General features: G+C 44.3%; 1 protein-coding gene, 1 non-coding gene and 1 pseudogene across 12 annotated transcripts; 2 read left to right on the top strand and 1 right to left on the bottom strand.

Moving 5' to 3' along the window:
• The first annotated feature begins 101,266 nt into the window (after positions 1-101,266).
• On the top strand, positions 101,267-239,057 carry PPP2R5C (protein phosphatase 2 regulatory subunit B'gamma). 11 transcript variants are annotated; one of them, XM_057733969.1, is made up of 18 exons: positions 101,337-101,427; positions 102,179-102,244; positions 103,877-104,170; positions 104,989-105,113; positions 119,272-119,434; positions 184,553-184,752; positions 204,589-204,699; positions 205,704-205,796; positions 205,883-206,013; positions 210,428-210,487; positions 212,591-212,699; positions 214,162-214,215; positions 219,403-219,573; positions 221,160-221,287; positions 223,792-223,893; positions 225,571-225,643; positions 230,674-230,790; positions 236,343-239,057. In XM_057733969.1, the coding sequence occupies exons 4-18, from the start codon at positions 105,096-105,098 to the stop codon at positions 236,472-236,474; spliced, it is 1,662 nt and encodes a 553-aa protein (XP_057589952.1). In that variant the 5' UTR covers positions 101,337-101,427; positions 102,179-102,244; positions 103,877-104,170; positions 104,989-105,095; the 3' UTR covers positions 236,475-239,057. The 11 variants fall into 11 exon arrangements, with proteins under 11 accessions (XP_057589954.1, XP_057589950.1, XP_057589955.1 ...); XM_057733970.1 differs by lacking the exon at positions 104,989-105,113; XM_057733968.1 differs by having other exon boundaries at positions 101,338-101,427; positions 103,877-105,113.
• Positions 110,221-110,531, bottom strand: LOC130852700 (ATP synthase subunit g, mitochondrial-like; annotated as a pseudogene).
• On the top strand, positions 224,100-224,172 carry TRNAE-UUC (transfer RNA glutamic acid (anticodon UUC)). The gene has a single exon. It is a non-coding gene; the product is annotated as a tRNA-Glu (tRNA).
• Positions 239,058-243,793: the final 4,736 nt, after the last annotated feature.

Here is a 243,793-nt window from a genome sequence, read left to right on the forward strand (position 1 = left end):
TTCATAATGAATTATTACTTGATTTTAGATGTTGAGACAATGCTTACATGTTTAGAAGATAATAATTTAACATACTTAAGCAAATCAATTCATTTAAGAGGACCGAGGTCATTTACAACACCAGGAAACCTAGCTTTTCAAAATGTATTTTATTATACATGCGTGTAGGTAATAGTCACATTTTGTGAATTTTTCAGAAATTTAATCCCTGAATTAAATACAGATCAACATTTTAATACATCCTATTTTGTTTCTCCAAAGCTTGTTTATTTTAATTTTTATTATTTTTTTTAATGTTTAATGATGCAGACAACCCTGTTTTTTAAAACCCCTGAAAAATTGATCTTTAGAAGCTGCAAAGGCCTCGGGTCTCCTTAAGCATCTCGTGTCTAAATGGTTGTACTTTTGCAGGTATTTATATTCCCTCCATAATTGACAACTTTTTAATTAAAGCTGGGAAGTTATCACAGTCACAAGACAAGCGATGTTGCCCCCAAAAGTCTAAGTTGTTAATTAGGCAACATAATGAGAATTGTTGCACACTGGGACTCGTGTGCCCTGACAATTATGCCCCCCTCAGCCTAAATGTCTTATTTGGCTGGAAGGATTATCCAGCGAGGAAGCGAGCCAAGCAGCCCTAGCCAGCACCTCACCACGCACCAGGCGTGTTGGGCAGGGAAAGAAAGCGGTGACCTTTTATCAGCGTCCACAAGCACGAATGAAGGAACAAAGTTCTCTACCGAGATCGATTGCCCCTGTATCCGATGGAGCCCAAGGAGCTGGTTACAAGGTCGGGCAATTAAGAGCTAAAGCCGAAATGACTCCCATAATTGCAGAATCGCTCATTTTAACAGCCTGATTGGAAATTGTCAACACTGTGTCTGAGACTAATGAAGCAAAGGAAATGGAAAAGGTGACATTTTCGAATCATGTTATTAGTAAACGAATTGACGACATGTCAGATGACAAAGACAACTCTGATCCAGGGGTTTATTAAGTCCAAAAAGTTCTCACTGCTGATGGATGACTCTGTGTATTAACGCATCGCTAATTGGACTCAGTTAATGGCGTTAATTGGAATCCCTGAAGGAAAGAGACTGGGGAGACACAAATGTCTCTTTAAAATAGTCCCCAAACAAATTACCGGGAATGAAGCATTCAAAGTGGTAAATTCATACTTTGAAACGGAAAGCTCGTTCTGCAGGCCCTGCTGTGTCATGTACAGATGTGCTGGAAGGATGAAGAGGTGTCACAGCTCCACATCAAGAGTTCGTTCTGGAAAACCCTGAGATTCATGTCATGCACGGCCTTTTCCACAGCCTCTCGTATCAAAAGTTTGCACGCAGATCTGACTTCCACACTAAATGACATGATCAAATGGGTGATTCTAATAAAATCCCAGCTGTGACAGTCCTGTCTGTTTCAATGTTATGTGGGGGGTGGGAAATGGATTCAGAATACCAGGCTTGACTGTTTCATACAGAGGGGCTGTCCAAAGAATGAGATTTGCCAAGAGTTTGAAGAGCTAAGAGAGGAAATGGGGGTGGAAAAGTGTAAATGACTCACTTAGTGGATCGCACTTGGCTTCAAAAAAATGATGTACTTAACCTGACATCGTGGACACCTGAAGGAACTTAATGGGAAATTGCAGGGATTATCAGCCAAGCTGTCCTTCAACCACGCGGGCTATGAAAAGCAGATTCAAATGCGCAAGAACACAGGGAATATCACACTCTTGAGCCCTTCTCAGGGAATCTGCTAGAAGCCTGGTGCCGAGCCTTAGTTGTGTTTAATTACAGATCTGAGACTAACATAAAGACAGAGACCAGAGGGGAAGGATAACACACAAACATTACACTTTCTGACAAAACAGAAGGAAAAAAAATGCAACTAAAATTGGGAACAGAAGGGAGAGAGAAAGGAGGACACAGAATAAACTGATTGTCACATAAATAATAGATGGGAGACACAGGATGTCACTTAATGCTGACAAGCCAAATAATATTAGTTGGCACTCTCTGAAATGGCCAATATCTGACCATTTCTGACCTACAGAAATGACAGTTTGGTATGACTCAAGCTAATTAAACTTTGTAAAAGATACTAGAATAAAGATAGCCAATCAAACGAAAACATAGATTTCCCTAGCTTGCAAATGAAATGCAAAAGCAAAAACGTGCTACGATGAGGCTAAACCTTGAAAGACATTATGCAGAGTGAAATGAGGCAGTCATAAAAGGACACATGCTGTATGCTTCCATGCATAAGGGGTACTGAGATTAGTCAAAGTCACAGAGACAGAAAGTCAACTAGAGGTTACCAGGGGCTGGAGGAGGGAGGATGGGGACAGAATTTCCATTTGGGGTAATGAAAAAGTTTTGGAAATACATAGAGGTGATGGTTGCACAATACTGTAAGTGTACTTCATGCCACTGAATTGTACACTTTAAGATGGTTAGAATGACAAATTGTATATTATATATATATTTACCACAAATTTTAAAAATGAATAATGTAATATACCAAAAGCCATTGAACTGCACACTTTAAATGGATGAATTATACAGTATGTGAAATAGATCTCAATAAAGCTGGTTACAAAAGGAAAAAAAAACATAAGAATAAAGGAAGGTGTGCCTTAAAAAACAAGAACAAAGAAAACAGAACACATAGAGAGAGACATAGACTAAATGTAATACCACATATACAGTAAAGATTACATACAATAATAGGGCAAAGCGGGGACCAGCCTATTAGTCACAGCAGTGAGCGTGATTACGCTTAAGTCACCTATTAAAAGAAAAAGATTTTCAAAGCAGCTCACAGAGCTGCAAGCCATGACCCTAGAGAGAGTGATTTAGAAAGACTGGAAATCACAGGACCAGCAAATGCAAACAATAAACAAGCAGGGGTTCAATTCTGATGTTAGACAAGGTAGAATTCAGGCCACAAAGCATTAACTGTGACAAAAGTGGTGTGTTATTAGGCCTAAGGGGATTTAACAGGGACACCTATGCAACAAATAACACAGCCGCCACCTTTATACAGAGAAAGCTACAGGAGAGGTCAGAAAAAATGGACGGAATCACAAGACTCACAGGAAACTAAACACACTGCTCTTGGTCAAGGGAACAACAACTACAACAAAAATGAAACAAACAAAAAAACCAGGAAGTTTATAAAATAACTAAGCAGTATAATCAGTAAGATAAGCGAGATCTTATGGTTTTATATAAAATTTACATCACAATAAAAAAGAATAGGGACTTCCTAGGTGGCGCAGTGGTTAAGAATCTGCCTGCCAATGCAGGGGACATGGGTTCGAGCCTTGCTCTGGGAAGATCCCACATGCCACAGAGCAACAAAGCCCATGCACCACAACTATTGAGCCTGTGCTCTAGAGCCTGTGAGCCACAACTATTGAGCCTGTGTGCCACAACGAGAGAGGCCACCGCAATAAGAAAGGCCACCACAATGAGAAGCCCGTGCACCACAATGAAGAGTCACCTCTGCTCACCACAGTTAGAGAAAGCCCATGTGCAGCAACAAAGACCCAATGCAGCCAATAAACAAATTAAATAAATAAATAAATAGATTTATAAAAAAAAAAGAATATAACTTTTTCTCAAACATACATGGAACATTCACCAAAACACACACACACACACACACACACACACAGATTACATCACAATACTTTTCATAAAGTAGAAATCACACAGTTGAACTCTGTTGAATATAATGCATTAAAGGTGGAAACTAAAAACAAGTTAAAAATTCTTTTTCTGCCTGGAAATTTAAAATCTCTCTCAAACAACTCTCCGGAGAAAGGCAAAACACAAATTGAAATTGCAGGATTTCTTTAAAAATAATGACAACCCCTCATATCAGCATCTTTGGGATGCTCTTAAAACAGTTATCAGAGGGAATTCCCTGGTGGTCCAGTGGTTAGGACTCAGTGCTTCAGCTGCTGGGGGCCCAGGTCCAATCCCTGATTGGGGAACTAAGATCCCACAAGCTGCATGGCACAGCCAAAAAAAAAAAAAGTTATCAGCAGAAAATTCATGACTTCAAATACTTATATCAAGCAATCTACAGATTTAATGCAATCCCTATCAAATTACCCATGACATTTTTCAGAACTAGAACAAATAACCCAAAAATTTATATGGGACCATAAAAGGCCCAGAATTGCCAAAGCAATCGGGGGGCAGGGGGAGGGGGGCAGGAGGCATAACTCTCCCAGACTTCAGACAATACTACAAAGCTACAGCAATCAAAATAGTGTGGTATTGACACAGAAACAGACACACAGATCAGTGAGACAGAACGAAGATCCCAGAAATAAACCTACACACCTATGGTCAATTAATCTTCAACAAAGGAGGCAATAATATACAATGGAAAAGAGACAGTCTCTTTAACAAGTGGTGTTCGGAAAGTTGGACAGCTGCATGTAAATCAATGAAGTTAGACACACCTTCACACCACACACAAAAATGAACTCATAATCATTTAAAGACTTAAGTATAAAACATGACACCATAAAACTCCTAGAAGAAAGCATAGGCAAAACATTCTCTGGCATAAATTGTACCAATGTTTTCTTAGGTCAGTCTCCCAAGGCAACAGAAATAAAAACAAAAATAAACAAATGGGACCTTAATCAAACTTACAGGCTTTTGCACAGCAAAGGAAACCATTGAAAAAAAAGACAAGCTATGGGATGGGAGAAAATATTTGCAAATAATGTGACTGACAAGGGCTTAACCTCCAAAATATACAAGCAGCTCATACAACTCAACAACAACAAAAACAAACAACCCAATCGAAAAACGGGGAGACGATCTTAATAGACATTTCTCCAAAGAAGACGTACAGATGGCCAGTAGGCACGTGAAAAGATGCTCAACATCACTAATTATTAGAGAAATGCAACTCAAAACTACAGTGAGGTACCACCTCACACTGGTCAGAATGGCCATCATTAAAATGTGTACAAATAATAAATGCTGGAGAGGGCATGGAGAAAAGGGAACCCTCCCACTGTTGGTGGGAATATAAGTTGGTACAACCACTATGGAAAACAGTATGAAGTTTCCTTAGAAAACTAAAAATAGAATTACCATATGATCCTGCGATTCCACTTCTGGGCATATATGCAGACAAAATTATAATTCAAAAAGACACATGCACCCCTGTGTTCATAACAGCACTATTCATAATAGCCCAAGACATGGAAACAATTTAAACCTCCATTGACAGATGGATGAAGATGTGGTACATATATACAATGAAATACTACTTAGCCATACAAGAGAACAAAATAACGCAATTTGCAGCAACATGGATGCAACTAGAGATTATCATATAAAGTAAAGTAAGTCAGAAAAAGAAAGACAAATACCATATGATATCACTTAATGTGGAATCTAAAACATGGCACAGATGAACCTATCTACAAAACAGAAACAGACTCGCAGACATAGAGAACAGACTTGTGGTTGCCGAGGGGGAGAGGGGAGGGAGAGGGATGGACTGGGAGTTTGGGGTTGGTAGATGCAAACTACTACATTTAGAATGGATAAACAACAAGGTCCCACTGTGTAGGAACCATATCCAATCCAACGGAAAAGAATATTAAAAAAGAATGTATATATGTGTATACTGAGTCACTGCTGTACAGCAGAAATTAACACAACATTGTAAATCAATTATACTTCTGCTTTAAAAAGCGAATACTTATACCAATAAAAATAGAATAATAAAAATAAGTGAACTAAACTCCCTACTCAAAAGAACTAGAAGATGAATAACAAAGAAAACCAAAAGAATGCACAATAAGGAAAAATGGAGATAAAAGCAGAGATTAATAAGATGATGGGGATGGAAATGGTGCAGCCAGTTTGGGAAAACACTGTGGCAGTTTCTCAAAAAAGTTAAACTCAGAGTTATCATTTAGCTGAGCAATTCCACTCCTAAGAATTTACCCAAGAGAGATGAAAACTTACGTCCACACAGAAACTTGGACGTGAATGTTCACAGCAGCATTATTATAATAGCCAAAAGGTGGAAACAACCCAATGCCCATCAACTGGTGAACGGATAAACAAAACGTGGTCTAGCCATACAATGGAATATTATTTAGCCATAAAAAGGAACAAAGTATGCCACCACTTTGATGAACCTCAAGAAACATTATGCTAAGCGAAAGAAGGCAGACACAAAAGGTCACATATTAGACTCCTTTTATATGATATATCTGAAATAAACAAATGCATAGGGACAGAAAGCAAATTATGAGAGGAAGAGGGGAAGGGAGAACAGGAAACAATTACTTAATGGGTACAGGGTGATTTTAGGGGGTGATGAAAAATTTTTGAAACTAGAGAGAGGTGATTACACATTATGAACACCAAATACTACTGAACTGTACATTTCTAAATGGTTAATTGTACAGTATGTGACTTGTACGTCAGTTTTTAAAGAGAAAAATAAAAAAACAAATTAATGAGGCCAAAAATAGAAAAGCCATAGAGTTAATTAATAAATCAAAAATCTGATCTTTTTTTGAAAAAATTAACAAAAGAGAGAAGCCTTTTGTTATCAAGAAAAAAATGGATATAGTACATGTATACAAAATAAGAAATGGTAAGAAGGTAATACGCATTTCAAAAGAGGAGTTTCAAAAAAATCATAATAGACTACTTTGCACAAGTCTATGAAGATAAATGTGAAAACTTAGATGAAATGGATAGTTTTCTAGGAAAGTACAATTTACCAAAATTGATCTCAGCAAAGACAGGAAGTTTAAACAGCCTAATTTCACAAAAGAAATAGAGAAAATTATGGAGATCCACAAAAGAAATAGGAAGAATAAAATAGAAACCAATGAAATTGGTTAGCTATAATAGTAGAAACCTTAAATATATATCTTTTAGTGCTTAAATTCGCTCATATTAAGGGAAAGTGAGGGAGAATAAGACTTCTGTGAATATACCTTTTTAAACTACTTTGACTTCTGAACCATGTTAATATAGTATACAGTTAAAAAAATAATTAAATCAATAAGGTTTGGGGAATGCCCTCAAATGGAATACAAACAAATGGATATAACCGTATATCAGTTTGATGAAATAACCACCTGGAAGGAAAAAGGAGTGCTTTCTGGACACATTGCTCTGTCCTTGTAAGGATAAGAAGAACTAAAAGGGATCCTGAACTTTACTGAAAAGTTTGTTGTTGGTAGTGGATTTGGAGCTGCAATTCTTAAACTATTTTCTGTGTATTATAGGATTGAGCAAAAAGTAAACATAGGGATGTTACTGAAAACTAGGGTTCCTTGTAGGAGAAAGAGGATGCAAAAATGGAACAGGGGAGGATGTTGGGATGAAATTAGAAGTATCAGTATGAACTAATTTTTAAATATTTACTTTTTAGCTCTCTCCACTGAACTGGCCTAGAAGTTGGTAACAGGTCTAGGACAAGAAAAGTCAAAATTATTTGTGCCAGAAAACAAGGAAGCATTCAAAACCGATGGCGACACATCAAAACTTCACAAAAACCAGCTTGAAGAGGCTCCCATCAGACAAACTTGGGGAAATTTTATCATCGGTGAGTATAACACATTGAATTTTCAGAAGAAATTTTAAAAGAGAAGGGGATTCCAACTTCCACCATAATAGAATGCCTTGTGCAGCTAATCTTCTCTCTGATAACAACTGAAAAGGTGGATAACACATATGAAACAAAAGAGAAGGCACTGGAGAACAACCAAGGCAGACAGACTGTGAAATCTTGTACCCAGTGAGAGGCGAGAAATACGTGACGTGAATTCCACAAACATCCACTTTTTTCCACAAGGGCATTTCTACTTCCCAATGCTGGGAAACCAAGTCCAAGCAGAAAGCAGAAGACCTCGTGAGTTGAGGTTGGAGCTGCCAAACCCCATGAGACTTGAGGGATAAAATTCTGAGGTGCTTGCCACAATTAGAGAAAGCCCATGCGCAGCAACGAAGACCCAACACAGCCAATTAATTAATTAATTAAAACATGTCTGCAAATTAAAAAAAAAAAAAAACACCCCAACCTCTGAGGTGGAGTAGACCTCGAAGAAGTAAACATAAAATCCTCTGTCCAAATTCCCCTCAAGTCACTGTCCCACATTGTGATTGCTCAGGGTGAGGCTCTAAGAAACCATGCCAAACCCACCCAGGAGGCTCTGTAGCTAAGCCAAGATACAGCGGCCATGGAAAATGGTGGAGACAGAAGCAAGTTCACACCCAGCAAGACTGAGGGGCTTTGGAAGAACCCCTGGGCTTTCAGATGAGACAGTTAAAAGGACCACATCTTAGAGGGAAGGAGTAAGGACCACAGGCAAGGAGTCCAGATTCTATACTGGGAATAAGAGGAAAATTAACATAGGTCAGCCCTACTAGAGCTTGATTTACCCAAAAGATTGGACAAAGCAACTTCTTGAAACAGAAAGGGAATAAAAGGAGGAAGCTTAGAACATCAAGAAGGAAAAGGAAACAACATAAAGAGCAAAAAGTGAGCAAATACAATAGAATCTCCTCTCTTGAGTTTTCTAAATTGTCTGATAGTAGAATCAAAAAGTGTAACATCACCTGATATAGATTTCTATGTATGTAGAAGAAATATTTAAAACAATTCTATTAAAAATGAGGGAGGTAAAGGGACTCAAAGGGAGGAAGTTTTCTACATTCACTCAAGCTGGAAAGATGTTGATACCAATAGGTCTTTATGATGATGGAATAGTTCTTTATGTTGCTTGCAGGAGTGGTTACATGAATCTACAAGTGTAAGAAAATGGCACAGAACTATACATACACTTTGTACCAATGTCATTCTCCTGGTCTTGCACTATAGTTATGTAAGATGTAACTGTTGGAGAAACCAGATGAAGAGTACATGGGATCTCTGCATGCTATCTTTGCAATCTACAGTAAATCTATAATTATTTCTATTTTTAAATTTTTAAAGAAAAAGATGGTAAAGACATTTTCAATTTTCAGAGAAACACAGCTAAGAGATTTTGTCATCAGCTAACCAGCAATACAAGAACTAGTAAGCAAGATTTTTTTAAGACAGAGAGAAATAGCCTCAGATGGAAGCACAGAATTATGGGAAAGAATGAAGAATATAACCTAAATAAGTGGTTAAAATATATTTACATTATTTTTATGAATGCATGTTGACTGTTTAAAACAAAAATAATAATGTGCTCTGGGGTTATGAAAGAGAAGTAAAAAATATATGGAAACATTAAAATAAAGGGCAAAAGGGGATAAATGGAGCTAAACTTTTATAAGGTTCTTGCACTGTTTGGGAAGTGATAAAAGTATTAACTTAAGGTAGACTGTAGTAAGTCAAGAATTCATACTGAAATCTCTAGTCCACGGAAATCACTAAAATTATATAAAAACATCTAATTGAAGATCTAAATAGATCAAATATACAAATACTTGATTATTCCTAAGACCAGAAAGGTCAATTTAAGGAACAAGAAACATATGGAACATATAGAAAACATAGTAGGATGGTAGACTTAAACCCAATGACATCAGTTCATTTTATTAAGTAACGGAATAAACACTCCATTTAAAAGATAAAAATGGCAGACTGGAGGAATATCAAGACACATCTGTATGCTGTTTATCAGATACACACTTTACATATAAGGATAACTGATGGATACAGAAAGGTTGACGGTGAAAGGATGGAAAAAGGATGGCCATCACTAACCAGAAGAAAGCTGGAATGACTATAGTACCACAAGGTAAGGTACATTTTAAGGCCAGAAGTATTCCTAGAAACAAAGAGGGATAATCCACAATGACTAAAGTGTCAATTCAACAGGAAAACCTAAAAAATCCTAAATGTGTATGCACCTAACAATACAGCTTCAAAATATAGAAAGCAGAAGTTGACAGGAATAAAAGAGAAATAAGCATCTGTGATCTTAATTGATGATTTTTCCACTCCGCTCACAGAAATTGACAGAACCAGTAGAAAAAAAAATAAGTATACAGGAGGAAAACACGATTAATAACCTAATTGAAATATATACACCACCACTTCCAAAACCTTCCAAATAGATGTTCTTTTCAGAGGCACATGGAATATTAACCAAAATAGTCCATCTATTGGGCCACAAATCAAATCTCAATAAGTTTCAAGTGAGTAAAATAACATGAAGTATGCCATCTGAAAAATTTATACCAATACCTGAAAGGGACATTCAAGATGAAAATTACAAGTCAATACCTCCCATGAATATACATTTAAAAATCCTAAAAGAAATATTAGCAACTCAAAAACAAAAACCTAGAATATATTTTTAAAAGGATAATACATCAAGACCAAATGAGATTTATCCCAAGATTGCAAAGTTGAACACTCAAAAATTAAGCAATGCAATGTAATTCATTGCATTAACAGAAAAAAGTAGAAAACCATCATCTCAATAGAAACACAAAAGGATTTAATAAAACCAAATATCTCTTTATGATTTTTTTAAAACTCTCAGTAAACTAGAAATAGAAGTGAACTTCCTCAACCTGATAAAGTGTGTCTACAAAAAAGAAAAAAAAAACCCTATAGCTAACATCTCACTTACCAACAAAATACTAAATATTTTCCCCCTATAGTTGGAAACAAGACCTGAATACTCACTGTTGCCACTTCCACTTGGTGTCATTCTGGAAAGCCCAGACAATTGGCCCCAGATCAGAGCTGTAGGCTTGTAATGGGTTGAAGAAGGACACCCAAATGTTATACATGTAGCTCCAATTCCAAAGCAGTCTGCCAAGCCCTTCTAGACAGAGGACCAACAAGTAGATGGCAGATTTGAACAACATAGCAAAACAACCACACTGAATGGACACAGACAACACTCCACCAAAAAAGGAGCAGAATATACATTTTTCTCAAGTGCACATGGAACATTCTCCAGAATAGAACTATGTTAAGCCATAAAACAAAGCTCAATAAATCTAAAAAAATTGAAATGATACAAAATATGTTCTTTGACTGTATTGGGATGAAATCAGAAGTCAATAAAAAAGAAGTTTGAGGGGCTTCCTAGGTGGCCCAGTGGTTAAGAATCTACCTGCCAATTCAGGGCACATGGGTTCAATCCCTGCTCCAGGAAGATCCCACATGCCACGGAGGAACTAAGCCCATGAGCCACAACTATTGAGCCCTTGTGCTGCAACTACCGAAGCCCACGTGCCTAGAGCCCATGCTCCGCAACAAGAGAAGCCACGGCAATGAGGAGCCCGCACACCACAATGAAGAGTAGCTCCTGCTCGCCGCAACTAGAGAAAGCTCGTGTGCAGCAACAAAGACCCAACACAGCCAATTAATTAAATAATTAATTTTTAAAAAAAAGAAATTTGGGAGACTCATAAATGTGGAAATTAAACAACATACTCCTAAATAACCAACAGGTCAAAGAAGAAATATTAGCACAGGAGAAATTCAAAAATTATTTGAGATGAAAATGAAGACACAACATATCCAAATGCATGAGATGCCACTAAAGCCATGCTTAGAGGGAAATTTATAGCTACAAATCTGTTTTAAAGAGAAGAAAGATGTCAAATAACCTTCTGCCTTAAGACACTGGAAAAAGAAAAGCAAACTCAACCTAGAGCAAGCAGAAAAAAAGGAAAGGATAAAGATTAGAGAAGAAATTAGTGAAATAACAGAAAAACAGAGAAAATCAACAAAACCAAAAGTTGTTTATTTGAAAAGATCAACAAAATTGACAAACCTTTAGCGAGAGAGACCAAAAAAGAGAGAAGACTCAAATTACTAAAATCAGAAATAAAAGAGAGGACATTACTACTGGCACCATAGAGATAAAAAGGCTTATAAAGGAATACTATGAACAATTGTATGCCATTAAATCATACAAATTAGATTAAGTGGAAATTTTTCTAAAAAGATACAGACTAACAAAATAGACTACAGAAGACATTTTAAAATCTGACTATACCTATAATAAGTTAAGAGCTTGCATTAGTAACCAAAAAACTACCAATAAAGATAAGCCCAGGCCCAGATGGCTTTACTGGTGAATTCTACCAAATATTTTAAAAAGAAATAATACCGATTCTTTACAAACTCTTCCAAAAAAGAGGAGAGACCACTTCTGACTCATTCCATCAGGCTAATATTACATAATAGTATACTGAAATCAAAGACATCACAAGAAAACTACAGATCAGTATCTCTTATGAATATAGATGCAAGATACTAATCCATTAATATACACAAAAAATTATCTACCATAACAAAATTGAGTTTATCTCAGGAATATAAGGTTGGTTTAACATACAGAAATCAAGTAATATAATACACCATATCAATAGAATTTTTAAAACCAGATGATCATCTCAATAGGCAGAATAAAAGTGTTTGACAAAATTCAACACTCTTTCATGATAAAAACATGATATAAACCAGGAACAGAAAAGAACATCCTTAATCTGGTAAATGGTAACTATGAAAAACTCACCTTAATAATAGCATCACACTTCATGGTGAAAGAGTAGATGATTTCATTAAGATCAGGAATTAGACATGGATATCCACTCTCATCACTTCCACTCAGCCTTGTATTGGGCATTCTAGCCAGGACAACTAGGCAAGAAAAACAAAGGGATCCAGATTGGAAGGGAAGAAGTAAAACTACCTCTATTTACAGATGACATGATCTTATATATCGAAAATCCTAAGGAACCACCAAATAACTATTAGAACTAATAAACAAGTTCAGCAAGTTTGTAGGAATCAATTGTATTTCTTGCAATGAACAACCCAAAAATGAAACTAACCACTTACAATAGCATCAAAAATAATGAAATACTTAGAATAAGTATTGACCCAAAAGTACAAAATTTATACTCTGAAAACTATTAAACATAGCTGGAAGACATTAAAGACAATCTAAATAAATGTTCACAGATCAGAAGACAATACTGTCAAGATGGCAATATTCCCAAAACCAATCTACAGTTCTATGAAATCTCTATGAGAAACTCAAGTGGCTTCTCTGTAAAAGTTAAGTTGATCCTAAATTTCATAGGAAACTCAAGGGCCCCAGAATAAACAAAACAATTGTTATTTATAGACAATTATGGGTTAGCATGTATTTCTTTTCAGCAACTTAAAGACATCTTTCTATTGTCTCTGGTTTCCATCATTTCTGTAGAGAATTCATATTTCAGTTTTACTGTTGCTCTTTGGAGGTAGTCGGTCTTTTGTTCTCTGGCATCTTTTAATGTTTTTAACTTTATACTTGGTTTTTAGAAGTTTTGCTATGATTAGTCTAGGTGTAATTTTTTTCCTTTTTAAGATTTTCAGAGCTTCTTAAATCTGTGAATTCTTAAATCTGTGAATTCCTCAATTTTGGAAAAAGTTTTAAGTGGTATCACTTCAAATATTACTTCTTTCCTATTCTCTCTTCTGGGACTTCAATTAAATTTACACCTTTCATTCTCTCTCACATACCTCTAATCCTCTTTGTGTATTTTCCTTTCTTTTTTTTCCCTCTGTGTGTTTAAATTTCAATACGTTCTATTGATCTGTTTTCTAATTCATTAATCTCATCTTTTCCTTCATCTAACCCTTTGTTAAATCCTTCTAGTGAGTTCATTTATTTCAGACACTATTTTTCAGTTCTAGAATTCATGTTTGATTCTTTTTATAGATTCCAGTTCTATCTTGAAACTCTCCACCTTTTCATGGGTTTTCTCAATCTTTTTTTCCTTGAGTATATTGATGATGATTACTTTGAAGTCTATATCAGCTAACTCCAGTACCTAGATCAACTTTGATTCTGTTTTTGTCCAGTTTTTGTCTTGGTTCCAAGTTTAGAGCTATCATAAATGTTTTCATCAATGTATGTATACATGTATTTAGTATGCTCTTATCTTTCTGATTTAAGGCAGAAGCTAAGATTATTGATTTGAGAACTTTCTTCCTTTCTAATTTATATGTTTACCGCTATCACCTTCCCCCTAAGTAATGCTTTATAGCATCCCACAAATCTGTTTTCCTATGCATTCAGTTCCCAATACTTTCCAATTTCTGTTTTGATGTCTTCTTTGATCTACAGATTATTTATAAGCTTTTTATTTTTCAATTATATGGGGATTTTTCAGAGATTTTTCTGTCACTGATTTCCAATTAAGTTCCATTCTTATCAAAGAGTGTATTTGATTACTTGAATCCTTTTAAATGTATTAAGACTTGTTATAGGGCTCACGATGTGGTCAATCTAGGTAAACGTTCTGTGTGCACGTGTGAAAACTACATGTATTCTACTGTTACCGGGTAGAGTGTTCTACAAAAAGTCAATTAGGTCAAATTAATTGATAGTACTGTTCAAGTTTTCCACATCCACACTGATTTTCTGTCTAATTGTTTTCATAAATTATTGAGGAAGAGGTGTTGAAATTTGAGTTTCATTGTATCTATTTCTTTTGGCAGTTCTATCAGATTTTGCATCATGTATTTCAGATCTCTGTTATTAGCTGCATAAATGTTTAGGATTATGTCCTCTTGATGAATTGAAACCTTCCTCATTACAAAATGAGCTTCCTTATCTTTGGCAACATCCTTCACTCAAATCCAATTTGTCTTATACTAATTTAGTGACTCCAGCTTTTTTTGATTAGTGTTAGCATAGATATTGCTTTCCATTCTTTTACTTTTAATCTATTTGTGTCTTTATATGTAAAGTGAACTTCTTACTGACAGAAAGTAGTTGGCTTCTACTTTTTTACCCAATCTGACACCTCTGACTTTTGAGTGTTTAGATCACTAACGTTTACTATGATTAGAGTTTTGATTAGGTTTAAGCTTATCTTGTTATATGTTTTCTATTTGTTCCATCTGGTCTCTGTTCTTTTTATCCTCTTCTGCCTTCTTTTGAATTTCTTGAGTATTTTTTGCAATTCCATTTTATTTCCATTTTTGGCTTATTAGGTCTCTTTAGTCTTTTATGGTTGCTTTAAATGTTATAGATACATCTTTAACTTACCACGATCTACCTTTAATGATATACCATTTCATGTATAAAATAAGAAATTCAACAATAGTATATTTCCATTTCTCTGCTCATGACCTTTGTGTATATTTCCATTTCTCTGCTCATGACCTTTGGTCATACATTTTTATTTTATGAATGTCTAAAACCAACAATATAGTGTTATTATTTTTTAAGATTAAGTAATTTTTAAAATATTATATATTTACCAATGTAGTTATCATTTCAGATACTATTCATTCCTTTCATAGTTCTGCATTTCTATATGGTACCATTTTACCTCTGACATTTCCTTTAACATTTTCTGTAATACAAATGTGCGGCTCATAAATTTTTTCAGCTTTTGTATTTCTGAAAAGGTCTTTATTTCACCCTCATTTCTGAAAGATAGTTTCCCTAGATATAGAATTCTAGGGTTTGTTTTTTTTTCCCATAAAGGTGTTGCTCCACTGTCCCTTTGCTTTGATTGCTTCTGACGAGAAAGAAGCTTTGTTCCTCTGTACATAAAATGTCTTCTTTTCTCTGGCTGATTTTCTCTTTACCACTGGTTTTGAGCACTTTAATTATGATGTGCTCTAAGGTAGTTTTACTCAAGTCTCTTGTGCATGCAGTTTGTTGAGTTTCTTAGGGGGCATGAGTTTACAGTTTTCATCAAATTTGGAAACAATTTTAGCTATTATTTTTTCAAATATTTTTTATATCCCCCTCCCCCTCCTTCCAGAATCCCAATTAACCCAATTATTAGGACATTTGAAATTGTCCTACACCTCACAAATGCTCTTTTCATTTTTTAACTCTCTTTTCTCTCTATGTCTTCAAGTCCCCTAATCTTTTCTTCTGCAATGTCCAAACATCTGTGAATACTATTCCGTATATTTTTCATCTCATAAATTGTTGTTTCATCTGTTGAAATTTGACTCGAGCCATTTATATCTTTTATACCTGTATTTAACTTCTGAACAAATAGAAAACAGTTATAATAACTGCTTTAATATGTTTGTCTGCTAATTCTAACATCTGTCTCAGTTCTGGGTTGGTTTCAACTGATTGATTTCTGTCTTCATTATGGGCTATATTTTTCTGCTTTTTTGCATGCCTGGTAATTTTTGCTTGAATGACAGACATTGTGAATTTTACCTGATTGGGTGCTGTTATTTTCAGATTCCTACAAATATTTGTTCTGGGATGCTGTTAAGGTCCTCAGAAATATTTTGATTCTTTTAGGTCTTCCTTTTAAAGATCTATTAGGTAGACTAGAACAGTGCTTGGTCTAGAATTAAACATTTCCCACTACTGAGGCAAAACCCTCCTGTGGACTCTACCCAATGCCCTGTGAATCTCAGGTTTTCCAGATGTCTAGTTAGAACAGACTCTATTCCCAGCCCTGTGTGATCACTGAGGACTCTTACCTCTAATCTTTGGGTGGTTCTTTCCCTAGACTCAGGTAGCTTCGTATGCATGCCCTGATCACTACTGAGCTGAATACTCGAGCAAAACCCTAAGCAGATCTCGGGGGTTCTGTCTCCGTGCAGTTCACTCCTCCCAGGTCTTCCGTCCTGCAAACACTAGGTGCCCTGTCCTCCTCTGACCCTTAGCTCCATCTCCTCAATTCAGGAGTCCATCCAGTTCGCCTCCAAAATTATCAAGGCAGCAAACTGGGACAACAAGGGAACCTAGCTCATTTATTCCTTGTCTCTCAGGAATCGCTACTACTTGCTGCCTGATTCCTTTAGTCTTGAAGGATATTTTCTTTGCATAGAAAGCCCTAGTTCAGCAGCTGTTTTTCTTATAGCATTTTAAGCCTCTGGTTTTCCTTTATTTCTGTTGAAAATTAGCTGTAAGCTTAAGGGTAAGGGGATGGGAGTCCAGGACCCCCAGAGGTGGCTCTGGGACCCACCCCCTTGCTTTGGGTGGGGACCAGTGGCTTGGTGTAAGGGTAACCCAGAAGCATTCCGCCTTTTGGGGGCGAGGTAGTAAAATTCACTTTCCCTCTTCCCCCCAGAACTGCATTCAGGCGACCATAGAGTTCTGGCGCCCCCTGGTGCCCGGCAGAGGCAAAGCTCAAACACACGGAGGAAGACTTCCTCCCAAGTCCTAAAGTATTTCTATAATGTGGCAAATACAAGGCCCGTCCCACAATAAGCCGACAAGGAGACAAGACAAACAAGAAAACAAGCCCACAGGCACCCAAGTATTGAAATTATCATAAATTGTCACACACAGATCTCAAAATAAATATGTATTCTTTGTTTAAGGAGGTAAAAGACAAGATTGAGAATTTTGGCAGAGATCTGAAAACTGCAAAAAGAAAAAACAAAATTTTATCGTATGCCTCTTAAGACCTGTGCAGCCTCTGCTGGCCTCACCCGTTCCAAAGTCCTTGGCCATTTGATTGGCCTCAGCTGTCATGGCTGAAGGTGGTTCTAGGTGGGCCTGCCTAACTCCATGCTGGTGCAGCCTGGCAGCACTGCACCTCGGGCCCAGCTGGGGCCACTTGGTCTTCCCTGTTACCACCGAGGCATGGAAACCCCCAGGACTTGCTCAGCACTCACATATGTGCAGCACAGAAGCGTGGGGACTCAATTTTCCGTGGGGTAAACCATTGATGAACAGGACTTGGGAGCCGACTGGTAAATGAACTCTTCCCCAGGCCTCCTCCTGAACAGCGTGTGCTGCTGGCAGTCATTCGACAGCCTCTTGGAAGACACTGTTATGAGACAGTAACCATCATGCTCGCGTCCAGCCCTGTCCCTGTTGTGCCCCGTGTCACTCCAGTTCTTCTCGTTTCTGATTGACTGAGTTCACTCTCAACAAAAAAGTAGCACTAAACCTCTGCTTTCTAGGTGTGTTTGTTTCCTGGGGCTGCCACGACAAAGCACTAGGGGGCTTAAAAGAACAGAAGTCTATTGTCTCACAGTTCTGGAGGCTGGAAGTCTGAAATCAAGGTGTCAGCCGGGCTCTGCTCTCCCCAGAGCCTCTTGGGGAGAATCTTTCCTGGCTTCCCCAGCGTCAGGTGGCCCCAGGCTTCCCCAGGCTGGTTGCAGCACCACCCCATCTCTGCCTCCCTCTCCCACGGCATCCTCCCCTGTGTGTCTTCCCATCCTCTTCCCTCAGTGTCTGCCAGTCTCCATGTCCAAGTTTCCCCTTTTTAAGACACCAATCCTATTGGATTAGGGCCCACACTAGTGACCTCATTTTCAATTCATTAATTCTGTTAAGACCCTATTTCCAATTAAGGTCGTATTCTGAGGTGCTGAAGGTTAGGACTACAATATAATATTTTGGGGGTTACCATTCAACCCATTTCACTAGGGAACCCTGGCTATGATAAAAATAAATATAATAAAATCTTCAGTAACTAAATATAATAGACTGCAAAACCATCTGATGGGCTCAATAGCAAATTAGACTGAGCTAAAGATGGGTTGGAAGAGAATATACAGAATAAAGCAAAGGGAGAGAAAAGAATGGAGGGAAAAAACAGAAGAGATGCTAAGATCTCACTGCTCCTATTCAATGTAGTACTGGAAGTCCTAGCCAGAGCAATCAGGCAAGAAAAAGAAAAAATGGCACCCAAATTGGAAAAGAAGAAGTAAGTTGTCTGTTTGAAGTCAATATAATCTTATGTATAGAAAATTCTAAAGACTCTACCAAAAAATGTTAGAACTAATAAACAAATTAAGTAGGTTTTCAGGATACAAAATCAACATACAGAAATCAGTTGTGTTTCCATATACATTGAAATATCTGAAAAAGAAAGAAAACAATCCCTTTTACAATTTATAATGCATCAAAGACTTAGAAATAAACTTAACCAAGGAGGTGAAAGATCTGCCCAATTAAAATCATAAAATTTTGATGAAAAAAATTGAAGAAGACACAAATAAATGGAAAAATATCCTGTGTTCATGGATGGAGAGAATTAATAGTGTTAAAATGTTCATTCTACCCAAAATAATACAAACATTCAATGCAATACTTACCAAAATTCTAATGGCATTTTTCACAGAAACAGAGAAAAAAATCCTAATATTTGTGTGGAACCACAGAAGACCCTGAATTGCCAAATTTTCAATCCTGAGAAAAGGAGAACAGACTGGAGGCATCTCATTCCCTGATGTCAAACTATATTATGAAGCTACAGTAACCAAAACTGTGGACTATGCACACACACACACACACACACACAAAAGCACACAGACCAGAGGAACAGAACAGAGAGACTAGAAATAAACTCACATACATGTGGTCAGTTAATCCATGACAAAGGAGCCAAGGACATACAATGGGGAAATGAAATAATTAATATTGTTAAAATGTCCATACTACCCAAAGCCATCTATAGATTCAATTCAATCCCTATCAAAATTCCAATGTCATTTTTCACAGAAATAGGAAAAAGAATCCTAAAACTTGTATGAAATCACAAGAAACTCCAAGTAGAACAGCCACAGCAATCCTAAGAAAGAAGAACAAAGTTAGAGGCATCACACTTACTGATTTTCAAACAATACTACAAAACTATGGTAATCAAAGCAGTACAGTACTGGCATAAAAATAGACACATAGACCAATGGAAGAGAATTAAGAGCCCAGAAATAGACCCTCACATACACAGTCAATTAGTATTTAACAAGGAAGCCAAGACTACTCAGTGGGGATAGGATAGTCTCTTCAATAAATGGTGCTGGGAAAACTGAATTATCACATGCAGAAGAATGAAATTGGACCCTTGTCTTTCACAGCTCACAAAAGTTATTTCAGAATGGATTAAAGATTTAAACATAAGACTTGAAATCATAAAACTTCTAGAAGAAAACACAGGTTAAAAACTCCTTGACACTGACCTTAGCAACGATTTTTTGGATATATCATGAAAGGCACAAGCAACAAAAACAAAAATAAGGGGACTTCCCTGGTGGTCCAGTGGTTAAGACTCCACACTCCCAATGCAGGGAGCCCAGTTTTTCGATCCCTGGTCAGGGAACTAGATCCCGCATGCTACAACTAAAGATCCCACACGCTGCAACTAAGACCTGGTGCAGTCAAACAAACAAATAAATAAATGATTTTTTTAAATGTCTAAATGATGGTATTAAAGAGTTCTCAGCCCAGATGGCTTTACAAATTAGTGTTAGCTAACACTCAAATAAGGATCAGTTCTACATTAGTCAAAGTATGCCAAGTCTTAGAAGAAGAAATTTCCTCAATTCAGTTCATGAAGTTAACATATCCTTAATGTAAAAGCTTTCTTAAGTTATTCTACAAGGAGAAGTGAACAATTTTCATTTCTTAAGATAGATGGAAAAAATAAGTAAAGCATTGCAACATTAAATCAAATACGTATTAAACTAATACCCTATGATCAAGCAGTTTTTATTCCAAGAAAACAAGAATGTGTCAATATTAAGAAAACAATGGATAGAACTAATTAAAACAACAAATTAGAGGATTGAAAACTAAATTTGACTGGAAGGAAACTTCCTAAGCTTGATTTACCCAAAGCCAACAGCAAATATCTTATTATACAGTGAAATTTTAAAGTGGTTCCTATAAATACCAAGAAGAACAGAAGAATAACTCAGTATCACCACTGTTACTCATTATTGTTTTGGAGGTAGTAGCCAAGTTACAAAACATGAAAACTAAAAAGCAAATTTCTGTTTCTGGCATCACTTTGCAGAACAAACTCATCTAGAAAAAATCATGGGTTTAGGAAGTCACAACCTTGAAACCACCAATAACTGATTAATAACTGATTCATTCATTGAATTTGTAGTAGTAATAACTGATTCAGGTTATTTGTTATCCACTGATTCAGTCATCAGTGGATAACAAAACCACTAGGTAAAAGGTTGATGAGTGAAGCAAACCTTGTCCTTGCCCTCAGACGTTACCTTTCGCCATGCTCCAGGGGACCTCCAAGTGCCATTTCTGCATCTCCACCCCAGTGCTTTCTGCCCACAGGTGGGACAGGCCAGAAGTGCTAGTACATTGAATTAGGCAGAATTCCCCAAAGAAAGAGAACCAATCAATGACAGAGATAAAGATACAGAAATAGATACAGATACAAACATAAAAGGAAATTCATTACAGGAACTGGATCACATAATTATGAAGGCTGAGAGGTACCACAACCTGCTGTCTGCAAGCTATAGACCAGGAGAGCCAGTGGTGTGATTCACTCCAAGTCCAAAGGCCAAAGACCCAGAAGAGCCTACATTGTAAATGCCAGTTCAAGGACAGGAAAAGATGAGACGTGATGTCCAAGCTCAAGCAGTGAGTGAGGACAAAAGGGGCAAATGCCTCCTTCCTCCAGGTTTTCTTCTTTTCAGGCCTCAGCAGATTGGATGTTGACCACCTGCATTGGGGAGTGTGAACTGCTTTACTGAGTCCCCAATTCAAATGCTAATCTAATCCAGAGACACCTTCACAGACATACCCAGACACGTTTAATCTGGGCATCCCATTGACACTAAAATCAACCAGCCAATGTATTAACAATTTCTGAAGAGTCCACAACCAATGACTGATGAAAGGTGATGCACAAATATGTCAGCCCCTAGGCCTCCTCTTGGGTGATATTCTAAGGTGTGTTTCCGCCACTTCCTAGGGCTCCCCAACATTGTGGGGCCGTAGCTGCCTTTGTGGTGGCTGACTTAACGCGGCAGCTGTTATTGGCTGTATCCCTTCCAGGTGTCACTTCTCCACTCCCTTCCCAAATACATGTCTTACTCTCAAGTCCTCATCTCAGGGTCAACTTTGGGAGCAATGCAACCTGAAATAGTTGCTATCAGCAGTCATCCTAGGGTACACATCTTCAGGTGGGGCTCTGAAACTGGACCAGCCGCCACAAGGAGGCTGCTGTAAGTGGGGCTGTCACCACCACAGCATGTGACACTAAAGCTCTCACCTATGATAAACTAGGGGATGAGACCGATAAAAGAGGATGTGCTAATGTGTGGCGTATATCTAGCACCTGAGAGATATGGTGGAAATGGTGATTTTCAAGAGCAGTGGAGTTGTTTGGTTGCTGTTAAGTGCCTTTGATGTGAATTGGGGGGGGGCGGGTGGATGACAGGTTTAAGTCAGCTCACCCCTCACTCAGGGCATGATGGGGAAGGCAGAAGGCCTCGTGACAGCATCTAAAGAGATTGTCAAAAAAAATAAAGAGATTGTCATCCCCTGCAGCTGGAGGGTGGGCCCCGATGGTGAGGGTGGTAGAATTACAGAGAAGCCTGATCTCACAACCTGGACAAATCTCCTTATGCTATGCTCAGGGCTCCAGGAAACCTGGGGTATGGACATCCGAGTGGATGCTGGAAGTGGCAAGGAATGGCTCCTTCCCCAGAGCCTCCAGAGGGGGCGTGGCCCTGCAGACATCTTGATTTTAGCTCAGTGATGCTGATCTCATGTCTCTGTTCTTCAGAACTGGGACAGAATAGTTTTAAGCCACCGCGTTTGTGGTAGTTTGTTACAGCAGCCACAGGAAACCAACACAGCCACCAAAAGTGGCCTTATGATGAATCATAAAAACCTGCAACACACTTCTAAGAACTGACAACGTTCATAGTATCTGCTCTAGTCAGAGAACAGCTAAGCAAACTTTTCTGGGGGAGGGACAGGTTGTTATTTGTTACTGTATTTAATAAAAAGTTAACTTTAAAAAAATCTTCAACCAGAAAATTGAAGGGAATGCAGAAATCTATTTCTTAATAACCCATGAGTAAAAGAAAAAAAATCACTATTTGAGAAAGGAGATATAAATATGGAAAGAGAGAAAACCAGAGTAGTAGATTTAAATTGGATGTATTGATGTGAACTAATAGTTTTCATATTTATAGAAATAAACATAGATGTAAATATATTCTTATATTATGTTTATATACACACTCATACACGTGTGTGTTTGTGTGTGTGTGTGTGTGTCCACTGAGTGAGCCTAGAAGCAATGACATCCCCAAAGCAAAGAGTGCACTAAAGGCCAGATCTTGGCTTCTAAATATCATTTTCCAATGAAGGTGGTAAGAATCACTGAAGAAATGGCTAATTCCAAGACTGAGGCAAGGTAAGCACCAGATGAGCCTCGAACATCCTCTTAGGGACTTGGGCAGAAAGACAGAAACTGCTCTAAGAAGAATAGGGACACGTCAAGAGATCACAGAAGTCAGCTGGAAATGGGCTCCCACTGGCCAAATCAGGAAAAATTTGAGCATCAAAGTAAAAACAATAAACAGTGTCCATATTGATACAAATAAACACATTGAAAGTTTGATAAGGAATGGAATATTTACATAGTTTCAGAGTACCTCCCCACAAAATACTGTTTAATGAGAATGGGAAGAAAATAACTTTACACTGGAATAGCCTGGCAGACACCACCTTAGCGAAGGGGTCAAAACGAACATCGTCAGCAATGGGACAAATTGCAGTCGTGGGCTAGTTGATAATATGCAACAAGAAGATCTCAGCACCGCTTCTGGGATCTTCCTACCAAAGATGCATAACCTGAATGTAATCACGAGGAAACAGACAAACCCACACTGGGGGACGTTCTACAAAATGACTGGTTTTAGCTTGTGAAAGTGTAAAGGTCATGAAATAAGGAGACACTAAAGAATCACTGAAGACTGAAGGAGACTAAAAAGAGGTGAGAATTAAATGCAACAGGTGATTCTGAACTGGCTCTTTCTGTTCTATTAGGAAAAGTGTCCAAACTTGAGTGGGGTGTAAGGATTAGATGGCAATGATGTATCCAGGAGGATTTTCTGATTTTAATTGTTGCATTTCAGTTATGCCCGAGAATGTCCTGAGCTTGTAGGAAATACGCACTGCAGTGCTAGGAGTGGTGGAGCTTATGTCAGCAACTGACTCTCAAGTGGTGCAGAAAACATCTAGAATATTCATATTGCACTATCAACCAGGCACTGAACAAATGTCTGTCTGCTGAAGGGTGAATAAATCATGTTCTAGTCACACACGGTAATACTGTGCAGCAAGGAGAAAGAACGAAATGCAACCACACACACGGTATGGATGAATCTCAAACCAACGAAACTGAGAGAAGAAGCCAGACTTAGAGGAGTACCTAGAAAATGGTTTTATTTAAGTAAAGTTCAAACAGACAAAACTAATCTGTAGGGTTCAACGTCTATAGAGAGGTCGCCCTTGGGGCGGGGTGAGGTATGAATAGCAGAAGATGGCATAAGGAATGCACTGGAGGGTTCGGGAATGTTATCTTTTTTGATTCACATGTTGTTCATTTGGTGAAAATTCATCGAGCTGTACACTTGTGACTTGTGCAGCGTTACTTACGCAAGACTTCAACAAAAACTTTTTTTAAGGGAGGTGACCTATATAATCTCTGAGTACTTCTGGTTAATGTGTAATGACTTCAAGAGAGGTGGCCTAATGTGACAGTTAAGGGCACACACTGTAGAGCTGGCCTCGTGGTTTGGAACCTCAATCCTGCCCGTGTCTAGCCCTATGACCGTGGAAGAGCTTCTTAAACTCTGTGTGTCTCAATTTTTTCACCTTGTGGGTTTTTCAAACTACTTCAAATATCGTTTCAAAGATTAGGTTAGGTGTCCTGAATGATACCTGACACATTTATTTATTTGCTAAAATTTCATTATTTCTACGAGCAGTTTTGAATATTCTCAACAGGAAAAATCTGCCACTCGTCCCAACTGCTCAGCAGCTGATGCAGAAAAGCACTGTTAACGAGTCATCAGGCCATTTATTCATCCACAAATATTCTTTCATCATCTACTGTTTATCAGTCACTGGACTGGGTTCAGGAGGTGCACAACCCAACAAGTCAAGCACAGTAGAAATGTAAACATTTCCGTTCATTTTTAAAACAATTTTAATATACTTCTGAAGAGCTTGTGGTTCCAAGAAATGATAGCGGAAATCTTAAAAATTAATATTGAACTATAACAAAATGCTACATATCAACACTTGTGCAAGACAAAAAAAGCAGTACTTAGAAATTTAAAAGCTTACAAGCATATATTAGTAACAAAGAAAGACTGTCTATTAACGAGCTAAGCGTCCAATTTTAAGAAGATGAAAAGAAACTACAGAATAAATCTAAATAAAATAAGGGAAAATAATAAACATAAGAGGTAAACAAAAAAGAGGGGGAAAGCCAAATTGGTTCTTTGAACAGGTTAATAAATAAGACAAATCTATGACGGAAACAATGTGAAATAGAAAATGCACAAATAAAAAAGTTTAAAATGTAAAAAGGGCTAGGCAAACTAAGTAAGAATGAAAAGCAACATACCAAAATGAGTGGGATATAGTTAATGTGGTCCTTAAAAGGAAATTTATAGCATTACATTTTTTTATTTAAAAAAAGAAAGGTTTCAAATCAATCATCTAAATCTCTGCCTTAAGAAATAAGAAAAAAAAGCAAAAATAAAGTCAAAGCAAACAGAAGGAAGGAAATAATAAATATAAGAGCAGAAACCAATTAAGTTGAAAACAGGAAAAAAAAAGGAAAAAAATCAGTGAAACCAAAACCTGATTCTTTGAAAAGATCAATACAGTTGATACTAACAAAGAGTACAAAATATAAAAGATACAAATTACCAATATCAGAAACGAAAGAGAGGAAATGGCTACACTCCTCACAGACATGATAAGAATAATAAAGGAATATAAAACCAATGCTCTGCAAATGAATTCAACAATTTAGGTAAAATAGACCAATTCCTTGAAATGATGCAGTCTACCAAAACTCACTCAATAAGAAATGGATAGGCAGAACAGTCTTGCATGTATTAAAGTTGAATTTGCAGTTTAAAATGTTCCAGCAAGGAAAACGTCAGGTCCCATGGTTTCACTGCAAGTTCTACTAAGCATTTATGGAAGATATAGCAACAGTTCTACGCAATCTCTTCCAGAAATTAGAGAAGAAAGGAACACTTCCACACTCATGTTATGAGGTGAGCCGATATTAAAAAAAAAAAAAGTGAAATAGACCAAGATGGTACAAGAAAGGAAAATTGTAAACCAACAGCCCTCATGAATACACATAAAAAAATCCATAATGAAATATTGACAAATAGACTCCAGCAATGTACATTTTAAAATATCACAACCAAGTCAGTTTTATCCAGAAGTATACAGCTGGTTCACTATTTGAAAGTCAATCAATGTAATCCACCCTGTTAACAGACTAAAGAAGAAAATAACTTGACACATTTCTACGGACTGAAATCATTCAAAGTGTGTCCTCCAACCACAATGGATTTAAATTAAAAATAAATTATGTAAAGAGAATTAGAAAATCTCTAACTGTAAGTTAAACAATACATTTTAAAATAATCCTTGAGTCAAAGAAGATATCAAAATAGAAATTAGAAAATGTATTTGAACTGCATTATAATAAAGATATATAATATAGTACATCTCCAAATTTGGGAATGCAGTTAAAGCAATACTTAGAAATAAATGTATAGCTTCACTGCATAAATTACAGTTTTTAATTGGCTCAAAAGCAGTTATTTAAGTTTTAATCTCAAGAAGCTGGAGAGAGAGAAACAAACTAAAGGAAAGTAGAAATGAGCAGAAACGAATGGAACAGAAAATTCACATATAATCAATAAAACCAAAGTTGATTCTCCAGGAAAAAAAAGGAATAAAATTTTAAATCCTATCAAGAGTGATTAAAAAAGAGGGGAAAAGTCAAATTGTCAATATCAATAATTAAAAAGGAACAGCTACAAGTGTCAAAAACAAAAGAAATATCATGAACAATGTACCAATAAATTTGACAATTTAGATTAAATACACAAATTCTTCAAACAATTCACCTTGTCAAACTAACAGAAAAAGAAAATTAAGAATCTCAACAGTCCAAAAAAGAAATTGATTTCATCTAAACTTCCAACAAAGAAAAACCAGAACCATGTGGTTTCACTTGTGAATTCATCCAAATGCTTAAGGAAAAACTGACACTAATATTACCCAATTTATTCCTGGGAATAGAAAAGGCAGAAAAACTGTGCAGCTCTTCATGACACCAGCATAATCTTTATAAAGATATTACAAGAACTTTTTTAATATATAGATGAATTATTTTCATGAACAGAGATGTAAAAATTTTAAGTAAGATTTTAACAAATCAAATAAATTTTAAAGGAGTAATAAATAGCAGTCAACCGTAAGGGACACACTGTAACAACCAATCAGTGTTTATTCCAAGAATACAAAAATGTTTCAACATTGGGGGAAAAAAAAGTAATTCACCACTTATGATGGTTAATTTCATGTATCAATCTGACTGGACTACAAGGTGCCTGGATATTTGGTGAAGCGTTGTGGGTTCATCTGTGAGGGTGTTTCTAGGTGAAATTAACATTTACTCCGTCTAGACTGAGGAAAGCAGATTGTCCTCCCTAATGTGGGTGGCCCTCATCCAGTCAATTGAAGACCCAAATAGCACAAAAAGGCTGAGTAAGAGAGAACTGCTCCCACTTGTTTGAGCTGTGCGGTTGGTTTCCAGCCTCCAGACTCAGAGTGAAACATGAGCCCTTCTTGGGTCTTAAGGCTACAGACTCTCAGACTGGAACTCATCACTGGCTTTCCTGGTCCTCAAGCCTTCAGACTCAGACTAGAGCTAGGCGTCATCTCTCCTGGTTCCCAGATTGCCTGTGGCAGATCTTGGGACTTCTCAGCCTCCATAATCACGAGAGTCAATTCCTTATAATAAATCTCTTTCCATATATACATCTTATTACTTCGCTTTCTCTGGAGAACTCTAATACACCACGTTAACAGGAAGAAAAAAGAGAGAGAGAGACACAGAGACAAAGTTGTATGGTCACCTCAATAGATGCAAAAAAAGCACCTAACAAATCTAATGATAAAAGCTCTTAGGAAACTAAGAATGGAGTGAAACTTTCATAATCTGATAAAGAAATCTATAAAAACCATCACACAAATTGGTAAAATATTGAAAGCTCCCCCCTAAATCAAGGACACAATAAGGATATCCGCTACCACCACTTCTATTCAAATTGTACTGAAGGTGCTACTCATGCAGTAAGTCAGGGAAAAGATGAAAGGCATCTGGACTGAAAAGGAAAATATAAAACTGTCATTATTTGTGGATAACATAATTGTGTACTAGAAAACCCAAGTGAAACTACAGACAACTGATTTTAAGTATTAAGTGAATTTAGTAATGTTGCTGGGTACAACGTCAATATCAAAAAAATCAATTGTATTTCTGTTTATGCCAGCAACAAACAGAACATGAAATGTTAGAAATGATACCATTTAAAAAAAATTTTAAACATAAAACACCTAAGACAGACCTCCCTGGTGGCACAGTGGTAAGAATCCACCTGCCAACACAGGGGATACGGCTTCAATCCCTGCTCCAGGAAGATCCCACATGCCAAGGAACAGCTAAGCCCGTGTGCCACAACTACAGAGCCTGCGCTCTAGAGCGCATGAGCCACAACTGTTGAGCCCATGTGCCACAACTACTGAAGCCCATGAGCCTAGAGCCCATGGTCTGCAGCAAGAGAAGCCACCACAATGAGAAGCCCGTGCACCACAACGAAGAGTAGCCCCCACTCACCACACTAGAGAAAGCCCATGCAGCAACAAAGACCCAATGCAGCCAATAAATAAATAAATAAATTTATTTTAAAAAATACCTAAAACTAAATATAGCGAAAGGTATACAAGACTTCTATGCTGAAAGTGATAAAACATTATCAAGAGAAATTGAAGACCTAAATAAATAGAAGAATATAATCGTAAATCAGTAAAGATCAACATGTTAGTCTTTTGGAAGTCTCAATTTTTTAATGTCAATTCTCACCAAAATAATCTAAAGGTTTAATGCAATCACATCAAAATCCCAGGAGTAACCATTATTGGTGGGATATGATAAGCTGGTTCTGAAATGTATATGAAAATACAAAGAGCCAAGAACAACAAAAGTGATATTGAAGAAGGAAGTGGAGGGCAAGAAGGAGAAAGTGGAGGTAATTAGGACACTATGATGGGATTTCCCTGGCCGTCCAGTGGTTGAGACTTTGCCTTCCAACGCAGGGGGGTGTGGTTCGATCCCTGGTCATGGAGCTAAGATCCCACAAGCCTCATGGCCAAAAAACCAAAACATAAAACAGAAGCAATATTGTAACAAATTCAGTAAAAGATTAAAAAAAAAAAAAAAAAGGACACTGTGATGTTGGTACAAGGATAGAAAAATAAACCAACAAAAATGAGTTTAGAAGCAGATTCACAACAAGGTGACCCAGAAGGGCAGTGGTGAGGTGACATTGGATGCTTCTTATCAATAGATGGTGCTGGGTTACTGGATATTTATTGGGGGAAAAATTATCTTTACCCCTAACTCCATCCCTGTCCAGATGGATCGCAGATCTAAATGTTAAAAGTAAAATAATAAAACTTTAAAAAAAAATAGATTTTCTTGCTGTTTTGTTTTGTTTTGTTTTGTTTTCAATTTAACTGTTTCCTGCATCGGTGTTTGTGATTTCCTTATTTCTGTTTGCTTTGGCTTTATTTTGCTTTCATGTATCTTGTTTCTTAATGTAGACCTTAGATTGTTTATTTGAGACCTGACTTTGTTTTTGATACAGGACTTTAAGGCTATACATGCTTAGAGGGAAATGTACGGGGGTAAAGTGTCACAATGTCTACAAATTATTTTCAAATGGCTGGTGGAAAACGTGTGTGTATGTACAAAGAGCCAATAGAGCAGAAACGCAATACAGTGTGCAAGTTAACAATCATGAAGATTATGAAGAATATCTGGGCATTCCATTTTCCTGTGGATTTGGAATTTTTTGTCCAGTCCCCAAACAACCATGCGGCAAGCACACCTGTCCCCGAGCCGTGTGGTCTGTGCTCGTTCATTCACTCAGCAACCATCCGGGGAGCTTCCGGAGCGTCCAGACCGGGGCCGAGCAGAGCAGAGAGGGCGGTGCGCCAAGACGGACCCGCTCGGAGCCGGGAGCGCAGAGGGGCCTCAGACTCCGACCCCAGCGGAGAGGTGGCTCGTGGCATCTCACCTGCAGCGTCAGATGGTCCGTCTGCGAGATCTACCCCGTGGGCAGAACGTTCACTCCCAGGGACTCCAGGAGCACCTGCGGCCCCAGAAACCCAGGGAGGAGCCTGGTGCTCAGCCCACAGCTACCATCTTTCTCACGCGTCCTTCGGAGGCCCTGGCCCTGCCCCTGACCTCGGTCTCCCTCCTGTCACCAGTCCCCCGGGCACCACCGAGGGGGCCTGTCAGGAACAGCACGGGCGCTGTCTCCCATCCGGTCTGGGATCCTCGTGTGCACGAGAGACATAAACGGGGCGTCGGGAGAGGACCCAGTTCCTCACACTGAGTCCGCGCAGGAGGGTGAGGCGGGCTTCCTACTCCTGCTGCCCCCACCCCAGGTGGGCAGGAGGGGGGCCCATCCCTGAGCAAGGTCAGACGGTGCTGACGCCAGGATTTCTGCTCCTAACACCTTACAGGAGGAAATGAATGATGCCCGGGGCTGAGACAGGAGGTTCCCAGCAAATAGGGAGGGGTAGGAGGGGACAGTGGGACGAAATGGTCAGGACAAAGGCCAGAGGGTGCAGGACAAGAGGGAGCGCCCCCAGCTTCCCCTCCATCCCTGGTACCATAGCCCCCAGGGTCCCTGTACTTGCTGATGCCCCCACTTTACCCTCCCCCAGCCAGCCCTCCCCCTCCCCAGGACTCAGGCCAGCATCTCCAGGCCCCCTCCCCTCCTCCCGCCGCCCACCTGGGCCCTTCTCACCATCATCACCACAATCACAGCTGTAGTCAGAAACTGAAAAAGGTTCTGAGACTTAACGGGTTCCTATGTTTGACACCAAAACTCATTTTTCAATAAAGCCTGACCTGGTGTGAATCTGTTCATAGGTGTCAGTGGTCCCATTTAGTGCAAATAGTCGCACATCTGTGCTGACACTGGTACTGCCAGGACCTTGCTGGGGGCGTCATTACACTAGGGGCGTCCAGGCAGGCACTCAGGGCCCTCAGAATAAACTTGACTGATTGAAAGGAGGCCTTCTTTACACGAGCAACAATCTCATTTCATCCTCACGGCCCTCTGAGTAGGTGCTATATTATCCCCATTTCACAGAGGAGGAGACTGAGTCACTTGCCCAAGCCTGTGCAGCCAGGCTGTGACCAGTCTTCCCCATAAGCTCCTGGTCCTTTCACTCTGTTTTGTTCTCTGGTATCTGTGCCACAGGAGGCATCATGGTCACAGTTATCCTACACCTACTATGGGTCACCCACTGTTTACACGTGTTCCACGTGAGGACCAATTCACACTTGAGGAACAAAAACCCACCCGCACTGCTGTACTTGGTCCCTGTGTCCTCCTAGGCCCTCCAGCCCCTTTCCCAGGTCACTTATCATGGGCACCACCAGAGCACCTCTTTAAAGGTAGTGGTGGGTGCTGTAGGTGGTGTGGTCTATTTCCCTTCTGCCTGGTCTGGTTCTAGTCAGACACACACCCACCATATAATCCAACCATCCCACGTCTAGGCTCTTACCTACAGAAACAACAGTACACGTCCAAAGACGTGCACATGGATGTGCAAAGCAGCCTTATTCTAATAGCCTAAAGCTGGAAACACCCCAAACATCCCCCAGTGGGTGGATGAATAAGCAAACTGTGATGTGCCCTTGATGTGTATTAGGCAGGGTTCTCCAGAGAAGCAGAACCAATAGGAGATGACAGATAGACGACAGATCACAGGGATTTGCTCACGCAGTTGTGGAGATGAAGTCCCACAACCTGCCGTATGTAAGCTGGAGACCAGCAAAGCTAGAATAATTCAGTCCGAGTTGGAAGGCCTGAGCACCAGGGGAGCCGATGGTGTAAATCCCAGTTCAAGCGCAGGAGATGAGATGAGAAGTCCCAGCTCATCAGTGAGGCAGAAAAAAGGGGGTGATTTCCTCCTTCCTCCCACTTTTGTTGTATTCAGGTCCTCTGTGGCTTGGATGATGCCTCACCTGTATTGGGGAGACTGACTGACTTTACTGAATCTATCAAGTCAAATGCTAATCTCATCCAGAAACACCCTCACAGACACATGCAGAAATAATACGTACTCTGGGCACCCCGTGCCCAGTTTTTTTGTTTGTTTGTTTAAATTTCTTTCTTTCTTTCTTTGGCTGCGTTGGGTCTTCATTGCTGTGCATGGGCTTTCTCTAGTTGTGGCGAGAGGGGGCTACTCTTCATTGCAAGTGCACGGGCTTCTCATTGCAGTGGCTTCTCTTGTTGTGGAGCATGGGCTCTAGGTGCATAGGCTTCAGTAGTTGCAGCACACAGGCTCAGTAGTTGTGGCACATGGGCTTAGTTGCTCCATGGCATGTGGGATCTTCCCGACCCAGGAATCAAACCCATGTCCCCTGCATTGGCAGGTGGATTCTTAACCACTGCGCCACCAGGGAAGTTCCCCCTACCGCCCTGTGGCCAGTTAAATGAACCCCTAAAATAAACCATCACATCACATAATGGAATACCACTCAGCAATAAAAAAGGAACAAAGGGAAACATAACCCAGATAAATCTCAAACTCAGTGCGCAGAGTAGAAGAGGGCAGACAAAAATGAGTACACAGTCTAAGAACCCTCAATATAGGATGAAACACATCTATGTGACAGAAAGCAGATCAGTGGTTGCTGGGAAATTCAAGAATATATTGAAACAAACGAAAACACAACCTACGAAAACTTATGAGGTACAGCAAAAGCAGTCCTAAGAGGGAAGTTTATGGTGATAAATGTCTACATTAAAAAGGAAGACAAGGGCTCCCTAGGTGGCACAGTGGTTAAGAATCCACCTGCCAATGCAGGGGACACAGGTTCGATCCCTGCTCCAGGAAGATCCCACATGCCGCGGAGCAACTAAGCCTGTGCACTGCAACTATTGAGCCTGCGCTTTAGAGCCTGTGGGCCACAACTATGAGCCCATGTGCTGCAACTACTGAAGCCCACACCCCTAGAGCCCGTGCTCCGCAACAAAGAGAAACCACGGCAATGAGGAACCCACACACCACAACAAAGAGTAGTCCCCACTCACCGCAACTAAAGAAAGCCCGCACACAGCAAAAAGGACCCAACACAGCCAATAAAATAAATAAATTAAAAAAAAAAAAGGAAGAAATATCTCAAACAACTTAACTTTATGACTTAAGGCACCAGAAAAAGAACAAAGCCCAAAGTTAGCAGAAGGAAGGCAATAATAGTGATTAGAGCAGACACATACAAAATAGAGAACAGGAAAACAATAGAAAAAAAATCAGTGACACTAAGAGGTTTTTTTAAAAGATAAGTAAAACTGACCCTTAGGCTAAGAAAAAAAGAGAGAAGATTCGAATAAATAAAATCGTAAATGAAAGAGGAGACTTTACAACTGATTCTACAGAAATGAAAAGGATCATAAGAAACTATGGTGAACACTTATACACCAACAAATTGGATAACCTAGAAGAAACATATAAACTCCTAGAAACATATAACCTACGGAGACTGAATCATGAAGAAATAGAAACTCTCACAAACAATAACCAATAAGGAGATTAAACAGGTGATCAGAAACCTACCAATAAAGAAAAGCCCAGGACCACAATGGCTCCACTTATGGATTTTATCAAGTATTTAAAGAACTAACATCAATCTTTCTTAAACTCTACCAAAAAACTGGAGCAGGAGTAACACTACCAAACTCACTTTATGAGGCCAGCATTACCCCAAATCCAAAGCCAAACAAAGACACCACAAGAAAAGAAAGCTACAGACCAATATCCCTGATGAATATAGACCCAAATCCTCAACAAGATACAAGCAAACTGAATTCAACAACACATTAAAATGATCATACACCATGACCAAATGGGATTTATCACTGGGGCTCAGAGATGTTTCAACATATGAAAACCAATTCATGTGATTTACCACAAAATGAATAAAATGAGGGATAAAAAAATCACACGATTATCTCGTGAGATGCAAGATAAGCATTTGACAAAATTCAACTCTTCAAGATAAAAACTCTCAGCAAAGTAGGTGTAGAAGGAATTGACCTTAACATAATAAAAGCCATATATAAGAAGCCCACAGCTAACATCATACTCAACAGGGAAAAATTGGAGGTTTTTATTCTAAGATCAGGAACAAGGCAAAGATATCCACTCTCACAACTTCTATTCAGTATAGTACTGGACATTCCACCCAGAGCAATTAGGCAAGCGAAAGAAATTAAAGGCATCCAAGTTGGAAAGGAAGAAATACCTGTTTGCAGTTGACATGATCTTATATGTAGAAAATCCTAAAGACTCCACAAAAAGAAAAAATACTGTTCAAACTAATCTATGAATTCAGCAAAGTTGCAGGATACAAAATCAATAAGTAAAAATGTATTGTGTCTCGATACACTAATAATGAACTATCCAAAAAGGAAATTAAGAAGACAATCCCACTTACAATAGCATCAAAAAGAATAAAATATTTAGGAATAAACTTAACCAAGGAGATGAAAGACTTGTACACTGAAAACTACAAGACATTGATGAAAAACATTAAAGAGGACACAAAAAATGGGAATGACATCTCATGATCATGGATTAGAAGATTTAGTATTGTTAAAATGTTCATACTACCCGAAGCAATCTACAGATTCAATATAATCCCTATCAAAATCCTAATGACATTTTTTACAGAAATAGAAAAAAAATCCTAAAATGTATATGGAACCAAAGAGTCCATGAATAGCCAAAGCAATCTTCAGGAAGAAAGAAAGCTGAAATCATCACACTTCCTGATTTCAAAATATATTACAAAGCTACAGTAATTAAAACAAGATGGTACTGACATAAAAACAGACATAGAGACCAATGGATCAGAATAGAGAGCCCAGAAATAAGCCCACACATATACAGTCAACTGATCTTCAACAAGGGTGCCAAGGATACACAATAGGGAAAGAATAGTCTCTTCAACAAATGGTGTTGGGAAAATTGGATATCCACATGCAAAAGAATGAAACTTGCACCCTTATCTTACACCATACACAAAAATCAACTCAAAATGGATTAGATTTTTTTTAATGTGGACCATTTTGAAAGTCTTTATTGAATTTGTTACAATATTGCTTCTTTTTTTTTTTTTTTTGTTCTGTTTTTTTAATGTTTTGGGTTTTTTTCGCCATGGGACATGTGGCATCCTAGCTCCTGACCAGGGATCGAATCCACACCCTCTGCATTGAAAGGTGAAGTCTTAACCACTGGACGGCCAGAGAAGTCCCTCAAAATGGATTAAAGATTTAAATGTAAGACCTGAAACTGTAAAACTCCTAGAAGAAAACATAGGGGAAATCTTCATGACATTGGTCTGGCAGTGATCTCCTAGATATGATACCAAAACCACAAGCAACAAAAGCAAAATTAGGACGATATCAAGCTAAAAAGTAAAATTCTTCTGAACAGAAAAGGAAACTATCAACAGGGTTAAAAGGCAAATTACAAAAAGCAAAATAGATAGCTAGTGGGAAGATGCTGCATAAAACAGGGAGATCAACTCAGTGATTGGTGATGACCTAGAGGGGGTGGGATAGGGAGGCTGAGAGGGAGGCTCAAGAGGGAGGGAATATGGGGATATGTGTATAAATACAGCTGATTCACTTTGTCGTGCAGCAGAAACTGGCACAACAGTGTAAAGCAATTATACTCCAATAAAGATCTGAAAAAAAAAAGGCAAACTACAGAATAGGAGAAAATATTTGCAAACCATGTATCTGATAAGCGGTTAATATTCAAAATATATAAGGAACTGCTACAACTCAACAGCAAAGAAACAAATAACCCAATTAAAGAATGGGTAAAAGACATATCTCAAAAGAAGACATACAAATGGCCAACAGGTATATGAAAATATGCTCAACATCACTAGTCATCAGAGAAATGCAAATCAAAATGCAATGAGATATCACTTCAGACCCATTCAAATGGCTATTATCAAATTAAAAAAAAAAGATAACAAGTGTTGACAAGGATGTGGAGAAATTCCAACCCTGGTACACTGTTGGGAATGTAAAATGGCGCAGCTGCTATGGAAAACAGTATAAAGTTTCCCCCCAAAATTAAAAACAGAACCATATACCATATTATCCAGCAATCCCATTTCTGGGCGTATATCTGAAAGAACTGGAATCAGAATCTCAAAGATGTCTGCATCACCAAGTTCATTGGCAGCGCTGTTCACAAAAGCCAAGATATGGAAACAGTCTAAATGCCCACTGGCAGATGAATGGATGAAGAAAATGTGTGACTGGGGTAGATTTCATGTTACCTGTTCTTACTGAATTTTTTTTTAAGAGCTCCCACCCCTCACCCCTCTACCCCAGCTGCTGGTGGACTACGGACTGAGAAGGGCAAGATGGAGTCAGCACATGTGCTTATTAATAATATTTTTAAAAATATTAATAATAATAATAATGGCCAAATCACTCCCAGCCTGCAAGGTCTGGCCAGGTGCCTGAAACCAAGCAAGACTCTGGGGCTCCTGAAAGCCTGTCCATCCCCCTCCAGTCTGCATGACCCTCCCTGGGTTCCAAAGGACAGAACCAAACAGTTGCTAATCAGGGAAGGGAGGGAATCAAAGACCAGGGAGGAGCAGCCAAGAAACAGGAGTGCAGCCTTGGGGCAGGGTCCTGGTTCCCCCTCAAAGGATACACATAACAATGTCTTTGAGTCCTTTTATAGAATTAAAACCCAGCAAATGGAAGGTGTCAGCATTTTTCATATTGGAGAAGACCACCTGAGGCCAGACTAAAGGAACCAGAGAAGCTCATCAAGAAGGTTACCTGAGATTAAAGGAATGCAGGTCCTGCACACACCCTAATCTTATCAGCAACCCCACCCTTGAACTGTTGCCATAAAACTCCTCACCAAACTCCCTTGGCTGGGACACATAGTTTTTGAGGGCAGGAGCCTGCCGTGTCCCCATTTGCCTGTCAAAACAGTAAAGCTGTTCTTTCTACTTCACCCACAACTGTCTCTCAGATTTGATTCAGCACCCGTGTACAGAGGCTGAGCTTTCCGGCATCATGCCACCTCCTCCAGGATGACCTCCCTGATCTCCCTACAGGGCAATCCTCCTCTGGGCCTTCTGACCTTAGGGAAAGTCTGTGTTCTGGTCTGTCCCTCCCTTTGATGACACCTCCACCCCAGTGTCCCCAGCACCCAGCCCCAGGGCCTGGCACCCAGGAGTTGTCAGTGAACATTAGCTGAGTGGGAGGGGGCGTGTCCTTATTGCTTCCAGACTCACAATTTCCCCAGGTACCCAGATATCTCTAAGAGCATGGGCTCTAGGAGCGCAGGCTTCAGTAGCTGCAGGGTCAGCAGTTGTGGCGCACGGGCTTCGTTGCTCCACTGCATGTGGGATCTTCCCAGAGCAAGGATCGAACCCATGTCCCCTGCATTGGCAGGTGGATTCTTAACCACTGCGCCACCAGGGAAGTCCTGGGGTTTGTTTTTAAATTTTATTTTTCCACGAGAAAGGTACCCTAGATTCCTGCTACTCAAAATGGGAAGTACAGGCTCTCAGGCCCCTGCCAGACTGCCTGAATCAGAACCTGCATTTTATCACAACCCCCCAGGGCCAGCAGACCCCCACACACCTCAGGGTTTGAGGATCCCAGCCACACTGTACAATTTTGGTTCTCCTGGACCTGGGGGGGGGGGGGGGTGGATACCACCTGATCCTGCCCAGGGGCTCTTCATCCCCATACGGCTGGGGGGCAGGTCTCAGGCTGCATCCCTGACCTCCCGCCCACCTAGCCCCTGGCCTCTGGGCTGTGGGGATCCCAACAAGGGTCCCACAGGTCAGGCTGAGACATCAAGAAGCCCATCCCTGACCTGCCTCCCAGGATGGGGACCCAGGGCTGTGACCAGCCTTGCCCTGCTGGGTCCCTCCCCCCTCTGCTGGCCTTGCCCAGTTCAGTGCCCCAGAGCCCTGCCTCCGAGCGGGTCCCTGGCCTCTGCCCCATCCCTTCCAGGCTGACCTGCTCCAGGCTGTCCAAGGGGATGTCCCTGTGAGCCCCTCCGTCCCTTGCTCTGAATCCATCAGTGGCTCCCACTGCCCCAGGAGGAGGCCCAGCTGCTCAGGCCGGCAGTCTGCAGCAGGCCGGCCTCGCCCCTGCCCTTGGCCACAGCGCACCCCACCTTCTCTTGGCTGCTCTCTGGGAAGCAAGCACTCCTTGGGGCAGTGACCTCCCTCTGCTTCCCGGCAGCGTGGAGACCACAGGGCCCACCTGCCACCTACACACAACACAGCACAGGCAGGTGCCTGCCCCAGGTTCGGGGGCACCATCGGTGGGGTAACCTGTGTGGCAGCCCCATTAGGAAACCACACACACACACACACACACACACACACACACACACAAACAAAACCATCGCAGCCTGCAATTCCTCCCCTTAGACTGTCCTTCCTTCGTGTTAAATTCTCAGCCTGCCATTGCAAAGTTGGGGGCAGGAGACAAAGCAGAACACCCCCCCCCCTCCAAGGGGACTTCGGAAGGTCAGGGCCTCACTTGGGGAGGGTTTCCAGGTGGTCACTGGTCCCTGGGGAGGAGAAGGCAGTGGGATTAGGGGCTTGGTCAAATTCCCAGGCACTGGGATTTGGGCCTGAAGAGTGGCTTGGGGTTGGGGGGTGGTCGACCCCAGGAAGACCATTCCAGACCCCCCACCCCAAGGGAAAGCCAAAAGTATGTGCTGCCTCTGCCCTTACCACAGGGACCCAGGAGAAGAGCATTTGGGGTCTTGCCCTGGGACTCAGAACACACTCCGGACAAGGGGGCAGATTCCTGGAGGGCCCCAGCCACCTGGGGGCTGCCCACCACCCCAGAGAGCCGTCTCTCTCAGCATCGCAGCCACAGCCACCTGGGCAGGAGGGCGGCATGTCAGCCACTGAGGAATGGGCATCAATGAGGGGAGACCGCCAGCCCACTGATGGGGTCACAGCCCCAACCCAGAACTGTCGACCTCTCCCGCTCTCTCTCCCCATCAGTCCTCCAGCTACAGCCCAGACTCTCCATGTTCTTCTCTGCCCCACCCCCACCCCAGGATTTGCTCTCCTTCCAGCCCCTTGAAATGGCCCTTGCCTGACCTCCCTGGGACCCTACAATTCAGCCTAGACCTTCCCCGCCCCAGGGTAGGACCCCTGTCCCACAGGCAGGATCTGGAGGTCAGGAATGGAACCCTGGCCCCTGTAAGCCTGGGGTGTCCTCCTAGGACCAGAGGGACCCTGTGGGCCTGGGCTCCATGTGGAAGATGTGACTGCAGCAGATGGAGGGGTCAGGGGAAGGTGAGGTGGGAGGAGAGGCAGGACAGACCAAAGGGAGAGATATCTGGGTACCCGGGGAAATTGTGAGTCTGGAAGCAATAAGGACACGCCCCCTCCCACTCAGCTAATGTTCACTGACAACTCCTGGGTGCCAGGCCCTGGGGCTGGATGCTGGGGACACTGGGGTGGAGGTGTCATCAAAAGGAGGGACAGACCAGAACACAGACTTTCCCTAAGGTCAGAAGGCCCAGAGGAGGATTGCCCTGTAGGGAGATCAGGGAGGTCATCCTGGAGGAGGTGGCATGATGCCAGAAAGCTCAGCCTCTGTACACGGGTGCTGAATCAAATCTGAGAGACAGTTGTGGGTGAAGTAGAAAGAACAGCTTTACTGTTTTGACAGGCAAATGGGGACACGGCAGGCTCCTGCCCTCAAAAACTATGTGTCCCAGCCAAGGGAGTTTGGTGAGGAGTTTTATGGCAACAGTTCAAGGGTGGGGTTGCTGATAAGATTAGGGTGTGTGCAGGACCTGCATTCCTTTAATCTCAGGTAACCTTCTTGATGAGCTTCTCTGGTTCCTTTAGTCTGGCCTCAGGTGGTCTTCTCCAATATGAAAAATGCTGACACCTTCCATTTGCTGGGTTTTAATTCTATAAAAGGACTCAAAGACATTGTTATGTGTATCCTTTGAGGGGGAACCAGGACCCTGCCCCAAGGCTGCACTCCTGTTTCTTGGCTGCTCCTCCCTGGTCTTTGATTCCCTCCCTTCCCTGATTAGCAACTGTTTGGTTCTGTCCTTTGGAACCCAGGGAAGGTCACGCAGACTGGAGGGGGACAGACAGGCTTTCAGGGGCCCCAGAGTCTTGCTTGGTTTCAGGCACCTGGCCAGACCTTGCAGGCTGGGAGTGACTTGGCCATTATTATTATTGTTGTTGCTGTTGTTTGCCAAGCATCAGGCAAAGGGCTTCCTCTGCATTGCTGTAACCAGTTCTTCTGATGACACTTTGGGGGCAGGGTCACTGCCCCATTTTGCCAAGGAGGACAGTTTGGCCTGTGCAGGACCCCATAGCATGGAGGTGAGCGATGGACCAGGTTGTCCACCACTCCGGGGCCCAAGGTGGGTGGGGCTTCACGGATGATCTGCCAGCCTGGCCCCCCGGGAGCCGTAAGGGGGGGTTGTGGTCTGTAGGGTTTAAAAAAGGTAACAAAACCAACTAAAAGTCCTTCCAGATCTGAACCTCAGAGATAAATACCCCTCCAGCCCCACCCAGCCCCCAGGCCATGCCAGACACAAAAGGTCAGAGCAGAAACATTGTCTCCATCATCAGTGACATTTCTGGTGGCACATTCCGCCTCCACACAAACTTCACTTTCAAAACTCAGGGGTGGAGTCTTCCAAGATCCCGAATCATTTTAAGTGCAGCCCTCAGGGGGTCACAGCACAAAAGACAGCCAGGGCCCAGTGGAGGCACACAGCCCCGATGGGCCTGACCTCTCTGCTCCAATTCCCCCTCCGTAGAATCAAGGAGACGGGGCCATCTGCAGGTCCTGAGGCCCCGGGGTCTTTGTGAGACTTGAGGAAGCCCCTGTGATGGACGGCCATCAGACAAGAGCTGGGAAACATTGGTTGTAGCCATGTGCGTGGCTGCAGGGAAGGTGGCACGAAGCGTTCAGGCCTCATTACCAACCTGATGGACACTGAAAGGCTGGTGGGAGGGAGTGGGACCCACGCAGCCACCGCCTGTGGCACAACTGAGGGCTCCCTCGCCTGTGCCCGGCGCTCCAACCCCCATGGAAGGCCCAGAGCAGGGCAGAGACCCAGGACATCACTGTGCAGAGGGACATATGGATCAGGGCTCTGGCAGTCCCACCCCCACCCCCCAAAGCACCATCCGTCTCCCCTGCAGAACCTAAGCCCTGTGTCCCCTACTGTCTCCTCAGCACCCGGTGCAGGGCCTGGCACACAGTAAGACTGTTGCCCAGGACAGGGACAGGGGTATGGAAACCACAGGGATACAGCAGAGCCACAGGAATAGCAGCAGCTGCATTTAGAAAAGTCTGGAAGGAGGGCCATCCCTGTTCCCAAGTCCAAGCTCTCTCCGCTTGCAGCACAACAGGCCAATAAATCGGAGACGAGGTGTTCAGGCAAGGAATTCAACTTTATCTGGAAAGCCGGCAGACTGAGAGGATGGCAGACTCGTGTCTCCAAGAAACCATCTTCTCGGGGTTTGTATGCCAATTTCTTTTATAGAACAGAGAGGGGGAGGAGGTGAGGAAATAAAGTAAAAAAGCCTCAGGGAGGGGATGTGTTAATTTCTTCTTTTTTGCAGCCATCCACAGGTGGATAAGGTCCCGATGCTTCCCTGAACAAAGGCACATTGGTTTAACATTCAGGCAGAAGGGCAGGTTCCCCGGGGGCAGGCCATTGTGTATAGACAGTATCCTTTTAGTGACCAAAAGCCAACAGGAAGCAAAGATAAAAGTAAAAGAAGCAGATCCTACATGTAGTCAGATGACACTCTTCCCTGCTACATCCCAGAGACTTAAGGGTTGGATCACACACACACACACACACACACACACACGGGGTGGGGGGCGGGGGGGGTGTCTTTAAGGCTCCTTAACCACCTGCAGTCCCAGCCCAGCTGCTGCAGGGACCTGCTTTGTTAATCAGCCCTGTCAGGACCTCACCAGGGCATCAGAGACGGGAGTTTGTTCTGCCGAGTCCATGACAGGGTGGGAGAAAAGAGGCCTGTCCAATCAAATCCTCTTTCCTGAGAAGGCTGCCTCTTGCAGGGGTCAAAGGGTCGAAATGGGTGAAGGAAGGCCAATGACCAACAGCTGCCCGGTGAGTCCATAGACCACGAGCGAAAAATTACCCATCTGTGCACAATCTATGGTGTAATGATAGACTTTGACCACCAGATGGCAGGCAAGGATCAGCTTTGCTTTTAGTGTCACAGAAAAATTACCTCCTATACAGCAGCAGAAGAGAAAACAAGAAAAGCTTACACTTGGTGATCATTTAGCACGTGCAAGACACTATGCAAGGGAGTTTCTTTATTAACCCAGTCTTCACAACCACCCTGTGAACGATTGCTGCCATTTTACAGATGATGCATCCAAGACTCAGAGAGGTTGAGTAACTTGCCTGAGGTCACAGCAACGACTCACAGGCCTGGTTTCCAGGATGTGCACGCTCCACCCACTATGCTGTTTCCCATTTGCCCTGTATGATTTCTCATGTATTCATGTTCATGGTCTAGCAAATTCTCTCCCTAAGATGCCAAACTTTAACTTGAAATGTTAGGGGCAACACAAAGGAAGGTCCATTGTGCCACGGGGCACACCGAACCCTCCAGGCTCCCTCTTCCCAACCAGCCTTGTGGGTTCCTGATGGCAGAAAGGAGAGATATGGAGAGCAAGAAACAGAGGCAGGGAGAGTCAGACAGAGGACAGCAGGAACAAACACAGCAAGGTCCATTTGCGGACCTGCATGTTGTTCCAAGGAGCTGGCCTGGAGCATGCTAAGTGCTGAGGAAGGTGAGTCTGTGGCCGGCAGGGGCCCGCGGGGGAAGCTATGGAGAGCAGTTTGGAATTTTCCCTGCAGCAGTGGGGTTCCTGTCCCTGCTCTTTACAAGAGCTGCCTATTATACTTTCAGGAATTTCTAAGATCAGTTGTTACACACACATTGTTAAAAAGTAAATTATGTAGGGACTTCCCTGGTGACGCAGTGGTTGAGCATCTGCTTGCCAATGCAGGAGACACGGGAGCAACAAAGCCCGTGAGCCACAACTACTGAGCCCTCGTGCTGCAGCTACTGAAGCCGGTGCACCTAGAGGGGGTGCTCTACAAAAAGAGAAGCCACCACAATGAGAAGCCCACGCATCTCAAGGAAGAATAGCCCCCTGCTCGCCACAAATAGAGAAAGCACCGGCACAGCAATGAAGGCCCAACATAGCCAAAGCAAAATTAAAAAATAAAATGAATAGCTTTGTTTTTTTAAAGTAAATTATATAAACACGATTAAATTATATTTAAAACAAAGGTAATAAATATTCAAAGCATCACCTTGTTATTTTAGTAAACTTCGCTGCGGTCTCTGCTCTGGGGGTCACTTCCGTCCGTTTATCTGTAGAGTGGAGACACCCTATAACAATTTACTACTGTGAATCTCTTCCCCATCCCAGTTGAGTAACTTCAGGTGGGTGGTTTGAAATTGGCCATGGGAGAGTATTTACACCGGTGAAATTGGCAAACGCTACCAATCAGGGTTTTTTACCCAGAGAGTCAGTTGTTACACATTAGCACACAGCACACCTCTGCCTGTAGGGAAGGGCACTAAACGCTGAGAGCTGCCCTTTGCACAGATCTTGAGGTCAGGAAAACAAGAGGCAACGTGCAAACGGGGAGCGCCATCAAAGGATGCTGAGCTTAGCCAGCGGGACCCGGACGCACTGAGGTCCCGAGCAGTTTATGAGAGCCACTGGCTGACGTCCAGACACCCCAAATCGGGTCCTCTGGCTGGGCGCCTAGGAGATACTTCGGACAGCTGGTTCCACTTTTAAAAGCCTCGCGGCACCGGCACCGCCCCACCGCGCCAGATCCCGTAGGCTCCGTGGTCCATCTGCTGCTTCAAATGCATCCTGGGGAGGGCGCGGCGCGGCGCGGCGGTCTGGGGAGAGGGCACCGAGGGCCGTGACCTCTTCCTTCCCCTGCCCAGATGCGGGCGGCTGCGCTGGTCAGCAGTTCCAAGCGGAAGCCAAGGTCTCCGTTGCACAGGAACACCTGCCCCATGCCCACACTCGGACTGAGTGAGACCTGGACGGAGCCCACGCCTACCTGGGCCGGGGCAGCCCGGAGGGGAGCGGGAGCGCGGGTGGGGTCACCCCACCCTTCCCCCACCCCACCCCGCATCCGTGGGGAGGATGGGCACTCGGCTCCACCTCTGCCTCTTGGCTGTGGCATGACTTCTCTCTCAGTCTCAGTTTCCTACGCTGTAAAATGGGAAGAGTGTGGTTTTTAAGGGGTTTTTTTCTTGCCGGATGACATTACAGGATATTTGAGATGCGTCCGGTGCCATTCGGTGGTGTCTGGCTGGGGGACCTCGTGTAATGCCTGGGTCCTGCTCCTTCAGTCACCTTTGGCCTTCCTGGGAAGATGGCCTTGGGAACAGTGGGCAAATAGGACACAGAAAGCCCTTGGTCACAGGGTGGTCGGTATCCAGCAGGGCCTCTGTGACGACTGAGCTGGGGAGCACCGCTGGCCTGAAATCTGCAGATGGCCGTGGTGTGGAGCTGAGGGGATGACCAGGACACTGCGGGGCACTTCTGGGATGCAGGCAGGCCGTCGCGGGCAGTCACTGAGTCCCCAGGTCCACTGCCCCATGGAGACTGGCGGCCAGAGAGGGCAGCCACCAGGGCTGGACATGACCCCCTTAAGGGGAGAACAGAGATGTGGACGGGGCAGCACTGCCCCGACATTTGCCTCTTTTTTAAAAATAGACTATTTTTTACAGCCGTTTTAGGTTGACAGCAAAATTGAGCAGAAGGTACAGAGATTTCCCACATGCCGCCTGCCCCAAGCCCACCCCAGTACCCCCCAACACACACACGTACAGCCTCCCCCATTATCAGCGTCTCCCACCAGAGTGGCACGTTTGTTATAGTTAATGAATCTACACCAGCACATCATAATCACCCCAAATCTCTACTTTACATCAGGGGGTGTATTCTTGGTGTTGTCCGTTCTATGGGTTTGGAAAATTTATACTGATATGCACGCACCAGTATGATATCATCCGGAGTATTTCCACTGCCCTGAAGTCCCTCTGTGCTTCCACTGTGTGTCCCTCTCTCCCCACCCCAACCTCTGGCAACCACTGATATTTTTACTTTCTCTACAGTTTTGCCTTTTCCAGGGTGGACTCCTACAGGATGCAGCCTTTTCGGACTGATGGCTTTCACTTAATAAGATAAATTCAAGCTTCCTCCTTGTCTTTTAGTGGCTTCATAGCTCATTTCTTTTTAGCACTGAACAATATTTCATTGTCTGGATATACCCAGTTTGTTTATCCACTCACTTCCTCAAGGATACCTTGGCTGCTTCCAAGTTTGAGCAGTTATGAACAAAGCTGTTGTAAATATCTGTGTGCAGGTTTTTTCGTGGACACAAGTTTTCAGCTCCTTTGGGTAAACACCAAGGAGCACAATTGCTGGGTCATATGGTGAGAATATGTTTCATTTCGTAAGAAACCACCAAACTCTCCCAAAGCGGCTGTACCATTTTGCATCCTCACCAGCAATGAGCAAGAGTTGCTGTCGCCCCACACCCTCACGAGCATTGGGTGTGCTCAGTGTTCTGGATTTTGGCCATTCTAATAGGTGTGTAGTGGTATGTCTCTGTTGTTTGAATTTGCATTTCCCTAATGACATAGGATATAAAGCAACTTTTCGTAAGCTTATCTGCCATCTGTATATCTTCTTTGACAAGGCGTCTGTTAAGATCCTTGGCCCATTTTTAATTGAGTTGTTTGTCTTCTTATTTAGAGTTTTAAGAGTTCTTTGTATATTTTGGATAATAGTCCTTTTTCATATTTATCTTTTGTGAATGTTTTCTCCAGGTCTGTCTTTTCATTCTCTTGAAAATGTCCTCTTTTTTCTTTTTTCGAAGTATAGTTGATTTGCAATAGTATATTAGTTCCAGGTTACAGCATTGTGATTCAGCATTTTTACAGATTATATTCCATTAAAAGGTATTACAAAATAGTGGCTATAATTCCCTGTGCTATACAATATATCCTTGTCGCTCACCTATTTTATACATAGTAGTTTGCATCTCTGAATCCCATACCCTTAATTTGCCCTTTCCCCCTTGCCTCTCCCCACTGGTAACCACTCGTTTGTTTTCTATATCTGTGGGTTGTTTCTGTTTTGCATATAGTGCATTTGTATTATTTTTTTTTTGACCCCACATAGAAGTGATACCATACAGTATTTGCCTTTCTCTGTTTAGCTTATTTTACTAAGCATAATACTTTCTAGGTCCATCTACATTGCTGCAAATGGCAGAATTTCATTCTTTTTTATGGATAAGTAATATTCCATTGTGTGTGTGCGTGTGTGTGTACAATATATCATATCATGTGTACATAACATCATTGTGTGTGTATATATACGTATACTATATATATGACATCTTCTTTCTCCATTCGTCTCTTGATAAGCACTTGGGTAGCTTCCAGATCTAGCTATTGTAGACAATGCTGCTGTGAACACGGGTGCATGTATATTTCTTGATGATTTTTTTTTAATTTTAATGAACTCCAACTTCTCAATTATTTCTTTCATTGATCAAATCTTGGTGTTATATCTAAAAAGTCATCACCAAACTCAAGGTCATCTAGATTTTCTCCTGTGTTACCTCCTAGGAGTTTTATAGTTTTGCATTCTACATGTAGATCCATGATCCATTCTGAGTTAATTGTTGTGAGGAATGTAAGGTGTGTCTGGATTCATTTTTTTGCATGTGAATGTCCAGTAGTTCCAGCATCATTTGTCAAAAAGGCTATCTTTGACCCATTGTATTGCCTCTGCTCCTGTGTCAAAGATCAGCTGACTATATTTATATGGGTCTGTTTCTGGGCTCTCTATTCTGGTTTTTGATCTATTTATCTGTTCTTTCATTAATACCACACTGTCTTGATTACTGTGACTTTATAGAATGTCTTGAAATTGGGTAGTGTCAGTCCTCTAACTTCTTCCTCAGTATTGTGTTGAGTATTCTAGGTTTTTGGTTGGTTTTTGGTTTTTGGTTTTTTTGCCTCTCCGTATAAACTTTAAAATTCATTTTTTAATATCCACAAGATAATTGCTGGGATTTTGATTGGGCTTGCACTGAATCCATAAATCAAGTTGGGAAGAATTGACATCTTACAATATCCACTCTTCTTGTCCATGAACATGGAATATCTCTCCATTTATTAAGTTCTCTGATTTATCAGAGTTTTGTAGTTTTCCTCATATAGTTCTTGTACATATTTATTAGTTATAAACCTAAGTATTTCATTTTGGTGAGGTACTAATGTAAATAGTATTGTGTTTTTAATTTCAAGCTCCACTTGTTCATTGCTGGTGTATAGGAAAGTGAGTGGCTTTCGTATATCAACCTTGTATCCTGAAACCTTGCTATAATCATTTATTCCATTTTTGGTCAATTCTTTCATAGATTCTATGTAGATAATCAGTCATCTGCAAACAAAGACATTTTTATTGCTTCCTTCCCGATCTGTATATCTTTCATTTCCTTTTCTTGTCTTATTGCAGCATTAACTAGGACTTCCAGTACAGTGTTGATAAGGAGTGGTGAGAAGGGACATCCTTGCCTTATTCCTGATATTAGTGAGAGAGCTTCAAGTTTCTCACCATGAAGTATGATCTTGGCTCTAGGTTTTCATAGGTATTATTTATCAGACTAAGAAAGTTACCCTTATATTCCTAGTTTACTGAGTTTTTCTCATGAATGGGTGTGAGATTTGTCCAATGATTTTTTTTTTAAAACACTGAAATGGTCATGTGATTTTTTTCTTTAGCCTGTCAGTGTGATGGTTTACATTAATTGATTTCCTCCTCCTCCTCCTTTTTTCTTCAGTCCTGCACAGCATGTGGGATCTTGGTTCCCCAACCAGAGATCAAACCAACACTCCCTGCATTGGAAGAGCAGAATCTTAACCACTGGGCTGCCAGAAAAGTCCCCATTAATTGATTTTCAAATGTTGAACCAGGGTTCCATACCTGTGATAAATCTCACTTTGTTGTAGTCTATAATTGTTTTTGTACATTGTTGGATTTGATTTATTAATATTTTGTTGAGGATTTTTGCATCTATGTTCATGAGAAATATTGGTCTGTAGTTTTCCTTTCTTCTAATGTCTTTGTCTGGTTTTGGTATTAGGGTAATGCTGGCCTTATAGGATGGGACAGGAAGTATTCCCTCTGCTTCTATTTTCTGAAAGAGACTGTAGAGAATTGGTGTATTCTTTCCTTAAATATTTGGTAGGATTCACCAGTGACTCCATCTGGGCCTGGTGCTTTCTGTTTTAGAAGTTATCAATTACTGATCCAATTACTTTAATAGATGTAGTCTTATTCAGAAGGTCTATTTTTCTTGTGTGAGTTTTGGTAGATTGTATCTTTCAAGAAACGGGTCCATTTTTTCATCTAGATTATCAAATTCATGGGCATAGAGTTGTTCATAGTATTCCTTTGTTATCCTTGTAATGTCCATGGGATCTGTAGTGATGTCTCCTCATTTGTTTCTGATATTAGTAACTCATATCCTCGCTCTTTTTTTCTAAGTTAGCCTGAGTAGAAGCTGATCAATTGTATTGGTCTTTTCAGTGAACCAGCTTTTGGTTTCATTGATTTTTTCTATTTATCTCCCATTTCCAATTTCATTGATTTCTGCTCTAATTTTTAGTATTTGTTTTCTTCTGCTTACTTTGGATTTAATTTACTTCTCTTTTTCTAGTTTCCTAAGGTGGAAACCTAAAGGATTGATTTTCAATCTTATTTTCTAATATATGCATTCAATGCTATACATTTCCCTCCAAGCACTGTTTTCACTGCATCCTACACATTTTGATAAGTAGTGTTTTCATTTTCATTTAGTTCAAAATGAGATTTTTGAGATTTCTTCTTTGAACTATGCGTTATTAGAAGTGTGTTGTTTAATCTCCAAATAGTTGGGGATTTTACGGCTATCTTTCTGTTATTTATTTCTAGTTTAATTCCATTGCGGTCCAAGATTGGACCTTGTATGACTTCTATTATTTTACATTTGTTAAGATGTGTTTTATGGCCCTGAATGTGGTCTCTCTTGGTAAATGTTCCATGTGAGCTTGAAAGGAATGTGTATTTTTCTGTTGTTGAATGAAGCAGTCTGTAGGTGTCCCTTATATATAGTCAATTGATTGTGGTTGAATTCAACTATAGTCTTTACTGATTTTCTGCCTGCTGAATCTGTCCATTTCTTATGGAAGGGTGCTGAAGTCTCCAACTATAATAGTGTACTCATCTATTTCTCCTTGCAGCTCTATCAGTTTTGCCTCACATGTTTTGACACTCTGTTGTTAGGCACATACATGTTAAGGATTATAATGTCTTCTTGGAGAATTGATTCCTTTATTGTTATGTAATGCTCCTCTTTATCCCTGATAAGTCTCCTTGCTCTGAAGTCTACTCTATCCGAAATGAGTATAGCTACTTCTGCTTTCTCTTGATTATTGTTACCATGGTATATCTTTCTCCATCCATTTACTTTTAATCCCCATGGGGTTTTTTTTAAGCTCTTTATGGGAATATAATTGCTTTACAATCTTGTACCAGCTTTTGAGGTACACCAAAGTGAATCAGCTATCTTTATACATGTATCCCCATATTCCCTCCCTCCCACGACTCCCTCCCACCCTCCCTGTCCTGGCCCTCTAAGGCATCACCCATCATCGAGTTGATCTCCCTTTGTTATACAGCAACTTCCCACTAGCTATCTATTTTACAGTTGGTAGTGTATATATGTCTATGCTACTCTCTCACTTCGTCCCAGCTTCCCTTTTGCCCCCCGCCCCCCCAACCCCATGTCCTCCCATGTGTTTTTATATTTAAAGTAGATTTATTGTAGATAACACATAGTTGGGTTTTGTTTTTTTGATCCACTCTGATAATCTCTGTCTTTTAATTGGTTCATTTAGACCAATGACATTCAAAGTGATTACTGATATGGTGGGACTAATATCTACTCTGTCTGTTACTATTTTCTATTTGTTGCTCTTATTCTTTGTTCTTATTTTTGTCTTGTACTCTTTTCTGCCTTTTTTTTTTTTTTTTGGTTTATTTGAGCATTTTATATGATTCTATTTTCTCTCCTTGCTTAGTGTATCAGTTGTACTCTTTTAAAACTATTGTTAGTGGTTGTCTTAACATATACATTTACAACTAATCCAAGTCCACTTTCAAATAACACTATACCACTTCACATGTAGTGCAAGTACCTATAATAACAAAATAATCCTAATTCATCCCTCCCATCCCTTGTACCATTACTGTCATTAATTTTGTTTATATATTGATATAAGTATACACTATGTATCAGTTAAGATCAATTAATAATTAGATTGATTATGAAAATAAAAGGTTTATGAGTATTGCCTCACACCAGTCAGAATGGCCATCATTAAAAAATCTACAGGGACTTCCCTGGTGGTGCAGTGGTTAAGAATCCGCCTGCCAATTCAGGGGACATCGGTTCAATCGCTGGTCTGGGAAGATCCCACATGCCGCAGAGCAGCTAAGCCTGTGTGCCATAACTACTGAGCCTACACTCTAGAGGCCATGAGCCACAACTAATGAGCCCATGCTCCACAGCTACTGAAGCCCGCACACCTAGAGTCTGTGCTCCGCAACAAGAGAAGCCACTGCACTGAGAAGCCCATGCACCGCAATGAAGAGTAGCCTCTGCTCGCTGCAACTAGAGAAAGCCCATGTAGCAACAAAGACCCAATGCAGCAAATAAATAAATAAATGAATTTATAAAAAATTTCTGTGTTATTAAAAAAAATCTACAAACAATAAAGGCTGGAGAGGGTGTGGAGAAAAGGGAACCCTCCTTCACTGTTGGTGGGAATATAAATTGATATAGCCACTATGGAGAACAGTATGGCGGTTCCTCAAAAAACTGAAAATAGAACTACCATGCAACCCAGCAATCCCACTGCTGGACATACACCCTGAGAAAACCATAATTCAAAAAGATACATGTACCACAATGTTCATTGCCTCACTATTTACAATAGCCAGGACACGGGAGCAGCATTAATGTCCATCGACAGATGAGTGGATAAAGAAGATGTAGTTCATATATACAATGGAATATTACTCAGCCATAAAAATGAATGAAATTGAGTCATTTGTAGTGAGGTGGGTGGACCTAGAGTCTGTCCTACAGAGCGAAGTAAGTCAGAAAGAAAAACAAATACCGTATGCTAATGCATATATATGGAATCTAGGAAAATGGTACTGATGAACCTAGTAGCAGGGCAGGAATAGAGATGCAGATGTAGAGAACGGACTTGTGGACACAGAGGGGGAAGGGGAGTCTGGGATGAAGTGAGAGAGTAGCATTGACATATACACACTACCGAATGTAAAATAGATCGCTAGTGGGAAGCTGCTGCACAGCACAGGGAGATCAGCTCGGTGCTTTGTAATGACCTAGAGGGGTGGGATGGGGAGGGGGAGGGAGACTCTAGAGGCAGGGGATATATGTATACATATAGCTGATTCACTTTGTTGTACAGCAGAAACTAACAACATTGTAAAGCAATTATATTCCAATAAAGATGTAAAAAAGCAGGGGGGTGCATATTTTGCCTTCACTATTCCTTCTTCTGTGCTCTCCCTTTCTTTATGTGTTGGGTTGGCCAAAAAGTTCATTCAGGTTTTTCTGTAAGATGTTGCAGAAAACCAAATGAACTTTTTGGCCAACCCAATAGATCCAAGTTTCTGACCTGTATTATTTTTCTTCTCTCTAAAGAATTTCTTTTTACATTTCTTGCAAGGCATGTCTACTGGCAACAAATTCCCTCAGTTTGTCTGAGAAAGCCTTTACTTCTCCTTCACTTTAGAAGGATAATTTTGCAGGGTATATAATTAGGTTGGTTTTTTTTTTCTCCGAACACTTGTATTTCACTCCACTCTATTCTTGCTTGCATAGTTTCGGAATAGAAGTTGGGCATGATTCTTATCTTTGCTCCTCTGTAGATAAACTATTTTTCCCTCTGGCTTCTTTTAGGATTTTTTTTCTTTTTCTTTCTTTTTCTGTAATTTGCAGATGATATGCCTAGGTGTAATTTGTTTGTTTGTTAGCATTTATTCTACTTGATGTTCTCAGAGCTTTCTGGATCTGTGATTTGGTGTCTGACATTAACTTGGGAAAATTCTCAGTCATTATTATTTCAAATTTTGTTGTTGTTCTGTTCTCTCTTTCTTCTCCTTCTGATATTGCCATTATGCATCTGTTGCACTTTTGTAGTTATCCCTCAGTCCTCAGATGTTCTGTTCCTTTTTTTTTTTTTTTTTTTTTTCATTCTTTCTTCTCTTGACTTTTCAGTTTAGGAGGTTTCTATTGAGATATTCTCAAGCTCAGAGATTCGTTCCTCAACCGTGGCCAGTCTACTAACAAGCCCCCCCCCCCCCCTCCAAGGCATTCTGCATTTCTGTTCCAGTGTGTTTGATCTGTAGCATTTCTTTTGGGTTTTTTCTGAGGATTTCCACCTCTCTGCCTATACCGCACATCTGTTCTGTATACTGTCAACTTTATCCATTAGAGTCTGAGCATATTAATCATGGTTGTCTTAAATTCCTAGTCTGATATTTCTAATCTCTTTGCCATATCTGAATCTGGTTCTGATGCTTGTTCTGTCTCTTCACACTGTTTTCTGCCTTTAGTGTGTCTGGTGATTTTTTTCTTGATAGCCGGACATAATGTATTATGTAAAAGGAACATCTAGAAATAGGCCTCTAGTAATGCGGTGGTGAGGTATAGGGGAGGGGAAGAGGTCTACAGTCTAGTAGGTCTCAGAGAGCCTGTGCCTCTGGACTGTGAGCCTCATGAGTGTGTCAGCTTCCCCACACACACACACAAAGGGGGAACAGGATGCCAGAGTGGGTTGGAATTGCGTATCTTCCTTCCCCCAGGGCAAACCACTGACAGGTAAATACAGAGAATCCCCCAGGTCAGTTAGCCTCTGATGAAACCCCAGCAGGTTAGGCTCTGGTTAACCATCTCTCCTGAGGGCCAACCCCCTTAAGAACACAGTGTCTGGTATAGGATGGCTCACCTTCCCCTTCTCCTGCCAGAATCACGAGGGGATTTTTCCCCAGTATTCACTGGGGGAACCTGGTCAAGCTCCTGGAGGTAAAAGTCACGAAAGTGTGGGGTCCTCCTATGCCTGAGTCTTAGCTCTCAGGCTTGTCCACACTGAGCCTCCAACAACTCATCAATTCCTGTTCAGGTTTCCTACCCAGCACTGGCTCCCTCAGAGGGTCTGCTCATGGGTTTCTGCTCTTTGAAGTCATGATTCTCTGTATTTACCTGTTAGTGGTTTGCCCTGTGACCTCACTTCTCTTACAGGTCAAACAGCCATTGCTTTTGCAGATTTTTCAGCTTTTTACTTGTTATTAGGACAGAGCAGCAACTTCAAGCTTCTTACATGCCAGACCAGAAGCCAGAATCATTTTCTCATCTTTAATGCATTCTGACTGCCCTCTGTGTTTACTTGAAGAGCATGGAGTCAACCAAGGATATGGCTGACCCTCTCCTAAGAGGACTCATTCCCACCTTCTTATCTGTACCTGCCGTGCCTCCCCCCCCAAATTCCTTGGTATTCTTCTGGAACCAATGAGATGACTGATTCTGTTGTCCTCCCAAAGCCTCTGAAATCGATCAAAATAAGGCAATCATTACCTTACCTCTAAGCCACGCCTAAAACCAGTCCCCAATTTTACCTCCCCACCCCCCGCCCACATTTGAATGATACTCAGCCCTGGAGCCAGGCAAGCTCCTAGGAGAATCCAGGAGACAGCCCAGCCCAAAGTGTTCCAGTGCCAAAACGATGCAAGATGAACCCCTGTGAAGCCCCTCCCGTCAGTCAGTTACCATAAAGAAGTTAAAAAGCAAAAATCTCCCGTAGAAATTAAAGTTTCAAAACCCCCTTGCCCTCAATCTGGCAGACTCACCTGTCAGGCTCCAAGTGTGGTGAGGCCAGCGCAGGGCTGGGGTGGGTTATCCTTCACTACCCAGGTGGACCCCAGCATCACTTCCACGGGAGGAATTAATCCAGGCCCAAGAGTCATACACTCCTCACAGGTCCCCGACATGGCCAGGATGATAGGGACAGGCCCCCATACCCCAGATCAGTCCAAGGAAAGGCAGAGTCTCCCCCCTGCTCACCTTCCCCCCCACCCCCAAAGCAGGGGAGGGCTGTGAGCACCTGGGTGGAAGCAGGGAGCCAGGGGGAGGGAACTCCTGGGCTCCTCGACACCCAGATGCCGGTTGTTCTTAGTTCACACCTTAAGCTTAAACTCTGAAAAAATCTCCCAGCAGGATGCAAGCTGTGGGCCTCTCTCTGCTTCACACATTCTCAGGGGAGCCTCCTTCATATGGCTGCTTCTCCCAGGAAACAGGATGCGATACATTCCTCCTCCTCACCATGGTGGGGTGGTACCTCATGCCCAGATTTACCTCAAGTCCTCTGGGTGGGGTGTCTGCTGCTTTTGTGCCCCGGTGTCCATCCTCCCAGCAACCGGACCCCACTGTCCCTAGAGGCATGCCCCTCTCAGCCACTCCTGTGGTGAGGCCACCCCCAGACTACTAGATGGTGATGACCCAGAGATGACAATCCAGAACTTTCTGTCGGCTTGGGAAGAGAAGGGGCACAGGACCCTGGGCTTCAGTTTGTAAGAGGCTGAAGCTACAGGACCACACTCAAGTGACCTGAAGAAGCCCAGCTGAGAATCCCACTGACATCCCTGGAGCCCCAGTCATGTTGCACCCGAAGCCAGATCTAGACTTTTCCAGTATGTGTGAACCAATAGATAGATTCCCTTTTCACTTCAGCAAGGCTGAGTCAGATTTTCTGCATATCATACAACAAATGAAGCCTTCTTCCTTTTAGAGTCCTGGGCTTTAAAATTCCTTTGTTTTTATTTCCCCTTTGACACCCCCTGTCCCACGCGCAGGGTGCCACATACGTGTATGCACACAACAGGAAAGCCTCCAAGGAAAGGTCTAGACCTCACGGTCCCTGAGCCAGTAGCCTGCTATGGCTATGACCCTGCTCTGCCCTGGGCCTGCCGCTGTTGCCATCTCCTCTTCTAGAATACTCCTTCATGGATGAGGCTGCTCCCAGGCAGGGTTCTCCCAGCTCCCCAAGCTCATCGCAGTCGGGGAGTGACCCCCTGCGAACTGGCTACGCCCCACGACCTAGCTGGTCCTCAGCTCCTGAACGTCCCTTGATCTCCCAGGGACAGCCGAAGCCTCCTCCCACTCCTTCTTCTTCCTGCAGCCCTGGGCTTCCCTGCTGTTCCTCACCCTCTCTCCCCAGGCCCCTGGGGTCCATGCTCACCAGTCTCCTTCTGCCCCTGTGCCTGCAGGGTGGACAAACGAAGTTGGAGGGAACAGAGTCTTGCCCCTCCGCTCCCCAACCCTGCTTTGCTGCAGGGCCAACTCCTATTTTTAAACTTCCACCAGGTCCCTCAAGGCTGAATGTTCTGCTCCCAGGGGCCAGACAACCGCCTTCTGAGGCCCCTCCCCTCTTGCTTGGCCTCCCTCCCCCTGGCCCCGCCTCTCGGCGCACCTCATCCAGAGCCCACGGGTTCCAGCTCTAGGCATTTTTAACTCCTTCTCTCCTGAGATGCTCCTCAGTGCCAGTTCAGCAGGAAGGTGAAGGGTCAAAGCTGTCTTTTCCCTTCACCTGGCCATGAAACACCCACCACCACTGCTGAGAGTGAGTGTAGGGGCCAAAGGCAGAGTCTGGGACCCCAGGGAGGGGGCTGCTACTGGGATGCAGGTAGGGACAGCGGCAGCAGGACCCTGCGGTGGCTGCAAGGCAGAGTCCTGGTCAGATTCTGGACCTCTTTTGAAAGTGGGCCCAGGGGGGTTGGTTTCCTGGTGGCTTCCACTCCAGACGTGTAAACAGAGAGAGGAGGCGGGGGTGACTCGGGGTTTGGGCCTGAGCACGTGGGAGGGTGGGGTGGCCATCCATCGCCCTTCACCGTCGGAGAGGAGGGGGCTGCAGAAGACATGGGGAGGCGGGGGCAGAAGACAAGGGCGGAGTCTGGGGCTGAGAAGTTTGCCACATCCTTAGCCACTGAGCAACAGCTGGGGGTGGGCGGGAGGTGTAAATCCCAGCGTTGCCGGCATATGCGTGAGACCTCCACTGGGTGAGTGTAGATAAAGTGGGAACCAAGATGGGGAGGAGAAGCTGAGAGCGTGTGCTGGGGACGCTGGTGGTGGCAGAGGACCCCCCCTCCCCTCAGAAAACAGCTCAGTCCCTGGCTGGAGACGTGCACCAAACAGGAGGGACTTAACTGGGGGAGGCCAATCTCGCAGCATCTACACTTAGATTCCAAAAGCCCCCAAATCTCGAGATAAAAGCAGAAGCGGTCCCACGCTCCAAACAGCTCACACGTGAGTTCTGCCTTTATTGAAATGGGGCCTCCCTGACCCCGTGATCTGACGTGGGTCCCCCACGAACGGTCTCCGCTACCCTTGCTCAACCACCCGAGGCTGCAGCAGAGGCCCAAGTTGTTGAGAAAGGATGCTGGGCCCCAGTTCCCACAGCCGACCTGGCCCGGCCACCTAGGACCTGCCTGTAGCCCTTGGGAGAGACAGCAGCCCAGGCGGAGCTGACAGGTGGGAAAGGCCCGGCCAGCCCTCAGGGACCTGTGTCTCTTCCCCCTGTCAGCTGGGATCCAGAGGATGAGGAAGCCTTGGGGCCTTTTAGGCAGTGACTGGACCCCACCCCCACCACGCCCGCTGACCACGCCCACCGCAAGCGGCGGTGCAGCCGCCCACTCACTTCCACCAATGCAATCCGCATTCGTTCCCCCAAGGGAGGTCCTGGGTAGGAGGTAGGCTCAGAGCTGAGCTGGGATCAAGAAGACCCCCACCCTCACCCCGCCACCCACACACAAAACAGAAGCGGAGCTGCTCGGACTGAAAGGGTCGGGGGCCCAGAGCCCACCCGCTTAGCCTCCCGCCACTAGAACCAATAGGGGTGCACGCCGGCGAGAACACTGGGAGCCCACTCAATCCTTCAGACTACCCTGTGAGGCCAGTGTAGTCACTGTGCAGAAGAGGAGACCGTGGTTCAGAGAGGGCACAGGGCCCTGGGGTAGCAGCCGTGTCAGTCTCCCAGGTGGGGCTTGTTCTTCGTGTGGTTTTCCTGCCTGCTCCTCCCCAGGCACAGGCTGTCTGTCTGTCTGGGAGGCTCATGCCTGGTTTCCTCTAATTACTTGTCATTTTATTTTATATTTCATTTAACTTTACATTACATTTTATTTGATGTCTTGTTGTGTTGCACTGTATTATTTGAGCGCCAAGAACTTGGAGCCACATCCTGTGCCGACCTGCAGTCACTGCCCGGCTTGGGGCGCCAGGAATGGGGCTGGAACACCACCAGCACCACCACCACCAGCACCACCACCAGCACCACCACCACCACCAGTCAGCCTCTCCCGCCTCATAATGCCTCATCCAGTCATTGGACGGAAATAGCATCAACGCCCGTCCCGGGCCCCCAGGATGGGTGTAAAATAAACCAAAAATTTTAAATGTGTATGCAACCAACCAAAAAGATGCCAGGGACACAGGAAGCAGGACTCTCAAATCCCCCAGGAAGCTGGGCTGGAGGCCAGTTGGCCTGGTGCTCTGGGCGTCCACTGACAAAGGGAGGAGAAGCAGACTCCTGGCCCTCAGGAAATGCCCCCACTGGCTCTTGCCGGCGTCTTCATGAACTGCCTCAAAGGGGTACCCAGAGGCCCTGACCGCCCCAGTCTCCCTTCTCCAGATTGATAGGCCTGGAGTCAGGTAGATCATGTTCCCCGGAGGCTACCCGTCCATCCTCTCACTCCACTAGGAAGAAGAAGCGGTCTGGCCCCTGCCTGCTCTGCGAGTCTGAACATCTGGTGGGCGGGCAGCCACCCACACTGGTCATCTGTGATGCAGGGGGAAGGGGAAAGGTCTTTGATTGAAATTCTCCTCCCCAAGAGGCTGACCTGGCCAGGCAGTGGAGAATTTTAATTCCCCTCCTCGCTCCCAGCCTTCATCCCCACCCCCCCTGCCCTGAATGAGACAACATCCCTCATTTCTCTTGTCGCCTGCATCCCCCTCCTGGACCTTTTGCGCATCTCCTGCACTGTTGCATCCCCCTGCCTTTGGGCCCTCACTTGATATTTCCCGAAGGAAGAAAGGAAGGGAGGAAGAGGGGGAGGGAAGAATGGCTGAAGGAACCAAGTAGAATGAAAGCCACCCTGAGCATGGTGTCCAGGCTCAGATGGGAGGCACGTCTCTATTTGGGGAGGGGTGGCAGCCAGGGGGTTTCACAGGGGAGCAGAAGCTGGGGCTTAGAAGAGACTCAGTAGGTGTTTGCCAGAAGCTTCTGTGGAGTCTGGGGTGGCCCCTCCTGCCGCCTAGACGTGCAAGCGAGCGGGGAGAGGTGCAGGGTTGGGGAGCGGGAGCAGCTGGCCTCAGCACAGCCCAGCAGCAGTCTCACGCCCCGTTTCCTTCCGGCCTCTTTGAACAAGTCCGTGAGAAGATGTTGGGGATCCCCGGGCGCCACTTGCAGGGCTGAGAAGCTTCTGGTTTTGGGTTGACTGCCTGCTGCCTCAGGGATGATCATAGCAAGCCTCTTCCTCTCCCTGATGGTCCAGAACTGCAGTGTCCTCGTGTGGCTCCTGAGCTGGTCTGAGCTGAGCTGAGCTGTAAATGCGGAACACACCCTGAAGAGTAAAGACACTAGGAAAAAAAGAATGCAGAATATCCCGTTAGTGAGTTTTATACTGATCGCATGCCAAAATGATGCTTCGGGTGTGATGGTTAAATCAAATATATATTAAAATTAGGGTTACCTGTTTCTTTTTTCTTTTTCAGTGTGGCTACTAGAACATTTTAAATTACACATGCGGCGCTCATTCTGTTTCTACTGGAGGCGCTGTTCCAGAGAGTTCTAAGGCCTTTCGGTGTGAGTGCTCTAGCAGTGCTATCATCCCCACCCTCTATACACACACACAGTAAGGAGGATCTTGACCTTGTTTGCTGGTTGATTGATGCGTTAAGGAAGCGTGACATTAAGGTGGGGAGGTCCAGGCAGCCTGGGGAAGCAGGGGCTTAGGGAGGATGTTGCTTAGACAGGATGGAAGGGGGCTACTTGCCTTTCTCTCTCCCCGCTCTTCCAGAGCTTGCCTGGGAACACCAGTGAGGGCTGGAACAGAGAGGTGTCCAGTTCTGGGGATTTTGCTGCCCACAAACTGCCCCCATTCTTCTCCCCGGGGGTCAGATGACTTAACCTTCCAGAGGAGGTTTCTGAAAAGGTCACTTCCTTCCTCAAGTTCTAGAGCTGGGACCGCGCTAGCAACTCCAGGAGTTGTACTGTCTGACCCACGGCCTGGCCAGGGCCAGCCTCGCAGGGGCTGGAGGTCACCGCCTGTCAGCCCTGGATTCATCCACCCCAGAGGAGGCCGGTGGCTCAGTTTGATAGATGCATGTCCCCAGGTCACAGTGACCCAAGGGTGGTTGCAGGAAGTGGAGCTGCCCCTGGGAAAAAGCCCAGTGCAGGGTGCGTGGGGGACCCTCTGTGAAATGGGGCTGGCTAGGGAGAGGCCCCAGGCTTCTCCTTGGGTCCAAACAGTCCCCTCTGACCAACTCACCTGGGCTCCTCCAAGGAGGTGCTGGCTACAGTCTGTCCTTCCCATGCAAATTTACTGCAAGAGTGTGGTCCTCTCTGCCTTAGAGCCATGGAATATCGAATTTACAATAGGCTGGGTAGAACAGCGAATGGAGGGGGGTGCAGCAGGGGGGACCTCCTCCCCCACTCCCCCCTACCTCAGGTCCCTGCTGCTGCACCTCCCCTCCATTCCTCCCCAACCCGAGCTGTCCTCTCTGTTCCCATGGTGCTGTTTCAGCTCAGCTCACACCTGTCCTGTGTGTCCCTCCACCTTCCAGAGCCGCCACCCACCTGGTGCCTCCCAGCTCTCCCACCATCCCTCCTCCCCAAATCCCCTGTGAGTGCTCCACCAGGCAAGCTCCCCAAAATGAGAATCTACCAAAGACCCAGCACAGTGGTCCCTCCTGGGGAGCCTCCCTGAGCTTCTAGAATGCCCACCTCCCCCACCCCGACCCCCCTTGGCTGGCCTACAGGGAGTCTCTGCCCCAATTAGGAGAAGGCACCCCAGAGAGTTGCAGGGGAGGGATGAGGAGGAAGTGGGGGCTGGGTGTCAGCCCACGTGGGGCCTCTGGCAGCAGTTACCACACTATCTGTAATTTGTTCTTCACTGGTCCGACTTCCCTTTCTGACCGTGAGCTCTGCCAGGACAGAGACGGGTCTGCTGTGCTCACGGGTGGGTCCCCAGGTGATCGATCAGTGCTGCTTCCATGATGGAAGCACCCAGGGATGAGGCCACAGAGCGGGAATGTGCAGGCATCTGTGCGTGGACCAGCCTGGGAGAGACTGATGTGTGGCCAGGGTAAAAAGAGAAGCAGGGAAGGAAGGGGGCCCGTGGCAATCGGGGGATGGGTGGACAGTCGCCTTGAGGTCCTGAATGAGATCCAGAGAGCACTGTTTGAACTGCGCAGAGCTGTGGCCAGTGTCCAGCCATTTAGATACAGATACGTTAGAGACCGTGTTAGTTTCCTAGGACTGCCGTGACAAGTAGCACAAACTGAGGGCTACTGTGGACTGAACTGTGTCCCCTGAAATTCATGTGGCGGAGCTCTTACCCCAAGAGCTCAGAGGACGACTGTACGTGCAGACTGGGCCCTTAAAGAGGTGATTAAGGTTAACTGAGGCTACGTGGGTGGGCCCTCATCTCTGTGCCTGGTGTCCTTATAACAAGAGGAGATTTGACCCACGAAGAGACACCAGGGATGTTTGAGTACAGGGGGGAGACGATGGCCGTCCACAAGCCAAGGAGAGAGGCCTCGGGAGAGCCCAGCCCCGCCAGCACCTTAATCTGGGACCTCCAGTCTCCAGAACTGTGAGACGTGAACACGTGTTGTGTTACACCCCCCCAGGCAATGGCATTTTGTTGTGGGAGCCTGAGCAAACCAACACAGGGGCTTAGAATAGAATGTACTGCCCCACGATTCTGGATGTCGGAACTCCGAAATTGAGGTGTGAGCAGGGCCGTGGTCCAGGCGTCTCTCCCAGCTTCTGGTGCTTCCTTGGCTTGCGGCAGCCAACTCCCATCTTCCCACGGTGTGTGTCTGTGTTCAGATCTCCTCTTCTTATAGAGACCTCAGTCATATTGCATAACTTAGTTACATCTGCAAAGACCTTGTTTCCAAATAAGGTTGCACTCTGAGGTGCCGGGTGTTAAGACTTTAGCACACGAATTTGTGGGGGGACACAGGTCAACCTGTTGTGGACTGAACGGTGCCTCCCACCACCTAATTCACATGGTGAATCCCTAACCCCCAATGTGACTATATTTGGAGTTGGGCCTTTAGGGAGGTAACTAAAGATACATGAGGCCATAAGAGTGGGCCTCATATGAAAAGGAAGAGACACCCAAGACATCTCTCTCTCCCTCTTTCTCTCTCTCTCTCTCCATGCACACACACAGAAAGGCTACGTGGGAGCACAGCAAGAAGACTATGTCTGCAAGCCAGGAAGAGAGGTCTCACAGAACCCAGCCCTGGCAGCACCTTGACTTCGGACTTCTGGCCTCCAAGACTGTGAGAAAAGAAAATTTGGTTGTTTAAGCTGCCCAGCCTGTGGGTTTTGTTTTTGTTTTTTTCTTTTCAATGGCAGCCCAAGCAGACTAAAACACAGCCCATAACAAAGCCTTATCTATTAAATCATTTTGTTACAAGTAACAGAAACTCAAATGAAACCACTTTAAACAAAAAGAAAGTGTCTTAGGTGGATAACTGAACAGACGGAGACCTAGGTACCACAGGACCCGGGAGTTCTCCCGCTCTTTCTTTCCCTCTTTCTGCATCTGCCTCTCCTGGCTGCTCCCTCCTTGAGGTGGCTCTGTCCGGGGGTGACTCCTCACCAGCACGGGGGCCGAGGCCACACCAGGCCGCTCGATATCCCCCTCAGCAACTTCCGTGGAAGGGGAGCACCTCTGCAGCAGGAAGTCAAGGTGCAGAGGAGCTCAGAGGCCAAGGCCACACCGGAGGTACAGGGTGGACAGCTCAAAAAAAAAAAAGAACCCAGAATGATAACCAAAGGATCCAGGAGCCAACTGAAAGACCCCCCATTGGCCAAAGCTGGAACAAATAGAGCAAGAAAATAAATAACCTAGCGTTGGATTATAACCCAAAGCAGAACACAAAGATCCATGAGTCCATATAGATACAAATAAATGATTGAATAAATAAATAAATGTGGGGAAAGAGACAAGTCTCCCACGCAGAAGAATCCCAAATAGTTTACATAGCTGCTCCGCCCTCAAGGAGGCAGGGCCGAGCTCCCCACTCCTCAAGTGTCAAGTGTTGGCTGCACAGTGACTTCCTTCCAAAGACCACAGTGTGAGAAGGGGAGAGGTAACTTATTTTTTTTGTCGGGGGAAACCTGACACACATTATCTCAGCCGGGTTACCAAGGTCCACGTCAACTGGGAAGTTAAAAGCATGTACCCTCGATACGACGTGATGGAAATGAAACTTCACCTCTGTGGTCATCCTTCCCCAGTCCCATAACCCCAGTGTAATCACGAGAAAAACATCTTACAGGTGATGGACATCTTACAAAATACTCAACCAGTCACCCTCAAATGTCAAGGTCATACAAATAAGGAAAGTCTAAGAAACTGTCACAGTCAAGACGAGCCAAAGTAGCCGTGACAACTGAATGTAATGTGGTGTCCTGGGAGGGAGCTTGGAATGGGAAAAGGATGTTAGGGGAAAACTAAGGGAATCTGAAAAGTATGAAACTTGGTTAATAATAATATGTCAAAATAGGCTCAATAATTCTGACAAACGTACCGTGCTGATAGAAGAGGTTAAGAATAAGAGACCATGTGGCGTTTACAAGAGCTCTCTGGACAATCTTCATAATAATCCTGTAGCTGTAAAACTGTCCTCAAATACAAGGTTTATTTAAAAGTTTAAATAAAATGGGGACCGGTTGGGTTCTGTGATGGTTAGTTTTCTGTGTCACCTTGATTGGACACAAGGTGCCCTGATTAAACATTCTCTCTGGCGTGTCTGGGAGGGTGTTTCTGGAGGAGACTACCACTTGAATCAGTGGACTTGGTCAAGCAGACTTCCCACCCTAATGCAGGGCGGGTATCATCCAATCCGCAGAAATGACCTAAGAGCGTCCACTCGTGCCCTGAAGGAGACGGTCATCTTCTGGAGCCGCAGGGCTGGAACTGCTGAAAATCAAACAGCCGTTCAACCTGTGATTGGCTGAATTACAACGCAAATTGAACCTGCAGCCTCGCAGGGCATCTCCTGCTCAAGTGAGGGCTTATCTCTTTGCTGTACACCTGAAACTAATGCAACATTGTTAATCAACTATACTCCAATATAAAATAAAAAGTTTGTTGGACCTCCCTGGTGGTCCGGTGGTTAAGTCTTTGCGTTCCCAATGCAGGGGGCCTGGGTTCGATCGCTGGTCAGGGAACTAGATCCTGCATGCCGCAACTGAAGATCCCGCACCCAGCAACTGAGACCCGCACAGCCAAATAAATTAATAAATAAATATTTAAAATAAAATTTAAAAAAGCAATGTTAATATTAAATGTAGAGCTTGATTTACATAATTGTTTTAGATGACAATTGCAAATCATTCCATAATAATATTAACATATTTGTATCTTGCACACTATTTCATTTAAAGATACATTCTTAAATGCTTTCAAAAAAATAATAAAGTGAGGGTGTTGACTGGGGGAGCATGAGGACATGTGGGAGAGACTCTGATGAACTGGGAACACTGAGTCCCCAGATTCTGATGTGTCATCTCTACCAGTGGCAGAGTCTCCCCACCCCCAGTGGTATTGGCCTCTCCAGGTGGAGGTACGGAACTTTCCACCTCCACCTGAGGGGATGAAGCCTGCGTACCTAGGAAACTACTGGCTCCCTGAGGCAGGTGAAGTGCAGGACAAGGCTGACTCCCCTCAGGACCCGCCCCATCACCCCTCTTTGCTTCTAGACCTATCACTAGACTCTAGTCCCAGGAGGGCCCTAAAGCTGGGATGCAAAGCATGACTCCTGGGGGGTGCACTGTGTTCCAAGAGAACTACCTGAGTCTGCTAATTTATAGACAGAAACCAGGAGCACGTGTGGGAATCAGTACTAAGGGTGTGGGATACTGGGGAAGGAACGCAAATTTGTTCAGGCTGAACTTTTTGACGTGGGCTCACTGCGCAGAAATTCTGCATTTATGTAGCAGCTTGGAAAGTTTGAAAGGACTCTAATGGCTCAAACATGGACCAAAAGGTAGCCCAACCTGAGTGAATTAAACTAGGCTTTGCTCAAATGTACAGAAAGGGGCTCAAAGGCCTAGGGAGACCAGGAGGTTACAGAGGCTCTTTCATTTCAGACCTACTCACGCACAGGGGGAGGGTCCAGAAGACATCTTTCACTGAGACTATGAGGAATCAGTGCATGACGGGAGCCCCAGCATCCTTGAAGGGCTCTGAGGTCGTCCTTCTCTGTAGACCAGCCCTCTGTGGGAACTGGGGTCCGTAAGCTGGGAAATCTAAATGCAAGGGAGTATTAGACCCCAGGTTGCCAGGGGCCAAGTGGCGGGGGGGGCGTGGTTATCACAGGGGACACAGAGTCAGAGCCGGGGCAAGAGTGGTCCAGCTCGCGCAGACCTGCGGGCTGGCACAGAAATCATGATGCCCCTAGAAGGGAAAGAGTCGGGCAGTCATCTCAGTTCTTACCTGGTCTCTATAAGCAGAACATTGCTGGGTCAAGTGAACACACATCTGACCACAATCATACAAGCAGAGTCACGGCCCCTCAGTGATCCCCAGACTTGAGCCAATTTACGGACCTAGGACCCCCTGGCTGAAGGGGACGCTGGGTCCCTGTGAGGAAGGACCCTGTGCACTACTGAAATGTACCATGTTAGGCTTTCTCCCAGCCTTCCCCAGGTAACTGCACACTGGGAAAAGGGAATAATTAGACCTTTTGAGGACTACTGGACACGCTCTGAAATGATTCCAGGAGACCTCAAATGTCACCCTCCAGCCAGACTAGGGGCTTGTGGAGGTCAGGTGGTCAATGGACCTTTAGCTCAAGTCTGTCTCACAGTGGGTCCCCAAGCCCATCCTGTGGTTCTCTTCCCAGTCCTGTGTGTAACTGGAAAAGACGCATTGAGCAGTAGGCAGAATCCCCACGTAGGTTCCCTGACCTGTGGCGTAAGGGCTGTGAGGGTGGGAAAGGCCAAGGGGAAGCCACTGGGACCTCCTCTACCCAGGAAAATAGTGAACCCAAACCAACAGCACCTCCTCGGAGGGATGCCGAGATTGGTGCCGTCATCAAGGACGTGAAAGATGCTGGGTGGGGACTTCCCTGGTGGTCCAGTGGTTAAGAATCTGCCTTTCAATGCAGGGGATGCGGGTTGGATCCCTGATTGGGGAACTAAGATCCCACATGCCGTGGGGCAGCTAAGCCTGAGAGCCACAACTACTGAGCCCACGCACCACAACTAGAGAGAAGCCCACACACCAAAACAAAAAGATCCTGCGTGCCCCAGCGAAAGATCTCATATGCTGCAACTAAGACCTGACACAGCCAAAAATAAAATAAATAAATAAATAAATATTTAAAAAGAGGGGGGGCTTCCTAGGTGGCGCAGTGGTTAAGAATCTGCCTGCCAATGCAGGGGACACGGGTTCGATCCCTGCTCTGGGAGGATCCCACATGCCGCGGAGCAACTAGGCTCAGTGTGCCACAACTACTGAGCCTGTGCTTTAGAGCCCATGCGCCACAACTACTGAAGCCCATGCACCTGGAGCCCATGCTCCGCAACAAGAAAAGCCGCGGCAATGAGGAGCCCGCGCACCACAACAAAGAGTAGCCCCTGCTCACCACAACTAGAGAAAGGCCGTGTGCAGCAACGAAGACCCAACACAGCCAATAAATAATAAATAAATAAATAAATAAATAAATAAATAAATAAATAAATAAATGAAAATGCTCCACATTAAAAAAAAAGGGACTTATAAAAAAAATTAAAATAAATTTAAAAAAAGAGAGACGAAGGAACAAAGATTCCCACCACATCCCACCCAACTCATCTATTTGGCCTGTGTGAAGACAGACGGGTCTTGAGAACAACAGTAAATGGTCTCTGGCTTACCCAGGTAGTGGCTCAGTCGCAGCTGCTGCACCAGATGTGGTTTCATTGCTTGAGCAAATCAGCACATCCCCCGGCCCCCGTGTGCTGCTGTTGATCTGGCAAATGCCTCTTCCCCCATCCCTGTCCATGAGGTTCACAGAAGCCAGACGCTTCCAGCGGGCCAGGCCATACACACCTGCACCATCCTGCCTCAGGGGTGGGTCAGGTCTCCCACGTGCATCATAATTTAGTTCACAGGGACCTTGACCGCTTTTCCTTACCCATTATATATCACACTTATCCATTTTATGGATGACATTAGGCTGATTGAACCTGGGGAGTGAGACGTAGCAAATTCTCTAGACTCGTTGGTAAGATATTTGCATATCAGAGGGCGGGAAGTAATGCCAACTAAATCTCAGAGGACTTCTACTTGAGCGGAACGTCTAGGGTGGCGCCGTATCCCATGGGGCGGGACATGCTGAGATACCCCTTCTAAGGTGAAACAAATTGTTGCATCCAACCCCTCCTGCAACCAAGAAAGCAGCACAGCACCTAATGGGCCTCTTCGGACTTTGAAGTCAACATAGTTCCCAGCTGGCTGTGCTGCTCCGGCCATTCACCCAGTGCCCCGGAAGCTAGTTTCAAGTGGGCCCTGGAACAAAGGAAGGCTCTGCAGCAGGTCCAAGATGCCATCCGGGATGCTCTGCCACTTGGGCCACACGATCCAGCAGATCCAACGGTGCCTCAGGGGACAGAAGGGGATGCTGTTTGGGGCCCTTGGTAGGTCCTATACATGAATGGAAGGGCAGACCTCTAGGATTTGGGAGCAAGGTCCTGCCAGCCTCCACAGATAACTACTCTCCTTTTGAGAAACAGCTCTTGGCCTGCTCTTGGGTCCTAGTAGAGACTGAATGCTTGGCCACGGGCCACCAAGTTACCATGTCTTTTCAGCTGCCCGTCATGAACTGGGTGACCCAGCAAGCCGTAAAGCTGGGCATGCATGGCAACACGCCATCTTCAAATGGAGATGATGTATAGGTGATCGGGTCTGAGCTGGCCCCTAGGACACAAGTAAGTCACATGAAGAAGTAGCCCAAATACCCACTGTCCCCACTCCTACTACACTGCCTTCTCTTCCCAGCCCCCACCTGTGGCCTCACGGGGAGTTCTCTTTCATCAGTTCACAGAGGGAGAGGAGACTCCGGCCTGGTTTACAGGTGGGTCTGCATGAGATGCTGGCACCACCAGAAAGTGGGAAGCTGCAGCCCTGCAGCCCCTCTCTGGGACACCCCTGAAGGACCGGGTGAAGGGAACTCCTCTCAGTGGGCAGAACTTCCGGCAGTGCCCCTGGTCGTGCACTTTGCTTGGAAGGAGAGATGTCCAGGTGTGTAATTATATAGCAGTTCATGGGCTGTGGCCAGTGGCTTGGCTGATGGGCAGAGACTGGGAAGGAATATGATTGGAAAACTGGTGACAAGTTTGGGGAAGAGGTATAAGCATAGTCCTCTTCGAATGGGCAAAAATCATGAAGATATTTGTGCCTCCTGTGAATCTCGCCAAAGGATGACCTCAGCAGAGGAGAATTTTAATAATCAAGTGATTAGATTTTAATAATCGAATGGTGGTCTCTTTCCCTAGCCACCCCTGTCATCATCCAATGGGCCCATGAACAGAGCGGCCGTGGTGGCGGGGATGGAGGTTCTGTGTGGGCACAGCAACATGGACATCACTCACCAAGGCCAATCGGGTACAATCTGGCAGAGTGCCGACCCTGAGCCCCTGACATGGCACCGTGTTCCCTGGGGCGATCAGCCAGCTGCCACCTGTGGCAAGTTGACTACATGGAATCGCTTTCAGCGTGGAAGGGGCGCGCTTTTGTTCTCACAGGAATACACTTACTCTAGATACGGATTTGTCTTCTTTTCATGCAATGCTTCTGCCAAAACTACCATCGATGGGACTTTCCTGGTGGTCCAGTGGTTAAGAATCTGCCTTCCAATGCAGGGGACGTGGGTTTGATCCCTGATCGGGGAACTAAGGTCCCACATACCGGGGGACAACTCAGCCTGTGTGCTCTAGAGCCCATGCACCCCAACTAGAGAGAAGCCTGAATGCTGCAAATAAGATCCTGCGTGCCACAACTAAGACCCAACACAGCTAAATAAATAAATAAATAACTACCATCAATGGACTCACAGAATGCCTTATCCACTGCCGTGGAGTTCCATACAACATTGCTTCCAATCAAGGAACTCACTTCACAGCAAAGAAGTGCAGCAGTGGGACCACGCTTAGAGAATTCACTGGTTTCATGTTCCCTGCCATCCTAAAGCAGCCGGCTTGATAGTGGGGTGGAATGGCCCTCTAAAGACTCAATCCCAGTGCAGCTAGGTAGCAGTATTTTACAGGGCTGTAGCGAGGTCCTCCAGATGTCTGTACACACTCTGAATCAGCATCCAATACACAGAGCCGATTCTCCGATCACCAGGATTCACAGGTCCAGGTATGAGGTGTGGAAACGGGAACGGGACCACCCACTACATCCCTAGTGACCCACTAGCAAAAGTTTGTTTCCTGGTCCCACACCTTCAGATCTGCTGGCCTAGAGGTCTTACTTCCAGAGCGAGGAACGCTTCCACCAGGAGACTAATGATGCCACTGAACCGGAAGTTAAGACTGTCGCCCAGCCTCTTTGGGCTCCTCCTGCCTCTGAACCAACAGACAAAGAAGGGAGTTGTGGTGCTGCCTGGGGTGATGAATCCTGACCTCGGGGGGAAATTGGACTCCTACTCCACAATGGATGAGGGCAAGAGAATGTCTGGAACAGAGGAGATCCCTTAGGGAGTCTCTGTGATTAGTGTTCATGGAAAACTGCAACAACCCCATCCAGGCAGGACTACCAATGGCCCAGAACCTTCAGGAATAAAGGTTTGGGTCACCCCACCATATAAAGAACCATGACCAGCTAAGGGGCTTGCCAAAGGCAACGAGAATACAGAACAGGTAATGGAAGTGGGTCATTATAAATACCAGCTATGATCACGTGACCAGTTGCAGAAACAAGGACTGTTGTTGTCAAGTGTATTTCCTCCTTATTTTGCTATGAATGTGTGTGTGTTTTCTTTCCTCTCTTATTCCCTCATCATATAATATCAGATGTACTGACTTTGTACGGTAGCAGTTAGGTATTGTTCATTTTACATTATAGTATGTAAGTTACAGGATATGAAGGAGAAGAGTAAACACCACTAAGGACTACGTCCTCTTCTGGGGAAGGAGTTCGTGGTTTCTCTGTTGTGCGCAAGAGAGTCATGTCATGTTAGGCAGGACTATGACCTTGTTGTTGTTTGTTTGGAGAGGAAGTATGGTTTTAGGAGGTTTGTACGGTGCCAGGTTGACGAAGAATGGACTTGTGGCGGCTGATTCTGTGTCAGCTTGACTGGCCCAGATTTAACATTATTTCCGAGGGTGTCCGTGAGGGTGTTTCTGGGTGAGATTAGTATTTCAGTCAGTGGACTTGGTGAAGTAAATTGCCCTCTGTAAGGGGAGGGGTGGCATCTTCCAATCCAATGAGGGCCTGAAGAGAACAAAAGGTGGACAGAGAAGGAATTTCTCCCCTTTTCTCCTGCCATTTCCTCCTGGCCCAGGCTGGGTTTTATGCCATCAGCTCCCTGGTTCTCAGGTGTTCAGACTCGGACTGCGTTGCACCACTAGCTTTCCTGGGTCTCCAGCAGATTGTGGGATTTCCCAGCCTCCACAATTAGGTAAACCAAGTCCTCATAATAGATTGTCTTTTATATACATAAATATCCTATTTGTTCCATTTCTCTGGAGAACGCTAATACAGTTCCTTAAAGGAACATTGGGTGCCCAAGAACTGTGTATCTACATACAACCTTTTTTTTCTTTTTTTTTTTTTTTTGGCTGCATTGAATCTTCGTTGCTGTGCACAGGCTTTCTCTAGTTGCGGTGAGCTCAGGCTACTCTTCACTGTGGTGCACAGGCTTCTCTTTGCAGTGGCTTCTCTTGTGGCATGCGGGCTTCAGTAGTTGCAGCGCACGGGCTAAGGAATTGTTTACACACAATCTTAAACCTCACATCAAAATGCACTCTGGATTCTGGGTGGGTATAAGATTTAAGTATATATATATACTTGAACAAAACCATAAAGTACAACTAATAGAAAATGGTGGTACATATTTATATAATCTTAAAGTTTTTCCTGAATATCACTCCAAAGGCAAATCCATAAAAGATAGCTTTTACTACATAAAATGTGATCTCTGTATGGCCAATAAGAAAAAATTAATATAGATACTGATAAAAACGCAAATAATTGTATTCTAAGCACTGTTATAAGCACACTATTAACTCATTCAATCGCCATAACAAGCCTAAAGAGTATTGATATTACTCCCCCAATTATAGATGAAAAAACAAAGGCTCTGGTAAGTAAAGTAATGTACCCAAAGTTACACAGCTAGGAAGTGGTAGGGCAGTGTGACCGAGTCTGTGCTCTTAACCACAAAAGAAACACACATCACAGACTGGGAAGCCTGAGAACATTTTGTGAAACATACAGAAAGCAAAGATGAATATCTTCATGTCGGTAACACACATAGACACTCTCACCAAGGAAAAAAATGACAAACACCTTAATAGGAAAACAGGCAAACGAAGTAATTCAAAAAGGCAATCCACAAAGGAAGTAATTCAGTCAATGCCTATAAAAAAAAAAAAGATTCAACCCCACCAGTTATCAAGGAGGCAAATTCAAACAAGGCACCTTTCCACCCTATCAAACTGGCTCTTTTGAATTTGTCCCTATGGGCTGAGCATCGCCAGTTCAGTTCTTTGAGAAGCAGAGCCTGAGATGGGATGTCCGTGAGGGACTGGCCTTCGGGTCGATGACACTTGCAGACGGGAAGGGAGGGAAGCGCAGGGCACAGGGAGAGGGAATTTGCAGTGAAGACCCAGTGGCAACTCCCCCAGGGTGTGGGTGGGCTGGAGTGGTCCCCGGAGAGCCGGAGAGCCGTCCTGAGTCGGTTGGAGCTGACTGACCTTATAACCCCATTCTGACGTGTCCCTGCGTGAGGCTGCCCCTGGGAAGGGTCATGACTTCGGGCAAGGTGGCTCTGCAGCCAAGGGATCCCTGGAGGGCTGAGTTGAAGGCGCTCTCAGAAGCTGGGGTCAAGGTCCTTCCCAGAAGAGGAATCTGGGTGACTCATCACAAAGATACAGTAAAATGCATATGAAAAGTCAGTTACAGATGCAACCCACTTGTCCTAACTCCATGAGAGAGGTTCAAAGGCAGCTTGAGCTCTTCATCATTCTTGTAAGACCTCCATGCCTCCCTCCCCCACCTCCAGCCTCTGCTCTCACATACTTCCATGCCATCTGCTTTGGAGACCACCAGGATCTCTGCTGTGTGCTTTGGAGACCACCAGATCCTATATCCGGGGGTCTGCTGCCAGAACCGGTTTGTACCAGCTTGCAAGAGCTGATTGTTCAATTTTTAGGCATTCTGAAAGCCGGTTGTTAGACCACTGGTAACTCGAAACGAGCCGTGGTGAGAGCATTTGTAGCACAGAAATGGGCAAATGCTACAAATCGAGCCCGAAGAGAGTATTTTCATCCCTGTTCTCTTCATCCACCAAAGAAGCCCAGGACTCCTGGGTCATCACTTGGACTGGGGGATCCCTTTAGTCCCCATAAAGTTAAGTTCCAGAGAGCCCAGTGAGGAGGAGTGGAGGAGGGATGGGGTTGGATTAGGAGATGCGCAGAACCTTATGGGAGCATCTCTCCAAGTGCAAGTTCTCCCCATCTTCTTGGTCTGTATCCAGACAGACCAGCTCTCGATCTTGTCCTCCTCATTCCTTGTATTTACTTTCAGGTTATCATCCCTCCCACCTTCCCCAAACCCTCCAGCTCCTGCCTGTGTTTATCTGCAAATCCCTGGTCCCTCTTACTTGTCCTAGAGATTTTCACTCCTGGCTCATTGTCACTCACTCAAAGTCTCTCCTGTCCTAATTCTTGGTGACCTGAAATCCACAGAGGTGATGCCTCCACTGCTTGACCTCCACTCCTCTGATGATCACGTCTCCCACTCCTCCGTGGCCACCCCCATCCATGGTCATTCCCTCTGTCCAAGGCAGTAGCCGCAGCCACTTGAAACATTGCTGGTCCAAAATGAGATGTGCTATCAGTGTGACATACACAGATTTCAAAGACTTAGTATGGAAAAAAATGTAAAATATCTCACTAATAATTTTTGAGGCCTCAATTAGTCTCAGGTTTTTAAAAAAAATTTCCACCTTTATTATTTTTTTTATAAATTTATTTATTTATTTATTTATTTATTTATTTAATTGGCTGTGTTGAGTCTTTTTTTTTTTGCTGTGTGCGGGCTTTCTTTAGTTGTGGTGAGTGGGGGCTACTCTTCGTTGTGGTGCACGGGCTCCTCGTTGCTGTGGCTTCTCTTGTTGCGGAGCACGGGCTCTAGGTGCGTGGGCTTCAGTAGTTGCAGCACATGGGCTCAATAGTTGTGGCTCACGGGCTCTAGAGCGCAGGCTCAGTAGTTGTGGCGCATGGGCTTAGTTGCTCCGCAGCATGTAGGATCTTCCTGGAGCAGGGATTGAACCTGTGTCCCCTGCATTGGCAGGCAGATTCTCAACCACTGCGCCACCTAGGAGGCCCCTCCACCTTTATTTAAGTATCACTGACAAATAAGAATTATACACGAGAGTGAGTCAAAAATTATCCGCACTCTGGTTATATTAAAACTTCTATAAATTCTACAGCCAGCGTGTGGATAACTTTTGACTCACTCTTACAATGTCATGTTTTGATATATGTATACATTATAAAGTGGTTACTACCATCAAACTAATTTACACATCCATCACCTCACATTGTTGGAGGGGGGGTTGTGTGTGTGCTGAGGGCATTTAAGATCTACTCTCTTAGCAAATTTCAAGTACACGATATAGTATTGTTAACTAAGTTGGACTTATTCATCATGCATAACCAAAACTGAATACCCTTTGACCAACATCTCCTCATTTACCTCACTCTAAAGCCCCTGATAACCACCATTTACTCTCTGCTTCTATGAGTTTGACGTTTTTGGATTTCACAAAGAAGTGAATACTGCAGTATTTGTCTTTCTATGCCTGGCTTATCTCAGCACAATGTGCTCCAGGTACATTCCTGTTATTACAAATGACAGGACTTCCTTCTTTTTATGGCTGAATTCTATATACGTATACATCACATTTTTCTCTATCCATTCATCCTTTGATGGACACATGTTGATTCCACATGTTGGCTATTGTGAGTAATGCTGCAATGAACAGGGGGGTGCAGATAGCTCTTCAAGATACCGATTTCATTAAATTTAAATATATACCCAGAAGTGAGATTGCTGGGTCATGTGATAGTTCTATTCTTAATTTTTTGAGGAAACTTCATACTGTTTTCTACAGTGGTTTTATCAATTTATGTTCCCACCAACAATGCACACCAACTTTCATATCCACTGAACTCTACACATCATTAATTTTTCTTCCCACTTTTTAACTGCCCCTCCTCCACCTCACATCCTCGCTCCCCTTCCTCCCCAGCTGGGACTCCATGGTCCATCATTGCAGATCTTCAGTTTCTCTCACCTCCCTCCCACTTTACTGTATTTGCCCAGGAAAACCTCAAACTTGATTAAATGTAGTACCATGGCAGCACCTGCTAAGTTGAATGAGGGTGAAGGAAAACTTGCAAACACGGTGACTGGTCTCACCTTCATTCTCGCATGTCAAACACAAGTATGCCCTTAGTGCAGATTGGCAGTCCTACTACATGTCCACTCCATTCTCTCCAAAACCCCAACACTGCCTTCCCCATTTGGAGACATTGCACTCAGCTAGGAATTCCCTGGTGGTCCAGTGGTTAGGTCCCCAAGCTTTCATTGCCAAGGGCCGGGGTTCAATTCCTGGTCATGGAACTAAGATCCCACAAGCCGCAGGATGTGGTAAAAAAAAAAAAAAAAAATGCATTGCACTCAGCTGATGAACTTATTTCCTATTTCACTGAGAAAGGGAAGCCATCCAAGGAGTACATCGACAGGGTCCCACTGCATCTGCCCAGCTGCCTGCCCTAACATACCCCCCCCCACTTATGTACCAACTCCCCGCACTTCAGCAACTTTCCACCAGCCCTCATTCCCCTCTCTATTGGCTAACTCCCATTATTTCCCATTAAAAACAAAACAAAGCAAAACAAAACTCTTGATTCCTCATTCCATTTCCCTCCTCTTTTCAGTAGGACTCTTGGAAAGTATCAATTTTTGCTATTTTCAATTTCTCTTTTCGCATTTTCTCTTGAGCCCAATTCCGTCAGGCTTTTATCTCTTACCACTGCAGCAAAAGCTTCCAATGGCTCCTCTACTTCACTTGGGATAAAAGCTGAAGTCCTTACAATGGCCCACAAGACCCTATATGATCCCTACGAGAGCTGGTCTCCCACTATCATTGCTCCTCATCAGCCACCATTCCCTGGAGTGGCCAGGCCAACTATTCTGCAGCCCAAAGTGCTGAGAACATGGAGAATAGGTGCAGACCAGAGGATCCCTTCTTCCTGGCTACAAAGAGGACCCAGAAATCCTACATCCCTCTCCCCATATTCCAGCTATAATCCTGGGTAGAGGAGTCAAGGATGGGAGCAGTAAGAAATCTGATTGGTCAAACATTTCAGCCTAAGAAAGATGAATTTCTCAAAGAACTATTTAAATTATCTATTAAATTATCTAACTATTTAAATTAGACTAAGGTTACTAGTCTCCTGTTTTTCCCCCTTCTTATTACCCAGCAGATGGTACCTCTCAGGAAAGATCAGATTAAGTAGCAAAATAAAGAAACTCTGTTTTCTTTGCACATCTGATGTATTGTGAGTGGTTTTGTGACCCTGCTACATGCACACATATGCACAGATAAAAGATGACAGAATATGGACCAAAACATTAACAGTGGTTATGAATGAGTGATGACATTAGGAGTGATTTTTACTTTCTTCTTTATCTTTTTGTTATTTTCGGATCTTTTTTCAATGAGTGTGAACTCATTTTATAACTGGAAGAGTATTTTCAACTTTAAAAGAAGATGGAAACTTTTACTCCCAAATAAGATGGGGTAATAGAGACTGGCTTTGCCCTCCTGCTTGAAACAACCAAAATAAACTGAACCAAATATAAGAAATAAGAATTCTCAACTCACTGGAAATCAGCCAATAAAACACAATAATCTTTGAGAATGTGACAACAAATGAAGTGAGGGGCTTCCCTGGTGGTGCAGAGGTTAAGAATCCGCCTGCCAATGCAGGGGACATGGGTTTGATCCCTGGTCTGGGAAGATCCCACATGCTGGGGAGCAAATAAGCCCGTGTGCCACAACTACTGAGCCTGAGCTCTAGAACCCACAAGCCACAACTACTGAGCCCATGTGCCACAACTACTGAAGGCCGTGCACCTAGAGCCCATGCTCCTCAACAAGAGAAGCCTCTGCAATGAGAAGCCCTCACACCACAATGAAGAGTAGCTCCCGCTCACCACAACTAGAGAAAGCCCATGTGCAGCAATGAAGACCCAATGCAATGAAATTAATTAATTAATTAATTAATTAAAACAAAACAAAACAAATGACATGAACCCCACAATTACCCTAGCTTGTTTCCTCTAGAGGGTTTCCAAGCCATGGCACAGAAAGGGGTAGCCAGGTGGAAGCTGCATTCTCCCTGAGTTGAGAAAGCAGAGTTGAAAGTCCAGGGAGACTAAGATGGCTAGAACTCTAAGGACAGAATATGAGAGAAGAGAGAGCTGCATAGAGACAGGACCCAGAGATCTGCAGAGTCCCCCTCAAGCAATCAGCAGGGAATTTGATGAGAACATGCCTCTGAGGAAACAACCCCAGACTGGTGAGAAAGCCATCGGAAATGATCAGGGGTGACAGTGCCTGGCATTCACATTGGGCTAGGAATAGGATCTGTTCCAACCAGCCACACTGGGAACTTACAGTTCATGTGGCATTGGGTAAAGTTCTCAGGAAGGCTCTTCCCTCCTTGAGAAATAATTAGTCCTAAAATAAAAGCTACTATGCACCCACATAACACATCATAAAAGCAAGCCCAGAAAGTATCAAACTGTGTCTAAGCAACTTAACTGTATTCCGAAACAAAGCTCAATGATATTTGTAGCAATACAAAATATCTAGCACCCAACAAGATAAAGTGGACAATATCTGGCATCCAATCAAAAATTTCCAGACATGCAAAAAAGCCAGAAAACATAAAGAGGAGAATACTCAATCAATCAAAATCAACTCAGAACAGAGAGAGATGTTACAATTAGCAAAGACATTACAACAGTTATGAAAACTGCATTCCATATGTTATATAGAGACATGAAAGACATAAAAAAGACCCAAATCAACTTCTTAGAGATGAAAACTATAACACATGAAATGAAAAGAACATTGGGTGAAATTAACAGCAAACTGACATTAAAGAAGAAAGATTAGTTCATTCAAATACATAACAATAGAAACTATCCAAAAGAGAACACAGAGAGAAAAAAACACAAAATTTTAATGAAAAGAGCATCAGTGATGTATGGGATAACTTCTAGTGACCTAACATACCTATACTTAGAGTCCCCAAAAGAGGAGTTCAGAAAAATATTTAAAGAAATAATGGCCCCAAATCTTCCAAATTTCATGATAACTATAAACCCACAAATCCAGGAATCTCAACAAATCCAAAGTCCAAAGAACATGACGAAAACTCTATCAAGGCACATCATAATCAAATTGCTCAAAACCAGCAATAAAGAGAAAATCTTAATAGGAACCAGAGGGAAAAAAATACATCATGTACAGAGGAACAAAAGTAAGAATGGCAGCAGACTTCTTGCCAGAAACAATGCATGCAAGAAGGCAGTAGAGCAATGCCTTTAAAGAACTGAAAGAAAAAATTGCCAATCTAGAAATTTACCCCAAGAAAAACTAGACTTTTAATGAAAACAAAATAAATCAGAGATACACACAAGCGTAAAGAATTTACTAGCAGATCTACACTATAAGACATGTTAAAGGATGCATTTATGCAGAAGGAAAAATGATATCTGGTAAAAATATGGATCTACAGAAAGGAATGAATAGCACTAGAAATGTTAACTACATAGGTTCATAGTTAAGTTTTTTCGTATGATTTAAATTTTTTTAACATAATCTAAACAAAATCAAAATGATGTGTTGTAGGATTTTATAACACATATAAATAAAATGTATGACAACCTAAAGGCCATGAGGGGAGATATGGTGGTATATTATTATGTTTCTTCTAATATACATGAATTTACATGATATAACATCGCATGAAGGTAAATTGTGGTAAATTCAATATGTATACTGGAAACCCTAAAACAGCCACTAAAATAACAAAACAAAGGCTTGTAGCAAAAAAAAAAAAAATAATCAACAAAGGAACTAAAATGGAATTATAAAACCAGAAACCAACCCTAATGGCTCCTTGATCTTCCGTATCCAGCCTTCATAACTGTGAGAAAATAAATTTCTGTATTTAAGCCACCCAATCTGTGGTATCTTGGCAGCCTGAGTAGATTCACATACACTTCAACAGTACTTTGGGGGATATTTATAACACAAAATGCCTATACTGGAAAAGAAGAACAATCTTAAATTGATGACTTTAGCATCCACTTTAATAACCAAAGAAAGAAGAGCAAATTTAACTTAGAAGAAAGGAAATAATAATGGTTAAAACAGAAATCATTAACATAGAAAACAGAAAAGACAATAGCTAAAATTGATGACATCACAGCTGATGCCTTGGGAAGAGCAATAAGATGAATGACCCTCTCACCAGACTTATCAGGAAAAAAAGGAAAGAAGACACAAATTACCAAGATCAGGAATCACAGAGGCAATATCACCAAATACCCTACAAACATTAAAATGATAAAAAGGGAATATTATGAACAACTTATACCCATAAATTAGACAATTAAGATTAAATGCACAAATTCCTTGATTGATACAAACTATCAAGTTGTTTAGGATAGGATTCATTTAATTCAGAATTAACTAGAAATCCCTTTATTTCAATGCTCTTTATTGAAAAACCTTCTATAAAGTAAATGCAAATATTTCTGTCTCATAAAGGAGTATTTTTTGTTGTTTGATGGCTTGGATCAATTCATTGATATTTATTTAATACCATCTACTTAGACACTGGATGGTCCCAAGAAATAAAAGATTAAACATCCTGGGGAAAAAAAAGAAAAGTTGTCTCAGGAAGAAATAGATAACCTGAATAGATTTATCTATTATCTATCTATTATCTCTTCATTACCTTTGTCTATTAAAGAAATACATTTGTAGTGAAAAAGTTTGCCTCAGGGAAAACTCCAGGCCCAGATGTCTTCACTGTTGAATTCTACCAAACACTTAAGGAAGAAATAATACTTATTCTACCAAAACTCTTCCAAAAAATTGAAAAAGAGTATTTCCCAACTTATATGAGACCAGTATTACCTTGATGCTAAAACCAAGATATTAGAAAAGAAAGAAAGAAAGAAAGAGAAATAGAAAAAGAAAGAAAGAAAAGAAGAAAGAACAGAAAGGAGGGAGGAAGGAAGAAAAGGACAGACCATCACTTCTCACACATATGGACACAAAAATTCAAACAATATTGTAGCAAATGGAACCAACAACGTACAAACAGGATGGTCCATCATGACCAGGTGGGGCTTATCCCAGGATACAAAGTTAAATTATTGATAAATGCTGCAAATTGGGTGAATCTCAAAATCATGATGCTGAGTGAAAGAAAGCAGACATGAAAGGTGTACACACAGCACAATTCCATTTGTATACAATTCCAGGACATGCTGTGTAATGTACAGTAACAGAAAGCAGGTCAGTGGTGGCCTGGGGGAGGGGGCAGCGGGGAAGCAGGAGGGAGGGCTCCAAACAGACCCAGGAAACTTTGCAGGGCACGGGGTCTGCCTTATCTGGAGTATGGTAAGTATTTCACAGGTGAGTGTCTATGTCAAAACATCGCATTGTACACTTTATGTGCAGTCAATGTCAGTCGATTAAACCTCAATAAAACTGTTGTAAAAATACAATGAAGATTCCCACACGTGAGAAGGTGCTCTGCTCTTGTCCGAAACCTGCTTCCCGACTATCTGTTCTTGAATGTTGAAGCACTGGACAGGCTGATGTGGAGACACCCCTACCGTGCCTCTCCCCGACCCCACCGCCCTGAGGATGCCTGCCCCCTGAAAAGTTCAAAGTTTCCAGAGGGGTTGCGGATGGGGCAGAGGAAACACTTGGGGCCCAGCTGCAATTTGGTTTAAAAAGCCAGAGCTCCTTATTTCTAAGAGGCCCCAAGCAGGAGGCTGCCTGTGTTTGGGGCCAAACCCTTTCCTCCTTGCTCCCTGTACCTTTTTGTTGTGGAGCTACTGATAGCTTTGCACTTCCTCCCACACGGTGCTTTGGGTATCACTGCAAAAGAGCTCAAGCCTGGTCCTTGATGCTCTGAGCAATGGTTCAGATCAGGGATTCTCAAACTTTGGTGCATATCTGCATCAGGGAGGTGCGGGGACAGGGGGAGAGGAGACGGGGTGGGGGGGGAGGCCGGGGCTGTTGAATAAAAGCGTTAGAGTAGACTCAGGAATTTCTCTTTTAACAAGCTCCCCACCCCCAAAGATTCTAACACCCATAAATGTTTGCCAGCTCCTTGCATGGGGCCTGGGTGACCAAAACAGTGATGTCAGTGTTGTCCCTGCATGCAACATGGAAATAGCGTCCCCGAATTCTCCCCCAGGGACAGCTCAGTGGAGGAGCCAGGGCAATGTTCAACAATAAAGGAAAGAATCACTTTCACGGAGGCACTTCAGGCATGAATCACGGACCAGGGGCATGGACGGGGAAAACATGGGAGGAAGATGGGCTTCCCAGCGCCCGTGGTGCCCAGCGGGGACCAAACAGCCTTGGTCAGACCAGATGGAGCCTGTTTCTACTTTCAGAAGGAAGAGAAGGCCTCCTGTCAATAACAAGAACCATCACGTGTTCCCTGCCTTTCTCACTTAAATGCTTTCAAGGGGTGGGAGGAGGGAACCAGAGGCTAGAAGGAATACACCTTGCCCACCTGTGAAAGCAAAAGAGAGCAGCCTGGGAGGGCTATCAGGGGAATAGGATGGCACCATCCCATGAGGCAGCGACCTGCCAGAGGGTCCCCATGATGGGGAAGGTGCCCTGGAGATGCTGTGATGCTGTCAGCAGCTGGCCACCCTGCAGCAGGCACACTGAGAACAGAAGCCAGCTCGCTCTGCCCATCCTGTAGACATGACTCCTTGGAAAGTCCCGCATCCCTAGTTCAGACTTGGCCTGCTGTTCCTCAACAAACAGGAAGACTGGCGTGTCACAGAAATACCTCGGACTTTGCATCGGACAGGGGTTCAAATTCCAGCGTTATCATTTCCCGGTTCAAAGGTGCATTTTCGGGGAAGCTAAACAGTTTACCTTCGGGGCCCCGGCTCACAAGGGCTGTCCCAAGGCCCTGGACCTCACTTGTATTCTAAAATGTATTCTTTCCCTTCAAGGAGCCACCCTAATTTAAAAGCTCTAGGACCCATAAAACTAGACCCAGCCCTGAGAGGTGCCTGGGTCTAGGGCATGGGGATATAATCATTACCAACGTGGAGGGTTGTTCTAGGGATTTAACAAGATTGTGAGTGACAGCTGTGCCCCCAGAAGACACCCGCGGGCTGGTGCCCGGCGTCGTTACGGAGCGCATCGCATCACCCCTGACCGCAAGGACCTGAGCCATTTGGATTTCTCTGTAAAACTTAGGGCTCTGGAGGGAAAATCATGTTACCAGTATATCTTAGCACCTTTCTGAAGCACAGCATTTCAATATTTAGACACTGCTGGGATCAAAATAATAAAAACTCAGTCTGCAAAGGGAGGAGAATAGAAATCAGCAGATGTATTATTTCACAGATTGTTCCTCTCAGGTAAACACACCTAATAATATCTGCTTAACTAATGAACGCTACACTGCTTTGGGGGCCTCAGGCTCCACGGATGTCCTGCATGTCTGTAGCATGCCACGCCCCCCTACCCCCCATTGCAGAGCGCTTCACTGATAATTAGTGGGCAGATGTAATTATGCATCTAATAGGCAACATTATGTGTACATGTTCAAGCACATCATGTGCAAACAACAGGGTGAAATCAGTTGTGTTCATTTGGTTGGTTGCCTCCTGTAAGCACCATTTCCATCTATTCTAGTTACTTATTGCTGCATAAGGAATGACCCCCAAAACTTAGTGTCTTAAGACAATAGTAAGGGGGTTTTCCCTGGTGGTGCAGTGGTTAAGAATTCACCTGCCACGAGTTTGTCCCCTGGTCGGGGAAGATCCCACATGCCTCAGAGCAACTAAGCCCGTGCACCACAACTACTGAGCCTGTGTTCTAGAGCCCGCGTGCCACAACTACTGAGCCCACATGCCACAACTACTGAAGCCCGAGAGCCTAGAGCTTGTGCTCTGCAGCAAGAGAAGCCACCACAATGAGAAGCCAATGCACTGCAAGGAAGAGTAGCCCCCGCTCGCCGCAACTAGAGAAAGCCAGCACTCAGCAACGAAGACCGAATGCAGCCAATAAATAAATAAATAAAACCTTTAAAAAAAAAAAAAAAAGACAACAGTAAGCATTTTCCATCAGTATTGTATCATCACCTCCCCCGGCCTGGTGGCTGGGGGGACTCAGCTCGTGTTCTTGCCAGCAGCTGCAGTCAGCAGCTTGGCTTAGAGCCATCTGATGGCTTCCTCATTCACGCAGCTGGGCTTGGTGCTGTCTGTTGGCTGGGATCTCAGCTGAGGGGCTGCCAGGACACCCACACACAGCCTCCATGTGTGCACTGGGCTTCCTTCTAGCATGGCAGCTGGGTTCTACATACAATGTCCTGGGAGAAAGCATTTTATGACCTAGCCTCGGTGGTCACCCAGCATCACCCCCACCAGAGTCACAGCCCCACCCAGTTTCAAGGGAATGGAACCTAAGCCCCACCTCTGAATGGGAGGAATGTCCCGGTCACGTTGTGAGAAAGGGAAACCTTGTTGGGGCCACGCTAGAACGTGCAATCTGCACATGCCTTCCAAGTACAAACAGTAAATCCCTACATTTTCCTTCAGTGTAGTCTCTAGGGAGGCTGCTAGATGATTCTTTGTGAATCTGGTTGTCACTGCTGTCTGTGTAAGGGACTTAACAACTAACGAGCGTGCATTTCTTTGAATGCCAATAATCTGTAATTCTGAACTTGCACTCTGTACTTTGACCTTCTTCCCACTCTACCCAGGGAAAGCAGTTTCACCACATTTCAGAGCAGGTTCACCACCTCCCCCACCCCTGCCCCTGGTAGCTCTTGCTGCTTCTGAGGCTTGTGGATTTGCTCCATGTAAGAAGGCCTTTCCCCCATCACACAGGTTAATGCTAGTTGGGGCATGTCTCTCTGGAAGCATGGGAAACAGACCACAATTGGGATTCAGCTGCAGCAGCCTTAGGCCTTTGCCTGTTTGAGAGTCAAATCAGCAGAGATGTAGGGACTTCCCTGGCAGTTCACTGGTTAGGACTCGGTGATTTCACTGCCGTGAGCTGGGGTTCAGTCCCTGGTTGGGGAAGTAAGATCCCACAAGCTGCATGGTGAGGGGAAAAAAAAGAAAGGCAGGAGGGCCGACAGGTGCTCTGTGGCCTGGAGGCCAGTCTGCTTGGGCTGCAGCAGACGTGGACAAGAAAGGCTCTCCGGGAAGCCGTGGACAGGAGGCCTCTCCCAAGAGGCCCAGATGCTTCTCTGCACACCAGGCACCCGCAGCTCTCTGAGAGTAGGCTGCCCTCCCTGGAGGGACAGCTCACGGTTCATGCCCCCCAGCACTCTCATCACACAGGAAATGTCCTTTCCGCCCGCCGCCCCCCCCCCCCCCCCCCCCCCCCCCACTTATCACCTCCAGAAAACCTCTCTCAACAACCTGGGTCTGTGACTTTGAACTCCTCCAAGACCTGCAGCACTTGGGATTCAGGAAGTGACCCAGTTTCTCATAAACTAGCCCCACCTCCACCTGTGGCCTCCTCGTCCATCCCACATTTTCTCCACTTATTATAACAGCCCCATTCCTCTCCCCCAACCCCCACAGTCACACATATTAGAACCTGTTCTTGAGGACATCATACCTGAGAGACGCCACCCGGACAATCTCGATTTCAGCGTGAGGTTGTCCCAAAGCAGTCTGGGGAATTCCACGTGGACCCCGCTGCTGGGCCTCCACTCCACGAGGGTCTCGCTCCCTCCCAGCAGAGCCTTCGCTCTGCATTTCCACGGCACTGACGGTCCCTCCACCTAGTCTGCATGGAGGGGCCTCAGGGGACAGTGGGGCAAGCACGGGGTCCGAAGCGAAAGGCTCTGATGTGAGCTCATCCTAGTCTTGTGACCTGGACAAGCTGCTCACTCTGTGCCCTGTGCCTCCACCCACATCACGGGTAACTGCTCCTGCTGTTAGAGGTTGAATTGTTTCACCCCAAAAAGCCATGTTGGAGTCCTAACCCCCAGGACCTGAGAACGTGACCTATTTGGAGATTAGGTTTTTGCTGAGGTCATCAAGTTAAAGTGAGGTCATTAGGGTGGCCCCTAATTCCACATGACTGGTATCCTCATAAACACAGGGAACGCAACATGAAGACACAGGAAGAAGACAACTGTCTACAGGCCAAGGAGAGAGGCTTGGCTCCCCTTATGGCCTTCAGATGAAGCAATCCTGCGGATGGTTGTGTTTTTTTAAGATTTTTTGATGTGGACCATTTTTAAAGTCTTCAATGAATTTGCTACAATATCGCTTCTGTTTTATGTTTTGGTTTTTTGGCCACAAGGCATGTGGGATCTTAACTCCCCAACCAGGGATGGAACTGCACCCCCTGCATTGGAAGAGGAAGTGTTAACCACTGGACCGCCAGGGAAGTCCCTGCTGCTGACATCTTAAGACACCTTTTCAGACTTATAGCCTCCAGACCTGGGAGGCAATAACTTTCTTGTTTCAGCCTCCCGGTGTGTGGTCCTAGGACACTAACACACCTGCCCAGTCGACCTGAAAAGCAAGATAACACACGAGGGGCTGTGTAAAGTGTCTCTGATTCATTCAAGCCATGAGCAATCATTGAGCGCCTATGGTGTGCAGGGGACCGTGTCTGAGTGCCAGGGATCTGCGTCACCAATTCCATCGAGTCTTCGTTTGCTTCCTCACCTGAGTCTTGTTCTCACAGCCCCCTTTTAAGCAGGATCTGTCTCAGACTCTTACGGTCCTCATGGCTCCTAGTTAACCTTTAAGTACATTAACAGGTACTTCATAAATGCCTGTCAGAGTCATTCAGTATGCACGTGTAATAGCTGCAAATTAGTCAACGTACAAGTCTGTGCGTGGGCGTGCTGAGTATTTTATAGTCTTCGGCAACATCCAGAACAACTAATCATAGTTTAGGTCCAAAATATCCTCATTTATTTCTCACCACGACAGGCCTGCCTTGTTCTGTGGGGCGTGGGATCCAGGCCCAAGGTGGCGGCATCTCCTTTGCCTTCATGGCCTCATCCCACCTTGCATGGGAGCAGGTCATGGCTCTGGAGGGAGTTTTGAAGCAAGGTTACATTTTCTGGGTGTCACCGACTGTAGGTAAAAGGCATTTCATGCTATATATCGCACAGAATTTTAATTCTAACAACATTGTAGGTCATTTAAAACTGGCGGAAGGAAGGAAGGAAGGAAGGAAGGAAGGAAGGAAGGAAGGGAGGAAGGAAGGAAACGGGAGAGGTGAGCAACATATTTGGGGCAAAAGCAACCTCTGCAGTGTGTGGACTTCAAGTTACGCTGGGCAGAAGGGTTTCCTGCACGACAAGGAGAATGCCAAGCACGTAAATTAGAATGCCATCTTTTTCCTGCAAACACTGAATAATTTTAGATGCCAAGGGTCTCAGGGAAAATCTGCTGGGCATATGGCCCCTTTTTGTCTTCATGCCACTTTTCTTTACTCCTCCAGGGTCCAAAGAAACCAGCATGAATTAGCAGCTGGCCACAGCATCCTGACCCATGAGAAATAAATGAGGACATGTTTTCAAGTTCAATCCAAATCACATTTACTGAGTGCCTAAAATGTGCCAGGTCCCATGGGAATACAGGAAGGGTCCTTCCCACAAGGAGTGTACAACTTTTCCTGACAGTCCAATTCCATGATCATTTATTGAGTGATTACTGTATACCAGGCACTGTGCTCAATTGGGGGTGGGGGGGCAGGGGAGGAGGCACCAAGATGAAAGTGCCATGATTCCTGCCCCTAAGGAGATTATAGGTTAACGGGGGAGAGCAATTCGTAGAGTCACTATTTTCTCCTTCGTTCCCATAGCAATTAATAAAGGAGGCACCATTACTGCGCCCATTTTACAGATGTGGCAACAGTGGCATAGAGGTTCAGTTACTTCCCTGCAGTGGGCATGGAAGAGGAGGAGGAGGTGTGTGGACATAGCCTCGCTCTATGCACCAGGCTAAATGGTAATCCCAGCAGAGGAGATATGAGAGATCCCAGGTAAGAGATGAGCAAGATAGACAGGTGAACAGACAGCAAGAATGCAGGAGAAGGGACTTCCCTGGTAGTCCAGCGGTTAAGACTTCATCTTCCAATGCAGGGGGTGAGGGTTTGATCCCTGGTCAGGGAGTTAAGATCCCACATGCCTTGTGGCCAAAATACAAAACACAAAATACAAGCAATATTGTAACAAATTCAATAAAGACTTTAAAAATGGTCCACATCAAAAAAAAAAAAAAAAAAAGAATGCAGAAGAGGACAAAGAAAATGTTTCTCTAGGGGTGCAGAGACAGCATCCTTGGAACCCAGAGGAGGGAGTGACTGCAACAGGCATACTGGGAGAGGCACCAGGGCTGGGGTGGACTTTGAGCTGAGTTTGCAATTCAAGGAGGATTTTACTAGGCAAGGAGGTAAGGGAAGCACAGAGCAGGTGCAGGCTAGAGCAGAGGCAGAAACGTGTGGGTGAGGGTGCCAGGAAGACACGAGGGATGCAGAGGAAGCAGAGGCAGAGGCAAAGCTCAGGGGGCCCTGCTGGCATGCTGAGGAGTTAGATCTGCCTTGTTGGTGCCGTGGAAAGTCTGTAAGGAGGAATGTGACCTGATGCAGCTCACATTTGAGGAAGGTCACCAACAGTGGGCAGAACTGATCAGGTGAGAAATAATTGGACACCTGTGGGCCATTTAAAATGCTACTGATGCTCCAACACCTTCTTATGGAGAGTAGTTGACCAAACCAGGACACTAACCAAAGAGGCTGGGGGGCCAGAACGAGGGCAGATGTCTACCCAAGGCAGCCAGTGGTGGAAAGATCCAGAGGAGGGTCCAAGGCAAGACTCTCAGGGACCAGGATTGAATCAAGGGATCCACATCTAACAGTCCAAAGATAAAAAGAGGAGACCCTGGGCAGAGCCAGAAGACAGGCAGAGCTGGAAGACCACCCTGGACAAGAGCCCCATGTAGGGGTGGAATGTCTTTGCCTTATGTTTTCTGGTACTCAACAACAGCGGTGGGACCAGGAGTCCAGGAGATAGAGAGAATACGGACTGAAACGAGGGAGGAGGGTGAAGAGGGTGGCAGTGACTCTGACACAGGGACAGGGGGTTAAACAGAAGGACCAATTTCCTGGGTTGGAACATCCACAGAGCTACACATAGAGCAAGTTAAGGTGCCCTGAAATTCAGTTATAAGACTGCAGGGTTCAGGGAATTCCCTGGTGGCCCAGTGGTTAGGATTCCGGGCTTACACTGCCTTGGCCCACGCTCAGTCCTTGGTCAGGGAACTGAGATCCCACAAGCAGCAGAGCACGGGAAGAAAAGAAAGGAAAAGAAAAGAAAATAGGATGCATTTTAAATTAAAAAAAAAAAAACTGTAGGTTTCATTGTTCCCACCTTGTGTCAATAAATATATATATATATGCATAAATATGCACAGAAAAAATGGAAAGATATACACAAAGTATTAGCAACAACTGTCTTTAGAAGATGGAATTATATTTTGTTTCAACTTTTCTTTCTCTTATTTCCTGGTGCCTGCTAAAATCTGTGCAATAAATATTTTGCCTTTGGAGTGAGTTAGATTTTGAAAAATGGAGAAAAAGCCTTCCCCACCTTGTCAAAGCCAAGTCAAACAGCGATCTGTGAAACACTGTATTAGCATGCTGGTCGGAGTCATCTTGGTAGCAGAATAGCCCCAAAGTAATGAGAACATGAAATTATCCAGGTCAACACAAGCTGCAATTTATGATGGAGAAAATAGCCTAAGTCAACGTTACATCCAGCCAGGACCACTGTGACAGCTGCCAACTAGCATTCTGGCTTCCTCTGCCCGCCCCACCCCCACCCACACCTCTATCCACCCTCATCCATCGGGGGAGCAATCCTTTTATGGTCTAAGTCAGACTGCATTGCCAGTATCTATTTATGCCTCAGGGCCGTTGCACCAGCCAGTCCTTAGGCTACAGTGCTCTTTCCCAGTATCTTACATGGCTGACTCCCTCATCACGTCTCAGTTCAAATTTTACCTTCTCAGAGAAACCTTCCCTGATCATTGTGGCCAACGTAGCCACCACTGCCCCGCAACCTGCCATTTGATGAAGTCTAACCCAGCTAGCACTGTCCATAGAACTTTCTGGGATGATGTGAATGTTCTGTATCTATGCTGTCCAATGTGGTAGCCACTAGAGACATGAGGTTACTGCACACTTGAAATACAGCTAGTGTAGCTAAATAGTTGAATTTTAAATTTTATTTCATTTTAATTTAAATATAAATGTCCATGTGGCTAGTGGCTACTGTATTGGACCGCATGGGCTAAAGCATTACTCACTGTTTTGGGTTTTGGTTTTTTTCATAGCCTATTAATATCTGAAATGACCTCACTCATCTGTTTGCCTACATATTCATTGTGTGTCTTCCCCCATTAGGATGTAGGTTCTACAAGGAAGGGGCTTGTTTGTTCCCTTCAGAGGACAGAGTAGGAGTGCAATAAATGATGAACAAATAATAGGAGAAAAGGTGGACTTTGAAGTTTATTATCTTTACTTTGATAGTTTAGTTAGATCTTGTATTGTACAGCTATTGCCAAATGTGCTACGTAACAAAAACACCCCCAAACTCAGTGACTTAAACAGATATCTTTTCATCTCATAGATCTGTGGGCTACCTGAGGGTTACAGGATGGTCAGCTGATCCAGGCTGGGCTTGGTGGAGATCACTCCCACATCTGTGGCTGCCTAGGGGTGGCTAATGCACGTGGAGTTGGCAGGAATGGCCCTGCTCCAAGGACCATGCACCTCCAAGAACCAGAAGCTGGCCTGGGCACATTCTTCCCAAGGCAATGGCAGAAGAACAGAGGCTAAGGTGAGCACTCAGGCTTGCTGAAGACTGGGCTTGAAACTGAAACACCTTCACTTCTGCCTCGTCCTACTGGCCAATGCAAATCCATGGTTGAACCCAAAGTTGCAAGGCAGGGAAGCATGCTCCACCCACAGTGGGAGGGCCCTACAAAAATCACATGGTAAAGGAATGAAGAATTGCATCATTAATGCTATCTACCTATATTATTATTGTAGCAATTTGGGCTGCTGTAACAGAATCCCATAGATTGGGAGGCTTAAGCAACAAACACTTATTTCTCACAGTTTGGAAGCTAGGAAGTGCAAGATCAAGGCCCCAGCAGAGATCTGGGGAGAGCCTGCTTCCTGGTTTATTGAGTCCTCACACAGCAGAGACAGGAAGAGACAGAGAGAGAGAGGAAGCAAGCTTTTCTGCATCTCTTATAAGGGCACTAATTCCATCATGAGGGCTCCACTCTCAGGACCTAAGTGCCTCTCCATGACCCCATTTCCCGACACTGTTATGTTGGGGATTAGAGTCTCAACATATGAGTTTGAAGGGGATGCAAATATTTTGCCACAGCACTCCCATTAGAACTTTTGGCTACCAGGACAGAAACACAGTCAGACTAGCCTGAAGAACAGTCCACTGCAAGCTACACAGAGGACAGACTCACATGGAAAGCCAAGGACAGAGGCTCTGATGGTGCCTGGCCTCTGGGAACCAGGGCTAGAGGACAGGTGTAGCTCTAAGCCGGCTCTAACCTCGGCAACTCTGAGTGCTTCCAGCATGTCTGGGGGTTTCCAGTCCCTCTAGCAGCTGGCTTCCTCAGCCTCTAATCTCTCAGCCTCTAATCTCTAATCTCTCTCTTTCCTTTTCCTTCTGTCCCTCGTAAATTCAGCTTCAATGTGGCCAACATGCCCTCCCCAGCTCCCTGTTCTTCCTGATTCTTCAGCCCCTTTGACTTTCTGCTACATTCTTTCTGAATTTCTTAGTTCAGATGGTCCAGCAAATCTCACATCAGGACACACCCCAGATTGTTGCCTGGACCAGGGGTTGGCCCCCTTTATCTGAGTCCCCTGCATCTGGGCCATTTCACTGTGGCTGCAGGACAATGTGGGATAATGAAGCACCAAACGTGTCTGGGAATAAGGGCTCCGCCGTCATGGGTCAGCAACGCGGAGGCTCTGCTGGTGCCTTCCTGAGGGGAGAAGCAACTTGGGTTCAAAACCGCACAGTGTGGCACTGGGTATCTGTTGTTCTCCAGTTTGTCCTGAACATTCTCCTTTGGGGAACCCTCTCTCCCTAATTCCATGTAACTCAGGGGACTGGGGGCTGCCCGTCACACAGCTGCCATCCCCTCTCCCCCAGCTCTCTAGAGAGTCTGCACCCCAAGTAGGAGCACCCCGGTGGAGGAGCCAGAGCTGCACCCCGCGGAGAGTGACGTGCCCAAAAGACTGTCCAGGCCTCCTGCTGTGGGGCCCCAGCCGCCCTCCTGCTATGTCTGTGCCCCCAGGACCCTGCCAATAAGTCTCCATGTTTCACTCAAGTTAGCATAGAACAGTTCGTGTTGGTTGAAACCAAGGAATCCTGAACAATATTGTGTGTGTGCTTGGGACAGAGCTTATTAAGAATGAAAGAGGCAAAGCACGCAGAGAGCTTTAAATGGTCTTATTTCTTTCTTGGCGTGAACGGTTAGAAATTCTTCTCATAGGTCAGGATTGCATTAGGGCTACTCAGGTAGGAAAGAAAGGTACAGAGGTGGACTTCCCTGGTACAGTGGGTAAGATTCCGTGCTCACAATGCAGGGGGCCTGGGTTTGATCCCTGGTCAGGGAACTAGATCCCGCATGCCGCAACTAAGAAGCCCGCTTGCCGCAACTAAAGATGCTGCATGCTGCCAGGAAGACCCAGCACAGGCAAAATAAATAAATAAATATTAAAAAAGGAAAAAAATAGAAAGAAAGGCATGGAGGGAGATTAGAGTCACCCAAAGAAAACGTTTTCTTGCTTCCTAAGTTTGACTCAGGCCAGCACCTGCAGTCATCATTTAAAAGCTGAAGGTACTGCTGTCTCCCACTGTATTACCCCAAGAAAGACACAAGAAAACACAGCCTCAAGCAAATCAAAGGAAACATCACACAACAAAAACGAGGAATGTTCTATTTTTCAAAAAGGGAAGGGGAGCTGTACTCTTTAAAAACATCAATATCAAGAAAGAAAATGTTGTAGAAATATTCTAGAGTCCAGATTGAAGGAGGCTAAAGAGACACAATAATTTAATACAATGTCTGACCGTAGGCTGGATCCTACAGTGGAAGGAAAAACGCTCAAGAAGGTATAATTAGGTCAACTGACAAAATTGGAACATGGGAAGTAGATTGAAGCACTGTATCAATGTAAATTTATGCCACGCGCTTATGTAAGAGAATATCGCTATTCTTAGGAAATACAAACCCAAGTATGAGGAAGAAAGATCATAATCTAAGCAATTTGTTCTCTAATGGCTCAGAGGAAAATTATGTTTGTAGGTAGATAGATAGATAGAGCAAATGGGGTAAAATAGTAAAAATAGGTAAATCTGAGTATAGGGTATTTGGATATTCTTTATATTAGTTTTATTTTTGCAACTTTTTATAATTTAAAAAGTATTTCCAACCATATGACCCAGCAATCCCACTACTGGGCATATATCCTGAGGAAACCATAATTCAAAAAGACATATGCACCCCAATGTTTATTGCAGCTCTATTTACAGTAGCCAGGTCACGGAAGCAACCTAAATGTCCACTGACAGATGAATGCATAAAGAAGATGTGGTACATATATGCAATGGAATATTACTCAGCCATAAAAAGGAATGGAATTGGGTCATTTGTAGAGATGTGGATGGACCTGGAGTCTGTCATACAAAGTGAGCAAGTCAGAAAGAGAAAAACAAATATCGTATATTAATGCATGTATATGGAATCTAGAAAAATGGTACAGATGAACCTATTTGCAGAACAGGAATAGAGGTGCAGACATAGGGAATGGACATGTGGACACGGGGTATGGGGGGATGAATTGGGAGATTGGGATTGACATAATGTGCACTGTCATGTGTAAAACAGATAGCCACTGGGAACCTGCTGTATAGCGCAGGGAGCTCAACTTGGTGCTCTGTGGTCACCTACACGGATGGGAGGGGGGAAGTTTGGAAGGGAGGTCCAAGAGGGAAGGGATACATGTATACATAAAGCAGATTCACTTCATTGTACAACAGAAACTAACACAACATTGTAAAGCAACTATACCCCAATTAAAATATATTAAAAATTTTTTTAAATAAAAAGTATTTACAAATACATATTTAAAGGAAAAAGCTGATAAGATGGTTACAAAATGGCTTTGATGGATTAAAATATAACTTTCTTTTAATATTTTTATCTCACTTCCAATGTAAGTCACTGATTCACACACACACACACACACACACACAATTGGTTAAACGGCAGCTGACTTTATTGATATTGTTACAGAGTGCTTAAAGCACATCCTAACCCCGCACCAGGCATGTTCACATATCATTTAAGCCTCCCAACAGTCTGGAGGGGTGGCTATGATCATTTCCATCTTGCATGTGTACAGGAGGTCCAACTTTAGTATACGCCCCTGTCGTGCCATGGTTCAGATATGCTGTGATGCACTCACGCCCATGGCCTGAGGAAAGGAACCATCAGAAATGCTTCCCTAAAACCTTTGTGAGACCCCAAGAGCCCCAGGTGGAGAGGCAGCCCTGCTCTGAAACTGGGAAACAGAGCAATGAAAAGAGAGGGTTGGGGTCCTCACCACTCCAGGCAGGACACCGGGGCTCTGGGACCCCACGGGCATCTGACACCTGGTGTGTACATGCTGTGGCCCGGAGTGCAGGTGTCTCCCAGGAATTGTCTCAGGACTCAGAGGGCTCTGAGGGGAGGGGTGGGAGAGGACATTCAGGTCCGGGTGGTACAGAGAGGACAGGAACAACCAGCTCCTCCACTGCTGCCCCAGCTCCCACCATGCAGCAGACACGGGACTGCAGCATGGCTCATGGAGCCCAGTGCAAGGTGAACACGGGGGGCCCCTTGTTCAGAAATATGAATAATTTCAAGAAGATAATGTCTGAGCAGCAAACAAAACCTGCGGCCTTCTACACGTGGGCCCAGCATAGCCACACAGGTGGCAGGCCTGTGAAGCCCTGGCCAGGCCCTGTCCTGGGAACTTTACCTTACAAAGCCCTTTGTGGGGTGGGGCATTCCTATCTCCACTGAATTGTTGAGGAAGCTGAGCCCCAAGGTGACAAGTGAACAAGATATAGCTGGTGGGGGCTCAGTAAAGAGTGAAGAGAAAATGCGTAAAGTTGCTCAAGATATTCAAACAGCAAGTGGCAGAACCAGGATTCATGCAGGACCCCTTGCACGGATTCTCCATCCTGTCCATGAATTCACAGCCGCCAGGGCCTGCAGACACCCCAGCCTGGGAGCTAACCACGCGAGGGGCCCATCCGTCATTAGTCCTAAATTCAATTAATGTACTGTGAGTTAGAACTCACACTTTTATCAGTCTGCAGCACATACTACTAAATATCTGAAATGGTAGCAAATCTTCTTTATCTTCTGAGTGTGGATTTGGTATCTGGAAATGCCAAAAGTCATTTTACATCAAATGGGGTAAACTTGAGACTCATGTCTGGGTTTGCTTCTTTTTTTATTTTTTATTTTTCCTGTTTAAAAAGAAAACAAACTCTGGCAAAAAAAGCCTCCAGAGCTCATTATTCCAAAAAAGACGTTTTAAAAATCTTCTGAGAAAAGTACATGGCTATAAAAGATATATACTCCTCCAAAGTGAAGGACTATTCTCCTGAAGAGGAAATTTGTTTGCATATAAATAACATTCATTCTAAAAGGCAGTCTCATTGAATCAGTAAGCAAAATCTCTCAACAAAGAAAAACCTAGAACCAGATGGCTTCACTGGTGAATTCTACCAAACACTTAAAGAAGAATTAACACCAGTCCTCCTCAAACTCTTTCAAAAAATTAAAGAGAAAATAACGCTTCCAAACTTATTGTATGAAATTAGCATGATACCAAAGCTAGACAAATACATTATAATAAAAAAAAACTATAGACCATCATCCCTGATGAATACTGATGTAACAATCCTCAACTAAACAAAAGGAATTCAATAGCACATTAAAAACACTATACACCACAACCAACTGGGATTTGTTCCTGGAATGCAAAGAAAGCTCAACATGTGAAAATCAATCAACGTAATACATCACTTAACAGAATATAGGGGAAAAAACACATGACGGTCTCAATTGACACAGAAAAAGCATTTGACAAAATTTAACACCCTTTCTTGATAAAAATACTCAACAAACTAAGAATAGAAGGGAACTGCCCCACCAAAATAATGGCTATGTATAAAAAGCCAGCAGCTGACATTATACTCAATGGTGAAAGACTGAAAGTTTTTTCCTCTAAGATCAGGAACAAGACAAGGATGTCTGCTTTCCCCACTTCTATTCAACATAGCACTTGAAGTCCTAGCTAGAGCAACTAAGTAAGAAAAAAAAGGCATCAAAATTGGAAAGCAAGAAGTAAAATTACCTTTGTTTGTAGACAATATGATCTCATATGTATAAAACACCAAAGATTCCATTAAAAAAAAACTGTTAGAACTAATCAATGAATTCAGCAGTTGCAGGATACAAAAATCAACACACAGAAATCAGCTGTGTTTCTATAGACTAACAATGAACAATCCGAAAAGGAAATTATGAAAACAATTCCATTTACAATAGCATCAAAAAGAATAAAATATTTTAGAATAAACTTAATCAAGGAGGTAAACGACTTGTACAGTAGAAAGAAATGATACAAATATATTCACAGACATCCCATGTTCATGAATTGGAATGCATATTGTTAAAATGTCAAAACTACCCAAAGCAATCTAGAGATTTAATGTAATCCCTATCAAGATCCCAATGGCATTTTTTGAAGAAATAGAAAAATCCACCTTAAAATTCATATGGAGGGACTTCCCTGGTGGTGCAGTGGTTAAGAATCTGCCTGCCAATTCAGGACATGGATTCGAGCCCTGGTCTGGGAAGTTCCCACATGCCATGGAGCAACGAAGGCCTTGCATCACAAATACAGAGCCTGTGCTCTAGAGCCCGCGAGCCACAATTACTGAGCCCATGGGCCACAACTACTGAAGCCCAAGTGCCTAGAGCCTGTGCTCCACAAGAGATGCCAGAGCAATGAGAAGCCCGCACACGGCAACGAAAAGCAGCCCCAGCTTCCCGCAACTAGAGAAAGCCCGTATGTAGCAACGAAGACCCAACACAGCCAATAAATAAACAAATAAATTTATTTTAAAAAAAAGGAAGTTCTGGCCTATACTACAACGTGGATGAACCTTGAGAACAGTACGCTGAGTAAAATAAGCCACGCACGGAAAGGACAACTACTGTGTGATTCCACTTATATGAGGTAACCACAGTAGCCAAATTCATAGAAACAGAGAGGAGAACGATGCTTGCCAGAGACTGGGGGTAGGGAAAAATGGGAAGTTGTTTCAGCTTTGCAAGGTAAAAATATTCTGAATGTGAACATGTCAGTATACTTAAGAGTACTGAACTGTAATTTTAAAATGGTTAACATAGTAAATTTCATGTTACGTGTATTTTACAATTAAACAAATTTTTTTGAAAGTCAGTCTCATTACCTCTCAGTTAAAACTTGGGTCACAGTTAGTGCAGACAGGCAGGCTTTTCAGGCTTTTCCCAGGACGGAGTCACTGCCTAGAAGAGAATTTTGCTATTTCACTCACCAGGCGAGGTGTTGCCCTCAACTCTCTAAGGCATGGTTGAGGTTTTCTCTTTCTCTACGTAAAGGGCAGAAAGATGGCAACAACGTGTGTGTGTGTGTGTGTGTGTGTGTGTGTCCGCGTGTGTGTAAGTGCATTCAGCAAACTGCAGAGCTCTGTCCAGATGGAAAAGTTCTTCTTAAATGAAGTCTGTAGACACAGTTTCAGCCCATTATCTTCTGCGGTGCTCACAGTAACCACGGAAGGAGCAGGGCAGGTTGTATGATATCTGTTACACATGGGTTTGGACTGTGGTTTCTCCATCTTGACAGTGCTGACATTTGGGGTAGGAGGATTCTTTGTCGTGCGGGCTGCCCTGCCTACTATAGGATGTTTGGTAGCATCCCAGGCTCCTCACCTCTAGAGGCTAGTAGCACCCACCCCCCCCCCCACCCAGTCGTGAGAAATAAAAATGTCTACAGACACTGCCAGACGTCCCCTGGGGGGCAGAATTACCCGTTTGAGAACCATTGGTTTAGAGGGTCTGAGCCAAGATCACATGAAATCTACACGTCAACTTGAGTCTTCTGATTCCAAATTTTTCGTTCTTCCACGATGTGGGGTTATTTTCCACTTAGGGCCCCTCCAGAGCCCGCCCCCTACCCCAGCCCCACATACACACACGCCCTTCCCTGCCCTGCTCCAGGCCCTGGAACAGCACATCCAAGGAACACATCACTGGTTCCCTGGCCCTCTGGCTCCAGGTGGTTAGGCCAATGGGAGGCATTGGTGGCGGGGTGGGCGGGAGGAAAGGAGAGAGAGGGCAGAGTATTTACTCTCCCTCCTCGCCTCCCTCCCTGCACACTGGGCTCTGACAGTGACCAGGCTCTGGGAGCACCACTGCCTCCCTCTGCCCAGGCAGGCGCAGGAATGGCGGGGGGCGGTTCCCAGGCCATCACTCGCACCGTGCTTTGCTCTCCCTTGATCATTTGCTTGGACCCTGCCTGCCTCAGTACATAGATCTTTCATTCATTTACTTCTAGTTAGACCTTCTTGACTGGGCCATCTGCTTCCTGCCTGTTAAAGCCAATAACCTCAAACTTAGGACCAGAACTCAGATTCAGTGCTGAGCACGCTGGAGCTATTCCCCAGCACCTTGCCTTCCTGCAAGCTTTCTGTTGCCCACGACCCCCTCCTCTCTCTGAAACCTCCTAATCCCGGGTCTCTAATGCTCTTACCGTGTTCTTCTCTCCCCGCCTCGGGTTAAGTTATTTCTGTCCTAACTTACCTCCTCCACTGGAATTAGGGATTTGGGAGGAAAAAAGAAAGGAATTGTATTTATATGAAAATGAAATTATATTTTGTGTCATTGCCCACTTTTTTTCAATACTTAGTTATGAAATTTGTTAAAATATTTTTAGAACTTTTTAAAATGATTTTCATAGCTTGTTTTAGAGCAATCTACAAAACTTTAAGTTTTTAGAACCTGATAAGTTTCTCACCTTTTGGCTTCCATGGGGAAAGTACTCCAGGCGTGCCCTGCAGGATCGGGTGGTATTTATTCCCAGCTGGTGGGACCGTCGACCCCATGGCGCTGATCAAAGTTCTTCAGGGGCTAAGTAGGAGGCTTTCCTTGGTCTAACGGAGCACTCTGGGTACCCTTGGGCCTTAAGTTGGTGACTTCGGGGGTTTCCTCGGATCCTCAGAACTGAATAGCACTTCACATCAAATCACTGTCCACTGGGTGGCAACTAAACTGAGTGCTTGTTATGTGCCGGGCCCTGTCGTCAGCACTCCATGTGGATATTTCATGTCAGTGTGATCTGACTGAGATTTATTCCCCACCCCTCAGCCCCAAATCTGCAGGCAAATTTGTAGTGCACGAATAAACAGACCCAAATTCAACAAGAAGTGAGTGTTTAACGACCATTCTGTGGCAATGAAGTGAGGAAACGGTAGGGGGAGTAAATGAGTTGAACTTCTATTGTGGGGAAGGCCTTGGGGGTGGCCTTGAAGAAGTTACTGTCCAGTCCAGGCTGTGGGCAGCCCTTGCCAGGAGAGGGGAGGAGCAGGGGCTGGGAGCCTGGTGGACAGAGGAGGGGGCTTGCAGGCACACCCCGGGCTGAGGGCGAGCCAACAGCCAAAGAAAGGCAGCGGGAGGTGACAGGACAGCCTGAGACAACAGGCCAAACAACAGAAGCAGGGGCCTCAGCCTCTTCAGTAAACACCAGGCCCTGGGAGACACAGCAGCCGTGACGTGATCGCTCCCCAGGGAGCTCAGCCAAAAGTACACGTATGCGAGATCGCCTCAACGCCCAGAGAGCCCAGAGGGGCAAGGAGACACTCAGGCTGACGTCCAGAGAGCCGAGAGAGGGCGCTCTGGGTCAGGGAGGCCAACGCGGCAGCATGGCAGGCAGGACCAAGGTGGGACCAGCCTCACAGGAGATCGTGAGGACGGGGGCGCCCCGGCTGACCCCGGGTCAGGAGCCATCGTCTCTCTGCCGTCTCAGAAAAGTTTTGCAGAAGGGTGGGGGTTTGAAGAAAAAGGGTTTTGTGTAGTACGGGCAGAGTCTTTATGAAAGTGGAAGGTGGGGCGTCGCAGGAGAGAGGACACTCAGGCACACATGACACACAACACACACGCACATAAATGTGAGTATGAACGCACACACACAATCTCTATATCCCTTTGACAGCCTATTTTGAATCCTTTCTTTTGAGAGCAGGAGTCACATCTACCTTTAGCTTTCCTGTAAACACCACAGCAGCCGGGACACTGCAGGTCACCCAGGGTCCCCTGCGAACTTTCCAAGATTAACTGCTGGCTAACACTGGCTTTGGGATGGCCCTCTCTAATGCGGACAAATGAAAACCGTGCAGTAGCCACTGAGGAACATATGTATTAGGTGACGGCGTTGATTCCAATTTCTCTGGTTACTATGGTTTCAAGGTGATTGGGTAGTAACTAGGCAGCTTTTCTGGTATCTTGCCCTATACTTTCCCTCAAACTCAAATTGGCCTAATACCTACCCTGACATGCACTGACACTCTGAGCGTCAGATCTGCATTTCCTTTTGCCACCTAAGACACCCCTACCGGCATGTTGCAGATGCAACTCAAACTCAACATGTCCCAAGACTGAAACTGCATTCCCTCAAAAGCTTACTCTCCACTCATGTCCCTTCCTCATCACGACGTTGCCCAAACTACAAACACAGGCATCAGCCTCTTATCTTCCATCCTGGCTCTCCCACCTGAGCAAGTTGGCCTCCAGCATACTTGCAATCCTTCCTCCCGTTATTGCCATGGAGATGCCTCACTGGCAGGCATCTGGACCATAATTAGATCCTGGTTGCTTCCCTCCCCCAGCATTCCTGCCACGAGGTCTTCTAAGGCGCAAACGTGAGCACGTCACTCCCCAGCTTAGTATCCTTCAGTGACCCCGAACTAGATTCAAAACAATGTCCAATTCCTTGCCAAGGCCTACTTGTCTTAATTGGAAGTCTTTGTTCCTTCACTCTCATCTCTGGCCAAAACAAAACACTCCTGTGTTCTTTCACGCTTACAAGCCAGACCACTCTCACTCCAGACCTTGCAGGCTTGTCATGTCGCCCATCACGTCTTGTGATTGCTGATTTTCTTGTTTTGACACTAAGGATGCTTGAGGACCAGGGTTGTGCCTCGTGCACCATGGAATCTCAAGCGGGCATCCAACAAATGTCTGCTGAATGAATGAATGATGTGCAACACTGTGTCAAGAGCTATGATACAAGGATACTGGTGGCACAGACTTGTTTCGGGGAAGCCCCTGAGCCCCCTTAGAACTCCGTGGTCATAAACTAATAGTTTCAGAATTATTCTTTTTGATACAGACTTATACTGGGTCTATTAAATTGTCAGCATATATTTCACTTTAAAAATGAAATGTTATTAACTAGAGGCATTGCTCTACCCGCCCCCCACGTTTTTTTAACTATTTGTTTTGGAGGAACTATTAACCCACTTAAAAGACTAATCCAATAACCGTTTCTTCTGCACAAATAGCTGTTTGAGACTGTGCAGTTTATCTGAGGATATTCATCTAAAGGCACACATTCAGACACCTGCATGCAGAACTTACTTTCAGGACCTCCCACGACACTCCTCACTTTAGATCTTTTTTTTCTTCTGTCTTTTAGCTTCCCCATGGCAGAGCCACACAGAATAACCGAAAATGCTTTGCCTGGCAACTTTCAAAAGTGAAAACCCGGGGCCTAAGAGAACACATGGTTTCTAAGTGCCCAGCTGACATTCAGCTCCTAATCATCACGGGTGAGGCACCAACGCTTCCCACACGTGAAATCCGCTCACTCCTAGAGTCTTATTACCTACGGTATTTCTGTACTACACAGACTGCACAAGTAGTGTCACAACAAGTTAGCCTTCTTTCCTTGTACAACTCATCTCCCCAGAGTTATCAGCAGGTGAAACAAATCACGTGACTCCTGGTCATAACGCAGAGGTTTCCTCACATGGCTCCTGATCCAGCCAAATTAAAGAGTAACTCCATTGGCGACGCTGGAGCCTGACCTGCGGGGCGGGGCCAACACAGGAGGAGGCGGGGCGGCCTCGGAGGGCGGGGCCGGCGGGGCGGACCTCGGGGGGCGGGGCCGGCGGGGAGGAGGCGGGGCGGCCCCAGTAGGTGGGGCCTAGCAGGAACCCGCGAAACCGCCGCTCGCTTGGCGGCAGGGCCTCCTCAGCCGCTACCGGGCGCTTTCGAGCTCGGCGAGGGCCGCGGCGCCGAGGGGACGAGGGCGTCCGCGCCCCGCCGGGTGCAGAAGTTGTTGCCATCCGTTTCACACATGCCTTTTCCACGCCTCACTTGCCCCCTGCTCTATCCGTCCCGAACCTCCACAGCGGCCTCCGGCCTGTCGCCTCAGTTGCAGTCCCTCGCTCCCTCTCTGGGCTCGGCTCAGCTCACCCGGCCGCCGCCGCCACCCCGCCTGAGGCAGACACGAGCCTGAGCGCGGCGTGGGAGATCCGGGACGCGCGCAGGAGCGGGGATACGGGAGAGCGTTAGAGCACGTGAGGGCGCCTCCGCCAATGGTGGGAGCCCCGAGGGCGGCGGGGCGGGGCCGGCGCGGGGGGCGGGGCCAGCGGTGCAGGGGCGGGGCCGCGGGCTGGGGACAGGGCGGGCGGTGCAGGGGCGGGGCCGCGGGCTGGAAACGGGACCGCGGACTAGGAGCGGGGCGGGGCCGCGGACTGGGGGAGGGGAGGGGAGAGGCGGGGCGGGGCGGGCCGCGGGAGGGGCGGAGAGACGCCGCCGCCGCCGCCGCTGCCGCCGTCGCCGCCGCCGCCGCCGCGGCTGCCGCAGCCTCTGGGAGCCTGGGAACGGGGAACCGCGAGCGAGCGAACGACTCAGTCCCCGGGCGGCGGCGGCGGCGGCGGCCGCGGGGGAGGGCGCGACGGCCGGGGCGGGGGCGCTGCTGCTGCGGGGGGCAGGCGGCGGCGGCGGCGGGCCGCACCAGCCATGCCGAATAAAAACAAGAAGGAGAAAGTGAGTCGGGGCTCGGGCCGCCGGGCGGGCGGGGAGGGGAAGGGGCCGCGCGGGGGGCGGCGGGGAACGGCCCCGGAGCGGGAGCGCCCTCGGCCCGCTCCCGGGGCGCGGGCGGGCGTGGGGGGCGCGGCGGCGGGTGTGAGAGGGCAGGTGGGGCCGCGGCGGTGGTTGACCCCGCCTCGCACGCGCGCGTTCGGCGGCTTCGGGGGTGGAGGGTGCGGGCCGCCCGCAGGGACCCCGGCCGCGGACGGGGGCGGCGAAGGGACCCAGCTTCACGCTTAGGAGGGATGGTCTGCGCTCCGGCGGGACGCTCTGGGCTCTGAAATACTATTATTATCCTGCGTGGCGGCGGCGACGCCTCTGAGTGTGCTGCGTTTGCATTTGGGGGTTGGGGGTATGTTTTTTGCTTCAGGTGGAGCTCTGTGGCGTTTCAGAATCACCCCAGAAATCCTCGCTGCTCGGAGCACTGTATAAGTGTGGGTTTACCTGTTTCTGCTTAAAGTTTTCAGAGCCAGATAATGCAGACGAAGAAAACAAGGAGAACCTGAATTTGGGTGGGTGGGTGTCACATCACAGTATTGTACCTCTAACTAAACCATGTGATGTAGAATTTCTTGATGGTATGGGTTAAAACTATCAAAAAGTCATAGTTAAATTGTATACATACTTGTAAAACTGCGTTTTGGTTTATCTGACTTTTAGCAGTCTAAAAAACTGAGAAGCCTAATTGATCCTACTTGATGTTTCCCAGGAATCACCAAAAGCAGGGAAAAGTGGAAAAAGTTCCAAAGAAGGACAAGACATATTAGAATCAGAGGTAACTGTTCTTAAATATTCACTTTCCATTTTTTCATGAACACCTTTAAACTTGGGGTAGAAAAACTGAGGGTGAGAAAACTTAGGGTGTTCTAAAATGTTTCCCTGTATAACCCTCCATTTTAGTTATTTGGATTTGTATTATTCGTCTTTGGGGAAATATGAATGTTTTCATGGAATTTGTGTGTATCTGTGCAGCTGGTATTTTTAAGTCAATCCCCCACCCCTCTGCACTCCCCACCTCAAATCTAGCAGCCCTCCTGTGGAGACTGGTTTCAGGGGCTCTCTCAGACGGGAGTCGTTCGGGTTCCTTTCAGTTTTCCCATCCTCCCTCTTCCTTCGCAAGGAGCCAGGTCTGTCTCTCAGCAGCTCATCCTCCTCCTCCTGTCACTGTTGCTTTCCTAGGCGCAGTCTTTGCTGCTGGTGCCCTGCGCTTTTCTCTGTCGATGTCTGATCCCCTTAGCCTCTTTACCCAACAGTGTTGGTATATTTTGGTTTATCTGGTTTTGCTATTTTTGTGCAATCTTCTATCACCTTTCACATTTTTTTCTTTTGTCTGGAATGGCCAATTCTGACTTCTCTTGCTTCTTGCTTTTGGGCTCATTGAGGAGACAGCTGGCATGTTCCATGAGGATTGTGTCGGCCTGGTGGGATTGGGCTTTGAGAGCATTTGCAGAGCCAACACTTGGCTTTGCCTTTTCTTCCTTGCAACTAGGTATTGAACTGAAGCACCTTGGGCTAAGGGTCCAGGAGCTGCATGGACCCAGGCAGAGCTCATAGGCCCTTTTGAATCCTTGGTAGCAGAGAAGCTGCTGAATTTGGTGTCATAGTTCTCCAGAGCTGGATTGTTGAAGCCCCTAGTCTTATCACAGATGACAGTGATTTACAAGTGTCAGACCCTTTCCTCTAAACCGTATCAGGATAGAGTTCATTTCCATCTGGGAAATAAGTTAACAAGCCACTATCTGCAGTAGCCTTTTTTTTTTAGCCCCAGGTTATCTTTTCCTTATCATTTGGTACATTCTAAGCCTCCCTCCTCTTCAGGAGGTGGTTTATTCCAGCAAATCTGTTGCCCTACCCACAGCAAAAAACAGAATTCCAAAAGGTTCCTTAAATATCAATATTTTTAAACCAATCTTTCTCTGCCCTTTCTTTATAGCAGACAATCAAGTTTTACTGTGGCATTCTTGCTTACGTCCGTGTCACTGTTTTGACGACATTGATTTAAATGAAGTTTAGTGGCTGTGCAAGGGCATATGCCTTTTCTTTTCCCTTTTTTGGTTTATTTATCTTGCATTAAAACTGCTTAGACTTCCTAGTGCTCCCCCAAACTTTTCTTGCTCACCTGCTTGTCTCTCACTGTTCGTGTCACACACACACATACACAAATCAGTGTGTATGGTTCACTTATTCCGGTTTTAGTGGAAAGAACCTGGCTGTAAGGATGGCAAATGTTGAGTCTGAATCTGAAGAAAACCTCTCAGTAACTCAAAAGATACAAAAGCCACTCATAAGTAAAATGCGTGTTTCAGGTGAATTGGGTTCTTAGACTGTCAGTTGCTTAAGATTCTTGAGGTGTGGCCTGCAGTGTCTTGAATGTGATGCTCCACTTGTCTTTTTGTATTTTTTCTAGCGCTACTGTCTAAGAGCTGGAGCTACAGAGTTTGAAATTACCACTGAAAAAATACTGAAATGGTGGGCCCTTCACTACTTCCTCCTAAGGATCCCAGAGGCAACATGGCATACTAAGCATGACACTGGGCAGAGCACTGTGTATATTTTGCAGGAGCACAAATTGAGGCGCATCCATTCCTCTGAACTTGGAGTTGACCGTTGCTTTTCCATTGCTGTCTCTCTTCCCTCAGTCTTGCTCTCCGTTCTTCACTGCTAGTCCCACCCCCTTACCAGGTGTGATTGACTAATGCAGGTGAATTAAACCATTTTGTACACTCTCTTCCTCTCCTATCTGCTGATACTACTCTGAACTTGAATATTTTAACCTGAGCTGTTCACATAGGTTTGCAGTTCCCACGCTGCTTCTCAGAACTTGCTGATGTCACGTCACCTTCACAGTCAGCATCAGCTCAGGTTATTCTGTGGCCGCACCTCTGTTAGAACAGTTAGCGCATCCAGGGCTGCCCACCCCAAGAGGTACAGAGCAGGTGCTCGTCCAGGGCAGAGAAGTAATCCCAACAGAGAAAACATTAGAGAACTTGGCCTGTGGTTGACTTCATACCCACGTCAAGTGTGGGGACGGTCCTTATACAGAAGTCATGGCCAGTGATAATCTGGCCTCCAGGAAAGCAGAGGAGCAGGTGGCTAACATTACAGGCCACTTTGTTGTTAGAACAGGGGGGCATTTGATGGCCTGGGTTTTTCGCAGGAAGAAGAAGTCCTGCAGTGAAGGGTAGAGTGGTTAGGGGAAAGTGCTTCAGTGAGAATGAAAATGCTGACTCCTGATTGCCGTAAACAATGGCACCTGACTTCTGTGGCCCTGTTTCCTCATCTCTGAAATGCCTTGGTGAGTTTCAGATTTGGCCATATTTAACTGTATGGAATAGATTAGGCATGAGCCCTCTTGGAAGTTTTCCCTGCAAGATATATGGCAGGGTATGTCTTTCAGTGTAACACAATATTATTAAAAGTCGTAATTGCTGCTGTGGAACTTCTATCTTTTAGTGGAAATTTCTACTCCTTGAATAATATGTATTGGTACATCTTTCTTTGCTTTTTTTTCTCTTTCAGATAGAATGTTTACCATTTGACTTGCTTAGCCATGTGTGTCCTGGGACTCAGTTTCCCCCCAGTGCATCCTGCTGGTTTATTTCATGGCGTCCTTTTAAGGGGTGAGGATGCAAATAGGCTCGCAGGTAACTTGACCTTGGAAAACTGTGGAGATTGACAGAGGGAACTCATCTTTGAGCAGCTGTTCTCAGTGCAATGTCCAAATCGATAGAAACATAGCTAGGCTCATTGGATGAACATTTAGAATCCTAGTGAACTGCTCAGAGATTCCCAGCGTCCATTTTAGAGGATCAGACCACGCGATCGTGTTTTTTGTTATCATTATTTTAATTTGTGTACTGTGTCCAAAGTTATGTTTTAAAAAGTATTCATGCTTTCAGTAAAGTGATTTGTTCTAAGCACATCAAAGGTGGTTCGAGTGCTGTTCTCGGGTCGTGTATCTTACTTACCCTGCTTCAGCTTAGTTTTGTTTGAAAATCTCTACCGCAACTCTTACATAATATCTGTTGCTGAAAGGAAAGCTGAACAATCGTTTCGTTAACTTGTTAGCTTATTTTGACCCCGTCTACCTTTAGTTATAACTTTTCTTTCTCTTTATGACCTGCCCCTTTACATTCCCCTGCCCCCTCCCCACAGGGTTCCAGAGACAGGGAGCCAGGCTTGCTGGGGTCCCAGTCGGTGTCGGTGGTAGAGTCATGTTTTAGAAATTTAAACTGAAATTTTAGAAATATTTATTAATACATATAATAATAACACCCGTTACATGTTAATGGGAGTAACGTTTTTATAAAAGATACCTTTCCATGAAACATTTTTTGGCTCTCCAGTCACGTGACTCTGTAGCAGGCATTTTAAGCTGAGTAAGTTGGAGGAGGACAGGGAAGTGGTTGTGTTGCTGTGTGTTTTCTGGGGAAGCCGCCATGATTATCCCCTCCCAAGAGGAGATTCCCGGACTCCTGTCCCCAGACACCAAAAGCCTTTGTCTGGAGGCTGAATTCTGAACTCAGGCTCTCATTGGGGGCCTCCTGTGCCACTTTTTCGATCATTCTCTTCCTCCCTTTTTCTAACACAGCCCTAAACTGGACCTCAGTGAAACGCAGAGAGGACTCAAAGGAATAGTACTTTGAAAACTTTTTTGATGGGACTTCCCTGGCGATCCAGTGGTTGGAGGCACAGATTCGATCCCTGGTCAGGGCACTAAGATCCCGCATGCCGCACAGCCTAAAAAAAAAAAAAAAATCCAACAACAACAAAAAGAACTTTTTTTGAAATTCTTATGTAATTATTTTGTAGGAAATGAGAGTTTCCTGCTTTTAATTGCCATTCTTCCCAGTCGGTCCGTATCATCTTTACTTAGTGCTCAGGTGTTCAGGAAGGATGGCGGCTCTTCAGAGAGGACAGTCAGCTGCTGACTGGAGGGACGGGTCTGGAGGTGCCATGAGCTCACTGTCCTCAGGGGAGTGAGGCTTCCCTGAGCTGTCCCCTCTCCAGCGCCCACTCCTGTCCTGCGCTAAGAGCTAGATGCTTGGCAGACCCTGAGTGCCTCCCATGGGAGACATGCCGCTGTTGAGCAGGCAGCCTGCCCTCAGTGCTGTGGCCATGTGGGACCAGGTGCTCCCCTGCGGGGCTGCCCCATGGTCCTGTGCACTCAGGACGTTCCCCGGCACCCTTGGCCATCCCCGCTAGATGCCATCTTCAGAATTCATGAGGATTCCAGAGAGCTTTGATTCAGGTGGGCTCTTGCTAGCTGGTGTTTTTCATATTAGAAACTAAAATTGAAAATTTTAAAATATGCATTAATTCATCTAATAATAACAGCACACGCATTGCACGTTAACATAAATAGAATATTTGTATGAGAAAACTATAAAAGTTCACTGAGAAAAATGACATTGCTCTGTTTTTGCAGATCTCTTTAATGTCTGGCTTAATAGAAGATAGCTAGCCTCTCGAGTCTGCGCCTGCGTTCAGTCTGTTTTGATATCACGTCTGATAGCCTGTGAAAAATCAACATAATGATGGTTATAAAGGCAAAGCATGTCTTAGTGTTATCATAAAAATAGTAGATCCCAGAAGGGGCCTCAGGGACTCCACTTTGAGAACTGCTGTAGAATACTTTTTCCCATCCTCTTTCCTGCTTATCTGAATCCTTTCATGTTTTTAGTTCCAACTCAAGTTCATTTATTCTAAAATTTAGAGGAAGCTTTTTCTCACCATCTTGGAGCATATTTTTTCCATCTTTTCAATTTGAATAGCAATTATTTGCTCTACCAATTATTTATTGTGTATAGTGCCTTGGACCACCTTTATTTACCTGTGATTTGCCTCCCTAACTAGACCAAGACCTTGAGGACAGCACCTTAACTTGATTCTTCTTTATACTTGCCATACATATTAGGACCTGGAGTCAAGAGATATTTGTTGGTGGATTTTGAGAGTGCTCTGGAAGGAGGAGAGCTTCAAATCCATCAGCTTGCTGTTTTGTTTTTTTCTTCTGATGTTGTTAATTTGAAAGGAAAAAAAAAGTCTCTTTTGTTAAGAGGCTTATTTCTTTATCGCCTGTTTGATCCTCTAAGGGAATTTTAATGCAGAATTTTCATTCAGTATAATTTGTTTCAAATAGCATTATACTAAAGCAGAAGATTATAGTATTAGGTCTTGTTCTAATGTTTCTAATTTTTTTTGTAAAATTTTAAGAAGAGTACAGTTGACCCTTGGATAACATGGGGATTAGGGGTGCCAACCACTTGCACAGTCAGAAATCCCAGTATAACTTAGAGTTGGCCCTTCATATCCACAGTTCCTCTGTATCCATGGTTCTGCATCCACGGATTCAACTAACCTCAGACCATGTAGTACTGCACTGTGTATTTACGGGAAAAATCCATGTCTTGGTGGACCCATGCGGCTCAAACCCATGCTGGTTAAGGGTCAACTGTATTTTATTTTTGTTTTTTGTTTGCTTTTGCATACCACCAAAGGTCAGTGGTAAAAAGCATAGTGTCATAAGATCTTATTCTAATTAAAGCATTTCGAAATAGGGTTTCCATGTAAGTATAAGGTTTCCATATGATCTTTGATGCTTTATCTTTCTTATTTTAAGTTTTCTTTGGGAATATTTCTCAGTAGAACATGCATACATATTTTATAAGTTGTGTGTGCTCACATAAATATATATATATGGGGAGGGGTGGGGAGAGAGAGAGAGCTTTGTTTTGAGTGTCTCTTGTCCTGTGCATGCACTGGGGAAGGTAAAAAGGATGCTATTGTCCTTACTTGTGAAGCACTTTTCCTGTTACTTGTGAAGTATCACATCTGTTGCTCTTGGACATTCAGTAGACTTGGGAGTAACTTGCCCCTCCCCCAACCTGGTCAGTCACACTTGCAGATGCTGAATAGATGGGACAGGATGGAGCACACTCTTATAAAGAGCCACCTGGAGCTTTGGGTGAGGAAATCAGATGTTTGAAAGCATCTAAGCAAACAGGATTGCCATTAAATTATGGCGTCCCCGAGTGCATGTTGGATATGGGCTGTGTGTCATAGGTAAGCCAGCAGATAACATCAGCATCCCTGCCCCTCTTAAAGAAAAGCTCCTTTACATGATGTGTGATTCCAGAAAGAGTCCTTCAAGCAACGTGTGTGAAATCATGTAAAGTGTTCCAGTTTGTGGAAGCAGCTCCGAGGTCCTGCAGTAAAGCAGCTTAGAGTGAGTGCAAGCCTGGAGCCCTGCCCCATGGTGGGGCGAGGTTTCCGCGTGCACGTGGGGAGCTGGGTGACTCAGTATGCACCAGCGTGAATCATGGGGATATTTCCCTAAGTCACTGGGAAAATTCCTCTGAAAGACTACAAGTCGGAAAAGTCTTCAGTGTTTCCTTAAATACTGGGCACTTGCCCAGACCAGGGTGTGAGGCTGCCTGGTTTGACCCAGCATTTTGGTAACAGCCTTGCGTCTTGCTGTCAGTCTGTTGTGTGGAGCAGACTCCCCAGGCCCTGCTTCTCCTTCAGGTTTGAGACCAGCCACGCTTGGGAAGTGCTGCTTCCCAAACCCCAGCAACAGTGCCATCTTCATGTTCTCCACCTGGGGGAGTGAGAGAGCCAGCCTAGAAATTAAACTTTCCAAGGGGGGAGGAGAAAAAGCTTTGTTAGTTGGAGGACTTTGCCTTTTCCTCTATCATAAGTGTTTTTTAAAGATGAGCTTGAGCATGGCTCTAAAGGGGTGTTAGCTCCGAACTAAATCTCGTTTTGCCCAGTGGGAGTATCAGAGTACCTGGCAGCTCTGAGGTTCTGGCCCTGCACGTCCAAGAGGTTAGTCTTTAGCCACACGAGGCTAAGTTTAAATTAACGATTGAGAAATTCAGTTCCTCAGTCACACTAGCCCAGTAGCCACACCTGGCCAATGGCTCCACTGCTGGACAGCAGACAGGGAGCCTTTCCCACCTCACAGAAACTTGTATTGGACAGAGTTGCCTTAGACCCTAGCAGTAGCTTCCAAAATAATGCTAATATGAGTACATTAAACTTAACTTTGTTAGCTATCACTCTTCTTAATATGAAATATCAAATTTAAGATTAAATTTAAGAGAAAAGAAGACGTAAATTGGCAAAAGAAAAGGAAATGGATAAAATTAGGGTAAAGAGGCAGGTGAGAAGGGGATCAGTGGTGGTGGGCAGGAGGCCCTGCTTACCGCTTGGTGCAGGACCCACCTCTGTTCTAGAGACCCACACCCAAAACACAGACTGGGCCACGCCACTCCCCATAGGAGCGGACCCAGAGAGGCCCCAGGGGAACAGCCACCTCGTGTTCTTCTTGTCTTTTTAGATATTTATCTTTATTTGGGGGGGGGAGGGGGTCAAAACACACAATAGTTTGTTAAAAAAAAATAGTACAAAAGTCTATGCTTTCCCACTTTAGCTGATCCACTCTGAGCCTTGCATCATAGAGCAAAACCTCTCTCATCTGTTCTGATTCGCTCCAGATCTCACGGGAAGCAGTACGGCGTGGTTGGAAGGAGAGGCTTTTCTGCTCACGGGAGTGCATGCTCTCTCTCCCAGAGTCATCTTCCTCCCTCCATCTGGCCATTCTCCTCCTTACTTCCTCCCTCCCTCCCTCTCTTCCTTCCTTTCTTTCTGATACGTTGTCTTATTGTATTCAAATACCAGTGTGCTCACATATGGTTCAAGAACACCCAAATAATAGAGCAGATATAATCACATGTGAGAGACCGGTCTTCAGACATCATAGCCAATGATGCCACACTTGGCTGTGATCTCGCCGACATAAAACCACATCCCCACCTCAGTGGCCACCAAACCATTCAGCAGAGCTTCGGTAACTGTGAGCTGTTTGAAGCTACCAGTTTGAGCACCAGTGACAGTTTTTTCAAGCTCTGAATAGCTGTAAGGGTCTCAGCAGGGGATGCAGGAACCAGCTCAACCTTGGCATAGTGCCAAAATGTGGCCATTTGAGGCTTCGAGTCAGTCGCAGCAGCGTTGACTAGCGCTGGGGACTTCTCCGCGAAGTTATGGACAAACTGGGCCATGGTTCTAGGACAGAAAGTCCGTCGCCCCAACTGGCTGGCTGAATGGCCATTCTCTTTCATGTTGCAGGCTTCCCTTCAGTAGATTAACTCACAGTCATCCAGCAGGTACATTCTGAGGTCCTACTGTGTGTTGAGCCCATCACAGGTGCTGGGGATTCAGCACAGAACACAGCAGGGCCCTTGCACTCGAGCAGTTTGCTTTCAGGTGAGTGCTGTATGCACTCATGTTTCTAAGGGGCACCAGTAGCACTTGGTGTGAGACCATCTCACAGTTAGCAGAGCAGTGGCCCTAGGGCTCTCGACACCAGCAGCACTGTCTTTTCATTGTGACACTGAGGCTGTACTTGCACATTTCCAGACACCCCTGGTGGGGCAGAACCACCTCTGGCAGCCCCCGTGCTGGAGACCAGGAGGCTGCTTCAGGTGGTCAGGGACAGTCTCCCCAAGGAGATGATGTTAAAGGTGAGACCTGAGTGTGAAGAAGGAGCCAGAGATGCTCTGGGGAAGGCTGTTACAGCCAGAGGAAGCAGCTAGTGCAAAGGCCCTGAGGCAGGAGTGAGCTTGGTGTGTCCAGCAGAAAGGCCAGTTTCCCTGGAGAGAAGTGAGGTGCACCGAGTGGGAGGGATGAGGTCAGAGAGATGCGCACAGACTAAGCCCAGTGGGATCTTAGGTTTTGGTCGGCAGGGTTTCAGATTCTTAATCTAAGGATGATGGGAAGCCATTGGGGTGATCAGGGAAGTGAGATGATCTGACCTAAGTGTTTAAAAAGATCTTTGCAACTGCTGTGTAGGAACCAGAGGGGCAAGCGTGGAAACGGGGAGACGCGTTTCAGCTAGAAGACTTAGCCCCTCAGATGCCAGGTTCCTCGTCTGCACTTGTGACGGTGAGGCCCTAGCACAGCTGGCTGCGGGCTCTGCACTTGAGTGGGCTTGTCAGCCTGAGCCAAGAGCTGGCTCCTGTGGCTTCCGACCCAGAAAGGCCAGCATGCAGACAGCTTTGCTCTGAGGGGCCGGCTGCTGCACTCGTGGCCTTAGTTTTTCCCGGACAGTCTGGTTTCTTCAGAGAATACCTTTCTTCCCTCATGAACACCCAGTTCTCCAGTGTCTGCAGACATGGTCAAGTGGCTGTGGACAAGTCAGTGTTCAGACCAGAAATTAATCTGCTTTTCAGCCCCATATCTTAACTCCTGCCCGCAGCTGTTCCCAGACTTTCCGAGTCTGGGGCCTCTTGGGGACCCTGTGAAAGCAGATCACCTGCCTTCTCCCTCTAGCCTCACCCCCTTTGTGGTTTCCAGATAGAGGTTGCCTGTGTCTTCCTTCGTTGGCCCCACCCCTCCGTCTGCTTTCGACTCTCGAGACATCTGTTGAACGCTCTCTTGTCCTTAGATGCACCAGCAACTTACTATGCAGATCTTTTTGCGTTTGGAGGCTGTAACTTTCCTTTCCTTCATGACCATTTGTAATGGAGGCTCAAGACTTTTGCCGATAAGTGTGAGTGCAGGGCTGACCTTGATCAGGAAAACCTCTTCTGTTCTTCCTTTATTCTCACCTCTTAGCCAGGGGTGTTTGGCCTAGGGCAGGGGTCAGGAAACTTTTTCTGTGAAGGGCTAGATGGTAAATATTTTAGGATTTGGGGGCCATATGGTCTCTGTTGCAACTGCTCATCTCTGCGGTTGTAGCAAGTGAGCAGCCATAGACAGTATGTAAACAAATGGGTATGGCTGTGTTCCAATAAAATGTTATTTGCAAAAAAAACAGGCAGGGGGCCAGATTGACCCATAGGCTGTAACTTACCCACCCCTGGCTTAGTGGAATCCAAATCAGATTCAATACTTAGAGAAACCCTTTGGCGAGAGACTGGGTACTGTTGCTACCCTGTGGGTATCTGGGTTGTTCTCTGAAACCTACAGTGGCTGTGAAAAGCAGTATACCTTTGCTTTTGACCCTATTCACCATCTAGAAGCAGTTGAGAGACCAGTGATTTGGCCCTGCCCGATTGAACGATAAATGTCTTACATCTAGTTGTGAATTTTTAGAATTGCAGTGTTTGAATGGCAGGAAAGAGGTGCTTGTTTAGTACAGTGATCCCTTATATGGGAAAACATCTAGGAATGCAGCTTTGTCACAAAGCCAGTTGTCTGTTTTGTTGTTTGAATGAAATACCTCAAAATACAGAGACTCTAGCAAACACCCATGGATCTGCTGTCCCGATTCTTTTTTTCACTCTGATTTTGTGGGGGTGCAGTTGCCTGGCTACACAGGAAGTTGGGGGCTTGGAAGTACCACTGGGTACAGGGAGTTTCAGGCTTCATGCGCCTCATGTTGGAAACTGCCGAGGGCTGCTTTTCCTGAGGGTGAGGAAGCCCCTCTACCTTCTGAGGTGCAGCCTGGGCTGCTGTGGAAGGACTGGGGAGGGGGCCTCGTACCCCTAGGCAGACAACGCCCTCTTCCTGTCCACCTCCTGGAGGCGCAGCGGTGTGCAGGGGGCTGGGCTAGAGGCTCCCAGCACAGGCTCCAGACTCCCCCTCCCAGCCCTCTAAGACCCCACTGCCAAGGCCTAGAAGATCCTGGTGCCCCACGGTGACAGACACCCCCCCACCCAGAGTCTGTGCGGCCCTCTGGTAAAGAGGCCTAGGGAGGGAAGGCATGGCACCTACCTCACTGATGTAGCTTCAGTTTGAGTGTTAGAGTATCTTGACGCTCCCACGTCCCACCTAGACATGCAGCGGCTTCTGACGTGGGGGTGGGGGGCTGCGCACTTGCTTAGGAACCTCCAGGGGCTGCTAACTTCTGGTGACTTCCAGTGGAAGGAAGAGGGCAGCCCTCCTGATAAATAATAGTGAGTTTGATAAATAATTTCCCATCATTGAGCCAAAAGTAAGGAGGCCAGAGTAAATCTCTCACCTCACTGAGTGAATAGATAAAAACAAAACTGCCCGTAACCTCCGTTCCAGGCATGGCAGAAAAAGGGAAGGAGTAAGTCTGTTTTAGATCTTAACCAAGTCAAGTAGAAATTACAAAAATTTCTTGTAATTTCAAGATGGATAATCCAGTTTTGTTTTGTGAGTAAACACGGAAACTAAGGAAGCACCCCCGTTGTTTATCACTCACTCTTGAGCCAACATTAGTGCCTTCTTGTGCCAGAGCACAAGCCAGCCTTGTAAGCACATGCCTGCGGCTCTGGGGCTGCTGTGAGTGAGTCAGCCTGGAAGGATGGAGCCCCTTTAGGAATGGTGGGTTAGGCGGCTGTGGCGTTGATGTCTCTGTTCTACACGGGTTCCTCCCTTGTGCCAGGCATGTGACGGGAACTGGAGTTCATAGTTAAAAAGACAAGCTCTTTCAAAGAGCTGCTAATCTTCTGTTGGAGAGAGACCTACCATCCCAGTGCCAGGCCCTATTTGGAGGTCAGTGGGGGTCACAGAACAAGGAAGCTTCTGCTTCTGCCTGGGACAGTGGGGCGAGGGCAGGGGGTTCCCTAAATAAGCTAAAAAGGAACGGGTGAAACACTTTTTTTATGTGTGGTAAAAGATACACAGCATGAAATTCGCTGTTAAGGACATTTAGTACACTTACAGTGTTGTGCAACCATCACCCATATCTAGTTCCAGAACATTTTCCTTACCCCAAAAGGAAACCCCTACACATGAAGCCTTCACTTTTCATTTCCCCCTGCCTCAGGCTCTGGCAACCACTAACCTGCCATCTCTCTGTGGATTTTCCTATTCTTTTTTTTTTTTTTTTGAAATTTTTTTTTTGGGGGGGGTACACCAAGTTCAATCATCTGTTTTTATACACATATCCCCGTATTCCCTCCCTTCCTTGACTCCCCCCCTCGAGTCCCCCCCACCCTCCCCGCCCCAGTCCTCTAAGGCATCTTCCATCCTCAAGTTGGACTCCCTTTGTTATACAACAACTTCCCACTGACTATCTATTTTACAGTTGGTAGTATGTATATGTCTGTGCTACTCTGGATTTTCCTATTCTGGTTATTTCATACAAATGGGAGCATATAACATATCGTCTTTCATGACTGACTTCTTTCATTTTGCATGGTGTTTTCAGGGTCCACCTATGTTGTAGCTTGTATCAGTACATCATTCCTTTTTATGGCTGAGTAATATCCCAATGTTTGGATATGCCATACTTTGTTTCATCATTTGATAGACACGTGGGTTTTTCCTATCTTTGGTTATTGTGAATAGTGCTGCTATGAATGTTGGTGTACAAGTTTTTATTTCAACACCTGTTTTCAGTTCTTTGGGGTATATACCTAGGAGTAGGGTTGTTGGGCCGTGTGATAATTGTATGTGTAAGTTACTGAGGAATTGTCAAACTGCTCTCCACAGTGGCTGCACCATTTTACATTCCCACCAGCAGTGTATGAGCGTTCCAGTTTCTCCACATCCTCCCTAACACTTGTTTTCCTTTTCTTTTTTAAATTATAGCCACCCTTGTGGGTGTGAAGTGGTATGTCATCGTGGTTTTCATTTGCATTTCCCTGATGTCTAAAGATGTTGAGCATCTTTTCATGTATTTACTGGCCATTTGTATATCTTCAGAGAAATGTCTGTTCAAGTTCTTTGCCGGTTTTTTAAATGGGTGTTTGTCTTTCTGTTGTCTTTCTTAACATAGGCATACTTCCTTTTATTGTGCTTCACTTTGTTGTGCTTTGCAGACACTGTTTTTTATAAATTGAAGGTTCATAACAACCCTGTGTTGTCAGATGATGGTTGGCATTTTTTAGTAATAAAGTATTTTTTAATTAAGGTATGTACATTGTTTTTTCTTTAGATGTAATGCTATTGCACACTTAATAGACTACAGTATAGTGTAAACATAACTTTTATATGCCCTAGGAAACCAAAAACTTCATGTGACTAGCTTTATCACAATGTTTGCTTTATTGCAGTGGTCTGGAGCAGGACCTGTAATTTCTCCAGTATCTCTGATATTGCCTGCATATTCTGGGTACTAGACCCTTATTATATAACTTGCAGATATTTTCTCCCTTTCCATGGTTGCCTTTCACTTTCTTAACAGAAAACATCTTTTGTGTCTTTTTGATGCACAAAAAGTTTCAAATTTTTATTAAGTCCAATTTATGTTTTTTCTTTTGTTGCTTGTGCTTCTGGTGTTCTAAGAAACCACTGTCAAATCCAAGGTCATGCAGCTTTACTTATGTATTCTCTTGAGGGTTTTATGGTTTTAGCTCTCATACTACGTCGTGAATATAACGGGTCGTTGATCCGTTTTAAGTTAATTTTTGTATATGTGTGAGGTAGGGATCCTCCCGGGCCCCCGCTTCATTCTTTTGCACAGGGTTATCCACTTGTCCCAGCACCACTGGCTGAAGAGACTGTTCTTTTCCCATTGAGTGGTCTTGACTCTTAGTTCTGTTTCATCCATCTGTCTGTATGTCTGTCCTTACGCCAGCACCACACAGCTTTGATGGAGAGGCACGCCGCTACGGGGTCTCAGCCGCTGGTTAGTCATACAGATCTAGCAGCCGTGGAGGGAGCGGGAGAGGCCAGTTCCGACGCCTCGCCTCGTTCACGTGGAATGGCCCCCCAGGTGCTGCAGCCCCTTCACAGCTGAGCTTATTTCTACTCGTTCTCCCTCCCACGTCGGTGACTTGTCCCCCACCCGCCACCTGCGGGCGCCCAGGGACCCCCCCCCCCCCAATCCACAGGCGCCTCGGCCGGCGGCGCCTGGGCGTCTTCAGCTCCTGCCTACACAACCAGAAGAGCCTTTTTGTGGGCCCTTCAGCTTCCACACCGGAGCTTGAGGGCCTTTTAAAAAGGAAAAGGTTTTTGTGTCAGCGCCCACCCAAACCCTCTCCTTGGCTTCCCGTCCCTTCAGATAGAGTCAGGCTCCTTGGCCTGGAAGCCTGGCCTCCGGGCGCCGCGGCGGCCTCGCCTGCCTGCACGGGGGTCTCGGGGCTGCGCACGCACACTCACGCACACACACACACGTGCGCGCGCGCACCCTCACGCACAGCTCCACCCCCACGCGCAGCTCTCTCCTGCGCGTCTTCGCACGTCGCTCAGAGGAGCCTTCCTGTCCTCGCAGGCCCCTCAGCCTCCTGGGTGGCCCGGGCAGCCGCGTCTCTCTCACCGAACCGGCCCGCACGGTGCCCGAGCCGGACAGCATCCCTAGCCGACGGTCCCTGTGGGGGGACGTCCCCTCAGGGTGGGCAGGGGGACGACGTCCTTACAGCCGTGGGGGGCAGGGCGACGCCTGGGCAGCGGGGAGGGCCTCCCCGGGCCCGGGGCGTGGAGAGGGGCCGCCGGGCCCAGCCCAAGGAGGGAGGGGTGACCCGGGTGGGGGGAGTCTGTAGCCGGCCACTGAGCTGGAGGGGGGGCACGGAGGCAGGTTTTCTTTTCTCGAAGCTCACTCGGCCTGTCCCGAGGAGAGTGCTCTGGAGGGAGGCCGGAGGGAGAGTGGGCAGGTATTAGGGTGACTTTCTGTTGTCCCGGACGTCGGAAGCCGTACCTCAGCGTGTCCCCTGTAGTGGGCCGTCGGCGTCCCTGGACTCCCTTTGTTTTGGGTGTTAGCCAGGTCAGCCAGCCCTAGTGGGAAAAGCTTTGTTGCGGTGAAACACACAGTCCGTTTTCCTGTCTGGACGGGAGAAGCGGTGGAGCTGTTTTTGTCCATGTTTGTACCCAGTTGTTCGTCAGGGTCGTTATGTGTATAGCACTGGATTCGGCATTACAGCAAAATACGAAGGAAACAGAAACTTTAATCTGCTGGGCATGTATGTATGTAACAACGTTTAAAACAAGTGCATCTCCTAGGAGGAGCTGTTGGAGACTGGAGTAACCGCTAGGGTTTTCTGGGGGCATCTAGAGGAAGCTGCGCAGGAAGGTTTTTAACTTGGGGAATTCCGTGGAGGAGGAGAGTTATGGTAGGTAGTTTTAAGGAAAAAAGACCCATGCCTTCATGATCAGGTGGAAAGAATGACAAATGTCAAGGTCAAAGCACATTTTGAGGAAGGAACTATTGACTGTAGTAGAAAAGGGAACCCAGGCGCTGGCTCGGGAATCACAGTTCTGTCTGTGTGTGGCCATTTGGCATGTTGGAAAACTCTTTACAAGTATTCTTAAGCACCTTATTAAAAAATATAGCAGCGCTTACTTTTTAGTAAAAATTCCATTCAAGGATGAGAGCAAATAGTTGGGGGCTCAAGTTGGTGTGTCTCTTTTGTGCTGCGTAATTGGAAGAGGCTTGGTGGGTTCATGTTTCTAGGAAGTTTGATGGTTTTTTTAAAAGAGCCTGTGTGCACATACAGACTCCATCCTCGGGCAGACAGGAGGGTGTCGGGAGGAGGGAGTGCGGTAGACAAAGAATCTTGACAGCGGACACTCACTTTTGTGGTTGTCAGCCGTCACAGCTGGGGCTGAGTGCAGCGGAGGCTCCACAGGGCTCTGGGGCGAGCTTGTCCCCTTAGGCCTGCACCGATGACTGGGGACCCCCGGCTCTGCTGCGTGTGCCCCCCACACTCATCCACCACCCCTGCTTGAGTGTTTGCAATGCTCCTTCTCACCTTGCACGTCGACTGCTGTCGTGGGACAGCCTGGTTGTCACAGTGCTGTCTGGAGATGAGCACCCGGAATTTGGAGCCTGGAGACACATGCAAGGAAAGAGGCTAGAAACAAGAGCATTTCCTGATGCTCAAGAGGAAAGCGCTTTTTTGTAGCCTTTACTGATTTTTGAGGGCTGAGAGTCAGCTAGCAGGGAAAGCTGTCATTTATAAGATATTCAACTATACTAGTTTCCTGTTGCTGCTGTGCAAATTAACAGCTTAAAAGAGCAGAAGCTCATTATCTTGCAGTTCTGGAGGTCAGAAGTCTGAAATGGGCTAAAATTAAGGTGTGAGCCTGGCTAGTCCTTCCTGGAGGCTCTAGAGGAGAATTATTGCCTGGCCTTTTCCAGCTTCTAGAGCAGTGGTCACCAACCTTTTTGGCACCAGGGACTGGTTTCGTGGAAGACAGTTTTTCCATGGCCCAGTTGGGGAGGCGAGGGGAGGGATGGGAATGTTTCACTCGGTAATGCCAGCAATGGGGAGCAGCAGATGAAGCTTCTCTTGCTCGCCCACCGCTCACCTCCTGCTGTGTGGCCGGTTCCTTACAGACCATGGACCAGTACTGAGCCACGGCCTGGGGGTTGGGGACCCCTGTTCTAGAGGCCAACTGCACTCCTTGGCGCAGGGCCCCTTCCTCTGTTGTCAGAGCCAGCAGCATAGCAGCTTCCAGACTCTCTGACCTCTGCTGCATTGCCTAGTTGCCTTCTCCAGTCTTGCAGAGACCTGTGTGATCACATGGGGCTCCCTGATAACCCAGGATCATCTGCCATCCCAGGATCCTTAACCTCATCACACCTGCAAGGTCCCTTTTGCCAAGTTAGGAAGCATATTCATAGGTTCCAGGAATTAGGATGTGAACATCTTTGGAGGGTCACTATCATCAACCTATATATACATCAGCCTATAGTCAGAAGTTTGAAAGGAGATATAGAAAATCAGGTTTATCTGTGAAACCTCTCGAAATGTAGCATTGGTAGGGATGGGAAGTAGCCTCGAACTCCAGCAACTATAAGGGATTAAGTTGTTTACAGTAGCATAAAGGAGACTATCCCAGAATAAAACTTGCATTTGTATGTGTATTTTTTTTCCTGTTCTAATTGTGCTATGAAATACAACCGTTTGACATACTCATTTGTTTTTATTCTCATTTTGGAAACAGATTTCCAGCAGGAAAAACAGCCTTGTTGCTGCCCCGTCTGCAGTATCTAGTAAAATTAAAGTGCCAGCCCCTCAGCCCATAGTGAAGAAAGACAAACGGCAAAATTCTTGCAGATTTAGCACCAGCAATAATAGAGAACTTCAAAAACTACCATCTTTAAAAGGTAATTTTTATTATTCATCTTTAAAAAGTTAAAGTTTACCCGTTTAGGGGAAGGAATAACCTTTTGATAGTTTGCTAGCTTCTTATACCTTTGCTGTGTTTAAATTCTGTAGGGTTTTTTTCTTCTTTATTGAGTTTTTCTAGATTGAACGCCACTAACTTAACCAACTAATATTTCAAATTTCAGAGCTATTTAAGATAAAAATGTAATCATGAGTACATTACAGGTACAAAACACTTTAAAAAAAAAACAGGAAAGACTTTAAATCTTTTCATGTTAATTTCATTAAGCTAGCCAATTTTCTTTTAAGTAATTCTTCTCTTTCATTTGTCTTAGAGCTCCAGAAATTCAGAAAGGAGTTACTACAAGTAGAGTAATTGTAAAAACTGTGGTAAAACCTCTTTGTTATTCTGGTGTTGGAGAAGTGAGGACTATAACAGTAGTCTTTTGTGGACTTTCTCCTTGTGAGTCATTTGGGGATTACCTCTACCCAGGGTTTCCTATTTGAGATTGATCAGGGAACAGTGCTCTTTGCTTCAAATTTCCCGCCCAACAGCATAGCCACCCCTTTCCATCTGAGGGTGTTCAATCTCTAACAGTGCTCCTCTAGGAGATTTTGAGGTTGAAGTACAAACCTTATTGGGGAAATAGGGTAAGAATCCCAAAGTCAAATGTGAACCTCTGAAAACTTTTATGTTTATAAGGTATAAGACTAGTCTAATAAAACATCAAACATTTTTCATACCCTAAATTCATAACAGTGGGTCTCCTACAATTAATTTTCATTGTGTATGAACTTGGAGCAGGAAGCTGGTCATCTTTACAGGTGTATTCCAGTGCCTTTCACACTGCAGGGCAGAGAGCTGGACAGTGCAGGTTCGGGATGTGCTGGACAGGAGGAGAAAGGGGTGGAGGGACAGAATAGTGGATGGGAGGGATTTAAGGATTCATGGCTGCATTTCCGGCCCCTCACTTGCTAGGAATCCAGGCTCTCCTCTCACTGCATTGTATCTGGCTTATATTTGGTTTAGCTTTGTGGTAGGTAATATGCGTACAAAGTCATTTTTGATAGTCCCAGATAGTCCATACCTTTCTGATGGTATTCATTCATCCATCACATATGCTCTAGGTTCTGGGTACCACATCACACAAAACCAAGGGTCTGCTTGGCTGGAGCCAACATCCTCCCCCACCAGCAGGAGTCCACCCTAAAGTGAGTAAAGGGACACCTTCTGTCACTCCTCCCCAGTGCCCTGAGGAGGCCCAGCCAGAATACTCAAATGTCTGGGAAAAGGCTTCCCGTAACTATTGCTGAGCCTTCAGTGTCCAGGCCCTGTCCCTAGTGCCCACCACAGTTAGAGCTTGGCCCCTGCCCATCACGGATGTGCTCTGCCAGGCAGAGCCCATACTTCACTGTGCCTGGAAGGAGCACACCCACACGTCCAGAATTTCACACTGGTCAAGCCGTGCCCCTCACTGGTCTTGTTTGGTACATCTTTTTTTGGCTGTTCCAAAATATTAGTGCTTTTGTATGCATGTTAAACTAATTTTGTCTGGTTCAGAAAAAAATAGGAATTGATTGGAATTACATTAAAGATATATTAACTGAGAGAAGATTAATATTTTTATGATACTCTTTTTCCACCTAGGAAAGTGGTACATTGCCTCCATTTTTGGGTCTTGTTTTCTGACTTTTTATAAGATTTTATAATTTTCTTGGGATTCTTTACCTTTGCATTAAATTTATTCCTAAGTGCTTTATAGTTTTTGTCACTCTTATGATGGGGTGTCACTCTTATGATATTTTCCATTTCTGCTTCTAGTTAGTTCTTACTAATCTAATGAAAAGCTGTTGGTTTTTTAGATATTCTCTTATTCTGTCACCTTATCACATTTTCGTATTAATCTTAGTAGTGTTTTACTAGCATCTGCAAATACAGTCCTGTCATTTGTAACTAGATACTTTTATCACTCTTCCAATACTTATACCAGCATATACTGATTATTTTAATTTTATTATGCCGTTAGCGAGGAGCAGTAACAGAGCTAACAGAGGTGAGAGCAGGCCTTCCTGTTACCTCCCATTTTGGTGAAAGGCTTCAACATTTCCTTGTTGCGTGTGAAAATGGCCCTTGGTTTCTGGTAAATTGCCTTTCCCCAGCCTGCTACTGCTCCGTGGTCCACATTTGCATGGCTCTTACCAGTACCCTGGCTAGTTGGTCTTATGCTAGCACTGCTGCTGAATTTTATCAGGTGCCATATGATTTTTTTCCTTAAGATGTTACTTTGATAATTGCTGTGTTGATAGATTTTCTGGTTTTGAGCTATCCTTGCATTATGGAGATAAACCTCAATATTATCACAATATATTATAACGTTTCTACGTGCTGTGGTCAGTTTATTAAGTTTCGTTAATCCCTGCTTCCATATTTACAATGTAAAGCTGGGCTGTAGTTTTCTTCCTTTTTTTGTACTACTGTATTTTATCAAATCTAAAATGTGTCATTACTGGCACTTTGTGATCTTTCCTGAGGATGGTCTGTGCATTTTTATGCCACTCTCATGCTGCCATCTGATGACAGGGATTGTAACATGCAGCTGATTTTAGCAAAAATCAAATATGGAGTAACAGATGTATCTTATAGTACATGACATAGGGTGAAAAGGTTGCTTTAGAACTCAGCTGGGCCTAGTGCTTTGCTGGGTGATAAATCTGTAGGTTCCTTCCATGTTAGGTAAGTTTGGAGTAGGTCATGTATTAACTCACACATTATGTTCTTTAATGAATCTTTTAATTTCTTTTACCTCTGTGGTGGTGATGTCTCCTTATGAGTTCACTTATTCTTTTGATTATTTTGTTTTCAATATATTTCATTTTCACTTTTATCTTAATTTTCCTATTTTTTTGTTTTATTTTATTCTTTTCCTCATTTATTAAATACAGAGTTCACTTAATTTAAAGCCCTGTATTTCTCTGGTATAACTTCAGCTCTATCCAGAGATTTTCTTTTTTTTTTTTCAAATCATAGCCTTTAAGAGTTTTATTGAGACATAATTTACATACTGTAAAATTCACTAATTGTAATTGGAAATTTTGATTATTTTAATAAACATGTAGAGTTTTACAACCATTACCACACTACAGTTTTAGAATATTTCCATCACCCCTCAAAAAAATTACCTTATGCCCATTTGCCATCAATCCCCACTCCCATCCCTAGCTCCAGACAACTGCTGATCTGCTTTCTGTCTCTAGATTTGCCGTGTCTGGACATTTCATATAAATGAAATCAGCAACATGTAGTCTTTTACATCTGACTCAATATAATGTTTTTGAGGTTCATCCACATTGAGTAGTTTATTTCTTGTTAAAGCTGAGTAAGATTCTCTATTATATGAATACTCCACATTTTATTTATCTTTTCACCAATTGTTGGACATTTGAGTTGTTTTTTTACCTATTATGTGTAACGCTGCTCTGAATGTTCGAATACAAGTCTTTGAACATATATTTTCCTCTCTCTTGGGTAGATACCTAGGAGTGGAACTGCTGGCTTGTATGATAAGTTTATGTTTAGCTTTTTAAAAAAGTGCTGATGCAGAGAATGGACTGGAGAACTCGAGGTATGGGAAGGGGCGGGGGGTGAAGGGGAAGCTGAGACGAAGCAAGAGAGTAGCACAGACATATATATACTACCAACTGTAAAGTAGATAGCCAAGCCAGTGGGAAGTTGTTGTATAACAAAGGGAGTTCAACTCGAGGATGGAAGATGCCTTAGAGGACTGGGACGGGGAGGGTGGGGGGGCTCGAGGAAGGGTGGGGGGGAGTCAAGGGAGGGAGGGAATACGGGGATATGTGTATAAAAACAGATGATTGAACTTGGTGTACCCCCCCAAAAATAATAAATAAATAAATAAAATTTTAAAAAAAAGAAAGGAAAAAAAAAAACAAAACTGCTGAACTGTTTTCCAGATCATTTTAAGTTCCCACCAGTAATGTATAAGGGTTCCAGTGGTTTTGTTTTTATTTATTTATTTATTCATTTATTTATTCGCTGCGTTGGGTTTTTGTTGCTGCGCGTGGGCTTTCTCTAGTTGTGATGAGCAGGGGCTAGTCTTTGTTGTGGTGCACAGGCTTCTCATTGCCGTGGCTTCTCTTGTTGCAGAGCATGGGCTCTAGGCGTGCGGGCTTCAGTAGTTGCAGCACATGGGCTCAATAGTGGCACATGGGCTCAATAGTTGTGGCTCTCAGGCTCTAGAGCACAGGCTCAGTAGTTGTGGCACATGGGCTTAGTTGCTCCGCGGCTTGTGGGATCTTCCCCGTCCAGGACTTGAATTCGTGTCCCTTGCATTGGAGGCGAATTCTTAACCACTGCGCCACCAGGGAAGCCGGAGGATTCCAATGTATCCACATTCTTGCTAATACTTGTTACTATCTGTCTTTTTTTATTATAGTCTTTCTTATGGGTGTGTACTGGTATCTCCTTATAGTTTTAATTTGCATTTCCCTACAGAGTACAGATGCGAAGCATCTTTTCATGTACCTGTCAAGCATTTGTATATCTTTTTTGATGAAATGTCTATCAGGTCTTTTGTCTGTTTTTAAATTGTCTTCTTATTGCTGAATTATAGCAATTCTTTATGTAATGTGGATGTGATTCCTTTATCAGGTATATTATTTACAAATATTTTCTCCCAGTTTGTCTCTTGACTTTTTATACTCTTTAATAGTGTCTTCAAAGCCCCCAAGTTTTGAATTTTGATGAAATCCAGTTTATCACATTTTTCTTTAATAGATCTTGCTTTTGATGTTGTATCTGAGAACTCTTAGCCTAATTAAAGGTCACAAAGTTTTTTTTCCTGTGTTTTCTTCGTGAAGTTTTATAGTTTTAGTTCTTATATTTAGGTCTGTGGTCATTTCAAGTTAATTTTTTGTGTAATGTGAGGTAGAAGTCTAAATTCATCTTTTTGCACATGGATATCCAATGGTCCCAGCACCATTTGTTGCAAAGCCTTTTTTTCATGGAGTTGCCTTGGTATCCTTATCAAAAACCAACTGACCATAAATGTAAGGATTAATTTCTGGACTCTCAGTTTTATCACATCTATCTATATGCCTGCTTTATGCCAGTACCACGCTGTCACATTGTGGTATCTCACTGTTGTTTTATTCGCATCTGTCATGAAGGTCAGGTGCTTTTATAAATGTTTATTGGCCCTTTTCCATTGGACTGCCTGACATTTTCTTAACTTTTTTTTAAAGAGTTCTGTATTCTGCATGTGAACTCTCTGTTGGTTGTATATGTGTTGCAAATACCTTGTTCCACCGCAGTTTGTCTTTCATTTTAGCCATTCTGCTGAGCTGGCTTCAAAGTTAACTGCTGATGAATAAAGTGAGCGTCTCTTTTATCATCTGCTCAGGTTTATCGTCTGCTCAGGTATGTTCTTTTGTGAAGTGCTGGTTTAAGTCTTTGGGCCCTTCTTTCTATTGGGTTGTAGGATTTAAAAAAAAAAATAGATTTATAGGAGTTCAGATATAGGTCCTTTGTAGATATGGGAATTGCACATTTTCTTCTACTCTGTATCTTGAATTTTCACTCTCAAAGACGTTAGCACTTTGAGAGTACTTTGACCTGTTCAAAGTGTGTGCTGTGATGTTAGAGATCACAATTCCTTTTTCCTGTGTGGCTCTCCGTTTGGCACAGTACCCTTGTTGAAAAGGTCATCCTTCACTCAGTGCGGTGTTATCTTTGTTGTGAATAGACTACCATCACTGTACAGATCCATTCCTGGGCCCTGTTTTGTTCCACTGGCTTGCCTGAACTGTCAGGACAACACAAACACACCCTAGTAGGTCTTGCTGTCTGGTAGTGTTAAGTCCTTCAGCTTTTTCTTCAGAATTACCTTGGCTCTTTTCATTTCTGTAGAAGTTCTAGAATCAGTCATTTGTCCAAGAAGTCCTGCCTTCTTTTAGTGGGAAATGATATTTCAAGACCACAGTCTGGGTGCTGGGATTCTCAGTGCTATTGGAATGGTCACTGTTTACAGGACTTTTTAGTGGACCAAGCTAGAAAATATGTTTTTTCAGGATATAGCACATCAGGAGTTCATATTTGTATTTTCCATTCAAATTCAGGTTTATACGCATATTTAATTTCTATCTTCTATCTCCTTTTCGTCACAAAAAAGATTTCTGATTTCAAGGACATGAGAGATAATATAGAACTTAAATATCGGATAATTATTCATTTACTTTGTCCCACAATACACACAGTGTATTTTCAGAAAAATAATACCAACACTGTGACCAATATGATGACTGAAAGGTTAAAACTTTTGCATATTTTAATTTCCTCCCCACCCCCACCCCCCCTTTTTTGTAGTTTTGCTCTGTCTTCATTGTCAGAGCACGTGGTCATGACAGACTGTGTTCTCCGCCTTCCATCCCTGTTTACACTCGTTCTCCACTGGGGTATACAGCCGATGCTCCCTCCAAGTCTCTGTGCTGATGCTCCTTGTTATTTTGGTGTGAAGCGTCCTCTCTAGGATACTTCTATTTCTGACTCAAAGAATGTCCTAATAGAAAGTCCTTGGTTCATGGTTTTTTGTTTGTCTTTCCCACGAGTATCTTAAGGATGTTCCTCCACTTCCTTCTGTAATAAAGCATTGCTGTCAGACTCTGATGTCAGTTTAATTTTCTTTATCTTACAAGTAAATTACTTTGTTTGCTTTAATGCCTAAATAGTTTTTTTTTCTTTAAAGTCCAGTAATTTCAGGATATATCATTCTAGGTTGACTTTCCCACATACATGCTATGTTCTCTCAATATGTAGTACCAAATCTCTTTTTCTTGGATTATTATTTTGAAGATTTGTTCTCTTCCCTTGCTTTCATTTACTCTTATGGAGACTCCTATTATATAAATATTGAATCTTCTTTGCCTGTTTTTGTATTTGTTGTCTCCCTCTGGGTTTTATCATTTCTTTTTTGATTTAATTTTTTTCCCTTTTTTATGTACTATTCCCTGTAAGGCATTTTATATTGTGCTTATTTTTTCTTGTATTCTTTTCAGTTAATCTTGATTTCTGAAATTATTTTTTCTTTTATTTTTAATTCTTTACAGATTACACCTATTTCTCAGTTCTATTAATATTCATGTAGTCCTTTGACACATTATATTATTCCTTTAATGTCTTTTGTCTCATCATGAAATATTAGGCTGTAGTTTTTAATGTCTTTGTGGGATGTCTCCCTGTCACGCTTTTACTGCTGTGTAGGTGTCATTTGGTTCTTTCTCACTTTTTCCTTATAAAAACTCTATGTAGAACTTGACTTTGATCCCTCCTGATGCTTGTGTGTGTGTGAAATTAGAGAAAAGGAGTTTAGGCTCTTGAGCTCTAGCTTCGGTTATTCTTGTGAAATTTTCAAAAATATAGTGGCTTACCTCCTGAGCGCCCTGATTTAGTTCTCTTCCCCTGCTAATATTGGGACCGGCTTTCTCCATGTCCTCTCCTGCCCCTCTGCTTTCAGTCTGGATTCTCTTCCCAGCAGTTTGTCCTCAGTGTGACCTAGTTCTGGAAGGAAACTACTGCTGCTGAATTTTGAGGGTTCCCAGGGCCCCTTCAAGTCTTGGCTGTGGACTTCTTTCCTTGCCCTCACCCCTTGGTGGAGTACAGACCCCGTCTGCTTTCAGCTGCTGTTCTCAGGTGGGTTCACCCAGCTCTCTGGTTGTTTCAGAGTTCTCAGCTCTGGAGGACACTCGCTCCTCTCTGCCATCTCCGCCACAGACACTGATAGCACACAGGCCTGTGGCTGCTGGTGGTCTAACCCATATGTTTACATGTCTGTGGGGACACATTTTCACCTAATTCTGTTGTAGGTGTTGGCCGTGGGTATTTGGTTTTGCCTTCTTAGTTGTATGATTTTTTTTTTAATATGTATTTTCTTTTTTTTTTTAAATTAATTTATTTATTAGCTTTGTTGGGTCTTCGTTGCTGCACACGGGCTTTCTCTAGTTGCTGCGAGGTGGGGTTACTCTTCGTTGTGGTGCACAGGCTCATCATTGCTGTGGCTTCTCTTGTTGTGGAGCACGGGCTCTAGGCACGCCAGCTTCAGTAGTTGTGGCACATGGGCTCTAAAGCACAGGCTCAGTAGTTGTGGTGCATGGGCTTAGTTGCTCCACGGCATGTGGGATCTTCCTGGAGCAGGGATCAAACCTGTGTCCCCTGCATTGGCAGGCAGATTCTTAACCACTGCGCCACCTAGGAAGCCCATACTGTATGATTTTATGCAAGGATTTGCGGTGGTTAAAAAAACCTGTGTCGTACCTTTTTCATAATATCCAAAACTTGGAAGCAACCAAGATGTCCTTCAGTAGGCAAATGGATAAACAAACCATGGTACATCCAAATAATGGCATATTATTCAGCAATAAAAAGAAATGAGCTAGGACTTCCCTGGTGGTCCAGTGGTTAAGACTCCACACTCCCAATGCAGGGGGCCCAAGGTTCAATCCCTGGTCAGGGAACTAGATCCTGCATGTGACAACTAAAGATCCCACACACCACAACAAAGATCCTGCATGCAGCAATGAAGATCCCGCATGTAGCAACGAAGATCCCATGTGCCACAACTAAGACCCAGCGCAGCCAAAGAAAGGGAGGGAGGGAGGAAGAAATATTTTGAAAGAAAGAAAAGAAAAGAAATGAGCTACCAGGCCATGAAAAGACATGGAGGAACGTTAAATGCACATTACTAAATGAAAAAAGCCAATCTGAAAAGGCTGCATTCTGTATGATTCTAACTATATGGCATTCTGGAAGAGGCAAAACTATGGAGACAGTAAAAAAGATCAGTGGTTGCCAGTGGTTGGGAAAATGAGGGGATGAATAGGCAGAGCACAGGAGATTTTTAAGAACTACTCAGTATGTTACATCTGTCAGAACCCATAGAATGTACAGCACAAAGTGAACGCTAAGGTAAACTATGGTCTTTAGTTAATGATAATGTATCAGTATTGGTTCATCAGTTATAAAAAATATACTGTGTTATTGCAAGATGTTAATAATGGGAGAAACTAGGGGAGGGTGGGGAGGGGTATGGGAACTCTGTACTTTACATTCAGTTTTTCTGTAAACCTAATAAAGTCTATTAATTTAAAAAATGTGTTGCCAGAGGCAGGGGGTGGGGAGGTAGGTGAAATGGGTGAAGGAAGTCAGAAGGTACAAACTTCCAGTTAAATATGTCATGGGTATGTAATGTACAGCATGGTGACTATAGTTAATAATACTATATTGAATATTTGAAAGTTGCTAAGAGAGTAGACCTTTAAAGTTCCCATCACAAGAGAAAAAATTCTGTAACTGTGTATGGTGAGGGATGTTAACTATTAACTAGACTTGTTGTGGTGATCATTTTGCAGTATATACAAATATCATATCATTATGTTGTACTCTTGAAAGTAATATAATGGTATATATCAATTATACCTCAGAAAAGGAAGGCTGCTATTGTCATCTCTTTGGACTCCTCCATTGTTGGATATCTGAATTCCAACCTTTTTAAGTCCCCTGTAACAGTATACTGTTTCATTCTGTCGATGACCATTTAGATTTATCTACCTATTTATCATTTTATTCTTCATTCCTTTTTGCATCTCAGACTTTCCATCTGAGGTCAAATCCTTGCTTGCATACATCATTTAGAATTTTCTTTAATAAGGGTCTGCTGGTAGCAAACTGTTTATCTGGAAAATGTCTTCATTTGCCTTCATTCTTGAAAGATAATCACTGAGTATCTAATTGTAGACTGTTATGTTCCTTCAGTACATTGAAGATAAGTATTTCATTGCCTTTTGACTTCCATTAGTATTGAGAAGCCAAATTCATTCTTTTTGAAAGTATTGTTTGTGATTTCTGGCCATTTTTCTGATTTTGACTATGACATTGATTTGTTTTCAGTGATTCCACTGCCAGGTATCCAAATATGGATTTCTTTCTTTTTTTTTTTTTTTTTTTTTGGGGGGGGTACACCAAGTTCAATCATTTGTTTTTATACACATATTCCCGTATGGATTTCTTTTTTATCAGTCTTTTTTACAATTCACTTTGAATCTGTGGATTATTATATTTCTTCAGTTGTGAAAAGTTCCCAGCCATTATTTCTTCAGTTATTATCCCCGTATTAGTTTCTTCCCTCCCCCCACCCCTTTGGTTCCAATCAAGTATGTATTGGAATCTCTCATTTACTATCTTTAATCCTCATCTGTATTTTTCAACCTTTTTGTGGCTGTATCCTTATCCATGGGGAAGGATCAGTTTTCTTTTTAATTGTCAATCCATCATAGACTAGTACTTTCATAAAATATAGCAAAAATAAGTTACTATAAAAATGAATATAAAATACAGCCACAAATTTTTAAATTTCAGGTATATGTTTTTCATTTATGGAAGTTCTCTTTTAATCTGCTGTGTGATTTTTTAATATTTTCCTATTCTCTTGCAGAGACCATTGAATTTGTCATTTCTTTAAGTATAATCAGCATAGCTGCTTTATAGTCTGTGTCATATAATACCAACATCTGAAATCCTAGTCACATTGTGCTCATAATGTCTTATTTCCTGTGTACCTCAGTATTTTTTAGTGTATGCTGGTCATTGTACTCAAATATTTGAAATAAATTGAAACCTGAGATGAAAGTATCTTCTTCAGCAGGGACTTGTTTTTGCTTCTGCCAGACACCTGGGATCACTACTAGTCTGAGAGTGCCATAAATCACAACACTGGTTTATGACTTGTTAAATTATCCAAGATGATTGTCCTGTAAAATATCCCCCTTATTCCCTGTAGTTCCTGAAAATGGGAACCTTTTTTGGGTAGAATATATCAGAGGTGATGCTGTGTAACTCAGGAGATAGTTTCTTTACTGTGAGAGATGCATACTATCTGGTGACTATCAGAAGTGATGCTAGATTTTTACCACTTTATTGTAGTAGAGTGGTGACAGATTGATCTCTCCATTGTACAGTATTCCCCTTTGCAATTCAGAAGTACTGGTGATAATCTACAAGGTATGTTTTGGCACCTTGCCAGTGTCTGTTCGCCATCAACCATATGCTAATGCTTTAAACACCACTTGATAATCCTTGCCTGAGTCAATAGTTTCTCTAGAGTGTTCAGCATATAATCTGGCATTCTTCTAAAAGCAGAGCTGTTTCTTACCAAATGAAGCTATTTGGTTGTCTTAACATATAGCTCCTACTGGAAAGTGAGGTTAAGCTTAATTCTTTGCCTTTTAGTTACCAGTTTCCCTCAAATGCTAAAAATTAAAGCTTTTCTGGCTTTCTCTTTTTTGAATATCATTATGTGTTTCATTGATGTCACTGTGTTTAATCTACTAAAATTATATTGTTTCTTATGTGCAGATGCGTGATTTTAACCATTGTGTGATATTTGGGCTAGCTGCTCTGTGTTTTTTGGCATAGCCTTATTTCTTTTTATTTCCGTGATTTCTGACACAGTAAGATATCCCTCCAGGCTTGTTTGTACCCTCCCTGCCCCAGACTTGGAATCAGCCATTTTTCAAAGAACCCTGATTCCTTTTGGTGGGGAATGATATTAGAGACCAAAATCAGGGTACTGGGGGTGTGCGTTGCTACTGGACTGCTGTTGCTTTTAGGTACTTTAAATAGAGGGAGCTGGAATATAAACGTATATTCTAGATTTTATACATATATAAAATATATATATTTAGTTGTACATTCATTACATTATAGTATGTTCACTTTTCTTGAATTTTCATAGTTTTATCTCTACCTTACACTGAAAATCTTCATTTCTAATATCATTGATGTAATTACCGCCATATCGTATTAAAATGATTCACAATAATAATGATATTATTGCAAATAGTAAGAACTTTGAATTGGCTCATTTCATTGCAAAAAAAGCTGTTGCTATATTTGTTGTGATTCCATTAAATTTTTAAAATGTCCGGAGAGGACTAGCATCTTTTGGATGTTCGAATCCCTATCTAAGAGTGTGGTATCTATTTGTTCAAGGCCACTTTCATTTCCTTTAGGGATGTTTTTGAGTTTCCCTCATGTGGATTTTGCACATTTTTTAGTAAGTGTGTGCCTAGACATCTCACTATTGTTGCTACTGTAAATGGGATCTCCTCTTCCATTACGTCTTCTAAATAATTGTTAGTTGTTTATATGGAGGTTGTTGGTTTCTGTATCTTGCTTTCACATTCTGCTTCCTTCCTGAATTATCTTATTGTTGGCAATAGTTTTTCAGCTGATTCTTTTGGATGTTCCAGGTATCTAATTAGATCTGCATGTAAAAGTAACCTCACCTCTTTGTTTCTAATTCTTACACCTCTAGTGTCTTTGTCCTGAGTTAACTGAAAATTCCATAAGATGTTATGTGTGGTGGTGTGAGCAAGCATATTTGTCTTGTTCCTGACTTTAATGGAAACAGAAGCATGATTTAAACACCGTTTATTATTCCCATGGTTTTCAGCTGTTGTAAACCGTGCTTTAATGTAAATCTTTTGTTGTTGACACCTTTGAACCTTTCCTTAAGCTGGAATCAAGGAAGGGAAGTACTGATCAAAGGCCATGCATTTTCAAGAACCCTTTATAGATACTGTCCAGAGAGGTGGCACCATGAACACTTCTGTCCACAGCATAGGAGGTGCTTGTCCCATTGCACCTTTCTAATACTGGGGCCATTTAAATGCTTAAGTCATTTAAGTGGAAAATAGTATTTCCTTTTTTTTTTTTTTTTTTTTGCCTTTAACAGTGAGGCTGAATGTAGTCTTCAGGCCCTGTTCATTTAAAGATTTCTCTGAATTAGTCCTTTCTTTTAATATTTTTGGTCTGGAAAGTAGAAGTGTTAAATGAAGAGACCGATTTTTTTAGGTGACTAATGAATCATGGACTTTGTTTCTTGAGGCCATTCTCCTTGTTTTATTATAGAAAAAAAAGGCCTAGGGAGAAGTCAAAGTTATAATGAAACAACCGGAGCAGAAATTTGGGATTGCTAAGTGTTAGGCCTTTTGGGAAAGAACTTGTTACATTGTTGTTGGGAGAACTTACCTGAATTTTTAAAAATTGGCTTTTGAATGGCAGTTAAAAATTCATATGTCTTGCCCTCCTTTTGTGAAAATACAATACTTAAACTTCATTCAAACCAGTTTTTGTTTTTTGTTTTTTGGCTGTGTGGCATGTGAGATCTTAATTCCCCAACCAGGGATTGAACCCTCTCCCCTTGCACTGGAAGCGTGGAGGAGAGTCTTAACCACTGGACTACCAGGCAAGTGGTAGTCCACTTGGTACCCCAAGTGATCATTTTTTACTGCTTAAAAATGAACTAGCATATATTTAGAGGAACTTTACCTCTTGTCTATTAGTTGAAGAATAAAAATGGAGTGTGAGAAATTACCAGAGTGCCTGCTCTAATTCTCATGGGTTCAGAAACTCAGCTTTCATCAGTCTCATTTCTGCCACCTGTTTGATTCTTCTCCTGATTGCTCATAATAACAGGAGGAAAGAGCTTGGTCAGGCAGGTGCCAGTTCACAGCAAATATTTGCTGACCACCTGGGTTGTCCAGAGCGTGGGGAGGTGGTCAGGACAATGATGATGACCACAGGTGGCCCTTGCTCTCAGGCAGGCCACAGACCCAGACCCACTGAATTTTCCTGCTCCAGCCCCTCACTTTGTCTGTACCTGAGAAGCAGAGGTACCATGGGTGCTGCTCTCGTGAACAGCTGAGAGCTGGTCTCATGTCAGCCTGAGCCCAACCTCAAGCCACAGCCTGTCCCCTAGGGCACCCTTCTGTCCACCCTCCTCAGACCACAGATGTGGCTGTTACTCCAGGGTCAGTCTTAGGCCTCTGCCTGTCATACACTTTGAGCCCCTCTGGGCAGAACCCAGGGAGTTGGTTTCAACTGGCATCTGTAATCTTACATTTAATGTTTGGCTCAGGCCTTCCCCAGACCTCACCTGAATTTCTCCCAGCACCTTACATTACACACACACACACACACACACACACACACACACGCACACAGATACAGACACACACATGTTCCTTGCATGTTCTTACTCTCTGTCCAGGCCCTTCAGGCCTGGGTTTCCTCCATGCTCTGCCTTCTCTAGAGACAGCCCCCATGCCCTGCTGGCTCTGCCTCCTCCAGTGTTTCCTGAGCCACCCTGGCTTAAGCCTGCCTTATCTTTTTTCTTAAATTGTAGTAAAATATACATAGCATAACATTTATCATTTCAACCATTCATAAGTGTACAATTCAGTGGCATTAAATAGATTCACACGGTGTGTCCATCACCATTGTCCATCACTGAGAACAAAAGTCCCTCTTCCCCTCCCGCAGCCCCTGGTACCCACTATTCTACTTCCTGTCTCTGTGATTTTTGACTCCTCTGGGACCTCATGTGAGTGGAATCATATAGAATTTTGTTACTAATTTTTAAGGCTGAGTAGCATTTCATTGTGTGGCTGGAGCACCATTTATCTGTTCATCATGGACACGTGGGCTGCAGAACACACCACATGCTACTCTGTCTAAAGAGTCACCAAGGGCAGAGACTGTTTGCATGTCTGTTTTGGTGCCCAGTCTAGCATCTGCCATGGATCTTTGAGACACAGGTTTGCTGAAGGAATGAAGAGCTCTCTGTGCCCATCTGTCTGTCCTCCCCGCATCCTTCAGTTTTCTCAGAACTGTTGTGGGGCTGGAACCCCTCCCAGGCTCACTGTTCCCTGCACCTCAGCTTCTTCTTTGTGAAATGAGGTTTGCCGCTAATAGTCAACACAAAAGCACTTTGGTACCTATGCTTTGTGTACTTTGTGTGGGTTTCCTATCTTCTCAAAACTAGGAAGGGGGTGAGGACTGGGTTTGGCTTTAAAGGTTTTCCAGTCCAACTGTGGGGAGAACAGAAATAAGCAAAGGTCTCCCAACAGCGCACTGGGCAGATTTTACTTCGTCCACTCCACTTGCCTCCACTGGCCTTTCCTGGGATAAGCCTGTCCCCCTTTTTCAGACACTCCTAGGACTCGCTCAGATCAACAGGGCAGCAAGCGCCTGTCCCTTTGACCTTGCTGTTGGCAAGCAGAAGTGCCCTGGCAACCTTTGAACACAGCTGAATGCTAGGTATCTTCGATCTGCCTAAGGAAAAAGTCTATTTTAAACTGTAAGCAAAGCCAAATTTTTTAGGTTAGATTTCCTACCCAACAAAACATACATCACCCATGCCCGTGTAGTTTCCAGTTAAGTATCTGCTCTGCCAGCAGTGTCAGTGCCTTGCAGTTACGATACCACAACTCTCTAGGCTCAAAACACAACCTTCTTTTAATGAAAGTAACTGTAAAAACTTCTTCACTAAAATATGAGCATACTTAATTTGCCTATAAAATTGCCTGTGGAGAGGAAAATTAAAACCTTCAGCAGAATTTAGAAATGAAAATGTGAAAGTTTTATTCAAAAATGGCAGTTTGTTTTTAAATAAAAACCCAAATAGGGACTTCCCTGGTGGCACAGTGGTTAAGAATCTTCGTGCCAATGGAGGAGACACAGGTTCAATCCCTGGGCCGGCAAGATCCCACATGCCACAGAGCAACTAAGCCCATGTGCCACAACTACTGAGCCTGTGCTCTAGAGCCTGCGAGTCACAACTATTGAGCCCACGTGCCACAGCTACTGAAGCCTAGGCACCTAGAAACAGTGCTCTGCAACAAGAGAAGCCACCAGAATGGGAAGCCCATGCACTGCAACAGCGTAGCCCCCGCTCGCCACAACTAGAGAAAGCCCACGTGCAGCAACGAAGACCCAACACAGCCAATAAATAAATACATTAAAAAAAAAAAAAAAAAAACAGTGACAGGAAGCAGAGAATAAAGAATAACTCGTTTTTAAACTTTCGTCTTTGTGCAACACAGAGATGCTTGTGTTTGCATCCTTCATGGGCGGATGCACTGAGAGCTGTGGTCTTGTCTGCCTACTTTTGGTTCTGGAAGGGGCTCTGCACTGAGCTCAGAAAGGCGCCTTTCCTCCGAGTTAGCTCAAGCCCTTCACAGCGGCAGGAAGGTTGTCGTGGGAGAGTCCAGAAGCATGGCTGGGGGTTGCCACGGAGGGCATGAGGGCTGGGTGCAGACAGCATCGGAAGGTGTGGTGGGCGACAGGCTGGGGGCTTTGCGTGCAGGGAGTGGGACGTGTCGTTCTCCAGGTGGTTAGGTGGCACACCCCTCTTAGTTATGCACTGCAGGAACGAGGCATGAAGAATGGTGAGGGCAGTTTTGCAGGATCCAAATTGGGAGAGGATGGGAGAGGAACACTTCCCGGAGGGGGTTAGTCCAAGCAGAGATCCCATCAGTGGCTCTGTGGCACCCTCACACTGCAGCCTCAGCGTCAAGGTGCTGCTGTTCAAATGCTACAGTGTCCACTGCTTCCAGCACCTTCCCTGTAATGGTGGGAGCAGTGTGCATTGGATCCCGTCTCAGTGGCAGAATCCTACCCTCCTGAGCTCCCCACTCCATCCGTGACATGCATGCCTCCTGACAGCTGAGGAGGTGGGGTGATCACAGCCACTCCCTTTACAGGTGAGGAAAGAAGAACCAGCCTGGGGCTAGTGAAGGCAACCACTCCCTGAGCAGGCAGTGAATACTTATGCCCAGGCTAGTGATGGGGCTGCATGTGAGCCTCTTCAGGTGTGTTTGCTGAGTCCTTGTTTTATTTGTGAGGAAAGTGTTCTGGAGGCTAATTGAACCTCGAGAACTTAGATCAGCCTATAGATTCAGTGCAGACTTGCAGTAAAAATTTAAGTAGTCCATAACTACTTTGAGATTCTTTGAGACAGGGAGTCGACATCCTGTAATTTGTTGGTTCAGTTTGTCACGCCTGGTTTAGGCTAATTTTTGTCTGTGTGTTTTTACATACTTGATCTCATTTATGCATCACAATAAATCTTTTGCATCATATTTCCTGGGCTCCCATCACACCCCTTTCTCTGTTCTTAGCCTGTGCCTGAAAGGCAGCATTCAATAAGGAATTCTCCCTGCTGTAACTTAATCTATATGTCTTTTTTTTTAATTGTTACTTTTAATTTTCATGAAAGTATTGTTTGCTTGCATTATCAATACTGAACAACATACACTCCACAGTGTCTACTGTTGATATACTGAGTGTTTCTTTTTATGATCATACTGTTTCTGAAAAATTATACACTGCCTTTCTCGCTTGTTTTTTTTTTTTTTTTGGGGGGGGGTACACCAGGTTCAATCATCTGTTTTTATACACATATCCCCGTATTCCCTCCCTTCCTTGACTCCCCCCACTTCGAGTCCCCCCCACCCTCCCTGCCCCAGTCCTCTAAGGCATCTTCCATCCTCGAGTTGGACTCCCTTTGTTATACAACTTCCCACTGACTATTTTACAGTTGGTAGTATATATATGTCTGTGCTACTCTCTCGCTTCGTCTGTTTCCCCTTCACCCCCCACCCCCTCCCATACCTCGAGTTCTCCAGTCCATTCTCTGTATCTGCATCCTTGTTCTTGTCACTGAGTTCATCAGTACCATTTTTAGATTCCGTATATGTGAGTTAGCATACAATATTTGTCCTTCTCTTTCTGACTTACTTCACTCTGTATGACAGATTGTAGTTCTATCCACCTCATTACATATAGCTCCATCTCATCCCTTTTTATAGCTGAGTAATATTCCATTGTATATATATGCCACATCTTCTGTATCCATTCATTTGTTGATGGGCATTTCAGTTGCTTCCATGTCCTGGCTATTGTAAATAGTGCTGCAATAAACATGATGGTACAAGTTTCTTTTGGGATTATGGTTTTCTTTGGGTATATGCCCAGGAGTGGGATGACTGGATCATATGGTAGTTCTATTTGTAGTTTTTGAAGGAACCTCCAAATTGTTTTCCATAGTGGCTGTACCAACTTACAGTCCCACCAACAGTGCAGGAGAGTTCCCTTTTCTCCACACCCTCTCCAACATTTGTGGTTTCCAGACTTTGTGATGATGGCCACTCTGACTGGTGTGAGGTGATACCTCATTGTGGCTTTGACTTGCGTTTCTCTGATGATTAGTGATGTTGAGCATCTTTTCATGTGTTTGTTGGCCATCTGTATGTCTTCTTTGGAGAAATGTCTATTTAGGTCTTCTGCCCATTTGTGGATTGGGTTATTTGCTTTTTTGGTATTATCTCGCTTATGTTTTTACCGTACAAATTCACAAATATTTTTGATGGATGTGTAATATTTCACTCTGTAGGATAATCCTTTTGACATTAAGGTAGTTTCTGGTATTTTAGAATCATAAATAAAAATGTGATGCTCTCAAAAAGAATAAAATACTTAGAATTAACATAAGAGGTGAAAGACTTGTATGCTGAAAACTATAAAACATTGCTGAAAGACATTAAACAAGACACCAATAAATGGAACGACGTGTGTTCATGGATTGGAAGACTTGATATCATTAAAACGTCAGTAGTGCTCAAAGAGATTTACAGATTCAGTGCAATCTCTGTCAAAGTCCCAACAATGTGTTTTTTCAGAGATAGAAAAATTCATCCTAAAGTTCACATGGAATCTCCGGGCACCCTGGATAACCAAAGCAACCTTGAATAAGGAGAACAAAATTGGGAGTCTTACATTTCCTGATTTCAAAACGTGCTGCAAAGCTACAGTAATCGAATCAGTGTGATACTGAAACAAAGACAGACATGTGCACCAGTAGAGCAGAGGAGAGCCAAGAAATGAACCGTCACGTGTGGTCAAGTGGTTCTCAACAAGGGTGCCATCCACTCCGGGAAAAGGAGTCTTTTCAGCAAATGGTGCTGAAAAAAATGGATATCCACATGAAAAAGAGTAAACTTGGACCCTTATTTTACACCAAACACAAAAATTAACTCAGAGTGGATCAAAGACCTAATGTTGCCTTAGTGGAAAACGTAGAGGAAAAGCTTCATGATATTAGATTTATCAATGATGTTTTTAGCTATGACACCAAAGCACAGGCAAGAAAGGCAAAAGTAGATAAATTCAGCCACATCAAAATTTAAAACTTCTGTGCAGTAAAGGACACAGTCAACAAAGTGAAAAGGCAACCCACAAAGCGGGAAGAAATATTTGGAGATCGTCTGTCTGGTAAGGGATTAACATCCAAAATTTATAAAGAACTTCTACAGCTCAACAAGAAAGCAGCCCACTTAAAAATGTGCAAAGGACTTGAGTAGAGATTTCTCCAAAGAAGATATACAGATGGCCAAGAAGCACATGAAAACATGATTAACATCACTAATTATTAGGAAAATGCAAATCAAAACCACAGTGAGATACCACTTAACACCCACTAGGATGGCTACTATCAAGAAACAGAAAATAGCAGGTGTTGGTGAGGATGTGGAGAAATTGGAACCCTTGTGCACTGATGGTGGGAATGTAAAATGATGCTGCCACTATGGAAAACAGCATGGCAGTTCCTCGAAAAACTAAAAAGAGAATTACTATACTTTGCACTTTGGGGGATATACCCAAAAGAGTTGAAAGTAGAGGCTTAAATAGATACTTATATACCCAGATTATAGCGGCATTATTCACAATAGCCAAAAGGCAGAAATGACCCAAGTGTCTGTCAAGGGATGGATAGAACAAAATGTGGTATATCCCTATAGCAGAATATTATCCAGTCTTAAAAAGGAAAGAAATTCTGACACATGCTACAACATGGCTGAATCTTAAGGACATTACGCTGAGTAAAATAATTCAGTCACAGAAGGACAAAAACAGCATGATTCCATTTATATCAGGTATCCAGAGTAGTCATATTCATAGAGACAGAAAGTAGAATGGTGGTTGCCAGGGGCTGAGGGGAAGGGGGAGGGAGGAGGTATTTAATGGGGACAGATTGCCTGTTTTGCCAGATGAAACGAGTTGTGGGGATGGATGGTGGTGATGGTAGCAAAACAGTGTGAATGTACTTATGCCACTTAGAGCTGTACACTTAAAAATGATTAAGCTGGTAAATTTTATATTATGTATACTTTAGCACAGTTTTTTAAATAAATATTTTTTAAAACATGATGTTCACTCATGGCTACTACATTTCTGGAATGGACTCCCAGAAGTTAAATTACTTAAACAAAGAATCTTTACATGGTGCCAAAGGGTCAGAACAATTTATAGATTTGTTGGCAAGGTTGCAACATGCCTTTACCAGTATTAATTATAATTTTTAAAATTGTTGCTGATTTGATAGGTGAAGAAATACTTTTTTCATACAGTTATTGATCATAGTTCTTTTGTAAACAATCATTTAAACACTGAGGTCTCAGGTTTTTTTTCTAATGAATCACCGTATATTATTAACTTCTTGTGATTATAGCATTTATACTTCCTTTTGATTTCTGGAGGGAACATACAGAAATTGGTAAATTTTTTAATGTGAGGAATGTTCCCTAGGGGTTTGTCCAGTGTTTTTTAATTGTCCTTTTCTAGCTTGAGGATTGATATTCATCTCTCTTCTCAAAACTGTGGGGATTGGAGGAGGGGTGGGGGGAGGGTGTGATATGACTTTTTAAAAATTTAACTGTGTTTTTTAATTTAACCCATCTCAAACTTCATTCTGATGTGAGGTGAAGACTTAAATTGACTTTTGCTCACTTATAGCCAACGAGTTATCTGAATAATCCTCCCCTTTCCATGGATCTGAGCTTTCTTCTTTATCCATATGTTACACTTGTATAACTATACTCACTGCATTGGGGCCTTTTGCTTTCCGTTCCAACACCTGTCTCTTAAGCCCACATCACACTGTCCGTAGTTCATAAGCTTTATAGTTGGTAGGACCTGCCTATTCTCATTCTTTATGCTTTTTATTTTTCCAAATAAATTTTAGAATTATTTTGTCAGACACCTAGAAACATAAGGAGAATCCTCTGAATTTTGAATGGAATTGCTTTAAAATTATAAATCAATTTGGGGAAATACTAACATCAGCTTATTTATAGTATATATGTGTCCAATCCAGAAACACACCTTAACTTTATTTGTTCGAGTCTTTTTTCTCCATGTTATTTATCTGTTTGTTTGCTTATTTATATATTTTAGAGTATGTTTCATCAGTGATTTCCAGATCACAAACTTAGAGTCCTTTAAAGAACTACTTTATATGCATAAGGCTTCAAAAGCGCATGGGGGAAAATCACTAATAAAGCTGAGATCCTTTGATCTGAGATCATTAGGAAAAATACATCAAGAAGTGTCTTCACTTTTTCTTTGACTTTAATCTGTATATTTTACATAAAACTTCTAGGAGTCTGTCCCTGTTATTTCTGCATTCCACTCATCAGCACAATCTTAGGATAGGCACATTTCCCCATCTCATCTCATATGAAACATGAAACTGTTTGAGAACAGGTCCGTCTCTCTTTGTAAAGTACAGATCTGCAGTAAGCATCTGCTTCCTGACCTCTCACGAAGCTCGAAGCTCGCTGCAAGCCTCAGTTCTAACTGCACTTAAGCCTGAGTGATCTGGCATCACTTTCTGGGTGAGGAGGTGATAGTGAGTCCTGGGAGAGCCATTCTCACGCATCTGACAAACCCAGAGGGTCAGCAGCCAGAATCTAAATTCACAGTACCTGGCTCAGAGCACAGGCTGTTCAGATAGCAGAGGAGCCAGGCAGGTGGGAGGCCAGGTATGAGTAGATGGGAGGGCCTGCTCACGTGACACCCCCTCCCCATTGCTTGTTATAATTAAATTCATGGCCAGCTTTGGAATCTGGCAGCATCCTTCAGCTCTGTGGAGGGGGGCAGGGGTAGGATTTGGTTTGCTTTTATTTATTTCTTTAATGGCTATTGAAACACGTGGTAAAAACTACCTTCTTACTAGTGTGAGGGGACTTAATAAGCACCCCAGACCAATTGTAGCACTTCATTCGCTCATTGAAACATGTCAAGTGCCAGGCCACAGATGTACTGCTAACCCCAGTCCATTTCAGGTGTTTCTTACTATTGTGGATTATGTTTAGAAACCAAAAGACTATTTGGTTTTTGTTCATGAGCCAGAAAAAGGAGGGGCAGGGGGAGTTGTGTGAGAATTTATAAAAAGAGACGATGTGGTTTGGACAAACTTAGTTGTGTGTGTGTGAAGGAGTGAGGAATTTTTTTCACTTCTGCCTGGCAAAGAGATTTTTTCTCGTGGCTTATTCATTTTCATTTGGCTCTAGTAATAACACTGCTTTTATAGGAAATCATTTCTCCAACACACACGTACATCTCCTCCCCAGGATACTCCAATTCAGAAATGATGTCCTTCTTGGAACAACTTTTTACATTAATCTTTTTAGAAGATAGGAAACTAAGATCTGAATAACAGCTTTTAATACTAGCCCCATTAAAAAAAAGTGAACTTTTTTTGATTAAAAAATTTAAACAAAATATGAAAAATTAAAGTGGTGTGTTGACATCTTTAAGGTACAAAAATAAACATTTGCATTTTATTTTATGATTTTTCTTTACCTTTCACATCCAGGTGGTATAAATACCTTTAACTTATAGCACTTTCTAGCTATTAAACAAGAAGCTTTCATTTTCCATATAATTTTTAACTGAACTTTTCCAAGAAAAAAATTAGACCCCGAGAAAAACCAGTGTTTAAGCATTATTAATTCATAACTTAGTAGTAGGAAAGGTTGAACAAGAGTCCAAACAAATGAATTGGGATTGTGTAATATTTGAATAGCCATCTGCTTAAAAAACAAAACAAAACAAAACTAGGTTGCCAAAATGCTAAACATGATACAGATATTAAAGTAATTAGAAAATAGGAGGTGGCCAGGTGGGTATAAGGTACCAGTGAATTTAGAGTACCAGTTAGAGAAATGCTAAAATCTTAAGTTCACGTAGACACATACGCAAACCTTTTTTTTTTTCGGTGGCTCTCTCAGAATCATTTGTTTATAGTCTGGCCGGTGTTGTGGCCTTAGTCCTGCCCCTTAAGAGGTGGGATCTTTGCCTAAAAGTTATTGAGAAATGAAGACTGCAGAAAGCCAAAAAATGTCCAGGCTTTTCACGCACACTGACAGCCAAACAGAACGCTCTTTCCATTTGCAGTTTTTTTAGTGTCATTTTAAGTTGCAGCTTCCGGCCAATCAGCAAGCTCCGTGCCTGCTGACATCATGAACCAGCCAGTTCCCTCCAGCTGCAGAGAGCTTCAGTTTGTCTTTTTTTTTTAAACTAAAATGGAGGCTGGTTTCTTGCCTTAAGGAGTACATTGCCTTTCCCGCTGAAGTCTAGATGTTGACATGTAATAAAGCGGGCAGCAGGATGGTGGTGGATGCGGCCAACTCCAATGGGCCTTTCCAGCCCGTGGCCCTTCTCCATATTCGAGGTAAGTTATTGTGTGTTTCACTGAAACGGAACCTTCTGTGGTTAGTTAATAAATGGCTATTGTGCTTCAGATAAGAAAAGCAGGAAGTCCTTTCTAGCAGAATTCACCCCGTTTCGCGGCAGACCTAACCAGAAGAGGCTGGGTGTGTCACTGCAGTTTGGCATTTTACGAACTACTTACAGAATTTGAGTCTTGAGAGAGGCCTTGCATGCATAGTTCAAAGCTGGTTTTTCTGCTTTCTGCTCGCTCTCCCATCCCCCTTTCAGAGCCGTGCTGATGTCAAAGGATGTGAAGTCACTGCCCAGGGAAGGCATTGGGTGGGGGTAGGAAGGAGAGGCGGGCGGCACGCCTGGCCAAGTTGTCCGTGCAGAGTTTCTGTTACATCTGTGTTGCTTAACACCCCAAAGGTTTCACTGGGGACACAGCTCTGAATTAAAGATGAATTGCAGTCAGAAAATATGCAGAAATGAGTAGAAAAGAACTTCCTTTAAAAGGATTGTTTTCATTCTTTCCATGGAGCCTAAAAGAGAAATATACTTGTGCTTTAAAATATTGATATCCATTGTGGGTCATCATTTCTGAGCTGTTAGCGTTCTCATAGAATAGTAGGAGATACTTTGCATTTAAATAGGCTTTGTATTGACACTTGCCTTTAAAATTTTAAATGGCTGCAAGTTTTCAACGTATGTATAGATCACTTTTAATAGTTACAGTTTGCCACTTGTAGTTTATACAAAATTTGAGGTCAGAATTTAGCTAAAAATAGAATTACCATAGTAATTAATAATTATATTAAACTATAAGTATCAGGATAATCATATACTGTTTCTTAGCATTTAAAAGTATTTGTTATACAGATTTTTTGTTTGTAATTGGGTGAAATAGAAAATGAATGTTAAGCTTCATCAAATCACTTTAAAATTTATATATTACAGCTCTGTCCTAACAGAACAGTTTTAACTGTCAGAATCTCCTTTAAGGAGCCCAGGTTAAGGGAGGGTGGGGGCAAGGTCTCTAGGTGACTAATAGTCTGTATGACTAAAATGCCAGACAAGATTTTTCAGATCCTAGGGTGTACACAGAGAAGATAAAACCACATGAATACCCAATCTGGTGGAATAAAATGGGTGTTGCTTTTCTCTCCAAACCTTCTTTAATGAAGCTGGTGGAAACTCATGTCCACAGTGACCAAGCTGTAGGTCACATTGTTCTGTAGTACACCCAGGAAAAGAGCAAATGTTGACCACAGATAGCACTCATGTGTTTTAGTTGCAGGAGCCACATGGGCAAAACCAAAATGTAATTGTTTCAATTTGAGTTCCTAAACAGTGACTGACTAGTTAGCAATAAGAAATTTTTATTGCATATGAAATGTGTATGTTGAAACTTTTAAGGTATCTTCTTATGAATAACAGGTGTTTTTTAGTTTGAGTTTTCTGATTTTATTAAAGACTAGTCTCTTTTTTTAATAAATTTATTTATTTATTGGCTATGTTGGGTTTTCGTTGCTGCACGTGGGCCCCCTCCAGTTGCGGCCAGTGGGAGTCACTCCTTGCTGTGGTGCATGGGCTCCTCTTTGCCACGGCCTCGCCTGTTGTGGAGCACGCGGGCTCCAGCAGTTGCAGCACATGGGCTCAATACTTGTGGCTTACGGGCTCTAAAGCGCGTTGTGGCACACGGGCCCAGTTGCTCCACGGCATGTGGGATCTTCCTGGAGCAGGGATCGAACCCGTGTCCCCTGCGTTGGCAGGCAGATTCTTAACCACTGCGCCACCTAGGAAGCCCAACACTAGTCATTTTTGAACTAGAATTTATTCTGAAATGGAATCATTTGATTTTATATCTTATACCACATTGATTTTTTTTTTTTTTAATTCCAAGACTTTACTGTGGCCAGTTTGGATTTTTTTTGCTTTTGGTTGAGTGGTTGTTTGCTCTCTAATTGTGAAAGGGAAAAGTAGTGAAGTGTATTAACCTGAAAGAGACTTGAGTTTTTAAGAAAGGGTAACCTTTAGGGCCTAAAACTAACTTCTAGTTCAAACAGTTAACTAGTTAAAACTTGAAGAACGCTTGATTTACTCAGAAGGACTTTTTAGAGCAAGCATGTTAACTGCAGTTTAGCAGAGTTTATTTTATTTATATTGGCTTTTAGTCTTAATCAAGTTAACATCCACTTAGCATCTCCTTTGTATGTTCAGTGCTGAGGGTCCCCACCCCAAAGGAATCGATGGTTTAGTGGAGAGACTCACACAGGGGCCCTGGTGCAGGAGGGACACAGGAAGAGCTGACTCTGGGCAGGTGCTGGGAGAGAGAACAGGGGTTGATGTAATCATGATGCTGGGGGGCAGGCGAGGGGTGCAGGGGCAACACTGAGGCTCACCTCCGACTCTGGGTCATTCAGCCTGTAAGTGCTAGGGCCAGAATGCAAACCGAGGCTGTTGTTTTGTTTGGAATCTTTAAAAAAAATATTTTTTTATTTTAAAATACAAATTTTGGCTGTTTGTAGAACTTTTTGCCACAGAATTACAACAGCAGTTTTTTCCCAATGTCTTAACATCCAGCTGTTTCAGTGGCCTCTGGTGTATGACAGTTTTTGTGCCTAGGGTTCATTTCTTCATTCATTTTACAAATGTTTGTCAAGTCCATACCGCCATGTGTCAAGCAGGTCCCTAATCCGGAATATAAAACAGGCACTGTGGCCCAGCTTTCAGAGTTTACGGCCCCCTGGGCATTCAGGCAGTCAAGTAAACAAATAAATCAATACAATCACTAAACTGATTAGTAGTCCCAATTGGTTTGATACTTATCTCCTATTACATAGTCTAGAGTTTGCAGTTAATATAGTGAATTCGCATATCCTAAAAAGTCCAAGTGTGACAAGAACACATTGTTGAAACAGTCTAAACTTTTCTGTTGTAGCAGAAGTCATCACGTAGAACTTGATGGCTGTAAATTTAGCTTGATGACTTAGATCCTGAACTTCCAGGGCTGTCCAAGAGAACTGCCTGCAATGGTGGGAATGTTCTCTGTGCTGTCCACTGCAGTGACCCCCAGTCACATGTGACTTTTGAGTCCTTAAAATGTGGCTAGTGCAACTGAGAAACCAAACTTTTAATTTTATTTCATTTTAGTTATTTTAAATTTAAATAAACACGTGTCTAGTGGCTGCTGTATTGGACAGCACAGTTCTGGACTGGGAGCGACAGACTTTTTCAGAAAAGGCTAGATAAATATTTTTGGCTGAGAAAGCAGTGGTAGATAGACATGACTGTATTCCAATAAAACTTTATTTACAAAAACAGATGGCTGGCCACATTTGGCCCGTGGGACATAGTTTGCCCACCCCTGTTCCAGACTATTTCTTAAATTCTAATTACCTGTTAAGTTTAGTAAAATATATGTCACTTCCAGAGCCAGGTTTAAGGCAAGAATAGCCAAGCCAAAAAGATGTTCATTAACAGCGAGGAAGAGAGCAGTCTTCGTCATCTTCCAGCTGGCTTTTATTCTGGCCTCAAGAAAGTTGTGAAGTGCTCCGATCTTGTAGTTGGTTGGTAAGTCCTGTCTTTGAAAGACTGAGGAGTAGCTGTGGCCTGGTGGGGAGCTGGAGAGCAAGTTATTCTTTTTGTGTAAACCCATTTTTCCTGGGAAATGAAAGTCTGATTATAGAAAATTTTGTTTTCTCACAAGTATTCCTGAGCACCAATTCAATGAAAGTCTTTATCTTTCCAATGAAAATTTAGAAAAGAACAAATGGGGGGGCAGTGTGGGGGTCAAACCCCAAGGTTTCTTTTCCCACTGCAGCCCATCTGATGTTTTAGCCAGTGCTACTGAGCACACCTGTGCACGTGCACGTGGGTTCCAGGTGTGGGACACTGCTGCATGATTGAAGTCGGTAAATGTTGTGAGGATGGGTGCCTCACACTGTCCTCATTCCCCAGAATTAGGAAGGAAAAATGTGTCATTGATGCCCAAAAATAAAGACCCCTCAGAAGATCAAACCAGTGATTCTTTCTCTCCAAATAGTGTATCAGCCCATCTCAGGGTGTTTATTTCACTAGCATCTGTATGTTGTGTAACTGTCACTCTCTATGAAGTACACCTTTAAAGCTACCTGGAGTGATCCTCTTTGTAAAATTGTTTCTCTTGTAATTCCTGCCAGTGAGGAAGGTAACCAGAGTAACAAATAACTCTCTGGGGGGTGCATGTTTGTGTAAAGCACGCACACCTTTTGTTAATTAGTCTTCCCTGAACTGATCATGACTCCTGCCTTGCAGCAAAAGCTAAACTCCTAGAATTTTTTTCATTGAAAGATGTTAATTGTGTAGAAGAATGAGACAAAAATAAAGAGGTAAGGTTAGTAGTCAAGAAAAGGGTGTGTGTTTTTGCATCTGGGAAAGGACAAAGTCCTCGGGCACAGTAGTTTGGGGTGCACCCTACTCCATTTCCATCCATCAGGTAGCATTGCAGGGCGGTTCTCCTCCAACAGCGACCTGTCAGGTGTGACAAGCTTTTGTGAACACTGCCTGACTTGTTCCTCCCAGCATTCGTGCCTGGGAGGTGGGCTGGATGAGTCCTGGTCACTCCCACAAGGTCACCAGCCTATAAGGCCAAGTCCAGGCCCCTGCCCCTGTGCCACCTACACGTCCCCAAGCCACTGCTGGTGGCTGTCCCGGAAGGAGAGGCAGCCACATATATCATCTTCTGCTATTTTCTTTTTGGCCTTTTTTTGGAGACCCAGCCAGAGCTGGCCTGCAATCTTTGGGGAGGCTCTGGATTTCCAAGTGAAAAGATGGGACAAGGCACCCTTCTGTCAGCTCTAGTCCTGACCGTGCAGAACATCCCAGACCAGAGGCTGGAGTAAGGGCCAATACAGGCAAGACCTGCATCTCCCACATCTGCTTCCAGGCAAGGCACACCTCATCTTCTCTGCCCTGTCAGATGGAAAAAGTACCCCCGAGGGTGTGGAGAGCTCAAAAACTGGGGTAGGTTATCTCACTAATGCACTTAAGGAAAAGTCTTTCTTAGTAATTTTGGAAAGACATTGGCTAAAGTGCACAAGGACAGACCACTACAGCAAGAAAAATCTAGTTTTGTTTTAGGTCCTTGAATTATTCATAACTCAAAAACCCTTCTAGTTAAAAAGAAAAACTAAAGAGATGTAACAGTCCAATCTAGTGGGTGAATCTGTATCAGATCTTTGTTCTAAAAACAAAACAAAACAAAATCAAACCTACAGAATACATTTGTGTGGCCGTTGGGGAAAGTTGAGTACAGAACGATGTGGGATCCTGTGGCACTACTGTTAGTTTTAAAGGGATTGTGACTTGTAGGAACTGTCCTCATTTTTAGAAATTGCAGACGGAAGTATTTAGGGGTGAAGTGTCATGATCTCTGCAACTCACTTCAAATAGAGAAAAATAACTGTAAAGCAGATATGATAATATACAAACGTTGAATCTGGGTAAGTGGGTTACAGGTATACAAGCTGAATACAACTGTTCAGCTTCTCTGTAGGTTTAAACTTTTTTGTAATGTTTGAGAAATGTCTTTTCAATGTTCTGCTTTAAAAAAATGTGCAAAGGACATGTAATTACTTAGAAATTGTTTCCTAAATGGTGAGCAGTGGTCTTTTATATTCAAGTTTTGGCTTTTCCTATGTTTTTCCTTTTACTCCATTGCTGACAAATTGGTAGCCATCAACGAAATAATCAGGCAGGAGCTTGGTCATCCCAGGTAGGGTGAGGCTGAGACCCTGTAGCCCAGTGCCTCACTAGTGGCCTTCTGGCAGCTAGCATGGTCCCCTTGTTGCTGACTTGTAGTGGCTACACAGACAGCTGCACCATCTTACCAAACGGTATTTTTGGGGTGTATACCTTTTTTGATGTTTATTGGCATTTTTATTGGTCTTTTAAAATGTAACAGTTTAAGGCACACTCTAAGGTAAAAGCAAGGTTCCCTCTGAACTTGAGAGACAGGGTGTTTAGTGGTTAGGGGTGGGGGTCTGAAGCCATAGGGCTGGGGTTCGATCCCTCCCCCTACCACTGGTTAGCTGAGCCCCCTTGGGCAAGCTAACTCACTTCTCTGCCTGGAAATGGGAATGAAATGGGAGTAAAAGGACCTACCTCTCTGGATTTTTATGAGGGTTAGTTAAATGAGTGAATACATATAAAATGCTTAAAATGGTGCCTGGAGTGTTTTAAGACTATGGGAAGTGTAAGTGGTCACTGCGGTTATTGTCTCTTTTCTAGGTCATTGTGGTAATTCAGAGCCCAGCATCTTAACCACAGCTTGTTTTATTTTTCTGTCACTGTATCACCTGTATTTGTTCATCTTGAAGCTCATCTGTCTCTGTCTGCTCCCTCCTTCTTCCGTTTACCAAGCCTCTTTTCTTGCAATTTGCTGGTTGTTTCACCACCTGGAAGAAATCAGTCTCATTGATGATCCTGGAGTGTGCACTATGTTCTGCTTGTAGATTGTGTGTAAAATTACCTAATAAGGTGATCCAAAGCCTCTCTCTTCAGAGTGTGCTTACTGATCCCCATTCAGACTTTTCAGTCTCGGGTCCAGTCTGTTAATAAGAAATCAGCATTTAATATATTCCTCTACTCACCCCATTCTTAACTCTTGAAGGAAAGCGTTTTAGCATAAGATTCATAAGGAATTCTACTTTTAGAAGTTAGAGATTTTATCTGTGATTAGTCCCAATATGGTGACTTCATTTGCCATTTTCCCTTAGTTTTTTGGGGTTTTTGTTTTTGTTTTTTTTTACTGGCTGTGTTGGGTCTTTGTTGCTGCACATGGGCTTTCTCTAGTTGCAGCCAGCGGGGGCTACTCTTCATTGTGGTGCACGGGCTCCTCATTGTGGTGGCTTCTCTTGTTGCAGAGCACGGGCTCTAGGCGCGTGGGCTTCAGTAATTGTGGCACATGGGCTCAATAGTTGTGGCTCATGGGCTCAAAGGCGCAGGCTCAATAGTTGTGGCGCACAGGCTTAGTTGCTCCATGACATGTAGTATCTTCCTGGGGCAGGGATCGAACCCATGTCTCCTGCATTGGCAGGCGGATTCTTAACCACTGTGCCACCTAGGAAGTCCCCCTTAGTTGTTTTTAAATGCAGGTGTTGCTTTCTGATGCTTTAGCAATTTGACTTCCAAAAGTTTACTGTCATATTGTCAAATCCCATTACATTAAACTTATGAATTCGTGCTGGGTTTTTTTTTTTTTTTACAGTTATTTATTTATTTGTTTGGCTGCTCTGGGTCTTAGTTGTGGCATGCAAATTCTTAGTTGCACACATGGGATCTAGTTTCCTGACCAGGGATCGAACCTGGGCCCCCTGCATTGGGATTGTGGAGTCTTAGCCACTGGACCAGCAGGAAATTCCCTGTGTTGGGATTTTTAAATGAAGATAGTATTTGATGGGACTTGCCTGGTGGTCCAGTGGTTAAGATTCCACACTTCCAATGCAGGGGGTGTGGGTTCAACCCCTGGTCAGGGAACTAAGCTTCCACATGGCGCAGAGTGCAACCCCCCCCAAAAAAAAAAAGATAGTATTTGAACTAAGTGGGATCCAAACTATAACCTTATACCTTATCGTTTCAAGTTTTAATTTTGTGATGTTTTTAATTAAACTTGACTGTTATACCTGTTTGATTAGATTTTTTCAGTCTCTGCCTTGTCGTCGAGGTATGTGAACTTCTTATACTACATTTGGATTGCTGTCTGCTGGTTGTGTTATTCACCAGCAATGTGTTCTAATTATGGTATTTTGATTTATAAAGTTATGAGAACAGTAATGTGTCACTCTAGGGAACAAGCCTAGCTTTCCTAAATTGCTGGTCCTTTATTCTTGGTAGGCTTCGAGGAGGAAGAAGTGGGGGCAGGGAGGTCTGTGTATGTTTGCGTTTGTAGACTATTTTGGTACATATACAACTAGAATTTGTTTTTTCCACCTTCAGGTAGTAGGCCAAGCTTCTCTGGGGTGGCATGTGATAACTTTGTTTTCACAGCTCTGGAGCTGTGAAGGCGTCCTCAGTGTCTGCGTAAGGCAGCGTTCACAGGTGTGGTCAGAGGGCCCCTGGAGTCCCTGAGATACTTTCAAGGGATCTGCAAGGTCAAAACTGTCTTCTCAAGAATACGAAGGCCTTTTTCGCCTCTTTCACTGTGTGACCATCTGCCCTGATGGTGCAGAGGCAGTGATGGGTAGAGCAGCTCCTTTCTTGGAGCATGCAGTGGTGTCCAGTTGGAGACCAGCATGTGCTCCACCATGTCACACCGTGTGTCACACCAGTCTGACCTAAGACTATCCTTGATGAAGCATGGAATGGTTGGTTTTATTAAATCTCAGCCCTTGCAAACATACCTTTTAATCACATTCTGTGGATGATGTGCAGAGTTCACACAGAGCTCTTGGGCACGCTGCAGTACGGCAGCGGTCTCCAGGAACACTGAGAAGGTGTGTGAGTTGCAGGCTGAACTAGCCACTTTTTTCAGAAACATCATTTTCATTCAGTACTTGAAAGAACAAAAGACAGATTGGGTTAGTAGGACCTGAATATTTGACATATGCTTTCTTGAAAAGGAATGAAGGAAGCCTGTCAATTCAGGGGAAACAACAGTGACACTATTTGTTGCCCATGACAGAATTTGAACTTGCAAACAAAAATTTGAATTTTGGAAAATGAGTATCTGCCAGCATGAGCTTGACAGCTCCTGGTGCTGGCGACTCCTGGTGATATTAACAAACAGGGCTTCTCCTTGTAAACGAAGGAAGATCTGCATGACTGCACGGCAGCACATTCAGTCTGGGCAGGAGAGACAGTCAAGGTGCAGGACACACCACAGGCTTTGCTGTCACTGAAACATCCATCAATATGGTTCTGGATTCCACGCTGCAACTAATCTTTAAGAAACTGCCACTTGTTGAATGGTAGCATAGAGTCAAAGGATATCCCCAATTTTTAAAAAAGCCATTGAAATACCTCCCTTTTTCAACTAAACATGTCTGTGAATGCTGGGCTTCTTTTCATATACTGCAACCAAAATACCGTATCAAACAAATTGAATACAAGAGCAGAAACGTAGGTCTACCTGTCTTCTGTTAAGTCAGACTGTAAAGAGATAGGCAAAAATGTAAAACTGTGTCATTCTTCTTCCTATTCTTTTAATAAAGTTATTCTCATAATGATATTTAACACGAAATGAGCCTATTCCTGTTATCTTAAATGAATTAATAAGTAAATGTTTTAAAGATTCTCTAATCTGGTCAGTATCCGTAGGTAGAACCCCACGTGATCCAAGCTGTTTAGGGTCCTCCAGACTTTTTTAGAGGACATGATCCTAACACCAAAAAAATTGAAAACCCTTGGCCTAGGAAAGCTCTGTAGCATGAGCTGGATGTGACCCTGACTCTGTTTTTACCAAGCTTCTATTTTTTCTCTTCCTGCCTCTTAAAAAAGAATAATTCCCAGATTAACTAGTCAGTGAATAATGTAAACAGTCTCTTGGGCCACAGTGGGAAGTGATCACTGCCCAGTATGTGGGCAGTGGAATCACCCATGACCAGGGGCCTCTCTTTCAGCCAGTCAGCTTCCTTTTATCTTTTTCTAATCTTTCTTAAAGAATCCATACGTGAATAAAGCCTCTTCGAAATTTTTTTAAGTTACAAATAAAACTAAAATTCTCACTAGCCTTATCCCCCAAATCAATCTCCTACCTTTCCTGGCATCTCAGAGCAAATTGTTTGGAGTTTGCTATGTATCATTCCACACTTCTGTGTGTGTGTGTGCATATATTCACATTACATCATGTAAATATGGATTGATTGATTTATTCACTGAAAGTATATAGTATTTTGGGGGTTTCTTTGTTTGTTTGTTGGCCGCACAGTGCTCTCGGACCAGGGATTGAACCCGGACCCTCTGCAGGGAAAGCACAGAGTCCTAACCACTAGACCACCAGGGAATTCCCTGGTTTTTTATTTCTTAAGAAAAAGAGTTGACATGATAATTTTAGAAAACTAAACCTCTTATAAGGTTTTAGCATCTTGATAGTTTTCTAAAATAATTTGTGATGCTCTGAGCTAATGTTACATTATATTATCCTGAATTGTACTGTATATACATACATTGCATAAACTCTTAAAGTGTGGTCTCCCACATCTTTCTGCTAATTTGGTTTAAACTCTTGGACTAGGTGGGTGTCTAGAAGGAGGCAGCAGCTAGTGGAGCAGCTGCCCCGTGCCTGGGCTGCCCCAGGGACCGTCACAAACACTTAACACCCACAGCTGGGTGGGAAAGAAGCTCTATGCTTGTTTTACAGATGTCAAAAATGAGTGTCCCCAGCAGACCTGACCAGATAGTGAGTGACAAGGCTCAAGGAAACCTCGCACTGTCTGACTAGAACTTGGGCCACTTCTGCCACACCAAGCTTCAGGAAGCGTGGACTGTTCTCTGTGCTTGAGGCCTGGTCCCAAGGAGACATCTTCCTTGAGGGAACATCGATGACCCTTCTTTGCCTCCTTTTTAGAATATTTTACTAGATATTGAGAACACTGGGGTCTTATCAGTGTAGTGACACCCCACCCCCAAACTAGATCCAGTCATACCAGAATTGAGCTTTTGGATTCAAGGCTAAGGTGACTATCCAATGAGTGAGGGTTGTTTTTTTTTAAGACTTCAATAAATTCAGAAACTTTTTTTCTTTGCAATAAAGTCACAAATGGCATTATATTGAAGAGGTGTTAGTAATCATAAACAAAGGTTAACTTAAGTTTACACTTTAAGCCACAGTTAAACTTGTGATCTCCTGAAATTTTTTGCCCTGTCTTCTTCCTCTCTGCCTACTTCTTCCCCTTAAGCACTCCTTTCTTATTTTGTCTAGTGTATTCTCTAGTTGAGGCCATCAGATATTGAAATTGACCTTTTCTAAGGCATGTAAACTTCCTTTGGGTTGACTTTTCTTATTCAAATAGTACAGTATCAGTGCATATGAATTCTGGATTTTTCAAGTTCTAAGTTTTGTGCATCAGTTAAATGTAAACTTTCAAAATATAGATCTTGAATTTGTGCGTTTAATTTGACATGAGTTGCAATTATCAGTATCCAACTAAACAAACATAGATTTCCCTGTCTACGTAGATTGGGAAAATATCTTTTGGGGGGTGTGCGCACACATACACACGCACATGTGTTTCTGTAAAGTCAAATACCAACTTATAAAAAACAGTTCAGTCTCCAATCTTGTTATTTAGTATATAGGCTTAGTCATTTGCTTATTTGAGCCTTTCCTCTATTTTAAAAAAGGAGGAGAGTCTTGAAGTGAAATGTAAGCTAAACTTGGAGCCCCTAAAATAATTTTTAACACTGTACATCATGTTAAAAATATAAAGGAAAGTTTAAGAAGCATATTTGGTAAAGTGTTCTTTGTCAGGAAACAGGAGCTTTTCAGCCAGTTAATAGCCTTGACTGTGACATCCGTAGTAACTAAAACACTCTGCCCAGGTAAATATTTATACCAGTTAGGAGTGTGCAGAACTTAGGCAGAGCAGCCAAGAGCTAATGCAGCTCAGGCTTCTGCCATTACTGTGTGCTTCGTTGCGTACTGTCTGGTACACCAAGCATTACCATCACGCATTTCTTCCAGAGTTTTTCAAAATTGTGTGGCCTTAAGAGAAATTGTTTAGGAAGACCGGTTTACCCGGAGCAGTTTAGTTCTCCCCATCTACGCATGGCCAATACTCAGAGGAGGATGGAGGCTGCTCTTGTCTGTCAGTAGCACCCAGGAGCCTTTTCATCTTCAGAGCTCCTTACAAGTGTTCATTAACCATCCTTTTTCCTATGAGGCAGCAAACAGGTATTATTAGTCCCATTTTTATGGCTGTGGAAGCTAAAGCAGAGAGGTTCCCGGACTTGCCTGAGGTCAGAAGGACGGGCTCTTGGGTTTTCTGACTCAGACTCTGGGCTCACACCTCTCTGGATGTGCACAGGGCTCCTCTCGCAGGCTCCTTTATCACAGAGATCTAGCTACGCAGTACTTTCTGCTCTCAGTTTTTCACAGGGGTGTAGAGTGCAGTGCAGCTGAAACCAGGTTAGTTGATCTTATGGTGTCATCTAGAAAAACAAGAGATGCAGATTCTGGGTCATGAAGGTAAGCCTGCACCTTGAGGGTTTGTGGATACGGGTGAAATTAACTTAGTGGAACCTTAAAGTGCACCCACTTGCCCCTTAGCATAGCTGAAAGCTGCTGTTAAAGAAACACAAACTCCGGGACTGCTTTCCACTTGGTTTAAGGACCTTGCACATCCCTAGAGATTTACGTTGAAGCTGCATTTTCAGCATAGCTCATGAGAGTATTTCAGTGCTGAACATAAACATACTTCTGGTAAAGATTCCTCATGAGTAATTCTTAGCATTTAGAACAAAGTGAGATATAGTGTTCTATTGGTAGTAATAGAATTTGGAGCTTTGGGGCGGCAGGGAGGAGAGGCATTCTTTATCTCAAAACTGGCTGTTTTGCTGCAAGCATTTGTCCAAGCGGAAACAGTAGTAAAGACAACTACTTCTTGATGATGTATACAATTGAGGGGGTGTTTACATTGTAGTTTTAAAAAAAGCCTATGAACTCATGTTCCTGAATATCATAGAGCTCTACCATGTTTCCTTCCTCATTCTTTGCTCTGAGTACTCTGTACATGTGCTCTTGTTGACGTCAGCGTTGGGTAGCGTAGCAGCGCTACATCCTTTGTTGTGCCAAATAAGGTTAAAAGTAAGATCCAAAATTTTTAGTTAACTGAGTTTGTTTCAAAAAGAAGGAAAGCTTTATGGAATATACCTAACAGAAAGGAGAACAAAATTTAGTTTTGACCTTCTGCCTTACAGCCACCTAAAGCTTTGTTTCACTCTCTTGACAAATATTTTATAAATCACCACCTTGGTGGTTGGCACTGTACTGGGCACTGAAGCTGCATGTCTGCGTGCCTTCAGACTGGCACCGAGGAGGAGAGACCAGGCCTCACAAGAAAGTCACACTTGATAAGCTCACTGGTGGTCCCCTGCGCTGGCAGGAACCCAGGGTGATTCATGCAGTGCATGGGGGAGTGTGTTGTGAATGGGGTGTGGCGATGTGGTGAGAGAAATGCTGGAAGAGCATTTATGTCAAGTAAGGAGCATCTCTTTGTGGACTTATAAGTGGAGAACGTGAGAGAGCGGTGGGTGAGAGGTGTGCTGCAGGGTGTACATCCCCACCTTGGTCATCATGCAAGGAGGGAGGGCCGAGGTTCCTTCTGTTACGGTTCCACAGTGAGCCTCAAAGACAGGAGAGAAACTAAAACTGATACCTTTGGGGGAATGCCAGGGTTTTCACCGTGTGTGTGTTTGCACCCTGTAAACATATTACCTATTCAGAAAAAGTAAAAGGGAGGAGAGCATTAAAGGTGGAAGGCGTATGTGATTACTCATCTTCACAGTCAGAATCAGGAGTTGCTGTCTTTCTGTGTTTCTGTGCTGTGCTCTTAGTTAACTGGCTAGAACACAGCATGGAAAGGCCACGATCACAGATTTGGATTTGAGACGTGACCAGAACTTAAGTTTGCCAGCCCTTGCCCAGCCTTTTCACGTGCACACCCACACTCACGAGGGCAGCAGAGCACGGGATGCAGGAGGATGGGGCAGCTCAGTCACCCTCCAGTCCCTAACCAGGTCCGCACTCAGACTGTATGGTTCTGGTTGAACTGACCTTTCATTGTTGTGTTTCATTTTGTTGAATGAACCGGTTTTGCTGTATTTCAAGTATTGTCACTGTGCGGTCAGCGCTCTTCCTTTCTTGTGTGTGAATGGTAAGGCTGTCAAAGCCAGATCTGCTGAAAACCCAAATTTCAGTGTCGTCTTCAGCAGAGAGGGTTTTCAGAAATTTCTGGGGCAGGAGGGGATATTTAAGAAAGAAGCTGGGGAAGGTGAGGCCGAATGGCTTTGGGATTCCTGGTGGCACAAGAGGGGAGGCCTCTGCAGAAGGTTGAGGGGGCAGCAGTGACCTGGGAAGTGTGCAGGGTGAGAGGGAGATGACCGGATTGGTGATGTGCGGGGCAGCCTGCAGGGCCAGTCCAAGGTGGCCGTCATGAGCCCTTGGTGTAGATATGCTTTGCGAACACTTTTCCCCAGTCTGTGCGTTGTCTTTTCACTTTCTTGATGGTATTGTTTGCAGCAGAAGAGTTTTTAATGTGGGTGAAGTCCAGTTTATCTAATTTGTCTTCTGTTGCTTGTGTTTTTTGGTATCTTATTTAAGAAATCATTGGCTAATTCAAAGATTTGCTATGTTTTCTTCTAAGAGTTTTATCATCTTAGCTCTTACATTTGGTCTTCGATCTGTTTTGAGTTAGTTTTTGTATATGGTGTTAGGTTAAGTGTGCACCTTCATTCTTTTGCGTGTGGCTCTCCAGTTTTGCCTGCACCATTTGTTGAAAAGACTGTTCTTTCCCTACTGAATGGACTTGGCACGCTTGTTGAAAATCAATGGACCATAAATGTGAGGGTTTATTTCTGGACTCTATTCTGTTCCATTGGCCTATATGTCTGTACCACACTCTTGATTACTGTAGCTTTGTTGGAAGTTTTAAAATCAGGAAGTGGGAGTCCTCCAGCTTTGTTCTTCTTTTTCAGAATTGTTTTGTATTCAGGGTTCCTTGCATTTCCATGTAAATTTTAGGACTAGTTTGTCAGCGCTCCTGGCCTCTCTCAGGAGCCTTGTTTGGGCTAGAATCGGTTAGATCAGGACAGTGCCGTCCACACTCTCCCTAGCAGCTCCTCTGACTGAGGGAGAACCTGCTGTTGTTGGGAGTCTGGGGCCATGGCCTGATATGGTCTAGTAAGAACCCCCAAAATGTTTAAATTTCTGAAGTCTTGGGTTTTGTCACAGAAAGCTATTTGAATGTTGCATTCTGTTTCATAATTGTTACAGTTTAATGTAAAGATATTTAACATGATTTAATTGCTTTGTGAAACTGATATTCCAGGCAGTGTATCATGTTTCTTCTGTGGCTTTATGCACGGATGCCCCTCCCCCTGCCCCCACACCACACTCAGACTGCATGCCCCACTTTAAAAGGCCAAATTTGGGGAAACCTGTCCATTAGAGCTTTTGTGTTTGTAAAGGTTGTTTCTCTGACTGTCTGCTGTCTGACCTCGCCAGACCCCAGGCTGGCTTCTGTCCACCTGGGTGAAGTGGGGTTACCTGATTGTCAGTGTGTTGGTGGCTCTTGCAAAGCTGCCATCCTTTTCTGTTGATTCTTTTTTTTTTTTTTTTGAGAACTTTTATTGAGATACAGTTAACATACAATAAACTGCATATATTTAGAGTGTACAATTTGGTACCCCAATCTCCCAATTCATCCCCCCCCCCCCAACCCTCCCTTCTGTTGATTCTTGAGATAGATTTAGACCTTGTTAATTTTGGCCATCAAAAAAAATTCCTACAGGATGAAACTCGTTTCATTCCCTAAGTTATCTTTTTTTAGAAGATCAAGTTCTTGGCCAGAAGCACACTACTTAGTTTATCGAGGTTCAGATGTACCAAAGGTGACAGTCCAGGATCAGTCATTTCCAAATGCCTGTGCTGTGCTGTGGCAAGGCTTTTAGCTGTCCAGGCAAAAATAAAGGTGATATAGTGTGGGTTTTTCATAAAACTGAATTTATTCAATTTATAGGTCTATCTTTTATTCTAAGATTGTCCTATTTGGTATTAAAATATCTTTTATGATTTTTTAAAATGTTTTTGTTTGTCAGGGGTGTCAGCCACTGTCAGTCTTTAATATTTTTCTTGAAATTTTACTGGTCTGTGAAAACTCCAGAACATCATTTTAAGCCACAAATCCCAGATTTATACCTTGTTTACGTTTGGAATTACCACATAATATTTCAGACAATTTATGTAACTTAAAAGCCCATTTTGTATTTCCTTTATATGAAATGTCCAGAATAGGCAAATCCATAGAGACAGAAAGTAGGTTAGTGGTCACCAGGGACTGGGGGAGGGGAGACTGGGGGGTGACTACTTAAAGGGCGAGGGTGTTCTTCTAGGGTGATGGAAAAGTCTGGAAGCTAGAAAGAGAGGTGATTGCACATTCTGAATGCACTAAATGCCACTGAACTGTGCACTTTAAGATTGTTGATTGTAGGTTATGTGAATTTCTACTTGATTTTTTTAAAGCCATTTTGTTCAGGGTTGTAATTATATATGAGCCAGAAGGTGGGAGGGGGTGTGTCAGGTTATATGAATCCAGGTGAGCACAGGATATATGCTTACACACACAGGTATATATTATTAATTTGTATCTAAGCATAATCATTAGAAGCTAACTAGGTAGACAAACTTTCTGTTCTGGGGCAGCAGAAAGGTTTGTTTTAATACTCCACTGAAACTCAGAGATAGTCTTCATTCTCACCTCACAAGCAATAAACATTCTCCAGCTTTTTACAGCCTTTCGCACTGAAAAGTTGAAGTTTTGAAATTACCTTCAGGAGAAATCGAAATAAAGTCTCTCTTGCTGCTGTCTAGTGGCTCTGTCTTAGTGTTTTCTGGGACACCAGCCACCAGGCTGGAGGCAGTTTGTGACGTTCTGTCCTGTAAACCTTGAAACGGGAGCGTGATTTGTCCTCTTCTGCCCCCAAAAAAGAATGGAGGGAAAAGGGAAAGAGCTTACATTATTTTTAAGTGAGAAGAACCCTTATTATAAATTCTGAGTACAACGTTGTTGGTTTGTTTTGGGGGTTTTTTTTTTGGTTTTGTTGTGGTTTTTGTTGTTGTTGTTGTTGTTGTTTTAGTCTTTCTCTCCTTGCTGCTTCCAGAAGGAAACCCACAGGAGGGAAATGCTGGGTTAGGGCCCCGCCTAGACTTGAGGTTCTGGGGTGACCTCAACAGTCACCACTGTTCAGGTTCCTCAGTTTCCTAAACTAATTGAGCTTGTCACCTTACCTTCCTTTAAAATACTGATTGTGCTTTACTTTTAACAGAGTTTCAAGATCTCTTATGATAGTCCATGAAGGTGAATTTTTTTAAAGAAGGCGATTTACCACTTAACTTTGACTTTATGTTTGTAAATGTGTTGAGTTTTGTCAATGTTTAAATGGTTTTCTGGGCATTGACCCTGATCACAGAGGGACAGTCCCAAGCACACAGGTCACGTGGGGGAGGAATTCAGACATGGCTCCACAGCTGTCAGCCCAGGCCCCCCACCCTGTCACCCTTAAGTGGTGCCTTCCAGTTGTGTCTCCTCACGAGCTGCTAGCAGCTCAGTCCCACTTTGTTGTTTGGTGGTGGGTGTCAGTGTTGTTTTTTGCTTTGCAGCATTGAAATTGTAATAGAAACTGAACACTGGTTTAGCGTCCATAGTGACAAAAAAGAGAAGTTTCAGAAGTCGTTTCTGTTTTGTCCTCTGCTGCCACAGCTGATCGCTCAGCGTTCTTGCCTCTTAAGAGCTGAAACTGAAATTAGGGCATGCATGGTGTTATCTGAACCTCAGATTCTGTGAATATCATTTTGTAAAAAGAAAACATCTGCTTTCATCGGGCCTCTCGTCGAGGCAGAAGATCTTAGATAGACAGTATCTTGACTCAGTGGAAACCTGAAGTGTGATTCCTAAAAATGCCAACTGCTCTCCCACTCATTCTCCAAGATTCCACAGGCTGTTGTCCATAGGAGAGAGAAAATTTTCTAAGTCCATGAATTCAGGTTCCTGTTATCAATTCATATTTTACAGCCCCTGTAACATTTTATGTCAATGAAATTTTCATTATCACAAGTGGAACTGCGTAGGATTTATGAGCTATATGCTGCTCTCTCGAAATGAGACCAGGGTTTCACTTAAACTAACAAAGGATGATCTACCTCAGAACTGTAAACAAATTCTCAGCTGTGACTTTGAAGGTTCTGACCTGATTCGGTTCTGCTCTGAGGCTGACGACAGCTGAGGGTTAGCCCAGAGCAGCCAGAAAGTCACCAGAGCTAGTGCTCCTGATGGGACGCCCCCGAAAGGGATGCAGCACAGGCTCTATGTTGTGCTAAACATACGTCTGATGAAATGGATCACTTCTAGCAAAAGGTATTTAGTTAAAGTTTAACATAACTATTATTCTATTAGAAGAGACAGTGATTTCTGTCAAGCTGGGTCAAATTATAGCTCTTGTATCAGATACTTGAGTTTAAAGGTGTAAATGGGTAATTCAAGCGCATAAAGCAAGGAACACAAAGATAAGCGAGAGGGCCTGCCCTCAGGGAGTTTGTGGCCTGAGAATGATTAGAACTAAGCATCTGTGAGGGAAGGTCAGATGAAAGTGGCCCTAGAGCTGCATGGGGCTGCATGGGAGAGGATGAGGAGATGCTGAATGAAGTGCCAGCGGGCATCTGCCAGCCTGCTGGGCTTTCAGTGGTCAGGATGGGACGGGGGCGTGAGGGGACTTGGCAGAGCAAACCACAGGAACGTGAAGAAGTGCAGGGGTGCAGGTGAGGGGGTGGGGGTTGGACATACAGCCATATTGGGGCCTTCTTTTAAATGTGTTCCTCCAGCACTCGTTTCCGAGCACTTTTGTGTCATACCTGTCATACCAGGTGAAGAATACAAAGGCGAACAGGTGCATACAACTGCAAAGCTGGTGGTAGGGCGGGAGTGGCACCTGTGCAGGGTGTTAGCAGCCCTCAGGAGAGGCACCCTGCTCAGCTCTGGTGGTGTTTGTCTTGTTTGTTTTAACACAAGTGAAATATGACCCTTCTTGTTGGTGTCTATGATAGCTTAATGTATAAGACGTGCTTGCATATTTATATTTATATAGGACATTTTATTATTTAAATTTTGGCTACTTCCAAAAAAGAATTTGATAAGGCCTAAAATATTAGAACATATGCAACAGTATATTAAAGAAAAAAAATTATTAGAAGACAGTTTGGAAGGCCAGTTCAACCTTTGAATGGAACTATTTAACACAGTTTCAGATAAAAATTTATGCTACTAATGGCCCAATGGGCATAGCATCTTTTTAAGCTTCCTTCCAGTTTGTGATGCTAAAACTACTGCAAAATGCACAAAGGAAAATGCTTCCTGTTTGATTTGTGATGTGGGACATGCCCACCTTATTGTAGTATATTCCTTAAATAAGTAGAAGAATTCGTCTGTTACTTACCCTGGTTAATGTTGAGTTTAATTTGTCTGAAGACATTCTTGTTTTAGTAGCAATATTATCATGTAGATTTGAAGGCAAAACCTAAAAGAACTAATTGATTGCCTGGGACCGTGGAGAGATTCTAACACTGGGTTCCTAAATAGGCCTTTATTTATAGAACCAAAGACTGGCAGGGGGTCAGCAGAGGCTGAGAGGAATTGTTTCCTCAGTGAGAGAAACAGAATGTACGATAGGGGTTGAATGATCTTGCTTCTCATTCAGGACCATAGAGGATGGCTCTAAAGCATGCACTTTGCTGACTAGTAAGAATCAACATAGAAAACTATGACACTAGGTGAAAGAGGATTTTTTGTTTTGTTCTTTATACGGTGGAGTAGCTTGGGTTGGTCGGCACACACTGCTGGTGGCCCAAGAGATGATTTTCAGTGTTTCAGAGTTGAACATTATTTTAAAAGTTATACATTGGTGAATATAAAAATATGTAACTAGCATGTCAAATCCACAATTTCTTGGATTATTGTTGCTTAGGACAGGGCTTAAGAAAAAGTGTGTCCATTTAAATAAAAACTCCTGGTAAACAATAGCACGACTGTGCACAGATGTGGCAGAAAAAAAAGAGAAGGTGTTTGTGAATTCCTGAAGCACAGAAACCCTGGAATGGGCCCACTGGGTTCATTCCAAGAAGACTGTTCCAAAGAGCCCTCCAGTCTCCTGTTTGCTTCCAAACACAGGAGCTCCGGTGGAGCTGGACTTGGAGTCTGGGTTCCAGCAGCACAACTCACAGCTGCCTGTCCACACTCTGGCCTTCCCCGCTCTCCTGCTCCACCTCCCAGCCTCACTGGCACCGCCTCTTTGTGCCCTCATTCACTGGGTAATTTCTCTGCGTCTCTCCAAGCCGTTGCTCAGTGGTACAGTTCAAGCGGGTTATTTAACCTGCCGAGTAACTGTTTCCTCATTTGCAAATTGGGAATAGTAACATCTCTCTCTCATGGAATAGTTGTGGGTACTCAATGAGAAGAGGGTGTGAGCACCCGGCACAGAGTCTGGAACATACTAACATCAGTCACGTTAGCAGCCATGATGATTAATTCTGCCCACTTCTTCCCTTGTTTCCAAATTCAGATCCCAACTAGTGAAAACTAATTATTGGTACTTCAGTTTTCAGGAGAAAAGCTTTGACTTGGCCAGAACATTGCTCTGGGATCAAGTTGCTTACTCTTGGCTCAGGCTGCCTGGGAGTGGGGTCCGGGTGTTAGGGAAACCTGCAGCCAGGGTCTGCCCCTCCAGCCGACGGTGGGCCAGTGCGGGGGTCTTCGTTAGCCTGAGAGGCACTCATCCCTGCTGGTGCCGAGCAGTGTTGGCCAGCTTGGTCTGACTGGAGCAGATGTTTCAAGAAGAGGGGGTCACTGCAGGTCAGCGAGGAGATTCTTAGACTCTCTCAGTCTGGCACAAGTTGTTACAGGATCAGAAGGTTGCCTGAAACGACTAATTTAATTATGTGGTGTGATACTTCTTCAGAAACTACCACCGTGGGTAACTAATCTTGATTTTGCATTCATTCCTGATTCTGATCATCCAGCCCAAGAAACCCCTACCTTATGTTCATTTGGCTTCTTTTGGGAGGACACACACAATGTGATGGAATAAGAGGACCTTAGTTTGAGTTCCGTCTCTCCCAGCTAACGATCAGGACAGTTGACTCTCTCAAAACAGATTTCTCATCAAATTGTCGCAGGAATCAGGAAGCAAGATGTTTGTAAATACTCTGTTGGAAACATCAAAGTATTGTAAATAGGTTTTTGTTTTAAATTTTCTAATATGTCCCAGAGTGCTTTGGTTTTGACTTCCCATCTTCATTGAATCCAGAGTTTAAAATGGTCTCTTCCTCTGACTGACCAAATGTGGTCCAGTCAGGGCAGTTGTATCACATGCGAAGGGTCACCTTGTGAGTCTGGCCAGAGTGCAGCGGCTGACATAGCCCCCAGAAGCCTGCCTGTGGGATGGGAAAGCCCTTGTCTCCGTCCAACCCTCCTCGTCTCTCTGCTCAGGCCGTGGAGGTTGAGTGAGGTTAGACGCAATGACAGTGATACTGAGGCCAGTTTCAGGAGGAAGTGGTCTTTTCAATCTGGGCCAAAAATAGTCTTCTCAAAAAGGGAGAGGAAGAAAGATCGTGCCATTAAATGTCACTTGATTAGACATCTAAGTATGGCTGTTGACGTCCCACAAGCCACCAGTAATTAATCTGAGAAAGTATTTCCCTCTCAAGTTCAGATGGTTGTTCCAGGAGAAATTCTCTTCCCAGACTCATTGTCTTGTAGGTGAAACTTAAGAGCCCCATTGCCAGTGCTGGCATCCAAGGCTCTTAAAGCTGTGACGTCATGTAATGCATGCTTAATACCCAAGGGCTGTCAAGTTGCCTAGGGGCGTTTGTAGTGTAATGCAAAGGATTTATGCGTTAAGATGCCAGTTTGGTCTTATCAGGAATCTGGTTGGAGATTAGAGCAGTGAATCTTTATTATATACTTGGAAAATCAGAAATTAGCCCTCTAATTGACTACTACTACCCTCTCCTCTCCCAAGATGACTCTTCCAAAAAGCGATGAGAAAAAGTCCTCAGATCTTGGAAATTCACTTTCTTAAATACAGCTCACTGTGAGCACATGATAAAAAAGCCTCAGAGGAAGGTTAGAAGGTCTGGCAGGATCTTCTGTTTTGCTTGTCTTTCTTGCCAGATTCCTGAAGAAGCATTTTACTTTTAGGAGTGTATTCAAAGCACATTCAAAGCACAGTAAGTGGGAAATGCAGCCTCTGTCTTTAGGGCTTGGGGTCTCTGATTGCAGCCTGACTTATGACCCCAGAACTGTTCCTTGTGATGCATGGAGCACAGCTCCTTGGCCAGGGCCATCTAAGGAAGACTGGCAGATGCTGTGACAGTTCTATGGCTGCCAGTGGGAAGAAGAGGGTTAGGGGCAGGAGTGCCTGAGGGGCAGGCATTGGCTGAGAGCTTGTGGGCAAATTGCACCAAGGAACTGAAACACTCTATCCCCTCTGTGATTTCCAGCTTGGGGCACATTTTGCAGTTGGCTGAACATTCAGTAGAATTGAGTAGAAGGAAAAACGGATGATTTGGATACTTAGTTGGTAGCATTGTTAGGTCAGACTTGGAGTTAAGGCAAAATCCCAGACATTTGACAATTTGTTTAAAGGGTTCCTTGTACATCCCACCCTCTCATCTAGGATATGGGCTAAAGGGGAATTTGGTCCATGTCAAAGTTATTTATATTAGGCACCACTGATTTAATTCACAGGTTTTTGGGTTTTTTTTTGTTGTTGTTGTTGTTTTTTTGAGGAGTTTTTAAGGTCTTAGAGATAATATTTTGTTAAGGTTTTGTTAAGGTTTACAGAGACGGGGGGACAGACACAGTCTTTATCTTGACCAGAAACAGCAAGGCCACGCTTCTCCCTGTAAGGAGCAGGCAGCACATGGGGACCGGCCTGGGAGGTTTGAAAGGGCTCCTGGCCAACTGGGTGGTACCAGTGTGGACAGAACTGTCCCCTCACAGGCACGCTGCTTGTTCCCACAGGCCTTTGAGAGGCTCTGAAGCTGTACTGCCTGGGCTCAGATACCAGCCCTGTCACTTCTGAGCTTTGTCACCTTAACCTCTGTGCGAATCTGTTTCCTCGTTTGTGTAACAGGATACATGGGCTTAGAAGAGTTATGATAATACCTAGCACATAGTAAGTACTCAGTAATGGTAAGCTATTAGTATTCCTTAAAAGAGTGAAAAGTGAAGATAGTGTGGAAAATTAGCAAGATAAAATACAATAGGAAATTAGATTTTCAAAGTTAAGGAAATTCTTCAGTCCCCAAGCAAAAATAAGTAAGATTAGACTTCCAGCAAAAAGCATCTGGAATGCTCTACGTAGATGAGGCCAGGAAGCTGGACAGGGTTTCAGCTGAGCTGCCGGAGGAGAGCTGGGGATGGACATCCCTGGACTTGCGGGCAGAGAGCGAGCCGCAGCCAGGCCTGACCACAGCCGCAGCAAAGCCTCCCCTCCTGGGCTCCTGAACTGCCAGCTTGAGACCAGAATCGCAGCTTCTAGGGTCACACGTGAGCGTTTACAGCTGGTTTTATCATCGCTGTAAGCATGTCATTCTGTTATTTTTGAAAGTTATATTTCAAGGATTATGTTTCAAGGGTCTGAAGATTTCTTTTCCAAAATACTATTTAACTGAATACATGTATTTAAATATGATATTTCATTGTTAAATGTCTGGCTGGGGTGTTGCATACTTTTTTCTAGACTAGCAAAATTTAAGGATTATTTCCATAATTTTTAAAGTTACACTTACCCTTATATGTATATTACCATACATAACAAATTGAACAAACATGGTTCTTCTAACTTCTTTAAATCCTACAACAAGGTGGGTAATATATAAAAGGATATTAAAAAGAAATGGAATGTAAAAATATGTTAGGCAGATGCAAAAATCCTCAAGAGTCATATGTATATATATATATATATATATATATATATAGCATTAATAATGAGCAGAGTTGAATTCAAGGCAAAATAAAATTCAGTGAGACAGGATTACTTCAGTACACCAAAGTGCACAGTCCACAGGATGACAGAACTACCATGATATATGTGACTTACCCAGATGATTCCGTGTCCAGACCTAGAGGGACGGCAAGACAAAACTGGTCAGACTGAGGGGGGTGGGGGTGGGGGGTGGGGACGGGGCGAGCACTCCCGGACAGCCCTGCCCATCCCAGGTCAGGTGGCGACTACAGGTTATCACAGTGTACCAGAGAGACTTCGAAAACAAGTGCTCACGAGGTTTTTACATTTAACAAGTGCTAGCTCACAGAGAAAATCTCTGCAATTTCCAACAAGTTGAAATAAGTAGAACCCATGTTCTCTCATCACAGTGCAGTAGAAATGGGGATGAGTGCAAAGGTAGAAAGCAGGCCTCGGGGCAGAGGACGTTGCTGCCGGCCTGAACCCACCTGGGTCCTGGCACCACTGGCTACTGCTTAGCGTCCACGTTTCAGCCCAGAGTCATCTCCGTGGACAGGCCTCCCCCGCCTCATCTAACCCATCTCTAGGGTTTCTTCTTTCCTAAAATTGTTTTGTTTGTGGGATTTTGAGGTTTGGGGGTTTTTTTGTTTTTAACAAATATGAACTCACAATTAATGATTTTTTTAATTTATTATTTTTATTTATTTATTTTGGCTATTCTGGGTCTTGGTTGCGACATGCAGACTTCTTAGTTGCGGCATGCATATAGGATCTGGTTGCCTGACTAGGGATCGAACCTGGGCCCCCTGCCTTGGATGCTCGGAGTCTTACCCACTGGACCACAAGGGAAGTCCTTTGAGGTTTTGGTTTTACTTGCTTGTCTCCCTCACTTGAGTGAACAAGTCAGTGATGGTAACAGCAGTGCTACAGGGACTGTGGTAAGTGCATCCCATCTATTGTGTGTCATCAGCACTGTCATTGTCTCCGCTGTACTTTTGGGGGGTGAAGCACAGGCTCGACACACTGCCTGGGAATGGAGGACAGGGTTGGCTATGCTCTCCTACCAGAACCACGGTACCTCCAGTGAGTGAGTGACGGCTCACAGAGTTGATGTGTGACATGATTATTAAATAAGGGTGAGAGGAAATTACTTACACACTTAGAAAGAAAAGGAACAAGAGAAGTTAAAGAATTACTGTATTTTATAAAGACAAAAGCAGAAATGAATGAATCAGGAAACTAGGGGTGAAAGGAATGAAACCTAAGAGCTGGTTTTGGAAGAGGGGCCACAGAGGAAAAAGGAGAAAGGAAAGGGGAGAGACGCTTCTAGCCAGCCTGGTGGGGAGGAGAGAATCTTGGTGTTAACAGGCCAAGGAAAACGAATGGGAGCATCTCAACAAGCATGAAGACCACATTCTGTAAAATTCAGCTTCCATTCCCAATTTGTGGTTTTGTTCACTTTTAATTTTTTGAAAAAATTTCAGATTTCTAGAAAGTTGAAGAATGGAGCAAAGAATTTTCTTTATCAAGTTTCACGCATTTGTCAACATTTTACCACATTTGCTCTGTCATTTCTCTCACGTGTATATGTTTATTTTCAGTGAGCTTGGGAGTCTCACCAGCCCCTCCCCTCCTACTGGGCCCTGGGTTTGGTTTTGCCTTGCTCCCCCAGGAGGCACCCCTGGTGCAGGGCTTATCTCTTTGTGTTTCTGATATCTTTTCTTGTTGGTCCTGTAAATCCTCACTATTTTGTGAGTGTGTTGATGCCTTTAAATCGCTTTTTAAAATTATTTTGTCAAGCTTTTCTTGCTGCCACAGTGGGTGGTTGGCTGTTACTGCTCTGCTGTTTCCAGAAGCAGAGGAGAGACCTATAGTTTTGTCATCAGGGGACAAAGGGGCCTGTAGAGGACGGCTGTTTAGCACCTTTCCACCAGCCCCCATTCTTGGCCCAGCTGCACCCCTGTTCTCTGTTGCCTGTGGCCATCCTTCCTGGGGCCTTTGGGACTACACCAGTGTACCTAGGTTGCTCCTCTGCTATCCTGCAGCCACACCACTGCCCTGCCGTCCCTCTGTCCCAGGGTATCTGGCCAGCCGCCCTCTTCCACCTGCTCTCTAACGCAGCAGTCCCACTGCCTTGAAGCTTTAAGCCTTTCACAAAATTCACTGAACTTTTAGTGAGGTTTTATTTACTTTTTTTAATTTATTTATTTATTTATTTATCTGTTTTATTGGTTGTGTTGGGTCATCTTTTGCTGTGCACAGGCTTTCTTCAGTTGTGGTGAGTGGGGGCTACTCTTCGTTGTGGTGCATGGGCTCCTCATTGCCGTGGCTTCTCTCGTTGTGGAACACAGGCTCTAGGCACGTGGGCTTCAGTAGTTGCAGCACATGGGCTCAATAGTTGTGGCTCACAGGCTCTAAAGTGCGGGCTCAATAGTTGTGGCGTACGGGCTTAGTTGCTCCGTGGCATGTGGGATCTTCCTGGAGCAGGGATGGAACCCTTGACCCCTGCATTGGCAGGCGGATTCTTAACCACTGCGCCACCTAGGAAGCCCTATAATGAGGTTTTAGAAGAAATTAGAACTAGATAAATGTGTTCCATCATTAATCGTAAATTAAAGCATTTTTGTTCATGTTATTTAAAAAAAAAACACGATGAGATTTATTCTTATTAGAAGGTTTGATTTGTTAAATTATAGCACACATGGACAGTGAAATTCCAAACAATTAAAGATGTGTTGGTCTATTTATTGATCTATGGGACATTCTTGACAGAGTATTGAGTAAGGTAAAAACAGAAACGGATGAAGCATGGTCCTCAGTAGCTCATTGATGCATTTCAGCACGTCTGTGTGTGTGGAGACCACCCCCACACACACATGTTCGTCAGAATACCAACAGTGCTTCTCTCTGAGTTTTCCTTTCTTATGTTGTTTGGATTTTATTTATCTTATGGTGAGCATGAATTATTTTTCTGAAAACAAAGTTCTTCAAAAATGTGTAATACATGTTGACCAGTGGTAGGCCGTATGCAGAAAGGTTTCACGTGTAAGTTCAAACCCTTGGTTTCTTATATGTTCCTCCCTATGGTGCCCACTTATAAGTTACCCTTTCTAGAGACCTGTTGTTTTCATCTTTTCCCCCTTCTGGGAACTGCTGCCAGCATCCTGGTCTCTGAGAGAAGCACTCTTGCATAGTCTCGTAGAGCCAGAAAGAACCTTATTTTTCAGATGCAGAAACTGCAGCCCAGAAATGTCAAGCAACTGGGCACGACAGGGCACAGCAGTGTGTCCTGCAACCCTAGTCTGCTTGCTGCTTTCCAGTTTAACTTGTCTTCTTACCCATATAAGCTTCAAATAGCACCCCCGCCCCCCAAAAAACCCAGCTTCACCATAATCCTTTATAAACCTTTCAAATTTTAAGGATATTTTTCCATTCAAATCCAGTTACAACCATAAATTGATAGTCTAAAACGTCCATGAACTCGTCGGAGAGATTGGCTCCTCTGTGACCCAGCAGGCACATGGGTCATAATTGGATTTGGGGTCCATTCAGCCCCTCTCGGCCAACAGTTAAGTAGCTGCCCTCGCGCCGCACTGTTCTAAGAACCAGAGCAGCAGAGCGCGGCTGCGGCGCCCTGTTCGCCAGAACATCCGCGTAATTGTGTTATGCACCACCAGATGCCGTCAGCATGAGAGTCATCCTTTGTTAGGTGCAGATCTCGTTGCTGAGTGCGGTGCATTAGTGGCCTGCTTGGAAATACTTGGAGAGGATGAAAAATGTTGCCTCCATAACAAGACCTTTTTTTAAGGATAGAAGCATAAACAAGATTGAGTGATAGAAGCTAACAAGTCACTGCATCTGATTAACAGAAAACAGACACAGGCACCATTTATTGAGGATGTACTCTATTTCAGGCATCACTTTAGCACATCATGTCTGCTAATTCACAGCCACCCCACCCATTTCCCAGTTGAGAAAACCAAGGCCCAAAGGGATCAAGTATTCTGCCCAAGGTCACTAAGGTAGTAACAAGTGGAGCTGAAATTCCAACCCACGTATTCTCACTTTCCACCCCAGTTCTTAATGCCTTTGTTCTACCACTGCCTGATGTCTCAGGGGCTTAATAAAGATCCACTAAGTGAAGCGTTCAAAGTTAGAAACTAAGGGGGCTACTGCACCTAGTGATGACCTGAAGGTACCCCGAGCAGCAGTTGTCTTGATTTAACTACAAAACTTGGACCATAAAGAACTAGTCTTTGAAAGTACTTTGTTTTCCCGAATGGCACCAGCTCAGATCACCGAATTCAACCATGGCTGCAACGTTGGAGAACAGGGACGGCTTGTCCAAAGGCCGTGTCCTGCCCCAGGTCGGGCAAGGGCCCCTGGGGTCCAGACAGGCACTTCACCGGGGGTGCATTATGTTGTGCTCCTTTTTGATAAAGTCCTTCTGGTTTCAAATGTAGAAAGCAGTCAAGAATAGAGCTTCCTCAGGGGTGAGAGAGGGAAGGGCCTGCTGAGGGGGACCCGGTGAGGCAAAGCAGGCGCCCAGACTGGCGAAGGACCGGAGGCCGGCATCTCGTCCTAGAGGAGAGGCACCTCATCCTGCCATCAGGCTGTGCCTGTCCTGCCCCAAGACACGGAGGTCGCAGCCGCCTGCCGAGCTCCTTGTGGGGCTCTTGGCACCGCCTGCAGCTCTGCCCCTCACCGTCCCCAGGGGCGGGTCAGGCTCCTCTTCCCAGGTTCAGGAACAGCTCATACGAGAACCAAGCGGAGTCCTCGTTAGACCGACAGGTTCTCCCCTCACCAAATCCTGTGTGTCAGGAAAATAGGAACCAAGTAGAAACATAATCTCTATTTGCCATGTAATTTGGGATCAGCTGCATAGAAAAGGATCAGCTAAGTGTCTTTCAACACATAACAGAACACAAGAGTGTTTTAACTAATAAAAAAAATCACATATTTAGGTGGCATGTTTTTCACCGAGGGCAAATGGACCTTTTGGTCAACCCCTTGGGTAACGCACTAATGTATTAGAATTTAGTATGAGAAGAACGCCCTGCGCAGGGGTGTCGAATCACTGCTCATGAGCACCTGTGGTTTTGTCCTTGTCCCGTCATTAGTTTTTGTGGCACATTTGTTGAATGCCTGTTATTTGCTGAGAGTACAGCAGAGGTAAAGGATGCTGTGCCCTCTCTTTACCTCCATGGTCCTCCCCAATTGAGGCCAAGTTCAGTGTCAGATGTCAGAAAACCCGTGGAGGGGTGTAGGCCACCCCCGCCTTTGGAGTGCACAGGGCCTTGGAGATTGGGTGGGGGAGGGTGCTGTCATTCTTCTTTACTGGCTGGTATCCTTACAGGACTGGCCTCTGAGCAGGGATTAGTTGATGGGCAGGTGAGATGAAGAATGAAACCCAGCACAGGTAAATATCAGCATGAAATAATTGTCCAGCATCCATCATTATCTGCTTCCCCTCCCCAGAGGGTGGACACACAGCACACATGCACACGGCCCCTGACTGTGGGGTTCCCGGTGTCCTGATGCCTGTATCACTTTAGGGCCCTGATTCCCAGGCTCTTCTCCACAGGGCCTGGCACAAGCGCCCTTGAGGCTTATTTGATTGTGTCTTTCACTAGTCCTTCCTGCTGCAGCCCTGGGCAAGACATACATGAAGAGCCCAGAATCCATTGGAAGAGAGCTCATGTCCAGAAAGAACCACTCATATCTATTTGAGACATGGAGGAAGGATGTAGAGAACATAAATAAAAACTAAGAAAACTATGTATTTTTTTCAGTATATCTTTCTTACAACTCTGCACTGTTCTGTCTGCTGGTAAACATATTAAAAGTTCCGCAGTCTTCTTTTGGCTGTCTCTTATTTGTCATGTGTAATAAAAGCAGTTTCTTTTCCTGAAATGATACCTGTCCTTGTGCTTTAGATAAGAGCCACTACGTTGCTGGAGCTGTTGGTCACCAGGTGTGGTGGTATTGTGTAATATTTCATCAGAAAGGCCAGCCTAAGTGAAGGATGAAGCAATATAACAAGAGTTGTTGGACATTTACTAATTTGTACTAATAGTGTCTAATTCAATCCTGACAAGGAATTCTAACTAGGTTCTGAAGCAGGAAATAGGGCTTTTGTCAACAGATCACGCTGTTGGGGGCTGTATCTCTTTATTCCTAGGAGTCTGGGCTGTCTTAAACTTTAACTGTCAAAGAGCCAGGGCTTGAATCCGGCTGACACCTATTGAGTTCGTCTTATGCATCACCTGTACCAGGAGGTGGGGACACATCCCGAATAGCCATGTGTGTCCACCAGAGGCTTTACCGCATAAGGAGCCTGAGCCTTAGAATCCTGTCGTGACTTCACCATGTTCTTGTGGTGGAGTCTAGGCTAGAAATCATTTTGTTTCTTCCATGTGACTTCCTTCACTGAGAAGTTCACTTGCCTTAATTAAGAGCTTTTCTGAGGAAACCAGTTTCTTCTGGCCTTTATCTCTTCTCAGTCTGACCCACTGCTGCCAGCTCTCCTCGCCCCACCCGCCTCCCCACCCAGTCCCTCACAAAGCTGCCAGTCCTCAGGTGCAGAAAACGGGAATGAACTAGACCTTAGCTTCAGACACCACTTTCTGAAATGAAAATATCTGCCTTATAAACTTACACTGTAGTTTCACAGTGTAAAAAGGGATGATGGGTTGCGGGTCGGTGGTGGAAAATTGTGAGGAAAGTGAATATTACCCCTTTCCCTGTGTGCAAATAAAGGCAGGCTGAAGAATTGCAGGAAAACCAGAAAAGAGGGAGAGTTTCAATGGCTGGAGGGAGGAGCACCTAGGTTTGTGGGGAAACCAGTTGGCTGTGGGATTTCCTTGTCCTGAGCAGGACCTCCACACCCACCCCGGCCCCACTCGGCCCTGGAGTAGCAGGTCCTTTCCTGTGGGAGGGAGGATGTAAGCTTGGTGAACGTGTGCAACAAAGCTGATTAACTACAGAATTGGGGTTTGCAAAGGGAACGTTCATCATGGAGTTCCAGCTATGGTTGTCACCAACAAAACGTGTTTCAAGTGAAAGTGGCAATGAGAAGTGCTGGGCAGTCTTGCATCACCAAATTTACAGCCAGGTTGATAGAGCAGGCAGTGCTTCTGCTGTGCCCGCGCACTGGAACGCCACCCAGCGGGACTGGAGAAGGATGGCTCCAGCACAGCGAGGGCAGGAGGGAGGGCATGCTGCTCTCGACTGTTTCCCTCCAAGCAGCAGGTAGACAGCGCCCCGTACTCTTAACCAGACGAACGCTCTGTCCCCTTTGTGTTACCAGCTGGTTACTCGCTCCTTGCGTTAGGCAGTGCGGACAGAGTGGGGAGTGGGGAGCACGTGGGCTGTATTTGAATGAAATAACATCCATCGAGAGACCTGACCAGAGGCGCTCTCTCTGTGTGGTGAAGTCCCATCAGATCTGAGACACTTTTGATTATAGGTCAGACCTTGTTTTAAGGACCACTGAGAAAGGAAGAGAAAACAGCAGGGGAAAGAGGAACTTGATCTGTGGGATGTTAACGAAGAAAATGTAAACATTAGAATGGATGAGCTGTGATACTTGCAATGTGACATTGAGAAAGATTTGTTGTAATTTTGAACATCATCAACCAAGTTAGGAATGACTTGAGAGGATTAACTCAATTTGGAAATTATGTAGGTGCCAAGGATCAGGGTAGAATTAATTTCATCATGTCATCTCCGCAGAAGTAAGTATTTCATTCAGTATGTTTATCATGCTTTCAAGTGGTACAAGTTTGGATTTATGGAGTAAGAGACAATCGTTACCAAAAATGATCCCTGCCAGGCCACCACCCCAAGGAACCATGCTTGGTGTCATGACTGCTTCATGAGAAGACTGAGAAGTTGGTTCATAAACTGTTGCCTTCTCCTTTGAAGTAGATCTTCCGGCTTCTGACATCTTCATTTCCGTCCCCCTGTGTCACTTCTGAAGAGATCTTATTCCCAGGTCACGTTGTGTCACTTATCTGCTTAAAAACCCTCTGTGATTCAAATCTACCTACTCACAGTACTTCTCAGATTTTTCTATCAAAATGCAAACCTTTGAGAGTCCAGAGTGCTGAAATGCCTGTCACGAGCAGTTTCTTTGAAGAACTTGATTTTGTCTTAAGTGTATATGGACTTTACATTCTACTCTGATACATGTCATTACTTTAATATGGTTTAAATTATGGTATTGCTCAGTTAAATTACCTGAATTTGTTTCCTTCAAATCAACTTTTTCATTCAACAGAGATTTGAGGTCCCACTGTGTGCTTGGCCAGTTCTAGATACTGAGGATAAAGTGGTGAACAAGACAGAGTTCCTCCTCTGTGAAAACGTATGGCTAAAGACCCAGTGTGATTAATTTAGGCTTTGTAAAATGTAATCTGTTGTCCTCATTTAAGGTGCTGTGTTTTTGAGGAAAATTGGTTTTCCAGGAGAATTTGTCCTATAACTTCAAGGCCCTCCGATTTGAGAAGCGGGCCCCTATAAAGTCTTCCCAGCTGAGCATGGCCCCGGCCCCTCAACAGTGAGCCTCAGCCTCCCAAACTGACGTGGCTCCTGCCCTCGCTCCAACGCCGAGCTCAGGTGCACCCCAGAAAACCCTTTCCTGCACCTGCACCCTGACCCCCACCCCTAGGCCCCATCGCACCTCACACATCAGTGCACGTCTTACATGTTTTAGTTGTTTTCTTTTAGATCAAGTATCATGTTTTAATTTATCTCTGTGTTGTCATGCCTGGTACAGTGCATGGCATGTATATGTTGGATAAATTTTTTTTTTTTTAATTTATTTGGCTGCATCAGTTCTTAGTTGTGGCACACGGGATCTTCATTGTCATGTGCGGGCTCCTTTAGTTGCGACATGCGGGATCTAGTTCACTGACCAGGGATCGAACCCAGGCCCCTGCATTGGGAGCACGGGGTCTTAACCACTGGGCCACCAGGGAAGTCCCTGTTGAATAAATTTTTAAATTAATTCCTTATGGTACAGGCTTCTTGAGGCTGGGGCCTACCCTACTCTGCTTAGTACCAGATGCTTTAGATCTGATAAACAAGTCATACCACAGGGGTTTTTTTGTTTTTTTGTTGTTTTTATAAATTTATTATTTATTTGTTTGTTTACTTATTTACTTATTTATTTTATTGGCTGTGTTGGGTCTTTTTTTGCTGTGCATGGGCTTTCTTTAGTTGTGATGAGTGGGGGCTCCTTTTCATTGTGGTGTGCGGGCTCCTCATTGCTGTGGCTTCTGTTGTTGTGGAGCACAGGCTCTAGGCGCATGGGCTTCAGTAGTTGTAGCACATGGGCTCAATAGTTGTGGCTCACAGGCTCTAAAGCACAGGCTCAGTAGTTGTGGCACACAGGCTTCATTGCTCCACGGCATGTGGGATCTTCCTGGAGCAGAGATCGAACCCGTGTCCCCTGCATTAGCAGGCAGATTCTTAACCACTGCGCCACCTAGGAAGCCCCCATACCACAGTTTTTATGTTATGCATCTGGAGTCATAATTGCTGATCTTTTCTTTGAGAGAAAGAGAGGAAGAGGGAGAAACTTTATATAATTAGAAAAACATTAGAGGGCACTTGGATTCCATCTTGATTGGGATTTTTTTTTTTTTTTCAGTTTAAAAAAAAAAAAAGATATCCAGAGCTTAAATTCTTCAATATAAATACTGCATAGAAGGACGTTAGAAAACGTGTTGGGATCGTCGTGTGTGTGTGTGTGTGTGTGTGTGTGCGTGCGCACGCGTGTGCGTGTGTGTGTACGCGCGTGCGTGTGTGTGTTCTCTAGTCCCAAGCAGATCAAGGTTAGTTTCCAGGTTGTCAGTGTTCATTCCTCTAAAGCTGTTGTGGAAGAGACGTCCGTCTGTACCTGTGCCTAGAGTGTGCGTGCTGGGAGGCTCGGGGGACCCAGGCGCTGGCAGCCGTGCTTGCCTTTGGGGGAAGAGTTGGAGGCAGAGGACAGGTGTGGAGGAAGGAGGCTCATGTCTCACTGTGTCATCCTTAAGGGGGGTTTGCCATATGCACGTATTCTGTAGCCTTTTTAATTTGTAATATAACTCACAGACGCATATATAACAAATATAACATGTAATGAATAATTACAAAGCAAATATTCATGTAACCACCACCCCCACCAGGCACCCCCACAACTCCCCGTAGGTCCTGTGTAGGACCTTTAGGGATTCCTGTTTCTAGACTCCATATGAGTGGAATCATACTGAAGAAGTCCTTTCATCTTGCCTCTTTCACTCAGCAGCATTTGGTAAGATGTGTGCATGCTGTGTGTAGCTGTATCTCATTCATCGCCACAGCTTCTAGATATTATATAATATCCACTACTGGTGGACACTTGGGTTGTTTCTAGTTCACACCGTTAGTGCTGCTGTGAACGTTCTTATACACACGTTGTGGTGTATCTGAATTCCATTGGGTTGTGTGCCCAGGAGTGCATTCCCAGCTCACGGGCACGTTTATCTGCCTCTGTCCTTGAGGCCGCCAGACCCCGCAGCCCTGCCCAGCAGTGTGAGACATCCAACCCAACACAGCTCCTCCCAGCACCTGGTGTCCTCAGACTACTTGCCAGTCTCTTGGGTGTCTCATAGTGTCTTGTAGTTTTAATTCTCATTCCTCTAGCCATTAGTGAGTGACCATCCTTTCACGAGTGATTAGCCTTTTGGGTATGTTCATGAACTGCCTGGTTAAGACTTATGCCTACTTTTCTGTTGGTACACTGGGTATTTCTTACTGATGTGTTGGAAATGCTTACATATTCTGGACACTAATTCATTGGCTACGTGTATTCAAGTAGTTCCCCTACTCTGTGGCTTGTCTTTTCAGTCTTCGTGGTGTCTCAGTGAAGAAAAATGTTCGATTTTATATAGTTCGGTATGTCAGTCTTTTAATGATTGTAGTTCTTAGGTCTTAAGAAGTCTTTCTCTACTTCTTTCTCTACATGAGATATTCTTTTGTACCATTTTCTAAAAGCATTAGAGTTTTGTCTTTCAGATGGAAGCCCTAACTCTCCAGGAACTTATTTTTTATTTGTGCATATAATGTGATCCAGTTTCTCTCTTTCTGCTTCCTTCTTCCTTTCTGTCCCAGTGCCATAGTTTTAAAGGCTGATCTTTATTCACTGTTCTGTAATCCAGTTCTGTCATAAATCATGTGTTCACGTCTGTACAGACCTGTTCTGGGCTCTGTTCTCTGTGGCAGGACAGGGCTTGGCCGTTTTCATTCATGAAGTTTCCAGGTGAGTCTAGATTTCTGGAACAGCAAGTCCCCCCACCTGTTGTTCTTCTCCAAGGGTCTTGGTTAGTGCAGACCCTTTGCTTTTCCACATGGCTTTTAGAATCCACTTACCAGTTCACAGAAGTCTCTGTCAGATATGGATTGCGATGGCACTGAACCTGAAGGTCAGTTCCTTAATCTAGGAATGTTCCTAGAGAGACCTGGTGCAAGCATCGAACTAGGTGAGGAGCTGGTGAGAGCTTCTCTCTGAGACCTCGAACAGATGAGGGTGCCGCTCTCTCCGCTTCCTTGCAGTGTTGCTCAGGCAAGAAAAAGAACAGTGTGGATCTTTCCACAGAAAACCAAAGGGAGTTACAGGTACATCATTAGAATTGATGAGAGTTGAAGTAGCTAGATACTCAAGTAATACCTCAAATCTTTTCTTTTCTATATCACAGTAGCAGTTAGAAAATTCTTAAGTCTTTTTAAAGATACAATGTACAGTAGCATCAGAACATAACAAATACCTAAGAATAAATGTAAAAAACGATGCTTAATATGTTTTTAGGAGAAAATTGTGAAATTTTATTGACAGACACTTAAGGAAAAAAGAAATTGGAAACATATTCCATGTTGATGAATTGAAAGGTTCAACGTTGCAAAGACTTCTGCTCTCCCCAAATTGATATGGGAAATTTGAAGGGCCATGAATAGTCAAGACATGAAGCAGAGCACGGTGAAGGAACTTAGTCTAACAGATAGTAAGGTCCATTGTAAGGCTCTGAGACTGGCGTTGGTGCCGGGAGAAGCGATGGTATAGTAGAAGGGCTGTCATGTCTACACACACTTGATCCAGGACAGAGGAAATGCAGGAGGCTGTGGGGAAAATGGTCATTTCAAAAAATTGTGTGTGAATTTTCTCTTTCAAAAACAAAGTAGTATCGCTGAACCATTCTTCATGGGGGAAACTTGCCATCTGCTAAGTGTCCTTATATGGGAAATAGAATAAGTGGAATTTAGTGCATGTTAATGATGAATCCCTAATTTACTCCAAATTGTTAGTAATTGGATGCAACTTTATCTCTACTCACTTTGTACTAAGAATAAATATATTGGAAAGACAAGAGGACCCATAGCTGAAGGTTTAGCTCTTTCCTTTTGGAGAGTTTGCGCGTTGGTTTCTGTTTTGTGTGGTGTCTCTTGTCTGAGGGCTCAGGACAAGCACACGTTGATAGACTCATGGCCCCATACTCTCAGGAAGGCGCAAGAGTGCTGGGGGGCAGGGGGTGGGCGGTGGACGCACGGAGGGTCTCTGAAAGTCAGTCTACCTCGGCTGCTTACAAGGAGTACGTGAGTGACCTCGAAGTGGTTCCCTCCCTCCATAGGCGTGCCTCCAGGGGCATCTCTCCAGGTGATGTTCTCTGAGCCTGCGGTTTGTGCAGCTCTGGCTTTTTGTCTCGTTGGGGTTGTGTTTATTTGGGAAAAGCCATCATCTCCGTGCTAGAAAGGCCTGTCTTTCTGTGACTGTCCTGCTGAAAGTTGGTCCTTTTTGAATCTTGGAGTGTGTCTCTTCCACCAAGACATGTCATGTGGAAGTGGGCTTGGCCTTTTTTTTTTTTTTTTTTTAAATAACTTTTCTGCCCACAGAGTTCACATGATGCCTCTTCACATACAGTGACAGTGACAGTGATGCAGCCTTATCGTGTCCTATCCTATGATTTGGGGGTTAAAATGTATTGTCACGTCTATCAGTCCCTTCAGTAATCGAGGTGCACAGATGTTCGAAACACCTGTGGAGTCAGCTGTAACATGCTCAGTCGTTTAGGATTCACTTGGGAAGACCTGTAGTGGTTCCTCACTGCCCAGACCCTTGACCACACTTGCCTGGTAGTAGAGGAGTCTCAAGCACACACCTCCAATGTGTGTCAATTCCTATATTAAGTATTAGTACAACTTACTTTTTTATTCTTTGTAGAAGAAAATATAAGTAGAAGTTCTAGTGTCATCACTTGGGCAGCCCCCGGGGCTCACCCCCCATTTGGAGGTCTGGGGTCAGTGGAAGGGGTCCACTCCTTATAGTTCGCTCTGGTGCCACTGATGTGAGAACACTGCCCTCCCTCACCGTGGGATGAGGAACACTCACAAAGCCATAAATGGAGGCTGTCACCCCACTCTGATGGTAACCTTTGTTAAGCATCTCTGTGCATCCTTTATGAGTTACAGGCTTCCCTTTAGTAAGTATGTTTTCAGAAAAATGATGCATTCTCGTCTTCAGATGCCATTGGTTAATGTCTTTTCTCTGCTCCTCGCCCCCTGCAGGTTTTACATGAGTATGTCCATACAGTTTGCTTCTGGTATCAGCAAGAATTTACCTTGAAATAATTGGGAAGTATCCCAAGTTCACATTAACAAATCAGTGAAAATAGTTGAGGGAGAGGGGGATGAAAAGATTTTTACAAACATAAGGTACTTGTATTATTTGTGTAGAAGAATATTATAGCTCTTAACATGAAAAAATAATAAAAGGAAATATTAATTAACATTAAGAATGTTCTCCAGGGAAACATATGGACACCAAGTGGGGAAAGTGGGGGGGGGGGGGCAAGAGGGGGTTGGGGTGGGATGAATTGGGAGATTGGGATTGCCATATATACATTACTAATAAGAAAAAAAATCACATTGTACACTTTAAATATATGCAGTCTATTGTATGTCAATTGTATCTCAATAAAATTTCTTTAAAAAAAAAAAAAAAAGAATGTTCTCCAGGGACTTCCCTGATGGTCCATTAGTTAAGAATCCGTCTTGCAGTGTAGGGGACACCAATTCAATCCCTGGTCAGGGAACTAAGATCCCACATGCCGCAGGGCAGCTAAACCTGCGAGCTGCAACTGCTGAGCCTCAGCGCCACAACTAGAGAGCCCACATGCCACAACTAAGACCTGACACAGCCAAAAAAAATATTTTTTAAAAAAGAATGTTCTCCAGCCAAAAGTGTGATTGCCTCTTTCGTGTTCCTCTTTCTCTTAGATCAGAGGACTCAACACAGTGTTGGGCTTCTGGGTGGTGCCCTGGGACTTGTCCTGGCGGCTGTCCTCTTCACCCCCTGCTAGTTACAGAGCTCTGTCACGGGGGATCCTGGCAGCGCCCACAGGCTATAGAATTGTCTTATGTTGTGCTGTTTAGTTGATATTCTCTTTCGGGCTCAAGGCTGCTCGTTAATATGTCCTGAAACAAGAATGTTGGTGTTGTTAACCTATATACAGTTTAAAATCATAGTAGGCCACTGTCACTCATGGGCAGAATTCAGAATCCATTCTTTTTGTATTCGGCTTCATAGAAGTGATTGTAAAAATTGGGTCAAATCCAGGGTCGTGGTTTATTACTTAAGAGTCAGGCAGTCTTGAATACCAAACACTGAAGTGTAATATACCAACAGTGTCAGTCTTGGTTAGTTTTTTGGTTTGGGGTGGTTTTTTTTTTTTAATATTTATTGATTAACTTTTTTGGCTGTGTCAGGTCTTAGCTGCAGCATGTGGGCTTCTTCATTGCAGCATGTGGGCTTCTTAGTCGTGGCATGCATGCGATCTAGTTGCCTGACCAGGGGAGCTTGGGCCCCCTGCATTGGGAGCGCAGAGTCTTACCCCCTGGACCACCAGGGAAGTCCCAGTCCTGGTTAGTTTTTATTTGAGTCACATTACATGATAATCGGAATGGTAAAGTCAAGTACGGGTTGTATTCTGTCATACATTTTTGCTTCTTTCAAGATTAGCAATGCTAACTTAATAGTTTTTAAAGAGCTTATTTTTTAATTACAAAATAACTCATACTGTTAAGGAATCGGAATGCATAAAGGTAAAAAAGCATATTTGTCCACCACTTCCACACGTTTTTATCCCTCAGTGGTACAGTCCTACTAACACAGCAGAAAGAAAAGATTTTTAAAATATGCTGACCAATAAGAAGCTAAATTAACTTGCATTCAAAAAACACATGGAGATATTTGATAGGGGCTATGGAAGCAATATTTTTACAACTATATTCAATTTGATTGCTATAATATAGTTTTTTTTAAAACAGAGAAATTGTAAATGTAGCCAGATGAGGTTTTAAAAAGTAAAGAGTTGATGAAATTATGCTCACAAACTTTTTTATAAACTGTAAACAAAAATAGTACAGTAACACTTTAGCTGTCTGGAACCCTGGAAGAATTGACGATTTCCAGAAAGTTGAGATTTTCTTACTTTTCAGAAGGATTTTAGATACAAATTTTATGGAAAAAAAATTTTTTTACTCTGCTTTTCCTTCTTACCGTAATAGGTTTGTTTTAGTGTTTTGATGGCAGCTAAGTCCTCATCAGGTGGCTCTTAGGGGTAAGTGCAGGCTTCTCAGTTCCCTGTGGCACCAAGAATGCAAGAAAGCCAGGTTCCAAGTATACAAGTTGTAACTACAAAATGCACTCATTTAAGGTGATTCTGGCAAAGTGGAGGGTGAGCAAAGGTGTAGAACTGAGTGAGGACCGAAGTCGAGCATGGAGATAATTCAGCAGATGAAAGCTTTTCATTGGAAAGGGCTGGATATTTGAATGTATAGATCCAAACATTGTAGTGACTCACATAAGTGATTCCAGTCACCTGGACTCAGTGTTCATGGATCAGTTTGGTCCCCATGGTCCCCTGAGCACTCTTCAGGCAGCATATTGTCACCCCTTAGACCAGCTACGCACTGCTGACTTCTGCGTGCAGTTCGGGAACTAGGAGAGCTTCCCAGGAAATGGGCCATTCGGATGGCTGTGCTGAGTGCCTGCTGTTTGCAGGGCTCCACACTGGGGATTAGGGGGTACAGATAACCAGGAAACAATCACCTGGCACCTGCCCTCAGAAAGTAGCTGGATGGCAAGAAGTGCCCAGCAAGGTAGCTGACTGTTCAAGGCAGGGGGAGCTAAATGTCCTGTCTGACCAGGAAATGAGGGGGGCCTGAGCAAGGACCCTGAACAGGAGGAGGCAGTTAGGGCAGGAAAGGAAAGTGGGGCAGGCAGGGAAGACTCTGATGCTGAGAGAGGCGAGTGGAAGCAGGAAAGTCAGCCCCCACCAGGCATCCACTGGGGTGCTGACTGGTGTGGGGCAGGGGGCTCAGCAGCTTTGGTCTCAGGACCCCTTCACTCTGCTGAAAACTGTGTAGGACCCAGAGAGCTTTTGTTTATGTGGGTTTAGCTACTGATACTGACCACATAAGAAATTAAACCGGAAAAAATGTGTTTATTAATTCATTAAAAATAATAAGCCTATTACGTGTTAGCAGAAATAACACATTTTTATGAAAATAGCCATATTTTCTAAAACAGAAACAAGTTTAGTGAGAGAGTGGTATCATTTTCTATTTTTGCAAATCTTTTTAATGTCTGGCTTAATAGGAGATAGCTGGATTCTCCTGTCTGACTACATTCAGTCTGCTGCCTTATGTTTTGGTTGAAACAATGTAGGAAGACACATGATTGGGAAAAGGAGGGGTGTTTTAATAGGCGTTTCAGATAGTTGTGGACATTTTCTTTGATATTACACCAAAATTTAACAAGTGAGAAGTTTCTTGAAGGAATCTGCAATGTGGAATCTGAAACCATATTACTAAGCTCTCTGTACATTTTATTACATTAAAACCCAGTGGACTGTCTTACCTTTGAATGGCTCTTTTGCCCTTGACTGATGCTGTAACACCACTTTACTGATCATGTGGAAAATACTGGTTCACTGAGTCATACAGATCTTCTGAGACATTTTGCAGATCTTGGACCCGTTTCAGTCAATGTGTCAATAAATCCTATTCGTTAATATCACCACCGATCTCGTCCTCAGCCAGAAGAGCTGTCAAGCCTACGCTGGCAGATAGGAGTTTCCCACACTTCCCAGAACACAGAGTTCCTTCACTTTCCAGTCCTACCCTCTATTTCTGTGTCTCATCTCTGTTGTAATAAAGATTACATGAGAAAACTATGTGTAAATATGTATAAAGCTTTTAGTATGGCACCTGGCCCAGGTAAGCACCCACTCAGTAGTATTATTATCTGTGCTGTTTCTACATTGCTGTCATCGTATGTGACATGCATTGACTGTAGGCCACATTGAGGGAGCACCAGGATGGAGACCCTCACAGTGTGTGTGTAACAGCTTGTTTGGACAATCTCCACACTGATGGCCGCTTGCTGTTTGCCAGCTGGCCGATACACAGCCACCATGTGCTTCCCCTGTAAACTTAGAGCAACAGCAGGCCTGAGGGAGCATCCTTCCTGTGACCTTTTCTTACCTCACCTGTACCTACTGTGCACAGCTCTCACGCAGTGTGTCTGTACCCCTCACCCCAGACTGGGGTTGTGGTTTTTACCCCTTGTTCCACTGCCCAGCACGGTGCTGGCATGTAATCATTGGTGCTGGGTAATGTTTGTTGAATGAATGCATTTAGAAGGAATTTATTTTCAACAGTACTCTGGACGTAGCTTCAGAGAGTTAAAAACTATTGCAACTTTATCATGAAGCATATGATCTGAGTAGTGACTAGCTGGGGGTTTTTTTCCTTTCATTTTCTTTAAGGAATGTTTAACCTCTATTCTCCCCTACACCATCTCTTGTTTCTTGAATCTCTATTAATTCGAAATAAAAATAATAGAAAGCTTAAAAGTGTATCACGGTAGTTCTGGGTTAAGCATTTTTGCAGTCAATATACTTTCCTTTCTCCTTTTCAGATGTTCCTCCTGCTGATCAAGAGAAGCTTTTTATCCAGAAGTTACGTCAGTGTTGTGTCCTCTTTGACTTTGTTTCCGATCCACTAAGTGACCTAAAGTGGAAGGAAGTAAAACGAGCTGCTTTAAGTGAAATGGTAGAATATATCACCCATAATCGGAATGTGATCACGGAGCCTATTTACCCAGAAGTAGTCCATATGGTAAGTGATTATGGTTTAACCAGCATGTCCCAACCCTGAGTTATAAACAGGACTCTGATATTCGTAGAATATGCTGAGACGTTTGAGCCTAACAATACTTGCCACCAAAAAATCCCCCAGTTCAAAAATCTGTACTTGCACCTCAAAGAATGAAAGTCTTTGTAATATGTCCTAGATTACAGTGAGGGACCTTCTAGGGACCAGAGTCCCCTACGTGTTTTAACTAATTTAATCCTCACAGCTACCCTGTGGGGTAGAAATGTTAGGACTTTCATTTGTACTATTTTAAACCGTCTAAATTTTTTAAATTAGATATATAACATTAATATAATAGTGCCCATACATAATTTAGAAGTAAGCATGTTGTCCATACATGTACAGGAAAATTCTAATGATGGGGAGAAGTTAAAATTGTAATGGGACCAAGCTGATGTCAGGACAGTCCACCCTGATTGGCTGAGACACATCCAACTCTGTCATCCTGCAGTTAGTTCTTCGTGGCTTTCATTCAGCCTTCAGGTCTCAGTCTTCAGTCTCATACTTCACAGCCTGTTTCCACGTCCTTTGCCAGTCCCATTGTGACCTCAGTCAGTACCTCCCAGAAACATTTCATGAGATACCATTACTAAAACTTTTACATTTGACACTGAGCTCCAGTTTTCTGCTGAGGTTTTTTGAATTGTTGGTATTTTATCTGCCTTTGAAAAAATACTCCCTGGTTACTAGGGAATCCCTGTGGCTTAATATAGAATTTTAAATCTTGATTTCCATTGAACTCCTTAAGTTTCTGATTTTTTCCCCAAGGCTGTATATTTCAAAGTTGACTAGACTCGTTGAGCTAAAATTTGTTTCTTTCTTATATTAGTGTGTTTGCTTTGGAAAAAGAAATGAAAGTTGTGGGTTTTTTTTTGTATTCACAATCTGTTGTATCCAAGGTTGAGATCAACTTGATTAATTTATTGTTAACTCTTAAGGTTCCTAATTTACCAGCACGTAGTCAGCCTAGGGCTGTGAGAGCCGTTTGGGTTCCTCCCCAACTCCCACCTGAAGAACCATCACAGATGTATACTAAGCAGTAAATCCTCAGAAATCTCACCCATTCAGACTAAGGAAAATTGGGGAGTCTTTTTTTCTCTCCTTAATTTCAACTCTCAATTACTATGGAAGGCCCCCCAAACCCCAGAATCACAAAGAAAAATCTCTAGTATTTTCTCCTAACACTTTCATAATTCTGTTGTTCACAATACATTTTGTAATCCTCCTGAACTTTTTCTTTTTTAATGTCTCAGGGTAGGGATATAACTGCATTTTCTAGAATGATTGAAAAATCATTAGTCCCTACGTCGTGTGTTAAATATTCCATTTTCTCCATTGATTTTAAATGCTTCTTTATATTATATTTATTCTGTTTTTGAATTAAATGTGTTAATGTCATTTGTTAAATTTGTAAACACATAAGTTTATTCTGTATTAAATGGCACATATGGAGGGATTTTCTGTTTTGATGGAGCTTGGCTGCCAGCAGTCCCTGAGTCCCACTCTTAACCCCGAGGGAGGAGTCTGCAGAGCACAGTGAGGCATGGGTTGGCCGGGTTTGGGTCAGATGTCTGCCCTTGCACCACCTTGGGCCTACTTGCTTGAATCGATCCCTCCTGTGCGGTTCATAGAGGCAGCACTCATTACCAGAACCTCTTAGGAGACCTAAAGCCCTTGAGACTTTTTTTAGATTAAATAATCAATACTTCTCATCTCCCTGTTAAAACCATGTCCTAATAACCAGGTTCTCCTCCTGCCATCTTAGCTTTGTTCCCCACCCAGAAATTCAAGCCATCTTCAGAGGATTGGACACTTTGCCTCTAAAGCACATAGCACACACTTCCTGAGCATCCACTGAAAACTTTTTTAGGTGAGGAAATAGCATGGTGAACAAGACTTCTGCCCTCCCAAAGCTTGGAGCACTACTGCATCATTTTAGGTTAAGGTAAGGCAGTGAAGGAAGGTGAAACAAGAAAAGTAGGTGGAGCTGCAGGACTGTCCACGGGGCAGGAGGGAGGTGCAGAGAGAAATCTGGTATGAGGCAAGTTAGACTGTCCCATGAAGATAAGTGCACAAGAGGTGCTTTTCCGCGTCACTGGGAGAAAAGGGGACAGTTCATTCTGTTATCTCTGCCCTGAATGGAGCGAGGGCAAGAGAGAGCACAGCCCTTCCCTTACCTCGAGTTTGAATGGGCAGCGGGGGGCAGATAGGATTTGTGTTTTATCTGCTATTGTTGTTCTGTTTTATAGACAGAGGGCACTGATGAAAGATATAATGAAGGAGAAAGTGTGTAGTGGGGATAGTACTTGGCAGTGGTTTCTGACCCTCTCATAAGTAGAGAGTGGGTGCAGAATTCAAGCAGCCAGCAGAAGGCCTCCACCCCAAGCAGTGCGGGGACCTAGCGGGGCAGGTGGAAAAAATGTGGGCCTCTTTGTAGTTCCATTCAGATGCCCCCTGGTATGCTTACCACTGAAGTGGCACTCAGCCAGCTTGCTTGAACAGTTGCCTCTGTGTGTGTGTGTGTGTGTGTGTGTGTGTTGTCATAGTTTTTTGTTTGTTTGTGTTTGTTTTCTTTGGCCGCACCACACAGCATGTGGGAGCTTAGTTCCCCAACCAGGGATTGAACCCGTGCCCCCTGCAGTGGAAATTCAGAGTCTTAACCACTGGACCGCCAGAGAAGTCCCTGTCATAGTATTTTTAAAGACATTAGTTCCCACTTTGAAGAATCTAAAGTTCTATAGATGTTATACTTCTTATGCTTACTTCTTTTAAATATGTTGCTTATTAGACTGGGCCACTGTATGTTTTTTAACAGATTTATTGAGAGACAGTTCACATTATCCACCCCTTTAAAATGTACAGTTCAGTTGTTTTTAGAGTATTCACAGGACTGTGCAGGCATCATCACATCTAATTTTGTAACATCTTTATCCCCCTAAAAGAAATCCCGTACCCATTAACAGTTACTGCCATTCCTCCCTAACTCCGCCCCCCCCCCCCCCCCGCCCACCTCTGGTAACCACTTATCTAGTTTCTGTCTCTATAGATTTGCCTAACCTGGATATTTCTTAGAAATGGAATTATACAGTATGTGGCCTTCTTTCACTTAGCATAATGTTTTCAAGTTTCATATATGTTGTAGCATGTGTCAGAACTTCTTTTTATTGCTAAATAATATTCCATTATATGACTATATACCACATTTTATTTATCTCTTCATCCACTGGATTCATCCATTTGGGTTCTTTCTGCTACTTAGCAGTTATGAATAATACTACTGTGACCATTCATGTACAAGCTTTTGTGTGCATATATGTTTTCATTTCTCTTGAGTATTTACCTAGGAGTGGAACTGCTAGGTCACATGTTAACACTATGTGTTTAGTGTTTTGGAGAGCTGCCAGACTGTTTTCCAAAGTGGCTGCACCATTTCACATTCCCACCAGCAGGATATGAGGGTTCGTTTCTCCGCATCTTTGATGCTTGTTACTATCTGTCTTTTTGATGGTAGCCATCCTAGTAGATATGAGGTAGGATCTCACTGTGGTTTTGATTTGCGTTTCCCTCTTGGCTTAGATGTTCAACATCTTTTCCTGTGTGCTGTGTATTTTTATGCATCATAGACTATAGTCCTAGAAATTAACGGAACCTTATAGATCTTCTAGCCTGACTCTTATTTTCTAGATTAAAAAAATTTAGGTTCAGGGAGATGTGGATGAAAAGGAACAGTACTCAAGGAGGAAAGCTCCTGGCATCTAGATTCTCAGGCCTAAATTACCTAAACTCCATTCTCTCTTAATTTCAGTCATTTTTAAAATACAGTCAGCCATCTGTTTGGTTTTTTTTTTTTTTTCAATTAAGTTATCTAATCAGGCATTGGCATTTTTCTCATAGTCAAAACACTGATAGCAAAACCCAGTTAATGTAGCCACTTTTTTTTCACAGAACACCATTTTTACTGTAAGAATGACTGACAAACGGGTTATTCAGACTTGGATATTTAGGGAGCATCTTCTCACAAAATAAAATGAGAATGTCACTTTAATAAAGGAAAATAACCGACAGTTTGTTGTCAATGATAAAATTCAAGCTTTCAAAAAAAAATGCGAACTTTCAGGCGAATGTTTGAATTTTGGAAGATTTGTATCTGCCAGTGCAAGCTGTAGCTTCCAGTGTCGCAGACTCTCTTGCTGAGACAGCTGTCGTTATGAATGAACGTGGTCTTTCATGTGCACGACAAAAGGAATGGAACGTGATGAGGCCTGCACAGTCCTGTGAATATATATTAAAAACAATTGAATTGTACATTTTAAACGGGTGGGTTGTAGGATATGTGAATTATCTCTCAATAAATCTGTTTTTAAAAAGCATAGCAGTCCAGTCTAATAGGCAATATGTTTAAAATATATTAATACATATAATTCAGTAAGGCCAGTATTTTCCAAATGACCAACAGATGATGTTACAAAATCATTCATTGGCCAGAGCCATTCAAAGTGCAAGATACACCGCTGGATTTTCGTGAATTAGAGACCCCTCGTTGATAAGATTTATGCAATTCCACAGAGTAGCTGACCTTTAGTAAACTCTCACTTGTTGAGTTTTGATGTAGTATCAGAGAAGTCCAGTTATCTAAAAGAGCTGTTAATTACCCCTCCCTTTTCCAACTACATGTCTGCTGGAGATGGATTTTTCTTCCTATATGTCAACCAAATGAACATTCTGAACATAGAAACAGATATAAGAATCCAGCTGTTTTTTTATTAAACCAGACAGTAAAGAGATTTGCAAAGATGTAAAACTACCACTCTTCTCACTGAATTTGTTTTGGGAAATATTTTTACTTAATATGAGTTGTTTTATGAAATAACTAATGTCAGTTATGAAAAATTAGTTATTTTTTATAAATTTATATTATTTATATTGACATAATGGGTTTATTATTTTTTAATGAATGAATATTTTTAAAATTTCTCTGCTTTAATTTCTAATACAATCACTGTCCATAAACAAAAGTTCTTTGGGATCTGCAATAATTTTTAGGCGTTTAAAGGGTTCCTGAGACCAAAAAGTGTGAGAATCACTCTTCTCAAAAAGAGTGCTGCTACAAGGCTGCAGTACCAGCAGCACCACCTGGGAGCAGGTCAGAAACGGCGTTTCCTGGGTCACAGCACTTTGCGCTTCTTCTCCAGGTCATTCTGAATGGCCTCCCTGCCTTGCCACCTGAGGTTAAACCCTCACATACCACCTGTAGCAACTCTAACTCCCCCTGGGCTGTTAGTTCCCAGAGAGAAGGGCTTGTGATGCTCTGGCTTCTTCCACTGAATTTAGCACAGTGCCTCCTCAGAGGCCCAGTAATGTTCACTCGATAGAGTTTCCTGCCTAGACGAAGGCACTGAGACTAGTTTTAGTCACAGATGAATCTAACCTGCAGGTCAGAAAAGGAATTGGTTAGATTGATGGTTGAATGAAGTGGGCAGCTCAGAAGTGATTCACATCAAGATGGACCTCTCCAGAATTACCTGTATCTTTGGTACTGGATTACTACATAGAAGTCAGTGAATAAGAGGCAGGTGTGCCCTTAGACAGTCTACCCTTACTTGTCTGGGAGACTGTGTTCTAAAGGAACATAGAGCAAACTGTTAATAGTAGCTGCCTTTGGATGGTGTGATTATGTGGATTTTCCCCTTTTACTACTATGTTTTTGTACTTTTTAAAAAATTTTCATAATGATCATGTATCACATTTGTCATTATCAAAAATCAATAAATATGTTTTTCTTTAAAAAAAAAAAAAAGACACCTCTTGGTGTGTATAATAGTAGTACTGTCCTTATCAGGACTCCTGTTGGGTTTCCAGGGAAAATGTATTCATCACAGTATTTTAATCCATACTGCTCGTAAGTGACTAGATAGTGCCTTACCAGGCTTCTTTTATGCTTCAAGTCAGCGTTTTCTGTTAAGGGTAAAGGAGATTTCCTTGGGTCCTTGTGGAAGGTTTCATGCCCAGATCCCCAAGATGATTGATTGTCTTGTGCTTCATTTAAGGATTGACGTTGGACACTCTTCTTCTGTTTTTGAGAATAATGTGTAATCTCTTTTTGGGTGTAATGTCCTATAGATAGCTATTAAATCAAGCTGATTTATTGTGTCATTTACAGCTTGTATTTCCTTATTAATTTTCTGTGTGGATGATCTGTCCATTGGTGTCAGTGGGGTGTTAAAGTCCCCCACTATAGTTGTGTTACTGTCGATTTCCTCTTTCATAGTTGTTAGCATTTGCCTTATGTATTGAGGTGCTCCTATAATGGGTGCATATATGTTTATAATTGTTTTCTCCTCTTCTTAGATGGATCCCTTGATCTTTATGTAATGACCTTTCTTGTCTCTTGTAACATTTTTTATTTTAAAGTCTAATTTGTCTGATATAAGTATTGCTACTCGGGCTTTCTTTTGATTTTCATTTGCATGGAATATCTTTTTCCATCCCCTCACTTTCAGTCTGTATGTGTCCCTAGGTCTGAAGTGGGTCTCTTGTAGACAGCATATATATGGATCTTGTTTTTGTATCCATTCAGCCAGTCTGTGTCTTTTGGTTGGGGCATTTAGTCCGTTTACATTCAAGGTCATTATTGATATGTATGTTCCTATTACCATTTTCTTAATTGTTTTGTTTTTGTTTCTGTAGGTCCTTTTCTTCTCTTATGTTTCCCGCTTAGAGACGTTCCTTTAGCATTTGTTGTAGGGCTGGTTTGGTGGTGCTGAATTCTCTTAGCTGTTGCTTGTCTGTAAAGCTTTTGATTTCTCCGTCAAATCTGAATGAGATCCTTGCTGGGTAGAGTATTCTTGGTTGTAGGTTCTTCCCTTTCATCACTTTAAATATATTGTGCCACTCCCTTCTGGCTTGCAGAGTTTCTGCTGAGAAATCAGCTGTTACCCTTATGGGAGTTCCCTTGTATGTTATTTGTCGTTTTTCCCTTGTTGCTTTTAATAACATTTCTCTGTCTTTAATTTTTGTCAGTTTGACTACTCTGTGTCTTGGTGTGTTTCTCCTTGGGTTTATCCTGCCTGGGACTCTCTGTGCTTCCTGCACTTGGGTAGCTATTTCCTTTCCCATGTTAGGGAAGTTTTCAACTATAATCTCTTCCAGTATTTTCTCGGGTCCTTTCTCTCTCTCTTCTCCTTCTGGGACCCCTATAATGCGAATGTTGGTGCGTTTAACATTGTCCCAGAGGTCTCTTAGGCTGTATTTCAGTTCTTTTCATTCTTTTTTCTTTATTCTTTTCTGCATCAGTGATTATCACCATTCTGTCTTCCAGGTCACTTATTCGCCCTTCTGCCTCAGTTAATCTGCTGTTGGTTCCTTCTAGTGTGTTTTTCATTTCACTTATTGTGTTGCATATCTCTGTTTGTTTGTTCTTTAATTCTTCTAGGTATTTGGTAAACTTTTCTTGCAACTTTTTGATCTTTGCATCCAATCTTTTTTCAAAGTCCTGGATCATCTTCACCATCATTATTCTGAATTCTTTTTCCAGAAGAGTGCCTGTCTCCTTTTCATTTAGTTGTTTTTCTTATGTTTTATCCTGTCCCTTCATCTGGTACAAAGTCTTTTCATTTTCTGTGTCTTTCTTTGGCTGTGATTTTCAATTCCACAAGATGAAATACTGCTGATACTGCTTGATTCTGCTGTCTGCCCTCTTGTGGAGGAAGCTGTCTAGGAGCCTCCTGGGTGCTTCCCGATGGGAGGGACTGATGGTGGGTTGGGCTGGGTGGGCAGAGCTCAGTAAAACTTTAATCCCATTTGGTGGGTGGAGATCAGTGACACTTTAATCTGCTTGTCTGCCAAAGGGTGGGGCTGTGTTCCCACCCTGGTGGTCGTTTGGCCTGAGGCGACCCAGCACTGGAGCTTACAGGCTCTTTGATGGAGCTAATGGTGGACTCTGGAAGGGCTCACGCCAGTGAGCACTTCTCAGAACCCCTGCTGCCCGTGCCCCTGTCTCCTCGGTGAGCCACAGCTGCCCCCCACCTCAGCAGGCAACCCTCCAACACCAGCAGGTAGGTCTGGTTCAGTCTCCTATGGGGTCACTGCTCCTTCCCCCTGGGTCCTGGTGAGCACACATTTTTGTGTGCCCTCTAAGAATGGAGTCTCCATTTCTCCCAGTCCTGTGGAGGTCTTGCAGTCAAATCCCGCTGGCTTTCAAAGTCTGATTCTCTGGGGATTCCTCCTCCCGTTGCTGGACCCCCAGGTTAGAAAGCCTGAGATGGGGCTCAGAACCCTCAGGATTTCTGCGGTATAACTGTTCTCCAGCTTGTGAGTCACCCACCCAGCCTTTATGGGATTTGATTTTAACGCGATTGTGCCTCTCCTACTGTCCCATTGCGGCTTCTCCTTTGTCTCTGGATGTGGGGTGGTTTTTTTTCGGTGAGTTCCAGTGTCTTTCTGTGGATGATTGTTCAGCAGTTAGTTGTAATTCCAGTGCTCTTGCAAGAGGGAGTGAGCACACGTCCTCCTACTCCACCATCTTCTCTTCTTCTGTTTTTATAACTGATATTTACAGTGTGCTCTGGAAGGTATTACTTGTTGTAAGGGTGAAGATAGTTTGGAAATGAGAGAGGAAAGTGTGTTTTGAATTAAAGGATGTAGTATATTAACCAATGAAGCTTCAAATAGCCTACAGATTTCTTTCAGGTGATTATTTAAATCACGAATTTCCCTTTTTGCTTAGTTTTTATTTTGCCAAAGGGGAGATTGAAACATAAAGTGCTTTTGGAAATCCAGAGAATTATTTTTTTTTTCTACTTTAAATATCAGTGAACCATTTCTTGGAGATTTGTTCTTACTTTGAGAGAATTACCCTTTGTTTTGTTCGATGTTTTTAAATTATTTTTAAATGCATGCTTATTTTAAATAAGTGAAATACAAAAAGATAGAAAAAAAAAAGTTAATCTTGAATTTCCTTACTCCACGCCTCCCCAGTTCTACCTAAACTCACTCCCACCTCCAACCAACCAACTTATACGTGCTTTTTTTTCCCCGAAAGTCTGCTAATCGGACTTCCCTGGCACTCTAGTGGTTAAGACTCTGCACTCCCAATTCAGGGGCTCACTTTCGATCCATGGTCAGGGAACTAAGATCCCACATGCCTCATAGTGAAGCCTTTAAAAAAAAAGAAGAAGAAGAAGGCCACCAGGAAATGTTTGGTGATGATGGATATGTCTATCATCTTGATTGTATGCTGGTCTCACAGATGTATGGGAATGTTAAATGTATCAAATTGTATGCTTTACGTGCAGCTACGTATGTCATTTACAACTCTCTAAATCTGGGGTTTTTTAAGCTCCTGAATTGATAGGTGTTTCTTTTGGTCTAGGAGCATAGTGAAGAAATTACTAAGATACTGGGGGCATTGTGAATCAAGAAGGTTTGAGAACTTAGAGCCTAGTAAATATCTTTCTGTAACATTTTTAAATTAATTTTAAATTTACATTTGGCAAAATTAGCTTTTTTTTAATAACATCTTGACTTATTCAGCTAGATTACTAAGTACTTTGAAACGGTAAACATGTCTTCTGTTTCTTTTATGTGTCTGCCTTGGCTTACTAAACTCTTTATTGATTTATTGATTGATTGGCTGTGTTAGGTCTTTGTTGCTGCACGCGGGCTTTCTCTAGTTACAGCAAGAAAGGGCTACTCTTCGTTGCTGTGCGCAGGCTTCTCATTGCCGTTGCTTCTCTTGTTGCAGAGCATGGGCTCTAGGCTTCAGCAGTTGTGGCTCGAGGGCTCTAGAGCGCAGCCTCAGTAGTTGTGGCACACAGGCTTAGTTGCTCCACGGCATGTGGGATCTTCCCGGACCAGGGATTGAACCCATGTCCCCTGCATTGGCAGGTGGATTCTTAACCACTGTGCCACCAGGGAAGTCCCCAAAATGAACTTTTTAGTGAAGAGTTCTCTGAGATTTGATAAATACATATAGTCATGTAACCACCACCTCCTCAGTTCACATAGAGAGCAGTTTCATTAGCCTCCAAAAAAGTACTTCATGCTACTCCTTTGAAGTCAGACCTTCCCCTTATCCATTATCTCTGGCTACCACTAGTCCATCCTCCAGCTCTATTATTTTGCCTCTTCTAAAATGTCATATAAATGGATTCGGAGAGTATGTAGCCTTTTGAGTCTAGCTTCTTTAACTTCGCAGAGTATGTTTGATATTTCATCCATGTTGTTGATGGACCAGTGGTTTGTCCCTCTTAACTGCTCAATAGTACCTCCTTATGCACCAGTCTCAGGATTTATCCACTCCCCAGTTGAGGAATATTTGGATTGTTTCCAGTTTGGGGCAGTAAAGCTGCTGTAAACATTCATGTACAAGTTTTGGACATAGGGGTTTTTTTTTAGCTTGGGTGAACACATAGGCTTGGGATTGCTGGGTCATATCGTTAAGTATTCATTTAACTTTCTAAGAAACTGCCAGACTGTTTTCCAAAGTGAATGTGCCATTTTTTGCACTCCCACCAGCCACATGTGATAGTTCTAGTTGCTCCACACCCTGTCATTTGGTGTCTTCAGTCCTTTTGTCTCATTTTGACTTTAAGTTGCATTTCCCTGATGATTAATGATGCTGAACATTTTTTCCTGTGTTCATTTGTGTATCTTCCTTGGGGAAGTGTCTGTTCATATCTTTAGCCCATTTTTTAATTGGGTTGTTGTCTTATTATTGAATTTGAGACTTCTTTACATATTCTGGATACAAATGCTTTGCCAGATATGTGATTTACAAATACTTTCTTTCAGTTTGTGGCTTGTCTTTTTATTTTAACAGTGTCTTTTACAGAGTTGTTCATTTAGATGAAGTCTAATTCATGATTTGTTTCTTTCATGAGTAGTGCTTTTGGTGTCATATATAAGAAGTTTTTGCCTAACCCAAACTCAAAACATTTTCTCCTAAAGATTTTCTAGTTTTACATTTAAGTCTATGATCCATTTTGTCTTAGGTTCATTTTTTGGCCTGTGGATTTCCAAGTATTTGTTGAAAACCATGTGTTGAAAAGACTAACCGTAGCACTGAATTGCCTTTCTGCCTTAATCAAAAGTTAATTGACCATATTCATGAATCTGTTTCTGGACTCTATTCTGTTCCATTGATCTAGGGATCTGTTCGCCTCTACCATACTCTCTTCATTATTGTTGCTTTATAGTAAATGTGGAGATCAAGTAGTGTGAATGCACCAGCCTTGTTATTCTTTTTCAAACTGTTTGCCTCTTCTAGTCATTTTATCTTTCCAAATAAATTTTAGAATCAGCTTGTTGTTATCTACAGAACATCCTTCAGGGATTTTAATTGGAATTGTATTAAATATGTACATTTGCAGAGAATTGATATCTTAACAACATTGAAGCTTTCAATTGGTGAACACAGTATATCTCCTCATTTTGATCGTCTTTGTATTTGTCAGCATGTAGATCCCCTGTGTATTTTTTTAGACTCAAATAAGTATTTCATTTTTGGGTGCTATTGAGATTGGAGGTTTTTATTTTCTATTTCTCGTTGTTTCTTGCAGTTGCATCAAGTGCTTCATGTTATTCTGTGCATAAATATTAGTATTATTTGTTAGTTGAATTGACTCCTTTTTAACTATAAAATGATCCATTTATCACTGGTGATATTATTTTCACCGAAACCTACTTTGTATGATATTAATATAGCCACTGCAATTGTCTTGACTAGTGTTAACATGGTATATATTTTTCCTTCCTTTTATTTTTGACCAATTTGTATCTTTATATTTTTTTAATTATTTTATTTTTTATTTATTGGCTGCATGGGGTCTTCGTTGCTGCACTAGAGCTTTCTGTAGTTGCAGAGAGCCGGGGCTACTCTTCATTGCAGTGCGCGGGCTTCTTATTGCAGTGGCTTCTCTTGTGGAGCATGGGCTCTAGGCGCATGGGCTTCAGTAGTTGCAGCACATGGGCTCAATAGTTGTGGCTCTGGGGCTCTAGAGCACAGGCTCAGTAGTTGTGGCACACGGGCGTAGTAGCTCTGCAGCATGTGGGATCTTCCCGAACCAGGCTTGAACCCATGTTCCCTGTGTTGGCAGGTGGATTCTTAACCACAGCACCACCAGGGAAGCCCCCAATTTGTATCTTTAAATTTAAAGTGGGGCAGCATATAGTTGGGTCTTGCTCTTTTATTCAGTCAAACAATCTCTGTTTTAGCCTTATCTGTTAATTCTACCATTGTGTCAGTTCCAGGTCAGTTCAGCTGATTGGTTTTCCTTCGTGTTATAAATGATATTTTTCATGCTGCTTTGTGTATCTGATAATTTTTTATTGGATACCTGACCATGTGGATTTTGCCTTGATGAGTACTGCATGCTTATGTATTTCTATTAATATTCTGGAGATTTGTTTGGGATGCAGTTAAGTTACTTGGAAACAGTTTGATCCTTTTGGTTCTTGCTTTTAAGATGTGTTAGGAAGGACTATAGTCATAATCACTCTGAGATGATTATCCCCCGCTTCTGAGACAAGACCTTTCTCATTATTATCTGTGAATTAACGGATTTTTCCAGTCTGGTTGGTGGGAAGCAGACAGACACTGTTCCCACCAACAGACACAACTCCCGGCCCTGAGTGAGTGCTGGGTCTCTCTGGTCTTTTCAGGTGGTTCTCTTTGCAGCCTCCAGTGGTTTTCTCACACAAATGGGCTGATCAGTCCTCTGCTGCATAGTTCAGGAGGACCTCTGCAATCTCTGGAGTTCTCTCTGTGCAGCTCTCTCTTCTCTGGGACTTTACCTTGCAAATTCTAACCACCTACATCTGCTGGACTTCACCTGGGTTCTCTCTTCCTGTGCTACAACCTAGAAATTCTATCGGAGGAGAAAGCTAGGCATTTGTTTCCCATCTCTCAGAAATCTGTCTTTCACTATCTGAAATCCATACCTTTCAAACCAGAATTCCATATGTTTTTCCTTAGTTTTTTTGGTTGTTTCAGGAAGTAGGGCAAGTCCCATTCCTGTTAGTCTGTCTTGTCCAGTAGCATGTCTCTGCTTCATTTATAATAGATACGCAATCAGTACTTAACTCCATCCACACAGGTGATCTAGCAATGATTCTAAAAAGCATACTGATCAAAAGCTCTTTGCGTAGTTTTGTAACTGTATGCATCTAGTCAGTGGGGGTGGCACATAGCGAGAAAATGGTTGGCTATACATATATGACTAGGAAATAAGTACTTTAGCCCTGAAGCTTCCCTTTTCAGTTCATTTCTGTCGTGTAGGATGCAGAATGTATAGTTTTCTGTTTTGTTTTCTTTAAATTTTATTTTATTTTATGTTTATTTATTTATTTGGCTGCAACAGATCTTAGTTGCAGCATGCAGGATCTTTTAGTTGCGACATGCAGGATCTTTTAGTTGCGGCATGCAGGATCTAGTTCCCTGACCGGGATCAAACCCTAGCCCCCTGCATTGGGAGCACAGAGTCTTAACCACTGGGCAGCCAGGGAAGTCCCCCAGAATATATAGTTTTGCTATTCTAAAGCATTCCTAGGGACTTTCCTGGTGGCACAGTGGTTAAGAATCTGCCTGCCAATGCAGGGGATGTAGGTTTGATCCCTGGTCTGGAAAGATCCCACATGCTGTGGAGCAACTAAGCCCGTGCACCACAACTACTGAGCCTGCGCTCGAGAGCCTGCAAGCCACAACTATTGAGCCCACATGCTGTAACTACTGAAGCCTGTGCCCATGCTCCACAACAAGGGAAGCAATCATAATGCGAAGCCCACGCACCGCAACGAAGAGTAGCCCCCACTCTGAAACTAGAGAAAGCCCGTGCACAGCAACGAAGACCCAGCACAGCCAGTCAATCAAGTGGTCAATCAATAGAGTTTAAAAAAAAAAATAAAGCATTCCTAAACTTTCTCACAATTTGCTGCCCCCCCGCCCCCCCCCCCAAAAAAAATCAGAGTATGTAATGTATAAGAATGTTGATGGTAAAATCTAGTGGGTGGCTATATCATTATTCACTATAAAATTCAACTGTTCTGCGTTGAGGTTTTCCATGACAAGATATTGGGGAATACACCATTCAGAAGGTCTGTACAAAACTCACCTTTGGCCCAGAGTAAGTAACTTAAGAGAAACTGCCAGTTCCAATGTTACCTTTAAATAATGCCAATTGAATTATAAGTATTATAGATTAGTGGTTATCTTTTGTAAGTAAATTTTCTATTCTTAAACTCAAAAATTAAAGAATAAACTCATATGCATAATTGTAAATGACATATTTTCATTTGAAGAAGATGCTATTATACATTTAGTTGTGAAATAGTCATAAAATTAAAATGTCCATTTTTTGAAAACCTGAGAGTAAATTTCCTTTATTATTCTACAAAGATTTGTAGGTATTTATTTCTGTATCTTTAAGAACATATTTGAGTGATTGTAAAAATAGCAGGCCGTTCAGAGTAAGAGTTTAGCTTGTAGTTCTTTGCTTCAGGCATCTATTTGGAGGTAAAGCTGCACTCTTTGAAAGCAGCTCTTGCCTTAAAGAAAGTGGTGATGTTGACTCATGGAGGGGAAGACCCAGCTTCACTCACCTCTCATGGGAGTGCTTGCTCTGTGCCAGACCGTGCAACGGGCCTTGGGAGGTGACACCTGGGGGAAGACGTTAGATCAAGAATTACCCTATCATCCAGGTATATTTGAGATAAAGATCACAAAGAAAAGGAGCAGGATGATAGAGGAGCTTGAAATCAGGGACCCAATTGGGCCTAGGATCAGGGGAGGCCCCCCTGACGAAATTACACTGCAGCTGAGAGCTGAGGTTTAATCGGGAAGTTTTCAGGTAATTACTTGGTGTTGCAGTTAATAAGGTGACTGATAGGCGCCTTTCCCAAAGGATCCACTTTCTCTCAGCAGGTCTTTGAGGACCTACTAGGTGCCGGGCACTACAGCAGGTGCTAGAGAGTCAGCAGTCAAGCGAACATTCCCCAGGATGAATTCTGCTATGAAACCAGGTTGAATTAATTTTACAAGTGAGGAAAGGGACAGTTTTTCCCTCTAAGATTGCTACTAGGATTTTTATTATCCACCTAAAAAGCCAATTAGAGTTATGTGTAAGATTGCTTTCAAAGTGTAAATTGTTCTGTGGAAAAGTTACATCTTTGTGATACGGTGTCCTCTCACACTCGAGAAGGGAAGGATGCTCATTCGTTTGGGCATCCTTCAGTGCCTTTCTTAGCGTTTTCATGCTCTCATTGAGGCCTTGTAACTGGTTTCAAGTTCCTAGGCCCTTGGTCATTTTTGTGGCCGAGTCCCTGGGGTCCTCCTTTCAATTATGTTTCCTCGTTGCCTGTTGTTGGTGGAGAAGATGTAGCTGTTAGGTTCGTGTTTTGGGTTTTGTATGGGTGGCCCAGGTGTGATGGTCTGACTGTTAGCTCTATTGATTTTTCCAGTTGTATCATTTGCAATCAAATGACAGCTTTCTATTTAAAAGATAATGTAGAAGGGCTCCCTACCTCTCCACCTCCGAAATGTATCTCTTAGCAGTATGACCCTCAGAACCTGGCATCCCTATTACAAGAGGAAGAGCTGTAATTTGGCCTTTGGTGGGCTCACCTTTATAAATCCTATTCACATGAATAAAGCAGAGTCAATAACATAGTAGAAAACCCTTGTGGTTTTAAACAGAGAGCTGAATAATCAACCTTTCTTTCCTTGTTGTCTCTGAAATTAGATTATCAGCGTTTCTTTTTGGAGTGTATCTCTTCTTAAACCTTTATATGTTCTACTGTACTGCAGTTGTGTCACAGCATGAATATTTTATCACTTTACCCACTGGTGATGACTATTACAGGTATAGAAAGGCTACATGTTATTGCTGAATTGTGAGAATTTTCTATAAACTTGCTTCTTGAGCCATTTTGGTTTGCATTTATTCAATAAATTTAGCAACTGGGAGAACATCTGCAGGGTCATTTAAATACTGAAAGTAGAAGTGTCAAGAAAGCTGTAAAAACAGGTGCTTCCTACTACCACGGTAAGTCCATGCCACACTCAGGGGCTGCGTGGGTTATATACGTGCATGCCTGCACACGTGGTGACGTCTCTGTTTCACACGTGCCAGTGCAAAGAAAGGATTTACCCTCTTTCAACGGGTGAGAAAACCAAGGCTTGAGGAGGCTTTTCAGTCTTGGGTCCTGCTCTGGGTGAGAAGAGGACCCAGGGAGGCTGTCCCCTTAGGCGATGCTACCTCTCTCTGTGTAGGACCTGATTGTCGCTCTGATTCCAGGGACCACGCTGCTCTCCGAATCAGTGTGTCTCAGTGAGAGGTTGGGCTGGATCTGCGTGGTCTGTATTAGATCTAAGACTTCTAGACCTGCAGTAGAAATAGATGACCTCTGGTTTCCGTGGAGTGATGTTGACAGCGATTGCCTTGCATGGCTCTCAGAGTGAACTCCGTGCATGTAGACGGCACGTGGATGTCAGCACCGAGGTGCTCAACTGATGAATCCTGAAGTTGTTGTCTTGAGAAAGATTGGTGGGTTAGAAACCCAAGGGCAGCTCGAGGTGGCCTGCTTTTTGTCTTCTGCTCTTTTATCTACGTTTTAGTTTTTAGTATCTTTAGCCTTTTCTAGAGGTGAGCATTAAATTAATGTGGTAGGAGAGGAGGGTAGAAATTACAGTGTGAGGTTTTTGTTGTGGTGTGAAAGAAATAACGTTTTATCCATTGGAGTTGGCTAGTAAGAAAACCTCCTGGATCAAGGATGGTCATCCTCTCAGGACACTGAAAAGGGGATTTTTGCATTCAGAGCAAGTTGGTCTACAACCACTTGCATGCCCCTAACTCAGCACCTGGGATTCAGTGAATGTGCGGGTGTTAGGGATGGGCCATAGCTGACTGAACAGTGTGCCGTGGGACTTCAACTTGAGGCTGGAATCATTAGCTTTACTACAGCCGGTTACTGAGGAATCTCAGCTGACCAGGTGGATCAAAGTTCTTCCAGAGCAACAGAACCAGTAGGATAGAGACAGACAGAGAGAGAGATGAATGGATGCGTGGGGGGGTGGGGGGTGGATTTTTGAGGAAGTGTCTTATGCTTTGTGGAGTCAGATGGGGCAAATTCGAATTCCGTGGGGCAGGCACTGATGCTGCTGTCCACAGTGGAATTGCTTCTTCCTCAAGGAAACCAGTTTTGCTCTTAGAAGACTTTTCAACTGATTGGTTGAGGCCCACCCTCATTCTCGTGGGTAATCTCCTTTACGTAAAGTCAGCTGATCTAAATGTGACCACAGTTACTAAATGCCATCACAGTGACACTCAGATTGCTGTTGGATTGAATAGTGGGTACTGTGAGACTAAGCCGTCACATGGTTATGTTTTATTTTTTTCAGTCATTGCCTTTAACCATGATCTTTTATATCTCCTGTTCCTGCCCCTGTGGTTACAGCTGTTGCACCTAGTTTATCACTTCAATCCCTGACTCAGAGCCTCATCTGGCCCCTTCTTCCCCTTAGGCAGGCTGGCCAATGAGGGACCTGAAGCGGGAGACGAGGGGCTGAGGCCCAGCTGAGCCTTGAGCAGGGCTTGTGCCTGCTCCTGTGGCCTTGCCTCTGCCAGGGTGGCAGCCCCTCCCTGGGGGACATCTGTGCTCTGGAGAGTGTTGGGCTTCCCGAAAAACCCTCCCTGAGGGGCACCCGCCTCTCTTTATGTCCCAGCCTCCAGCCCCTGTCTGGGCGAGCTGACCACTCCTCTCTTCCCTCTAGCCTCTGTGTCCCTCCCATGCAGCCGCTGAGGTGGCCGGTGCACTCCCCTCTAGGTGCCCTGCACCCCGATGTCACAGGCACTCCAGCAAGTCTCCCAGAGAGACAGCACAGCCTGTGTTCACAGACACATCTACCCCCAGGATGCAGCCCAGACCCATGGTCCCCACCACGATCTCTGGGCATTTCTCTTGGATTCCCCTAATCACTGGCTTTGAGGGAGAAGATTGGGAAGCCCAGCTCAGGAATGCCACACCCCATGAAGGCCTTGGGGTCCTTTCTGACCCTGTTCTCTCCACACTTCACAGCCCATGGACCGGGGGCAGCAGCTGGTGGTGACAGGGCTGCTTCTGCTGCCCCCACCCCCACCTCGCAGGCCCAGAGGAGACAATGGCTGTGCCTTTCCTTAGTGGGTGGGCTCCTAACATCCCCTTGTTCTGTTCTGTGGGCTTTGTGATCAGGGGGCCTGGGGATCAGCGATGGAGGATGTGCTCCTTCTACCTGGCAACACCTGTCCCAGCCTCTGGATGCCAGTCACCTGTTGTTTGGGAGGCCTCTTCCGGGGCCCTGTGCACACACCCCATTCACAGGTTCCAGACCGCCTCTTCTTTTTACTCACGTCTTAGGAGCATTACTCACATTTTTACTGAAAGATTTTTTTAGTCACTTATTTCTGGCTTTTAGTTACTTGTTCCAGCCATTCTCTGTTCATCCCATTCCTGGACTGTCTGCGTCTGCTTCTGTCTCATGACACAGAGAGCAAACATTTGATGCTCAGGGCTTCTAGAGCCCAGGACTTGGGGAGTGAGTGTTTTTCTTCATGGAAAATGGTGTTATACAAAGACAGGACGAGACAAAAGAGGTGCTGTGGAGTTTTAGCTTGGTCTTTATGAGACTGTTATCTGAACAGCCATGAGTGCTCTAAACTCTCTCCACAGAGACCCTCAGTATTGTAGTGGAGCTGGATTTTGTCTTGTAGGTTGGGTGTTTTGATTCTGTGCTTCTGGGCTTGGAGGGACAGAGTCTAGTGATCTTTTTGGATCACTAGAGTCAAGCTCTGTAACTGGCAGTATAGCGGGTTCAGAGATTCAGTGAGGTAACCAATCAGATTTAAACTGACTGCTAAAGAAAAATAAGTTATAAATTGGTGCTACTGAAAAACTAAACTTTTACATTTACATCAGGAACCTGTCAATGTACCTTGTGCTTTGTTCATATTAACCAGACAGTCAGTAAAAGGTAGCTGTGCTCCAAAGAATTCTAGATTTTATGTAGAAAACATCTGTTGTAAAACACACTGATTTTTATGAAATTGAGATTAATTGGAGTCTGGGGTGGGGGGAGAGTGGCGGTGGACAGTATAAGATGGAGAGCAGAGAAGAGGCCATGAGTCTTGCGAGGGAGTTGTCCACTCTCCAGAGGAATCTCCTCTTTGTGTGTCCCTTCCAGCCCCTGGACACATGGGCCAGGCTGTCCTGTGACATGACGACTCCTCTCCATGCTAACAGTGCAGCCCTTCCTCTGGAAATGATCCTCTAGCCACCCACCTGGAAGTCACTCTGTCTCGACTATTGCTGCTCTCGTCACTGTCACTGTGCAGGACTTTGGCGGGGAAGCTGTATACAACCTCCAGTGCGAAGCAGCCTCTGCTGTTTTCTCACCATTTTCAGTTCTTTGATCTCTGCTGTTTCTTTCGTAATCTCACCCTTTTCTTACTAGCACTGTGAACTTTCTCCTTGCTCTGCACTTACTGCATATAACAAAGGCCTTAGGTGTCATCCCTGCCCGTCAGCATCTGTTGGTGCTGGTTGTCTGAAAGGTCAGGAGGAACCTTGGTGGTTGGCTGTCCACGGCTGTGGGTCCAGCTGCAGCTTTGACCCAGGCTCTCAGGACCCACACCACTTTTGAATTTTGAGAATAAGGACAAGCCAGATAACCACTAGAAGCCGCTATCATTAGAATTTCTTAAGATTGTTTTAAATGTTCTCTGTAAATATTTTCAGTGTCCTGGTTATAATTATAGAATATGTGGGTTTTAGTTTGCAGTTAACATGTTTCGAACATTACCACCCTCCTCCAACCCTACGGGAGCAGAATTTGACCCAGAGGAAGACGAGCCGACATTAGAAGCAGCCTGGCCTCACCTACAGGTACTGGACTCTGGAGTGCATCAGACACAGAGGGGTGGGGTTTGCTCCAAAGCAGGAGCCCTGGGCCTGGGCCACTCCAACTGGTCACGCATGGGCCTCTGAGCTTTGGTGTCATAGACCCTGCAAACCTGTACGTGTGAGAGAAGTATTTTAGCAGAAGAGAGAACATTTAATGGTTTTTTGTTTGATTGGACACTATACAAACTACAAAGCTATGGAATTGTCAGCATATTTTCGATGAAAGTGACCATTGAATTGAGGTCGGAGGTTTTGTGCAGACGTTTCTCATTTTGGGTACTTAGACTTACCGCGTGCCTGCTCTGCGCCCCAAGGCCCACCTGCTTGACTGATGCCTTTTTCTAGCACATTTGTAAGGAGAAAGGTTGATTGGGCAGGGCGCATGCCCCACGAGCTAGATAGGGAGGTCTGAGTCGGCTGAAGGAGGGGAGATGGGGAGGTGAAAAACCTGGGAAGGAGCTAGATGGGGAACCGACAGGAAGGGCCAATCTTGGTAGCAGAACATCCCCTCCCACAGTGTCATGTGTAACCATGACAGCCTGCAGCCCATTCATGAAAGGGGAGGAACGTCCTAGCCCTAGGTGACTATGTCTGTGACCTGCTCACCTAGCAGTCCCAGCTTTCTGTCCCCCTGGCTTTCTGCCAGGACACTTGGAGGTGACAGGCTGTGAATCCCACCTGGAATTTGGCCACAGCCCAGCCTGTGGCTGCTGTGCACTGTGGTCTCTGTGAGCATTGGTGACAACACCCATGGAGATCATTTGCTTAAATGCCGTTTAAGGGTATAGTCTGTGGTTCTGAGCTAAATAAAACAATTATCAGCATCAATTATAATTAAGCCATGAGATTTGACAAATTCTTTAGATACGTGCCCCCTTTTTAAGGGTAATATTTGCAGACAAAGATTCAACTCATGGTGTATTTTTAATCTCCATTTAATAAAATACCATGTTATTTGACTCATTGTGGTTTTTTTTTCCTCCTAGCTTGTTTATGAGTTTTTCTTAAGATTTTTAGAGTCTCCAGATTTCCAGCCTAATATAGCGAAGAAATATATTGATCAGAAGTTTGTATTGCAGGTAAGGTACAAATTAGCTGAAACTACAAACGCTGTAATCTGCACAGAGAGAATACCGCATCACTGAGTGTCTTTTTCTTCTTGAAGCTTTTAGAGCTCTTTGACAGTGAAGATCCTCGCGAGAGAGATTTTCTTAAAACTACCCTTCACAGAATCTATGGAAAATTCTTAGGCTTAAGAGCTTACATCAGAAAACAGATAAATAATATATTTTATAGGTAAGTCAGTATGTGGGTGACGTGTCCCTTTTTGCATGGTGACGCTCCTGTTCACACTTAATGCCCTGCCTCATGGTTTCCTTTGGCCGAGTGGCTGAGGAGCAGGAGTGGCTGGTTCTGAGCAGCTGGCTTGTCCTGCGCAGGTGGGCCCTCATCTACACCTCTGTCTCTGCGTTGGGCAGGGCCCCCTTGCCTCTGTGCCTGCTCCTCTCCTTCCCACCCCCCGCCCCCCAGCTCACACCCACTGTTCCAGCTTTTACGGGCAGGCCGGTCTCCCTGAGTGCGGTTCCCTGGAGATGGGGGTGAACCGGCCCATCTGGAGCCAGCGGTTTCCTCGCCCCACACGGTGCTGGTTCGCCCCCCGCTGACTCTCAGTGAAAGAAGGGAGGAGTGGAGCAGGGAGTCTTGGGAGGCTCGCACCGTGCACCTGCGGGAGCAGCGGGTGAGGCGGCGCAGCGCCCCCAGGTCCGCAGGACCACGGAGGCCTGGTCCAGTTTTAGTGGAGGAGGGCCGCGCCCCAGGACTCACGGAGGAGTGTTCCCTGCAGTGCAGCTCAGCGTTCAGTTGGACCCCTTGACCCCTCACACACCCTGCCTGTCACCTCCTCTCAAGGTCTCATGGTCTGAACACCCCTCAGTCCTCTGACTCCCACACTGACCTGCTCTTTGGATGAGCAGGTGTAGGTCCTGGGCAAGCCCTCGGGCGCCTCTCAGGCTCCGGGCTCCTTCCACACCAGGGCCTCCCAGAACGTCCTCTCGTTCCCTTCCACCAGCCCTTCTCTTCACCCTCCCAGGCTTCCAGAGGTGTCCCCGCACCAGGAAGGCCCCCAGCTTGGCAGACAGCCCGGCCTCCTGGGAGGGCAGGCGTCGCAGACGTCGTGCCAGCCACTTAGCTCACAGCCCAGCCCCAGTGTCCTGCTGCCTCCTGGGGGCCCCAGATAAATGCGGATGGATGAAACCGTCAGTGTAGTTTCTTCTCTGTCCCCGGACGGAAAGCTCACTGAATGAGCAGTTTACTCTGAGTTTTTAAGGGACAGCTTATACCTCAGGCCCCTGATTCCAGGATGCCGCAGGTAGTGACGAATCCTGGTGGTGACAGCAGCCTGCCCCTGCCGTCCTCACCCTGCCTCCTGCAGTCACAGGGACCATCACACACGATGTGGTATTTCGGTGTCGGAGCCTCCAGCTTGTGCGTGGCTTCCCTTCAAACTCACTCCAAGCTCCCCACAGCCCATCTATGTGATGGAGCCCAGGCTGAACACATTGACTTACGGAGTGACATCATATTTCCTAAACGTTAAGTTCCTATTTTGTATTTCTTGGTGTCATGTTTCCTTTTTAACATGATCATTCCTTGACAGATGTTCTTCTCTACCAAAACGTAGCATACACTATTTAATCCACAGTGGACAGGCGGGATTTCAGTTCTAGTCTTGTAGGCTAAAATGGAAGCTCTGCCTGAAGGTTTCTTCCCTGTGCACGTAGGCGCTGTGCAGAATCATCAGTCACTGCCTGCCTGCAGGAGGCAGAGAATGCCTCATACCTTGAGGAACCTTGACTTAGTAACTGAAATGCTTAACTAGGCTCTTGTTCAGAAGCTACTCACGGAGCGCGGCTCAGCTCTCATGAGCACTCAGTGCTGGAGTGTGTGGTGTTCTCATTTTGTTTTCAGTAGTCTTTTCTGTAAAACCGTTGTTGATGTGCGCGATCAGAAAGAAGCAGGTTCTGTGGATTCCACAACCAGCCTGGGTCTCCACCTCCAGCACCACCCCCTCCTCATTTCATGTGAGAGAAATTGAGAAGGATCTCAAGAGCTGTATTCTGCTCATCTGCGTTCCTCCTGGTGCAGCTGCGGCTTATGAGACAGTATTTCAAACGTGTTTGGTTCACCTTCATGAAGGTGTTAGTGTGAGGTTCCTCCTGTGGTTTCTCACTCTAGTCAGCATTTTCACAAGTGAGTTAAACCCAGTTCTGGGTGAGGGCTCGCGCCTGCGTGGCAAACAGTGGAGCTTGAAGGTTAGGTGACAGGTGGAGCCAGGCTTGGTTCTCTCTGCTGCAGAACAAACCCCCCATGGCTTGGGGGCTTAAATCAGCTGTTTGCTATTCCTTTCATTCTGTGATCTGTGCAGGGCTCTGTGACCGTGACCTGGTGGCCCCGGGCAGAGTTCTGTAGCAGCTGCCGGTGCCCCTCAGGGCTTGGCCAGGCCTGGTGCAGACTGGTTTTGTCCCTTTCTATCGATCAGAGTCACTTGGGGAATTGAGGACAGCCCAGCTTCAAGGGGGAGTAGCTTCCACCTCTGCGTGTGAGGCGCAGGACGCATCCTCAGGGGGAGAAGAATAGGTGACATCATTTTGGAGACTGTGCTCAACAGGCAGGTTCCAGCTCAGTTTGGGGAGGGTCCTAGTTGCTTTTTGCTGAAAGAGTGAGAAACACTGTAGCCTGCTCTACATGGACCCTTAGGGCTTCCCTCCTGTTTTGTACCCCACTTTCTTGTTTCCCTCTGGAAAGAGAAGGGGAGCTAGACTTCCTTTCTCTTTCCTACGCCTACTCCAAATCTATAAAATACTCAGGGATTAAGAATTTATCGGTGAGAATATAGTAACGTTGATTTAGGAAAACAACATGGCTTATAGCTAACGGCTGTCCATATTTAAACGTGAGTGCTGGTGGAGGTAGATCACAAGTGATGCCCAGGGGCTCGGCCGCTCTGCCTGTCGGAGGCGGGAGCTGAGCACCCAGGGCTTCAGCAGCCTCACCCACCTGCTGCCTGCACAGCCCTCCAGGTGTAAACAGAGGGCTAGGAATTGAAGTTGGTTGGTTGCACTATAACTTTAGAGATCTAAACCGTTTTAAATATTTCAAGTATAACAGGGGAAGTGAAGGGAGCCGCAGGTTGAGTTTCTTGAACTAAAGCACCTCCCCGTGTAGACGTCCACGGAGGCCGGAGCTCCCATGAGGCTCGCTTTCGGTCTCAGGGCAGGGGCAGTGACGGGGCCGACGTGTCTGAGGCTGGCACGGGCGCCCCACCCGCAGCACAGCCTATCGCCTGCCGCCCTTGATCTCACCGGCCCGGCCACCGGGCTCCGCCACGGGCACTTCCCTGCTTCGGCTCTGCCCTGTGACCACATTTGTTTCCACTCACTGTGTTTTGCTGCTCCGTGGTTCTGACCCAGTCCCTGTGGGTTCAGCTCCGATCTGTCTAAGCTGGTGTCCAGGCCTCCGCGTGTCTGCCTTGCCTGCACATCACCCACCTCTATTCGAGCCTAACAGGTTCTCTCCCCGCTCCTCGTCCACATCTTTAAAGACTTGTCAAAACCTAGAGATGTTAGACCCCCTTCTCAGGAGTGTGTCAGACTGTGTGGGTATTTGATCTGTTCTTGACCATAAGGTCACTATTCCATTTGTTTCAAATAAGGACAATGAAAATTTTTGATCAACACAAACTCTTACTTTTGGCCTCAAGCTGGCTCTAAACTAGTAGTTTTTATCTGATAGGCAGGAACCTTCTTCAGACACCAGACACCTCTCACTTCAGGCAAAATTCACTGGTGAGTTGGTTCAGCCTGACTCCAGGTAAGCCAGGCTGTGGGGCAGGAGCAGTGGTTTCTGAGAAATCCTTGGAGAGAGAAGACGCTTTCCTGTTCCCCCATCCCTGTTCCCTCTCCCTGACCCCAGTTCATTCAGCCTCACGTTTCAAGCATTGGGCAGATGCCAGGCTTGGGCCTAGCACCAGGGACACAGTGACCATAAGTCTTTGTCCCCATCCTCAGGCTGACACAGGCTGCAGGAGCTGCTGGGAGTCCCAGGGAGTGCGCATGGGGACCCCAAGGGAGCGGCTTCTCGGGGGAGGTGAGTCAGGCTACTCAGATGGGGTTTCAGAAGATGGCATTTGAAGCAGCATAGGGAAAATGTGGGGTGTCATTGTGGAAGTAGGGGAGATGGCCCAGTGGTGAGGAAGTAACTTGCGCCCTTTGCAGAGACTTTGCTAAACATTGGAGGCTTTAAAACTGAGTAAGATGTCAACTTAGGTTGAAATGCAGCAAAAAAAATAAAATGGATTAAGGGATGGACAGAGGGATATATGTTCGCTGTCAAATCTAGGTGATTGAAATACAGGTGCTCACTGTAAAGATCTTTCCACTTTATGTTTGAAACTTTCAAAATAAAACATTAGGGAGAAATGTGAGCAAGTCCACGCTCTCTGCCCTCCAAGTGTCTGCATGTCCAGGCTTTGAGGAGTTTCTGTGGTAACAATTATAGTGCCCCAGGAACAGTTTTCACAAATAGATGTGCTTATTGTTGCCTGGCTACGTGGTTTTCTTCCTAAAAGCATTGTTTTCTTATTCAGAGGATTTTAGTCTTTTCCAGCCATTATTTCAGTGTCTAATTCTAACTGACAAATTGCTTTTTCTAGATTTATTTATGAAACAGAGCATCACAATGGCATAGCAGAATTACTGGAAATATTGGGAAGGTAAGTTGTCTCTTTGTTATTGGTAACAAAAGGCCTTAGATGGAATTTATGCTAAAATGATCCAGTTCATTGTGTTCACCCACTCCCCTCCCCAAAGCAAAGCAACTGAAACCGTTCCCTAAAAGAACTTAAATAGCCTCACTTAATGGCAGGGGCTGGTGAGCTTTTGGATCAGAACTAAATGACACTAAATGACAAACCTCTCCTATCCATATGGTTCCATATGTAGATTCTGTTTCCTATACCTCAGTAGCATTACTGTGGGAACATAATTTCAATTATTTCTTCAAGAACAGTGTTACAGATAGTTACATTAAGAAAGTTTATATTTGACACTTAGAAGAAGACTGGATCGTTTATTATACATCTGGGGTATTGAGTAAATGCTAATATTTCAGATTGCTTTGAGTTTATAAATTTTTCATATGTATACTTATAAAGTAATTAACATTTCAAAAATTTCATCATCTTAATCCAAGTAGAGTTCTTGCTTGCTGTCATTTTTTTTTTTAATCAATGACCTATAGGTTTTCTATCAGACCTCCTAACTCACTGATTCCCAGAGTTCCTCAGGGTTCCATGGCCAAATAAGCTTGGAAGTACATTTTCTCCAACACCTTACTTGGGGATTCAGTGCACATTAACAGCTAAATGTTCTGAGGAGTCCTGTAGGGAAGAAACTATACTCGTGTTTAATCCAGTGATTCCCAAAGCTATTGAGCACAGTAAGCTTTTCAGAGGAACACTGTCGTCATCTGGTGGATCTGTGGTCCAGTCCTTCTGAAAACAACTCTCCTCGCTGTTTCAGATATAATGTAAAACAAAGGATGGTCCTCGTGGAGGACTGTACTCTGACACACCCCAGGGTTCTCTTCCCAGCAGGGTGTAGTGGGTGCCCTTGCTAGCTGTCCGGCCTTCCTTAATCACTCTTGCCTTCCGTTTCCTTATCTACAGAGTGGAAAGATAATCATACTCAGGTCTGAGGCTGTTGCAAGGCTGGGGTGAGCTGAGCCAAGTGTCCAGGCAGCCCGCCACACCACACACAAGGGCCTCAGGGGTTCTCTCCTGTCCCCTCATTTGAATGCGCACACCATCCTAGAGGCCACTTCAGACTAACCCTGCCTGCAGCACCATGTGCCCCAGGCTCATGAACGAGGGACCAATTTAGGAGTCACTTTAACTGCATCTACAGCTCTCAGGAACTTCCCTAATAAAACCAAATAGATAAAATACTTGATGTTACAGACAAAAGCTTCAGCTTGGAGGTTAGAGCAGGGGACCCCCTTTCCTTACAAAAGGGAACAGCTTTCTTGTTGATTTTTAAACAGTGCCCATTCGCACGTTCAGACTCTGTTCTTCCAGTACAGAATAATGAGGCAGAATTTCTCTGGGAAAGTATGAATTCCTAAAGGTGGTGAAGGCTGAAGGAAGCTGCAAGTGCCAACCTGAGCTACGTGGTCTTAGTGGCCTTGCTGAAGGAAGGAGGTTTTGCCTTCCGAGACTCCTGCTGTTCTGGGTAGCTCCCTGTATAACTCAGAATTTTTAGATTATCCTGTAGTTACAAAGATAAAAATAACTGCTTTCTTGAAGGTATTAGTGATCTTTTCTGCTACTCTCCTCTCTTTTTCTTGACACACATAATTTGCTTGCTGGTTTTCATGTTGAACACAAAAACGGAAAGAAAAACAGCAAGATGTGTTTTTTGGTTTTTGTTTTTTAAAGAACTTTTATTGAGATACAGTTAACAGACAATAAACTGCATATATTTAGAGTGTACAATTTGGTATTTTTTTTCTTATTAGTAATGTATATATGGCAGTCCCAATCTCCCAATTCATTCCCCCCCCCAACCCTCCCCGCTTTCCCCACTTGGTTCCATGTTTGTTTTCTACATCTGTGTCTCTATTTCTGCCTTGCAAACGGGTCATTTTGTACCATTTTTCTATATTCTGCATATATATGTTAATATATGATATTTGTTTTTCTTTCTGACTCACTTCACTCTGTATAACAGTCTCTAAGTCCATCCATGTCTCTACAAGATATGTTTTTTAATCTGAAATTTGTAAATATTCAAACTCTTATTAAATTCTGTTTTCACAGTATAATTAATGGATTTGCCTTACCACTAAAAGAAGAGCACAAGATTTTCTTATTGAAGGTGTTATTACCTTTGCACAAAGTGAAGTCTCTGAGCGTCTATCATCCTCAGGTAAGGGCTCTCCCCGTGATGTCGGTGGGGCCTCAGGAGGGAGCTCGGCCATCTCTGCTTGGACATCAGTGAACTCAGAAGATAGAACCCCAGCCTCTAACTGGGAATGTTTTCTCTCTTACATCACAGTGTTGACTTGGGTGTCAAGGTTCTGGTGATGAGTGAAAGGATAAGGGAGTAGAGAGAGATTGCTTTTAAGAAAGTCAGAAAAATCTCAGGAATGGAGAATTTCAAAATTGGTTGTAAGCATCGAGAAGGGAGTGGTTTCACGCACTGAAGGGTCGAGGAAGACCTTTCAGAGGAAGGCTTCCTGTGGTGGGATTGAAATCTAGCACCTCAAAGACAACGCCCCTTTGTCCGAGGCCCAGTAAAATGGCATAAGAAAAAGTTGTTTGGGGACTTCCATGGCAGTCTAGTGGTTAGGGCTCCGCGCTTCCACTGCAGGGATCACAAGTTTGATCCCTGGTCAGGGAACTAAGATCACACAAGCCACGTGGTGCAGCCAAAAAAATAAATAAAGTATTTATTTCAAAAAAAAAAAGAAAAGGTTTTTTTTTTTAAGCTGTGGGGTTTTTATAACTTTGTGAAAATCCATTTACAGTTACAGTGAAAAACCAATCCATAAGTAGTTTCTAACTTGTTGGTCGGGTGCATTTCCCCAGGAAATTTGGGTTTCCCTTCACTGTTGTTTTTTTTTTTCCCTTCACTTTTCTTCTAAGTTCCACGTAGACAGGTGTAAGCTACACTGACTGCAGTGCAGAAGGTTTCAGGGAGACGGCCACCCTCCCTGCGGGCGTGGGGCCAGCACACACCCACGTCTGGGTCCAAGAACCAGGAACCCCTCCCATTCTACAGGGCCTCCCTCAGGTAGTTTGCCGTGTGGTTTCAGAAAATGTATTCTTTAGATGATTCTAATGACACTGGCTTCCTGGGAAATCTTTTACATAGAGTTTTTTCTCTGATTCCTATTAACTGATAATATCTTTACATCCAGCCAGTTTGTTATCGTGTTAGTTGTTCTGTTTTAGAAATTAATAGTTTAGGGATTTAAGAGGGAAACAGATTTTAATTTGTTCATAGCAGTTAGATTACTTGTCTACTACAGTCTCCAAAAAGGCCACGAGAAACATCCCACCAAACCTGGGCTGACTTTTTTGGTGTTGGTCTAAAAGACTATGTCCTGGGTTTTTTTTAGTTTTCTGATGTTCCTTCTACAGTTGATCTGTGTTGCACATTGGTCCTGGAGTCCCTCCCTGAGAGTCCCACCCAGAGCCTCCAGCAGGGCCTGTGGAAGGAGCCCACACCCACCCAAGGGGAAGCGGTTGCAGGGGGACAGTCGTGGGAGGGGGCAGTACTGATCACATCCGGCCATCTCTGCCCAAAGGAAGGTGTCTAATGGTGATACAGCATTTATTTCCATGTTAAAATGGAATATTAATACATTTTCTCCTCTTAACTGTAGCTGGCGTACTGTGTAGTGCAGTTCTTAGAAAAGGACAGCACCCTCACTGAACCGGTAAGTACTCCCTCTCAGGTCAGGGCCTTGTGATGTAGTGTGTGCGTCCAAGTGTCAGTATCACAGTGTGGCTGCTTCACCAAGACAGCTTCTTCATCTTAAGTTATAACACTAATAAACACAAACTAATTTCATTCATGTGTTACAAGTTTTCAAACCGTAGTAATTTTAATAATGAGTTCCCTTGTCCAAGTGATTATTTTATGTAATAAGATGGCCATCTTACCCCTCATTGCATTTTACTCTTTGAACAGCATGGCTGCTGAGTCACGTGCAGTTTAATACTTCCACGTCGCCTGGTTTAACAGCACATATTACTAACTAGTCAGAGGAATTGTAGTAAGGATTCAAAGTGCTTGTGCTAAAGAGGTTTTACTGTCCTGAAAATTCTTTCCAAGTTAGAGTGTAGCTATTTTATGATCATTGCATCATAAATGAACATTAGATTGCTACCCGTCAGTGTTTAGATTTCTTAGTTTCTTGGCATTTTATCTTTATTAAAAATAAAGAGGCTATCGTAATCTAGATTCATAAAGTTGGGCGTGTCAGGTGCCAGTTGAAGCATTTGAGTACACTTTTTTTATCAGCTTTATTGAGATGTAATTCACATCCCATATAGCTCACCCACTTAAAATGTATGATTCAATGGTTTTGATATATTAAGTTATTAATTTATTTCAATTGTGGTAAAATATACTATATAACAAAATTTGCTGTTTTAAGTGTACAATTCAGTGGCATTAATTACATTCACAGTGTTATGCCACTGTCACCTATTTCTAAAACTTTGTCATCGCCCCAAACAGAAACTCTGTCTTCATTAAATAGTAACTCCCCAGTTACCCTCCGCCCTCCCCTTGATAACCTCGAATCCACCTCCTGTCTGAATTTGACTGCTCCAGATACCTTATGTAAGTGCAGTCATACAGGATCCATCCTTTCGCGATGGGCTTACTTCACTCAGCATAATGTGCTCAGGGTCCATCCATATTGCCATGTGTGGCAGAAATCCATTCCCTTTTGTGGCTGAATAGTACCCCACTGTATGACTGGACCACACCTTGTCTATTCGTTCAGCTGTCAATGGAAACTTGAGTTGTTTCCACATCTTGGCTATTGTGAATAATACTACTGTGAACACACGTGTGCAAACATTTCCTCTTATCTCTGTTTTCAGTCCCTTTGGGTGCATACCCAGAAGTGGAATTGCTGAATCACATGATAATTCTATGGTTAGATTTTTGAGGAAATGCCATACCATTTTCCATAGCAGCTGCACCATTTTGCATTCCCATCACCAGTGCACAAGGGGTCCAGTTAATCCACATCCTCGCCAACACTTGTCATTCTCCATTCTTTTTTATTATAACCATCCTAGTGAGTGTGAAGTAGGATCTCGTGGTTTTTTGGTTTGCATTTCTCCAATGACTAATGATGTTGGGCCTCTTTATACGTGTGTGTTGGCCATTTGTGTTTCTTCTTTTTAGAAATATCTTTAAATTCATTGCCCATTTCTTGATTGAGTTGTTTTTACTATTAAGTAACAAAGCAAGAAGTATTAGATGCCAGTTTAAATGTTTGAAGACTCTTTTAAAAGTCACTATTGGACTAAAAAAGGTAAATAAATTCCTGAGTCTTTCCTTTCCCTTTAGTGGTCTTTCACAGTTTTCCTGTGAAATTGTAATTTTCATAGTTAAATAGGAATTCTTAATACTTTATTCCTGAGTTAAACTGCTTCTGATCTCTCCTTTCTTTTTAAGCTTTTAAATTCTGTGTGTAGCCTCCACCATCTCACTCCCAAATTCAGGAAAAGCCTCTGGTCACATCCCTCAGCTGCTGCCTGAGGAGGGAAGAGGGGCTGCCCCACTCTGCAGCCCTTTCCAGAGTGACCCATCCCTGCACCCCCTCTCTAGGGTCTCCTCATGCCTCTGCCTCAGCTCTGTCCAACATTCTAGAAGCCCCCAAGGAAATATCCCAGATCTCATCAGACTTCAATATCAAACACAAAGTATCCACTCCAATTTAGGGTGAGGATATGTTATTTTATCCTCCTACTAAACTGAAGACATGTTCAGATAGGGAAAGAAAAATGAGATGGCACTAATAATAAAAAACCCTTTTTAATATCTTTCTTCAGTGGTGAGACGTCCTAATTCCTATTTGTATTTGAAGGTCTTCTCCAAACTAAAGTGCTATGTGAAGAAATTCTAAGATACACCTTGCCCTTTTCCTACTTCAAAAATAAGGAGAGAAAGTGCAATTTTCGTCTATGATTTTTCTTTGTGCATATTTCTCATGCTCCCTAGTGGCTAAAGAATTCACCGAATGTTACCCCGGGTTTATCATGGGCTAAGGTTCTCCCCCCAAGCCCACCCCCTGCTGGTCCTGGTCCGCGCCCCCCCCCCCCCCCCCGCCCCGTCTGTCAGAACCTGGTCCTAATCCTGCTCCAGCAGGACTCAGTGAGCACCTCCCACCCTCTTCTCTCTTTCACCTGAAAGTAATATGAATGCTGATGAAGTTTATAAATCCCCTCTAATAAAGCGAATACAGCTTTGCAGGAGTGAGGGAGCAGGAGACAATTGCAATTCACTGCCATTGTCTGAAAGAAGGCAGGAGAGGGTGTGCTGGCTTCAGTGGGGTCCTTCCATCTTAAATAGTAGAAAACTCTGACTCAGCATGAACATAAAGCCCACTTCAAGCCCCTCCCCCCCCACCCCCCGTCCCCAGTATTTCCACCCAGAATCGCTGCGTGTCTTAATTTCCTGCAGCACAGATAAATGTAATACTATTCTTGATTACAGAAAGCAGATGAATTTTCTGCACATTAAAAATGTTCAGACCCTCACCTCAGTAAATTCCTTCTTTTGAAATGTCATGTATTATGGCAGTACAAAGCCCATTTTGTCTCACCTCAGCATCGAAAGCATGCTGAAGATAATTTGATGAAGGTGTAAACCCTCGTGAAGGTGCTGGGAAGGGCAGTTGGCAGACGCGTGCATCTCACAGTACTGCACCCATGTGAAGTCTGTGTGTGTCCAGGCTTAGGAATTTTAAAGTCTGATCCGTTTAAAAGATGTTTGTTGCTCCCGTTTGTAATCTGTAACTAATGTTTTTTGTTTGTAAACTGTGTACAGTGCCCAGAAGCTTTCTGGGCACGTTGAACACATGCACTGTTGTTAGGAGAATTACAAGCTCATTCAGTAGTGGATAGAAGTAAAATCTCGTTCCTTTTCCACCTGCTTGTCTCTTGAGGCTGATCGAGTTCTACTCCATGGACTTTTCCCCTGGTGTTCCGGGGCAGGAGAGGGGCTCCCCAGGATGCCAGGCTCACCTGCCCTCCCCAGCCTTCTCCCTGGAGTGGGCCGCCCATTGAGTTTCCCCAGAAAGCTCAGTCCTGAAGTGCACCCAGCAGCGAGCAGCCATTGTTGGCTCAGATTAGCATTCCCGGGCAGACTCCGCTTCTGCAAAATGCGGCACCCTTGGAAGCAGCTGAAACAGTTGGTATTGGCCATAGGTCATTCCAAATAGCGTGAAAAGTAAGCCCAGCATACAGCTCTGATTCCAGAAATAATACCTTTTCCAGAGACGTTGAACAGCTAAATCAGTCGTGTTCTGTAGTTCACAGATTAACATATTTCTGCTAATAAAATTCTGCTTGCCAAATGACGAGGAATGATGATTTTGTTAAGTGATTTGCATCTGCTGTATTCTTGAAAGTGACTCCGATGCACAGGGGATAGTAGGTGCTCATGTCTATTACATGATTTTGAGCAAAAAGTAGGAAAATCATTAAATGATGCATTTTTTTAAATCTCTTTTTAAAGACAGTTATATCATAAATTTTTATGTCAGACTTCAAAACAAGGAGCACTTTTAAAGGAAATTTTTGGAGTTTTATGAAGTGTAAAAGTATAAGAGATTATCCAGGAGCCTAAAGGTCAAAAGCATCAAAACAGGATTGCCATAAATGAATGTTGTTCAAAAGCCCCTTGTTTGTAACTGCTGTGAGGACTCAGAGGCTGGCCTGTGGGCAGAATTGGTGTGATCTGCAGAGCCAGAAATGACTAGAGAATGGAAACCACCAGCCAGTCTGAAAGCACGAGCATCTGCGGTGATTTTCACAGCAGTCCTGACGCTGGGGGCCAGAATGGTGGGTCCAGAAATCGTTGTGATGAGGCTAAATGTCTGCTTTAAGTAACAGGTTGCAGTTGTACAATTACATATGCAAGTATGTATAAGTGCTTTACATATACATACATAAATGTTTTGGGGCCTTGTACTATTTTAGGCTTAACATGGCTAAACTCCCAGGGGTATTATTAATCTACATTCCAGATCTGGTAGGAAATATGGAAACTGCAGGAATGCGATAAAGAAAGGTTGCCTGGTTGAAACTGTCTGTCTGATGGGCAAGGAACGTAGTGCCCATCACTGACCAACCAGGAGGCCACTGCCGCTTGACGGGACGTGCCTTACAGGGAGCAGCCACGCAGACCTGCTCTGGGTGGGGTCCTGGCCAAGGCCAGGCTGCCACCCGCTCACTGCAGCCTGCACTCCTCAGGCACTTGCGTGGATTTAGTAATAAAGTCCTCTCAGCAGCCCCAGGGCAAGGATCGCTCTGTCCAACGGTCTTTGATGAGGGCTCTGGGGCACCTAGAGGTTGGCACCAGCCCATGGCTACATACAAAGGGCTTACTAACAGCATCAGTACTTCACATCTCTCTTTTTGTGTTTTAGCACAATTGAAAACACCACGTACACATACTGTGTATGTGTGTTTGTGTACAAATATATATGAAGTCAGTTAATTTGAGAGAAACAGATTGTGCCTCTGTGTTTATGTCTCCACACTAAGATATATATATGAATTCATATGCTCTGTTTCTCCACTGGGCTTGTTCTCTCTGAACTCTCCTACTTGCCTATTTTTTTGTCTTTTTTCTTTTTTTTTAAGGATCTGACTTACTGAGATGGTGATTGATCAGAGTGGGTCATATACATTAAAACTGTGATTCTAAAGTATATAAAATTAGACCTACCTCTCTAATTATAAAAAACCCACATTCTGATTTACTGAATCACTATTCCTTCTACAAGGGAAAAAGCAGCACCTCATCTTGTGGCTTTGCAGAGGGGACACCTTAAGAAAGAAACAGGACATCACATTGTGTGTTCTCTCTTCTGTAGGTGGTAATGGCTCTCCTCAAGTACTGGCCAAAGACTCACAGTCCAAAAGAAGTCATGTTCTTAAATGAATTAGAAGAGATTCTAGACGTCATTGAACCGTCAGAGTTTGTGAAGATCATGGAGCCTCTCTTCCGGCAGTTAGCCAAGTGTGTCTCCAGCCCCCACTTCCAGGTATGGGGCATGGAGAGAGTGGGCTCGTGTCAGTTCCCTTCGGAGCTGGTAGGTTGCTGTGTGTAACTGGTCATGTTTTGCTTCTCAGGTAATGTGAAGGCAGTGTTCAAGCTTTTGTTTCAGTGTCCTTACTTCAAAGTGAGATCCTGAGACTTCAGTTCTATAAAACAGTGGTCCCCAGCCTTTCTGGCACCAGGGACTGATTTCGTAGAAGACAGTTTTTCCACAGTGGGTAGGGCGGTGCGGGGGGGTTGTTCAGGTGGTAGTAGTGTAGCGATGGGGAGTGATGGGGGCGGCAGATGAAGCTTTGCTTGCTCGCCAGCTGCTCACCTCCTGCTGTGCGGCCCGGTTCCTAACAGGCCTCGGACTGGTACCAGTCTGCGGCCCCGGGGTTGGGGACCCCTGCTATAAAATACACTCTATCTCTTCATCCCCCCTTGTCACTGAGAACATGTGTCTCAGTAAGAGTAATTAAAGACAGCTTCTCTGTACACGACCTCTGTCTCCATGTTCACTGGCTTCACAAACATACACGGCCTTATTCTCCACAACTGAGCGATCAGTTCTTATGGAGAATATAAAACTGTTTAGCTTTGCATTTCCTCCTTCCATAAGCTCTTCATTTCTGACATGTTAGTTTGTGACCCTTTACCCTTTAAAGAACAGTAGTGGTTCTGATTTTTGTCCTTTCCACATTCCTTTGTGAGAGGTGCCTCAGTTACCCACTTCCCACTTTTTCTGATTTCCTCCTCACACCTTCCAAGCCCCTTTCACAGGTCGTCCCCAAGGGTTTTTCCAGCCTGTCTGTCTCCTTCCTACAGACTGGGGACCCCATCTTTTTGTATCGTTGAGACGGTATTTATTGTGAAATCATGAACAAGGTGGAAGTCTAGGCACGAAAGGTCAGCAGGGAGTTGGCCCCCCCGGGAGACGGGAGACGTGGCAGCACAGCCCTGCGTGCCGTCTGAGTCCGTGTTGCCGGCGGTTTCAGGAATGGCTGCCTCGTTGGCCTCCGCTCCTCCCGTGTTCCTCACCCTGCTGCCCTCCCCGCTGTCATCTCCCCGCCCCTCCCTCGGGTCCCTCTGCAGGGACAGGCTCACCACCACATTTCCACACACACAGCAGCACCCCCACCCTCCCCTGCTGCTGTTTGCCTCACGACGTAGCACTTCTGATAAGTCAGGCAATCTGCCCGCCATTTGTTTACCGCAGAGAATGTAAGCTCCACGAAGGCAAAGGTTTCTGCCTCGCCTGGTTCACTGCAGAAGCCTCAGTGCCAGACAGCACTGCCCGTGGTGTAGACGCCTGATAGACAGGTGTGGATGGCTGACGGATAGGCAGAACGAGCTCATTTGACTTGTCTCCTCGGCATCTAGCCTGTGTCTAGCAGAAATGTTCATTGAACTCATGAAAAACTGCATGACAGTGATCTTGACAGACAGGAAAGCATTTGCCTCTTTGTTGAGGGTCTTCAGGGTTATAGTCCAGAGTATTCTGATTTGCGGAAATGACAATAATTTTCCTACGTGTGCGTGTATGGAACGCTTTAATCGTCACGGATCACAGTCACACCCTCTGTCTTTCAGGTGGCAGAGCGAGCGCTGTATTACTGGAACAACGAATACATCATGAGTCTGATCAGTGACAATGCAGCGAAGATCCTGCCCATCATGTTTCCATCCTTATACCGCAACTCAAAGACCCACTGGAACAAGTAAGAGATCTGGCTGCCGTCAGATCAGGCCACTTTCAAGTTCTGCATATTTTGCTGATACTATAAACCAATTACGATTGAACCCAAGTTCAATCAAAAAACAAGACACTGATTTCTTTGCGGGCTGCATCTCGGCCTTAGTTCTTGTCCTTATCCCTGTGTTGGGCCCACATAGGGCGCGTTGTCTCACTCCCGACCCCCATCTCGTCCCCGGCGGTGGGGGGAGCAGCATCTCCCAGACCCCCTCTTAAGTTCCCTCTGGAGAAGTTAAAGGTCGCCATATCATCAGGGTTCAGTCCCTGCAGGAGCACAGCAGCCACCCCACTCTCGGGGGCCCCAGAGCCCTTCCGACACTCACCCTGGGGAGCCAGAGAGATGAGCGGGTAACCTAAACACCACTAGGAATCTTGACATCTTCCTCTGCTTCTCTCCTGTGTCCTCCCACTTAATGAGGATGGACAGACTGATTTACTCAGTGGTCACCTCCTGAGACCTTAGCAGTCAGTACAGCTGCCACATCATCATCTGTACTGAACTGGTGCTCACATTATTTGCATAAGTAAGGAATCAGGGTTTCACTTTCTGTGTCTTCTTCCCTTTCTATATTATAATCAGTAAATCAGAATTTAAAGCAGGAAGAGCAGAGCTCTGATACCTAGTCCTACCCCCTTGTTTACAGGCAAGAACGGGGAGCCTGGGGGGAGAAGATGCCACCTGGCCTGCGACCAGGAGCTGGTCGGTGCCTCTCTGCCTGCACCCCTCTTGCTGTCCTGGTTCACGTGCTTGCACCACTGCCCACTAGATAGCTCTCGGCCATAGCTTCCTCATCTGAAAAGGAGGAAATGTTGGCACCGGGAATTCCCTGGCCATCTAGTGGTTAGGACTCGGTGCTCTGACTGCCGAGGGCCCAAGTTTGATCCCTGGTTGGGGAGCTAATATCCCACAAGCAGCATAGCGCAGCCAAAAAAAAAAAAAAAAGATGGGAGGAGATGTTGGCACCCACCAAAGTGTTTTGTGGTGATTGATAAAGATGATGTCAGTATACATAAGGCACTTTGCTTTATAGCACACTCCACCTTGTTGGGAGGATTAGTCAGGGTAAAGTGAGTGTATATAAAGTCCCTGGCACCTAACAGGCATTCAGTGCACATTCACCATCAGCCTTGCAGCTGCAGGTCTAGCAGTGGTGCCGACAGCAATAGAAGAAGAAAAGGCAGCAACCGTGATCATCGAAGTAGTAGCCTAGTAGTCAGTGTTCATATGTCTCAACAGCCTTTTCTGTAACGTGCATTTTTTATTGAGCTCAGCAGGTGTTGACAGAGCCCTCGGAATTGAGCCACAGCTCCTGCGTGTGGGTCAGTGTGCTGTGAAGGCCAGCAGTGATGGCTCAGGTCTCTGGCCACTGCAAAGAAAGAGACATCCTGTTAGGTGGTTTCTGAATAGGATTTGGGTTTTATTATAAAGTGAATTAAAAGGTAGTTATGACTTGAGAGTTGAGTTGTTTGTTGTTGCTCCCAATTCTGTGGGTTGACCAGGCTTTGCTGGGCAGTTCTCTGCCCATCTCACTGGGGGTCCCTTACGTGGGCTGCAGTTGGATGTCAGGTGAGACCAGAATCCTTTCGAGGCTCTGCTGGGAGGCGGGGCAGCTGGGCCTCTCCCTCTCCGGTGTGTCAGAGCCTGAGATCTAAGTTTGATTAAGCTCTTTTATGGCAGTTTCATTTAATACTCTCCTGAGCTCTACTTTGGCAGTATTAACATTAATTTTCCTGTCCTCGATGAGTAAGATTGAAAGGAAGCTGATATCTATAGGAAATGTTTCTATTATTGTCCTCTGTATAATTGTTTGCCTTAACTATATTTGTTCAAGGGTCAGCATTTTTTATTCCGTTTCCAAGTAAAGTGGCTTTGGGCTGCTGTTAGCCAAGTCAGTGAGTTGCAAGGCCCAGCGCCGAAGTGAGAGTGATGGGGAAGCAGGCTCTGCAGAAGGCAGGGCTGCCCCTGAGAAAACAAACAGTGAGTCAGAAGGCACAGGCTTTTAACACATTATTGACCAGGAGATTTTTGCAGAAACTAATGCCTGTGGCAGTGCGTCTGCCGTCAAAAATGGGTTAACTTTAAAGCTGAGGAGACTTGTGAAATGTGGGACCGTTGAAATAGGCTGATAACTTGGGAGAGGAACTAGTCTGTGGTGGAGGAGGGGAGGGAGATGGATCACAAAAGGTGAAGCATTCTTTTTTTTTTAAGCTCTTTATTGGAGTATAATTGCTTTACACTGTTGTGCCAGTTTCTGCTGTACAACAAAGTGAATCAGCTGTATTTATGCCTATATCCCCATATCCCCTCCCTCCCACAACTCCTTCCCACCCTCCCTGTCCCACCCCTCTAAGTCATCACCCATCATCAAGTTGATCTCCCTGTGTTAGGCAGCAGCTTCCCACTAGCTATCTATTTTACATTTGGTTGTGTATATTTGTCTGAGTTTCAACATGAAGCTTTCCTTACAGGACAATACACGGCTTGATATACAACGCGCTGAAACTCTTCATGGAGATGAACCAAAAACTCTTTGATGACTGCACCCAGCAATTTAAAGCAGAGAAACTGAAGTAAGTTGCTCCTTTCAGAAGTTATTCTTTCAGAGATATTTTTCTCCTTAATCCTGAATAAACTTCTCCCATTAGTTTGTCCTAAAAAGTTATTCTTCACTTTAAAGCAAAATCGGCCCTTTTGTACTTGGAAAGCAAATTAAAACTTTATTATGATAATTTATTTTCAAAGAACACATGTTTAAAGTTAGCTATTCTCTGGGAATTCCCTGATGGTCCAGTGGTTAGGACCTGGCACTTTCACTGCCACGGTCCCAGGTTCAATCCCTGGTCGGGAAACTAAGATCCCGCAAGCCACGCAGTGCGGCCAAAAAAAAAAAAAAAAAGGCCATTCTCTCCATTATGCTACTAGTTTAATCATCTTTGCAAAAAATGCATGTATAGTCAAGAATTTAACTTTCAGGGTCTTTGCTTCTCTTAGAGGACACTTAAAGGCAGTAATGTGTAGTAATTTTTCGTGTTTATCAGGCAGGAATTTGAACTGTATTCTGTAAGGTTTGTATGAGAGAGCATGCATCTTCATCCAACGTAGCTTTATTGTTCTGATTTGTTGATCTCCATAAATTCGGGCATTCTCTGGAATCTAGTGCCTGAGTCCCTCACAAAATCAAGGCCCTGCTCTCATGCTGTGAGGACTTCAGAGCCCACATCTATCCAGGGACAGGCTAGATGACTCTGTCCCTAGGCTGTGCTAGTCACAGTGTGACTCACATCTGCAGTCAGGTGTGGGCTGTGGGCAGGTTTGATTGTTCGTCTCGCGAAGCTGGCCGAAGTAGATAAACCTTGAGTGAGTGTAATTCAGATTACGGTACGTGTGTAACAAAGTACCACGTTTATTCCTTAGACAGTGTGTGTTTACCTATATGTCAGGCCCTGTTGTGGGTTTTGGCAACACCGCAGTGAAAAAAACAAACAGCAGCCCTTACCCTCATGGAGTTAACATTTTGGGTGGTGTGGAAAGAGAAAGACAGCGAAATACAGATGAGTGAGCAACAGTGTGTGAGGGACGATGGCAGGTGAAGCAGGAGGGGCACAGGGAGCCCGCGGTGGGTTCTTTAAACCTTCAGGCTGCCTGGCCCATTCCTCCCTCAGCTAAACGCAGTGTTCAAGTGTGAAATGTATGGACATCCGGGCTCTTCTGACAGCACACCCTCTTTTGTGGAACACTGCATCTCTGAAAGGGACCTTACAGATCATGTAGCACATTTTCTGGATTTAAAAAAAAAAAAGAGTTGGTCCCTTAATAAGTCATTTACTGAAGGTCATGTGCCTTGTTGGTGTGGGTCTGCAAGCTGTGCCTTTGTGAGGACGTCTTCACCTGGTTCCTTCACGCTGGGGTGTGGTCTCACTTTTCACGGGTGTATAAGCTTCTTGTCAAAATCAAATACGCCCTGTGACGAAGCAACGAAACGAGGGGAAGGAAGGAGACATAGATGTGCTGGTACAAGTGCTTCTAAGAGCCTGAATTCTTAGACGTGTTAACATTTTGGTGTATTTATATTTTTAACTCTTTCCTCTAAGCCCGGTTTCTTTTTTCCCCCGTGGTCACCACTGTGACATACGTGGAATAAGACCAGACAGTGACAAAGGGGAAACTGGTGCTGTGTTGCTGGCCCTTAACGTTTTCTTGAATTTGATTTGTTTCTCTAACACCAATGACATTTTACTATTTTTCAGAGAGAAGCTAAAAATGAAAGAACGAGAAGAAGCGTGGGTTAAAATAGAGAACCTAGCCAAAGCAAACCCCCAGGTACTAAAAAAGAGAGTAACGTGAAAACGTCTAGGGTGTAACTTGAATGTTTTTACAAGATAGGAATGTGGCTTCATCGTGGGAGGGAAGGGAAATCAATTTCACTAACATTGTATGTGAAAATGTCTGCAATAAAAATACTTTTCAACTTTTGTACAAGTACTTATTTTGCCCCACAAAGTTTTTACCACAGAATTGACGTTTTTTTTCTTACTATGCTTTTTAAATAAGATATGAACCTTATGAATACACTGTGGTAAAAAGAAGGCCAGGGTACAACCTCTGTTTTGGGCCAAGATTATAATTTGCTTTCTCTCTCAAATGTCATAATGCTGTAGTTCAATCAATATTTTCCTTTCTTTTTAGTATCAAATTAATTCTAAAGGAAAAGAAATCAGATTTGAAATAGATTAAGTATGAAGTCAATGGCCTCTTTCCTAAAATGAGGTTTCTACAGGCTGAGCCTTTCTCGTTAAAAACTGACTGACTTCTATTATCTTAGCAACTAATTCTTTCTCCATCCCAGCGCGTCCTGTCTTCTGGAGCTGCCAGCACTGAAGCAGTGTCCCTGTAGCATTAACTCGGGCTGACCCCCAGGGACCAGGGTTGGGGGGTTGGAGCTGTGGCCTTCAGGTGTGATGTCCACTGGTCCAAGTGATTGGAGCAGTGTCCTGGCAGACGTTCTTTCTGGTGCTGTGTGCCCATCACTGAAAATCATTTGCCATACTAAGAATTCTCAGGCTGTCCTCAACTCCCCAGAAAAGAAAACATTTTACTTTCTGAGGAAAACTGCTTGGCTACCCCTAAAATCCTGAGAAGTTCAGTACGGTGAACCAGATTACAGGCAATCTGTTTATCCGTTTATTTCCCTTGTGAGAGGTATGCTTAAGTCATTGTTATCTCAGTTGCTATGTGGGTTTTCGGTCTCTCTGACATTTAATGAAAAGCGATACATGAATACAGAGTTAAAAGTAGGCACTTTACATATTTAACCATTCTGACTTGTGTTCCCTCTGAAAAAGTGTAATCAAGACACAAACCGTAGGAAAATTGAATGACATCCTTAAGTGTATGTCCTTGATTCCACCTGAAACAAGTAACTGGCATTTTTCTAACCATTTTTATTCCATGCTCTTACACGAAAATACTATTTTAAGATTACTGTGAAACTGTGTAGTAGTTAATTTAGATAGATAGCAATGGGTATATACTTTTAAGAATAGAATTTATGTTGAACGTGAGATTAAAATACTGACTGACGTTTGTTGTAAACCACAGTAAAACCACACCTCTGCGGCGGTGATGGGTCCTGCCTGCCGGGGCCCGGCTGTCTTGCTCTGTTCTGATGGCCCTGTGGCGAGGGCAGACGGGTCCCAATCAGGGTCTTCAAGGACCCCATCACACACACCCTTGAAATCAACACCCTTGAAAAACATGCAAAATATATACAGATCAGAGGGTCTGATTTTATTTATTTTACGTGGAAAATAGGAATAACCTCATAGAAAATCGCATAAAGCCTTATATTACAAATGAAGAGCTGGCTGTGATTGTATTAGCAAACGTGGCCTGGTTTCACTGCTATGCTGTAACAGATGTTTCTTGTAAAATATGTATTGTCCTCATTTCCCTTTTTCTGAACTTTTCCTAAATGTTCTTACATCACATCTTTATTCCTTTGGCTGCTCTGTTTTAAAATGTCTCGGGTAACAGCATCTAAGTGCGGTGGGCTTTGCCTGCACTCACCCCTGCGCTGGGCTGTGGTGCTCTGACCTGAGCCGTCCTGCTCCTCATCTCTGTGTGAAAACCATCTGTGGCTGCACCCCCCCCAGGTCCTGTCTGCATGCTCCAGTCCACAGCACCGTGTCTGAAGCAGAAAATACTTCATGGGCTAATACCTCAGAGCTGGAAACTAGGGCCTTGGTACTCACTGTTCATTCTCTTGAGAGAAAATCTCTTCTAAATTCTAATCACTGCTTGCCATTTACAACAGCAACAAAAAGTACATAATGTTGTGGATGATACAGTTTGCTTTCTACTTCTGTAACGAAAATATGTAGTTAGGTTTTTGATGCCTGATTCTCCATTTCAAATTGCCGTTTTGAGAAATGATTTAATAGCTTCCTTCTTTAAGGTGGGTTCCCAGTCTCTCTCTCTGTTCACTGGCATGTATCTAGATGTCTTCCGACATTGACCATGGTGTTTTCACAAGTCCAGTCTTTCATCTGCTCAGAGATGGGAAAGCAGGTCCCCGTTTAGACAGGTTGGGATTTGGAAAGCTGTGGTGCTTCAGGATTTTGGTTGTGTTTGTTTTAGCAGTTGTGGCAGTTTCAGCTGGGGTTTTTTAATGTCAGACATGATTTCATTTTTTAAAGTCATGAAATATTGAAGATTTCTAACATAAATGTGTTTTTCCTAATCTACCAAAAGAGGCCGTATAAGTTTTACTCCTGCCTCCCTTTCGTGGGGATCATGTGAAATGGAGACAGGGCACTTCTATGAAGTTCAGGTGTAGCTCTGGCTCATTGTTCTGTCCCTTTGCAAAGACAAGATGATGCCGTAGGAGGCCCAGGGCTCAGAGTCTGGCTGCCTGCCTTTCCTCTGGGAGACGAGCCTCTCTGGGGAAATGTGCATTCCTTATTTCACCCGCTAAGAACGTCAACCTCGGGGAAGGTTTTTATTCCTCGTGAGAATCCTCTGCCCCCGAGCCTGCCGGTGACATTGATTTCCTGTAGATGTATTCTAGCATCCTTGTGCTTTTCTTTGCCCTGAGCCCCCAGCAAGGCCTCAGACGCTGCTCTAGGCACGGCCATGGGCCGGTTCCGTGTAGAGCCCTGGTTTTCTCTTGATGTGGATGAAAGCTGAAATGTTGGTTAGAAACGATCACCACACCACCTCCTCCACACTGCAGTGTCTGTGCTCTGTCTGCCCCACCGGGCCTAGCCCGGAGGACACGGTGCCGTGCAGGTCCCGGCTCCCTGCGCCCAGCAGGCCACCACCTCTCTTGGCAGGTGGATGCCAGCTGCGTGTCCCGAACTGTAGACTTTTCCCAGGACACAAAGATGAGCGTGAGACACAGCCCCAGGTGTCAGGAGGGAGCCAGATGGAAGCAGAGAATCGGGTTCAGATGGTCCGATGAGAGCACACCCTGGGGGGTGCCGGCGGTGCTGGCCAGAGGCCTGCTCGTGCCTTTAGAGAGACACGTAAGGGAAGGCTGGGGGTCAGTGGCCACGGCGAGGTATCCGCACGGCATCGGCACCTCAGCCCCGCAAGAGCGCTGGGCCCCCTGGAGGCGGGCCAACCTCTTAGAGTGTCAGCTGAGGGGGCTCAACCAGCCAGGGGCTCGAGGCAGAGAGAGGGATGCCTGGGGAAACTGTGCTGCTGGTAGGTGGAGTGTCAGCCACGGGGAGGGCTGGGTATGGGCTGTGTCAGGGGTGAAGCTAGGCGGGGGCAGCAAGGCCCGTGGATTTTTTCCCCTGAACGGTGTGCAGGTGTCACAGTGTCATCCAGAGCCAGTGGCCTCGGCAGATGTGCGTTCAGAAAGCTCTTTCGGGTGCTCTGGGGCTGCTGTGGAAGCGTGTGGAGAGGTTGCTGCTGCCGGGGGTGCCCCAGGCAGAGGGCGCCGAGGGGCCTGGGAATAGCAGAGCCGGGATGCGGCTCCTGTGAGGGAGAGGCGCGTTTCCCAGGACGGTGGAGAGGCTGGGTGAGGCGGGGATCTCGAGGCCTTCAGGGGGCATGAGGAGGGGCAAAGACCATCGTCAGAGCAGTGGCTGAGGGGAGACGAGCCAGGGGTGGCTGGGGAGGGGGAGCTTCAGGGACGACTGTGGTCAGCGTGTGGCCACAGAGGTCACCCACGGCCTGCTGCCTGGCGTCCCGTTGGAGAGGCGAGGACCAGAGCAGGCGGGGATGAGCTGAGGGGTCGGGAGGAGAAGGGGCCCCTGAGAACTGAGCGGCTCTCCTGGACACTCATCTGGTGGGAGGGAGGTGATGAGCAAGGCAGGAGGGCGGGGGCCCCCGGTCGCCAGCCCAGGCAGAGGGGCTCCATGTGGGCAGCAGAGCTCCCCACCAAGGCAGAAGGGCCTGAGTGGGGCGCTGGGGAGTTGACACAGGGAGTGGGGAGAGAGGTGCGAGGCTGTGGCTCAGAACTTCAGCTCCCCTTTACTGGCCTGGGCCCTCAGCGGGTAGCATAGGTACCTCGGTGCTCCTGTTAGCCTAATGGGATCATCGCACACACTTGGCAGGTTGTACCTGGAATAGCAGCCAGCTCGCGACAGACACACAGGGAGTAGACACCAGACGGTGAGGACAGTCGGGCCATTCCACGTACCTTAGCTCATTTTTGCCATCACAGCCACCTCTGAAGTGACCACATCCCCGCGTCGCACTCACGGAAAGAAAGTCAGAAACCTATCCTGCTCACACCAGAGCCTGACTTGGCCCGGAGCCCAAAGAGAGTGGAGTCCCAGGGGGAACGGAAGAGGGAGCCAAGGAGATCCCACTAACTTGTGGGTGCACCAGGCCTCCCGCAGGGCCGGCCACAGGGTTGCAGGATGAGATGTGAGCTGTGGGACCGATGGAGGCTGAACAGAGAGGGTGTGTGTAAGGGGTGTGATCAGTGATGGGGGAAAATGCGGAGAAAATTGGGAACAGGAGTGAGGGGTCAGGTGGAGGAGGTGAGAGGCGCTGTGAGGTCTTCAGGCTGTGTGCAGAGATTGGGGGGTTGGAGGTGGAGGTCTCCACGGGAAGCAGTCCCCGTGACCAGATCCACGGCTTCCCAACATGTTGCTCACTGGGGAGTCAGGAGCCAGAGGCTCCAGGCGGGGTGTCACCCAGCAAGGGGCTGGGAGAGTCTGGAAGTGACACTGGGGCCTGGATTGCAAGGGATGCCCAGGCGCTGCAGGTGTAGGCCATGCACTTCCCTGCACAGGGGCTTCCGTCAGGAGGGGCCCCAGGGAGGGCACTGGCCAGGAGGAGCCCTGCAGCCGAGCCCTGAGCGCTGACCGAGAGTGACTCCGCGCTTTGCATTGCAGTACACAGTGTATAGTCAAGCGAGCACCATGAGCGTTCCAGTGGCAATGGAGACAGATGGGCCTTTATTTGAAGATGTGCAGATGCTGAGAAAGACAGTGAACGAAGAGGCTCGCCAGGTAAAAGTGCTCAGAGCTAAGCTGGGTGTGCTCCTTAGAGCCTTAAGACGTGCATATGACTTCAGTGATGTGATAGCAGCGCCTCCTATGTAAGCTAAAGTGAAAAATTACATGTTGGTAGTCTTACAGAAAACATTCCATCCGTACATCTTAGATCAAATTAGTAGAAGCAGTTTTTAAGGATTAAGTATGGCCCGAAATGTGTTTCTTCTTTTACTTTAACAATAATAATCCCAATTCTTAACAATGCAGTCAAATGTTATCTAGAGCAAAAACTCACAAGGTTTGCGGTAACATCTCCCTTCTCTGCCCCTTTCCAACTTCTGCTCTGGCCCAGAGGCGTCCGCTTTCACTTCAAAGAGTTCCTGCGGGCCCCTGGGCCCCAGGACATCAGGCAGAGCCCTCGTCCTGTCCAGCAGGGTCGCGCTGCCTTGCGGGCCTGGGTCAGGGGCAGGGCTCTGTCAGGACCCTCATGCAATACCCACACTCAAGTGGTTTTGTTTCCACTTTGTGGATATGCATACTTAGATCACCAGTGATCCAAAGAAAGACTCCTCTCCCTGAATGGGGACCATACACAGTTCAGGCTTAGAGAGGGTGTATGTGGAGCTCCTGCATGTGGGAGGAGCTTCTGCATGTGGGAGGAGCTCCTCCTTTCAGTTGCTGTATGTCTCCGAGTGTGCCTCCTGTTCTCAATCCATGCAGCTGATGAAGTGCTAACCCGACCTGGGGACACAGCCCTTCCTGACTCAAACTTTAAACCCCTTTGTGCTGTGTAAGAATTCCTAAAGACATCTGGGTCTACCATTATGAAACGTAACAAGTTAGAGAGGCTAAAACTATACTGCATACTGAATGCAGATGGTTTCTATATGATAGTGTCATTTTGAACTCAGACGGGTTTTTTTTTAACCCATTTGTTTTTAATTCAAGTAAATTATATTTACCACCTGATCAGACAGGATCAGGCGTTACCAAGAGCACATGCTCTAGACCATGCAGACTGCACTGCCCAGCAGAGCAGCCCCAAGGCACTTGTGACATGTGGCCATCTGCATGGAGCTGTTCTGCAGCCTGAAACACACAAAGGAACTCCCAGGCTTAGTGTGAGGAGAGAACCTAGAAGCATCTCATTCATAATTTACTGTTACTGATAACATGTTGAAATGATAATATTTTGGATATACTGGGTTAAATAAAAAAATATAAAAATAAACTTCATCTTTTTGCTTTTCACATTTTTAACTTGACTACTAGAAAATCTGGAGTTATGTATATGGCTGGCGTTTTTCGACTAGACAGCACTGGTCCAGATGCCCTTTTCATGGTGCTGCTGGGGTAGAGCACCTGCACCTACCCATCCGTGCCTCTTCCTGCCCAACGAGTTCTTGGCCTTAGGTTAAGATAAAGGCAGGTGGATGCAAACACTAAAAATACAGTGGGAAGACATCAGTAACTCATTTTTTTACTTAATCCAGTTGGATTCAGTAATTTCCTCACAATATTCTTAGCAATGAATAGACTGAATAAAAAACATGAAAATCCTTTTATCTTTCTCTACCTATGGGGTGTAAATTTTTCTACTTGCTAATTTTTTTTAACTTGGAATTTGAGGTCACCTCTGATTACCATTTTGATTTTATGGCCTCAGGTGGGCAAAAGACATGAGCACTGGCCTCATGACTGCAGGCAGTCGGAGGAAATCAAAACCAGAGTCCCTGCGACCAGCAAGACTGCCTGTGGGTTTGTAACCACACGTAGTCTGTAGGTCACTCAGGCCATACAACGTAGAAAAGGAAATTGACAGCTTCCAAGCCAGTCCGTACACGTTAAATATTTCAGGGTTTGAGGGGTTTTTTTTTACTTTCTTTTTGGTACATCCTTTGACTTGATAATTAAAGCTAGGAAAAGAATAAACTATGACCAAAATGTAATGAACATATTACATAATTAGGTACCTATGGACATATTTCTGATTTAGGGCCTACTCTGTAGGAGGTGAAGAACGCAAATTAAAGTAGCATTCTCATCTTGACTGCCTTTGAAAGCCGACTCTAGTGTAGTGTTTCCGTGTGGCCACTACTAAGAAAACCTCCCAGCTTGGCTGATCTTCCAGCGGCCCCTGGAGGAGGGCGTCTCCTTCCCTGTACGTGGGGTGAAGGAAGCAGCCTCTGCAGTCAGTAACTCCTTAGTTCTGAGTCACCATGTGTAGACAGGACATTGCTTGGGGGATGCTTATAGTTTGCTGTTTATTTTCATGACTTTTGAAATTAGATTATATGGCTGAATTTTCTGTGTAATTGACATTCTCACAAAAGTTAACCCCCACCCTTACCTTTAGATTTCTATGGATCATGTTCCTGGGGTAGAAAACTCCATGCTATTAAAACATCAGTTCTCCCCCAAATTAATGCAAACTAATCAGAATATCAACCTTTTCTTTCTTTTAAAGAAATTGACCCATTCTAAAATTCATATGGAAATGCAAAGGACCTAGGATAGCCAAAATAACTCTGGGAAAAGAATAAAGTTGGAAGACTAATATGACCCAGTTTCAAGAATTATTATAGATTTCTATGGATCAATTGAATTCCCCCCGAAATATCAACCTACCTAGGTGAAGATATTTATAGTGTAGTCTCTTAGGTGTAGTATTTGATGTGACAGCCTTGTTAATTTGAAAATACTTGGAGTCATATTCCTGAAATTCTCAACAGCACGGTGGTTAAAGTAAAGATACCAAGATTCAGGGGAAATTTATATTCATCGTTTGGAGACCAAATTGACATAAGTTATAGCTAAAAACTAGGCTTTTCAGTTTTCATATTTAGCAATTTGAACATTTGATGCTCTTTTGAGTTTATTTTCAGCTAATTTTATTTTTCCAAAATAATTCCACATTTCTTTGAAATAGTTCGACTGTGGACTCGGGACACGTATGAGGTCAATGACAGTATTGCAGGAGAATCTGGGAGAGGAGACCCTAATGCTAGTGGAATGTGCTTGGTTGGAATTTTGTGGAGAAATTCAATTATATATTTACCATAATTTGGGTTCCTTCTGAGAAAAGTGGGTAACCCTGTATAGAACCTCCAAAGAAAACTAGTAAAGTTCATGTGAATGATATTTATATCAGAGACATTTAAAATGTTTTAGAATTCTCATTTTTAACGGTCGGGAGGAAAGCAGTGTCAAGCATGCAGATAAGGAAGGTGTAGAAAGACAGAAGGTGGGAAGTGAAGGTATTCCTTACTCAGTACACGGACATGTGTTTAAGGTTTTTATACTTAGGAAAAGAACTGACAGTGTTATGTACATGAAGTATTTTCCCTTTTTCCCTGTCACTCCAGCTTGTTATGGTGAACACAAAGAAATCTGGTCCCTCAAGAGCTTTTGATGAGCTCTGTCCTCAATTAAGTAGTAAACACGGGCAGTCTTACGTGTGGCCACCCTGATGCTGTTTTCCCACTTACTATTAGACTGAGCCTTTCAGAGCTGCCATTATGCTGCAGAGGCCATTTCTTCCCAGCTTGCACCACCACAGCAGTGCTTGGGCCGCGTGTCCATCTGTCTTGCCTGCCCCGCCGTCGACAGCATGCTCACCAGCACAACACACCCCTCCACCAGTGTCACTCGTTCGGGGTGACCACCTGCATGACATCTCACACTCTCCTGCCACCCATTTTTCTGATTTTTTTCTCCCTGTGGCTTGTGAAATTGCTCTCTGCTTTACGCACTGGTTTTAAATGGCTACGCAGAAAGGCTCAGATGGGCCCATCACACTCTGTCCTTCCAGAAGCTTCCGGGGTCATGTTTGCCTTCTCAATTTGCATTTTTTGGTTCCAGCTGTAAGGTTTTTACTATTGCAAGGTTTTTACTATTGCCTTATTCTATCAAAATGTTTCTTCTCTTTGGAATGCCTGTTGCAGCAGTTATTAAATATTTCAAGTATCTGAATATTCAAGTATCTGGTTTTGCTTCACTTTGCTCTGTTTTACAGCTCAACATGGAACGGACATAAGATTCAGGGTAGAGTTTCCCATGGGTCGAAGGCAAACACAACTGCACAGATGAGAGCTCTCTTACAAGGCTGTGACCGTGACAGGCAGCCCCTCAGGGGCAGGGGGCCTCCACAGTCTCCTGACACAAATGGTTGTCCTGAAGCCATCTTACACTAGTTCCCAGGAGAAAAAATTAGAATTTCTGCCTTTGCCATAAGTGAACATTAGTATTCAAGTAACATTTGTAGAAATAATCCTAAAATGATGTCACACAAAATTCTTTCCAAACCTTGACATTGTTGAGGTTTTCATAAATAAATTTGCAAAGAACCTTAAGAACTATTAGCTCTGCAAAAGTGCGCAGTTTTCATATATGGCTTCTGCAAGGCCTTGGCTCTCTCACTACAGCAAAGAGAAGTATACTTTGCATGTCATACCAACGAGGACAGCGAGCTGGACACTGTGGGGAGTGGTCAGGGATAATGTTCTTTTTGTTGTCAAATGATTGAATTAATACAAGTTTTTTTCTGGTAGGTGTTTGATCACCATCACAAAAGTAATTTCTCTTTAAACATTATCTCCCCTTTGCTGGAGACACTAAACAGAAAGGAAGACATGGTTCTGGTTAAAGTTCCTCACGAACTGGCCGCCTCCTGGTACACGCGTTGTGTTTAGGTGATTTAGCTGGCTTGCTGTTCTGTTTCAGATATACTGGTATTGCTGCAGTGGCTCTACTTCAAAACTGAATAATTCGTTTAACTGTTATGCATGGAAATGGACACTTGTGGTGTATAAACTCCCCATCTCAGGCCCCCCCTTTTTTTGCAGACACAATTCTTTAAATCCCCATGCAAAAAGGGATTCATTTAGGGTTTTTTTTGTTTTGGGGTTTTTGCTTTTATTTTGTTTTCTTGAGTAAAACCAAAATGTCCTAACTTCAGGAAGAAAATGGGATGGAGAAGGGAGTCTTTTATATCTGACCTTTAATGTTAGGGAATTTTATATAAATAACCATAGTTTTTCTAAATTCTAGAGGGTTTTTACCCCTATATAACCCATTTAATACCTCTCATTTTAAGTATCTTTTTTCAAATTTGATAGACATTTTAGACCTTTCATTGGCTTTGAGTCCAGTTTAAATGTGTTACTCATTCTTTTTATTTACCTCCAAGGGGAATTTCAACTTTCTGAAATGCCTCTGCAAGGGACATAGCCATAGAATGGCTTTGGTAACATTTTATGAAATAGGGAGATTTTGCCATTTATGGGATTTACTAAAACTGGTGAATTTGCAAAATAGAGGTACTCAATACTCTGCACAAAACTACACATTTTAGAAGACCACAGTGGCAATATTGTGCACACCGTCCTTGGGGTATTTTCAATAGACAAGGCATTTTTGGTTGATGAGGGTGATAAGAGACACCCTGCCCTTCGTATGCCCAGAACCCCCAGGGAGGCCCCGGCATGTGGGCACCGCTGGCTCAGTGCAGAGCCAGTACACTTCCAGGTTGCTGGGTCTGTCGCCAACTCCATGCGTTTTCATTCCAGGCGCAGAAGGACCTGAAGAAGGACCGGCCCCTGGTGCGCCGCAAGTCCGAGCTGCCCCAGGACCTGCACACCAAGAGCGCCCTGGAGGCCCACAGCCGAGCTGAGGAGCTGGTGCCCCAGGACGGGCGCTAGCCCCCACGCTGTGCGGGCGCCAGTCCTGCTCAGATCTGTAGAAAATACACGCTCTGTGTGCCATACAAGTCAGTTACACTCAAGTCAAAGCTTCCTCTGACCCCGTTCTGTAGGCAATAACGTCCTTCCGCCTCAGCTCCAGGCTAGGAGTTCAAACAATGGTGACCACCCAGGGCCGCGTGCCGCCCCCGGTGCCCCCTACATGGCCCCAAGTAAGACGGTTTCCCAACATCAGAGCTAAGGAAAGCACCCTGGTCATCAACCTCACGTTCTCCCCAAATGGAATATGTGATCATTTAAGATAGGTGGTCGTATGATGATATCAATGTTTTTCAAATCAAAGGAACACTTTAAAAAAGTATTACATACTTTTTAAGACTTTACAACCCTGAGATTGTTTCCACGTGATTGTTACGCCAGCATTTTCTTTCTACGGGTTTTGGTTTGTTTTTGTTTTTCAATCTCATTGAAGTGGTTCTTTGCTGTTGTTGTTCTAACACAACTCACTGGGAAAGTGACGTGACCATCCCCGGCGCTGTCTTTTTCTAAGGTACTGCTTTACTTTGACCAACACCACGGACGCCATGCCCTGCTGCTTCTGTGTAGCGCTAAAGCCATATTTCCAAGTCTGTGGTCCAGGATCAGGATCCGGGAGTGAGCTCATAGGAGAAGTTTGTTTTAAAAAGAGCTTTCTCTTGACTGGAATTGGAATTTTAAAGTGATGTGTTTATGTTTTACTTTGCAGAGTGATTTCTCTCTACTTACGTGTTGTTTGCCCTTGAATAAGACGCTTGAATTAATAAAATTATACTCTCTGAGAATTCCGTATTTTGTAGAAAGTTAGAACAAGATCGTTTTGAGGGAGGCCAGCTCTTGGGCTGGTGCAGGCCATAGCCGCCCTTGGGCAAAAGTGGCAGAAACAGCACCAAGGGCTTCGCGGAGGCAGCAGCAGCGATGGCTTCCAAGGAGTCTCTGTCTGTTGACAAGAGCGCCCTTAATAGATGCCTCATAGGGAAAATACAGCGTCTTGAGTTTTCACTGGTCTTCAACGCTGCTAAACATTTCAGACTTGCTTGCATGTGTTAAGCTTTTTGTTTTTGATGGAACAGCACGAGGAGAAAAACCTTTAAATGTGATGCTTTGTTCTTTATTTCTCTCTGAGTGGCCAGTATTTTGACTTACTTATCCTGCTTGAAAGCAATCTGAGATGCGTCCTGCTGCTCCAAACCAGTGATGCTAGTTTCTTCTGTCTCTGGCGTAAGGTTCTGTTACTTGATGTTCAACGTCCTGCTGCATCGAAGGTGAGACTGGCTTCTCTCAGGATCTGTTTTCCATTCGGGGTCTCGGGAATCCACTCAGACGTAGGGACACATGGACGTGGTTCCCTGTGCAGCTGTGGTGTCCGCTGCCCATTGGTTTCACCTAAACCCTTTGACGATGTTTATTTCCTTGTGTCCTGGAGGGAGGGGATTTCTTGTGTTCAGAGCAAGTACTAAATCAGAAGGCTGCCCCAGCTGGAAGGGGAGAAGCCCGCTTTGTGAGGAGAAACACTTCCTGAGAAACTTGACAAGTGTTCATCCACTTTACCATGATGAAATTTATCATTTAAAAAAAGTTTAGATGCCTTCTCCTTTTGAGGGAAAAAGGGTGCTTTTTATTGTATAAAGCAGCGTCTTATGTATTTTGATAAACCATTGTTTGAACTTCCGTCTTTAGCTGATAGATTCTCAGATATCCTTGATTTGGATGTTCTCAGTTATGTTTGTGACAGAGGTTTCTGGGAAGCCTCTCTTCTTGCCCTAGGGAAAAAGCGAAATATCAGTGTTTGGGTGATGTGGAAAGCTCAACGTATAAGAACATCTTTTTGTCTAGGTTTTACTGCTCTTTATTGAAGACAAACATTCACCAAAAAAGGGAAAAAAAAGAAAGTTTTGAGAGAAACTAATTTTCTTTGACAAGAGTATTATTTAATATTATGGCCTATTAAAGTTTTCCTAGTTAGTACTCAGATTCCCTGTGCTAATTGTTCAACTTACATATTATTACATAGATACACTGTTTATTCTGTACCAAATTGATTTCAAAAGTACTACATTGAAAATAAACTGGTGACTGTTTTTCTTCATAAAGTTCTGCGTTTGGCATCTTCACTCTTTCCGAAATGTATCTGTACATCAGAAATGTCACTATTCCGAGTGTCTTTTTAGTGCGGCTTTAGTATGGCTTCCTTTTAATATTGTACATACATTGTATCTTTGTTTTATGGTAATGAGTAATAAAAATGTAGACTTCATATTTTGTACAAAATGTCCTATGTACAGAATAAAAAAAAGTTCATAGAAACAGCAAAAATAGGTAAGTGGCACAATTATTTTTCTTTAGAAAATATCTGTAACTTTATGCTTTAGTGAAATGTTAAGTACCTACATATTTTTTAACATTTTGTAATTCAAAACTTTTTGTTTTGACATTGTTTATGAAGAGAAACTTCATACACTTGCCATTTAATATGCTCTTTTATCTAATTTTAAAAAAAAACTCTAAAAATGGTGTATTATATGGACTAAATAAAGAACATGTGACTTTTACTGCTCATCATGATGCTACATGTAGCCATGGTGCTGGGCAGGCGGGGCCGGTCGCTGTCAGGTGGTGCTTAGGGGCAGGGCAGCCCTGCCAGGGACACCGGCTGCAAGCCCCTCACTCAACACAGGTGGGGCACCCGCTCTGCTGTCCACCACAGCCACAGCTTTCCCGAGCCTTCTGTAAGGTCATTTTTTACTTCTCTAATGGAGAAAAGTAGAAATGGCTTTTTAAGGACCACCTCTTGTTTTGTGAGTAGGCACATTTGAATCAGAACACAGTTTATAGCAAGGGACTTATTTGAGCCCTAACCATGATATTTAAAATCATTCTTGAAGAGGCACTGAAGTCTTGAGAACAGAGCAGGATGGCTGAGGATACGAGTTTGGGCTCCTAGTTGATCACCCCCTTCTTACTGGGGGGGCTCGCTGTCCTCACCGGTGCTATTACCAGAAGGTCTCCAGGGCAGGCACAGGATCGAGTTGCTCCCTGGAGTCATCGCGGTGACCTCAGCCTCCCAGCAGATGGGTTGTGACCCAAGCCCCTCCGTTCCTTTATCTGTCAGACGGTCCCTGTGACTCCCCCGCATGACAAAAGTGCAGAAGTTGCCCTGGAGCTGGGGTGCAGTGACAGGGCCAGGGGACGTCCCCAAGTGTCTGTGGCCTGAGCATCTGGTGACGGAGCAGTTTTGGAAGCACACACATACCCCACCTCCAGCCTTGGAACAGGTACCTGGGTCTTCAGGCACTTCAGCCCTGGTTTAGCCACGGAACTTGCTGTATCCTCAGACCAGGCCTTCCTGTCCCCACACCTCTCTCCCTCCCTCCCTCCCTCCCTTCCTCCTTGCCTCTCTCTCTCTCTCTCACCCCCCCCCACACACACACCCCAAACGTGCTCACATTGGCACTACACACAGAGTCAGAATATGCATGCAGGGGGGCACTGGGCCAGGAGCAGGGTAGGGCGGACCCTGGCACTAAAACAAAACATTGAGAAATCAGTCTAAGGCTGATCTCTCTCAGGGATGGCAGCCTAACTAAAGAGTCTTCATCGCTGTCTCCAAATGCATTTTCTACAGATCTGCCTCAAGTTAATTGTAAATTTCAGAGCGCCTGCTGATTTCCTGCTGGAGCCCCAGGGCCCACTCCGGCAGGTTGTGAGCTGAAGCTTCCACTTCTGACCCGACTAGGGAACAGCCCCAGGGAACCTGTTCAGCACACGCCTGCTTAGAGGGTGTGCAGACCTTACTGAAAACAGGGTCCTCATCAGAAGTTACCCCAGGGTGAGCGCACAGAGCAGGGGCACCTCCTCCTGACCAGGAAGCAAGCTTCTCAGAGGCCACTGTGCTGGGCACAGAGCCCACAAACTCCAGGCTGCCCCGCACGGCCACATTCACTGGCTGGTCAGGAGCTGGAAGCAGATAATATCGGTAGTGAGTGTTACTATTGAATGAATTGTTTTAAAGTTTCTTTTTTTCATTGTTGTCAGAATCCAGATGATTCCATAGTGAACGCTTTTGCTAGGAAACCTAGAGGTTGTTTCTTCCAGAATAGTTTCTTCTTGAGTTTCAAAAAGACTGTAATAAAAAGCCTGCTGGGAACCTCCCTGGTGGTCCAGTGGGTAAGACACCGCGCTCCCAGTGCCAGGGGAACTAGATCCCGCATGCATGCCACAACTAAGACCCAGCTCAGCGGAGAATGAAATTGAGGAAAAAACCCCAGGCAGATGGGGATAGTGGGCAGGACGGGCAGAGGAGAGAAACAGGCCTCCCCGAATCCTGCGCGCAGCCTGGCTTTAGAGACCATCAGTGCGAGGGCTGTTGCCAAGTTCAGGGCGTCCCCAAGAGCACCCTCAGGTTCACTAATCCTTGGAAGGACACACACAAGTGAGCAGAGCTGTTCTCATGGTGACGACTTATAACAGCAAGAGGGTCCAGATGGAACTGAAGTCAGCGCAGGCAGAGATGCACCGGCCAGCGGGGTCCAGAGACCCAGCTTGGAGCTCCCCTCCGTCCCCTCCCCATGGAGTCACACGGACAGCCTGCTCCTGCCACACATCCTTGGCGTCCAGGGGGTTGGTCACATTGACATGGCAGGCCAGCGTCCAGCTCCTCCAAAGGTGGAGCTGGTTTTGTGCAGTCCAAGGCCTCCCCCCACCCCCAGCCCCCAAATCCCACTGTTAGCACAGACTATCCAGCGAGGCCCAAGGCCCCCAGGCCAACACGGATACTCTTATCAGGCAGGACATCCCCAGGGCTTAGAGGTGACCTGCCAGGAGCAAAGAGCGAGGAGAGCCCTTCAGGGCACAGCTGCCTCATGGAAGAGGAGCTGGAAGCACAGAGAGGTTTGTTAACCAGCCCGGCCACAGCAAGCACGGGGAGAGCAGGAGGCCAGCGGCTTGTGCACACGGGGCCTCTGACTCCAAGCTCTTCCCACCGCACAGCCATGTGCAAACAGGGAGAGGAAGGGGCTGCCGGCTAAATTGTGAGAAGTAGAGGCTTCCAGAGACAAGAGTAGTGAGCTGACCGGCAGAAGGAAAGACCCTAAAGAGTAGGGGCTGGTCTCCATCACCCTGGGAGGAAGTAATTCCAAACCTTGAAATGGCTGAGAGATGACTCGTATTTAATATCAACATCAAATAAATATGGAAACATGCCTCACTATATTTTTTCCCTTCAACTCAAAGTCTGAATGTGGGGAAATGTGCTCATTGCTCCCTAGGCACCTAGAATAGGCTGATGAAGGACGTGCTGGTGATGGGTAGTGGAAGGGGAGGTGTCTGCGAAACCAGCCGTCTTGGCTGCCAGTCTGGCAAGGTAAGGGCCCAGGCAAAGTCTCCAGGGTAGGAATCTCAGGCAGAAGAGACTTCCTGACTTCACTCACTCATTCATAACAGGATGAACACCATGGGCCCGCTGCCCAAACCAAGAAGCATCCAGTAACCATAACTTACATCTACGTCCCTCACGAGTTTTCTCCTCCAGCCTGGAGACTGGCATGACTTCATCCCATAGCAAGTTGCTTCATGGGTGAGGAGACCCAGGTCCACGGAGGCTCAGTTAGTGTAAAAGCCACGTCTCCCAATTCCTGGCCCCTTGCTTGTGCCGACATGACTCAAGACCCCATATCTGCTCCACCAAAGGTGACGTTGGGACCGTGTAGGATCTCTGATGGCTGTGCATGGGTCCTCTTCCCCCACCAGTGGCCTCCATGTCTCACCCAGTGACCTCTTTCCCACTGCAGGGCCTTTACACAGGCTGTCATGCCCACCCCATCCCCAAAGTGGCCTGACCGACTTCTTTTTATCCTGCAAGTCTAAACAGCAATGTTTTCTCTTGAAAGAGGCCTTCTCTGACCACCCTACCCAATTGGGCACCCCAGTTCCTCTCAGCCTGCCTCCTTTCCTTCAAGCCCTGATACAAGTTGTAATTATAATTGTTCCTTAGTTAAGAGCCTCCACCACAAGACAGGGATCTCATCTGCTTTTTCATCATTTGTCCTCAGTGCCCAGCTTTGTCCCTGGTGGAAACAATATACTTTGCTCATTTTGTCAAGTGAATGAAGGTGCAAAGGGCTGGGATGCCCACCAGGGAGAGACTGTGCCCCTGAAGGAGGGGGGCTGTGGGGGAGGGAGGCTCGCTCACTGCTCATCCCACCCCGAGGTTTATGGGATATGCCAGACAGTGACGGTGGTGATGAGCTACACAGACATCCTGCTTCCATGGAGAGATGCCCAACAAGTCAGGACCAGGGCAGGGAGAGGGCGGGGCACTGCAGGGACATTGCATTGGACTCCACCCAGTGAGGGTGGAGAATGTTCCAAGCAAAGGGATGTGTACAAAGACCCGGAGATGGGGGAGGCATGAAGTTCTGCTGGAGCTACACCATCAGCAGAGGGGCCAGGGAATGTGGCCGCAAAATGAAGCTGCAGACGTCTCTGCAAGGGCCAGCTCACTGTAAAATGTGGGCGTTAGCCTCTCAGTGGTGGGAAGGGACAAGATTAGAGGAGGCAGGCCACAGATGAGCCCCTCAGGTTGAAAACAGGGCTGCGGCAGGTGGGGAGTCCTGTGCAGGAGAGCGAGGACAAGCCAGGAGGAGCGGCAGCTGCCTTGGGGGGCAGTCTCTGCTACCACTAGGACTCGGGGTGTCTGGCCTCAGATACCAGGCGTGAAGCCCCGGCGTGCCCCACACCCCACGTGCGGGCCAAGGAGTCAGGCCGGGATGGGAAAGGGAGGAAAGGTGGTGCCTGGAGAAGTCTGTGCTGGGTCCCTTTGCACAGAGGGTGGCTGGCGTTGCCACGTGCTCCCCGCCACCCTAGGAGGCAGCCGGGGATGGAGACTAGAGGGATGCGTGGCCTGCCCTGTTCTTAGCAGGAGCAAAGCTGGTGCCTCACCCAGGCGGCAGGGATCCAAACATTGCTCTCATGCTTCACCCACCCCCGCCTGCCTGGACCCTTGACTGGACGCAGGAGGCGCACAGGAAAGAGAAGCAGCGAGGCGACCCGGTGCTAAGTTGGGTGGCGCTGAACGACGGTGCCATTCGACATCATGCATCTGGTCCGTTCCCTCCACGCACGTCTTTGTTGTATTCTGAGCAGGACAGTGCTGTCCTCGAGCACCTCGCCTTGTGCAGAAGAGACTGCACTGAAGAGGTTACTAACGACAGCATGAGAACGCGCTGGGGCTGAGGGGCGGCTAGCGCAGCCGCCCGGGGCTGGAGGCAGGCAGGGTCGGGAAG

This window comes from Hippopotamus amphibius, chromosome 4 (genome assembly GCF_030028045.1).
Source record: "Hippopotamus amphibius kiboko isolate mHipAmp2 chromosome 4, mHipAmp2.hap2, whole genome shotgun sequence".
NCBI lineage: Eukaryota > Metazoa > Chordata > Mammalia > Artiodactyla > Hippopotamidae > Hippopotamus > Hippopotamus amphibius.

Excerpts from the sequence above, each read along its gene's own strand:
- PPP2R5C (XM_057733967.1), top strand. The coding sequence starts at position 101,401 with ATGCCGAATAAAAACAAGAAGGAGAAA. Across the intron at positions 102,245-119,271 it reads AAGACATATTAGAATCAGAG|ATTTCCAGCAGGAAAAACAG; the intron begins GTAACTGTTCTT and ends TTTTGGAAACAG. Across the intron at positions 210,488-212,590 it reads TTACTGGAAATATTGGGAAG|TATAATTAATGGATTTGCCT; the intron begins GTAAGTTGTCTC and ends CTGTTTTCACAG.